The 272,230-nt window shown below is 43.7% G+C and overlaps 1 protein-coding gene across 2 annotated transcripts; it reads right to left on the reverse strand.

The window, feature by feature from the left end:
• Positions 1–50,078: 50,078 nt before the first annotated feature.
• Positions 50,079–242,671, reverse strand: TNC (tenascin C). Of its 2 annotated transcripts, XM_073600686.1 has the most exons (24): positions 242,435–242,671; positions 178,872–179,422; positions 169,981–171,480; positions 167,618–167,881; positions 165,308–165,423; positions 164,281–164,434; positions 157,459–157,722; positions 152,186–152,371; positions 151,245–151,334; positions 149,354–149,617; positions 141,379–141,651; positions 135,085–135,357; positions 126,826–127,098; positions 109,299–109,421; positions 106,523–106,666; positions 103,698–103,817; positions 102,664–102,807; positions 95,948–96,078; positions 88,197–88,329; positions 70,111–70,262; positions 58,707–58,803; positions 54,989–55,150; positions 52,160–52,323; positions 50,079–50,641 (listed from the first exon to the last, which is right to left on the reverse strand). In XM_073600686.1, exons 2-24 carry the CDS (start codon positions 179,332–179,334, stop codon positions 50,531–50,533), a joined length of 5,601 nt encoding a protein of 1,866 aa, XP_073456787.1. In that variant the 5' UTR covers positions 179,335–179,422; positions 242,435–242,671; the 3' UTR covers positions 50,079–50,530. The 2 variants fall into 2 exon arrangements, with proteins under 2 accessions (XP_073456787.1, XP_073456788.1); XM_073600687.1 differs by lacking the exons at positions 126,826–127,098; positions 135,085–135,357; positions 141,379–141,651 and having other exon boundaries at positions 242,435–242,669.
• Between the last annotated feature and the right edge of the window lie 29,559 nt (positions 242,672–272,230).

Genomic DNA, 272,230 nt, shown 5'->3' on the forward strand with positions numbered 1-272,230 from the left:
GTCTGTTGTGGTGAGAATATGTATGTTCCCCCAGATGCTTTGACTTTTGCCTTTTTTATCCACGTTTGTTTGGATTTCTTATTTTTCATATTTTACTGTTTACCGCTTAAGGCCCCATTCTTAAGGCTGTGTAGTCTGAACTCCCCTAACAACATACCAAAAGAACCGACTGTCCTCCCCTCAGAGTTGCAGATATGAGCCATCCCCCCCCCCACTAATCTGACTACTTGGGACAGGATATGGTTACTGTTGTGACCAGGGGTGTTGGAGAAGGAGTTCTGGAATTGAGTCAGGTTAACATTGCACCCCCTAATGGTAGTCCCTGGAATAAGAAACTTTCTATTGATGAAGGGGTTTTGACGGTGACTCTGCCTGTGCCATACGGACGGCAGGAGTTAATTCCTCCCAACCCTGTCTCCACGATACGCAATGGACAATCAGTATTGGGAATATTGTGCATCAATATGTCACTGCTCCCTATGTCGGAAATGTTCTATCCTGGTTCCACACAAGTGTGTTTTCGCTCTTGGAACTATTTTGCACTAAGTTACGCACACTTTAAATATGTCTGTGTATTACCGCAGGGAACTTTTTCTCAGGAATTTGAAAACTTAGGGTTCACTGTAAGCCACGATTGCATATCAGTATTGCGGGAGGAGGGTCAACTGGGGAGGGGGGAGAGGGAAAACAGAACATTTATGTTTTGAGTAAGAGGGGTCGGTATGGAGGGAGGAGGGAAACACTAATTAGATTGTGGTAAGAAAGGCCAGTTGGAATTTGCTCAGTTATATGGCAATAGCAATGAAGGATAAGATTGGGGGCAGACAATACAAGGGATGCAGATAGATAAGAAGTTACCAATAATAAGACTATGGTTGATGTTTTACTTTATTTGTTCATTTAATAATGTTTATGATGGTTACAATGCTTACATGCCTATCTTATATGTAAGGGTAGGGGAGAGGGCGGGCCGGGATTAGCTCCCCCGGTCGTAGTCTAACCTCATCCCCATTAGGCCGAAACACCTTCCCGGTGATAACTGGAGTGTGTTTCATTGCAAGGAATTGCACCTAGTTGCCTAACGACAACTAGTACGTGTAGGACGATCTCTTGGTTTGATCGTCCACCCCTTTTCATTGTTTTTGTTTTGTTTCTAGAGCTCACTGGGCTCTTATTCTTTTTACCTTTTCCTTTTCCTCCTCCTGCTCCTTCAAGTCTTCTATTCCCTATTTCATTACTAGCCCCCCCCCCTCCCTTTTTTTTTTTTTTTTTTTTTTTTTGTTGGCGTGAGCGCGATGGATCAAATTACTATCTATACCCTAAACACCAAAGGGCTGAATGTGCCGGAAAAGCGTCGCATGCTCCTGAATGATCTTAAAAGATCTAAAGCAGATGTGGCGTTTATCCAGGAGACTCACTTTAAGACGGGTGCGCTGATGTGTTTGAGAAACCGATATTTCCCAACTACATACCACGCTACCAATCCCTCAGCCAAATCAAAGGGAGTGTCTATACTGATCTCGGGGAATGTGCCCTGGACCTGTAGAGACACCAGAATTGACACAGAGGGGAGATATGTGTTTCTCAAAGGACTGATTGGTGATGTAATGGTGACTCTAGCGACTGTATACGCCCCAAATGACAGACAGGATATTTTCATATCCAAAACATTGAACGAACTGCTACCTTTTGCAGAGGGACAACTAATACTAGGCGGCGATTTTAATGTTCCTCTGTGCCCATCGGTAGACACATCAAATGGAACGTCCTCTCTCCGGAGGGGTGTACACAAACGAATCACCAAGACGCTACATGAGACCAGACTGATTGACGTATGGAGACTTTTACACGCCGGAGAGAGGGATTATACATTCTTCTCATCACCACACAAATCATATTCCCGCATCGATCTTTTTCTTTTGCCTCATAACCAACTGGAGGCAATGGACAGAGTCGACATAGGTACAATCACCTGGTCTGACCATGCTCCTATTACCCTGAAATATTCCCTCTCACGAACAGCGACGACAAAATCAAGATTTTGGCGACTAAACGAAAGTTTACTTCAGGACCCCACAGTGTTAGCTGATGTCACAAAAGAACTTAAATTTTATTTTCAGACGAATGATATTGACAATTGTGACCCTGGGATACTCTGGGAAGCCCATAAGTCTGTGATCAGAGGAATCCTGATCAAACATGGTGCACATATCAAAAGGGAACGGGAGAAACAGTTATTAATTCTATTACAGAAAACCCACGATTTAGAAAAAACACATAAACAAAATCGACCACATCCATAGAAACAGAACTCCTTACATTACGCAGACAGACGGTAGATATATTACATTACCAAGCGAAAGCAGCTTTACAAGCGTGTAGAAAACTCACCTATGAATCGGGGAATAAATGTGGGAAAATTCTTGCAAGGGCAGTTAGACAACAGAGGTTACGCGCATATATACCACAAATCATATCCCCATCAGGGCAAAAAAGGGCGACACCCACGCAAATAGCAGATGAATTTAAAAATTTTTACTCCTCCTTATATAACCTCCCGAAGTCAGAAGTCACTGACACCGCAATGAGGGAATATCTCTCTCTAGCTAATACCCCCAAACTTTCAGCAGAAGATGCAGCTGCCCTAGAAGAACCCATCACAATGGTAGAACTACAAGGCGCAATTAAAAATATGAAACCGGGTAAAGCTCCGGGTCCGGACGGCTTGACTCTGCAGTACTACCAGACTCTGCTGCCGATTCTAGGCCCACATATGTTGAAACTATTTAACAAGCTTACGGAAGGGGGCCACTTGCAGAGAGACACATTAAGCGCACACATATCCCTTATACCTAAGGAAGGGAAAGATCCAGCGGCCTGTGGTAGCTACAGGCCCATATCTCTTCTAAATATAGATCTTAAACTCCTCACCAAAATCTTGGCAAATAGATTATCCCAACATATGACTAAGCTGATACATTTAGACCAGGTGGGTTTTGTCCCTACGCGTGAAGCTAGGGACAACACCACAAAAGTCCTTAATTTGATCCATAGAGCTAATGTATCTAAAGCGCCTTGTACCTTTCTCAGCACAGATGCTGAGAAAGCATTTGATCGGGTGAGCTGGGAATTTATGACAGCAGTCCTGAAGCACATCGGATTAGGTAACCACATGTTGCAATGGATCTCTAATGTCTACTCGTTACCTACGGCTAGGGTCAAGGCTAATGGAATCCTGTCTGCTCCTTTTAATATCTCTAATGGTACCAGACAAGGATGCCCGCTGTCACCCCTTCTTTTTGCCCTGGTACTCGAACCCTTTCTAAACACGATACGCAGGAACCCAGATATCTCTGGGATTTCCATAGGGCACAGACAATACAAGATTTCTGCATACGCGGATGATCTTCTATTTTCCTTAACCAATCCGATTATCTCCCTCCCAAATTTAATTAAAGAATTTCAGAGATACGGGAACATGTCCAACCTAAAGATTAATTTTGACAAATCAGCAGCAATGGGAATCAATATGCCGATGGAACAACTTTCCTCTCTGAAGTCCAAATTCAATTTCAAGTGGTCAGACAGTCACTTCAAGTACCTGGGCACTAACATACCCAGGGATCTGAAACGCACATTTGAACTGAACTTCCCTCCAATCCTGAGCACAGTTAAAGAGTTACTCGCAGAGTGGGGCAAAGGTCTTCACTCATGGTTTGGGAGATGCAATCTAATCAAGATGTGCATTCTCCCAAAATTTCTATACCTATTTCAAGCCTTACCTATAAGAATCCCCGGTAACTATTTTAAACAAATACATTCCCTATTTATAAAATTTGTGTGGTCACACTCTAAGCCTAGACTAAAAAGATGCTATTTGACTCTACCGAAACACTATGGAGGTCTCGCCCTCCCGGACGCAAAACACTATTATCAAGCTGTGCACCTAGGGAGGATCATCGACTGGAACAGACACGACAAAACCAAACTATGGATCCAAGTAGAGAACCATCAGGTTAATATACCCTTGAAGGGGGCTATCTGGTGCTATGATAAACTACCTAGGGATATGACTTCACACCCGACCATTGGTGCCACGCTGTCAGTAGGGTTAAATATACTTAAAAACACTTCATTGACCTCCAAACAATCCCCCTTATTCCCTATTCTGGGGAATCCAGCGTTCGAACCAGGGCTAGACTATTCAAACTATGAGACGCTCTGGGAGGCAGGTAAAGACTGTGCATCACATTATGTGGAAGACGACCACTGGACCTCAATTCAGTCTCTGACGAATGATAACGGGGGTTTTCAATTGTCATTTTGGAAAGCGATTCGGCTACACCATTTCCTTTACTCAATACCAGAACCGATGCGATATAAGCGCGATATGACAACGCTAGAAGAATACTGTAGAGGGGAGGGCACTCTGCCTCAGGTGCTCTCCAAGACATACTCACTACTCAACACACCGACTGTACAACCAGACTTGGTATTTTTACGAAAATGGGAACAGGATCTAAAATGTAATTTTACAGCAGCACAAACACAAAACATACTTCAACTTACACTGAAATCATCCATCTGTACAAAAATTCAGGAGACAAATTACAAAATTCTGACTAGATGGTATTACACACCCCAATTATTACACAAATTCTTCCCTGGCACTTCTGATAGATGCTGGAGGTGCGGTTCTGAGGAGGGGACGCTCCTACACATTTTTTGGACCTGTTCACTAGTACAGCAGTTTTGGGTAGCAGTAGAGACAATTGTTAAAAAATTCACGAATCACATAACGCAGAGAGATCCAGCCGTTTTTCTGTTGCATGCCACCTCAGCCCCAATTAAATCATATAAAAAGTCAGTGGTCAGACATCTGCTCAATGCAGCGAAGTCCTGTATTCCAGCATTGTGGAAACAGAGTACACCCCCTACGGTAGGAATGTGGCTACGTAGAGTTGAAGAAATCAAAAAGATGGAAGACCTAATACTGACTGCCCAACACAAACAAGACAAACATTCAAGAAACTGGTTATCCTGGAACATATATATTTTCTCAGATGAAGGACAAACCTTACTAAATTCTTGAGAACCCCTTGATTAGATAGCGGCTACGGGATAGAACCTTGGCCGGATCCATCGCGCTCGCGTCTATATATAACCCCCCCCCCCTCCCTTTCTCACCCCTTCCACTCTGCCTTTACTTCTTATATATATGTGTATATATATATATATATATGTATATATATGTATATATAATTTTTTTTTTTTTTTTTCTCTTTTCTTTTTTCTGTGCAATAAGTGGTCTATTATTTCAGTAACAGACAACTTTCCATTCACACCAACTATGATGGAATTATGCAAGAATAAGCAAATATTGGGAAGATGTCATTCCGGTTATATTGTAATACTGTATGGTGGTTAATATACCTATGGACTACAAAGACGGATTCACGAATCTAAAGAGAATAAATGATGTCATAGGCCAGTTTCCATGCAGATAGAATGGAACACTTTAATGGAAAGGATATATGATGACGGTATTTGTCAGAATGCTAATAGAAAGACCACGGATGTATTATATCGATTATGATATGCTTTTTCTTTTTTCGTATTTGTTTTTGTTTTCTCTTTTCCTTGTCAAAAATTCAATAAAAATTATATTTGAAAAAAAAAAAATCAGATGGAAAAGAGGCAAAAAATCCAGAAAACAAAGATGTTGATGCGTTTCAGCCTCTATGGACCTTACTCATAGCCAATGGCTAGTTTTCATGATTGAAATTGGATGGAAAAGAGGTATAAAATCCAGGAAACAGAGATGTTGATGCGTTTCAGCCTCTATGGACCTTACTCATAGTCAATGGCTAGTCTTCATGAGTGAAACTAGATGGAAAAGAGGTATAAAATCCAGGAAACAGAGATACTGATGCATGTCAGCCTCTATGGACCTTCTTCATAGTCAATGGCTAGTCTTCATTATTAAAATCAGATGGAAAAGAGGCATAAAATCCAGAAAACAGAGATGTTTATGCGTTTCAGCCTCTATGGACCTTACTCTTAGCCAATGGCTAGTTTTCATGATTGAAATCGGATAGAAAAGAGGTATAAAATCCAGGAAACAGAGATGCTGATGCATTTCAGCCTCTATGGACCTTCTTCATAGTCAATGGCTAGTCTTTATTATTAAAATCAGATGGAAAAGAGGCAAAAAATCCAGAAAACAGAGATGTTGATGCATTTCAGCCTCTATGGACCTTACTCATAGCCAATGGCTAGTCTTCATGATTGAAATCGGATGGAAAAGAGGTGTAAAATCCAGGAAACAGAGAAGTTGATGCATTTCAGCCTTTATGGACCTTACTCATAGCCAATGGCTAGTCTTCATTATTGAAATTAGATGGAAAAGAGGTATAAAATCCAGGAAACAGAGTTGTTGATGTGTTTCAGCCTCTATGGACCTTACTCATAGTCAGTGGCTAGTCTTCATGATTGAAATCGGATGGAAAAGAGGTATAAAATCCACGAAACAGAGAAGTTGATGCATTTTGGCCTCTATGGACCTTACTCACAGCCAATGGCTAGTCTTTGTTATTGAAACCAGATGGCAAAGGGGTAAAAAAAAAAAAAAAAAAACAGAGACATTGATGCATCTCAGCCTCCACGGGCCTTACTCATAGCCAAACTGACGCGTTTCACCCTCTACAGCCTATGCCTGTTTCCTGGATTTTATACCCCTTTGCCATCTGATTTCAATAAAAAATAATAGTCTCCAGTTCATCGTGTTGCCAGCTTTATTGATTTCTTGCACTGGTGAAGACTAGCTACTCCTGATGGATGGCAAGCTCCACCCCAGAGGAACTTGCTATCCATTAACAGCTGATTATATTCCAGTGCCACATTTGCTCCAAAAACAACCGGACTGCTCATTTGTGATATCTACGCTAACAGTCACTGCTGTTCATTTCGTATTTATAAGGAAGGTCCATTGCAAAGAAGACAGGAGCTATGTTTTTGACTAGTTGCAGGCATTGGGTATGCTGCACACACTCTTATGGGTAAATAACCAAGAAAGCTATTGCCAGGACATTCTAAATATGAACTGACAAGGGAAAAAGATGATAGGGCACAAGAGAGGTACAGGAAAGTTGTGTATTTTATATTTCACTCAATGTCCTTTCCGGTGTGGATGTACGTAGAACAAGCATAAGCAATAGTATGAATGCGACCAGAAAGCTACTATGTAATAGAAAGTCTTAGTAACACAAATAAAAATTAAGTTTCGTATGTCAGAGCTTGATATGTGGGTGGCATATCCTCCTTAGAAGAAGGATCTTCAAAATAATATTTGAATATTTACTAACCTAGGCTTGACTGTTTGTGTCTGTTGATCTTCTCTGTGATTTTCTTAGCAATAGGCCTTGGCACACCGCCTGCCCTTTGTGCTATCTGTGGTACAAACCTAGGACCAGAACCTGGGTGTTCCCATAACCAACTCCCATATACACCATTTCTTGGAGTGGTGAAGACTAGGCGCTCCTCGGTCATCGTCTCACTAAACAAACCTCCTGGATATTATTATCATTCAGCAGATGTTGGTCCCCAGTCGGACACCTCTTGCCTCATCCACTTTTATACTTGAAAAAGTCAATACATAATCCGCAACGTTTATTAAAAATCAAGTGGTTTAGTAAACAGAAGAAACGAGTGTGTTTTAGTTTACAAAGCCTTACTCATAGCTATGAGTAAGATTTTGTAACCTGCAACATGCCCTTGACTTTTTCAGTTATCTCCATTGCAGCCCAGAGGAGCTTGCCATCCATCAATAGCCTACCATATTCTGGTGCCATGTTTGCTGCAAACACAACAGGCTTGGGTGGCATATCCTCTTAGAAGAATGATCTTCAAGGCTAAGATTTTAACCTGGCTTTCTGCTTGCTCTTTGTGTTCTCTGTGGCATGAATTTGGATACCAGCACCTGGGCTTTCCCATAGCCAACATCCATAAACACCATTTCTTGGAGTGGTGAAGAAGACTAGGTGCTCCTCGGTCATTGTCTCACCAAACAAACAAGGCTAGCTCAACCTCCTGGCTATTATTATCATTCAGCAGATGTTGGTCCCCAGTCAGACACGTGTTGCCCCATTCACTTGATACTTGAAAAAGTCAATACATAATACGCAAAGTTTATTACAAATCAAGTGGTTTAGTAAACAGAAGAAACTAGTGTGTTTTTGTTTACAAAGCCTTACTCATAGCTATGAGTAACATTTTGTAAGCCGAAACATGCCCTTGACTTTTTCAGCTATCTCCATTGCAGCCCAGAGGAGCTTGCCATCCATCAATAGCCTACCATATTCTGGTGCCATGTTTGCCGCAAACACAACAGGTTTGGGTGGCATATCCTCTTGGAAGAATGTTCTTCAAGACTAAAATTTTAACCTAGGCTTTCCACTTGCTCTCTCTGTTCTTTGTGCCATAAATTCACGTGTGTGTGGCAATTCTACACAGCTACCAATGAAAATTGTAAAGACTTCGCTCTCCTATACAATACGCTTCAATTCAAACAAAAATTTATTAAATCTCTCCCCATGTTGGCCTGGGAAAAAGATTTGACTAGAGCCTTTTAATTCAGAACAATGGACCACAGCGTTCAGATACAACTACACTGCTTCTCATTGCATTAACCATTGGGAACTCACTCAAAAGTTCCTAACGAGATGGTATAGAACTCCTCACCAATTAGCTAAAATGTTTCCCTCCCACTCCACACTATGCTGGAGAGTATGTGGCATCCTTGGCACAATCTTTCATATATTCTGGCATTGCAAGAACCTGCCTAGCTTCTGGAGAAAAATGTTCTCTGCTATAGCGGATATCACCGGAATCCTACAATCACCAGAGCCAGCATTGGCAATTCTCCATCTAGGTATCGACAAGTACCCTCTGACATTCCGCACAGTAGTTACCCACATCCTAATCACTGCAAAACTAGTTATAGCCAGACATTGGAGAAGCTCTTACTCCCCTAATCCCTCAGATGTCCTAGCACAGGTCAACCTCAACTAACATTAGGAAAGACTTTTAGCTATAAGAAAAACCTCTTGCTTAGTTTTCGACGGTAATTGGAAATGTTGGAAAGAATGGTATAGGCGATAAATCACAAATGTGGTTAAGTGTTTTTCTCTACATTCCTTCCTCTCTCCTTTTTTCTTTTTGTCCTCTCTATCTCTCTCCCTCACCCTTTTCCCTCTTTCTTTATCTTTTCTTAATTGTATGCCCTCTGTTATGGGGGGGGGGGGGGGGGTTGAGGTAGGGGGAGGAAAGGGGAAAGGAAAAATTGTCCTCTCCATACCTTGACAAACAAATCTTCTGTTTTTCTTTTTGTTTTCTATTCAACCTGTTTGTTTATACACAATGCTTTACTTGCTGTTATGTACACCTTATGTACCGAGGGTTTCTGCTGTTTAGAGATTGTGCTGCCCAGTCTCTCCCAGCACAGTCTGTTCCCAGTTGGGGTGCTGGGGAGACGGGGTAGGGATTGTCAACCTACCTATGCTACCTGGTGTAACACATATAGTTTATACTGTTTGTCTCTCATCAATGTGTTCACAACATGTCAACGATTGTTTAATGTACCTTGCTTATAAAATCTTTAATAAAAAAACATTGAAATATAAAAAAAAAAAAAATAACTCAACACACAGCCATTAATGCCTAAACCACTGGCAACAAAAGTGAGTACACCCCTAAGTGAAAATGTCCAAATTGGGCCCAAAGTGTCAATATTTTGTGTGGCCACCATTATTTTCCAGCACTGCCTTAACCCTCTTGGGCATGGAGTTCACCAGAGCTTCACGGGTTATCACTGGAGTCCTCTTCCACTCCTCCATGACGACATCACGGAGCTGGTGGATGTTAGAGACATTGTGCTCCTCCACCTTCCATTTGAGGATGCCCCACAGATGCTCAATAGGGTTTAGGTCTGGAGACATGCTTGGCCAGTCCATCACCTTTACCCTCATCTTCTTTAGTAAGGCAGTGGTCGTCTTGGAGGTGTGTTTGGGGTCGTTATTATGTTGGAATACTGCCCTGCGGCCCAGTCTCTGAAGGGAGGGGATCATGCTCTGCTTCAGTTTGTCACAGTACATGTTGGCATTCATGGTCCCCTCAATGATCTGTAGCTCCCCAGTGCCGGCAGCACTCATGCAGCCCCAGACCATGACACTCCCACCACCATGCTTGACTGTAGACAAGACACACTTGTCTTTGTCCTCCTCACCTGGTTGCCGCCAAACATGCTTGACACCATCTGAACCAAATAAGTTTATCTTGGTCTCATCAGACAACAGGACATTGTTCCAGTAATCCATGTCCTTAGTCTGCTTGTCTTCAGCAAACTGTTTGCGGGCTTTCTTGTGCATCATCTTTGGAAGAGGCTTCCTTCTGGGACGACAGCCATGCAGACCAATTTGATGCAGTGTACGGCGTATGGTCTGAGTACTGACAGGCTGACCCCCCACCCCTTCAACCTCTGCAGCAATGCTGGCAGCACTCATATGTCTATTTCTCAAAGACAACCTCTGGATATGACGCTGAGCACGTGACCTCAACTTCTTTGGTGAACCATGGTGAGGCCTGTTCTGAGTGGAACCTGTCCTGTTAAACCGCTGTATGGTCTTGGTCACCATGCTGCAGCTCAGTTTCAGGGTCTTGACAATCTTCTTATAGCCTAGGCCATCTTTATGTAGAGCAACAATTCTTTTTTTTCAGGTCCTCAGAGAGTTCTTTGCCATGAGGTGCCATTTCGAACTTGCAGTGACCAGTATGAGAGAGTGAGAGTGATAACACCAAATTTAACACACCTGCTCCCCATTCACCCCTGAGACCTTGTAACACTAACGAGTTACATGACACCGGGGAGGGAAAATGGCTAATTGGGCCCAATTTGGACATTTTCACTTAGGGGTGTACTGACTTTTGTTGCCAGCGATTTAGACATAAATGGCTGTGTGTTGAGTTATTTTGAGGGGACAGTACATTTACACTGTTATACAAGCTGTACACTCACTACTTTACATTGTAGCAAAGTGTCATTTCTTCAGTGTTGTCACATGAAAAGATAGAAGAAAATATTTACAAAGATGTGAGGGGTGTACTTACTTTTGTGAGATACTGTATGTTCAATTTGCAAGCAGAGACTGGCTTTTTTGAGCCAGCACCTGACAGGCCCATGGAGACTGCATGAGGCGCAGGTCTGGATTGGGGTGGTATGTTTAAAATTGAATATATTCCCAGGAAATTATGAATATAAACTGAAGAAGGAAAAGGGAGGAATGGAAAAAATGAGTGTATAATATTATAAAGAACCTGGGAGTTTAAATAGCCAACTTTTGAACAGATAGTGCTATAACTCTACAAATTTGTCCCAATAAGGTTACTCTCTGCAGCAGTGCCCCAGTTTCAGCCTCTGCAATCCAACATCATATCGAACAATCAAAAGAGCTGGCAACACGGTGAACTGCAGACTATTCTTCTTTATTGAAATCAGATGGCAAAGGAGTATAAAATCCCGGAAAACCAAGGCGCTGATGCGTTTCAGCCTCTACGGGCCTTCCTCTTAGTCAATGGCTAGTCTTCATTATTGAAATCAGATGGCAAAGGGGTATGATATCCCGAAAACAGAGACACTGATGCATTTCAGCCTCTATGGACTTTCCTCATAGTCAATGGCTAGTCTTTGTTATTAAAATCAGATGGCAAAGGGGTATAAAATCCAGGAAACAGATATACTGATGCATTTAAACCCTTTGGACCTTACTCATACCCAATGTCTAGTCTTCATTATTGAAATCAGATGACAAGGGGGTATAATATCCTGAAAACAGGGATACTGATACGTTTCAGCCTCTATGGGCCTTACTTATAGCCAATGGCTAGTCTTCATGATTGAAATCAGATGGAAAAGAGGTAAAAAATCCAGGAAACAGAGATGCTGATGCATTTCAGCCTCTATGGACCTTCTTCATAGTCAATGGCTAGTCTTCATTATTAAAATCCGATGGAAAAGAGGCAAAAAATCCAGAAAACAGAGATGTTGATGCGTTTCAGCCTCTATGGACCTTACTCATAGCCAATGGCTAGTTTTCATGAATGAAATCGGATGGAAAAGAGGTATAAAATCCAGGAAACAGAGATGCTGATGCATTTCAGCCTCTATGGACCTTACTCATAGTCAATTGCTAGTCTTCATGATTGAAATTGGAAGGAAAAGAGGTATAAAATCCAGGAAACATAGAAGTTGATGCATTTCAGCCTCTATGGACCTTACTCATACCCAATGTCTAGTCTTCGTTATTAAAATCAGATGGCAAAGGGGTATAAAATCCAGGAAACAGATATACTGATGCATTTCAACCTCTATGGACCTTCCTCATAGTCAATGGCTAGTCTTCATTTTTGAAATCAGATGGAAAAGAGGCATGAAATCCAGAAAACAGAGATGTTGATGCGTTTCAGCCTCTATGGACCTTACGCATAGCCAATGGCTAGTCTTCATTATTGAAATCCAATGGCAAAGGTGTACAGAAAACAGGAAACAGAGATGTTGATGCATTTCAGCCTCTATGGACCTTACTCATAGCCAATGGCTAGTCTTCATTATTGAAATCAGATGACAAAGGGGTATAATATCCTGAAAACAGGGATACTGATACATTTCAGCCTCTATGGACCTTACTCACAGCCAATGGCTAGTCTTCATGATTGAAATCAGATGGAAAAGAGGTATAAAATCCAGGAAACAGAGATGCTGATGCGTTTCAGCCTCTATGGACCTCACTCATAGTCAATGGCTGGTCTTCATGATTAAAATCAGATGGAAAAGAGGTAAAAAATCCAGGAAACTGAGATGCTGATGCATTTCAGCCTCTATGGACCTTACTCATAGCCATTGGCTAGTCTTCATGATTAAAATTGGATGGAAAAGAGGTATAAAATCCACGAAACAGAGAAGTTGATGCATTTTGGCCTCTATGGACCTTACTCACAGCCAATGGCTAGTCCTCGTTATTAAAACCAGATGGCAAAGGGGTAAAAAAAAACAAAAAACAGAGACATTGATGCATCTCAGCCTCCACGGGCCTTACTCATAGCCAAACTGACGCGTTTCACCCTCTACAGCCTATGACTGTTTCCTGGATTTTATACCCCTTTGCCATCTGATTTCAATAAAAAATAATAGTCTCCAGTTCATCGTGTTGCCAGCTTTATTGATTTCTTGCACTGGTGAAGACTAGCTGCTCCTGATGGATGGCAAGCTCCACCCCAGAGGAACTTGCCATCCATTAACAGCCGATTATATTCCAGTGCCACATTTGCTCCAAAAACAACCGGCTCTGCGTAGATATCACTGCTGTTCATTTCGTATTTATAAGGAAGGTCCCTTGCAAAGAAGACAGGAGCTATGTTTTCGACTAGTTGCAGGCATTGGGTATGCTGCACACACCTTTATGGGTAAATAACCAAGAAAGCTATTGCCAGGACATTCTAAATATGAACTGACAAGGGAAAAAGATAATAGGGAACAAGAGAACAGGAAAGTTGTGTATATTATATTTCACTTAATGTCCTTTCCGGTGTGGATATACGTAGAACAAGCATAAGCAATAGTATGAATGCGTCCAGAAAGCTACTATGTAATAGAAAGTCTCACTAACACAAATAAAAGTTAAGTTTCGTATGTCAGAGCTTGATGTGTGGGTGGCATATCCTCCTTAGAAGAAGGATCTTCAAAATAATATTTGAATATTTACTAACCTAGGCTTGACTGTTTGTGTCTGTTGATCCTCTCTGTGATTTTCTTAGCAATAGGCCTTGGCACACGGCCTGCCCTTTGTGCTATCTGTGGTACAAACCTAGGACCAGAACCTGGGTGTTCCCATAACCAACTCCCATATACACCATTTCTTGGAGTGGTGAAGACTAGGCGCTCCTCGGTCATTGTCTCACTAAACAAACCTCCTGGATATTATTATCATTCAGCAGATGTTGGTCCCCAGTCGGACACCTCTTGCCCCATCCACTTTTATACTTGAAAAAGTCAATACATAATCCGCAACGTTTATTAAAAATCAAGTGGTTTAGTAAACAGAAGAAACGAGTGTGTTTTAGTTTACAAAGCCTTACTCATAGCTATGAGTAAGATTTTGTAAGCTGCAACATGCCCTTGACTTTTTCAGTTATCTCCATTGCAGCCCAGAGGAGCTTGCCATCCATCAATAGCCTACCATATTCTGGTGCCATGTTTGCCGCAAACACAACATGTATGGGTGGCATATCCTCTTAGAAGAATGATCTTCAAGACTAAGATTTTAACCTGGCTTTCTGCTTGCTCTTTGTGTTCTCTGTGGCATGAATTTGGATACCAGCACCTGGGCTTTCCCATAGCCAACATCCATAAACACCATTTCTTGGAGTGGTGAAGAAGACTAGGTGCTCCTCGGTCATTGTCTCACCAAACAAACAAGGCTGGCTCAACCTCCTGGCTATTATTATCATTCAGCAGATGTTGGTCCCCAGTCCGACACGTGTTGCCCCATTCACTTGATACTTGAAAAAGTCAATACATAATACGCAAAGTTTATTACAAATCAAGTGGTTTAGTAAACAGAAGAAACTAGTGTGTTTTTGTTTACAAAGCCTTATGGGGCGTACACACGGTCGGACTTTTCAGCTACAAAAGTCCGACAGCCTGTCCGACAGACTTTCGACGGACTTTCGACGGACTTGCGGCGGACTTTCTAACGAACAGACTTGCCTACACACGATCACACAAAAGTCCGTTGAATTCTTACGTGATGACGTACACCGGACTAAAATAAGGAAGTTGATAGCCAGTAGCCAATAGCTGCCCTAGCGTGGGTTTTTGTCCGTCAGACTAGCATACAGACGAGCGGATTTTTCGACCGGACTTGAGTCCGTCGGAAAGATTTGAAGCATGTTTCAAATCTAAAGTCCGTCGGATTTGAGGCTGAAAAAGTCAGTTGAAAGTCCGGAGAAGCCCACACACGATCGGATTACCAGCCAGCTTTAGTCCGTCAGCGTCCGTTGGACTTTTGTAGACGAAAAGTCCGACCGTGTGTACGCGGCATTACTCATAGCTATGAGTAACATTTTGTAAGCCGAAACATGCCCTTGACTTTTTCAGCTATCTCCATTGCAGCCCAGAGGAGCTTGCCATCCATCAATAGCCTACCATATTCTGGTGCCATGTTTGCCGCAAACACAACAAGTTTGGGTGGCATATCCTCTTGGAAGAATGTTCTTCAAGACTAATGCCGCGTACACACGGTCGGACTTTTCGTCTACAAAAGTCCAACGGACGCCGACGGACTAAAGCTGGCTGGTAATCCGATCGTGTGTGGGCTTCTCCGGACTTTCAGCAGACTTTTTCAGCCTCAAACCGACGGACTTTAGATTTGAAACATGCTTCAAATCTTTACGTCGTAACTACGACGGACCCCGAAATCCGCTCGTCTGTGTGCTAGTCCGACGGACAAAAACCCATGCTAGGGCAGCTATTGGCTACTGGCTATGAACTTCCTTATTTTAGTCCGGTGTACGTCATCACGTACGAATCCGTCGGACTTTTGTGTGGTCGTGTGTAGGCAAGTCCGTTCGTTAGAAAGTCTGCTGCAAGTCCGCCGAAAGTCCGCCGGAAGTCTGTCGGACAGGCTGTCGGACTTTTGTAGACGAAAAGTCCGACCGTGTGTACGCGGCATAAGATTTTAACCTAGGCTTTCCACTTGCTCTCCCTGTTCTTTGTGCCATGAATTTGGAAACCAAAAACTGGGCTTTCCCATAGCCAAATTCCATATACACCATTTCTTGCAGCGGTGAAGACTAGGTGCTCCCGGGTCTTTGCCTCATCATACAGATTAGATTAGTTCAACTTCCTGGCAGTAATCATTGTACAGCAGATGTTGGTCCCAATTTGGGTTCCTGACAGCCCCATCCACTTACACTATATTGCTAAAAGTATTGGGACACCTGCCTTTACATGTTAACATATGTACAGACGCTAAAATCCTGGCCAAGGTCCTGGCTGCCAGATTGAATAGAGTTATTCATAAATTAATACACGAGGACCAGGCGGGCTTTATGGCCAATAGATCCACAAGTTTGAACATCAGAAGGGCCTTCTTGAACCTACAGTCTCCTATGGAGAATGAGGGCTCAAGAGCATTATTGACCCTAGATGTCGCGTGTTGGGGAAATTTGGCTTTGGTCCCTCCTTCATTGGATGGATTAAAATGCTTTATAACAGCCCTAAGGCAAGAGTAAAAATAAACAATGAGCTCTCGGATTGGTTCGAGCTAGAGAGGGGGACGAGACAGGGGTGTCCACTCTCCCCATTGCTTTTTGCACTGGCACTGGCTTTTTGCACTGGCGATGGAGCCCCTGGCTATCTCCATTAGAGCGAGCTTTGAGATAACAGGTTTCCAGAGGAGGTCAAGTGAAGAAAGAATTGCGCTATATGCGGATGACATCTTGTTATTCTTGGGAGATACTAGGAACTCAGTGCCGGGTGCAATGAGAATAGTGGAGGAATTTGGCAGCTTCTCCGGGCTGGAAATAAATTGGGAGAAATCCGAGTACCTACCGCTGGACTCCTTAGGTGTGCCAACAGTATACAGACTGCCTCAGGTGGCAATAGTGGAAGCATTGAAGTATTTGGGAATTGTCCTGACGAAGGACCCCAATCAATATATTAGTAAAAATCTTGTACCTCTTTTTTTCAAAATTCAAACAAAAGATAAGCATATGGAGACGCCTCCCCTTGTCAGTAGCAGGAAGATGCAGCTTAATAAAAATGATTTGGATGCCTCAACTGCTGTACGTCCTGCATAACTCCCCAGTCTGGATTTGTAAGAGCTGGTTTAAAAGAATTGAGGCTCTTTTCAGGGATCTGATATGGAAAGGGGGACAGGCCAGGATACGACTTCAAGTACTCCAGCTCCCTATTCGGGAGGGGGTTTTGCTCTTCCTCACCCAGAGCGTTATTTTCTTGCAACTCAACTGCAGCAATTAATGGGGTGCGGGATTTCAAAGGGTGGTATGTCGAATGGGAGGCTAATATTGACAAGTGCTCGGCATAATACGCTAATTGAGGCCTTTGAGGCGGACATGTTTTATCATGAATCCCCTACAATTAAATTGTTAACTAAGCTCTGGAAAACTGTTAAGAAATTAATGAGACATGAGGGGTTTACAGACTATACCCCTATCTGGAATAATCGCAATTTACAGGAAATACTAAAAATTGGAAAAGCTAGAGGGTGGGAGACTTGCGGTATTAAAATGCTAAGACAACTTTATTCAGGTAATACTCTAAAAAAAATTCCCTGAGCTGGTTAGGGAATTTAAGATTCCACAGAGTTCCCTCTTTTTGTATGGCCAGATAGAACATGCCCTCAAAGCCCAATTTAGGGATCAGCCTCCGAGATGGGAGGAAATGCCCTTTCTTCGAAATATACTTCAGGTAGTCCCCACTAAGGGGTTAATATCTAAGATCTATGACCAACTAAGTAACTCAGAGAACAGCAGGGGAGTGCTCCAGAGGGTAAGAGCCAAATGGGAAGAGGAGTTGGGGGTATTGTCCCAGGAACAATGGAAGAGGATACTTGAGATGGGGTCTCTGGTGTCAGTGTCCCCCTCATAGAAGATTTCGCATTTGATGCTGCTTAACAGAGCTTATTATACTCCAAAACGGCTCTTTAGGTTCGGTAGAAGGCCCAACGATAGCTGTCTCAGGTGTCGGGAGCCTGGGGATCTTACTCACATGCTTTGGAGGTGCCCCAAGCTGTTCCGATACTGGGAGGGGGTGACTAGTAGCCTGGGAGATATTTTTGGTACCTTAGTGAAAAGGGAGGCTGTGGAATGTATCTTGGGATATAGAAGGGTAGAGGGGGAGAGGAGGTGCACCACACTGGCAATTTTGAGAGGCTTGTTTCAAGTTAGGAAAATGATAACGCTAAGGTGGCAATCAAAGGATCCCCGGACTGTGAAAGATTGGATAGTTACACTTAGTGAATCCCTGTGTAGGGAAAGATTGGAGTACATTAAGAGAGGAAATCTCCAGGAATTTGATAGAATGTGGAGGCCGTGGGAGGAAAAGGTGGGCTGCCTCAAGGGAAAGTTTGGAGAGCAGCAGAGCGGGCCATAGTCTCAGTATGATAAGTCCGGTAGGAATATAGAATTTTGGAATGCACCGGGTGATTTAGGGTTGGTGGTGACATGTTATGTTAGGCAACAGTAGAAATTATGTAAATTCTGTGTTTGGGTAGGTTTTTGTATTAGAGGGTGTATGGGGAAGGAGGGGGGCGGGATTGGGGGTACAGGAGGGTTGGGGGGTAATTATGCCCATTTAATAGTACATCATTGGCTTTATCAGGGGGTGGTGGGTGTGGGGAGCCCACTAGTCCAGCTCCACCTATGTGGTTTCTTTTTTTTTTTTTTCCGTCTTCTCGTGTTTTCTTTTTATGCGTAGGGTAGCGTGCTATACTGCAAACCCGGGCATCTCGGTCAGTCAGAAACAGGGTTTGTGTAACTTTATGGGCTTGGGTCGAGATGTCTGGGTAGTTGAGAATAAGTAATTAGGAATTCTTTTAGTAAGTTACTTAATAAAGCTTTATACAATGTCTGTTTTTATCTGATAATACAAGAGAAAGAAAAGGAAAAAAAAACCCACAATGATGTGAATCTAAGAAGGCGATGATTAATGAATGTTACGCTGATTCTGCCCGCTAGTGGTGTTCGCTGATGTGGTAAAAAAAAAAAAAAAGATTTAACCTGGCTTTCTGCTTGCTCTTTGTGTTCTCTGTGGTATGAATTTGGATACCAGCACCTGGGCTTTCCCATAGCCAACACCCATAAACACCATTTCTTGGAGTGGTGAAGAAGACTAGGTGCTCCTCGGTCATTGTCTCACCAAACAAACAAGGCTAGCTCAACCTCCTGGCTATTATTATCATTCAGCAGATGTTGGTCCCGAGTCGGACACGTGTTGCCCCATTCAGTTGATACTTGAAAAAGTCAATACATAATCTACAAAGTTTATTAAAAATTAAGTGGTTTAGTAAACAGAAAAAAACGAGTGTGTTTTAGTTTACAAAGCCTTACTCATAGCTATGAGTAAGATTTTGTAAGCTGCAACATGCCCTTGACTTTTTCAGCTATCTCCATTGCAGCCCAGAGGAGCTTGCCATCCATCAACAGCCTACCATATTCTGGTGCCATGTTTGCCGCAAACACAACATGTATGGGTGGCATATCTTCTTAGAAGAATGATCTTCAAGACTAAGATTTTAACCTAGGCTTTCCACTTGCTCTCTCTGTTCTTTGTGCCATGAATTTGGAAACCAAAAACTGGGCTTTCCCATAGCCAAATTCCATATACACCATTTCTTGCAGCGGTGAAGACTAGGTGCTCCCGGGTCTTTGCCTCATCATACGGATTAGATTAGTTCAACTTCCTGGCAGTAATCATTGTACAGCAGATGTTGGTCCCAATTTGGGTTCCTGACAGCCCCATCCACTTACACTATATTGCCAAAAGTATTGGGATGCCTGCCTTTACAAGTTAACATAGAGTTCAATATTGAGTTGGCCCACCCTTCGTAGCTATAACAGCTTCAACTCTTCTGGGAAGGCTGTCCACGAGGGTTAGGAGGAGTGTGTCTATGAGAATGTTTGACCATTTTTCCAGAAGTGTATTTGTGAGGTCAGGCACTGACATTGGACAAGAAGGCCTGGCTCGCAGCTCCGCTCTAATTCATCCCAAAGGTGTTCTATCGGGTTGAGGTCAGGACTCTGTGCAGGGCAATCAAGTTTCTCCACCCCAAACTCGCTCGTCTGTGTCTTTATGGACCTTGTTTTTTATGTTTTAATGCTCCTCCTATTTAGCTTTTTTCTGCTGCCCCTGTGTGCTTTCCAGCCACCCTGTGCTTTCCCCTGCCCTTCCTGTTCCACCACAGCTTTACTGGGTTCCCCCCTCCCCTCTCTCACCGGCTGCTGTGGGGGAAGGGGCAGGTAAATGTGTCATTTCCTTTTCTGAATGGAGAGTTGGTGATCCGTACCGATCACTAACTCTGTCCATTCATAACTGAAGTATAATAAACTGTGTTTACTATGCTTCAGTATGTGAATAAACAGGAAGCTCTGTACAGAGCTCTTCATGCCCAATCATTCTGTGCAGCTCAGGCTGCAGAGGAGGAGATTGAGGGCTGTGTATTCAATCTCTTTTCTCTGTCTCAAAGGTGAAACATCAAAGGTCTGTTTAGACTCCTGATATCGCCCCAAAGATCCCAATGAATATTGTAAAAAAAAATGGTAACAAGAAAAACAAAACAAAAACAAAAAAAAATAACAAAAATAAAAAAAACTACTGACAATAGTGGCGGGACTACCAGGGTCACAAAGGTTGCAGTTGTGTCCAGGCCTTGGTGTTCTGCCACCGGGCTAGGAGGTAAGGGCCCCATCCAGGGGGCCCTTCATGATTTCTTACACTGGGGCCCTGAAGGTTCTAGTTACTCCACTGCATTCACCTTGTTATAGACGGCTGGTTGAATGTTAACATAAGCAAGGTTTGATGAATGTCATGACAAATTTATTTTTCTCCAGTTCATTACTGGTGAACGTTGGGCGAATAAAAAAAACAATAAAAAAATTAATATTGCAAAATTGAAAAAAAAAAATAGTAAAAACAAAACAAAAACTTCTGACACCAGTGGCGGAACTACCAGGGTCACAAAGGTTGCGCTTGTGACCAGGCCTTGGTGTTCTGCCACCAGGCTCGGAAGTAAGGGGGCCCTTCATGGTTTCTTGCACCGTGGCCCTGAGGGTTCTAGTTACTTGTTATAGACGGCTGGTTGAATGTTAACATAAGCAAGGTTTAATGAATGTCATGACAAATGTATTTTTCTCCATTTCATAACTGTTGAGCGTTGGGCGAATAAAAAAATAGTAAAAAAATGAATATTGTAAAAAAATAAATAAAAAAAGGGTAACAAGAAAAAATAAATAAAAATAATGAACATAAAAAACTACTAACACCAGTGGTGGAACTACCAGGGTCACAAAGGTTGCACTTGTGAGTGACCAGGCCTTGGTGTTCTGCCACCAGGCTCTGAGGTAAGGGCCCTGGCCGGGGGAGACCCTTCATGGTTTCTTGCACTGGGGCCCTGAAGGTTCTAGTTACTCCACTGCACTCACCTTGTAATAGATGGCTGGTTGAATGTTAACATAAGCAAGGTTTGATGAATGTCATGACAAATGTATTTTCTTCTATTTCATTACTGGTTAACGTTGGGTGAATAAAAAAGTAATAAAACATTTTATGTTATAAAATAAATAAAAAAAACAAACCCCCCCCCCCCCAAAAAAACAAAAAACTACTGACACCAGTGGCAGAACAACCAGGGTCACAAAGGTTACACTTGTGACCGGGCCTTGGTGTTCCGCCACCGGGCTTGGAGGGAAGGGCCCCGGCCGGGGGGCCCTTTATAGCTTCTTGCACCGCAGCCCTGAAGGTTCTAGTTACTCCGTTGCACTTACCTTGTTATAGACAGCTGGTTGAATGTTACCGGAAGCAAGGTTTGACGAATGTCATGACAAATGTATTTTTCTCCATTTCATTACTGTACAATGCTGGGCGAGTGTTATGTTTTACAAATAGGTTGAATGTTGTGCAAATGAAAAACAAATCCTTTAGAAATCTTACAGTGCTCATGGAAAGAAAATAACTTAGAATGTGCTTTAAATGCAACAAATGCAGTCTTCTTTTTCCACTAAAGAACATGTTTTATAGAACAAACAGAATTCTCGATAGATAATACAATAAACTGAAGTCTAAAAGAAAATAAAAAACTGTTCAAAATACAGATTTACATTTTAAAATCTATGCAAGTTCGGCGGTGCATGCATGAATGACATAAAACACTTCAGTAAAGCCTTGATAGGCGCTAGGTAATTACCGATCCCTGGAGAAGAATAAAGAAGGAGCCAATAAAGCATTTAAAAAGAAACAAACATAATTTACATAATTCAAACACCTCTGTGCTGCAGATTCTGGGACATGTGTTAACTGTTCGAGTTAAATTGCCGAAGGTGTGAATTTCTGGTAACACTGTCAAGGGTGAAAATGTTAATATTGCATTTTTTGTGCTTTTTTTGAGATGTGAACTGGTTCACTGGAGATGTTGGCAGCACTACCCCCGTAGGGGTTGCAGATGACTGGGTTCCCCATTCCTATACAGCTAGGCAAATAACGTTTTGTTAGCTTTCATCCAGAGACAACAAACAGTCTTTGGGCTTTTTTTTTTAATGTTTTATTAGGGGTAATAATTTGGATGGGAAATAGGAATCATGGGATGCCCAACTTGATAGTAACAAAAAAAAACCAGGGACAACTTCCTCCCTATCTACGACTTCAGATTTGTGTCTGCACTTTCCGACACTCTCTATGTAAAAAGATGCAAAAGCCCCTTAAGGACTACGAACTCTCAGTCCCTTTTGAAAGTAGCACAAAGTGTTGTAGACTGCAACCTGGAGTACCTCCGACTCCCTTGTAGACACTGGTCCCAGGTCTACCAACTGCAGGAAATTCCAGCCCACCCGGCTGCTTCTTCACCAGTCTACCCAACTGACTCTCCACCAGTCTACCCAACTGACTCTTCACCAGTCTACCCGACTGACTCTCCACCATTCTACCCGACTGACTCTCCACCAGTCTACATGATTGACTTTTCATCAGTCTCCTTGACTGACTCTTCACTAGTCTACACGACTGACTCTTCGCCAGTCTCCCTGACTGACTCTTCACCAGTCTCCCCGACTGACACTTCACCAATCTCCCTGACTGACTCTCCACCAGTCTACACGACTGACTTTTCATCAGTCTCCCCGACTGACTCTTCACCATCTCCCTGACTGACTCTTCAGAAGGTCTAGCCAACTGACTCTCCATCAGTCTACCCGACTGACTCTTCACCAATCTACCCAACTGACTCTTCACCAGTCTCCCCGACTGACTCTCCATTATTCTACCCAACTGACTCTTTACCAATCTCCCCGACTGACTCTTCACCAGTCTACCCAACTGATTCTCCACCAGTCTACCTGACTGACTCTTCACCAGTCTACCCGACTGACTCTCCACCAGTCTACACGACTGACTCTTCGCCAGTCTCCCTGATTGACTCTTCACCAGTCTCCCCGACTGACACTTCACCAGTCTCCCTGACTGACTCTCCACCAGTCTACACGACTGACTTTTCATCAGTCTCCCCGAGTGACTCTTCACCATCTCCCTGACTGACTCTCCACCAGTCTACACGACTGACTTTTCATCAGTCTCCCCGACTGACTCTTCACCATCTCCCTGACTGACTCTTCAGAAGGTCTAGCCAACTGACTCTCCATCAGTCTACCCGACTGACTCTTCACCAGTCTACCCGACTGACTCTTCACCAGTCTACCCGACTGACTCTTCACCAGTCAACATGACTGACTCTTCATCAGTCTCCCCGACTGATTCTCCACCATTCTACCCAACTGATTCTCCACCAGTCTACCTGACTGACTCTTCACCAGTCTACACGACAGACTCTTCACCAGTCTCCCCGACTGACTCTTCACCAGTCTACCCAACTGACTCTTCACCAGTCTACCCGACTGACTCTTCACCAGTCTACCCGACTGACTGTTCACCAGTCAACATGACTGACTCTTCACCAGTCTACCCAACTGACTCTTCACCAGTCTACCTGACTGACTCTGCACCATTCTACCCGACTGACTCTCCACCAGTTTACACGAGTGACTTTTCATCAGTCTCCTTAACTGACTCTCCACCAGTCTACATGACAGACTCTTCGCCAGTCTCCCCGACTGACTCTTCACCAGTCTACCCAACTGACTCTCCACCAGTCTACACGACTGACTTTTCATCAGTCTCCCCGACTGACTCTTCACCAGTCTCCCCGACTGACACTTCACCAGTCTCCCCGACTGACTCTTCACCATCTCCCTGACTGACTCTTCAGAAGGTCTAGCCAACTGACTCTCCATCAGTCTACCCGACTGACTCTTCACCAGTCTACCCGACTGACACTTCACCAGTCAACATGACTGACTCTTCATCAGTCTCCCCGACTGATTCTCCACCATTCTACCCAACTGACTTTTTACCAATCTCCCCGACTGACTCTTCACCAGTCTACCCAACTGACTCTCCACCAGTCTACCTGACTGACTCTTCACCAGTCTACCGAAATGACTCTTCACCAGTCTCCCCGACTGACTCTTCACCAGTCTCCTTGACTGACTCTTCACCAGTCTACCCGACCGAATCTTCACCAGTCTACCCAACTCACTCTCCACCAGTCTGCCCGACGGACTCCAGAGATCTACCATGGCAAGGTTTAACAAAGATTTAAGCAAACCACTATATTCCAGAGAGACCTGCTACATGTGGAAGTCTCTCTCCTTGTAATTCTCTGACCTTGCTGTAGTACTCACACTGTCCTCCTTGCTCACGCTGCCTCTCAGGGAAGACTCCCTCCAAACTGCATCTGTTGTCTCCCCAACTGACTCTTCACCAGTCTCCCCGACTGACTCTTCACCATCTCCCTGACTGACTCTTCAGAAGGTCTAGCCAACTGACTCTCCATCAGTCTACCTGACTGACTCTTCACCAGTCTACCCGACTGACTCTTCACCAGTCAACATGACTGACTCTTCACCAGTCTCCCCGACTGATTCTCCACCATTCTACCCAACTGAATTTTTACCAATCTCCCCGACTGACTCTTCACCAGTCTACCCAACTGACTCTTCACCAGTCTACCGAAATTAGTCTTCACCAGTCTCCCCGACTGACTCTTCACCAGTCTCCCCGACTGACTCTTCACCAGTCTACCCAACTGACTGTTCAACAATCTACATGACTGACTCTTCACCAGTCTCCCCGACTGACTCTCCACCATTCTACCCAACTAACTCTTCACCAGTCTCCTCGACTGACTCTTCACCAGTCTACCCAACTGACTCTTCACCAGTCTACCCGACTCACTCTCCACCAGTCTACCCGACTGACTCCAGAGAGCTCCCATGGCAAGGTTTAACAAAGATTTAAGCAAACCACTATCTTCCAGAGAGACCTGCCACATGTGGAAGTCTCTCTCCTTGTAAATCTCTGACCTTGCTGTAGTACTCACACTGTCATTGCTCACGCTGCCTCTTAGGGAAGACTCCCTCCAAACTGCATCTGTTGTCAGGATCCTCCCAGTCCAGCCCAAGGCAGAGCACCCCTCAGACCAGAAGGTTTGTCTCAAGGGCCACCAACAATCCCCTCACCACTCCATCTCCATTTTCCACATGACTCCTCTTGCTGGCATGACTCATCCATACTTAAGGGCTGGCCCAACCGACTTGCCAGGCCCACCACCTGGGGATTGGCCAAGCTGCCCTGAGTATGCAGAACGACCCTCCTAACATCTGCCCTCCAGTTTCCAGAACGTTCTAAAACTTTCCAGAACCAGCGGGAGGCACCAGAGACTTGTCTGCATGAGTCATCCAGTACCCGAACCACTTGCAGGACCATGGACTCCAGGCCATACTGCTCGGTGAGTCTCTGCAGCTCTTGGCCATGCTGTCCATATCTTTAGAGGACAGAGCAGCAGGAGCCTACTGCCATACTGTCCCCACCCTCCTCCTCCTCCTAGGTAGGCTCAGAGGACAGTGCTCTGGGCACCGAGCCCACTCCTCTGCAATCACTATATCCAGTGCCCCGCATGTAGATTAGGGGGCCGGACGCATGGATGGGGGTGAAGCGCCCGTGCACCCTGCATTACGGGCCACCACTGCCCCCCAACAACCACATATCCACCCCAGGAACAATAGACCCTAACAGCAACAATAGATCTCCCAGCAGCCAGCATTAATAAACCCTCCAGTATTCAGCAACTATAGACCCCTCCCTCAGTAGATTACTCCTAGCAACAATTAGCCCCCTCCGACAACATAAGATGCACCAGCAACAATAGGCCCCTCCCTCAACAATAGATCCCCCAGCAACAATAGATCCACCAGCAGACAGCATCAATGGACCCTCCAGCACACCCCAGCACCCTTTGCCATTACATACATTCAGTGCTGGAGGTGCCAGAACCATTGAAAAAAAAACATGTACCCAGGTATATATAGATATTTATAGATCTACCTCTAGATAAATGCTGCAGCAAAGTCCCATTGCAGGAGCCCCTGAGGATGATGCAGTGTCTTTTTTTGTGTAAAAGACCTGAGGACAAGAGCTGTGGTGATGAAGAGACCCTACAGCCATTACCCAACCAGCTTGGAATGCAGTCCCAGTTATTTGGCACTGTGCATGTGAGATAGTAATAGGACAGAGATACTCTGTTTGTCATGAGGTTTGAGCAATACACTCAGAAGAACATAGAAATACTGGCATAATCATCTCTTCTGATCTGGTTTTAGTAACACGGACTGGACATGTGGCTGAGGCCTTCTATCTCTCCACTGGCAGCTGACAGTAGAGGGTAGTGGATCCCTACAATGGCATTCAAATAAATCTGGAACAACTATTCCTAAACAGAAGTTGGGGCCTTAGACACCATCGGTTACCTATATATGGAACCTATTTAACACCTATCCCTGACTTCAAGGGTAATGTAAATCAAAACAGGGTGGTGCCACAAGTTATAAGTCTTGTGAAGTTTTTGGACTATCAACATCTGCCTTGACACGCAACATTATTCCTTGGTGATTGGGTAAAGGTGACTGAGTTGCCCATTTGACTATAAATGCTAGGGTATGACCGCCATTGGAAGATTTGTACTTTTCCACTGATCACCAATGTAGGGGTGCCCTTATTCACTGACCACCATTGTACGGGAGCGCCCCACCATTGACCATTAATGTAAGGGGGCCCCGTTGCCCTGACAACCTTTCACTGCTGATTTATTGATTCACTGATTCTGGGGATATCTGACTTTCTTCACAGTAGGCAATCAATCCCTGGTGATCGTGCCACTTCTCAGTCCCTAAATCATTTCATATAACTGAAGCCCTGAAGAAGGAAGGGGTGGGGGGTCTATGTGCCTAAAATACATTGGCTGTTTGGTTTCCCTTCCATAGTCATTTATTGAACTGATAAATGATTGTTGGGCTCTTGGATCATTGTTTGGCGCCCTTCCTGGTGCAACTGTTTATATAGACTGCTTATTTTGATTGATCCCTAATTTTGAGAGCATAAGGGTCCACAGCCATATGGCAGCTTTCTCTGCTCCATCTCAGTACTTCTGGGCTAAAAGTGGTGTCCATCTCAGCTCCATCATCACAATACTTCTGGATTACAAAGTGGTGTCCATCTCAGCTCCATCTCAGTCCTTTTGGGATACAAGGTGGTGTCCATCTCTGCTCCATTTCTCTACTGTCCATCTCCCTGTCCATCTCTATTGGTAGAGGATCTTTATCCAGTACCTCTTCTTGAACAAATGTAAGGGGCACATTTCCACTGACCACTAATGTAAGGGTAAACATCACCAATGAAAACTAACATAAGGGACCATTCTCAACTGATCATCAATGCAAGGAGACCCTTCTTAATTGACCACCAATGTAAGGGGACCTTTATCCACTGACCACTGAGGTAAGGGGGCCCTTCACCACTGACAACCAATGTAAGGGAGCACTTCACCACTAAATGCCAAAGTAAGGGGGCAATTCTCCACTGAACACCAATGTAAGGGGGCCCTTCACCACTGACAACCAGTGTTAGGTAGCACGTCACCACTGAACTCCAAAGTAAGAGGACAATTCTCCACTGACAACCAATGTAAGGAGGTGCTTCACTACTAACTACTAAGTACTAATATACTGGGGCACTTTACCCCAACTACCAATATAAGGCGGCATTTCTCCCCAGACCATCAATGTAGGGGGACCATTTTCTACTGTCCAACTATGTAAGGATCAGTTCTCTACTGACCAACTAATGTATAGGAACATTTCTCCATGACCACCAATATAAGAAGGCACTTCTCCACTGACCATAAGTGTAAAGAGGCACTTCTCTACTGACCACCAATGTAAAAGGAACCTTCTGCATTGAGTACCAATGTGAGGGTGTACTTTTACTATAAATATAGCATATTACAGTAAATCTTGTATATACAGCTATATATAGCAACCACTCATAACTCCTACTACTAAAAACCACAACAACAAAAAAAAATCCTTATATTCAACTAGTTCTTCACAGAGTATCATAGTACTTCAGTAGCATACTGTCATCACTACCACAAAACTGAAACAAAGTAACTTTGTAGCAGCAATCACTCAAAGTATCTATTAGTCCAGATGCTTCGTTCCATTAGTCTATTTGCCCTTCTTTTATTTAGAAGTAACCCAGAAGTACTGTGATGGAGCTGAGATAAACACCACCTGGTGACCAGAAGAACTGAGATGGAGCTGAGATGGACACCACCTTTGTAAACTTGTAGTAATGAGATGGAGCTAAGTTGGACACCATCTTGTAACCCAGAAGTACTGTGATGGAGCTGAGATGGACACCCCCTTGTAACCCAGTAGTACTGAGATGAAGCAGAGATGGACACCCCCTTGTAATTCAGGAGTACTGAGATGGAGCTGAGATAGACACCACTTCGTAACCCAGAAGTACTGAGATGGAGCTGAGATGGACACTACCTTGTAGCCCAGAAGTACTGAAATGGAGCAAGGATGGACATCACCTTGTAACCCAGAAGTACTGAGATGGAGCTGAGATGGACACTACCTTGTAACCCAGAAGTACTGATATGGAGCTGAGATGGACACCACCTTGTAACCCAGAAGTACTGAGATGGAGCTAACATGGACACCACCTTTTAATCTAGAAGTACTTTAATAGAGCTGAGATGGACACCACCTTGTAACCCAGAAGTATTGTGATGGAGCTAAAATGGACACTACCTTGTAACCCAGAAGTATTGTGATGGAGCTAAAATGGACACTACCTTGTAACCTAGAAATACTTAGATAGAGATAAGTTGGACACCACCTTGAAATCTAGAAGTACTTAGATGGAGCTGCGATGGATACCACCTTGTAATCCAGAGATGCTAAGATGGAGCGGAGATGGACACGACCTTGTAACCAGAAGTACTAAGATGGAGCAGAGATGGACACCACCCTGTAACCCAGAAGTACTGAGCTGGAGCTGAGATGGACACCACCTTGTAACCCGGAATTACTGAGATGGACACCACCATCATGGAGGATACTGGGAGTGCTTGCTAAAACAAGACTGGACAATGCAGGGACTCCATGAACCAACTTGAAAACAGTAGTGGGAATGTTCTTTTAGTTCTTAATAATAATACAGGGTTTGTAGAGGTGACTGTGGAACATCACAGAAAGAATAAGAGCAAGTTCATCATAATCATTACAGTCCCACCATACAATCTCTGTACAACCAACTTTATATTTATCAAAACTATAATGTAACACGAGGAGCTACCAAAACTATCCAACCAGTTTGTATCCAATCAGGCAGGTCATGGCCCTAGATACTTATTGCTAGATGTAAAGGATATTGTACAATCGGATTGTCACATGTGTGGTGGGTCTAACTTATAAATGCAAGGAGAAGAAACAGACCGACTGAGAGAAACGTGGTTTTGATCGGGACTAAAAGGTAAAGTGATTGCTGCTACAAACATATGTTGTTTCAGTTTTGTGGAAGTGATGACGGCACTCTACTGAAGAACTGTAACATTGACATTAAACAAGCGGAGGAGGAACTGACTGATGATAAGAAACATTCGTTTATTGTGGTTTGAATCAGTAGGAGTTGTGAGTGATCACTGTTATATACTGTAGTTGTTCTTTGTGGGACAAACATGTTATTTAAATGATTTGTGTATTTTCAATGTCCTTCAAACCTCATAAAAAGAACCTTTCACTGGTCCTTCAAACCTCATAAAAAGAACCTTTCACTGGTCCTTCAAACCTCATAAAAAGAACCTTTCACTGGTGTTTGAAATTTTTGAAACTTTTTTTTTTTGCATCGGTAACAGGGTAGTACCCAGCTCCCCTTGTCTTTTTTTTTTTTTGACAGAAGTTGTACGTTACATACTTCTAATCACTGCGCTCTGTAAACCATGTTGTGCATTTATATTCTAATCACCACTATGCACGGTAAACTACACTATGTTGTCAAAAGTATTGGGACACCTGCCTTTACACGCACATGAACGTTAATGGCATCCCAGTCTTAGTCTGTAGGGTTCAATATTGAGTCGGCCCACCCTTTTGGTATTCACACCCCTTGAAATTTTCCACATGTTGTCATGTTACAACCAAAAACGTAAATGTATTTTATTGGGATTTTATGTGATAGACCAACACAAAGTGGCACATAATTGTGAAGTGGAAAGGAAATGATAAATGGCTTTCAAAATTTTTTACAAATAAATATCTGAAAAGTGTGTGTGTGTGTGGGGGGGGGGGGGGGGGGCATTTGTCTTCAGCCCCCTTTACTCTGATCCCCCTAACTAAAATCTAGAGGAACCAATTGCCTTCAGAAGTCAACTAATTAGTAAATAGAGTCCACCTGTGTGTCATTTTATCTCAGTATAAATACAGCTGTTCTGTGAAGCCCTCGTGCCCTGTACACACGACCGCTTTTGCCGTCGGAATAAACTCTGAAGGTTCTCCGACAGAGTTCCAATGGAATTCCGCTCAAGCTGTCTTGCCTACACACGGTCACACCAAATTCCGACTGCCAAGAACGCGGTGACGTACAACACGTAAGACGGGACTAGAAAATGGAAGTTAATTAGCCAGTAGCCAATAGCTTCCGTCCCATACTTGCTTCAGAGCATGCGCCATTTTGGTGCGTCGGAACAGCATACAGACGAGAGGTTTTTCCGATAGTAATTTGTTCCGTCGGAAAAATATAGAACATGTTCTCTATCTAAGTCCGTTTGACTTTTCGACGGAAAAAGTCAGATGGGGCATACACATGGTCGAAATATATGATGAAAAGCTCCCATCGGACTTTTTCTGTCGGAAATTCTGCTCATGTGTACGTGGCATCAGAGGTTTGTTAGAGAACCTTAGTGAAAAAACAGCATCATGAAGCCCAAGGAACACACCAGACAGGTCAGGGATAAAGTTGTGGAGAATTTCACGGAGCTCTGTTCAATCCATCATCTGAAAATCATCATCATCACCCGAAAAAACCTACCAAGACATGGCCGTCCACCTAAACTGACCGGCCGGGCAAGGAGAACATTCATCAGAGAAGAGCCAAGAGGTCCATGGTAACTCTGGAGGAGCTGCAGAGATCCACAGCTCAGGTGGGAGAATCTGTCCACAGGACAACTATTAGTCGTGTTCTCCACAAATCTGCCCTTTATGGAAGAGTGACAAGAAGAAAGACATTGGTGAAAGAAAGTCATAAGAAGTCCTGTTTGTAGTTTGTGAGAGGCCATGTGGAGGACACAGCAAACATGTGGAAGAAGGTGATCTGGTCAGATGAGACCAAAATTTACATTTTTGGCCTAAAAGCAAAATGCTATGTGTGGGGGAAAACTAACACTGCACATCACCCTGAACACACCATCCCCACCGTGAAACATGGTGGTGGCAGCATCATGTGGTGGGGATGCTTTTCTTCAGCAGGGACAGGGAAGCTGGTCAGAGTTGATGGGAAGATGGATGGAGCCAAAAGCAGGACAATCTTAGAAGGAAACCGGTTAGAGTCTGCAAAAGACTTGAGACTGGGGTGGAGGTTCACCTTCCAGCAGGACAACGACCCGAAACATACAGCCAGAGCTACAATGGAATGGTTTAGATCAAAGCATATTCATGTGTTAGAATGGCCCAGTAACAGTCCAGACCTAAATCCAATTGAGAATCTGTGGCAAGACTTGAAAATTGCTGTTCACAGACGCTCTCCATCCAATCTGACAGAGCTTGAGATATTTTGCAAAGAAGAATGGGCAAAAATGTCCCTCTCTAGATGTGCAAGAGATGTGATGTGCAAAGACTTGCAGCTGTAATTGCAGTGAAAGGGGGTTCTACAAAGTATTGACTCCGGGGGGCACCATACAAATGCCCCTCCCCCACACTTTTCACTTATTTATTTGTAAAAAAAAATGTTGAAAACCATTTCCACTTCACAATTATGTGCGACTTTGTGTTGGTCCATCACATAAAATTCCAATAAAATACATTTAAGTTTTTTTTTTTTGGTTGTAACATGACAAAAAATGTGGAAAATTTCAAGGGGTATGAATACTTTTTCAAGCCACTGTATACCTCTTGGACTATACTACGTAGATGTAGGTGGCTGGTGGGGTAGGGAGGAGGCACATTTAACAGAGATCATTAATCGTTTTCAGGATAGGTAAAGTGTATGTCTGGGCAGGTGCTTTCACCATCAAATTGTGGACTCAGGGTGGAGAAGGCTTCATCCCACCCAAAACTCTACGAAGCCTCTAGGCTCCAGGACCTAAAATGTCCCGGAGCCTCAAAATGTGGAAAATGACAAGGGGTATGAATACTTTTTCAAGGCACTGTACGTTACATACTCCTGACCACTGCACTCTACCAACCATGTTTTACAATACATATTCCTGGCCCTGTGACTACTATCTGACTACTGTGCTCAGCTCCTTAAAATATACCACAGTCCAAAAATTGAACAAAAACTTAGAAACTCATGGTGAGAAAATTACATTTTTTTAATAAATTATTATTGTGAAATAAAATGAAACACTTAAAATTGTAATTTTTAAATTGTATTAACTGTAATAATACCCAATTTAATAAAAAATGTTGTTTCCAATTTCCAATTTTTTTTAAGTATTATTATTATTATTAACGATTTATATAGCTTTTTAGCTTTGTTTATCGCTCTTTCCAATAATATTTCCAGATTCCTAATCTTCCACGACCAGCTTTGACCTGTTTTGACACCATAGCGTTTTATGAAGGTCCTCAAAACCCCTGTAACACACATCGGAGAAGGCAAACGTTTGGGTGATATCTAGTGGTGTCACTCACGTTAATTCCGGAAATTTCGTGATGGCGCAAACGCCATCATTTATCATCGCGGGAAGTGATCGTTATCACTCCGCATAGAAATAGTAATTTAAATGACAGATACTCATTCAAACCCTCTTGTCTCCTTGGTTCGTTGAGCTATAAAAATGACTGCAGATAAAGCGGTTCGTAATAGCTCTGCCTCTCCGTCACCCATTAGAAAGCCAAGAACTGCGAGTTAGTAGCGGACATCATAACCTACAGAACTGCCGTACACGCTCCGAGACTTCTACTTTATTACTAACATCCTTCCACGTCAACCGTAGGGTTTTCCTTCTTGGCCCCTCGTCTTTCTTTTATGTTCATGAACTTGAAGCTTTAATGGTTTAATTATTCGGATACTACACTATATTGTCAATAGTATTGTGACGCCTGCCTTCACACGCACATGAACTTTAATGGCATCCCAGTCTTAGTCCATAGGGTTCAATATTGAGTTGGCCCACAAAACTAGCTCATCCATGTCTTTATGGACCTTGCTTTGTGTATTGGTCCAAATCATTTGGTGGAGGCTGAATTATGGTGTGGGGGTTGTTTTTCAGGTGTTGGACTTGGCCCCTTAGTGCAAGTGAAGGGAACTCTTGACTTAAGGCATCAGCACATGAACTTTAATGGCATCCCAGTCTTAGTCCGTAGGGTTCAATGTTGAGTTGGCCCACCCTTTGCAGCTATAACAGCTTCAACTCTTCTTGGAAGGTGTCCAGAAGGTTTAGGAGAGTGTCTATGGCAGTGATGGCGAACCTTGGCACCCCAGATGTTTTGCAACTACATTTCCCATAATGCTCCACTACACTGCAGAGTGCCAGAGCATCATGGGAAATGTAGTTCCAAAACATCTGGGGTGCCAAGGTTCTCCATCACTGGTCTATGGGAATGTTTGACCATTCTTCCAGAAGAGCATTTGTGGGGTCAGGCACTGATGTTGGATTAGAAGTTCTGTCTCTGCTTTCATTCATTTCAAAGGTGTTCTATGGGGTTGAGGTCAGGCCAGTCAAGTTCCTCCACCCCAAACTCGCTCATCCATGTCTTTATGGACCTTGCTTTGTGCACTGGTGTGCAGTCATGTAGGAACAGGAAGGGGCCGTTCCCAAACTGTTCCCACAAAGTTGGGAGCATGAAATTTTCCGAAATGTCTTGGTATACTGACGCCTTAAGGGTTCCCTTCACTGGAACTAAGGGGCCAAACCCAACCCTTGAAAAACAACCCCCACCCCATAATCCCCCCTCCACCAAATGATTTGGACCAGTGCACAAAGCATGGTCCATAAAGACATGGATGAGTGAGTTTGGGGTGCAGGAACTTGACTGGCCTGCACAGTTGTGAGGTCAGGCACTGATGTTGGACAAGAAGGCCTGGCTCTGAGTCTCCATTCTAATTCATCACAAAGGTGTTCTATCGGGGTGAGGTCAGGACTCTGTGCAGGCCAGTTAAGTTCCTCCACCCCAAACTCACTCATCCATGTCTTTATGGACCTTACTTTGTGCACTGGTGTGCAGTCATGTTGGAACAGGAAGAGGCCAACCCCAAAATGTTCCCACAAAGTTGGGAGCATGAAATTGTCCAAAATGTCTCCTGTGCTCATGTAGTGACATCATCGTGGTCTGGCCATTCATTTGGCCGGAGAGTGTGAACCTGGAACCAAGACCAGGAAGGATGAAAGCGACGGCAGTGGTAACAGCATAACGCTTGAGGTAGGAACGTACTAATCGGCTGCCGAAAATTAAAGGACAAAAATAGGGATATCTGCATTTTGCCAATAGAAAAAATAAGGAAACTTCAGTGCAAAATTGTGTCCCATAGACTTCACTGCAAAAAAAACGCCCCCTAGTGACTTCAATGCAAAATCGCATCCCATTGATTTCAACGCAAAATGGCGTCCCGGAGACTTTAATGTAAAATTGCGTCCTGGAGACTTCAATTTAAAATCGCGTCCCATAGACTTCAAAGCAAAATCGCGTCCCAGAGACTTGCCCCCTAGTGACATCAATTCAAAATCACGTCCCATAGACTTCAAAGCCAACCCCCCCCCCCTTATGACTTCAATGCAAAGTTGCGTCCCATAGACTTTAAAGCGAAATCGCGTCCCCTAGTCTTTAGAGCAAAATCACATTCCATAAACTTCAATGCAAAATCCTGTCCCATAGCCTTCAAAGCAAAGTCGTTCCTATAGACCTCAATACAAAATCGTGACCCATAGACTCCAATGCAAATTTGCATCCTGGAGACTTCAATGCAAAATCGCATCCCATAGACTTCAATGCAATATCGCATCCCATAGTCTTTAGAGCAAAATCACATTCCATAAACTTCAATGCAAAATCGCATCCCATAAACTTCTGTGCAAAATTGCATCCCGGAGACTTCAATGCAAAATCGAGTCCCATAGACTTCGATGCAAAATCATGTTCCATAGTTTTCAATGCAAAAAAAAAAAAAAGAAAAAGCCCCCTAGTGACTTCAATGCAAAATCGTGTCCCATAGCCTTCAAAGCAAAATCGCGTCCTATAGACCTCAATACAAAATCGTGACCCATAGACTTCAATGCAAATTTGCATCCCGGAGACTTCAATGCAAAATCGCGTCCCATAGACTTCAATGCAATATCACGCCCCATAGACTTCAATGCAAAATCGCGCCCCATAGACTTCAATGCAAAATCGCATCCTATTAACTTCAATGCAAAAACGTCCCCTAGTGACTTCAATTCAAAATCACCTCCCATAGACTTCAATGCAAAATTGCATCCCTGACACTTCGATGCAAAATCATGTCCCATAGATTTCAATGCAAAAAAACGCCCCCCGTCCCCCTGGCCCCAGTGACTTCAATGAAAAATCGTGACCCATAGACTTCAATGCAAAGTCGTGTCCCATTAACTTCAATGCAAAAGCGCCCCCTAGTGACTTCAATGCAAAAACGCCAGCAAGTGGCGCATATTAGTACAATGTGGCATAAGACTGAAGATGGGGGGGGGGGGGCATTAAAAAAATAAAAAGATGGTAGACTTTTCTACGGCTTTAATTGCTCCCGGACCCCATGATTTGTAGTGAGGCTCCTACAAATAATCTATAACACCGAGAAAAAAAATAATAAAGAAAAAAAATATTTTTTTTTATGGTTTACAGCCTTGCAAACAAATCTGTGTCTGTGTGTTTGGCGTATATAAAAAAAAAAAAAATGACTGCCTGGAATGGATATCGTACATATCTGAGGCACATTTAATCAATAAAGACGTCGTTATTTGCAGGGTCAAGTTCAGTGCTGTTAATATTAATATAACGCTGCCATCTGCTGGCTGCACTCTGAATAGCATCGATCGTTGAGTGCGTTCTCTTTATCGCTGGGCGAAGCCCCCTCCTCCCCCCCGGACTCTTTTGAGAAAATTGTCAGCTGTGGAAGAATAAGCTAAAAATAACCGAAATGGGAATAATTTTATTTTTTTCTTTAGGAATCCTCATGGCGTGCGTCCCGCCAAGTCAGGGAGAACGGCGCCGTTAGCCAGACTCAACATTGCTTGCGATGGATATTCGCACGGAAATAGGACACAGTAAAAGGTTGGACACCAGTCAGATCTTAAAGACAAAAAAAAAAAACGAATGCAGCCCTAAGTTCTCTAAGGCTCAGACCACAGAGGTGCGTCCGAGCGCGGTGCGCGGAGAGGGGGGGGGGGGGCGTTTTTGTGCGTTTTTCGCGAATTCCCGCACATCACAGGTAGGGCAGCCTATTCATTTCATTGGGGTTCCCGATGGGAAGGAAACGCGGAAAAGAAGTCCCCTGACTCCTTTCCGGGAAAAAAAAAAATGCGCTGTGCTGAACGCGCCAGATCCGGGGCTGCGCCATTAACCACTTCCTGACCACGCTATAACCAAAAGACGGCCACAGCCCTGGGAAGGTGTCTATGGACGTCATCCTAAAAACCACGGGGGGGGGGGGGGGCACACATCCAGCGAGCACTGTGGTCACCGTGTCCTTTGGATCACACGCCAATCACAGCAGCCCTTTGCCATGTGAACAGCTGTGTCCGAAGGACGGAGCGACCACGGAGCGCGTCAGATGTGTGCCCCAGGGGGTGCGGTTACTACCACAGTGTGAGGGGAGGAGAAACAGTAACCACCATGTGTGACAGGGGAAGTGTCCTGATTTATTATTAGTGCAGCCCTAACAGGTCCAATCAGTGCCTCCTCATCAGTGCCCATCAGAGCTACACCATCAGTGCCCACCAGTGCCGCCTCATTAGTCAGTGCCCATTAGTGTCACCTATCAGTGTCCATCAGTGCTGCCTCATCAGTGCCTATCAGTTCTAAACCGTCAGTGCCCACCAGTGCCATCTCATCAGTGCCCATCAGTGCCGCCTCATCAGTGCACATCAGTGCCACCTATCAGTGCCCATCAGTTCTAAACCGTCAGTGCCATCTCATCAGTGCCACCTATCAGTGCCCATAAGTGCTGCCTATCAGTGCCCATCAGTTCTAAACCGTCAGTGCCATCTCATCAGTGCCCATCAGTGCTACCTCATCAGTGTCACCTATCAGTGCCCATTATTGCTGCCTATCAGTGCCCATCAGTGCTGCCTATCAGTGCCCATCAGTGCTGCCTATCAGTGCCCATCAGTTCTAAACCGTCAGTGCCCATCAGTGCTACCTCATCAGTGCCACCTATCAGTGCCCATTAGTGCCACCTCATCAATGCCCATCAGTGCCACCTATCAGTGCTGTCTATCAGTGCCACCTATTAGTGCTGTCTATCAGTGCCACCTATCAGCGCCCATCAGTGCCACCTATCAGTGCTGTCTATCAGTGCCACCTATCAGTGCTGTCTATCAGTGCCACCTATCAGTGCTGTCTATCAGTGCCACCTATCAGCGCCCATCAGTGCCACCTATCAGTGCTGTCTATCAGTGCCACCTCATCAATGCCCATCAGTGCTGTCTATCAGTGCCACCTATCAGTGCCCATCAGTGCCACCTATCAGTGCCCATCAGTGCCCATCAGTGAAGGAGAAAAATTGATTATTTGCCAACATTTGCAACAGAAACTAAGAATTTTTGTATTTTTTTAAAGCTTTCCACCTTTATATATTTTGGTTACATTTTTAGCAAAGAATAAAAAAACTCGTGTTGTCGTTTAAAGTGTGAGAGCGCTGAAAGCTGAAAATGGGCCTGGGCGGGAAGGGGGTGAAAGTGCCGGGTATTGAAGGGGTTAACAATTAATGGAACCTCCACGTGGCCATCTCGCAGGCTCTTACAGCAGGGCTGGAGCGTTAGAGAAAGAAGCAGCAAAAGGAGCCAATCAGTTCATGTGCTGGCAATGAAGCATACTGATAGGGGGAGAGAGCAAAGTAACATATGATTGAGCTCATCACTGTGCTGGTTCTCCTTTTCACTGCCCAATCACAGCCTGGGCTTAGAGGCGGGGGGGTGGGTGATGATATTGGCTGTCATTCAACCCAGAGGATCATGATGAAAAGAAACGAGTGTGGGGACAACTTCTGGTTGGGCAATTTTGCTAAATTAGCTGTCATATTATACTACAGCTTAATGATAGTGATGATAATAATAATATACACTATATTACCAAAAGTATTGGGACGCCTGCCTTTACACACACATGAACTTTAATGGCCTCCCAGTCTTAGTCCGTAGGGTTCAATATTGAGTTGGCTCCGCCCTTTACAGCTATAACAGCTTCATCTCTTCTGGGAATGCTGTCCACAAGGTTTCAGGAAAGGAAAATTGCGGTAAGTATTTGATATATAATTTTCCATTATACAGTGCCTTGAAAAAGTATTCATTCTCCTTGAAATTGTCCACATTTTGTCATGTTAAAACCAAAACTGTAAACGTATTTTATTGGGATTTTATTGGGAAGTGGAAGGAAAATGATAAATGGTTTCCAAAATTGTTTACCAATAAATATGTGAAAAGTGTGGGGGGGGACATTTGTATGGCGCCCCCTTTACTCTGATACCCCCAACTAAAATTTAGTGGAACCAATTGCCTTCAGAAGTCACCTACTTATTAAATAGAGTCCACCTGTGTGTAATGTAATCTCAATATAAATACAGCTGTTCTGTGAAGCCCTCAGAGGTTTGTTGGAGAACCTTAGTGAACAAAAAGCATCATGAAGGCCAAGGAACACACCAGACAGGTCAGGGATAAAGTTGTGGAGAAGTATAAAGCAGGGTTAGGTTATAAAATAATCTCCCAAGCTTTGAACATCTCACGGAGCTCTGTTCAATCCATCATCGGAAAATGGAAAGAGTATGGGACAACTGCAAACCTACCAAGACATGGCCGTCCACCTAAACTGACCGGCCGGGCAAGGAGAGCATTCATCAGAGAAGAGCCAAGAGGTCCATGGTAACTCTGGAGGAGCTGCAGAGATCCACAGCTCAGGTGGGAGAATCTGTCCACAGGACAACTATTAGTCGTGTTCTCCACAAATCTGCCCAGTTTGTGAGAAGCCATGTGGAGGACACAGCAAACATGTGGAAGAAGGTGATCTGGTCAGAGGAGACCAAAATTCAACTTTATGGCCTAAAAGCAAAACGCTATGTGTGGGGAAAACTAACACTGCACATCACCCTGAACACACCATCCCCACTGTGAAACATGGTGGTGGCAGCATCATGTGGTGGGGATGGTTTTCTTCGGCAGGGACAGGGAAGCTGGTCAGAGTTGATGGGATGATGGATGGAGCCAAATACAGGACAATCTTAGAAGAAAACCTGTTAGAGTCTGCAAAAGACTTGAGACTGGGGCGGAGGTTCACCTTCCAGCAGGACAACGACCCGAAACATCCAGCCAGAGCTACAATGGAATGGTTTAGATCAAAGCTTATTCATGTGTTAGAATGGCCCAGTCACAGTCCAGACCTAAATCACATTGAGAATCTGTGGCAAGACTTGAAAATTGCTGTTCGCAGACGCTCTCCATCCAATCTGACAGAGCTTGAGATATTATGCAAAAGAAGAATGGGCAGAAATGTCCTCTCTAGATGTGCAAAGCTGGTAGAGACATCCCCAAAAAGACTTGCAGCTGTACTTGTAGAGAAAGGGGGTTCTACAAAGTATTGACTCCGGGGGGCGCCATACAAATGTACCCCACACTTTTCACATATTTATTTGTATCATTTATCATTTTCCTTCCACTTCACAATTACGTGCCACTTTGTGTTGGTCTATCACAGTGATGGCGAACCTTGACTTCCCCAGATGGTATGGAACTACATTTCCCTACCTACACTCTGCAGTGTAGTTGAGCATCATGGGAAATGTAGTTCCAAAACATCTGGGGATGCCAAGGTTCACCATCACTGCTCTATCACATAAAATCCCAATAAAATACATTTACATTTTTTTGGTTGTAACGTGACAAAATGTGGAAAATGTCAAGGGGTGTGAATACTTTTTCAAGGCTCTGTATATTCTTTTTTTGTTTTTATTTTATTTTTTCTCTCTCTATCTCTCTCTCTCTATCTATCTATAAATATATATATATATATATATATATATATATATATATATATATATATATATATATATATATATATATATATATATATATAAAAAATAAATGAAAAAAAAAAAATATATATATCTATAGATACATATAGATATCTATAGATATATATATATCTATATATATATATATATTTTTTTTTTCATTTATTTATTTATTTTTTATTCATTTGTCAGCTAATAAAAAAAAAATATTTAGGTAGAAATATTATCAATACTGTTATAGTTAGATTAACTGGAACATGCTGATAAATTTGGCCCGGGAAATTAAGTTTAAATGTCCTCAAGGCATATCAGAATTACAGAAAAAAAAAGGGGGGGGGGGAGTCAATCAGTAGCAGATCAGAAGCAGAAGAAAAAATATACCGTATATATATATATATATGTATATATATCCTGAAAATCATGTTGATCCAGGTCATGTCTCCATTTTTCGCATCAATTTTTCTCATCCACGTTTGTCTTAAAAAACAAAAACAAAAAAAACAAGCCCTCACTACAATGTCCCAGATCCATCCAATAAGTATAGTGTGATGGGTCCAGAATAGAGGCGCACAGACAGGTGGTGCCATGTGTTCCATGGAGGATGATGGATGAACTCCAGACACTACTCAAGGAGCGATGACGGGACACCCAGACGTATGGCTATATACAGTAACTGCCATCCTACCACCATCCCTTCCCCCTCCCCCGCTGTCACACGCTCACTATGCTGCATGTTAACACGCCGCTAACAGCCTCTTACTGTTATATCAGGAACATAATATATTCCTTGTATTACGAGCTGCCACCATGGTCCATGGACAGAATGTCAAACCCGTCTGAGAAGAGTAAAATGTGGCAGGCGCTAAATATAAGGACTGAATTATTATTAGCGAGGAATAAAGACGCCTGGTGACAAGATGATCGCAGGAAGAAGTCTTTCACTTGGTGACACTTTACATGGAAGATGCATTTTCTTTGTACGGCATTGCTATACAGATCATTATACCCACTACAAAATTATCGTAGGCGATTAAAATAACGAATGCCTTGGCATACTTCCTAACTGTTGGTCTGGAATTCCAAGACACTGTTAGAGCTTTATTTTTTAGGCAAAAAAACAAAAACAATCTCATGAATAAATATATCATGTACCTGAAATTTGTATTTAGTTGATGTCAATTTGACCTGTTTTTGTTCCTATATACCTTTGAAAAATAAAGAAAATAAAGAACATTGTGTCCCTTGTGCTGATTTTTTTTTTTTTTTATATATAATTGGCCACTTCCAGCCATTGAGAAGTGTCTCATGTTCTGATGGTTGTGGGAGGGGGTTAATAGGAGCTGAGGGACCTAACATAGGTTAATATGAGCTGAGGGACCTAACAATTGGCTACTTCCAGCCAGTGGTCTACTTCCAGCCATTGAGAAGTGTCCCTTGTTCTGATGGTTGTGGGAGGGGGTTAATATGAGCTGAGGGACCTAACATAGGTTAATATGAGCTGAGGGACCTAACAATTGGCTACTTCCAGCCAGTGGTCTACTTCCAGCCAATGAGAAGTGTCCCTTGTTCTGATGGTTGTGGGAGGGGGTTAATATGAGCTGAGGGACCTAACAATTGGCTACTTCCAGCCAGTGGACTACTTCCAGCCATTGAGAAGTGTCCCTTGTTCTGATGGTTGTGGGAGGGGGTTAATATGAGCTGAGGAACCTAACATAGGTTAATATGAGCTGAGGGACCTAACATTTGGCTACTTCCAGCCAGTGGGCTACTTCCAGCCATTGAGAAGTGTCTCGTGTTCTGATGGTTGTGGGAGGGGGTTATTATGAGCTGAGGGAGCTAACATAGGTTAATATGAGCTGAGGGACCTAACACTTGGCTACTTCCAGCCATTGAGAAGTGTCTCATGTTCTGATGGTTGTGGGAGGGGGTTAATAGGAGCTGAGGGACCTAACATAGGTTAATATGAGCTGAGGGACCTAACAATTGGCTACTTCCAGCCAGTGGTCTACTTCCAGCCATTGAGAAGTGTCCCTTGTTCTGATGGTTGTGAGAGGGGGTTAATATGAGCTTAGGGACCTAACAATTGGCTACTTCCAGCCAGTGGTCTACTTCCAGCCATTGAGAAGTGTCCCTTGTTCTGATGGTTGTGGGAGGGGGTTAATATGAGCTGAGGGAACTAACATAGGTTAATATGAGCTGAGGGACCTAACAATTGGCTACTTTCAGCCAGTGGACTACTTCCAGCCATTGAGAAGTGTCTCATGTTCTGATGGTGGTGAGAGGGGGTTAATATGAGCTGAGGGACCTAACATAGGTTAATATGAGCTGAGGGACCTAACCACTGGCTACTTCCAGCCATTGAGAAGTGTCCCTTGTTCTGATGGTTGTGGGAGGGGGTTAATAGGAGCGGAGGGACCTAACATAGGTTAATATGAGCTGAGGGACATAACCAGTGGGCTACTTCCAGCGATTGAGAAGTGTCTCATGTTCTGATAGTTGTGGGAGAGGGTTAATAGGAGCTGAGGGACCTAACATAGGTTAATATGAGCTGAGGGACCTAACAATTGGCTACTTCCAGCCAGTGGACTACTTCCAGCCACTGAGAAGTGTACCTTGTTCTGATGGTTGTGGGAGGGGGTTAATATGAGCTAAGGGACCTAACATAGGTTAATATGAGCTGAGGGACCTAAAAATTGGCTACTTCCAGCCAGTGGGCTACTTCCAGCCATTGAGAAGTGTCTCATGTTCTGATGGTTGTGGGAGGGGGTTATTATGAGTTGAGGGGCCTAACATAGGTTAATATGAGCTGAGGGACCTAACACTTGGCTACTTCAAGCCATTGAGAAGTGTCTCATGTTCTGATGGTTGTGGGAGGGGGTTAATAGGAGCTGAGGGACCTAACATAGGTTACTATGAGCTGAGGGACCTAACAATTGGCTACTTCCAGCCAGTGGACTACTTCCAGCCATTGAGAAGTGTCTCATGTTCTGATGGTTGTGAGAGGGGGTTAATATGAGCTGAGGGACCTAACATAGGTTAATATGAGCTGAGGAACCTAACCATTGGCTACTTCCAGCCATTGAGAAGTGTCCCTTGTTCTGATGGTTGTGGGAGGGGGTTAATAGGAGCTGAGGGACCTAACATAGGTTAATATGAGCTGAGGGACCTAACAATAGGCTACATCCAGCCCAATGGGCTACTTTCAGCCAACGAGAAGTGTCCCTTGTTCTGATGGTTGTGGGAGAGGGTTATTATGAGCTGAGGGACCTAACATAGGTTATAATGAGCTGAGGGACCTAACATAGGTTAATATGAGCTGAGGGACCTAACAATAGGCTACATCCAGCCCAATGGGCTACTTTCAGCCAATGAGAAGTGTCCCTTGTTCTGATGGTTGTGGGAGGGGGTTAATATGAGCTGAGGGACCTAACATAGGTTAATATGAGCTAAGGGACCTAACAATTGGCTACTTCCAGCCATAAAATGAGCTGAGGGACCTAACATAGGCACTCATCAAAATTGCCAACTACACTATATTTCCAAAAGTATCGGGACACTTGTCTTTACACGCACATGAATTTTAATGGCATCCAAGTCTTAGTCCGTAGGGTTCAATATAGAGTTGGCCCACCTTTTGCAGCTATAACAGCTTCAGCTCTTCTGGGAAGGCTGTCCACAAGGTTTAGGAGTGTGTCTATGGGAATGTTTGACCATTCTTCCAGAAGTGCATTTGTGAGGTCAGGCACTGATGTTGGACGAGAAGGCCTGCCTCGCAAACTCCCTGCTCGAATTCATTGCAAAGATGCTCTATCAGGTTGAGATCAGGACTCTGTGCAGGCCAGTCAAGTTCCTCCACCCCAAACTCACTCATTCATGTCTTTATGGACCTTGCTTTGTGCACTGGTGCGCAGTCATGTTGGAACAGGAAGGGGCCATCCCCAAACTGTTCCCACAAAGTTGGGAGCATGAAATTGTCCAAAATGTCTTGGCATGCTGACGCCTTAGTTCCCGTGAAGTGTTCCCTTCACTGGAACTAAGGGGCCAAGCCCAACCCCTGAAAAACAACCTCACACCATAATCCCCCCCCCCCCCCACCAAATGATTTGGATGGGTGGCCCAATACTTTTGGCAATGTAGTGTTGATGAGTGAGTTTGGGGTGGAGGACCTTGACTGGCCTGCACAGAGTCCTGACCTCAACCCTATAGAACACCTTTGGGATGAATTATAGTGGAGACTGCGAGCCAGGCCTTCTCATCCAACATCAGTGCCTGACCTCACAAATGCGCTTCTTTAAGAATGGTCAAACATTCCTATAGACACACTCCTAAACCTTGTGGACAGCCTTCCCAGAAGAGTTGAAGCTGTTAGTTGAAGCTGGACCTTGCTTTGTGCACTGGTGGGCAGTCATGTTGGAACAGGAAGGAGCCATCCCCAAACTGTTCCCACAAAGTTGGGAGCATGAAATTGTCCAAAATGTCTTGGTATGCTGACGCCTTAAGTGTTCCCTTCACTGGAACTAAGGGGCCAAGCCCAACCCCGAAAAACAACCCCACACCATAATCCCCCCTCCACCAAATGATTTGGACCAGTGCACAAAGCAAAGAGGTCAGTACTCTGTGCAGGCCAGTCAAGTTCCTCACCCCAAACTCGCTCATCCACGTCTTTATGGACCTTGTTTTGTGCACTGTACTTCTGTATTCATGGCCTTCGCCTACTGTCAGAAACCATGAAATCAGGCCGAGACAGAAGTACAGTTAAATCACACATGTTTAATAATAAAAGTAAAAAGAACAAATGTAGTCAAAACATAGCCAAAGTTCAGTAACCGGAACGGATAGTCAGCCAAGCCATAAGTCAGGGATCAATGTAGCGGAACAGCAAGCAGGATCTGGAGCCAGAAGGGATGTCAGCAAAGCAAGTCTTGAACAGGATCGCAGGAGATAGTCTCTGTGATGTTGACCAAGGAGAAGGCAGAGATCATCTGGGCTGAACCGCTTAAGAAGGCAGGATTGACGAGCAGGATATCATCAACAGCTGAGTAACTGTAGAGAGAGATGGGAGCTGGCAATTAGCCAACAGCTGAGCGGCCAGCTCAGAGAAGGAAGGGTTGAGCCCAGCCCTGACAGTTGTAAAGAGTTTGGTTTAGAAGTTAGCCGGTAGCCATGTTATGTGATGTAGTGGGGCCTCGGTTTCTGCATTTTCTATCTGCACCCAGTCTTTAGACTCTGCATGTAGGCTCCAGTCAAGCAATTCTTCTCAGGTGACAAGCTTGGTAATATCTGTAAACGTCCGGTAGACCTAGTCCTCCTTTTAATTTGGGTAACGTAAGAAGATCATAGCTGATCCTAGGTCGTTTGTGTCCCCAGATAAAGCGTGTACGGGCTTTTTTGTGGTTAGCAAAGAACGTTTTTGTGGGTATGTATAGGTACAGCCTGTAATACATACAGAATTCAAGGTAATATATTCATTTTAATTATGGACTCACGACCAAACCATGAAAAAAAGACCTTTATGCCATGTTTGGAGGTCTTGTTGGATATTCTTCAGTAAGGGTAGATAGTTTAACCAAAATAGGTCGTTTAGAGGGAGCTAGGGATTTGGATGCCAAGGCACGTGATAGACTGCTTTTTACTAAGAAAAGGGAGAAATAGCTTCACAGTCATTCATTTCATTTGCAGGTAGGGTTATGTTTAGGGCAAAGGATTTAAAGAAATGAATCTGAAGGTTGGATAGGCGTTTGTATTGTTCAAATTCATCTAGTAAGGTGGGAATAGTGGATTGTGGGTTGGAAAGAAAGAGCAGAAGGTCGTCAGCCAACGCCGCTATCTTTGTAGGAATGGCCTTTGACGTTGATGCCTGTGATTTTATTGTTTCCTCTGATCCGACATAGTAGGGGTTCTGGTGTTAGGACATAAGAGGAGGGGTGAGACCCCTGTCTTGTCCCATTTGAGATGGGGAAGGCGTTTGATAGGTCGGCCATTGACCCGGACTTTAGCCGAAGGGGTAGCTTATAGTGCGAAAATTAAGTTAAGCATACGGCTTCCCAGGGCTATTTTTTCCAGTACAGCTTTCGTGTGGTCCCAGGCCACTCTATCAAATGCCTTCTCTGCGTCTAATGATAAAAAAAGAAGCCCTTCTGTTTAGTTTTGGTCATCCAATAGCGTAGATTTAAGGCTTTCCGGGTATTGTCCCTGGCCTCCCTACCAGGAATGAAACCCACTTGATCTTTATTGATGAGGGATGTCATGTGTGGTGATAGTCTATTAGCTAAGATTTTGGAGAACATCTTAAGGTCTACGTTTAAAAGAGAGATGGGTCTATAATTGGTATATTTTATTTTTTTCTTGGTGGAGATTACTAGGTGACATGACCAATTTTCGGATATCAAGGCTTCCAAACTAATAACTTCTTTTCCTGTTACCTTTCAGGAAATTTCATACAGCTAAGTGGTTGTCACCTTTCACCTATTGAATGTTCTTTGACGAGTACGTAGTGCACAGGAAATTGTCTACCAGGGATGAGCAAATTGATTTTTCTATAGTGGAAACTCTCAGCTTTGATCACTGATGCTGAAGCTGAATTTGCTTCAGAAAAAAAAAAAAGATTTTTTTTTTTTTTTGGTGTATACAATTCAAATTTAGTTTATTTCATTTACTGTTCTTTGTATTTGTGTTTTCTATTTTTATTGTCTGTTTGATCATTGTTTGTCTTCTGGTGACATTTTACTTTTATTTCTGTTTTTTCGGTGTAAAATGTAAATATCTTTTTTGTGTGTGTTTCTTGTTCCTTTTTTTTTGTGTGTGTTTGGTTATTATTTGTGAGCTATCAACTTACATTTTTTTCCATTTTGTTTTTTTCCACCTCTTTTTTCTTCTTTCATGGAGTCAAGGTAGTTCCCTTATCCTTGGTTTTATCATCTTATATATTTACAAGCACATGAACTTTAATGACATCCCAGTCTTAGTCCGTAGAGTTCAATATTGAGTTGGCCTACCCTTTGCAGCTATAACAGCTTCGACTCTTCTGGGAAGGCCGTCCACAAGGTTTAGGAGTGTGCCTATGGGAATGTTTGATCATTTTTCCAGAAGCACATTTGTGAGGTCAGGTACTGATGTTGGACGAGAAGGCTTGGCTTGCAGTCTCCGCTCTAATTTTTCCCAAAAGGTGTTCTATCGGATTGAGGTCAGGACTCTTTGCTGGCCAGTCAAGTTCCTCCACCCCAAACTCGCTCATCCATGTCTTTATGGACCTTGCTTTGTGCTCTGCTCCAAATCATTTGGGTGGAGGGAGGATTATGATGTGGGGGTTGTTTTTCAGGGGTTGGGCTTGGCCCCTTAGTTCCAGTGAAGGGAACTCTTAAGGCGTCAGCATACCAAGACATTTTGGACAATTTCACGCTCCCAACCTTGTGGGAACAGTTTGGGAACGGCCCCTTCCTGTTCCAACATGACTGCGCACCAGTGCACAAAGCAAGGTCCGTAAAGACATGGATGAACGAGTTTGGGGCCATTCATTAGGTGAAACACATCGACCTATGGATTCGGACGTACATACTTCTATCTACTTTGTATAGTTTACTGTACAGAACTGAATCTGTTTTGGACTGTTTGGGGTATATTTTGTACCAGGCCCATGTATGGAGCACTGGTGACTCCATTTTAACAACTTTATGTGTATATGCACAAATGTTTTTTTTATGACCTGTAAATAAAGTTTTTGTTTTTTATCATAAGTGGTATGTTTTATTCCAGAGACCAGATATGTATGCTTTGAACATCCAATCACGTTGGGGGAAAATGTAATGTCGTTTATCCGACACCTTAACCCTTCCAATATAGAGCAATGGCCTCAAGTGTAAGCTTATTATTAAGGGCCATATATTCTTCACTAGCAACTGAAGTTGTTGTATTGAATTTTGTCTGTTTATGCTATTGTCTAGTACAGCCATTTTCAACTAGGGTTCCTTGAGCTGTGGCCTTGAATTGACCTCACATCTAATGGTACTTGCATAGTTATAAGTCCATTGCCAATTGGCAGAGCCACTTTCATGACTGCAAGGGTGTAATTATGGACACCCCGTTAAGGGGGTTCCTTGAGCTGTGGCTAACTGACCTCCCATCCAGTGATGCTTGCATAGTTCTAATGCCACTCGGCAGAGCCACCTTCATGACTGCAAGGGTGTCATTCAGGCCACCCCTGTAAGGGGGTTATTTAGGCTGTAGCTAACTGACCTCCCATCTGATGGCACTTACATAGTTACAGGTCCATTGCCACTTGGCAGGCCACCTTCATGACCACAAGGGTGTCATTCAGGTCACCCCTGTAAGGGGGTTCCTTGAGCTGTGTCCTTAAAGTGAGATCACATCTGCTGGCGCTTACATAGTCCCAGGTCCATTGCCACTTGGCAGGGATACCTTCATGACTGCAAGGATGTCATTCAGGCCATCCCTGTAAGGGGGTTCCCTAAGCTGTGGCTAACTAACCTCCCATCTGATGCCACTTACATAGTCCCAGGTCCATTGTCACTTGGCAGAGCAACCTTCAAGACTGCAAGGGTGTCATTCAGGCCATCCCTATAAGGGGGTTCCTTAAGCTGTGGCTAACTGACCTCCCATCTGATACATTACCACTTGGCAGAGCCACCTTCATGATCGCAAGGGTGTCATTCAGGTCACCCCGTAAGGGAGTTCCTTGAGCTGTGGCCTTGAAGTGACCTCACATCTGATGGTGCTTACATAGTCCCAGGTTCAGTGCCACTTGGCAGGGATACCTTCATGACTGCAAGGATGTCATTCAGGCCATCCCTGTAAGGGGGTTCCTTAAGCTGTGGCTAAGTAACCTCCCATCTGAGGGTGCTTGCGTAATTCCAGGTCCAATGCCACAGGGCAGACCCACCTTTATGACAGAAAGGGTGTCATTCAGGCAACCTTTGTAAGAGGGTTCCTTGAGCTGGGGCCTTGAAGTGACCTCACATCTGATGGCACTTACATAGTCCCAGGTCCATTGCCACTTGACAGGGCCACGTTCATGACTGCAAGGGTGTCATTCATGCCACCTCTGTAAGGGAGTTCATTGAGCTGTGGCTAACCGACCTACCAACTTATTGTGCTTCCAAAGTTCCAGGTCCAATGCCAACCAGTATGACTACAAGAGTGTCATTCAGGCCACCCCTGTAAGGAGAGCCTTCTTCCCACTTACACCACCATTGTAAGGGACATTTTCCCAAAGACCCCCCCAGTGGACTAATGATATCCTGAGACCCGGAAATCATTTCAAGGGTTCTTCTGGGGTAAAAAGTTTGCGAAAGGCTGATCTAGTACAAAAGAACAATGCGATTCCTGTCAACCCTTATTGAGAAATTAATTTGATATTGATACATAATATATTGTAACGTGTTTATTTTATTTTATATAAAAGCCACCCAACCCACCAAATAAAACATTCTTAAGACAAAAATATTACACAATAGCTTTAGTTTAAAAATATGACAATATCTAAAACTACTACTGTACACTTCATATTTTTTTCATGGTTCCGGCCAATGTTCGCGCCCATTCTTCTTTGCCTGCCTCACAAGCGGAGGATTCCGTAAGCACAACTTAGCTGCGTCAAAAGTCTTTGGTGCTGTTGGGGCCAAAAAAATTATTGGTAGCTCCTTTTATAAGCGATGGCATACTTAAGACATTGTGGTATTTCCATAAGACACTTTGTTTTTGTTTTTTTAAGGGTTGAGTTATGTGATAGTGGGGTGTGGGCTGGCTGTTGTACTTCACCACCACAGTCAGTCTCTGCACCTTTTCTTGCATGTTGTTGTCATGGTGTTATATTAGTCATTATGCTCTCTTTCGTCTTCCTTCAAGATTTCGGAAGCTGACGGGTCTGAGTTTCATTTCTGCGAACTGAATGGAGTATTCGTGACCCTTCCAATGGAACCAGTTGACTCCCTGCAAGAAGAACGAAGCAAGATTATTCAATGATGAAGGTAAAGTGATACGGACAAGAGTTACATTGTTTCAAATAGTAGATCATTAAAAAAGGAACTGCAGGCCATATCTGGCTGATGTCCCTGGAAGTTGGGAATCAATGTAGTAGATACCACTACTTCAGTGATCTCTACTGGCTTCCAAGTCCCATGCCAAGTTGCTGGCCTGATGCATTATGAAGACAGAAGGTTGACCACTCAGCACAGACGCCCTTCAGAGAATGCTTTGATTGGACAAGGTGGAGACCATGACATCACTGCCCCACCTCTCCTCCTGCTCAGCACGGGACCTGGAAGCAAGTGGAGGTCACTGGTGTAACGGTGTCTACTTCAGTGATTTCCAAGCTTCCAGTGGCATCAACCAGCAATAGCACAGTTTATACATATTTGCATTGGTCCAAGCTGGAGCTGGCTGATGTCCCTGAAAGTTAGGAATCAATGTAGTAGATACCACTACTTCAGTGATCTCTACTGGCTTCCAGGTCCCATGCCAAGTTGCTGGCCTGATGCATTCTGAAGACAGAAGGTTGACCACTCAGCACAGACGCCATTCAGAGAATGCTTTGATTGGACAAGGTGGAGACCATGATATCATCACCGCCCCACCTATCCTCCTGCTCAGCACGGGACCTGGAATCATGTAGAGGTCACCGGTGTAACAGTGTCTACTTTCCAAGTGATTTCCAAGCTTCCAGGGGCATCAACCAGCAATGGTACAGTATATACAAAGCTGCATTGGTCCAAGCTCGAGCAATGTAACTATGGAAAAATATACCATGCCCAGAATTCATCTTTAAATTATATCTAATTATATCTAAAGACAAAACCTTTTGTTTTATTTTTGGTTAGCGTAGGGAACGGATAAACAGCTGTCAATTTTTCTTTCACTTTGGTGTCCCATTGGGGAGATTTCCCTTTGCTTTCTGGCCTGTAATGTGGCATTATCCTGATTGAAGTATTTCAAGAAAGTACCACTATATGGCCACTAGATAGAGCCCATGGATAGGAAATAAACCTATTGGACAAAATACGGGGAAAATTTGTTGTGGCCGATTGAATGTGAATGTTATATAAATAGATCCCTATGTGACAGGAGGAAGAGCAAGTCACAAAACTTTGAAAGACTTTAAAAGTCTCTCCCCCTCCTTGCACTTTTTTTTTCTAATTTATAAAAATGGGTGGGCACATCTTTAAAGAACACCACTACTGCCTGAGTATTTTCTTGAAGGGCCCTTTCACCCTAGTGGTTGCGGGATGGTAAAACCCCATGGTTGACTTTTGGTTTTATTGCCCCTCAACTTCTACTCCTTTAGCAAAAGCTGGGGGTGTTCACATGCCATGGCGGCGGCAGGAATTATACTCCCTGTCGCTTTCGGTGGCCCACCAGTCTCAGCCCAAGTACATGGGGACACTCTGCCCTATGCCAGTGCGCTTTGCTATCTGTCAAGGAAGTAACTGTAAACTGAAACAATATGCTTACCTGACTGTGGCTGTTGTCACCGTATCTGCCCATAAGGTTTACTCTGTGACAGTTCTTATACCAGAAGGCTCCTTTGTAGGACAAGGCACAGTTGGTAATGGCGGAATCGTTGTCCTTGTCATATGTGGAAAACGGGCGCCCATCGTGGTAGGTCATCGAATCTCCTGTAATGGCAGAAAATAAGAATATTCATTAGGAATTTACCATTCCAACTATTGTATGGATCTTCTACTTTGAAGCACGGGTAATGTCATTGTTGTTACTATGGTAGGTATTTGGTAAGAGGAACATGACTGGGTCAGTGGCCCTTTATTGGAATGCAAGTGCAGAAGTCTTTGCCCTGATATCTCTATGCATGCCTAGGGCCAGTACTAGGGGTGGGCAGGAGATGTAGCTGCCCTGGGTGCAGTGGAGAAAAGGGGGCAAAGAATGGACACAGGGTGGGGCACTGATTCCAAGACATATATTAACAGTGGGGGGCAGGAAAAGTGCAGTTCTGGCTCCTTGCCCTGGGCGCTGGACAATCCTGTTCTGGTACTGTGCATGCTGACCCCAGATTTGCCTTGAAAAAGTATTCATATCCATTGAAATTTTCCACATTTTGTCATGTTATAAAAACTTAAACGTATTTTATTGGGATTTTATGTGATAGGCCAACGCAAAGTGGCACATAATTGTGAAGTGGAAGGAGAATGATTTTCAAAATGTTTTACAAATAAATATGTGAAAAGTGTGGGGGGGGCATTTGTATTCAGCCCCTCTTTACTCTGATACCCCTAACTAAAATCTAGTGGAACCAATTGCCTTCAGAAGCCACCTAATTAGTAAATAGAGTCCACCTGTGTGTAATTTAATCTCAGTATAAATACAGCTGTTCTGCGAAGCCCTCAGAGGTTTGTTAGAGAACCTTGGTGAACAAAAAGCATCATGAAGGCCAAGGAACACACCAGACAGGTCAGGGATAAAGTTGTGGAGAAGTATAAAGCAGGGTTAGGTTATAAAAAAAATGTCCTAAGCTTTGAACATCTCACGGAGCTCTGTTCAATCCATCATTGGAAAATGAAAAGAGTATGGCACAACTGCAAACCTACCAAGACATGGCTGTCCATCTAAACTGACCGGCCAGGCAAGGAGAGCATTCATCAGGGAAGAGCCAAGAGGTCCATGGTAACTCTGGAGGAGCTGCAGAGATCCACAGCTCAGGTGGGAGAATCTGTCCACAGGACAACTATTAGTCGTGTTCTCCACAAATCTGCCCTTTATGGAAGAGTGACAAGAAGAAAGACACTGGTGAAAGAAAGTCATAAGAAGTCCTGTTTGTAGTTTGTGAGGAGCCATGTGGGGGACACAGCAAACATGTGGAAGAAGGTGATCTGGTCAGAGGAGACCAAAATTGAACTTTGGCCTAAAAGCAAAACGCTATGTGTGGCAGAAAACTAACACTGCACATCACCCTGAACACACCATCCCCACCGTGAAAAATGGTGGTGGCAGCATCATGTGGTGGGGATGGTTTTCTTCAGCGGGGACGGGAAAGCTGGTCAGAGTTGATGTGAAGATGAATGGAACCAAATACAGGGCAATCTTAGAAGAAAACCTGTTAGAGTCTTTAAAACACCTGAGACTGGGGCGGAGGTTCACCTTCCAGCAGGACAACGACCCGAAACATACAGCCAGAGCTACAATGGAATGGTTTAGATCAAAGCATATTCATGTGTTAGAATGGCCCAGTCACAGTCCAGACCTAAACCCAATTGAGAATCTGTGGCAAGACTTGAAAATTGCTGTTCACAGACGCTCTCCATCCAATCTGACAGAGCTTGAGCTATTTTGCAAAGAAGAATGGGCAAAAATGTCCCTCTCTAGATGTGCAAAGCTGGTAGAGACATCCCCAAAAAGACTTGCAACTGTAATTGCAGAGAAAGTATTGACTCAGGGGTGCTGAATACAAATGCACACCATACTTTTAACATATTTATTTGTAAAAAAATGTTGAAAACCATTTATCATTTTCCTTCCACTTCACAATTATGAGCCACTTTGTGTTGGTCTATCACATAAAATCCCAATAAAATACATTTACGTTTTTGGTTGCAACATGACAAAATGTGGGAAATTTCAAGGGCTACGAATACTTTTTCAAGCCACTGTATACCTCCTGGACTATACTATGTAGATGTAGGTGGTTGGTGGAGTAGGGAGGAGGCACATTTAACAGAGATCATTAATAGTTTTCAGGATGGTTAAAGTGTATGTCTGGTGCAGGTGCTTTCACCATTAGATTGTGGACTCAGGGTTGAAGGCTTCATCCCACCCAAAACTCTGCAAAGCCTCTAGGCTCTGGGACCTATACCAGGCTTTAGCAATCCTGGAAGAAACTAAACGGTCAGTTTCTCCTAATGTGATATGCATCCAGGAGCTCTCAACTCAGCTCTGGCAGGATCAAAGGGTATTTGCTAAATACACATGGGGGGGAGACCACCATCAAAAAATTACCAAGCTACCAAGACAGCCACCTTTAGCACTTCTACCCCAATGGAGTGTTCTGAGCAGCCTTGAAACCATGGGCCTTCAGAGACTTGACCCCCCTGCAGGGATTCACTGTTCGGGACCTGTATAGCACCCTACCAGTCCACAAGGCAATATATCATTGCACTGGGTCCTGTTACACATGGTCCAGTGCCTATAATATCATCTTTAGTCTCCTCTATTAATATGCTCAACATGGCATTTGTGGTATATATGGTATATTTGAAACAATGTTAAATTTCGGTCAATACCAAAAAAAGTTTTTTAATTATTATCCCTATTTTCACAAAGAATACCCACCTGCTGTACCGCTGTAGCCACTGACGGAAAGCTTGTACCGCTTCCTTGAGTCTCCAACACTAAACTTGTCATAAACAGCGTAAGCCGTTTCCCCATGGTCTCTAAGGTCCACGCGAAGCTCATACTGTCCCTGCGATGTGATTTTGTGCAAGTTTTCCAATCCTGCAAATCAGATGGAAAAAAAGAAAAGGAGCCACACACAGATTAAACATTCCTGAATCCCATCCTCAAGTCAAGAGATAATAATGTCAAACGGTAATTCAGTTTCCCACCAACAGACTCCATCAGTTGCAGAAATCACTTTACGGCTAAGGAAATGCAAAAACCAAATCTGTCATTGTCACTTTTTTTTTTTTTCTTTTGTTTTCTTGGTCTGTTGGAGCAAACTTGTGAGATTGGAAATACTGTATGAATCAGCAAGACGACACGACAGAAGGGACCCTATGTTTGAAATCTAATATATGCTGTGGGTAGTTTTAGATCAGGGGTCTTCAAACTGCGGCCCTCCAGGTGTTCAGGAACTACAATTCCCATCATGTCTGCGAATGTCAGAGTTTTACAATGCCTCATGGGATGTGTAGTTCTGCAACAGCTGGAGGGCCGTAGTTTGAGGATCCCTGGTTTAGATGCAAGACATTGCACCTGAACTTCCTCCTAATTAGGTTCCGCAGAGTAAAATCTTTACTTGATTACAAGCTAAGTCCTTTTTGAAGAAAAAAAAAGTACATGTATTATTTTTCGCACAGCAGATCATTGCACCCATGATCAGCGGATGGTGGGTGCAATGTCAGGCTCCTGCAGACCCTTTTTCCAGCTCTCTGTCTATACCAAGCTATGGGCTTTCTGTTGGAGAGCTGGAGAAAGTGTCAATAGACTATGAGTCCATTAGGAAGAACCCCTACTGTCATGTGGGTGATGTTCTGGGGTAGGGGGGGTCTGCTTTGCACCATGTTACATGTTACACCCTAAATACAGGTGTAACATAGTGTAAAGGATGGAGTGTAATGGCTCCAGGTAAGCTTTCATGAAAGAAGAAAGAGTCCAAAACAGTTTGGGAGTCAGATAACAGCAATAGCAGGTGTTGGTCACCATCACATTTTTGACTCAGGGTTTGAGGCTTAAATCCAACCCAATACTCAACAAAGACCAGGACTTTTCAGTCCTGGAAAAAACGCAAGGGCCAGTTTTCTCCTAATGAAGCACACATCCAGGAGCCCCGCTACCTGCATACTCTATATGTAACATGGTGCATCCCTAACACAGCTTCTACAACAATATGAAGTGGAAGAAAAGCACACAATTGGAATTGCATTTTGGCTCCAAGCCATTAGCAGGTGCTTTCACCATCAAATTGTGGACTCAGGGTTGAAGGCTTCATCCCACTAATACTCTACAAAGCCTCTGGGCTCTAGGATCAATTCCAGGATTTAGAAATCCTGGAGAAAACTTGAGGGCCAGTTTTCTCCTAATGAAACAAACATCCAGGAGCCCCTCAACCTGCATGGGTGAGATCAAATCCTCCTTGTACCTAACATGGTGCAGCCCTGCCACAGCTTTTACAACAATATAAGGTGGAAGAAAAGCACACAGCTGGAATTGTGTTTTGGCTTCAAACCATTAGCAGGTGCTTTGACCATCAGATTGTGGCACAGGGTTGAAGGCTTTATCCCACCCAAAACTCTACAAAGCCTCTATGCTCCGGGACCTTTACCAAGCTTTACCAATCCTGGAAAAAACCCAACTGTCAGTCTCTCCAAATGAGATACGCATCCAGGAGCCCTCAGCCTACAATAATGAGAAATGTGGGTGACACCAAATCTTCTCTACACCATGGCACAGTGCAGCCCTGTCACAGCTTCTACAACTATAGGAAGTGGAAGAAAAGTACTGAATTGGAATTGCTCCTTGGCTCCCAACTATCAGCAGTAGAAGTTGTTTTATTAACAATGCTTAAAAGGGTTGTAAATCCTCGTGTTTTTTCACCTTAATGCATCCTATGCATTAAGGTGAAAAAACTTCTTCTAGTGACCGACACCCTAGCCCCCCCCGTTTTACTCACCTGAGCCCTGGAATTTCCCACGGCGGAGATGCGCTATTCCTCTGACCGGGGTTCTCGGCTCTTAATTGGATAGATTGATAGCAGCGCAGCCATTGGCTCCCGCTGCTGTCAATCAAATCCAATGACGCGGCACCGGGGGGGTGGGGGGGGGTGGGCTGAGTCTGGCATTCTGCGTCTATGGATGCAAATGCTGGACTCAGGAGCGCGCCCACAAGGTACCCCCCCTGGGAGAGCGCTTCTCCTAGGGGGTTATACGATGCGGGGAGGAGCTACCAGCACCACCGGGGGACCCTAGAAGAGGATGATTGGGGCCACTCTGTGCAAAACGAACTGCACAGTGGAGGTATGACATGTTTGTTATTTAAAAAAAACAAAACAAAGCTTTACAATCACTTTAATAAATATACTTTTTCAAGAAATGTAATTCCTGTTGAGTCCTCTTCCTCCACTAGAGCTTTAAAAGCCCCGATGAAGGGAGTACAATCTGGCCCTGAAACCCCGCTGGGTTTTTGGCTTTAGTTATATATGACGGAGTAAACATTTATTACTCTTGATCCTTTGTTATTGTGTTCTTACTTATCTACTAAAAAATACTAAAAATCAGACATTGGACATCCTACTGGAAGACCAAAAGGCCACCAAGATACTACTGCCAGAGAGAACAGGTGGAATAAAGCTTCTAAGACCCCAACTAAAACAGACTTGATTGCCTTTGTTATAAAAATTGAGAATTAGTTGCTCCACAGTGCCTGCAGCTACAGTGGTCACTGAGAGCTTGATTTAAAGAAGCCTTGTCAATAATTGGCAGGTAAAAGCACAGAAAATCCAAGTATCTGAATGCTTACTTGCACCATTTTTCATTTATAAATAATTTTTTTTTTGACATGCAACATGCCTCCGAACTTTCTACTTCAGAAGAGTCCATTTCCTAGCACAGCCCCCTCCATCCTTGCACATCATAGCCCCCTACTCTTCTCGGAATGTTTGAATACTGTCTGTGTTGGGCAAGCTCCTCTGCTCCTCCCCTCACCTCTCTACATAGCCTTTTATGTAGCTGCCATGGAAGGAATATTATAGAATGTTGCTTGAGTCTGTTGACATCACATCCAAGATGGTGGTGTCCAGAAGCAGGCATAGGCCTTTTGACTGTCTACACAAGGGAGGCATTTACAGGTAAATTTACTACCAAAACTGCTGGGACCACCACAATCTGTCACCGGCATCCCTTGTTTTATTACAAATAGAGCAGCAATGTTGATGGGACTTATATGTTTATCAAGATTCCTTTTTACAGGTAAATGACATGCCTAGGACATGTTAAATGCCCATCTAATCCTATTTCAAGAATGCTGTTGAAATAATTATTTTTGTGTCAGGGTCGCCTTAAATTTCATATACTACTTGGTAAGAATATCTAAAAACTATTGAATGTCCATAGTCTGGGCACATGTTCACATTATCCAATGCTTCGCATAATTTTACATCATAAAGGAAAATCCCAAGTCTTCTTTATTTATGAAACATATTGATTGACAAGTGCAGCCTTCACATTGAAAGGTGAAATGCTCAAACTTTACACTTAATACATATTCTGTCACATTATATCTGACATACTCATATTTTATATCATTAGCTCTATATAGTACAGAAATGTCTCACCCAAGAAGAACTCCTTAGAAGAATCTCCAAATCCACTAGCATATGTCCTCCAGTTTTTGTAAAAATCTTCAGAACCATCAATTCGTCTTAAAAACACCTGTAGGTAGATAATTACAAGTAACAGTCATGAATCCTAAAATTCACCAAGCAAAATATTGAGAGTATGGAATTTTACACCAACCAAAGTGACCAAAGTATGGAATTTTACAAAAACCAAAGTGACCAAAGTATGGAGGTTTACACCAACCAAAATGACCAAAGTAAGGAAGTTTACGCCAACCCAGATGACCAAAGTATGGAATTTTAAACCAACCAAAGTGACCAAAGTATGGGGATTTACACTTGTCTGGATCATCATCACCATGGGTAAAGGCACAAATAAATACATAGAAATGTACAGTATACATCTTCATAAGTGTTTCTTGTCACTTTGGTTGGTGTAATCTTTTAGGAAGTTTACACTAACCAAGGTGACCAAAGTATGACATTTTACACCAACTAAAGTCACCAAAGTATAGAAGTTTACATTTGTCTGGATCATCATCATGGGTAAAGCCACAAATAAATACATAGACATGTAGATTATACATCTTTATCTGTGTTTCTTGCACACTGTGTTTTCTGTCACTTTGGTTGGTGTAAACTTCTTGGAAGTTTACGCCAAAGGGACCAAAGCGTGTAAGTATACACCAACCAAAGTGCCAAAGCGTGGAAGTATACACCAACCAAAGTGACCAAAGTGTGGAAGTTTACACCAACCAAAGTGACCAAAGTGTGGAAGTTTACACCAACCAAAGTGACCAAAGTGTGGAAGTTTACACCAACCAAAGTGACCAAAGTGTGGAAGTATACACCAACCAAAGTGACCAAAGTATGGAAGTTAACACAAACCAAAGTGACCAAAGTATGGAAGTTTACACTTGTTAAACTTGTTGGGTTATCACTATGGGTAAAGCACAAATAAATACATAGAAATGTAGAGTATACATCTCTATCTGTGTTTCTTGCACACTGTGTTTTCTGTCACTTTGGTCGGTGTAAACTTCTTGGTAGTTTACGCCAAAGGGACCAAAGCGTGGAAGTATACACCAACCAAAGTGACCAAAGTATGGGAGTTTACACTTGTCTGGATCATCACCATGGGTAAAGCACAAATAAATACATACGAAGAAATGTAGAGTATACATCTTCATCTGTGTTTCTTGTCATTTCGTGTTTCTTGTCACTTTGGTTGGTGTAATCTTTTAGGAAGTTTACACCAACCAAGGTGACCAAAGTATGAAATTTTACACCAACTAAAGTCACCAAAGTATGGAAGTTTACATTTGTCTGGATCATCATTATGGGTCAAGGCGCAAGTAAATACATAGAAATGTAGAGTATACATCTTTACCTGTGTTTCTTGCACACTGTGTTTTTTGTCACTTTGGTTGGTGTAATCTTCTCGGAATTTTACACCAACCAAAGTGACCAAAGTATGGAAGTTTACACATAGGTGTGCACAGCCTATTGCATTAAGGTGTACACCTCAAAGCTCATACACATGCATGTGTATGTATACACATTATTTATGATTATTATTATTATCTTTAAAAAAATGTATTTTTATTTTTTTTTTTTACAATTTTTTTTAGGAGCTGAAATAGCAGGGGCTTAAACAAGGGGAATCTGAGCCACCCAGGGTAATTAGGGTGTGTCCAGGCACACCTGGCACACCCTGTGCGCACGCCTATGAGTTTACACTTGTCTGGATCATCATCATGGGGAAAGGCACAAATAAATACATAGAAATGTAGAGTATACATCCTTATCTGTGTTTCTTGCAAATAGTATTGAAATTAGGAGATTTCAAGTTGTACTTTAAGCATGTATTTAGAAAACAAGTTAATTTGTGTTTTTTTTTTTTTTAATGCTAAAATTATTTTAAATGCAGTTAGTACAAATACCTAAATTAGACTTGATTTTAACTTCTTTGTATCCCCTGTTACTGGGAGGAAAAGTGCAGCACCAGTAACCAATCAGCTTCAGCTTTAAAAAAAAAAGGGGGATTTTTTGAAATACCATTTTAAATGCTGTCTATGGCCCTATGTTGAGTAGGACACCCTTCACCTGGAGAGAAAACCTCCATAACTGGCAAAACTAAAAGACATTCTAGATCTTCCTCTCTACTTGAAACCTTGCTTTAAAGTAGAAATAAAGTCAAAACTTTTTTTTTTCATTTGGATGGTGGGGGTGTATTTTTTTTTCATCTAGGTCCCACTGGATTCCACCTTCACTTCCTGTCCCATTTCCGAAACAGAAAGTGACAGGAAATCATTCCAAAGTGAAGGAATCCCTGGTTGCCACCATAACTTGTTCTTTGTTGAAAGATTTCCCCTCTTATTCTGTTCTGGCGACAACCCAAATTTGGGAATTTTCTTTCATATTCACTCTTGGTGAATACCGCAAACTGGATAAATAGAGAGTAAATCTCCCCAACGGGGGCATAGAAATCAATTAAAAAAAAAACCTGCCAAGGGTGCTAATACCTCTCCACTCTATTCAAAGCTAAAAAATTCTGTCTGATACTTGTCAAAAAGACTGAAGCAGAAACTTTTCCAGTTGGGAACACAGACAGATAGCATAAAATGTTAAATTTATAACCCATTTATATATTTTTCAAATGTAAAAAAAAAGTAAAAATAAAAAAAAAATAAAAATAAAAGCTTGCTAATAAGTGTGGGCTTAAAACCAACAAGCTATTTCATGACGTGGGTTAGGAAGACATGAGAACAGCACTAGCATTCCTTTTATATAATTAGATATTTTGAAACACATTTACTTAACCACCCACAATATATTTGTGCAGGCTTGAGAACTGTGAATCATCTTCAAATCCGTTCATTAAAAAAAGGAAAAATAATAAAATACAATGTATTTACTCAAAAGAGGTAACTCTTTAAAAAAAAGCCTATCCAGTATTGATATTTCAGCTCATTATTTTTGCCCCCCATCATGGCATTTATAAAGCCGAGTAGGAGTATTTCATTCCCTTTACTGCATCCTCTGTAACGTAAATTAAAAGGTAGCTGTGAAAGGAAATTAGCTTTATAATAGCTATGGCAGAGGCGTGTAGGCAGGGCCTAAGCCCACGGTACCCAATCAGGAAAAGACTAAACACAGTCCTTGATTGTAGTAAATATCTTGTATATTTTATATAGGTTAGCGGTAATGCATAATGAATAATGTCACAAGGCTTAGGCCCGTATTATCGGAGGGACAGCTTCCGCTAGAGGGGTGGCGGTATGTGGTGTACCAGGACGGCACTGTTATACTGCTGAGAAGAGCCCCACGTTCTGGTCCACATAAAGAGATGTTAACTCTAGGCAGATGTTGTTCCTGTTATGATCAAACCCAACAGGAACCTGGTCCAGATACCAGGATATTTCCTCCAGGCAGATGTTGTTCCTCTTATGATCCTAGTCACCAGGAACCTGGTCCAGATACCAGGATATTTCCTCCAGGCAGATGTTGTTCCTCTTATGATCCTAGTCACCAGGAACCTGGTCCAGATACCAGGATATTTCCTCCAGGCAGATGTTGTTCCTGTTATGATCCTAGTCACCAGGAACCTGGTCCAGATACCATCATATTTCCTCCAGGCAGATGTTGTTCTTGTTCTGACCCTACTTGCTAGGAACCTCTCCTTGTGCTGTATACTTTCCCTAACCAGCGAAGTCTTACCCTGACCTACCATTCGCGCCTAGACTAGCCGAATAACGTGGGCACCCTGTTATATAAGGTCCCCACACCAAGATGGCCACCAGGGATCATGATAGAGTACAGAGTCCATTCGGACAGCTGACATCTCTTAGAGCAGGACAATTCCCCTTTCAGACTCCAGATACCAAGATGTTTTGTCCATGCATGTTTTGGTTCCTGTTCTGACCCTACATGCTAGGAACCTCTCCTTGTGCTATATACTTTCCCTCACCAGCAGGGCCTTTTCCTTACCTACCACTCGCCCTAAGCGCACCCCAATGATGCTGGCACCTATTATATAAGGTCCCACACCAAGAAGATCACTGGAGAACTCGAAAGGGTACAGCATCCGATCAAACAGCTTACCTCTCTTAGTCCATGAGGGGACTATTCCCCTTCCAGACTCCAGATATTAGGATGTTTCCTCCAGGCAGATGTTGCCCCTGTTCTGTCCCTACTTGCCAGGAACCCCTCCTTGTGCTGTATACTTTACCTAACCAGTAGGGTCTTATCCTGACCTACCATTCGCTGCAAGCGTGCCCGAATAATGTGGGTACCCTATTATATAAGGCCCCACTCCAAGATGGCCACCAGAGATCTTTGAGAGAATACAGCATCCAATCGAACAGCTGACCTCTCTGAGTCCATGAGGGGACATTTCTCCTTCCAGACTTCAGATACCAGGATATTTCATCCAGGCAGATGTTGTCCCTGTTCTGATCCTACTTGCCAGGAACCTCTCCTTGCTCTATATACTTTCCCTTACCAGTGGGTCTTACCCTGACCTACCATTCGCGCCAAGACTACACGAATAATGTGGTTACCCTGTTATATAAGGTCCCACACCAAGATGGCTGCCAGGGATGATGAGAGAGTACAGAGTCCAATCAGACAGCTGACATCTCTTAGAGCAGGACAATTCCCCTTTCAGACTCCAAATACCAAGATGTTTTCTCCAGGCAGATGTTGTCCCTGTTCCGATCCTACTTGCCAGGATCTCTCCTTGCGCTATATACTTTCCCTTACCAGTGGGGTCTTACCCTGACCTAACACTCCCTCCAAGAGCGGCCGAATAACGTGGGTACCCTAATATATAAGGTCCCACTCCAAGATGGCGGCTGGAGATCTTGAAAGAGTACAGTGTCCAACCTGATAGCTGATCTCTTTGAGTCTATGAGAGGACATTTCTCCTACCAGACTACACTCTATCTTTAATAATGGCACAATGCCACCTACAGGATGGAGGAAAACCCACACCTGTCTACAGGAAGGTATAGCTGGGCTGTGGACATACCTCTGCTGCAGTCCCTAAGAAATATAAAACCCTAAAAAAAAGTCTAGCAAGTTTCCATCTCTTATTAGGGATGTTATGATCCGTGCATGATCTTTACTTGGAAATGTTTAAAAATTCTCTTTTCCCTCACAGAACATGCTGCTTCCTGCCCTCACACTGTGGTGGTCTGTGCTGGCAGAGCTGAGTAACACCCAACGTCCTCACCCAAGCTTGTAGAGTACAGAAGGAGAGAGTTGTATCTTATTGCCTCTGAAAATAATCACTGAAAAAAATGGGTCTTTTATGGTGCCAATTGGGCTGTATGGTCATATTTAGACACCTTGCACAGCTGCTGTAACAGTAAAGTGGTGGTAACATGCAGGGTTGTTTGTGCAATGCCCACCAGACTGCATATCTATTTCTGTGACCTCAACGACTTTTAAACAGATTTAACAAACCTGCATGGTCTTGGCTTTATTTCTCTAAATGCTTTGACTTCCATGCTGTTTTCCTTTACAATTTGGTCTCAAATCAAAGAACATCAACCAGAATGCACAAATACATTACACTTAAAATATTACCTTCTGTTTTGCTTGCCTTAAGGAACTGTCAAGGAGAACAGATATTTGGCTTGACAAATGCTCTGCGTTTTTATTACTACAAAATGTTCTACATTCTTTTGGTGTTTTCCATATTTTTTGTTCATAAAACAGTTGTGAAAGTGTCAGTGAACTCCTTCAATTGTTGCCTTCTCTACTGGTTGAACATTAGAGTCAATTCCCTACTAATTATTACTGAATACTAGAGATATGACTCGGATCAAGCAGCTAGCTGATATCTGCACATCATTTCTGATCTGATGGTCTCTCTCCTGGGCGTCCTTCATGCTAGAAAGCATTTAGGCTGGTGGCTTCATGGCTGGGAATGTGCATACTTGGCACCCTCCAACAAGAGATCAGCTTGTAAGCTAGGTTTGTAAGGCATTTTAAGATAGTGTCCAGTCTTTGACTGCCTAAAGTTGGACAGGTTCTTTCAGCCTCACTATTGTGGCATATATAAGTGGGCCACAGAAGTAGTTGCAGAAAAGGGAGAGAAGAATCTGGGGCTAATGGCATATGGTCATGGAGGGAGAGCCTCATACCCTAAAGAGAAAATAAAGGCATGAGAGTGTCCATAAGTGGCAGCTTCCTCTTTGGCAGGAAGCTTGGACTTTCATCCTTTGTAGTGCTTTACCAGGGAAGCTGGAGCACACAAAGGAGGTTTGTAAGGCACTTTTAAATAGTGTCCGGTCTTTGACTGCCAGAAGTGTGGGCAAGTACTTTAGACCTCAGCATTGGGGCATACATAAGTGGGCCACAGTACTAGTTGGAGAAAAGAGAGAGTGAAGAAGAAGCTGGGGCTGATGGCACACAGTCATTGAGGGAGAACCATATGCCCCAGTAAGGAAAGAAAGGCATGATAGGATCCATGAGTGGCAGCTTACTCTTCAGTAGGAAGCTTGGACTTTCATTGTTTGTAGAGGTTTTCCAAGGAAGCTGGAGCCTAGAAAGGAACAGAATTGATAATCTCCCATGTACTGTGGGTAAGGGGTATGAACCCTACAATTTGAAGGCTTTTTTGGAGAAACATGACCCACCTCATGCCTTTCTTTTCTCACTCGCCCTACAGCCTCATTAGAAAAGACGGGCATGGGAGTGTCCCTGAGTGTCAGTTTCCTCTTTGGTAGTACGCTTGGACTTTCATCCTCCATTTAAAGCGTTTATTGGAGAAACATGACTTACCTCATGCCCTTCTTTTCTCACTATCCTCACAAACCTAGTGAGAAAAGAAGGGCATAAGAGTGTCCCTGAATGGTAGCTTCCTCTTCAGTAGGAAGCTTGGACTTTCATCCTTTGTAGAGCTTTGCCAGGTCAGCTGGAGCCTACAAAGGAATAGAGTAGAGAATCTCCCTCGTACTGCAGGTAATGGGTATGAATCCTACAATTTGAAGGCTTTTTTGGAGAAACATGACCTACCTCATGCCCTTCTTTTCTCACTAGCCCTACAGCCTCATTAGAAAAGACGGGCATGGGAGTGTCCCTGAGTGTTAGTTTCCTCTTTGGTAGTACGCTTGAACTTTCATCCTTTGTAGAGCTTTGCCAGGGCAGCTGGAGCCTACAAAGGAACAGGGTTGAGAATCTCCCTGGTACTATGGGCAATGGGTATAAACTCTACAATTTGAGAGCTTTTTTGGAGAAACATGACCTACCTCATGCCCTTCTTTTCTCACTAGCCCTACAGCCTCATTAGAAAAGATGTGCATGGGAGTGTCCCTGAGTGTCAGCTTCCTCTTTGGTAGTACACTTGGACTTTCATCCTTTGTAGAGCTTTGCCATGGCAGCTGGAGCCTACAAAGGAACAGGGTTGAGAATCTCCCTGGTACTATGGGCAATGGGTATAAACTCTACAATTTGAGAGCTTTATTGGAGAAACATGACCTACCTTAAGCGATATGATGGGGAACTGTTGCTGAAGTTCTTACATCAAGGAAACATTATGAGAAGAAAAAGCAATACTTGAGAATTGGCAGCTGTGACAACGCTCTGGTTGGGAAACTGGTAGCTGACCAGCCAAGAGTGATCATGCTGAAGCAGCCTACAGAACATGGGTGTCTCTGCTATGTCACAATGTCATGTCATGTAACCTTGGGCTTTAATGTCTGGAAGGACCCAGTGAGTCATTGACTCTGAAGGATGAGGCTTGGAGCTAAGTGTTAGAGGGGCCCCTTATGAGTAAGAGAGGGTGTTTCCCAGTGACAGCGGGGTCCTGTGCAAAGGTTAGTCTAAGTACTGGTTTCTGGATCTGAGACCCCTTATTACTGAAGTATATGGAATGTTACCCTTGCAAGTTCTCAGGCTTAGAGAGCATGAAGGTAAAAAATGAATCATTCTAACATAACGAATATGATGAAATATAAGGATCAACTTAATGAATGAATCGGAATGAATTGGAAACAAAACACATTTTTTCTTCAGTCGTGCACATCTCTTTTAGAAATAATAATATTTCAATAACATTTTTTTTAAATCAAGTGTATATATTATCTTCTCATTGTCCCTAAGGAATTGTTACTCTAAACATAGCTAAATTAATTTGTAATGTATGCCAATTTGCCCCGTTTAATACTGTAATCGCCTGCTACATTTATAGTATTAAAATAATAATAATAATAATAATCTAAAAATTACAAACCGATGTTAAGCATAATATCTCAAAATTGTCCTTAACAATACAGCTGCCTCAATTCAGCACCTAGGCTGTCTTTTTGTACTGTTCCTATTACACTAATACCCCAAATTCCTATCCCTTTTGGAAACCGTCTCCAATAATGTGTAACACATTATTAGCATTTGCAAAATTTCTGTTGCTTTTCCAAAAAGATAAATGAGATCCACAGATGTAGCTATAAAAGCCAAGGCTTGTCTTTGTGAAAAGAGGAACCAAAATAAAAACGGTGCCAATCTATGTGTTTGGGAAAAACAACTCTGTTGGTTTAAGCAGATTTTCTCCTTTTTCCATCATAGAATATCTGGAGCGTGGTGTGAGTCTAGTCAGGATTCAGTAAAAGGGTCGAATAAATATTAAAATTATTCCTTCCATTCAGCCGGGGGTCTTTATTGCAGGGAAGAAAGTCACATAATGTGGTGTCTTTTTAGTGTTTTTTTTTTTTTTTTTATATGACTGTATGGATAAAAATTCTGTAATGGAAAATATTTACAACTAAAGATACACATCATTATTGGAGACAGGGTGTTAGTGTAAGAAAAACAGAATAAAAGACAGCCTTGAAGGTAAAAACTGGTTCGTCTGCATTGCGTCCGTGTTTAAAATAATTAGGCGATGCTTACTGTTGGTTTTACAATTTATTTTATACTGTTATTATTTTAATACTTTAAATGTAGCAGACAACTACAGTATTAAATAGAGGAGCATTAGGATGTGCTTGCTGTTGGTTTTACAATTCTAAAAATTATTATTATTATTATTATTTTTAATGCCCTAAATGTAGCGTGCAACTGCAGCATAGAGGCGCATTAGAAGGTGCTTACCGTTGGTTCTACAATTTTGTAAATGATTATTATTATTAATATTATTCATAATAATATTAATAATAATATTAATATTTGAATACTATGATAGTATAAATGTAGCAGACAACTACAGTATTAAATAGAGGTGCATTAGGGTGTGCTTGCTGTTGGTTTTCCTCAAAGAATGAGGACATTTAGTGGCAGAAAGAACTGCTGGGAAGTTTGCTGCCATATTATTTTAACCCTTTCATGACTAAGCCTATTTTTGACATTTGGTGTTTACAAGTTAAAATCCGTATTTTTTGCTAGAAAATTACTTAGAGCCCCCAAACATTATATATATATATATATATTTTTTTTTTATCAGAGAATCTAGAGAATAAAATGACGATTGTTGCAATATTTTATGTCACACGGTATTTGTGCAGCGGTGTTTTAAACTTTTTGAGGAAAGGGACACTTTCATGAGTTTAAAAAAAAAACAAACTGTAAAGTTAGCCCAATTTTTTCGTAAATTGTGAAAGATGATGTTATGCCAAGTAAATAGATATCAAACATGTCACGCTTTAGAATTGCACGCAATGGCGACAAACTACGATACCTAAAAATCTCTATAGGCGACGCTTTAAATTTTTTTTACGGTTACCGGGTTAGAGTTACAGAGGAGGTCTAGTGCTAGAATTATTGCTCTCGCTCTGACGATCGCGGCGATACCTTACATGTGTGATTTGAACACCGTTTACATATGCGGGCGCGACTTCCGTATGCGTTTTCTTTGCTGCGCGAGCTCGCGGCGGCGGGGGGGGTGCTTTAAAATGTTTTTTTTTCTTATTTATTTTATTTATTTTTATATTAATAAATTGTGTTAAAAAAAAAAAAATTGATCACTTTTATTGCTGTCACAAGGAATGTAGTGACAGGTACTCTTTATGGAGGGATCGGGGGTCTTTGCCCTTCAAAGTATTCAGATCGCCATTTTCGGCGATTCTGAATACTGTATATTTTTTTAAAACCGGCGCCATTGGCAGTCGAGTAAACTGGAAGTGACGTCATGACGTCGCTTCCGTGTTTACACGCAGGAGACTGGAACGAAGCCGCTTACGGCTTCGTTCCAGACTGTCACTAGCCGCCGGAGGAGGCGGATTGTTGATCGGACCTCCCGGTGGAACCCTCAGGCCTGGTTGAGGGTTTCTCAACCAGGTTTCCATGGAACCCAAGAGTTCCTCCGGAGGTTGCTAGGGGTTCTTTGAGCAATTTCTGCCTCTTGGATAAGTTGCCACTGACATCATTGATATATTTAGCTATCTGTAAGGGGGTAATTCCTCCCAATGCCCAAAGAATTGAACCATAGGCCCCCAGGTTATTCCATGCTTTTTTTTAAATACTTCCTTATCTTCCAATGTTCTCAGGCTGGTCACATGATAAGCAGGGCCCCCTTTTCTGGTGCTGGGAGGTTCTTACTGATGCTGATAACAGTGCTAACATGAAGACATCAACACCACTCTCTGCATTATTACATTGTGATCAGACTGAGGACATACAGTGAGTGCAGGGCCACATGGACCCACAACTTGAGGAGGTGTCATTATGGCACCCTACACTCACTGGATGTCCTCAGTCTTTCAACCTCAAAGAATGAGGACATAGAAGCAGAAAAAATTACTAGGACATTTGTTGGTGCCATATTATTAAAATTATTGAAAGCATTTATATAGAGCCAAGAATTTAGGTGGCACCTAAAGCAGGGTTTCTCAACCAGGTTTAAATGGAACCCTAGGGTTTCTCCAGGGGTTTGCTAGGGGTTATTTAAGCAATGAGCAATTTTTGCCTCTCGGATAAGTTCTCACTAACACCATTGATCTTTTCAGCTTTCTGTAAGGGGGATAATTTAGCTCAATGTCCACAAGTGTAAGGCGCGTTCTTCCCACCGACCATCACACTAATGTATCACAAGTGATAGATATAGAAATTTTCAGCAGGATCCCTAAGACTGCAAAGTTAATTCAAGGGTTCCTTTGTTGAAAAGGCTAGCCTTAAGAGATGGACTACGTCCTTCCTGATTGTGCTTCATCAAAACAAGTACCGGGACAAGTTTGTCTAGTGCCCAGGGCAAGGACGTGGAACTGCGCTACCCCTTCCCCCACCGTTGCCATAGAACTGGTTTACCGCCCTGCGTCCATCCTCTGCCCATTTGCTCCACAGTGCCCAGGGCAGCTTCCCCTCCTGCCCACCCCTTGTCCCGGGCCCTGCATACACCTACCATACCAATTTGTTTTAGACGCATCATTGCATAGTGTATTTGTTCTGTCTTAATACTTACAATCCATCCTCCGCCATCGACGTTCATGTCGCAGTAGACTTCCAAGGGTTGAGACGGATCACCGTTGGCATAGATGGTATACATTCCCGACTCTGTTTCTCCGTTCAGAAGGGCCTGTGAGCAATCTCTAGGTAACGGATACAGACGCCCAGCTGCAATATGACAAAGATACAATCAGTAAAAAAAAAATATTATAACCAAGAGCACTGCTTAAAGGGATCTCGTAGCAAGAAAAAGCATGGTGGCCACTCTTGTTTTGCCATTAATTGTATGTCAGGGCATAAAAAAACTATGCCGTAAATGTCTGCAATACATGAACATTTCATTATGTTTTGACCCTTTAAAAACACAACAAGAACATAAAAAAAAATTCTAATTTGCAAGAAATCCCGCCAGCTCCTATCTTCCTGTGCGAGCCGAAAATCTATATTAGTTCTCCTCTGCTAGACTACAGAACACCTCCCCAACTCCTCATCTCTGTAACGGTAGGGGGAGATGTTAAACAGTCAGAATGGAACTGGGAATTACAATAGAATACCTCTAATATTAGTCAGGTGTGGCAGGGATATGTTATGCTCGAAAGGTTGTAGGCAACGTTTTGTGTCACTTTCCCTGCACCATCACCACGGCAGTGCACACCACATTGTATACTGCCACAGGCATGGTAACCAAGATGTGATTGCTTTGCAAGTCGTATCTGGCAGAGGATAAAATGCCAGGGCTTTATAAATACAATTTATCAACTGTTTTTTGCTAGATGACCTCACAGTTGCAGACAAAGTCACCAAAGGGCAGTTGTGTGAAAACAATTCTGGGCCAACCTTTGGAGATAAATATGATAGATAGATAGATAGATAGATAGATAGATAGATAGATAGATAGATAGATAGATAGATAGATAGATAGATAGATAGATAGATAGATAGATATTCCTTGAACATGGTTTGTACGTCTAGTCTAAATGGTGTCAAGAAGTAAAGGAAGAAGAATTGTCCATGTCTTAGTGCTGGCCCCATAGGGAGTAAAGGCAGACTCTAATACTGGCAGCACTTGGACTTTACAAACCATGGGCATATATAAGGCATCATAAAGAAAACTTTTCGACTGCTCTACTTACATCTTGTATAAATAGATCCCTACGACCCACTAGGCCCTCTTGCAGTTGAGCAGTCTGCACAAAAGGTATGTTCCTGGTTGCTCAACTGCTTAAATTCATGCTCTAATAGAAACACAACTCTTCAAGTATGCACTAGTTTCCAGATCTAATGTCGTTCTTCTCGTCACTTTCCTAACTAATTAGTGTTTCTAACCCTCCAGCTATTTCTGATAGCTTTTATCCCACCCTCCCATTTACTACCCGATCTGCTCTCTCTCCCTAGACCTATGAGATCTTTGTTCATTTCTTCCTCCTACACTGGCCAAGCTTCTCCATGGCTTTGTAGTTGCCTCAATCTCTGACAGCTAAGCCCCTCATAAATTTAAAAGAAAAGGCCTGTCTAGCTAAGTTCCAACTAAGCTACTAATAGATCTAAAAGGAAAGCTCCAACTGGCCAACCAAGTTCCAAGTAAGTCACTCATAGATTTTAAAGTAAACGTTCCAACTGCCCAACCAAGTTCCAACTAAGCCACCCATAGATTTATGAGAAAAGTCGCGATTGTCTAAATTCCAACTAAGTCCCTCATAGGTTTAAAAGAAAAGTTCCAGCTGTCCAACCAAGCTCCAACTAAGCCATTCATAAATTTAAAAGAAAAGTTCCAACTGTCCAACCATCTTCCAACTACCGTATATACTTGAGTATAAGTCGACCCGAATATAAGCCGAGGCACCTAATTTAACCACAAAAAATGGGAAAACTTATTGACTCGAGTATAAGCCTAGGGTGAGAAATGCGCAGTTACTGTAAGTGGAAAAGAGGGGCAACAATGCCCATTTGCAGTCTCATTGTACCCATTTGCATGCCTCACTGTGCCCATTTACAGCCATAGGTCCCCCTAACTAGTTAAGGGTTCCTAGATGCCCCCTAGCTGCAGCCAAAATTTTGGGTCTCTGGACCCAAAGGGTCCCGAAATGACATTTGGGGCCTCATATCTCGGGGACGCTTAGTGCTAGGAACCCCAATTTTGGTGTGCAAACCCAGTGGAACTAGCACCAGAGAATGACATTTTCCGAACCGACTTTGGGGCCCCGTATCTCAGGGCCACTTGGTGCTAGGAACCTCATCTGGATATGTTGTAGTGCTAGTTCCGCTGGGTTTGCACACCAAATTTGGGTTTCCTAGCACCAAGTGGCCCCAAGATATGGGGCCCCAAAGTTGGTTCACAAAATGTCAAGCACTTTTCTGCAGCAGAGAATGACATTTTCCAAACCGACTTTGGGGCCCCGTATCTCAGGGCCACTTGGTGCTAGGAACCTCAGCTGGAAATGTTGTAGTGCTAATTCCACTGGGTTTGTTTGCACACCAAATTTGGGTTCCTAGCACCAAGTGGCCCCAAGATACGGGGCCCCAAAGTTGGTTCAGAAAATGTCCAGCACTTTTCTGCAGCGGAGAGTGACATTTTCTGAACTGACTTTGGGGCCCCGTTTTTCAGGGCCACTTGGTGCTAGGAACCCCAGCTGGATATGTTGTAGTGCTAGTTCCACTGGGTTTGCACACCAAATTTGGGGTTCCTAGCACCAAGTGGCCCCGAGATACGGGGCCCCAAAGTCGGTTCGGAAAATGTAATTCTGTGCTGCAGAAAAGTGCTTGACTTGAGTATAAGCCGAGGGGGGCATTTTCAGCACAAAAAAATGTGCTGAAAAACTCGGCTTATATTCGAGTATATACGGTAAGTCTCTCAAAGATTTTGTCCAACCGTCCAAACAAGCTCTAGCTAAGCCACCAATAGATTTAAAATAAAAGTTCCAACTGTCTAACCAAGCTCCAACTAAACCACCCATAGATTTAAAAGAAAAGTTCCAATAGTCTAAACAAGTTCCAACTTAGTCACGCATGGATTTAAAATAAAGGTTGCAACTGTCCGACCACGCTAAAACTAAGCCACCCTTAGGTTTAAAGGAAAGTCGTAACTGTCTAATTAAGTTCCAACTAAGCCACCCATAGATTTAAAAGAAAAGTTTCAGCTGTCCAACTAAGTTCCAAATAAGCCATCCATAGATTTAAGACTCATTCCAACTGTCCAACTAAGTTTCAACTAAGCCACCAATAGCTTTAAAAGAAAAAATCCAACTATTCAACCAACTTTCAACTAAGTCACCCATAGAATTAAAGGAAAACTTTCAACTGTCCAACCAACTTCAAGCTAAGTCACCTATAGATTAAAAAAAAAGGTTCCAATGGTCCAACCAATTTCCAACTAAGCTACCCATAGATCTCAAAGAAACGTTGTAATTAACTAAATTCCAAATAAGTCACTCACTGTTTGGAAGATAAGTTCCAACTGTCCAACTAAGTTCCATTTGAGCCACCTATAGCTTTAAAAGAAAAGCTCCAACTGTTTAATTAAGTTCCAAAATAGCCACCCATAAATGTAAAAGAAAAGTTGTAAGTGTTCAACCAAGTTCAAACAAAGCCAACCATAGATTTAAAAGAAAAGTTTAAAGAAAACTTCTACTGTTTAAGTACCAACTAAGTTACTCGTAGATTTAGAAAAAAGATCCAACTGAGCAGGTTTAAAAATCAATCAGTGAATTTATAGGCCTAAGGGTAGTTGGCAGCACATCCATCGTTAGCATCCTTGGATCTCTGACAACTCTTATCTAACATCCTTAAAAGAACATTTAAACTAAAGTTCCAGCTAAGCCACCCATAGATTTAAAAGAAAAGTCCCACCATGTCCAACTCAGCCACTCAAAGGTTTAAAAGAAAAGTTCAAATTGTCCACATTTAGAGAACAATTGGTAAGTTTAGATACCTGAGGGTGGTTGGATGGTGGCAGCACGTCCATGGTTAGCATCCTTGGATCTATGACAACGCTCATGTAGCAATCTTAGTGCCCCCTGTGCTCCGTGTCTCTCTTATTAGTTCATTCTAGTCTATCATAATTAGCAGTACACGTACGTTTCTGGGTTCTCTCTCATACATAATTAAATTTTTTTACCTGTTGACAGCAAATTGTATGCTTGTAACCTCACGTAGAGGTTGAACTTGATGGACCTGTGTCCTTTTTTAACCTTATCTACAATGTAACTATATGGAACTCTAGTACACCTGACATTGTCACACAGATGGTCTTATTTGGATGCACAGGGGGCACGTGAGGACAGGACATTCAAGGACCTTTCTGGTGGGGGGTGGGGGTGGTGGGGGTGTAGGAGGTGACAAGTACATGCTAATTGTGTAGGGGGTGATGAGTTCTAACACATTTAATGCTGACAGTGTGACATTTTTTTTGCTCTGACATTCTGTAGTGCTTTCCTCATTAACACCGGTGACCCCATCTATGTTCTGACATAATGATATGTACTAAAAGAGCTGCCTTCTGACGTTGGGAATGTGTTATGACAATGCTCTCTTGACATACCTGCATGTTATGACATTTCTATTTTTATCATTTTTTTACGGATCTGCTGTAAAAAAATACAACTTCTTCGATGCAAATTACTTTATGTGTTTTTAAAGCTGCTTTGCTGCTGTTTTCCATACTGTGCAAGTACGCTCAGCGGCTCAGCCTATGTGTATATTATGGCCAACACAAGTTTCTGCTTGACCTATTTCGGCTCTGACGGTTCACTATCATCTGTGCTGATACTTTTTTCCAGGTTAACCCCCCCCCCCCCTTTTCTGGTATTAAGCAGTGACAGATGATGTAAGTTGTGGGCATGCAAGCTACAGTTGTGCCACTTGGGTCCTTCTTCAACGTTTTACAGATTCTGGGAATGGGTTGTAAGGCTGTTGGGTTCAGCCTTGAGCACATTGAGGAGCATAATTTGGAAGTACTCTGCACAAGCTGTGGCAAATTAAAAGGTGTGGCAAAATTGCCACAACATCGGAAGGGGGGCCTAAAACTTGAGCTAAAAAATTGTTGGGCGGTCGCGGCACCAGAACATGGGACACCTGCATAGGATGCAAAGCAAGTGCTTCTGGTACCTGCTAACAGTGAGTTCTAGCTGCTATGCCGTAGTTGCCCTGGGTGAAGGCAACAGCTGGAGCAGACGAAGCTACGTGATTCACATTGCCGAACGCGTTGACGTCACCAGCGTCACGTGACGCCTCTCCTTTCCATCATGTCCCGGAAGTGAGCCTATGGCGAGCTAGGGAGGTTGGATAGCCAGATAGCTGTAATACAGCGTGAAGATCGTGGCATATTGGAAGAGACTCATGCTCTGTTTAGCGCCTATACCAAGGGATAGCCACAGGACCTGTGGATAAAATACACAAGCTCATTTCTTGAAGCTGACATACCGTGGAGAGCACCACTACAGAAGGGTATCGTATGGCCGGCCCCTTGTCAGGGTTGGGCTCAGCCCTTCCTTCCCAGAGCTGGCCACTCACCTGTCAGCTAATTGCCATCTCCTATCTCTCCACAGTGACTCGGCTGTTGATGATATCCTGCTCGTCAGTCCTGCCTACCTAAGCCGTCCAGCCCAAAGGATCTCTGCCTTCGTCTTGGTCAACATCACAGAAACTTTCTCCTGCGTTCCTGTTTAAAGACTTGCCTGGCTGACATCCCTTCTGGCTCCAGATCCTGCTTGCTGTTCCACTACATAGATCCCTGACTTCTGGCTTGGCTGACTATCCGTTCCGTTTACTGAACTTTGGCTATGTTTTGTCTACGTTTGTTCTTTTTACTTTTCTTATTAAACAAGTGTGATTTAACTGTACTTCTGTTTCGGTCTGATTTCATGGTTTCTGACACCCCTATACTCAATACTGCCTGAGATATCATGCTGGGTGTGGGGAAACAATAAGTGCTGATTACCCTGATCTGTGATTATAACATACTTGTTAAGGACTATAATTCAGCTTATGCCACTCTTGATGGATAAAACCAGGATGCAGCTACAACACAGTCTGCTTTAAGTCTTTAACTGCAATGTGTTCCACGGTCCTTTTGGTCTCATTCCCCTGGTTATCATAGGGGCATAGTCCTAACTACATATATACAGGACGTTTTACAGCCATCTATCAGGGATGATTCAGAACTCTTTCCTCGTTAAAATATCCATTTTTCATCTATTACCTTCTACCACATACCGACGCCATTATCTTGTGTTTTTTTTTTCAACCACAGCCAGTTAACTTCTCAGGCTGTTCATTAAACTATCCCCTCCCCTCCCTCTCTTTCCATCAGAACTTTGTGGGCTCCAGCCTGCCAGGGACCTCTGCACAGATGCCCATGCCATATTTTCTACATTATTTATAAAACAAACTTTTAAAACGACGTATTGGTCATGGCATGGACATCAGTGCATAGATTTCTGGCTTCCGGACGATCGTTTATATGTTTTATTTGTAGTGTTTTTTTGTCTTGTGCTGTGTGTTGCCACATCTTTGGAGACTATTTGACGCAGTGGCCTTTGGATATAGGTCATGTTTTTGTGTCTCAACTACTACTACCTCCCACTGGGGAGTTTACTTAATTTTTTAAAATTAATAAATTTAATATTTTTTCTACTTATCCCTACATTGTATGCTGTGTCACTCATTTGGTTCTCTGGTTCCTTTCAGTCTTGATAAGGACAAACCCGTTTTATTTATATATCTGCAGTATTTTTGACTAGAGTGAAGCTACCTACACTTGGTAAACAATGTTCTGAGGACTTTATAGTGTGTTATCACACATAATTCCAGGCCTTTTTCTTCTTTTTTTTTTTTTTTGGTTTGAAGAGCTGGAGCAGGTCCACTTTAAGGTGCCTTCGCCCTCTGGGAGAAGGTTGGAAGTTTAGGCAGGACCAAGGACTGAGGTGGGTCAGACCGGAGAGGAAGGAGAAGAAGCAACATCTAGCAGCTGATGCCCTAGGGTTCCCCCACCATAGTCCTGAGAAGGAAGGAGAGATCCTGCAGGTTAGTTCAGGTCCAGAGGGTTCTGTACTGCAGCAGGCTCTAGCTTACCCCATGTTCTGGGTCAAGGCCCCAGAACATGGGGCACCTGCATAAGATGCAAAGCAAGAGCTTCTGGTACCTGCGAACAGTGAGTGCTAGCTGCTATGCCGCAGTTGCCCTGGGTGTAGGCAACAGCTGGAGTAGGTCCATTTTTTTTTTTTCACAAGAAATGGAGTAGGTCCATTTTAAGATGCCTTCAACCTCTGGGGGAAGGTTGGAAGTTTAGGCAGGACCAAGGAGGGAGGTCGGTCAGACCAGAGAGGAAGGAGAAGAGGCAACATCTAGCAGCCGATGCCCTAGGGTTCCCCCAACATAGTCCTGAGAGGGAAGGAGAGATCCAGCAGGTTAGTTCAGATCCAGAGGGTTCTGTACGGCAGCAGGCTCTAACTTGCCCTACCTTCTGGGTCGTGGCCCCAGAACATGGGACACCTGCATAAGATGCAAAGCAAGTGCTTCTGTTACCTGCTAACAGTGAGTGCTAGCTGCTATGCCGCAGTTGCCCTGGTTGTAGGCAACAGCTGGAGCCCCCACCATAGTCCAGAGAGGAAAGGAGAGATCCAGCAGGTTAGTTCAGGTCCAGAGGGTTCTGTACTGCAGCAGGCTTTAGCTTGCCCCATCCTCTGGGTCACGGCCCCAGAACATGGGATACCTGCATAAGATGCAAAGCAAGTGCTTCTGGTACCTGCGAACAGTGAGTGCTAGCTGATATGCCGCGGTTGCCCTGGGTGTAGGCAACAGCTGGAGCAGGTCCACTTTAAGGTGCCTTCTCCCTCAGGGAGAAGTTTGTAAGTTTAGGCAGGACCAAGGAGGGAGGTGGGTCAGACCGGACACGAAGAAGTAGAGGCAATATCTAGCAGCTGATGCCCTAGGGTTCCCCCACCATAGTCCTGAGAGGGAAGGGGAGATCCAGCAGGTTAGTTCAGGTCCAGAGGGTTCTGTACGGCAGTGGGCTCCAGCTTGGAGACCCTGCCGCTTAGTGAGGTGCATGAAGAATTTAGCTACCCCTCACTACCAGCACCTCCGCCACCAGCCTTTGCCACCACTTTCTCTGCCAGCTGGCTGCTCCTTCTTCTCTCTGCTCACTTCTTCTTGCAGCAGCCAGAACTCAAAGCTTTATACAGGCAACCGCCTTGGGAAAAAACACCCAAGGAATGCGCAATGACCTCCTAGCTGCTAGAAATGCAAGGGACAGGCTATCCATGTGCTGTGCACACTCCAAGCCAAACATGGGCGGCCGGAGAAAGGGAGCAGAGAATGGGCACCAGGTGGTACACCTATTCTAGGGCACGGAAGACACAGTTCTGCGTCCTTGCCCTGGGCCCTGGACGAACCCGCCCCAGTTCTGCATCCACATACTGTATCATTTTTTTTTTTTTGTAAGCTACGGGAGCCTTAAAGTGTTATCACACCACAACAACAAAAGAAAAGTCCAAAAAAAGTAACGACTAAAGCTTCTGTTGATTACCACGCATGCTTGAAAGCCAATAAGTCTTAAATGTGGGAAGAAAATGATCCTTCACTATTCCAATAGATCTTGCTTGGATGACATTTCTGTTATTTCCAAATTCCGCATCTCCATATAACGTGCCAGCATCTGTTATTTTTTTTTTTCTTTTGTTAAAATGGCTCAAAAACTTGACTTGTTCCCTTTGAGGGATTATCTAAAAAAAAAAAAAAAAATGTGCCTGCATTACATTTCAGGACGATGAAGCCACCAGTACTTGACACCCATCCTGAGCCTTTGAAAGAGCGCCATCGCAAGGGAAGTATCTCTGAAGACATTCTTTCCTTGCTCTTCAAGGCTTAGTATTGCTTGTGAGCACAGTAAGTACTCTGGCGTTTGTCACTGTCCACGTTTTTTGTTTTTTTTTTCCCACCCAAGCAAATGTTTCCTTTCAAAAAAAAAAAAGAAATACTTTCCGTTGGATGTTTTGAGAAATTAGGGACCTTTAGGTCACGTTTGGGTCAGGCTGTACAAAGCTTTAGGATCTGGCGCACAAAGTTTGCTGTTTCAAGCTGCGTGTTAATTGTGCCAAAAAAAAAGGACCTAATAGCAGTATGATGGATGAGATACGCTTTTTGTAAAGTAATGCGCGATACAGTAAACGATTGATATTTTGCACATGCTATAGAAAACGCACATATACCCTTGAAAAGAAAAAAAAAAAAAAAGTTTAATTTTAAAGCAAACTTCATATTTAAGGGTCTAGTTAAAAAAAAAAAAATGTTACATTAATGTGTCTAAAATGTTTATTTCCTATGACTGTCAGCTCCATCTAGTGGTCATAACATGTTTTTTTTTTTTCCTGATTGAAGTATTTCAGGGAAACGCTGCATTATGGCCCCTAGATGGAGCTAACAATTGTGGGAAATAAACTTTAAATATATCATTTGCACAGAAAATAATTTATAAATTGACCCCCTTTAATGTCAATGATTTAGGGATCGCATCTACTTTGATGGAATCTATTTATAAAACGTTCGGTGCACTTTCACCCCCTTCCAGCCCAGGCCAATTTTTCAGCTTTCATCGCTGTTGCATTTTGAATGACAATTGCACGGTCATGCAACGCTGTACCCATATGACATTTTTATCCTTTTTATAGGGGACAGATAGAGCTTTCTTTTGGTGGTATTTAATCACTAATGGGTGTCTTTAATTCTTTGTTAAACGAATAAAAAAAAAAATGCAAATTTTAGAAAAAAAAACAATCTTAGTTTTTGATATAACATTTTGCAAATAAGTATTTTTTCTTCACTAATGTGTGCCGATAAGGCTGCACTGATGGGCACTGAGGAGGCTGCACTGATGGAAACTGATGAGGCTGCACTGATGAATGCTCATGATGCTGCACTGATGGGCGCTGATGGGGCTGCACTGCTGGACACTGATGAGGCTGCACTGATGGTCACTGATGAGGCTGCACTGATGGGCACTGATATGTGGCACTGATGGGCGCTGATAAGGCTGCACTGATGGACACTGATGAGGCTGCACTGATGGACACTGATTAGGCTGCACTGATGGACACTGATGAGGCTGCACTGATGGACTCTGATGAGGCTGCACTGATGGGTGCTGATGAGGCTGCACTGATGGATACTGATGAGGCTGCACAGATGGGCACTTATGAGGCTGCACTGATGGACACTGATGAGGATGCACTGATGGGCACTGATATGTGGCACTGATGGGCTCTGCTGAGGCTGCACTGATGGGCACTGATATGTGGCACTGATGGGCGCTGATGAGGCTGCATTGATGGACACTGATGAGGCTGCACTGATGGGTGCTGATGAGGCTGCACTGATGGGCACTTATGAGGCTGCACTGATGGACGCTGACCAGGCTGCACTGATGGGCGCTGATGAGGCTGCACTGATGGACACTGTTGAGGATGCACTGGTGGGCACTGATGAGGCTGCACTGATGGACACTGATGAGGCTGCACTGATGGGCGCTGATAAGGCTGCACTGATGGGCACTGATGAGGCTGCACTGATGGATACTGATGAGGCTGCACTGATGGACACTGATGAGGATGCACTGATGGGCACTGATGAGGCTTCACTGATTGGCACTGATTTGAGGCACTGATGGGCGCTGATAAGGCTGCACCGACACTGATGAGGCTGCACTGATGGACACTGATGAGGCTGCACTGATGGACACTGATGAGGCTGCACTGATGGACACTGATGAGGCTGCACTGATGGACACTGAAGATGCACTGATGGGCACTGATATGTGGCAATGATGGGTACTGATAAGGCTGTAATAATGGACATTGATTAGGCTGCACTAATGGGCACTGATGGGCACTGCTGAGGCTGCACTGATGGGCACTGATGAAGCTGCACTGATGAGGTGGCACCAATGGTCACTAATGAGGCAGCATTGATGGGCAGTGATAGGTGGCACTGATGGGCACTGATAAGCTGCTCTGATGTGCACTGATTGGTGGCAGTGTGTGGTTGTACGAGGACCTCCATGGACGGCCTCCCAGAACGGGAGAGCCTTCTTTCGTCTATAGCGCACTACTAAGATGGGTAATTCCTGTGTCATCAGTTCCATTTAGAGGCCAAAATGCGGTATAGTTTTCTCATTGAGGTATTTCAGAGAACTGTACTTCACTTTGGCCACTCGATGGAATCTCCTAGAAAAAAATATGGAAACATTTCGTTCAGTTTGCACAAATGCTTCTGACCACGTTTTACACCCTAAACAGGAAACGTGGTCCCACACTAAGCCTAGCCTGGAGCAGACTCGATGGACCACTTGTCTTTTTTCTGCCAGCACTCTTCTATGTTTCTTCTAAAATGTTAAAGCTTATATGGGACTCAATTATTAAATTTACTTTGAAAAATCAAAAACCTTGAGACTACATTCGTAACGTTTCCATTATTTTGATTTAAAGTCGCAACTTCAGAAACCCACAGGAAAAAAAACAAAAGTGCGGCTATACAGGAAAGAAGATGAAGAGCGCCTATTATAATAACATGTTTATCTGCCTTTCCCAATGCAAAATATTCATTTATTTCCCCGGCGTGGTGTTGTAGCATTCGATGGAAACAAATAGACTGTCATAAACATCAAAGGATGACGGGAGACGGAGAACGGCGGTGTATATTATCTGTTCTCATCATCATCCTTAAAGTTCAGACCCCCAATCGGAACCGACTCATCCTTCAAAAGCGTTTTCCACAATTGATTGTATATTCATTCTGCCGCGTTCTAGATTTATGTAACTGACACCAACTTTCTTTTCTTTTCTTTTTTTTTTCCAATTACTAGTTTTGAAAACATTTTTTAATCTGTCATACTGCTTGCCAAGATTGTAAGCAGGTGCTTCCAAGATGTTCTAAAGAGTTAAATGTTTTTCTTCTACTGGGTTCATGCTCTGAGGTTAACCAGATCAACCACGTGTCCTCAGGTTGACCTACTGAGCTGGTGGTGTCTAAGAAAGAAGGGTGAACACTGCTGGTCAGGGTTCCTGCTCTTTTCCTGCTCTTTTCAGGAAGGTTTCCGCCCCCTGCAGGTCGTACCATATAAATAGGGGCTCCTGATGTGCCCTAGAGGTTAGTGGGGGCAAGACTGCCAAAATGTAGCTGTTATTGTGATGGAGTGGATCGCCCCCATAGGGGGTGGTTGGAGCCCGGTCAGGGTTTCCAGTAAGGGCCTGAACCAGTGGATGTCTATGGACTTAGCTGCCAGCCATGGACTTACTGTCTTGTGAGGATTACTACCAAATCATGGACTCTAACGGGTTTCTTGCTACCTCTTGTGTATTACTGCCTTTTACAGACTCTTGCCTTGAGCCCAGCTGCAGTTCCCAGTGGGGACTTGTTCCAGTAGATCTCAATGGATTTTTAGCTGCCAGTCATTGACTTACTGTCTTGGACTTGGAATCATGGACTCTAAGGGATTACTTGCTACCTCTTGTGTATTACTGCCTTTTATGGACTCTTGCCTTGAGCCCAGCCACAGTTCCCAGTGGGGACTTGTTCCACTAGATCTCTATGGACTTTTAGCTGCCAGTCATGGACTTATTGCCTTGTGAAGATTACTACCAAATCATGGACTCTAAGGGATTACTTGCTACCTCTTGTGTATTACTGCCTTTTACAGACTCTTGCCTTGAGCCCAGCCGCAGTTCCCAGTGGGGACTTGTTCCAGTAGATCTCAATGGACTTTTAGCTGCCAGTCATGGACTTACTGTCTTGGACTTGGAATCATGGACTCTAAGGGATTACTTGCTACCTCTTGTGTATTACTGCCTTTTACGGACTCTTGCCTTGAGCCCAGCCACAGTTCCCAGTGGGGACTTGTTCCAGTAGATCTCTATGGACTTTTAGTTGCCAGTCATGGACTCACTGTCTTGTACTTGGAATCATGGACTCTAAGGGATTACTTGCTACCTCTTGTGTATTACTGCCTTTTACAGACTCTTGCCTTGAGCCCAGCCACAGTTCCCAGTGGGGACTTGTTCCACTAGATCTCTATGGACTTTTAGCTGCCAGTCATGGACTTATTGCCTTGTGAGGATTACTGCAAAATCATGGACTCTAAGTTAAGGGACTTCTTGCTACCTCTTGTGGATTACTGCCTTTTATGGACTCTTGCCTTGAGAAGGACTCTGTCAAAAGAAGGGGGTTTGGGACTTTATATGAAACAAAACACTTGGGTGGATTAAATCAATCAATATAGTAAAAATTATTATTTTAATGGATATTGATTGATTTAATCCACCCAAGTGTTTTGTTTCATATAAAGTCCCAAACCCCCTCCTTTTGACATGTAATAATTAGGGATGGAGTCCTGTGTACTGGATGGTCACGGCTCATATAAAGTCCCACTTCGATTCGATTTTATTTCATTTTCAATTGAGAAGGACTCTGTAAAGAGATAGCCATCTGCCCAGAGGCATAACTAGAACCTTCAGGGCCCCAGTACAGGAAACCATGAAGGGCCTCCCTGGCCGGTGCCCTTCCCACTGAACCTGGGGCCCTTTGCTTCCGTCATGGGACCCTTCCTGCTGTCTTGGAGTTCCCCCACGGTGGCAGAAGGCCAGGGCCCAGCTGCGAGTGCGACCTTTGCGACCCTGGTAGTTCCGCCACCGGTGTCAGTATTTTTTTATTTTTCTTATTTTATTTATTTTTTATTTTTTTTTATCATTTCATTTTTTTATATTTTTAAAAACATTTTTAGGACCCCCTTTGGGGGTCTTTGGTGAAATATCAGGGGTTTTACCTTTGAGACAGAGAAATGAAATTGAGGACACCTCAATCTCCATCTCTGCAGCCTCAGCAGCACAGAATGAATGAACAGGAATATCTCTCTATAGAGCCCCCTGTTCATTCATAAACTGAAGCACAGTAAGCACAATTTACTAAGCCTCAGCTATGAATGAAAAAAAAACGATCACTGGCTCTAATCATTAAGAAAAGGAAGGGGCTGCTCTCCATTCTGACAGTATCCCCCACAGCAGCCGACGGGAGGTGGGAGGGGGAACCCAGCAGTGCTGCGGGGGAGGGGGGGACGAGGGGGGCCAGGGGAGCACACAGGGGCCCGAGGCAGCAGGACAAGGATAGGGAGGCGGCGGCTTGTAGAAAAATCAATTCCCTCCATTTCCTTCAAGCGCTGAATGTCTGCAGGAGGGACAGGAGAAGAAGCTGGCATTCAGCGGCTGCATGAAGGGATCGGTTCCTCTATATGCTGCCGCCCCTCTCGTGAAGGTGTACAGGGGGGTCCAGACGAGCCCCCTGGAGCATGGGGCTGTGTCACAATTTTTGCAAACCCATGTGAGCCCTGTAAATACACCCCTGCGTCTGCCTAAGGTACAGTCACTTTGTAGGGCACTAGAGAGCTTCGTATGGGAAACTGTATGAAAGAAGTCTTTGAGAACTGTTACTTGTTATTTGCAACTACCTCAGTAAAAGATCTTTATTGTTCATCTGAATTGCCTGGTCTGAAGTCTCTAAAGGGATGTATGCATGGCGTATCAAAATAACAGGGTTTACAACAAGGGGACTAAAGTTAGAGAAGCTACAGTGCAGAGCCTAAGGAGCAGAATGCTGTTCAGAAGAAGCTTTGTTGCCATTGCTAATGGCTACCGGGTTTTGTCCCTTGCTAAAGCAGCCAACCAGCCAGGAAACGGGTGACATGACAGGAGTGATGAATATTCTGGTAGTGAAGGGGTTTTATGCTCAGTCCATTCGCGTACTCACTTACTGGGACCAACCCTGCTGCACAAAGTACCTAGGGACCCAGCTTGGAGTAACGAGAGAGAAGGAGAAGTAGAGGAGCCCCAAGAGGAGTACAAGCATGTTGGACCAGTCACTGGGAGTGAGGGAACGGAGCGGTCCAAGCTTGTTGAACCAGTCACTGGGAATGCGGGAACAGAGCTGTGTAAGTCTCAGGACTGGATGGACAGAAATACAAATCCTTTGGCAGGTACAGCTCCTGTATATGTGTTTCATCTGTGTATTTAGCTCTTTTTCTAGCGTTCAGCTTTACTTTTCAGTGTACTGTCATTATTAAAGAGAGTACCCATAACCATATGGTGGAATCAATACAGGGGTATATATTTTGGAGCAGCTTTTGTGCAGATGTTTTACATCCAGTACATGTGAGAAGTTGTCACAATGTTCCATAAATCTATTATAACCTAATACTTTCAGGGATGGCATCCTCCCACTACGCAACTAAGGCACGTTCTATTTTTATTTTTTTGAGAACACATGGAAAGCCCACTGCCCGTAAATTCTATGACTGTATTATAATCATTTGGATACTACAGAGATATGAAATGTGTATTTTTTTTTGTGGATTATTTATATGCTGATTGTAACGGCTGAGTCATTGTAGCATGACATTTACGCAAGTGCTGTTGTCTGGTAATTGGATTGCTGTGAGCTACACTGATAGAGACAAAACTCCAGCAAAAAGGCAATGCAAAGAATGTCAGGGGTTCTGCTCATGGCAGTTAGCGGGATTCTAGTTATTATTTTTTGAATGCATAAAAATATAACTCAATGTTTGGCCTAAGTGACTTCCTATATTAGTTTTTATGAGGGTCCACATATGAAATTTATTTTATTTCAGTATTGAAAAAAGAAAGACACGGTCACACAGTTTGCCTTGGGCTGCATTCACCCATTGCATTCCCAACACTTAGACAGCAGAAAAACAATGAATTTAAATTAGGGTTGTTCACACTTTTGTGCTGAAGTTTAGGTATGGATTATTTTTGCATAATTATACTGGTCCAACTTGGAGTATGTATGTGTCATACTTGCGGGGTCTCTGTGGAAGTTGGAAATAACTGGAGTACGCAACGCTAATACAGTGATCGTCGCTGGCTTTCGTGTCCTGTGTTTTTACATAATAAAGTTAATCCACATATCAACTCATACTTTTTGGCTGGCCTGATTCTGATCCACTGTTCACATTAAGGATATCTTCAAATGCTTTAACACTCTGGTTCTTCAAATTTCCTGGCTCCTTATCCCTGGGAAGAAGAAAAGGGCCTTCTCCTGAAGGGGAAGCTACATGGTGGGTCTATCACATCTTCCCAAAAGGAACCCTCCCTTGCCAGTGGGGCAATAAAACAGTCCTCTCTCCTCTGACTGACTAAACCCCTACCCCATGGCTCCCCCCAAACACACATCTATTCCCCCGACTGAAAGGTGCCAAACCATGCCTACTCCTATCTAATGGGCCATGCTGGTTCTCCAAATTTCCTGGCTTCCCTTCCCTGGGAAGAAAAATAGGGGATTTCTCCTTAAAGGGGAGCCATATGGTGGGTCTATCACATCCTCCCAGAGGGGCCCTCCCTCCCATTGGGGCAATAAGACTGTCCTCTCTCCCCTCACTCTGACTAATTCACCATCCCACGAGTCCCCCAAACACACATCTATTCCCCTGACTGATATGTGCCAAACCCTGCTGCACTCCCGTTAATGGGCCACTCTGGTTCTCCAAATTTTCTGGCTCCCCTTCCCTGGGAAGAAAAATAGAGGTCTTCTCCAGAAGGGGAAGTCACATGGAGGGTCTATCGCATCCTTCCAAAAGGGGCCCTCCCTTGCCACTGGGGCAATAAAATTGTCCTATCTCCCCTGGCTATGACTAAACCACCGCCCCACAACTCCCCCCAAACACACACCTATTCCCCCGACTGAGAAGTGCCAAACCCTGCCCCACTCCTATCTAAGGGTCATACAATGGTATCCCTGATCACATTGTATATTTTTGCCAGAGCTAGATCTCCCACCATCTACAGTTTATAGCGACAGGCTTGCCCTCCTATGACAACCAAAAATTGTGTATGGACAGCCAAGACTTGTGTATTTAGTTTTGGATAGAGTGGAGAAGGGTTAGAACCCATGTCAGATTTTTACTGCTATCCTGGGTTCCATTTACTTCCTGTGTAGGACAGGGAATAAGGGAAAATCTCCAACACAGAAACAGGTAGCAATATAAAAAAATCTAGCAGGCCTTTTAGCCTGCTAGATTTTTGGAGATTCTTCTTTCAGTTCCTGTTTGAAACTGATGTCACTGGGACATGTTGTCATGAGGACATGAAGTTCTGAAGTTCTCCAGGACATGAAGTTGTCACCAGGACATGAAGTTCTAAAGTTCTCGAGGACATGAAGTTGTCACGAGGAGATGAAGTTCTGAACTTCTCCAGGGCATGAAGCTGTCACCGGAACATGAAGTTCTGAAGTACTTCAGGACATGAAGTTCTCCAGGACATGAAGCTGTCACCAGAACATAAAGAACTAAAGTTCTCTATGACATAAAGTTCTCCATGACATGAAGTTGTCACCAGGACACGGCATTCATGAAGGACAGGAATATCTTTCTACTAGTATAAACCCAATAGTAGTTCAAATTTTTTACCATGCTACCGTTGGGGATTCTTCCCGCATTTCCTGTTTAGTGAAACGATGTCACAGGACATAAAGTTCTGAAGTTCTCCAGGACATGGCATTGTCACCAGGAGATGAAGTTCTGAAGCTCTCCAGGACATGAAGTTGTCACCAGGACATGAAGTTCTGAAGTTCTCCAGGACATGAAGTTGTCACCAGGACATGAAGTTCTGAACTTCTCCAGGACATAAAGTTGTCACCAGGACATGAAGTTCTGAAGTTCTCCATAACATGAATTTCTCCACGACATGAAGCTGTCACCAGGACATGAAGTTCTCCGTGACATAAAGTTATCACCAGGACATGACATTCATGAAGGACAGGAATATCTCTCTACTAGTAAAAACCGATAGTAGTTCTAATTTTTTTCCACACTACCAAAAAAAAAAAAAAAAAGAGTTGGCTGAACACACACTAATCACTTTTTATTAAAATGAGAATTCCAGTTCACAGATCCATGTCACAGCCCATACATGTGTAGTCTTGTTGGTCCCATGAAACCCGTCCTACTTCATTTACTTCTTTGACTATTACATGTATCTTCATATGTGGGTGTGTGCATGAGAACCGACTTAACGGATTATAATACATCAAAAATAGTACAGCTCTTACTTGTTGTGAATTCTGTTTGGATGAATTTACTCTTGATATTTCCATTTATTGACTGCAGTCTTACAGTGTACTGTGCAGATGGGCTGAGCTCTAGCAATCTGTATGAAGTGGCATCAGGCCCCAGTTCAACCTCCTGTAAAAAGGAAAAAAAAAATCAATAATTAGACAGTAAAAAAATTATGCAATACTCAGTTTATTTCAGGATATATTTCCATAGACTGAAAAAAATAGACTAGGTTGGAAAATTGACCTTTGGTTCTTTGGTTAATGTGCCATTGGGTACCATTAACATGCTTCGCATCTCCACAAAAAAGTAGTGGACCTTTGAAATACGGATTATACTATTTGGAACTTAGATCCACTTGATGGCTCTCCATTATACTGTACACAGGTCGTTTTGGGGGTGGATGCCCCCTGAGGTAGCCATTTTTGCAGCCCCCCTTCTGTCAGTCATTGCTAGGATGCTGGTGGCTTAGGCCACACACAATCTAGGACACTGGCGGCCAGGGCTGAATATTATCATTGGTTGCTAAGACGCTGGCGACTTGGGCCAAACGAGCATCATTGGTTGTTATGGTGCCAGTAGGCCAACCAATGGTGCTGTGTGGCCCAAGGGCTGAACATGCTCTGGGGGTGGAGTGTCTGATGTGGACTCTCTGGCCTTAGAGCTGCCCCCTACTGGGTCTACTCAATTGACCGCATGGTCTGATTTTATATATATATATATATATATAGCCTCTATTTAGTAAGCTAATGTTATGCATAACTGGGAGAAACTGAAGAAAGCGCAGAGAAGGGCAACTAAACTACTGAAAAGAGACATGGAGGACCTTGGCAATGAGGAAAGATTAGCTGAACTGAATGTACTCCTGTTTTGAATCCGATTAAGGGGGATATGATCACCATGTATAAATACGTAAGGGGGGGATATGATCACCATGTATAAATACATAAGGGGGGATATGATCACCATGTATAAATACATAAGGGGGGATATAATCACAATGTCTAAATACATAAGGGGGGATATGATCACCATGTATAAATACATAAGGGGGAATATGACCACCATGTCTAAATACATAAGGGGGGATATAATCACAATGTCTAAATACATAAGGGGGATATGATCACCATGTCTAAATACATAAGGGGGGATTTCACCACTATGTATAATACATAAGTGGTTCATATGGTTAACTTGGTGTAGAGTTATCCCCTTTCAGGTCATTGCAAAGGACAAGGAGGCACTCTACGTCTGGAGGAAAAGAGATTTAACCTTCACATACGGAAAAGCTTCTTCAGTAGGAGCTGTGAAAATCTGAAATAGATTCCCTCAAGAGCTGATTCTGGCCAGCTCAGTAGATTGTTTTACAAAAGGGAGGGATGCATTCCTAAATGCACAAAATATAACTGGATATTAACATTTAATAATGTTAATAATAAGGTAATAATGCCAGAGATTGTCGATCCATGGAATATTTGATAAACTTCTGGGGGATCAGGAAGGAATTTATTTTTTCCCTGGTGGAGCAAGTTTTTTTTGCCTTCTTGTGGATCATTCATGTGTATAGGATTGTGTATATAAAGGTTTTCCATTGATTTTTTTTTCTATTGGTTGAACTAGATAGACTTGTGTCTTTTTTTCAGCCTAACTATCAAATTATGGAGGCCCAAGAAACATATGTTTGTAATACCTCTTTATTAAAAACAATAAAAAGTGTTGCAACGGAATGAAAGATATAGCAAGCCAAGCCAAGTCAAAGGAGACAATTTTTCTTTGAAAGGTCAATCTACCCAAAATCCTCATGGTGCCAACAGTGGAACAAGCGTAATATATAACCTCTGGTTTCCACTGGAAGCCCTTGATGAGTGTTGTCAAACATATTGAAAAATAGATTTTTGGTTTACAAATGCTTAAATATAAAAAAAAAAAAAAAAGACTTTTGGAATTACATATTAAAAAATATATAACCCAAAACCAGAGGCAGGCTTCCTCATTGTGCCAGCAGTGGACCAAGCATAATATATGGCTATTTGTCGTCTCTACTGAAAGCCCTTGATCAATGTTGTCAAACATACTGAAAAATAAACTTTTTGGTTTACATATACTTGGATAATTAAAAAGAAAAGACTTTTGGAATTACGTGCTAAAATATATATAAACCAAAACCCAGGCCAGGATTCCTCATTGGGCCAACAGTGGAACAAGCATAATATATGGCCGCTTGTAGCCTACACTGGAAGCCCTTGATGAGTGTTGTCAAACCTACTGAAAAATAGATTTTTGGTTGACGTATACTTAAATAATAAAAACAAAAGACTTTTGGAATTACGTGTTAATACAAATATAACCCAAAACCCAGGGAGGGCTTCCTCATTGTGCCAAAAGTGGACCAAGCATAATATACGGCCACTTATAGTCTCCACTGAAAGCCCTTAATGAGTGTTGTCAAACGTACTGAAAAATTGATTTTGGGTTTACGTACTGTATACTTGAATAATTTAAAAAAAAAAAAGACTTTTGAAATTCCATGTTAACACATATATAACTCAAAACCAAAGGCAGGCTTCCTCATTGTGCCAACAGTGGACCAAGCATAATATATGGCCACTTGTACTCTCTACTGAAAGCCCTTGATGAGTGTTGCCAAACTTACTGAAAAATAGATTTTTGGTTTACGTATATGTAAATACCGTAAGTGCAAAAAAAGACTGGAATTTTATGTTAAAACATATATAACCCAAAACCCAGGGTGGGCTTCCTCGTTGTGCCAACAGTGGACCAAGCATAATATATGGCCACTTGTAGTCTCCACTGAAAGCCCTTGAAGAATGTTGTCAAATGTACTGAAAAAGTGATTTTTGGTTTACGTATACTTGAATAATTAAAAAAAAAAAAGACCTTTAGAATTCCATGTTAACACATATATAACTCGAAACCCAGGGCAGGCTTCCTCATTGTACCAACAGTGGACCAAGCGTAATATATGGCCACTTTTAGCCTCCACTGAAATCCCTTGACAAGCATCATCAAACAAGCCCTTGATGAGTGTTGCCAAACGTACTGAAAAATAGATTTTTGGTTTACGTATAATTAAAATATTTTAAAAAAATTACTTTGGAATAACACGTAAAAGCTTTTTCAAGGGTTCAGTGATTGGGTTTACGTAAAAGCTTGAAGAACATATGGGACCAATCTGTCGCCTCCTATTTTCTAGAATGAAAAATTGTGCAACAAGTTCACTTGGATATCAACTTTCACCATGGCGGTTCCTCACAGAGGTTAACGTTCAGGTTACTATGGGTTACTGCACTTTTCCCATCTTTCTTTCCTTTATTAAATAAAGGCCCAGACATTGAAGAATTCTCTATAACTCTGTGTAAACTTTGGATAATTATGCTAAAAGCTCTAAAAAAAAATTTGAAACTGTTTAACATACTTTTACCACGAAGCCAAAGGGAACTTATAAAAATGTAAAAAAAAAAAAAATAAATAATAATAATAAATCAACCATAAAAACTTCAAAAAGACTTTTGAGACTGACATAGAAATATGGCGAGGTGTTAATTTTTACAAATCATTTCCAAACATTCCCCAGCAGCAGATGACGGCCAATCAAAAGCTTTGCGGAGTTCTTCTCTTTCTAGGGAGGCTTTGAAAATATGTTTTTTGGCATTGAGTCAAGAGCCTTCTAAAAAAAAACCTATTAAACCCTCGCAACTTGGTCCACTGGTCTAATTGTTCCATATGTTTACCATATGACATATCATATTAATGGGACATCACATGAAGTAACAAGCCTCCTACTACTGTTCATGTCTGCTGCAAATGTTTAGAGAAGCTACCAGTGGTCTGCATGGAAATCATTACTAGGACATCCATAGATTTTTTTTTTTTTTTTTAACATACACTTCTGAACAGGTGAACTATCAGTGGTGTGACTTTTATGGCTTGTACACACATCCCATTTTTATCGGTGAACATTTTTGCAGATATAAACGTAGGCTTATTTCTTCTAACGGGCCCACATAAAGCTAAATAAACGTGTTCTGTGTCCAGATTTGTAAAAAAAAAAAAAAAAAAAAAAAAAAAAAACAAAGAATAGAAAAATTTATCTCTGAGGTCCCGCATATGGAGCATATTTATTAGGGTACAACAGCTTCCTAAGTCGTAGCAAAGGAGGATGCTAAGTGGCAATGGCCACCTGCATCCTAGCAATGGAGGTTGCTAGATGACAATAGTATCCTAGTGATTAAGTAGGCTAGGGGGCAACAACTGCATGCATCCTAGCAATGGAGGACACTAGGCAGCAATAGATGCCTGCATCCTAGTAACAGATGATCATGTAGCCCCCTCCTAGCATAGGATGCTAGGCAAATTTCGTTTTTCGCTCCTTTTGTAGTCAAGGGAGCAACAGTTGTTTGTTCTGCTCTGTTCAGGGTTCCACAGGCTGGGAGTTTGATTGCTTCCCCCTGACGCTGAAAGAAGCCTCCAGAACATAGGGAGGGAGATTCAATTGACTGGCCTGATCATTTTTCATGGCCTGGCAAATTCCTGCAGAGGAGTGTCCAAAAGGTGGCTGGGGAGGTGATAAATAGTTTGTAGCCCTGGAGAGACTGCTCTCTCTTCCCAAGCCTTAGGTAGCCTGTGGACTATGTAGGTGAGGCCTCAGCGGTGTCAGGCCTGAGGGCCTGGAGTGATCCTCCTGAGGATCTGGCTGTGGGATTTCATTGAAAGGGATTGGGTGTGGAGAAAGATTGTCTCACCCACTAGGCCAAGTCCAGAAGAAGCTGGAAGGTAGCAGCTGTCCTGGGGACTTGTGAGTAATGATCCTGAACTGATTCTAAGTGACTGTGTACTTTTGGGCAGGAGTGGTCGGTCCATAAGGGGTGCAGGGGTTCCGTCCCCTAGTTTGCATGCGGGGATGCATGCGGAGCACTGGACTCATAGGTTTCTATGAGTTTTTTTTTTTCAAGCCACATGATTAGAGCCTCAGGCTCTAATTGGCTTGAAAAAAAGTTGGGCTTGAGGCGCAGAGTACTGTGCCCCGAACCCACCCACCTGTGACACTAGCGAATCATTATTCACTATTGTCCTCTGGCTTCTCCTCCTGGCCAATCAGGACAGGAGGCAGATCAGGTTGGCTGGAAGGAGAAGCCGAGGAAACCACAAAGGGGCTGAGTGCGGGGGGGACAAAACAATACAGCCCCTGGGAGGCACCCCTTATACATCCAGAAGGAAGAAAATAATCCAGAGACAAATTATATACCTTGTATATATATTCAGGGCTTTTTTTCTGCAGGAACGCGGGGAAAGCAGTTCCGGCACCTCTATCTCTGAATGTATGTAATGGCAAGGGGTGCTGGGGTTTACTGGAAGGTCTATTGATACTGGCTGCTGGGGGATCTATTGTTGCTGGAGGGGATCTATTTTTACAGGGGAGGGTCTATTGTTGCTGGGGAGGTTAGTTGTCGCTGGTGGGGGATCTATTGTTGCTGGGGGGGAGGTCTTATGCTACTGGGAAACAATTGTTTCTGGAACCAAGTGGAACCAAGGAATGGTGCTCAGAGGTGGGTAGGGGGGGGAACTAAGGAATGGGGCTCGGAGGTGGGTAGGGGATGGAAGCAAGGAATGGTGCTCGGAGGTGGGTAAGGAGTGGAACCAGGGAATGGTGCTCGGAGGTGGGTAAGGAGTGGAACCAGGGAATGGTGCTCGGAGGTGGGTAAGGAGTAGAACCAAGGAATGGTGCTCGGTGGTGGGTAAGGAGTGGAACCAGGGAATGGTGCTCGGAGGTGGGTAAGGAGTAGAACCAAGGAATGGTGCTCGGAGGTGGGTAAAGAGTGGAACCAAGGAATGGCGCTCGGAGGTGGGTAAGGAGTGGAACCAAGGAATGGTGCTCGGAGGTGGGTAAGGAGTGGAACCAAGGAATGGTGCTCGGAGGTGGGTAAGGAGTGGAACCAAGGAATGGTGCTCGGAGGTGGGTAGGGAGTGGAACCAAGAAATGGTGCTCGGAGGTGGGTAAGGAGTGGAACCAAGGAATGGTGCTTGGAGGTGGGTAGGGAGTGGACCCAAGGAATGGCGCTCGGAGGTGGGTAAGGAGTGGAACCAAGGAATGGTGCTCGGAGGTGGAACCAAGGAGTGGTGCTCGGAGGTGGGTAAGGAGTGGAACCAAGGAATGGTGCTCGTAGGAAAGTAGGGAGTGGTACCAAGGAATGGTGCTCGGAGGTGGGTAGGGGATGGAACCAAGGAATGGTGCTCGTGGGTGGGTAGGGGATGGAACCAAGGAATGTTGCTCGGAGGCGGACACAAGAGGTGACTCAGAAGGAGGGAGTTCCTGCACCTATTCTCTGAGAAAAAAAGCCCTGTATATATTGATACCTCATGTAAGCCAGCTAGTAATTCACAGGATATGATCCATTCACAAAATACTAGGGACTAGAGTCAGGCCAACATATAGTTAGAAGATCAATGGGCCAATGGACTAGAAGATGTAGTATCTGCTAGATATCCTCAGTATCTCACATTGGGCGTGGCCATCCATGTATATGCTCAGATAAACTATGGGGGTCCATATAATATGCTCGCAATGCAAAAGTAGTGAGGGTGTCCAGGTGGCCCTGTGGTAATTCACGTGTGTTTGAGCTTCTGTTTGGGATGCACACCCTAATGCAATAGGCTGCGCACACCTATGGGTGTAGCTAGTGTCCTAACAATGGAGGACAACAGGTGGCAATAGCTGCCTGCATCCTAGCAGAGGAGGACAGGAGGCAGTCGTAGCCACCTGCAACCAAGCAACTGAGGAGGCCGGGAGGCAATGACTAGCAACAGAGGATGCTAGGTAGAAAAAGCCATCTACATTCTAGCAATTAAGCAACAGAGGTCGCTAGGTGACAATAAACACCTGTATCCTAGTAACAGAGGATGCTATGTGACAACAGCCACCTGCATCCAAGCAATGGAGGACACTAGACGGCAATAGCTGCCTGCACCCTAGCCAATGAGGATGCTAGGCAGTGATAGCCACCTACATCAAAGAAACTGGGGGCACTAGTGGGCAATAGCTGCCTGTGTTCTAGCAATGGAGGAAGCTAGGTGGCAATAGCGGCCATCTACGTCCTAGCAATTAAGAAATTAGGTGTCAACTGCCTGCGTCCTAGCAACAGAGGACACTAGGTATGAATACCCACCTGCATTCAAGCAACTGCCCAAGCGATTGAGGACCCAAGGGGTCAATAGGCACCTATATCCTAGAACCAGAGGATGATAGACAAAACTAGCTTCTAACTTAGCAACTGAGCATCCAAAGGGGCAATAGCTGCCGGAATCCTGGCAATGAAGGATGCTACGGGGCAAAAAAACATTTACATTATTGCAGATAAGGTGGCCAGGTGGCAATATTGACTTCGTTTTAGCAACTATTCTTGTATACATTCAAAAGTCTAACACAAAAAATATTTAAGTAGGGTGGAAAACAGTAAATTGCGTGTAGTAATATCACCGCACCCACATTATCGGAGTTTCTGATCTCGGACAGGAGCCTGAAGATCAATGCAGAAGTGCTTCTGGGATGAATCATTGCTACATTAATTAACAGTTCTGAAGCTATTTTGGTGGTATTAGTGTTTCAAGCTATTTAAGTATTTTTCAAATAACTGCCTGACAACATCCTTTTGATGAGCAGGTAAAACTATGAAAAAAACATATCAAAGCTGCACGATAAGGTATTTTAGGGACAACATTAAATTACCTTGACTGTTCCATCTACAGACTCATAGGTCAGCAAGAAACCGGTAATGATGGATCTTGGGGGTCTCCACGTGACCAGAGCTGAGTCGGCCTGGATTTCACTTGCAGTTAGGTCTCTAGGGCCATCCAATGCTGTAGGATCAGAAAGAATATATTTGTTATCGAATACGTCCTATTTACTGTACCTAAAGGTGTCTACATTGAATTGAAACAGTTATAAAGGTTTTTTTTTAAATTATATTAATCAGTATGTAGAGAATAAAGGTATATTATATTATATTATATTGTATTCAAGAAACCAACAAATGGCAAAAGACTAGTTATGGTCAAATTTGAGCGTTCCGATGTAGGTAGGTTGAAGGTGGGTCCACTTAAGGTTGATGTCTTTTGAAACCCTTCAAGGAAGGAGGATGATTTCACTTCCTTCCTGGCAAAGATCCCTTAAATAGTCTTCTCTTTGTCCCCTGCTTTTGCTGCTGAAGTAATTGGGCCCCAGGAACTTTTATTTAACTTCTGGGAGCCATGACCTAGGGGCCCTCCTTCCACAGATCCCCACAACCACAGGGCCAGGGTTGTGGGAAAGAGGCCCTTGTCCTGATCAACATGGAGTAATCTTCCCTGACATGGGGATTACTCCACCTGCTCCTGAAAATAAGTAAATAGTCCCCTCTCTGTGCCCAGCCCCTGCTGCTGAACTGATGGGGTCCCAGGAACTTTTATTTAACTTCTGGCAGCCATGGCCCAGGGGCCTCCCTTCCACAAACCCCCACAACTGCAGGGTCAAGGTTGTGGGGAAGAGCCCCTTGCCCTCATTAACATGGAGCAATCTTCTCTGCCATGGGGATTACTCTACCTGCTCCTGAAAATAAGTAAATTGTTCCCTCTCTGCCCCAGCCCCCGCTGCTGAACTTATGGGGCCCTAGGAACTTTTATTTAATTTCTAGGAGCCACAGCCCAGGGCCCCCCAAGCCCAGTTCCCTACAACTCCACGGCCAGGGTAGTGGGGAAGAACCTGTTGGCTTCATCAACATAGTGTAATCTTCTCTGCCATGGTGATGACTACACCTGCTCTCGAAAAATAAATAAATAGTCCCTCTCTGTCCCTGGCCTCCGCTGCTAAACTGATGGGGCCTCAGGAACCTGTATTTAACTTCTGGGAGCCACAACCCAAGGCCCCCCACCCACAAACTGCTACAACCACAGGGCCAGGGTTGTAGGGAAGAGGTCCTTGTCCTCATCAACATGGAGTAATCTTCCCTGCCAAGGGGATTACTCCACCTGCTCCTGAAAATATGTAAATAGTCCCTTCTCTGTCCCTGGCCCCTGCTTCTGAACTGATGGGGCCACAGGAATTTTTATTTAACTTCTGGGAGTCATGGCCCAGGGGCCCCCATCCACAGACCCCCACAACCACAGAGCCATGGTTGTGGGGAAAAGGCCTTTGTCCTCATCAACATGGAGTAATCTTCCCTGCCATAGGGATTACTGCACCTGCACCTGAAAATAAGTAATCTCCTTTCTGTCCCCGGCCCCTGCTACTGAACTGATGGGGCCCCAGGAATTTTTATTTAACTTCTGGGAGCCATGGTCCAGGGCCTCCTCCCCCCATCCACACACTCCCACAACCACAGGGCTAGGGTTGTGGGGAAGAGGATTTTGTCCTCATCAACATGGAGTAATCTTCCCTGCCAAGGGGATTACTCTACCTGCTCCTGAAAATATGTAAATAGTCCCCTCTCTGTCCCTGGCCCCTGCTTCTGAACTGATGGGGCCACAGGAATTTTTATTTAACTTCTGGGAGTCATGGCCCAGGGGCCCCCATCCACAGACCACCACAACCACAAAGCCATGGTTGTGGGAAAAAGGCCTTTGTCCTCATCAACATGGAGTAATCTTCCCTGCCATAGGGATTACTGCACCTGCACCTGAAAATAAGTGATCTCCTTTTTGTCCCCGGCCCCCCACTACTGAACTGATGGGACCCCAGGAATTGTTATTTAACTTCTGGGAGCCATGGCCCAGGGCCTCCCCCCAATCCACACACCCCCACAACCACAGGGCTAGGGTTTTGGGGAAGAGGCTCTTGTCCTCATCAACATGGAGTGATCTTTCCTGCCATGGGGATTACTCTACCGGCTCCTGAAAATAAGCAAATAGTCCCCTCTCGGCCCCGCTTTTATTAAATTTCTGTGAGCCATGGCCCAGGGCCCCCCAGTTTCCCACAACTTCATGGCCAGGGTTGTGGGGAAGAGCCCCTTGTCTTCATCAACATGGAGTAATCTTCTCTGCCATGGGGATGACTACACCTGCTCTCGAAAATAAAAAAATATACCTTCTCTGTCCCTGGCCTCCACTGCTAAACTGATGGGGCCTCAGGAACTTTTATCTAACTTCTGGGAGCCAAGACCCAAGGCCCCCCACCCACAGACCCCCACAACCACAGGGCCAGGGTTGTGGGGAAGAGGCCTTTGTCCTCATCAACATGGAGTAATCTTCCCTGCCATGGGGATTTTTTCCACCTGATCCTGGAAGTAAGTAAATAGTCCTCTCTCTCTCTCTCCGGTGCTGAACTGCTAGATCCACAGGAATTTTTATTTAACTTCTGGGAGCCATGGCGCCCCCTTCCACAGACCCCCACAACGGTGTAGTCTTCCCTGCTTTGGGGATTACTCCACCTGATCCTGAAACTAAGTAAATAGTCCCCTCTCTGCCCCAGTCCCCACTGCTGAACTGATGGGGCCACAGGAATTTTTATTTAACTTCTGGGAGCCACATCCCGGACCACCTACAGACCCCTCCCCACAACCACAGGACCAGGGTTGTGTGGAAGAGGTCCTTGTCCTCATCAACATGGAATAACCATGGGGGTTACTCCACCTGCTCCTGCAAATAAGTAAATAATCTCCTCTCTGTGTCTCGGCACCTGCTGCTGAACTGATGGGGCCCACAGGAACTTTTATTTAACTTTTGGGAGCCACGACCCGTGGAATTACTGTGCATGTGCCCAAGGTACTTAAGGAATCCTCTCTCTGGCCACAGCCCCCCTGCTAAACCGATGGAGCCTGGGCCCTATACAGGAGGTGACCTATTGGTGGCCCTGGCCACCACCATTGGAACTATTTCAGCACCTGCTGCAACCATATTGCCTGAAGTTTGGCATCTTCACCCTGAGCACTAGATGACCTTGTTGCAGCACCGTGGGCAGGGATGATGCAACTCCGGCACATGCATATGGGATCTCAATCATCCCGTCACCCTTGCACGTTAGATACAACGTGCCTACAGATTCTCCTCCGCCATTACTATCTATCCGCCAGCAATTTTTTTAATTTTTATTTTTTTATTTGTTTTTTTTTTTTTTTTTTTCCTACTTTAAAAGCCTGGCTGTTGCTGTAAGATTTTTTATTTTGAAGAGCTGTTTCCTTGTATAACCATTAATCATTAAATGTATTTGTGCGGAGAAAACAATTACTGGTTTGCTTACTTTCAGCTGCCAAACCAGGATAATCTCCTTCTTTTTTTTTTTTTTAATGCCTCCAGATTCCGTTTGTTGACACCTGGTTTTGTGCATTTATGTGTTTCTGTCAAAAATAACCCTCCAGCTCAATCACGGTATCAAGAGGCGCGGCGTAAAAACCTGCTTCTTGCTTCTCGTCAAAACAGATAAATTCCTTTTTTTGACAACAAAAAAAAACGAAATGCGGAGGGCAAATAAAACACCAGCCGCCAGTTAAATCGTCTAGTTGAGCTATCAACCTTTTTTGATTTTATTTTATTTTTTTTTTTTTTAATTTATTTTTGATTTTTTTTTTTTATATTTATTTTGTGGTGTTGCTTGCTACATGAGCGATTTCACCAGCGTACTGTGGAGACGTCAATCGAGGAAAAGTTTTGCAACAAGTTAAGCTGAATGGGAGCTTGCTGCGATGGCTTAGAAAGATACAAATAATTACAGTTATAGTATTTGCGGCGTTGTTTGCCTTCGTTGCGATTCCCTAAAGTTATTCAAGCTGTTCCGCTCAGCAGCTCAGATCGATTTGCTCCCCCTCCCCCTTCCCAGAGAGTGTGCTCTACGTGTCAATTAGAGATTTAGAAGAGTTGGAAAGCTGTTGAGTCACTGCTGGGAGGGGGGAACAGGGGTGAGCTGGGCTGTTAAAGTCATTGTTTGGGAAGGGCAGCAGAGAGAGCTGAGCTGCTGAGTTGCTGTTGAGGTGGGCAGGGGGGCAAGGGGAGCTGAGCTTCTAAATCACTGCTGGGAGGGCGAGAAGGGAGAAGTTTAAGTGGTTCTAAAGGCTCAAGGCTTTTTACCTTCAAGCGTGAAGGTAAAAATACTTCTGGGTGCAACTCCCCCCCTCTACCCCCCAGCCCCCTTATACTTACCTGAGCCCCATCACGATCCAGAGATGTGCATGAGAGCAGCGGCTCTCCTGGGTCTCTCTCTCTCTCCTCATTGGCTCTTGCTGCTGTTAATCACAGCCAGTGAGCCAAGGAGGACAGAGTGGGGGAGGGGGCGGAACAGCTCTCCCTATGTGCATGGACACACAGATCGTGGCTTGGGAGGGCCCCCATAGCAAGAGGCTTGCTATGGGGACACTCAGAAGGGGGGAGGAGCCAGGACTGCCGATGGGGGACCCAAAAAGAATAAGATCTGGGCTGCTCTGTGCAAAACCATTACACAGAGCAGGTAAGTATAACATGTTTGTTATTTTTTATTTATTCCTTCCTTTAGAATCACTGTAAGCTGATAATTCACTGCTGGGGAGGTTGGAGGAGAGAGGGGGAATGGCAAAGGGGACTGAGCTGATGTTTTACTGCTGGGGGGGGGGGTGAGCTACTGAGTCACTGCTGAGAGGGGGGCAGGGGGGCTGAGCTGCTGAGTCACTGGGGGGAGGGGATGGTCTTCTTTTGCTAGTAGTGGACCTATTGTTGCTGGGGGTGGGTCTTATGCTGCTGGGGTGGTCAATTGTTGCTGGGAGGGATCTACTGTTGAGGGAGGAGTCTTTGTTGATGGCTGCTGGGGAATCTATTGTTGCAGGGAGGTCTATTGTTGCAGAGAGGTCTATTGTAGCTGGGGAGGTCTGTTGTTGCTGGGGAGGTCTGTTGTTGCAGAGAGGTCTATTGTAGCTGGGGAGGTCTGTTGTTGCTGGGGAGGTCTATTGTTGCTGGGGAGGTCTGTTGTTGCTGGGGAGGTCTGTTGTTGCTGGAGTTATTATATTTTTGCAGGGAGGTCTATTGTTGGTGGGGGGGTCTATGGTTGCTGGTGGGTGATCAATTGTTGCTGGGGTGGGTCTTATGTTGCAAGGGGTCAATCATTGCTGGGAGGGTTTACTGTTGAGGGAAGCGTCTAATGTTGCTGGCTGCTGGGAATTCATTATTGCTGGATCTATATTACTGCTTTTCCTGTTATCATTAACCAATTCCATGCAAAATACATAGCTTTACAAAATGATACTTGGTTCTATATTCTCTAAAAGGGGCGGTACTGGGAGATGGGTAAGGGGTGGAACCAAAGAACGGTGCTAAGAGGTGGGTAGAGGTGGAACCAAGGAACGGTGCTCTGAGGTGAGTAAGGGTGGAACCAAGGAATGGTGCTCAGAGGTGGGTAGGGGTGGAACCAAGGAACGGTACTCTGAGGTGAGTATGGGTGGAACCAAGGAACGGTGCTCAGAGGTGGGTAAGGGTGGAACCAAGGAACGGTGCTCTGAGGTGAATAAGGGTGGAACTAAGGAATGGTGCTCAGTGGTGAGTAAGGGTGGAACCAAGGAATGGTGCTCAGAGGTGGGTAGGTGTGGAACCAAGTTATGGTGCTCGGAGGTGGTGTAGGGGTGGAACCAAGGCACAGTGCTCAGAAGTAGGTCATGGTGGAACCCAGGAACGGTGCTCAGAGGTGGGGTAGGGGTGGAACCAAGGAACAGTGCTCAGAGGTAGGTAAGGGTGGAACCAAGGAATGGTGCTCGGAGGTGGGTAAGGAGTGGAACCAAGGAATGGTGCTCGGAGGTGGGTGAGGAGTGGAACCAAGGAATGATGCTCGGAGGTGGTGTAGGGGTGGAACCAAGGCACAGTGCTCAGGAGTAGGTCATGGTGGAACCCAGGAACGGTGCTCAGAGGTGGGGTAGGGGTGGAACCAAGGAACAGTGCTCAGAGGTAGGTAAGGGTGGAACCAAGGAATGGTGCTCATAGGTGGGAAGGGGTGGAACTAAGTTACGGTATTCGGAGGTAGGTAAGGGTGGAACCAAGGAACGGTGCATGGAGGTGGGTAGGAGTGGAACCAAGTTACGGTGCTCAGAGTTGGGGTAGGGGTGGAACTAAGGAACGGTGCTCGGAAGTAGGTAATTGTGGAACCCTGGAACAGTGCTTAGAGGTGGGGTAGGGGTGGAACCAAGGAACGGTGCTCAGAGGTAGATAGGGGTGGAACCAAGAAATGGTGCTCAGAGGTGGATAGGGGTGGAACCAAGTTACAGTGCTAGGAGGTAGGTAAGGGTGGAACCAAGTTACGGTGCTCAGAGGTGGGTAGCGGTGGAGCCAAGGAACGGTGCTCGGAGGTGGGTAGGGGGCGGAGACAAGGGGTGACTCAGAAGGGAGCAGTGCCTACACCTATTCTCTTAGAAAAAAAAGCCATGTCTGTAAGTAAGTCTCACAAATGCAAAATTTATTTTAAGAGCATAAACTTGAAAAAAAAAATCAAAATCAAAGTTCAGCTCTACATTGTGGCCTCACCTGTTGTGAAGGTTGTAGAGATTTCCTTGCTTTTCAGTGACCCTCTAACAGCGTAGATTTTTAGTGTGTATTCTGTAGCCGGCTGAAGTCCAAAAATATCGTGTTCCACCATGTTTCCTGAAACTGTCACATCCATAGAAGGAGCTGCAATAAAAAAAGAGATGGATATTGTTTAAGGAAGCCATCCTTATAATGATGCATTGGAATAAATCAGTTCATGACCGGAGGCCACTGGTGCCTGGATGCCCAGGCCAAAATAATCAGCATTCACATGCCTCAGTTAAAGAGGTTGTAAACCTCAGACACGAAATATGAAGAAAGCATATCCCTCTATAGTGTGTACTTGTCTCAGTCCAGAGCACTAAGTATATTTTCTGTCTGCTGTCTCCTTCCTCTGCTATCAGCATGAGTCGCTTCTGACAAACTTTCTGACACCAAGAGAAAAAAAGTTGACATGGGAGGGAGCTCCAGTACACAGCCTGTGATTGACAGCCTCAGCTCTGTTCCTGTGTGCTGTGTAAAGGGGGGGGGGGACCCTTACATATACGCAGTGAAGTGACTAACCTCAGATATTAAACAAATCCTCCTACATAAGTTGTACCTATTTACCTGCGAACCCGCTCTTCTGTCCATCTGTTTAAAGTCCAGAATTTACAAAGCATTTCTGAGCTTCAGAAGGCAGGAGGCGGGGATCTGCCACCACACACCACACAGCATAAAGCAGGGAGCTGAGTGTAATCTGAGACCCGAGTGGATGGAAGGGACACGCGCCCCCCCCCCCCCAGTCTCATAGGGAAACATGCACATCTGAGGTTGTTAATCACAGGCTGTTTACTGGAGCTTCTGCTCCCAAACTCCTGGTATTCTGTGGTGTCGGCCTAACCTGGTCTGGAGAAGAGCTGGAAGCTACACGAGGGGTCAGCTGTTGGCTCTCACAGGGGGATGATTTTTATAAGTGTACCATCAGCATGGGGCATCGTGCTGGAGGGCGATGATTAACAGATTGCAGGTGGGAAGAGGTTGAACCTACTTACCGTTCTTTGCTGAGTAGGAGATCACATAATTGTCCACAGAGGCCAGAGAAGGTTTCCACAGTGCTAGAGCCTCAGACTCTGTAACATTGACGGCACGAAGTGCTGATGGACTGTCAAGAGCTGAAAAATAAGAGACATATCCCATGTTAGGCATTGCCACCAATACTAAATAAAATGTGAATGTCTCTTTCTTGGCAGAGCAGGTTTATGACAGTTCTTTAACAAATATTGTTAAATGTTCATATCCTTATGATTATTTTAAACAGATTTCTTTGACTTCTAATAGATGGTCTTTATGTTCTAGGGCAGTGGCCTCCAAGCTGTGGCTCTTTGCTTGCTTGTATTAAGCCCTTGGCCCTTCATTTAGAAAGTTTGGAGACCCCTGTTCTAGTGCAACCTTTCTCAAACTTTATATTTCAGAGGAACTCTTGAAATAATTTTTAGGTCTCAAGGAACCCCTGCTAAAACCAATTTATTGGATGTCAGTGGGAAGAACGTTCCTTACATTGGTGGTCAGTGGGAAGAATGTTCCTTACATTGGTGGTCAGTGGGAAGAATGTTCCTTACATTGGTGATCAGTGGGAAGAATGTTCCTTACATTGGGGATCAGTGAGAAGAATGCTCCTTACATTGGTGATCAGTGAGAAGAATGTTCCTTACATTGGTGATCAGTGAGAAGAATGTTCCTTACATTGGTGATCAGTGGGAAGAATGTTCCTTACATTGGTGATCAGTGGGAAGAATGTTTCTTACGTTGGAGATTAGTGGGAAGAATGCTCCTTACATTGGTGGTCAGTGGGAAGAATGTTCCTTACATTGGTGGCCAGTGGGAAGAATGTCCCTTACATTGGTGGCCAGTGGGAAGAATGTTCCTTACATTGGTGATCAGTGGGAAGACTGCTCCTTACATTGGTGATCAGTGAGAAGAATGTTCCTTACATTGGTGATCAGTGGGAAGAATGTTCCTTACATTGGTGATCAGTGAGAAGAATGCTCCTTACATTGGTGATCAGTGGGAAGAATGTCCCTTACATTGGTGATCAGTGAGAAGAATGTCCCTTACATTGGTGATCAGTGGGAAGAATGCTCCTTACATTGGTGATCAGTGAGAAGAATGCTCCTTACATTGGTGATCAGTGAGAAGAATGTTCCTTACATTGGTGATCAGTGGGAAGAATGTTCCTTACATTGGTGATCAGTGAGAAGAATGTTCCTTACATTGGTGATCAGTGAGAAGAATGTTCCTTACATTGGTGATCAGTGGGAAGAATGTTCCTTACATTGGTGATCAGTGGGAAGAATGTTCCTTACATTGGTGATCAGTGAGAAGAATGCTCCTTACATTGGTGGTCGGTGGGAAGAATGTCCCTTACATTGGTCATCAGTGGGAAGAATGTTCCTTACATTGGTGGTCAGTGGGAGGAATATACAGGCAACTAAAAAGATAACTGGTGTCATGCAGCTGGTTCTGCCAAGTGGTGTTGACCCCGACACTATGCAGATACCATCAAATGGGAGGTCAAGTAGCCACAACTCAAGGAACCCCTAGCAACCTCTGGAGAAAATATAATGTTCCACTGAACCCTGGCTGAGAATGGCTGTTCTAGGAATCCTAAGACGTTCATAAGTTATACTAACTAGGGTATGATCTAATGTTTAACCCAAGATTGTTGTGGTTATTGCCCATTGCTTAACAGGCACTGTAACTAGCTCATTTTGTTAGCTATATCATAAGTCTCCAATCTTACTAAGCAAGCTAGCTGATGCCCCATTATTGGTATCAGTGGGAGGAATTCTTTAACCATACGTGGTGCCATATGACTGGCTGTGCTGTGTGGCAGAGCTGTGCAAACCTCAGAACAGGATTGACAGGAATACAAATCCCTTGTCAGGTAAAACTGATCCCTTATTTGTATTTCATCTATGTCTTTAGCTGTTTGCCTGGAGGACAGCTTTATTTTATGGCTTGGCGTTATTATGTTGTGTTTCAACACGTTTGCGCTTTTTAGATGTGTGAAAATAAGAACATACTGGAGGTTACTGTGTAAATCTCTGGATAAACCCTCTACTAGGCAACATACACATAATTATTACTATATAGGAGAGCAAAGAACTTGTAAAGTCATGGGTGTAAATTGGAGTCTTTTGAGAAGGCTGTTTGGTGGAGGACCTCCTGCAGTGATCCTTTGGCAATTCAAACTGGTTCCTGCATGCTTACTATCACCCGGACCCCGTTATACCTCTTTGCTATATTTCCTAATGAAGCAGATCTATGGGTGGGGGAAATTGCGAATTGTCCTCACCCCACTGGAGGAATCAACTTCAATTCTATAGAAGTAACATGTTTGTTCAGGATTGTAAAGACATCAAAGTTTGCTGACTGGTGGGTGGTTGAGGGTCTTACATTCCTGAACAGTTGATATATGTACTTGTAAGGACCATAAAACACTATTTAATGTAGTAATAAGTACTATTTTGAATAAAAGATCTTATTTCTGATATGATTCATGTTTTTATACACTAATTTTGTCATCTCAAAAGTCCCCGGTACATAAAAAACCCTCCTGTGGTATTTAGGAGGTTCTAAAACTAAAGTAGCCACCAGTATATTGTCTTCCTTCACATTAGGGGATACATGACTCATTTTTACTTGTCTTGATCTTAAAGCAGGATGGATGTTCCATTTATGAACTTCATCCTAAAATGTGTGATCCTCAATATTTCTATTTCAGAAGGCTTCCTAAAGTTCTTCAAAATGATCAACTTCTCTTTTACGCGCCTAAAACGAATACAGCTTCAGGGACAAGACCTTAGGAGCTACGTACCTGTGGTCAGAGAACCAGAAGCGGGTTGGCTTTGTTCACTTCCTTTCACGGACACGATGCTTACAAGGTATTCAACTCCCGGCAACAGGTTGACCAAGGTGGTTTGTGTTCTTGATCCATCGACTTCAACTGTGCTACTGGCCCCTGATAAACAAATTAAAAAAAAAAAAAAGAATTTAAGGATATTGTACAGTTTTTTTTTTGTTTGTTTTTTAAGTTGGCTTTACTGGTTCCATCATTCAGTTAGGGCTCCATACACACAGCCTTATACAATTTATGTAGGATCTTGCTGGAACCGTGGTAGTGAGAAGGAATGGATGTGGTAAGACAGGGCTAGACTCCGTTCTCCACAAGAAACTTACTCTACTGTATTTGTAGCTGCTTTTTTATTTTAAGGCTGTAGTTTCTCTTTAGAGCCATTTTCTTCAGAGTAGGAAGTGGTAAAGCCATGTCAGGCACTTTTTTTCTGCCTGTGTCCCAGGCATTTACCTTCACTTCCTGTCCTGGAAAACACAACAGGAAGCGGGGGAAATCTCTCTAAAGCGAGGAGATTTCATCCGTTATGCCGTGTACACACGATCGCACATATCGACAACAAAATCCATGTTTTTTTTTCGATGGATGTTGGCTCAAACTTGTCTTGCATACACATGGTCACACAAATGTTGTCGGAAATTCTGAACGTCAAGAACGCGGTGACGTACGACGAGCAGAGAAAATTGAAGTTCAATAGCCAGTGCGGCTCTTCTGCTTGATTGCAAGCATGCGTGGAATTTTGTGCGTCGGAATTGTGTACAAACGATAGGAATTTGTGACAACGGATTTTGTTTTTGGAAAATTTGAGATCCAGATCTCAAATTTTGTTTGTCGGAAATTCAGACGGAAAATGTCCGATGGAGCCTACACACGGTCGAATTTCCGCCAACAAGTTCCCATCGAACATTTTTTGTCAGAAGTTCCGACCGTGTGTACGCGGCATTAGACAGTGGTCACTGGAAGGTGTCCCTATTGGAAGATATCTGGTTGCCTCCTGTTCTGGTGACCACTGTGAAAATGTAAAATTTTCCACCACTTTCTTTCATGGTCACCGGGACAAATAAAGAGAGGAATCTCCCCAGTGGAGAAAAGGACGGCAATAAAATGGAAAATTGCATCAAACACTTATACCGCGTACCGCGTATCGGAATTTCAGACAACCAATCCGTGGATTTATTTCCGATGGATGTTGGCTCAAACTTGTCTTGCACACACACGGTTGCATAAATGTTGTTGGAAATTCCGAACGTCAAGAGCGCGGTGACGTACAACACGTACGACGAGCCAAGAAAAATGAAGTTCATTGGCCAGTGCGGCTCTTCTGCTTGATTCCGAGCATGCATGGAATTTTGTGCGTCGGAATTGTCTATACACGTTCGGAATTTACGACAGCGGATTTTGCTGTCAGAAAATTTGAGATCCAGCTCTCAAACATCTGTTGTGGGAAATTCCGACAGCAAATGTCCGATGGAGCCTACACACGGTTGGAATTTCCGACAACAAGGTCACATCGAACATTTGTTTTCGGGAATTCCGACCGTGTGTACGCGGCATTAGACAGTTGTCACTGGAAGGTGTTCCTATTGGAAGATATCTGGTTGCCTCCTGTTCTGGTGACCACTGTGAAAATGTAAAATTTTCTACCACTTTCTTTCATGGTCACCAGGACAGATAAAGAGAGCATTCTCCCCAGTGGAGAAAAAGACGGCAATAAAATGGAAAATTGTATCAAACAATTACTGTAATTTTCCTTCCCTGGCGCCAATCCATAGCAGCATACATGTGGTAGTATGCTGTCATGTTGGCAACAGGAAAATGGAAAATTGTATCAAATATTTACCGAAATTTTCCTTTCCTGGCACCAATCTATGGCAGCATACATATGGTAGTATGCTGCCATGTTGGCCCCAGGAAAACAAAAAATTGATCAAATGCCTAATGTGATTTTGATTTTCCTTTCCTGCCACCAATCTATGGCAAGATACATGTGGTATTTAAGCTGCCATGTTGGCCCCAGGAAAACAAAAAATTGATCAAATACCTCCCATATTTTTCCTTTCCTGCCGCCAATCTATGGCAGCATACATGTGGTAGTATGCTGTCATGTTGGCAACAGGAAAATGGAAAATTGTATCAAATATTTACCAAAATTTTCCTTTCCTGGTGCCAATCCATGGCAGCATACATGTGGTAGTATGCTGCCATGTTGGCCCCAGGAAAACAAAAAAATGATCAAATACCTCCCGTATTTTCCTTTCCTGACGCCAATCTATGGCAGCATACATGTGGTAGTATGCTGATATGTTGGCATCAGGAAAACAAAAAATGTATCAAATATTTACTGAAATTTTCCTTTCCTGGTACCAATTCATGGCAGTATACATGCAGTAGTATGCTGCCATGTTGGCGCCAGGAAAACAGAAAATTGTATCAAATACTTACTGTAATTTTACTTTCCTGGTGCCTATCCATGGCAGCATACATGCAGTAGTATGCTGACATGTTGGTGCCAGGAAAACTGAACATTGTATCAAATATTTACCGTAATTTTCCTTTCCTGACGCCAATCCATGGCAGCATACTACCACACACATGCTGTTATGTTGGCCTCAGGAAAAATAATTTATTTCCCAATAGGTCCAGGTCAAAATCGTTGGACAACCCTGGCCTGAGTATGCTTTATATCTAATATATCAAATAAGTCAACAACTGAAACCGTGACTGAGATGCTTTAACTTACCTCCAGCCACAGGAACATATGTGATGATGAATTTGTTCACCCGGATTCTTGGAGCTAGCCAGGTAACTTTGGCAGATTTCTCAGTGATATCAGAGAAGGATAGTCCTTGAGGAGATCCCAAAGCTGAAGATAAAACGAGAAGTAGAAATGAAACATACAAACTCAAATTTTCCAGGACAACTTTGGAAAGTGCCTTCAAGATCCTGACTCCAACCTCATTGAGGTGCCTGCTGCTTACATGACATTATATAAAATATTAGCGCAATTAGCCTAATGGTGTCCACTTTTGAATAGCAAAGTGGATGAGACTCCATAGATATTTTAGAATGTGTTCATTTATAACATTACAACATGTTCTTTGATGTGATTCCACTGGACCACTGTAGCTATCTCAAAAAAAAAAAAAATAGAACGCAGTCAATTCTAGACCCACTAAGAATATGCTCAATGTTATTTCTAGTTGCTCCAGGAGCAAAATTCGTAAAGCATATAATCTTGTTAAAGTAAAATAAACATAAGCGTTTTGCAAACAATTTACATTTCGGAAACTCTCTTAAGCTCTACACTAGCCAGATAAATTCATGACGGTCTTCCAAAATTCCCAAAAACAAAAGCTCCTGCCAATCTTAATCTTAATGTTGTAGTTAGGTAAATCCAAAACAGTTCTCAATTTCAACAGCAGCCTGAACGTTAAGGATCTGTTTGTTTAAAATCTGTCCTAAACAATTTGTTCTCTGTGTCTTTTAGATGTTTTTTATTTATTTATTTTTTAAAATTTTGTTCTTCCCTCTTTTTGGTGAAGAATTTGAGTGCAAAAAGATAGAAGATTTTTATTTTTATTTTCAATCAGCACAAGTAGCCCACACAAGTCAAGTCCATTAGTTATGGTGAACAAACCCAAACAAGCCACATTAAAAGGTTTGATGGAGGACTGCCAGTGGCGTAGAAGGAGGTATTTGGAAAGAAATAGTCAGCAGGAAAAAAAAAAAAATACAAAAGATATTCACCAGCTCCGAAATTCATCAGGTTAGTTAAAGCAGAAAAAGAGTTGAAAAAAAAAAATGGAATGGAATTCTTCAAAACGATCAAGGTTAGCTCTTCCCAGGGAATAGGATAAATTGGTGATGTTCCTCCATTTAAGCATTTAGAAAAACAAATCTGATCATTTATTTTCTGCTGAAGCATCGAAGACAGGGAAGGGTATACTTAATTTTCTTTACAGCTAAATGCCAAGTGTACCAGTGGGAGGGTAGGCTAGCTTCCCGTAGATGAGGATCTAATGAAATAGATCTTTTCAGAAAAGAAGGCTTCACCAGTTACCACCCCTTCTGGGCATTGGGATGCGTAACTTGATCTTTAAGGCAGAACTTAAGGCAAATATTTAAAAAAAAAAGAAAAAAACGAGTTATACTATCTTATGCATTTCGAATCATCAAAGTTAAACTACAGAAAAACAGTGAAGATTCTCGTTCATCGAGGTCATAGTATTTCTAGAAGTAGTTAGTCACATTCAATTGGATTTGTTCTGTAGTGTTGAAGACTTTTTGTAGCTCGTCCAAACCACTTCTTCAGTTCTAATGAGTATCAGGGACATAGTCCAATATTTATATGTAGTACAAACACCTAAATCCAATCACTATGGAATGTGTCAAGGCAGATGTTGATGGTCCAAAAACAAGATGGAAGGTGTGAAAGTTGATACCACCCTATTTTAGTTACATAATCCTAGGGGTGGTGTCAGGAAGGCTTCATAGGTGTTATTTCTTGGGGCAGTCCATGGGGAGCCTTATATTTTAGCATATCCTGAGAGCAACTGTGGGGGAGCCTCTCTGCTATCATCTTCAGGGGAGCCTTTAATCCCAGCATGCCTTAGGAGCTTCTGAATAGGAGCCTCTAATCCCAACATACTGTGGGAGCTTCCACAGGGTAGCCTCAAATCCTAGTGTACCTTGTGGTCCTCAAATCCTAGTATGCTCTGTGAGCCTCTGCAGGGGAGCCTTAAATTCCAGCATGCCCTAGGAGCCTCTGAAAAGGAGCCTTTATTCCCGACTTACTGTGGGAGCTTCCACATGGAAGCCTCAAATTCTAGAATACATTGGGAGCCTCTGCAGGGGAGCCTGAAATCCTAGCATGCCCTAGGGGCCTCCACTGTTGAGCCTGGAATCCTAATATGCCCAAGGAGCCTTTGTATAGAAGTCTCTCATCTCAAAATACACTGGGAGCTTTCACAGGGAAGCCTCAAATCCAAATTATACCTTGAGAGCCTCTGCAATGGAGCCTCAAATCTTAGCATGCCCTGTGAGCCTCTGAAGGGGAGCTTTAAATCTCAACATGCCCTGGGAGCCTCTGCATAGGAATCTCTAATCCCAACATACAATACCCCGGAAGCTTCCACAGGGAAGCCTCAATTCCTAATATATCTTGGGAGCCTCAAATCTTAGTATGCTCTGCGAGCCACTGCAAGGGAGCCCAAAAAATCCCATCATGCCCTTGGAGCCTCTGAATAGGATTCTCTAATCCCATTATACTCTGGGATCTTCCACAGGGAAGCATCAAATCCGAGTATACCTTGCGAACCTCAATTCTTAGTATGCTCTGCGAGCCTCTGCAGGGGAGCCTTAAATTCCACCATGCCCTTGGAGCCCTCTGCATAGGAGCCTTCTAATCCGAACATATATGCAAGGAGCTTCCACGGGAAAGCCTCAAATTCTAGTATAACTTGGGAGCCTCTGCAAGGGAGCCTGAAATCCTAGCATGTCTTGGAGGCCTCCAAAGATGAGCCTGACATCCCGGCATGTCTTGGAGGCCTCCACAGATGAGCCTGAAATCCTAGCCTGCCCTGGGAGCCTCCACAGGGGAGCCTGAAATCCTAACATGCCCTTGTTTACAACATTGATCTTCTTGAGGATACAAATATTTGTAAAATATACAATGTGGTTCTCGTACTGAAAGGTTTGGAGACCTCTGTTCCAGAGTAACACCAAGTTATACCAAACAGATACTGAAGCATTGCATAGCTGGCTGTAGGAAAGGGTATAACCCAGGATGGGTATTCTGAGGTGGACACTTAGAGAACCAAGGAAAGATGTACAAAGACGTCCCAAACTGGTGCAGAGAGAGGGGGACCAAAATTGTAAACTGTCATAACAGTTCCTCCACATCCATGCCCCCTCACCAGAGTCAAGAAGATTTGATGTTTGTGCTACTTGTGTTAAAAAGTTGTGGAACCTCCACGTTCTAGTTACATAATCCCATTCCTTGGTGTCAGGAATGCATAGGTGTTAATCATTTGAGTTGCATGGCTGAAAGGGGGTAATTGCTGTCAAAATGCTGGTGTAGCCATACGACTTGAAGCCTTCCTGACACCAACAGGGCAGTTTCAGAGCTTTCACACCTCCCGTCTTGTAGTTGGACAATCAACATCTGCCTTGACAAATTCCATGGTGGGTTAAGGCCTCAGTGCTACCTATGTCGATATACGAAGGTTCTTCAAAAAGTTTCCACGCTTTTTAAAGCTCTATTAAATATAAAAAAGTGCAGAAACTCTTTGAAGACCCCTCGTAAATGCTGGATTACTGTATGTCCCTGACAATCATTCACTTATTCAAAGTTGCTTGGATATTGTTGCTTGGATATGTTACAAAACATCTATAACATTAAAGAAGTCCAGTTGAATGTGACTATGACTAACTTACTAGCTATAGGAACAGCTAAGAACATAAATAAGAGCTGGTATACCTACTGACTATCCATTCCTGAGAACAGGCCTGCCAGAAAGCGCAGCCATACTCTACTGCATTAAAGCAATACAACTAGGTCTTGACCTTTGCCCCAAGGCTCTGATTGAACTATAAAGGAGAAGCAGCTGACTGATGATCTCGTCTCTGTCACTCTGCTCTCTGCTCCTATCAGCAAGCTCTTGTTTAGGATATGACCACTACAGCACGCTTGATTATTCCCTTGTGTGCTGCTTCTTTTTTCTATCAGTCTGGGTTTTGCTCTAAAGGAGATTGCAAGAGGGTAAAACCAAAGCCCATTCGAGTACTTATTGCTTGTAAAAACAAAACAAAAAAACAATGAATTATTTTTAATGAATACATGACTGCTTACTGTATATATATATATATATATATATACTCCATAAACTCCTCTCCATGGCCCACCTCACTACCTGTCTCAAAAAACCCTCACTAGACCCCACCTGTTTGAATAACTTAAGACCTATCTCCCTGCTCCCGTTTGCCTCCAAGCTCATCGAACGCCTTGTTCATGACCAAATGAGTCGCTACCTCACGGACAACAACCTTCTCGACCCCCTACAGTCTGGCTTCCGCCCATAACATTCTACTAAAACTGCCCTACTAAAACTCACCAATGACCTAATAACTGCCAAAACCAATGGCCACTACTCCATACTCATACTTTTAGACCTCTCTGCTGCCTTTGACACAGTTGACCACCTGCTCCTCCTCAGCAAATTACACTCCCTTGGCCTCCGTGATTCTGCATTATCCTGGTTCTCCTCCTACCTATCTCAGCGCACTTTCAGTGTCACTTACAACTCCATCTCCTCCGCTCCCCTTCCTCTTTCTGTTGGGGTACCCCAAGGCTCCGTCCTTGGGCCTCTCCTTTTCTCACTCTATACCTCTTCCCTGGGCCAGTTGATAACCTCCCATGGCTTCCAATACCACCTCTATGCCGATGACACCCAGATCTATCTCTCCACGCCTCAACTCACCCCCTTGCGATCTCCTCACGGATCTCAAACTTGCTGAATGACATATCGGAATGGATGTCACACCACTTCCTCAAACTTAATCTTTCTAAAACTGAGCTTGTTATATTTCCTCCTTCATGATCCCCCTCCTGTGACTTCACCATTAATATCAACAACACAACCATTGGTCCCTCCACACATGTCAGGGTGCTGGGTGTAATCCTTGACTCTGACCTCTCCTCCAGCCCCCATATCCAATCACTGGCTAAATCCTGCCGCCTTAACCACCGCAACATCTCCAGAATTCAACCCTTCCTGACTAATGACACCACAAAGCAACTTATTCACTCTTTGATTATTTCCCGCCTCGACTACTGCAACTCTCTCCTTAATGGCCTACCCTTAAGCAGGCTATCCCCCTTCAGTCTATTATGAATGCTGCTGCTAGACTAATACACCTCACTAATCGATCTGAGACTGCTGCTCCTCTCTGCCAATCCCTTCACTGGCTTCCCCTTCCCCACCGTGTAAAGTTCAAAATGCTAACCATAACATACAAGGCCATTCACAACATCGCCCCCATCTACATCACCAACCTCATCTGCAGATATCGCCCAAATCGCCCCCTCCGCTCCTCCCAGGACCTCCTGCTCTCTAGCTCCCTTGTTACCTCCTCCCATGCTCGCCTTCAGGACTTCTCCAGAGCCTCTCCCATCCTCTGGAATTCCCTGCCACAGTATTTTATGTCTTTCTGCTATGAAATAATAATTATGTTGTAAAAAATACAATTCATTTTTTATAATTATTTGTAATGAACACATAACTGCATTATTATTATTTTTTTTAGATTTCCTTTCAATGGTGCTTAAGCTTCTTTTTTTTTTTCTTAATTTTTTTTTTTTTTTTAACTTTAGCTTTTTCCATCTAGGATCCTCACACCTTTAAATTTGCAGCAATCATGGAAAGCTACGCAGGCCCAGTGAGAAAAAAAAGAAAAAAAAACAAGAAAACAGCAACACTATGTTTAAATCAGACAACTGGGTTTGACAGGCCGATACTTTGATATCAAGAATGAATAATTCCTGTTATTTCGGTCATTGCTATGTTTGAACCAACGGGGCTACGCAGCGATGATTTTCAGTTTTGCAAACAAGAGGGAGAGGAGAAAGGCGTTTAATTATACATGACTCGGATCCAGTTGCATGAGAGCGATAGTTATACAGCCACCTGCGGAGGAAAATGATATATTAGCGGCACTAAAGATGATTGGTGGACAGCCGAAGATTTCCAGGGAAGCACCTGAGACAGAACAAAGAGACGTTTTCTTATCGATGTATATATGCACGGATCCATATATACATACATATTTGCAGTGCAGTGCAAACCTACAAATAAAAACAACATCAATGTATAATAGACAGTGCCAAGTCGCATATGTACGCTTTGTGGCGGCTAATTTAGCATACGCTCTTCAAGGTACCTTAAAAAAAGAGGAACTTGCAAAGCTGCTGTGAAAAGGTAAAGAAGATTGCAGGGATTCATGCATGCATTGTATAGATCAGGTCAAGGAGCTCGCCATAAAAAACGGTCAACCAGTACATTGAAATGCGGTAGTAGCTGCATGATCTGCTGCTGCTGTTTCTATTATGAATGTGGTAGTAGCTGCATGATCTTCTTCCAGGACTTTTCCATTAAATGTCTAGAGCTGGAACGAGCTCTGTCCTTGATTGGACTCCAAGTGGTTGCTACATAAAAGGATCCGGTGGAGCCTTGAGGGGCACCACCTGTAAATGTAGTTTGGGTCCCACCAGTCATAAGAGGACACAGCAGGAGCAGATCCAATCAGGCCATGCCCACAATGCATTTCCCTACCAAGGGCATGGCCTGGTTGGAGCCTGGGCTGAGGCTGTCATGTACACCTTCTTCCAGGACTTTTCCATTAAATGTCTAGAGCTGGAACAAGCTCTGTCCTTGATTGGACTCCAAATGGTTGCTACATAAAAGGATCCGGTGGAGCCTTGAGGGGCACCACCTGTAAATGTAGTTTGGGTCCCACCAGTCATAGGAGGACACAGCAGGAGCAGATCCAATCAGGCCATGCCCACAATGCATTTCCCTACCAAGGGCATGGCCTGGTTGGAGCCTGGGCTGAGGCTGTCATGTACACCTTCTTCCAGGACTTTTCCATGAAATGTCTAGAGCTGGAACGAGCTCTGTCCTTGATTGGACTCCAAGTGGTTGCTACATAAAAGGATCCGGTGGAGCCTTGAGGGGCACCTGCAATTGTAGTTTGGGTCCCATCGGTCATAAGATGACACATCGGCATCAGATCGTGAAGCTACTACTGCATTCAAATGTATTAGTTACCGGTACAACAGTGTGAACCTGGCCTAAGAGCTTGTTTTGACATGTGGGAGGCCTTGCCACCCCTCTGCAAAGAGATCCCCAGTGAATGGCCTTTCATTTAGCCGTTTGACAGGTGGTGAGGAGGCGATATGTCTAAAAAATGCCAAGCCACCTTGTGTGTCCACTTGAATGGGTTGCATTTGGCGGTTTCATTTTTTTGCAGCTCGCTATTATGGCACGTGTCCAGCACTGGTTTGATACGCACTGGAAGTGGCGTGATGACCTTAAATTTGCGATGTATTCATGCTTAGTCATGCAGATCTGGTATAAAGCAGAAATCAGGTTTTGAGATGAAGACGAAGGGTTTGACAGGTCAACACTTTGAGATATAAAGAATGAAATTATTCTTTATTATGGTGAATGAGGTTTTCGAACCAACAAGATCATTATTAGTGGAAAGAAGGCAGGAAGGAGGAAGGAATTAATTATACATGACTTGGATCCAGTTGGATGAGAGTGCTAGTTATGTGGCCACCTGTGGAGGGAAATTGTATGTTGCCAACACTAAAGGAACCGGCATTGGTAATGAGGAGCTGTTACTTGTCACCATTATTTATATTCACTATACAGATATCATAGAGACATCACAACAACATACTGGGGATGTTAAGACTTGTGTAGTCAGTTGAAGGAAAACTTCAAACACGCTCAACAGCTCTGGCAAGATGGCTCCCACACAGCAAGACTTCCCTTGGTGGGCACCCAATGTAGCTCATGCAAAAAAAAAAAAAAAAACGAGCGCCAAAACACAAAAGCTGTGCCAGACCAAAACCGGATAAAAAAAGTCCAAGATAATTGTAATTGTTGGTAAAAATATAAAACAGCCAATGAGTTTCAGGGTCAACACTTCTCCTTCATCAGGGGTAAACACAGGATGAAACTTGGATGGAGCTCCACTTCAACTGCTGTCAAGTTTCTACTCCATGTGGAGCATGCAGGTTCTAATAAAGATCTGTGAGGTCTCTGTCTTATTGAGCCCTCGTGAAGGGGGGAGTGGTATTGCCCCCGAACGTGTTGGCTATTTTAAGCCACAGCAAAGCTTCCCTTGATAAAGACTCAATGATAGCTCAAACCATAGAGGACCAGAAAGGAACGGAACACCAGACCAAAACTAGATGAAAGAGTCCAAGATAATTTTAATTGCTGATAAAAAAAAAGACATATAAAACAGCCAACACATTTTAGGGACACTTTTCCTTCATCAGGGCTCAACACAGGATAACACTTGGATGGAGCTCCAAAGCTTTTCATCAACTGCTGTTAAGTTACTACTACAGGTTCCAATGTAGATCTGAGAGGTCTCTGTCTATCCAAGACTTACTCTCTGTTGAGCCCTGATGAAGGGGGGAGTGGGGCTGCCCCCAAACATGTTGGCATTCCTCAATGGACACCCTTCGGTAGCTCAAACCATAAAAAAACAGAAAGGAACACCAGACCAAAACCAGATGTAAGAATCCAGGATTATTTTAATTTTTGGTAAAAAAAGTCATAAAAAAAATGGTCAACACGTTTTGGAGGGCAACACTACCTTCATCAGGGCTCATCACAGGATGAAACTTGGGTGTAGCTCCATTGCTTTTCAACAATTACTGCCAAGTTACTACTACAGGTCCTAATATGAGGTCTCTGTCTATCCAAGCTTTGCTCTCTGTTGAGCCCTGATGAAGGAGGGAGTGTTGCTGCCCCTGAATATGTTGGCTGCTTTAAGCTACAGCAAGGCTTTTCTCGATGGACACCCAACGGTAGCTCAAACCATAAAGAACACAAAGGAACACAAGACCAAAACCAGATGTAAGAGTCCAGGATTATTTTAATTTCTGGTAAAAACAAAAAACGGTCAACACGTTTCAGAGGGCAACACCGCCTTCATCAGGGCTCAACACAGGATAAAACTTGGGTGGAGCTCCATTGTCAAGTTGCGACTTCATGTGGAATATTCTGGTTCTAATATATATATATATATATATATATATATATATATATATATATATATATATATATATATACGCACACACATTTTTTTATTTTTTCTATATATTATTTCAACCCGAATGTGCCATAGCCAAGAGACGGCCACAGCATGCTTGACCAGTTCTGGGAGGGTGTCCATGGGTGTCCTCCCAGAACTGGCCCTCCACATTCAGCGCAGCTGATCACAGATCGTGGTAAAGGTCCAATCACAGCGAGCGGCCCTTTACTACATGATCAGCTGTGTCCAATCACAGCTGATCACTTGTAAATGGACTTGCCGGTTTTCGGCATTCTTTTCCTCATGCGCCGTCAAAGCGTGAGGAAAGGAGAGCCAGTAACCGGCAATTCTGACAGGAACATTTACACTGATTGATATTATGGCACTGATCCTCAGTGCAGCCCCATCAGTGCCCATCAATGCTGCCTATCAGTACCTGTCAGTGTTGCCTATCAGTGCCCATCAGTGCCGCCTATCAGTTATGCCTATCAGTGCCCATCAGTGCCACCTATCAGTGCCTGTCAGTGTTGCCTATCAGTGCCCATTAGTGCCGCATATCAGTGCAGCCTCATCAGTTATGCCTATCAGTGCCACCTATCAGTGCCTGTCAGTATTGCCTATCGGCGCCCACTGCCCATCAATGCCGCCTATCAGTGCCCATCAAAGCTGCCTATCAGTGCCCATCAGTGCCGCATATCAGTGCAGCCTCATCAGTGCTGCCTCATCAGTGCCCCTTAGTGCAGCCTATCAGTGCCGAACAGTACCGGCTTATCAGTGCCCATCAGTTTTGCCCTTTACTACATGATCAGCTGTGTCCAATCACAGCTGATCACTTGTAAATGGACTTGCTGGTTTTCGGCATTCTTTTCCTCATGCGCCGTCAAAGCGCGAGGAAAGGAGAGCCAGTAACCTGCAATTCTGACAGGAACATTTACACTGATTGATATTATGGCACTGATCCTCAGTGCAGCCCCATCAGTGCCCATCAATGCTGCCTATCAGTACCTGTCAGTGTTGCCTATCAGTGCCCATCAGTGTCGCCTATCAGTTCCACCTATCAGTGACCATCAGTGCCGCCTATCCATGCCATCAGTGCCGCCTATCAGTGCCTGTCTGTTTTGCCTATCAGTGCCCATCAGTGCTGCCTATCAGTTCCACCTATCAGTGTCCATCAGTGCCACCTATCAGTGCCTATCAGTGCCCATCAATGCCGCCTATCAGTGCAGCCTCATCAGTGTCACCTCATCAGTGCCCCTTAGTGCAGCCTATCAGTGCCAATCAGTACCGCCTTATCAGTGCTAATCAGTGCAGCCTATCAGTGCCCATCAGTGCCCATCGGTGAAGAAGATAAATTACCTTTTTGCTAAATTTAATAACAGAAACTAAGAAAAACGTTTTTTTTTTTCCTTCAAAATGTTCTGTATTTTTTCATTTATTTAGCAAAAAATAAATACCCCGGAGGTGATTAAATACCACCAGGAGAAAGCTCTATTTCTGTAAAAAAAAAAAAAAAAAAAAGTGAAAGTGCGCGGTATTGAAGGTGTTTAAAAAAATGTCAGTTGTTTATGACACACTGTGCTTTAACTTTATTTTGTTTTATTTTATATATTTATAGACGTTTTATTGTTTCTTTATTACACTTGCTTAATTGTGTAAATTGTGTAAAACCTGCGTATTTTATTTTTTATTTTTTCCTGAACCTCACAGTATTAAATAACAAGGATTCTGGCCGGCGGTCCCTCTCCATCCACAGGGCAGCCAGTAACTCATCTGAATTTCTTCTGGCGTTCCTTCCCCGTCTGCTCTTCTTATTTTGGAGCAGAATTTATGGCCTGAGCACAATTCAATTATTCCTGACGTTCCCGCGGCAGAACCTCTCCGGTTGCTAAGTTGGAGCGGGTTTAACTCTTTTCTAAACCCCGGGAACAAAGAGCTGTTAGGTTGATGAGCCCCACCAGTCTTCTGTGACAAGCCAAGTGTCATGGTGGGTCTCATTGAGTTATATATCCCCGGCTGTAGCCCAGGGCTGCTCATGCCTGTTTATTCCAGGATTTATAAACCCGTACTGCAAATTCCCTTCACTGAGTTACTAAACCGCCCTCCCCAAGCTGGCCAGATTACTGTATTTTGTTTGATTTCGTTTCATTCGTTTTTTTTGTTTTTTTTTTCCTTTTTCGGGTCATTCGCTATGATCGAAATTCGTATTTTGTAAATTCAAAAATTTGTAAATTCAAAAATTCAGAAATTCCTAAAATTCAAAAAATCATAAATTCGAAAATTTGAAAATTCATAAATTCGAAAATTCGTAAATTCAGAAAATCATAAATTCGTCAATTCGAAAATTCGAAAATTCAGAAATTCGAAAGTTCAGAAATTCAGAAATTCGAAAATCTAAAAATAAGAAAGAAATGCAAAAATTCTAAATAACTAACTAATTAATAATAACTAACTATTTAATTATAGGTATTGGGATTTCCTTTCAAATTTGGCTGTTAGTCAACATAATGAACCCAAATTTATCTGAAGTTACGAATTATCCGAAATAACGAATGCCGCATCTAAACAAATGGAACGAATGAATTAATAATGATTAATAACAATAAAACGTTTTTTATTATTATTGTTATTTATAATTAATTTGTTACAGCCAAATTTGAAAGGAAATTCCAATACCTATAATTTAATAGTTAGTTATTATTAATTAGTTAGTTATTTAGAATTTTTGCATTTTCTTTCTTTTAGTTAGTTATTTTTTCAGATTATCAAATTTTCGGATTTTCGTTATTTTGAATTTTCCTTCTTATTTTTGGATTTCCAAATTTTCAAATTACTGAAATTTCGGATTTTCAAATTTTTGACTATTCGAATTTATGAATTTACAAATGTTTGAATATTCAAATTTACTAATTTACAAATATTCAGAAAAATTTGTTAAACGGGTTTTCATTAATTCGGAAATTTCAATATTTCCAAATTAACAAATTTGTCGAAATTCGTTAAAGATTGAATTTGGAACTAAATGAACTGCACATGTCTAATCTAGATCAGGGATCTCCAAACTACGGTCCTCCAGCTGTTGCGCTACCACACGTCCCATGAGCCATTGTTGGCCCCCAGCAACAATAGATCTCCTATCAGCAACAACAGACCTCCCAGCAGCGAGCATCAATACACTCTCCAGTAGCCAGCAACACTAGACCCTCCCTCAACAGTAGACTCCTCCAATTAACATCTGACCCCCAGCAACACTAGACCTCCCCAGCAACAATAGACCCCCACCAGCAGCAATAGATATACCAGCAGCCAGCATCAATAGACCCTCTAGTAGCCTGCAACACTAGAAACCTTCCTCAACAGTAGATCCTTCCCAGTAAAAAAAAACAACCCTCAGTACCAATAAATCTCTTACCTGCATCAATAGACTGTCCAGTACCCAACAACACTAGACTCGTCCCTCAACAGTAGATCCTTCCCAAAAATAATTGATCCCCAGCAATATTAGAATTCCCACCAGCAACAATTGACCCCCGCCAGCAGCAACAGATCTCCCAGCAGGCACCATCAACAGAGTCTCCAGTATCCAGCAACACTAGACTCCCTCCCTCAATGGTAGATCCTTCCCAACAACTATTGCCCCCCCACCCCAGCAACAATAGATCTCCCCAGCAACAGTAGGTCTCCCATCAGAAACAATAAATCTCCCCAGCAACAACAGACCCTCCCACAACAATATGTCCCCCCCTCCCCCAGCAACAATAGATCCTTATATCCCCCCAGTAGAAAGCATCAATAGACACTCCAGCACACCTCAGCACCGCTTGCCATTACATGAATTCAGTGTTGAACGTGCCAGAACTGCGTTCCGCCACGTTCCTGCTGAATAAAAGCCCCGGGGTGACACCATCTACTTTTAACAGTACATTTGGGTTTATACTATTGTAGTACCATAAAAAAGTCCCCCTATAGGGAGTCCCGGAGTTAAAAGAATAAAAAGAATGGGCGGAGGGCCGGCATGACATGGGCGGACATAGGACAGGCAAGGGGGTAATGTAGGAAGGTGGCCCCTTTAGGGAAAGGGGGGTGGTCAAGAGCCGGGAGGCATTCGGAAGGAAGAAGTGTGTAAAGAGAAGGAGGAAGTGACGTCAGTCGAGAGCGGAGGGGGAGAAGATTCCCACCCACCCTCCCGATGTTTGGTCTGCTTTTCAGGGAGGCTGTCAGGACAGCCCGGCAGTGGTGGGTCTTTGGAGGAAGAGAAGAAGGCTGGTATATATAACATGGTTGGGACCCATCTGTGGTATGGGGTTCTCGGGTACCTTCCGGTTAACGAGGGGTTAACCAGGAAGGGGTAAAAATGTAGGTATCTGCGAATGTTGAGTACCGTCTCTGAGTCGGTGGCTTGCGACTGGAGGCCTAAAGTTTTAAAAGAAGTTGGTCGCAGTGTTGTTGTGTGTTTTTGCCCTCAAAGACCCCCAAAGTATATAGAGAAGTTTGGTTGATGGTTATTTTAAAATGTTATTTATTTAAATTACGTTAATTGTTAATAAAAGGCCGTAAGGCCATTTTACTCCAAAACCTTGTCACGTCATTTATTGGGTAACATCATTTATTGGGTAAGTGGAGGGTTTGGAGATTATGTTATAACAGGTTGGAAAAGAGAACTGGAGGTTATGTCCTTCTTATGTCATGGAATCCATTGGGTTTTATGGTAATCAATCCCAGATGTAAGTCATGTGAATATGGAGGCATCTACACCCTACTTATTCTTTAGGTGGAGACCATGCACAGCCCTTCCCACCAGCCTGGATCTGTGTGCATTGCTCCCTTATCCTAAAGCTAACGACTGGTCCAAGTAGCCCAGACCATGGGTGAGGGTAGTCGTCTCCCTTCCGGCACGTTGCTCTCTCCGCTTTCCTCTTGCTCTAGAAGTAGGCAGCTGTTTATATCGAGGTAATTGAGTGTTTTCCTCACATCTGCCTTTTGCCATTTATAGCCAGGAAAAAGCTCCTCCGACATCTGCGGCTTCTCTCCATGAGAAATTCTTTGGCCTTGTTGCACTAATAATGTAAACACCAAGCACTTGCTAACGAACGAGGTCCCACGTCCACCGCATTCAAATTTTCTCCGACGTTCTCACCGCGGACCTCTGCTTAGTGTCACTCCATTGAAATTTAATCTGTCAAACTCCGGGCCAGGAAAGAGATATTTTAAAAGAGATGATATACGGAGTTGACGCTTGTTTAAATATGCGCCGTGAACGTTTCACATTGCATTATGTGATTGAGATGAATGGACTTCCCAATCAAAGGGGCCTTCTTCGCATACATTTTAGCATATGGAAAGCATAAGTCATCACTCTACCGCTTATCTACAAGACACGTTTTTCAATCAACGTTCTCAATTTCTTATAGATGCACGTATTTTTCCATGGATGCAGGACCTCGAATGGGAGATGGAAGATCAATCATCCACAGCACAAGGAACCCCTAACAGCCTCTGGAGGAACCCAAGGGTTTCATGAAATCCTGGTATTTTTCAACCAATGTTTATAATGACTTATAAATATACACTATATTGTAAAAAGTATCGGGACGCCTTCCTTTACACGCACATGAACTTTAATGGCATCCCAGTCTCAGTCAGTAGGGTTCAATATTGAGTTGGCCCACCCTTTGCAGCTATACCAGCTTCAACTCTTCTCGGAAGGCTGTCCACAAGGTTTAGGAGTGTGTCTATGGGTGTTCTGTCGGGTTGAGGTCAGGCCAGTCAAGTTCCTCCAACCCAAACTCGCTCATCCATGTCTTTATGGACCTTGCTTTGTGCACTGGTGCGCAGTCAGGTTGGAACAGGAAGGGGTCCTCTCCAAACTGTTTCCAGAAAGTTGGGAGCATGAAATTGTCCAAAATGTCTTGGTATGCTGACGCCTTAAGAGTTCCCCACACTGAAACTAAAGGGCCAAGCCCAACCCCTGAAAAACAACCTCACACCATAATCCCCCCTCCACCAAATGATTTGGACCAGTGCACAAAGCAAGGCCAGTAAAGACATAAATGAGCAAGTTTGGGGTGGAGGAACTTGTCTGGCCTACACAGAGTCCTGACCTCAACCTGATAGAACACCTTTGGGATGAATTGGGGCAGAGACTGCAAGCCAGGCCTTCTCATCCAACATCAGTTTCTGACCTCACAAATGTGCTTCTGGAAGAATGGTCAAACATTCCCATAGACACACTCCTAAACCTTGTGGACAGCCTTCCCAGAAGAGTTGAAGTTGTTATAGTTGCAAAGGGTGGGCCAACTCAATATTGAACCCTACAGCGAGAAGAGAGAGGAAGATCAGCAAACCAGAGGATCAGCAGAGCTGGGCCTAACTACTGAATGGGAGATCAGCAGAAATAGGGGTTTCTACTGAGTGGGCAATCAGCAAAGCTGGGTGTACCATTGAGTGGGGGATCGTCAGAGCTGCCAGGGGCATGTCCCCCACTGTGTGCCGTGGTTTCTCCCACTAACCCGTTACATCACTAAAGGACACAATGACATACGAGGGGTGGTAAGGACTACAGCCCAACACATTGGGATGCCAGGAACTTGATCCCCCCCTAGAAATGATGGATTACAGAAGTGGTCATAGCTCTATAAAAGAGTCAAGATCAGAACCACTGGCCACTAGAAAGTTAATTAGGAGTAATCTTTGAATTCTGCTTCTGTTTGACTGAGTTTCCTAGTGCTAGGGTCACGTTAAAGTATCTATGAAAGGTTATTTGGAAGCAGATACCTATATAACACCCAAGAGCTGTCAATGATGGGTCACCCTCCGATTGAGGTCTTCATTAAGGAGCAAGCACCCAGGGCCACCAGCCCAACATAAAATATTTGCATCTCCCACCAACCCGTTATGTCCATAAAGGACACAATGACATACGAGGGGTGGTAAGGACTACAGCCCAACACATTGGGATGCCAGGAACTTGATACCCTCCCCTAGAAATGATGGATTACAGAAGTGGTCATAGCTCTATAAGAGAGTCAAGATCAGAACCACTGGCCACTAGAAAGTTAAGTAGGAGTAATCTTCTTTGAAATCTGCTTCTGTTTGACTGAGTTTCCTAGTGGTAGGGTCACTTTAAAGGATCTATGGAAGGTTATTTGGAAGCAGATACCTATATAACACCCAAGAGCTGTCAATGATGGATCACACTCTGATTGAGGTCTTCATTAAGGAGCAAGCACCCAGGGCCACCAGCCCAACATAAAATATTTGCATCGGTCTACCCAGTCCAGTTGTCCCCTGATAAAGGCACATGGAGCTGTGCATCCCATGACTCCAACTGAGGGTGTCACCCCAGACAGCACTTATGGGTGACGACACTGAGATTGGATTGTCCATACTGGAAACTCCATCTTCAGAGCAACTCAGTAAGAATTGAACCACAGGCTCAGCGTAACTGAACTCCCTGTTGCAACTCACATCCATCAGCAGGGTGCGTTAGGTACCACTTGCTATGGGTTGCTGTGCTTTACCGAAACACAATAGTATGAACCGTAACCCTTGGGTGTCCAGCGTGTTTTCATTGCGTTACAGTACAATAAAGTTCTACATTTAACAAATGAAACCACCAAGCTCCTCATTCACTCCCTCGTTATCTCTCGCCTTGACTATTGCAACTCCCTTCTCATTGGCTTGCCTCTCCATAGGCTCCTCCCCTCTTCAGTCTATCATGAATGCTGCTGCTAGACTTATCCACCTTACCGCCTGCTCAGTGTCTGCCAACCCTCTTCTCCAATCCCTACACTGACCATCACCCCTCTCCTCCAATCCCTACACTGACCACCACCCCTCTCCTCCAATCCCTACACTGACCCCCAATCACCCAGCGAATTAAATTCAAAATACTAACCACAACCTACAAAGCCATTCACAACTCTGCCCCGAGCTGCATCACCAATCTTGTCTCCAAATATCACCCAAATCGTCCTCTCCGCTCTTCTCAAGACCTCCTACTCTCAAGCTCTCTTGTCTCCTCCTCCCATGCTCACCTCCGGGATTTCTCCAGAGCCTCTCCCATCCTCTGGAACTCGCTACCTCCACCGGTCCGACTATCCCCTACTCTTGCTACCTTCAAGCGATCCCTGAAAACTCATCTCTTCAGGAAAGCCTATCACGTCTCCAACTAATCTCCTACCACTTCCACCAGCCCATTCCCCACAGTTACAACCTTTTGTACCACCTGCCCCACCCTATTAGATTGTAAGCTCTTCTGAGCGGGGCCCTCTTAATCCTCTTGTATTTTATTGTATTATAACTGTATTGTCTCCTTTTTATATTGTAAAGCGCTGCGTAAACTGTTGGCACTATATAAATCCTGAATAATAATAAAATAATATGAGGTTCAGTTTTGTAGTTTTCAGTGGTGCCAACTGGCTACTAATCTGGAGTACCTGTTGTTGCCTCTCCTTTTATCGGTGGAGAGCGCTGACCACTAGCAATACCATGCAGCTCAATCTCATATTCAGTGCCATCTCTCAGTCCCGTCACGGTTCTCGTGCGTTCACTGCCTGGCACTGTCAGCATAACCGGTTCATGTTGGCGCTGGGCATCCTGTATTTTAATGATAAAGTTGTCAAAGCCGCTCTCGTCAGCTGTCCACGACAGATGGAACCCCTCAGGGGTTATACTGGAAACCTTGAGGTTTCCGACTTCAGGTTCCGATTCTGAAAAGAATATTCCATGAAAGGAGAAGAAGAGGAAATAAAAAACGGCAGTTAGTAAAAAATGGCAGTTAGTGACGTGCTGCTATTGTCTGTAGCTAGAAGCCAAAAGAAGCAAAATTCAATGTATCGGATCATGAAGAAAGAATGACTTGGAGAAAAAAAAGAACCTTTTGATGTCCATGACCTAGAGAAGAAGATTACTTAGATAAATTGTAATAGCAGCTGTTTAAAGCAGAACTCTAGGGGGTAAAGTATACATTTCTGCCAGTTCCCCACCCCCCTCTGGACAATGCACACTCTACGTTACAATTCATAAACCTTCAAAATCTTATTTATTTTGTTACATAGTTACAAAGTTAGGTTGAAAATAGACCATACTCCATCTATTTCAACCAATAATAAAAAAAAAAAATAGAAAAAGTTTGATATACAGAACTACACTATATTGTCAAAGATATTGGGACGCCTGCCTTTAGACGCACATGAACTTTAATGGCATCCTAGTCTTAGTCCGTAGGGTTCAATATTGCGTTGGCCCACCCTTTGCAGCTATAACAGCTTCAACTCTTCTGGGAAGGCTGTCCACAAGGTTTAGGAGTTCGTCTATGGAAATGTTTGACCATTCTTCCAGAAGCACATTTGTGAGGTCAGGCACTGATGTTGGACAAGAAGACCTGGCTCACAGCCTCCCCTCTAATTCATCCCAAAGGTGTTCTATAGGGTTGAGGTCAGGACTCTGTGCAGTCAAGTTCCTCCACCCCAAACTCTCTCATCCATGTCTTTATGGACCTTGCTTTGTGCACTGGTCCAAATCATTTGGTGGAGGGGGGATTATGGTGCGGGGGTTGTTTTTTTAGGGGTTGAGCTTGGTCCCTTAGTTCCAGTGAAGGGAACTCTTACGGCGTCAGCCTACCAAGACATTTTGGACAATTTTATGCTCCCAACTTTGTGGGAACAGTTTGGGGATGGCCCCTTCCTGTTCCTAGATGACTGCGCATCAGTGCACGAAGCAAGGTCCATAAAGACATGGAAAAGCGAGTTTGGGGTGGAGGAACTTGACTGGCCTGACCTCAACCCAATAGAACACCTTTGGGATGAATTTAGAGCAGAGACTGTGAGCAAGGGCTTCTCGTCCAACATCAGTGATGGACAAGTCATGTTGGAACAGGAAGAGGCCATCCCCAAACTCTTCCCACAAAGTTGAGTGCATGAAATTGTCCAAAATGTCTTGGTGTGCTGACTCCTTAAGAGTTCCCATCACTGGAACTAATGGGCCAAGCCCAACCCCTGAAAAACAACCCCCCATCATAATCTCAGAGTCCTGACCTCAACCCGATAGAACACATTTGAGATGAAATAGAGTCTGTGGGTCAGGCCTTCTTGTCCAGCATCAGTGCCTGACCTCACAGATGCTCTTCTGGAAGAACGGTCAAACATTCCCATAGACACACTCCTAAACCTTGTGGACAGCCTTCCCAGAAGAGTTGAAGCTGTTATAGCTGCAAAGGGTGGGCCAACTCAATATTGAACCCTACGGACTAAGACTGTGATGCCATTAAAGTTTATGTGTGTGTAAAGGCAGGTGTCCCAATACTTTTGACAATATATTGTATATACCCAGGGTTGATCCAGAGCATGGTAAAGAAACCCTATAAATCATGGCCCAGTTTGCTCCAGTAGGGGAAAAAAATCCATCCTGATCCCCTGAAGGCAATTGTATATTCCCTGTATTATGTGCTCCTCCACAGATCATTGGGAACCATATGCAAATATTCAGACCAACCAAAAATGTGTGATTGGTTGGTTTTTCTAGGTTTTCCTCAAAAAAAGAAAAGCCTTGATTCTGACAGACACTTTCTATCCTAGGGTGATAACACTGCTTCTCTATGGAGTACAGTATGTGAGCGTTTTCACTCTGGGACAGAAAGTGTCCGAAATGATCATAAAGTAAAAATAAAAGAAAAAAAAGCCTAAAAAAAAGAAAATCCGTTATCCTGCCAGACACTTCCTGTCCTAGAAAGCACAGGCCAGCAACTCGACAGCTTCTCCATAGAAAATATTTATTTAAGCATTACAGCAATAACATCGTCCAAAAATGTTGATGCGTTTCGTCCTTAGGCCTTTTTTATGTCGGCCTAAGGCCGAAACGCATCAGTTTTTGGATGATGTAATTGCTGTAACGCTTAAAAAAATATTTTCTATGGAGAAGCTGTCGAGTTGCCGGCCTGTACTTTCTATGGATCTTTTGTGAGCTTAATTAGCCAGAGCACCGACTGCTCTACACACAAAACTATACTCTATAGCGGTTGAGCTTGGGTGAGTTTTACTCTTGCTACTTCCTGTCCTAGGGTGACTTTAAAGCCAAACTTTGAGCATCATTATTTTAATAGCTGGGTTAAAACACATATCCAAGTTCAACCAGTAATTGAAGACTTCATCTAGTTCATTCAGGTCGGCCATTCTGCCCTAGAGAACCCTTTACCTACAGTTGATCCAGAGGAAGGCAAAAAAAAACCTTATAAAGCATGGACCAATTTAGCTTCAATAGGGGGGAGGGATTCCTTCTTGATCCCCCTAAGGCAGGGGTCTGCAAACTTCGGCCCAAGGGCCAGATCTGGCCCGCTACGAGATACATTATCTGGCATATCCTCGGTGTGCACAGGTAGAGGATTTGGGTCGAATGAGGCTGCCTATAGTCTCCACTTCACCCTGACCAGACCCGCCCCCCTTATCCTCCCCACCTCCTAGCAGCCAATGACATGCTTGCCCTAACAGGAGGATGAAAATGATTGCTCCGCCTCCTGGCTACTGCCCTGCTGTTACAACCAAGTTGTAAGCCTTATAGTGTAAGGGGGGCTCTGATGGAGACACTAATGTAAGGGGGGGACTCTGATGGGGATACTCATGTAATAGGGGCCTCTGATGGGGGCACTAATATAATAGGGGTCTCTGATGGGGGCACTAATATAAGGGGGGCCTCTAATGAGGGCACTAATTTAAGGGGGGCCTCTGATGGGGGCATTTAATATAAGAGGGGCCTCTGACGGGGGCACTGATATAAGGGGGGCCTCTAATGAGGGCACTAATTTAAGGGGGGCCTCTGATGGGGGCATTTAATATAAGAGGGGCCTCTGATGGGGGCATTTAATATAAGAGGGGCCTCTGACGGGGGCACTGATATAAGGGGGGCCTCTAATGAGGGCACTAATTTAAGGGGGGCCTCTGATGGGGGCATTTAATATAAGAGGGGCCTCTGATGGGGGCACTGATATAAGGGGGGCCTCTAATGAGGGCACTAATTTAAGGGGGGCCTCTGATGGGGGCACTAATATAAGTGGGGCCTCTGATGGGGGCACTAATATAAGTGGGGCCTCTGATGGGGGGGCACTAATATAAGGGGGGCCTCTGATGGGGGCATGGATATAAGGGGGGCCTCTGATGGGGGCATTAATATAAGGGGGGCCTCTGATAGGGACACTAATATAAGAGGGGCCTCTGATGGGGGCACTAATATAAGGGGCATATAATATAAGGGGGGGCCTCTGATGGGGGAACTAATACAAGGTGGGCCTCTGATTGGGGCACTAATATAAGGGGGGCTCTGATGGGGGCACTGATATAAGCGGGGGCCTCTGATGGGGGCACTAATATAAGGGGGGCATCTGATGGGGCACTGATATAAGGGGGGCCTCCGATGAGGATAGTGATGTAAGCGAGTACCCTGATGGGGACACCGATGTAAGGGGGAACCCTGATGAAGGTACTAATATAAGGGGGGCCTCTGGTGGGGGCACTAATATAAGGGGGGCCTCTGATGGGGGCACTAATATAAGGGGGGCTCTGATGGGGGCACTGATATAAGGGGGGCCTCTGATGGGGGCACTAATATAAGGTGGACCTCTGATGGGGGCACTAATATAAGGGGAGACTCTGATGGAGATACCAATGTAAGGGGGCCCTCTGATGGGGACACTGACGTAAGGGGGGCTCTGATGAGGATAGTGATGTAAGGGGGACTCTTATGGGGACAATGATGGAAGGGGGCACCCTGATGGAGACACGGATGTATAGGGGGGACTCTGATAGGAACACTGGTCTCAGGGGGTTCTGATGGGGACAGTGTTGTAAGGGGGGACACTAATGTAAGGGGGACTCTGATAAGGATTGTGATTTAAGGGGGGCCTCTGATGGGGACACTGATGTAGGAGGGCTTCTGATGAGGATAGTGTTGTAAGGGGGGGCACTAATGTAAGGGGGACTCTGATGAGGATAGTAATATAAGGGGGTCTCTGATGGGGACACTGATGTAAGGGGCCACTCTGTTGAGGACCCTGATGTAAGGGGAGTCTCTGATGGGGACCCTGATTTGAGGGGATACTCCAAAAAATATACACTGTGGCCTTCTTACTGAAAAGTCTGGTGATTCTGCCCTAGGGAAATCAGATACTCCCTGGAACAAACATCTCCGGTGTTTTTGCTAGCACTATACTTCTGCCCCCACTTGCCTCCAGCCGGCACCATTATTACAGCGATGACTGACATCGGAGCCCCTGTGTACGATTTCCCATTCACACAATGTACAGCCCCAACGTCATCACGTTTGGACATTAAAATAATGGTGATGAAAGTTCAGCTTTAATTTGGTGTCACAGAACATATAATAAAAATGTTAAAACCAAGAACGGCTGTCAGCGTGTTGTCCGATCTTGAATAAAAACACATCCGCTTAGGAAAAGAACTTCACATTAGATGCTAAAAAAAAAAAACTAATTAACATTTTATAATGATGGAACTTCAAAACGCAGAGAAGGTAATGTACCGTAGAGCTTCATTTTTACTCCAACGGAGTGACACTTGGGCTCCAAACAACCTTAATTAGGTCTTTATTTTTCAATTTTCCCCACATTTCTTTTACCTCTTACTTCATTATAATGTTTTTTTTTTTTTTTAAATGTATGTATAACCAAAGTTTTCAATTACAATTTGGATAGAGTAGGGCAGGGGTTAAAATCTGTGTACCATTGAGAAACTTTCCAATCACTTCCTATTCCAGAAACCCAACAGGAAGTGAGAGCAAATCTCCCAAAGTGAGGCAAATTCACCTTTTCGGCCCCGTTGACACTTTGACCTTTTAGCGCATACGTTGCAATGCAGAACAATGGATGTGTCATAGGAATGCGCATTACCCAATGAGATCCTTCACATCTAGATGCTGTGTTGCGTTGGGTTTTGCACACCAGGGCATGCCCATTTTTCTGTGCATTTTTCATTTTAAAGCGCTATCACTCCCAGGAATTAGATCCTTCCAAAGTCCCCAACAATGTGGTCACTTCAGAAAATCAATCCCCACTGGCCAAACCACAAATGCTCCAAATTATACCTCAATGCACTACAAGGGACATTAAAAAACAAGCAAAAGTGGACACAGATGTGTGAACCTGGCATTAGGCAGTTGTCCCACTCAGGGGCCACCATTAAATATCGTGTGACCCCCCATATTGCCGGTATGACAGGTCCCCAACCCTTCCTTGGGTATGGATGAGCCAATCGTTGGCCCCCTATTGCCCATTCAGCCCCTGCTTCTGTCTATGACAGCTTCCTACTGTCAATGGTTCATCAGGAAGCTGGCCATTAGAAATCATGTGGCCCCCATCCTGCCTGTATGACAGGGCCCCAACCCTTCCTTGGGTATGGATGAGCCAATGATTGGCGAGCTATTGCCCATTCTGACTCTGCTTCTATACATGACAGTTTCCCACTGTCAATGGTCCCTCAGGAAGCCTTCCATTAGAAATTGTGTGGCCTCATACTGCCTGTATGACAGAGCCCCAACCCTTCCTTGGGTATGGATGAGCCAATGATTGGCGAACTATTGCCCATTCTGACTCTGCTTCTATACATGATAGTTTCCCACTGTGAATGGTCCCTCAGGAAGCTGGCCATTAGAAATTGTGTGGCCTCATACTGCCTGTATGACAGGGCCCCAATCCTTCCTTGGTTATGAATGAGCCTACGGTTGGCCAACTATTGCCCATTCAGCCCACAATAATTTATGATGGCTTCCTCCTGCCAATGGTTCCTGAGGAAGCTGGCCATTAGATATCGTGTGGCCCCCATACTGCCTGTATGACAGACCCCCAATCCTTCCTTGGGTATGAATGAGCCAATGATTGGCAAACTATTGCCCATTCTGACTCTGCTTCTATACACGGCAGTTTCCCACTATCAATGGTCCCTCAGGAAGCTGGCCATTAGAAATTGAGTGGCCTCATACTGCCTGTATGACAGGGCCCCAATCCCTCCTTGGTTATGAATGAGCCTATGGTTGGCCAACTATTGCCCATTCAGCCCCCACTTATATATATGATGGCTTCCTCCTGCCAATGGTTCCTCAGGAAGCTGGCTATTAGATATCATGTGGCCCCCATCTTGCCTGTATGACAGGGCCCCAACCCTTCCTTGGGTATGGATGAGCCAATGATTGGCGAACTGTTGCCCATTCTGACTCCACTTCTATGTGATGGCTTCCCCCTCCCAATGGTTCCTCAGGAAGCTGGACATTAGAAATGTGACCCCATACTGCCCGTATGACACGGTCCCAACCCTTCCTTGGGCATGGATTAGCCAATGGTTGGCCAATTATTGCCCATTCTGCCCCCGATTCTATATACGACAGCTTCCCACTGTCAGTGTTTCTTTAGGAACAGCGGGGGCCAGCTCACGCTGCATTCCTAGCAACCATCACAAATTCTGATAAGCCATCCACCCACAGCCACAGGGCCAGGGTTGTGGGTTAGAGGCCCTTGTCCTATTCAACATGGAAGTAATCCCCCCCCCCCGCTGAGGGGGTTAGTCTGCCTCCTCTTGAAAATTTGAAAATAGCTACCTATCTGTCCCCGACCCCTGCTGCTGAACTGCTTGGGCCTTAGTGAAGTTGTATTTAATTTCTGGGAGCTGCGATCCATGGGATTACTTTACATGCACCCAAAGGTATTTAAAGAATTCCCTTTCTGACTCCAGGCCCCCTATTAAACTGATGGGGCTCAGGCTCCTTACAGAAGGGCCAGCTCTAACCCCCTATCGGCAGCCCTAGACCCATTGGACGATTTTCCCTCACCTCCTGTTCTGGTGGCAACAAAAAAATTTGGAGTTTCCTCACTTTCTTTCTAGATAACAATAGAGGGGTAAATCTCCCCAATAGGGAGAGAGCAATAAAAAAAATGACAAAGGGTCCCATAGAGCAAATTTCTTTTCTTCAAACCATAGACAGTGTTGATAAGTGAATCCCTTCCGCTGAGCCATTTTATTCTCCCGCCGGAGAAAGCCATGCCCAACGGGAGAAGATGGGAGAAGATGGCGATTGTTGCTAGCAGCTATACCAGCCTCTGGCAATAACGGTTTGTAAAGTCCAGCAGGCTAGTTGTACCCAAGATCAATCAACTTGGTACACTCAGCCTGCCCATACATGGTTCAAATCTCAGCCGGTTCCCGCTGAACCTGCCGAGATTCGAACTGTCTATGGCCAGCCTAACCCTTAAACTACTTTATCCAAATTTAAAGCCAAACTCCAGGTAAACAGCTAAATCCACAGACAGCACCCTTTTATGTTAAAGAAACAAAGAGAGGGAAAGTAGCTATGTGGTCCAGCAAGGGGAGAACTTGGCAAGGCTTCCAACACTGTTCAGGGTTTCAGTCAAGCAGCCATAGCGTTGCCAGCTTACTACAGGAATTAGAAAGTAACATCCCTAGCCATACCTTTTAATGAGCATCTTTATGCTGAAATATGTATGAAGAAACATGGTTTCCAAGGTGGAACTGTAGCCCTTTAGTATATTACCTTTTCTGCATATAAAGGAATAAGCGTGACCTACATGACATGGACATACATACAGGAAGTAATGGAAATGGTCATGGAAGCTGCAAAGAAATACTACACTCAAAGATAAAAAATGAAGTCAATGTAGATGAAGTAAGTCGATCCGGTACCTGTAGTTGCAGAGACCCTAATAGGCTGCGTTCGTTGACCGCGAACAGTACCATAGAGGTAGATGGTGTAATGAGTTTTGGGTAATAACCCTGAGATAAGAGTTTTCCTGAGATCGCCAGGGACATTAATTTTCACTGGCTCACGTGACCTGTCCTCATCAGTAACCTCTACAACAAAGTCGTCAAATGAATCTTGTGTTGCTGTCCAGGACAAGTCAAAGCTCTCAGGTGTGATACCGGTGACGGTGAGGTTGTCTACTTCTGGCTTGTTTTCTGAGCAAGGAGAAACGTCATTCAATTAAACCGTTGGATGACCAACAACAACAACAACACCCACACATGGGTGCCTTGTCAGCAGCCCACAAACCTCGCCAGGAGAAGAAAAGCAGAAGTCTGGTGAAATATTTCTGCCATGTAGCAGGAAGCCGCAATGAGGCCAAGGTTTTCCGTGAAGCCCCAAATATATCTGCGTAAGCAGTTTCCCTGGCATTTTTACATGCTGGCACGTACATGCAATGTAAAGCTCGGAGCATGAATGAAAGAAGCAGACGAATGCTGAAGCATCTGTATTTTTATATAATTGCTGTGTGTCCAAACTACATTTTGAGAGCCAAAGAAAAATCTTTTTTTGCATATCTATTTTTATGTATATATATATATTTTTTTTAATGGTTTGGAATGAATTAGCTTTCTGAATAACCTTTTTTTATGTTCGAATTGACCATAAACCTTTAGTAAGGGGTACTTAAAGCCAAAACTTTTTTTTTTGCTACTTGTAGGAAAAAACCTAGAAGTTCCTCACGTTCCAGAGGCAACCGTTAGGTGGGTTTTGAAGGTACTTATAAGAACTGTATGAGATTATTTTTCCTGGATCCTAATGCAAACCAGCATCACATTCAAAGTAAAGGATCCTGGGCCTCCCTCCACAAAGCCTAAAGAGTAACCACACACACAAACAACCCTAAAGGTCTGCATCGCATGTGTCAAACACAAGGCTCGCGGGCTGACCCTGGCCCTCCAGGTCATTTCATGACCCCCTCCCCGTTTCTGTCCCCACCTTGTCTGAGCAATTGGCAGCAGAGAGGAGGACAGAACTCCTCCATCAGATCCTGCGCTTCTCCATGCAACCGCAGAGAGGCTATTCTCCGCCCCCTCCTTTCCCAGTTTTAGCAGTCAGCAGCAGAAGGTAAAACAGAACTCCTCTGCCAAATCCTGCACTTTTCCACGCAGCAGCAGCACCCCCTCATCCTTGCTTCCCCTGGCTTCAGCATTAAGCAGACTCCAGCCCTTCTCTGGTCCTCCTCCACATCCTGCACTTTTTGCTTCCCAGCTCTCCCCCCAACTTCTTCCTGGCAGCAGCATAAGGTAAGAGGGGGGGGGGGGTACTCTGTAAGGGAAGGTGGGGGACTCTTAACTTCTGATGGTGAGGGCGCTCTTGACATCTGATGTAAGGGGGGGGGATGCTCTGGTCATCTAGACTTACAGATACAACCAGCCCTTTGAGGGCAACCATAATGCTGATGTGGCCTGCAAGGAAATTGAGTTTGACACCCCTGGTCTACATGGAGACCAACATAATCTCCACAAGCTCAACATCATAGGTTGGAGATCACTTGGAGATCACAGCAACTTAGAATGTGTGTAAACTCTTCCACCTCTACTCATCCAGCTACAAATGGATTGAGATGTCTACTATATAAATAACTCTTTCTAACCCTTCCTCCTTGCATGGTTTTGAAGATTTTTTTTTAGAAACCAACTTGACCCACTGCCTTCATCCTTGCTTCCTGTATCTTGCCCCCCCCCCCCAATCTTTTAGAGTGCAAATTCACTTGAGCTAGATCACAATCCTTAATACATTCATTGTTTTGAAGACTTTTTTTCCCCGATGATTATCCAGAAACTAATTTGACCCACTTCCTTTACCCTGGCTACCTGTATCTAGTCCTCCCCAACGTTTAGACTGAAAAGTCACTTGAGCTAGATCCAAAGTAGAGAATGGCGCTGTTCAACCCCCTCCATCAACAACGGAATTGCTAAAAGTTGTTGTTTATGGCACCACTCCCCACAGTGTAAAAGTCCAACATTTTCAAATACCAGCCCCTTACAATGGCATTCCTTTGGGTCCTCCTTAATTGAAACTGCAGGACATAAAAACAATGACCAAGGCCACTGTTTTTATGTTTTGATGTAAAGGATGACCTGAAGGACCACCTCTGTGAGTGCTGGTCTTTAAATCTATGTTGGAACTTTATACTTTGGCAGTGTCTTCTTCTCCTTCCCTAAATTGCTTCTCTATGTTGGTTTCTCATTTTCAGCTAATTATTTTGTGACTTACATTTCTACATTTTATGTTGGTGCTTTCTAAATAAAGGATAATATAATGTGTGTAAACCAAAAAAATCGATTTTTCAGTTTAGTATCAAGACTTACTGTAGGCAATTGTCTTCAGAAAATTATGGGAATCCGTTACACATTTTTCTACCTGGGGTTCCTGCCCTTAAAGTGTTTTTTTTTTTAGATGGACTTGTTTCTTTTTTTAACCTGACTATGTATGAAACCTAAAAAAAACCTTCTGTGTGCTGCTCCCCACACAGCTCCTCCTAATACTCACCTGAGCCCAGGACTCAGCTGTCCCGGGACTCCCTCACCTCACCTGTGTCAGAGCCCCGCCCCACCCTTCACCGTGCTGGTTGTGACACTGGTTGGGGGCCGGTGTGTATGCGTGCGGGTTGCTATATATTGACCCCCCTGCCATAGTCAGGGTTGCCATGGATCAGACACGCCACACTCCACTACAGCGGTTCACTCCTTTCCTTTTTGGGGCACATGTAAGTCATGATTAGGTTACTTTTCGTTTTGATAGCTAGTTTTTTCTTTTCGTTTGTTTTACTTTCATGCAAAACGGTACTGTCTCCGCAGTCTGTTACATACTTTCACACCTGATTTTACCATGTTTGGAGTGTGACTACATTCTCACTCCAATTTTTGTTATTTGCAAGATGTTCTATCTGCAATATTTTTCTTATTAGTTAGAGATTAACCCCCTCCTCTTTCGTACTTTTTCTACTTTTTTATTTATTATTCATTATTTTTCATTCTTTTATTATTTTTTACCTATTATTCCTCATTTTTTATCATTTTTTTATTTTTATTTTTTTTATATATTTCATTTTTATTTTCATATTTATTTTTATTTTCATATTTAATTTATTTTATTTTTTATTTTATTCATTTTATTTTATTATTTATTATATTTTTTATTTTTATTTTTCCACCCACCATGACTGACATAGCTATCATGCATTTTTTCATTCTAGGTAGTATTTTATAGCGCATTATTTGGCTTACCATAAATACTGGCAACCTGGTTTATGTACTCAGGGGTGGCTTGTATGCGTCCTGCCGACACACGACCCCAGAATACCTCAGCTCCCGTTTTGGACATTTTTTCTGGACCCTGGTATCATACCCGAACGTACTGATTTACATGTAAGTACTTAGGGTGGGCTCTCCCGCCCCCCCTTCAGTATAACTACTCACACTTAGACTAATCGCACTTTATCATTTTTTCTAGACGTCCCTAGGCTATCGCCCCTGATGAGTGTCTTTCACACGAAACGCGTCGGGCATTATGGGACGCAGATATTATGTCTACAATATATTTTCACCCCAGAACAACTTTATCTGTACCATGTTTTTACTGTTTACATCCTTATTCCCGGTGCAAGTGCTGCTGCAACACCATATGTATACTATGAGTTTTTCTGTCTTGTCTGTATGATTTATCAATTGTGACCACCATTTGGCACCAAATGGGTATATATTTTATGTACTCCTGATGTCTGTATTACGTTCGCACATACATATGTGCTTGTGAATACTTTATGGAATGATATTTATTATAATGTCTTTTATAGATGTGGTTAATGTTTTTGATATGATTGTGCATTTCATGACGATCAATAAATATGTATTTTCATCCAGTCATTTCCACGGTGTCCATGACCTCATCTTAAAGTCCCAACTTTCCCCATTTTAGTCTCGAATTTAGGGATGGAGGCACACCACATATGTGCCTCATCTAAAGTCCCAAATCCCCCCCCCTCTGCACCTCATTGGTTGAGACAGCAGTGGGAGCCATTGTCAATCACAGCTAGTGACCCAATGAGGAGAGAGTGAGGGATGGGGCCGAGCCGCCGCTCTATGTGCCTTGCTTGATGCATAGAGCAGGGATTGGGAGCGAGCACGCATCCGTTCCCTTCTTAGCAAGCTGCTTGCTATTGGGGGCACTGGTCAAGGGGGAGGAGCACTGGTGAGGTACCCAAGAAGAAGAGGAGCAGGTAAGTATAACATGTTTTTTTTTTTAAAAAGCCAGATCTTTAATACCACTTTAACAGTACTTCTAGTTGCAAGCTTACAGTGCTAAAGTTGGCCATACATGGAGTGAATTTCATCCAGCTTCTGACAAACTGTCCATAATTTGCTTGGTGGGTGGCCCATTTGGCCGCCTCTCAATTGTCATCCCTTAATTGAAAATTGAAGGATCCAGGCGGAAAATTGTTGGCCGAATTGTGCCTGCATTCAATCAGAGGTAGGCACTGTTTGGGTATTTTGACAGCTGGCAGGGCCAGAGATTCCTCTATCCAGGAAAAATATTTGTGTATGGCCAGCTTAAGCCACTGCTTTGTAATTAGGAGCAACGTGGTCAAACAGACATCTGTGTTCCATCAGTTGGCTATTGGGCCGCATATCAGGTCTGTTCATGTTTTCCGTAGACCTAATAGGAAGCCCAACAGCCAGTGGTGGCTCATCCATTAGGGTCGCATCCATGTCCCCCATCCATGCATCTGGCCCCCTAGTCTACATGCAGGGCACCAGATGCATGGATTTCAATTGAAGGGGGGGGGGGTTTAAGCACGTGATTAGAGCCAGAGGCTCTAACAGACTTCAAAAAATGGTCAGCTCGGAGGACAGAGCACTACGCCCTGTTGTGTGACAATAGAGAATGAATATTCGCTGTTATCACACTGATTCTCATCTTGGCCAGTCAGGAAGCGGGTCCTGAGACCCATTTCCCAATTGGCCGAAAGGAGAAGCAATCCTATTGGTCTTAGAGGAAGGAGGAGATGCACGGCCAGAGGAGATGCAGGAAAAGCCCGACCCACCAGCTGCCACTGTGTCCATGAGGGGAAGCCCGGTCCACCAGCCAACACTGTATTCCATGAGGGGAAGTCTGACCCACCAGCCGCCACTGCTTCCAGCATTCCCCGGCTCAGACAAGGGAGATCTAAGTGTCATCAGGTAAGGCAAGAAGGCCTTCTGCCTTCCTGTCCGTTCTTCTCCCGCAGGAGGGTTGGGGGGGGGTGTTGCTGGTGTTCCCGGTGTTCCCTGCCTTCATGTTCATATCCTGCAGGGGGGGTTTGGGTGGCGTTGCTTTGCCCCCCCCCCAAATTATTGAGCACCAGCCGCTACTGCCAACAGCCAACTGAAAGAGTGCACATGGCAGGATGACTATGCTGCTGCTAATGGAGAGTCAGCGGCTTAATGTTGTTAACCCTTCAACACGATCTCCAGATAGGAAACTTTGCAACAAATCCCTAAAAAATTTAAGAAACCTGTATACAGTGAGACATGATGCCAAACATACTCAAAAACTGATTTTGGATCTACATATACTTTAGGCCCTTCCTGCCCAATCCCAGCATCTTTTTACCTGGGCTATTATTCTCAGAGGGTGTGCCAGATTACATGAACACTGTGATTGGCTGTCACAGCGGTCACATGATTGTGATTATACCTTACATATACTGTAGAATGTGTTGACTAACCTTGGAATTATCTTTAACAATTTCATGTAGGGTCTCATAACTGTTTACATGCATTGATATTATAGTATTTTCCTTTTTTCTACGTCCATCTTAAGAGATTTAAGACTTGGTCATAATTTTTGTTTAATGGACCTTTTCCGCTTACGAAACTTTGGACTTTTGACATTGGGTGGACTTGTTTCTATTCCTATTACGAAAAGAGCAAAGCGTGCAAGCAAGCAAGCAGATCCCTCAACCAGCTAATCAGCTCCCATAAACGATTCCGTGAAGAGATCGATTTTTGATGTGCTCATTCTCATCATTTCAGCCCAGTGAAGTGAACTAAAAGCCAACGTGACGCGAAAAAAGCTACAATCTAAAAAAGCCAGTGAGGATGCAGGTGACGAGCTAGGTGAATAGCTTGGTGGAGAAGTGACCCCCCCCCCCCCCCAAGGTGATTGTGAAGCATTCCAGCATTTGGTACCTGTAACAGCTTCTCCAAAGAGAGGCACGGTGTCAAGTCCCCGAATCACCCCATGTAATGTGATGTTATATTTTGTGGCCGGCTTCAGGCCCGGCACTTCCAGAGAGCGAAGTTCTCCAGGAACCACAATGGTTTGTGGTTCTTCTCCATCCTTTAATTCCTGAACCCGAATCACAAATTTCTCATAGTTGTTGTCTGGCGCTATCCACGTGAGTTTGAAAGAGTCCCAGCCCACTTGGCTCACTACCAAGTCGCCCAGCTCATGCGGAATTTCTGAATACGAGAATAAGTTGTTAATATTTTACGGTACTTTTTGGACTTGGTCACACATTATGAAGACAGCTTTGCATTCGCTTAACAGTAAATGAATGAATAATGTTAATGCTTAAAAAAGAAAATTGGACATCAAAAGAAATTTAGAGATATTTAGTGCAATTATCGAAACCTAGAGAGGGATTAAAGATTGAGTATATTAATAAATGATAATTCTAAGCTGCAAAAAAAACCAACAAATTATTGTGTATTTTCACAGAATAACATAATATTGGTGTATCACAGTGTTCTTCAACTCCATTAAACTTAATTAAAGTACAACTAAACCCTCACCATATAAATTTTGCAAATGTTGGTCTCCACATTCATGAACAAAATCATTACCATACCTAAGTACCTAAGTGATGGGAACCTACTTTTGGACATGGCTTAGCAGTAAAGTACAGAAGAACACCCTGTGGCCGCACACGCCGGTGTCGAACAGGATCTAGTCACACTGTAGGGGGTGGGGCAAAGGCTGTCCAATGACCTGACACGATCAATGTTGAATGTTTTGGCACGTACGCCAGTATTTCTGGGGGAGTGTACATAGAAGTGCGACAACGATGCTGCTCCACACCATGCAGGCAAAAGTCTGCAGTGTCACCCTACTATCAGAACCGGGGTGGGAGGGTTAATGAAAGATGTTATGGTCATTGTAGAAGAATCAAGATGGAGAGTGACAAAAACCAAATGATGGTCCTGACAAAATCCAGTGAGTTGATATCTTCCAGTACGCTTTGCCTTTGCTGGCCGTTATAGGTTACGTTGCTCTCAGCTATTTTTGTGAACTATGGAAGGAAGAGGAGAGGAGAGAAGAGAAGAGAAGAGAAGAGAAGAGAAGAGAAGAGAAGAGAAGAGAGAAGAGAAGAGAAGAGAAAAGAAGAGAAGAGAAGAGAAGAGAAGAGAAGAGAAGAGAAGAGAAGAGAAGAGAAGAGAAGAGAAGAGAGAAGAGAAGAGAAGAGAAGAGAGAAGAGAAGAGAGGAGAGGAGAGGAGAGGAGAGGAGAGGAGAAGAGAAGAGAAGAGAAGAGAAGAGAAGAGAAGAGAAGAGAAGAGAAGAGAAGAGAAGAGAAGAGGGTGTTCTGTCATCCCAAAACACTTCCGGTCCTCTGGTGACAATGCTACTCTTCCAGAGATCCAGTACAGTAATGCCACGTACACACGATTGGATTTTCCGACGGGAAATGTTGGATATGAGCCTGTTGGCGGTAAGTCCGACCGTGTGTATGCTCCATCGGACATTTGTTGTTGGACTTTCCGCCAACAAATGTTGGCTAGCATGCTCTCAAATTTTCCGCCAACAAATGTGTGTTGTCGAACTTTCCGATCGTGTGCACACAAGTCCGTCGGACAAAAGTCCAAAGTACAAACATGCATGCTTGGAATCAAGGACGAGCCGGAAGCGCTCGATCTTGTAAAACTAGCGATCGTCATGGAGATATCACGTACGTATTGTACGTCACTATGTTGGTAATTGTTGGCCATGTGTATGTCCGTGTTTATGCAAGACAAGTTGGAGCCAACACCCTTCAAACAAAATTCCACGGTTTTGTTGTCGGAAAGTCCGATCGTGTGTACGAGGCTTTAGTGTTGTCACCCTAAGGCAGGAGGTGTGTTACTGGCTGGATCTCCAGGTGGAAACAACGAAAAGAAAGCCTGAACAAAAAAAAAGACACAGCAACTAGAGATGAGCTTGGGTTTTGGTCCAAAACCTGGAAGTTAATTGTCTTCACTACCCAGGGCAAGGATGAAAAACTGTGCCCCTCTCCCGTTGCTAATGCCTGACATAGAATGGGTGTACTGCCCCGTGACCATTCTTTTGCTCCATCTGGAGTGTAAAACTGAACAAGTGTGGCTTGTTTTTTTTATTAGTTGGAAGGTATTTGTACATGCACAGTATTTTTTTTTTTTTGTCAGCTGTGGGTGAATAGGGTGGTGGAAAGTGGGCATGTCGGAGCCCTAGCTGTCACAGTAGATATGAAGCCACTGACTGCTGGTTGCCAGCCATTGATCTGGAGCATGCATTAGGCAAATGTTATTGACCTAATATGGCCATGTGGCCATATTAAGGTCAATGACATCATTAGCATCCCTGCTCTTTTGTTGACAGGAATCTCCAGTCTGCAGTTCTTAGGCCAAGGAATGACGACCAGTGCCCACCCCTTGTCCCAGCACTGGTTGTCATTGCTTGGCCAATGAACTGCAGACTGGAGATTCCTGTCAACAAAAGAGCAGGGATGCTATTGATGTCATTGACCTTAATATGGCCACATGGCCATATTAGGTCAATAACATTTTGCCTAATAAGGCCATGTGCCCATACTAGGTTGATGATGTCACAATGTCCTTTGATGATGATGATCTCCTTTGTGTACATCAGCTATGAAGGATCCTCCTTCCACAGTTTTTTGGACCAGTTATTTTGGGCTTGGACAGGATCCAAGCCATAAACTCAAGCTCACCACCACTAAGGACTGGTAAGCTGCATAACTGGTCCAGTTTTTGGACCAGTTATTTTGGGCTTGGACAGGATCCAAGCCATAAACTCAAGCTCACCACCACTAAGGACTGGTAAGCTGCATAACTGGTCCAGTTTTTGGACCAGTTATTTTGGGCTTGGACAGGATCCAAGCCATAAACTCAAGCTCATCACTACTAAGGACTGGTAAGCTGCATAACTGGTCCAGTTTTTTGGACCAGTTGTTTTGGGTTTGGACAGGATCCAAGCCATAAACTCAAGCTTATCACCACTAAGGACTGGTAAGCTGCAATGCACCACGTTTTGATCTTGTGTTTAGATACAACCATTCTTTTTATCATTTTCTTTTGGATAACTATGTGTCCTAATTAAATGTACATTTGAACCTCAACTGCAAATACCATGCTTGCTTTATCCATAAAACTAGTTTTGAGAACCATGGACAAAAACAGTTGTGCCAAAGGTTCTATCATTTTCTGCTGGCAATGGTAAGCCCCTATGTCCAATTAAAAAGGGGGGAAAAAAAGTAACATAGGAAACAGGAAAATACTACACAGGATCATAAGAACCAACAAAGTTGAATTCATAACGGGTTTGTTCTTATTGCCGGTTCCTTTGCCTGACACCTATATTAACTTGTGAATAAATTGCTCCATGCTTTTGTGAATACATTTCCCTGCTTAGTGAATGGCAGCATTGTAGTAAATCCGCTCAAGCTAGCATTTCCCATGCCAGAATAAAATTTAAGATGGTCTTTCCTCTAAAACAAAGGCCTGCTTCAGACTTCAACTTGTTAAGATTGTCTTTTAAATCTTAATCACTTTTTTTTTTTCCACTTTACTGCACATGGGTTCTCTTAGGACGGGAGACCCTCAGGGCCTATTCCAGGACAAATGGAGGATCGGCTCTGTTTGATTTGGATAGGCGGTATTTGTCTCACTTGATGAATGCATGTAAACCAGATGAAAGAGATGAAACCCGCTAAAAGCTCCTTAGCGCTCCCAGAATTTCCTTGTGTTCAGCCATTGAGAAAGCTGTCAAGTGATTCCCCAGACTGTACTAAATAACATTGTTGCTGCTTATATTGATTTCATTGACAATGGCGCGGTGCTTTTAAGCGGATTATATGTGCTCGGGGAAAATATATTACGGGCGCCATTTTTTTTTTTTAAGCTAGCAATTGACAGCAAAGGCGTACTACTTCTATTTTATAGAGTCTTGGTAACTCTTTTGATGTGGTTTTATAATATATGAGGTGCTTAAAGCTGAACTCCAAGCGTACAGCTAAATTCTCAGCTTTGTATTTCAAGTTCCTCCACCCCAAACTCGCTCATCCATGTCTTTATGGACCTTGCTTTGTGCACTGGTGCGCAGTCATGTTGGAACAGGAAGGGACCATCCCCAAACTGTTCCCACAAAGTTGCGAGCATGAAATTGTCCAAAATGTCTTGCTTCGCATTGAACCCTACAGACTAAGACTGGGATGCCATTAACGTTTGTGTAAAGGCAGGCGTCCCAATACTATGGTCCTTGCTTTGTGCACTGGTCCAAATCATTTGGTGGAGGGGGGATTTTGGTGTGGGGGTGTTTTTCAGGGTTTGGGCTTGGCCCCTTAGTTCCGGTGAAGGGAACTCTTAAGGCGTCAGCATACCAAGACATTTTGGACAATTTCATGCTCCCAACTTTGTGGGAACAGTTTGGGGACGGCCCCTTCCTGTTTCAACATGACTGCCCACCAGTGCACAAAGCAAGGTCCATAAAGACATGGATGAGCGAGTTTGGGGTGGAGGAACTTGACTGGCCTGCACAGAGTCCCGACCTCTACCCGATAGAACACCTTTGAGATGAATTAGAGCGGAGACTACGAAGCCAGGCCTTCTCATCCAACATCAGTGCCTGACTTCACAAATGCGCTTTTGGAAGAATGGTCAAACATTCCCATAGACACACTCCTAAACCTTGTGGACAGCCTTCCCAGAAGAGTTGAAGCTGTTATAGCTGCAAAGGTTGTGCCAACTCAATATTGAACTCTACAGACTAAGACTGGGATGCCATTGTAAAGTTCTGCATAAACTGTTGGCGCTATATAAATTGTGTATAATAATAATAATTAAAGTTGATGTGCGTGTAAAGGCAGGCGTCCCAATACTTTTGGTAATATATTGTACCATGGTACCAGTGCAGAGACAAGCTCGTTCAGTGCCCAGGGCAAGGATGCGGAACTGTGCCCACCACCGCTGCTGCTAATGCATGCCATAGAGTAGGTGTACCTCTCTATGTCCATTCCTAGTCCCCTTGTTCCAGCTGCCAATGGTTAGCATGGAGTGTGCACTGCACATGCCTGACCAATTGCTTACTTTCTAGCAGCTAGAAGGAAGTTTCCTATGCATAGTGTGAAGCATAAAGCTGTGGCCCACTGGATGCTAGCCACTGTCCTGGAGCATGTGGTGAGGGGGCACCCATTCCCCCCCGGTGCGCCCAGGGCATTTTCCACTCCTTGTCCTGGCCCTGCATTGTAAATGAAAACATTCTGGATTATTTGATGATTGGTTACTGAGACATCCCTTATGTATACTAATATCAAAAGATTAGAACAACCTGCCGAAAGCGCCCATAAATATTTCAAGCCATAAATGAGTTTCTGTTGATCATTTATTTACATTGTGGATATGGGCTTTTGACAGGTTGTTTTATTGACTTTGATGAGTGTCGGACAGAGAGTTGTACTTAGAACCTGGAGCTCCCCATGAAACCTCACCACTTGTACCTAGACCTCCTCATAGTACACTATAGTTACATAGTTAGTCTGGTTGAAAAAAGACACAAGTCCATCTAGTTCAACCAACACCTGTATGGTGTTTTATGCGGTGGTCAAGGTACAGGTGCTGGGGCTTTATGCGGAGGTCCAGCTACAGGTGCAATGGTACCATGCAGAGGTCCAGGTTCTAAGTGCAACTCTCTGCACGACACCCATTGAAGTCAATAGAACAACCTGCAAAAGAACCCATATCCACAATGGAAATAAATAATCAACCTAAACACATATTATGAGCCATAAATGAGTGTCGTGCGGAGAGGTGCACTTAGAACCTGGAGCTCCGCATGGTACCCCAGCATCTGTACCTGGACCTCCGCATAAAGCCCCAGCACCTGTAGCTTGACCTCCGCATAAAACAGCACCTGTACCTGGACATCTGCATGGTATAGGTTCTGGGGTACCATGCGGATGGCCTAGGTACAGGTGCTGGGGTTTCATGTGGAGGTACAGGTTCTAAGTGCACCTCTCTGCATGACACTTACTGTAATTGTAAATATAGCCCATAATATTTGTTTATGAGCTCTCTTGGCAGGTTGTTCTATTAAGTCAATATCAGTATACTGTACATGAGGGATGTCCCAGTTGAAGCCTTTCTGCCTGGACTTTCTGCCTTGGTACTAGACTAGGATTCTCATTTAACCCTCTGGATTAGGTGTAAACTTTTCTGGTTGTTCTTGACCTGCACTTGACCAACCTCTGTTCTTTAATTTGAATATTCTGTTGACTTGCCTAGCTGTGCCCTTGTTGCCCTGGTGGAGTCTTCTGGTCTTCACCAGAATTGACCATCTGAATTAAGTGTAAGTTTTTCTGGTTGTTCTTGACCTGCACTTGACCAACCTCTGTTCTCTCATTTGACTATTCTCTTGACTTGCCTAGCCTGTGCCTTTGTTGACCTTGTGGAGTCTTCAGGTCTTCACAGATTTAACCTTCTGGATTAGGTGTAAGTTTTTCTGGTTGTTCTTGAACTGCACTTAACCAACCTCTATTCTCTCATTTGACTTTTTTGTTGACTTGCCTAGCTGTGCCCTTCTTGCCCTGGTGGATTCTTCTGGTCTTCATCAACCAAGGTATAATATCTGTTGCACTCAGTGTATCTCATCCCAATAACAAAAATGTCATATACTGTATACTGCAGATTACCAGTTTTTTAAGATATGGTGGCTTCATTGATTTTTTTTTCCAGGCTTTTTTCTTTATTTTCACCTGCATATCCTGCCAGTAACACAACCCCTGCTTAATCAAGTCCAATTTGCTTTTTTATTCTTTTATCATGTTGTAGCCCTAAGAAAGGGGGGATTTGTGTGACCCCTCCTCCCTCAAAGCAAGTTGGTTTTTGCACTCAATATATATTTGGAATAAAGTCCCACTTTTTGGAGTCCAATATTTCAGTGCGGCGCTTCGATTCCTAGACTCAAACATTGGATTCACATCCAGACGTGACAGTTCCTCAGTGTATGGAAGCAGCCAACATTTACTTTGTTGCCCCATTGGGTCATCATTAGTATCTGGACGTGATAAAAATCTATTTGCAAAGACGAAAGCTCTATCCATTCAAGGTTCCATCACCATCAATTCACCACTTCAAGCAACCCACTAGGGTGACAACTAATACCAGTTGTTCTGTATCTATGGAGAAACATGGGCAATCTACATCCCTAACAAAGCATTCATTATTTGATATGATAATTATAGCGTCAATCTCCCAGTTTGATTATGTTTTTTCAGGCTAGTGCCTCAAGAGTTGCGAAGTATATGGAAACTAGAGGTCATTAATCCCTCAGTGATGATTCTACCAGGCGACTTCCTAGAATCTTAAAAAGGTCAAGTCTTTTGGAGTCTGCATAAAAGATCAGTTCTCTAAGGAACCCTTAACTGCTCTACTGCTTGGGGGAAGTAAAAAACTATAAAAACGTACATTTCCTCTCTTCGCTTTTAAAATCCTCTTAAATGTGTTTAACAGTCATGCAAAAAAAAAAAAACAGAGAATTTTTAACAAGAGCAACGACACATTAAAGAACCAAGAAGACTCTAGTATCTGCAAAAAATAATCCAGATTAAAAGCTAAAATGGAGATAAAGGAGAAGCTTATTATTCTTTTGTAAGCAGAAGTGCCAGATGACACATTGGCGGGTCTTGTAAAGGCTGTAAAAGAAATTCTGTGGGTTGGAAATTCAAATTAGATGAATATTTGTAACATTAATTTTTTGATACACATGACATTTTTCTTGAGGAACAAACACGATGAATCAAGGCCTTAAAGAATATCAGAGCTACCCAACCTCTCGTACATTTGGTTTCTGATCCTTAGTCAGTATGCCGATATGTCAACTAAGATCTCGAAATTCTTTGAAATAGCTTCACTTACCGGTACGTCCAACCACAGTTGCTGGTTTGCTCTTATGCCGCCCTTTCTCAGCAGTCAGGGAAATGCTGTATTCTTTACCAGGTTCGAGTCCAGTCAACACATAGGAATCCGCATCTTTTAGAACCTGAATTTCGCTCTCCCTGCCACCAACCAGGGTATACAAGAGTCGGTAATGATCAATTTTGGCCACTGGTTTTATCCAACGCACGTTTATGGTTGTTTCTGTGGCACTGGCGATCTCCAGGTTTTTGGGAGCATCCAAGTCTGAAATAAACCGTTCCATCTGTTAGGATCCATATTTGTTACATAGTTACTTAGTTAGCCAGGTTGCAAAAAGTCCATTGAGTTTAACCAATTGGAAACAGATCATGGCTTCGTAAATTGATGTGTTTTAACAGTGCATGGCTTGGAACCATGGCATGTATGACAACTGTGTCTATTTACTAAACACAACCGCACATTTTGGTAAATCTCCAAAACCAGTATATGCAAGGTGGAGGGTCTGTAAAGTGCCCATCTACCCAAACTTTTATTTTTTATTTTTAACAATGTAGTAAAGGGTTAGAACTCTGAAGAACTTCTGCAGATGTAAAGCCCGAGGGGACTTGAGAAAGTGAAGGACCCCAAAAACATGTCACTTGGCATCCCAGACCCAGAAGTAGATGTTGAGTTTGGTTCTATAAGTACAAGAATGCTGCTGTTCTCCAGTCTCCAGCTGGTCCTCTGTTTCTCAGGGGCTTTACATCTGCACAGGTGCTTCAGAAGCCCAATTTTGTGTTATCGTTTCTACAGTTTTTGTTTTCGCTACCTTTTACATTATTGTCGCCAAGCCAGGTTGGACTTATATTTGGTATGGTTAACCCGGGCTTCCTCAACTAGGGTTTCCCTAGAGCACATGTTTTAAACACAAGGCCGTGGGTCAAATCTGGCCTACCAGGCCATTTTATGTGGCCCTTGCACCTGTCCTGTGGCGGTGGCACCCCCTTCGCCTCTGCCCCCACCTTGTCTCAGCGGTCAGCAGCAGAGAGGAGGACAAAACCCACCCACCAGATCCTGCTCTTCTGTGTGCAGCTGCAGCACCCTATGGTCTCAGCATTCAGCAGACTCCGGCAGATGACTCAGCCCTCCTCTGGTCCTCCTCCAGACCCTGAACTTTCTACTTCCCACAGCTTCTTCCCAGCAGCAGCACTAGTTAAGGGGGGTGCACTGTGATGTAAGGGATGGTGGGGGACTCTTGACTTCTGATGTCAGGGAGAGTGGGTTGCTCTTGACATTTAGTTTTACAGATACAACCAATTTTTTGAGGGCAACCATAAAGCTGATGCGGCCAGCAATCAAATTGAGTTTGACACCCTTGCTCTAGAGGTTGTCAGGGGTTCCTTGATCAAGGAGCAATTTCTGCCACTTCGATAAGTTGGCACCGAAACCAATGATATTTTTAGCTATATGTAAGAGGGGGATTATCCCCACATTCTTCTCCCTGACCATCACTTTAATGTACAGTGAGCTGTACATGCAGTTTTTTTAGCAGGGGTTCCCTGAGCCCAGAACATTATTTCAAGGGTTCCTCCATATTAAAAAGGTTGGGAAAGGCTGGGTAAACCCTCCATGTGCAAGTTTCTTGAATTAGGACGTGGCTAAATGCATCTTTATGACTCTAGGACTTTGATACCTGAAGGCCTTGTATGATGTTTGGTGCACATTTGAACCACAATTTTTAATTTGGAGATGGTTAGAGCCCCTGGCAACTTCTCAAATATAGTGATTAGATAGAAGCCACTGGGTATTGTGGGGGCAGAGAGAGGATGTATGCAGAGGAGAACACAGTGGCTTGGAGGCTCATGTGTCATATGGAACTGTCAAGGGCTTTCCAGTCTTGTTTTTGTCTTACCAGTTGCTGCATTTATTGTGGCCGGAGAGCTTTCTCGGTCTTGTTTAACTGCAGTCAGTCCAATGCCATATTCAGTTCCGGGCCTTAGACCTAGGAGAGATTTACAGTTATGTGTTATTTAAGCATGGTTGGTTCTAATGCATCTGTGCTTCAAACATATCGAAATCCAAGAAACAAAAAATTTAATATATTGCAGCATACCAGTCTTTAGATATGGTGGATACATTATGCTTTTCAGCCTTCTTTCCTTTATTTTAACCTTGTAATTCTCTCAATATCACACTTTCTCTCCCTGGGTGGCTATGCTAACTTATCCCACTGTATTTATGGAGGGAGCCATGGTTGTCACCCAGGCTGGATTTCCATTACATATCATGGAGGAGGGAAGATTGTTAGTTTACAGTAGAAAGATAACATTGTTTGTGCTCTCACAGAATATGACAAAGACATAGCTTTGAATGTGGGCGGCACAGTGGTGTAGTGGTAGCACTCTCGCCTAGCAGTAAGAAGGGTCACTGGTTCAAATCCCAACCACGACACTACCTGCTTGGAGCTTGCATGTTCTCCCTGTGCCTGCGTGGGTTTCCTCCGGGTACTCCGGTTTCCTCCCACACTCCAAAGACATGCTGCTAGGTTAATTGGATCCTGTCTAAATTGTCCCTAGTATGTATGAATGTGAGTTAGGGACCTTAGATTGTAAGCTCCTTGAGGGTAGGGACTAATGTGAATGTACAATGTATATGTAAAGCGCTGCGTAAATTGACAGCGCTATATAAGTACCTGAAATAAATAAATAATAAATGTTTTCTTAGCTCGATAGAAAATGAAAACGAACGTGGCCACCACATCTAGGGACTGGTTGGCTTCCAAATGTAATTTTTGTGTGCCTGGGTTCTCTTTGAAGCTGATTCACAAACAAATACATTGTTTAAAAAACTGACCTGTAAGTGTAGCCTTGGTAGTAGCTTGACTACTCCTAGGCACAGTTATTTCTTCATGATCACCTCCTGAGAGTGGGGCAAACTTAATCCTGTAGAAGTCAACTTTGGCCTGGGTGTTCTTCCATTCGAGAGTGATGGTGCTGTCGGTCTGGGCAACCTTCTTCAGGTTCTTTGGAGCATCCAGATCTTTAAAATAACCATTACCATAATTAATACATAATTCATATTACCTTTTGTAAGGCTTCTTCACAGACCTACGTTAAAAGGTCATGATAATCCAAAAAAAAGAGGATGTGAGGAGCCAAACTGGAGTTTTTTTATCTGGTAATCAGGGAGCAGTTGTTGAGCTTGATGACTGAACCTCAGCAATTCTACCACAAAGTGGGGGCCTCCACAAAGACGATCTATGGCCTCTAATGAGAGACCCAAAGGAAACAGGCAAAAAGAGTACCAGTTGGTAATATTAAGAGCCCAAAAGGAAGATGTGAGGAGCTGGATTGAAATTATTTTATCTGTTAACCAAGGAGCGGTTGTTGAGCTTGATGACTGAACCTCGTCAGTTCTACCACAAAGTTGGGTCCTTCAGAAAGATTATCAGTGGCCTCTACTGAGAGACCCAAAGGAAATAGGCAAAAAAGAGTGGCAGTTGGTCATTTTAAGAGCCCATCATCTTGTACTATGGATAGAAATTCGACAACAGGAAGATACTGCTTGCAACCTTATTACATGATAACCCCAAAAAGATGGGTGTGAGGAGCTGGACTAGAATTTTTCATCTGTTAGTCAGGGAACATTTGTTGACCTTGATGACTGAACCTGAGCAGCTCTATCACAAAATAGGCCTCACAAAAAAAGATTTGTGGCCTCAACTGAGAAATCTAAGGGAAATAGACAAAAAGAGCACCAGTAGGTCATCTTCGGAGCCGATCATCACGTAACGTTGATAAAATTGTGACAGTGGGAAGAAATAAGGTAGCCTTGCCACCTTACATCTTCCTGTTGTCTTAATTATTTTTAACAATAAATGATGATGGGCTCTTAAGATGACCAGCTGGCTCTCTTTTTGCCTATTTCCCCAAGTAAAAGGGTAACAATACTACATGCAAGGGGCAAAGCACAAATTACTAAGTTTGCAATGCAGACCACACACTGTACTGCACAAGAAGGCAATGTATGGAGGAATGCATGATCTGACTAATGACCTCGCCACCTTATATCTTCCTGCTGTCTCAATTTTATCAACAATACATGAAGATGGGATCTTAAGATAACCAGATGGTTCTCTTTTTGTGCCTTTCCCCAAATTAAATGGGCAAAGCACAAGTTCACTAAGTTTGCAATGAAGACCACACACTTTATGTCACACAAAGGCAGTGTATTAAGGCGTGTATCATCTGATTAATGGATCCAAGGATTAAGAGAATTTGCCTTAACTCAAAACGATATTAGGGGCACATCGTTGCCACCTCAATGCCTGAAAAGTCCACACCACTGTGCCTCAACCACGTGCATTGCACATGGTTGCAGGGTAGTTTCAGCATGGCCACATTTACTTGACGGTGGTGGCAGGCCGGGACAACGGATAGGCAGGAGGAGTGGCTGCCCTGGGCACTGTGGTATCATGTGAGGTGGTGTTGGTGGAGGGGCACCATGAGGAAATTGAAGGGAGAGGTGATTTGTGTTGGAAGGAGGAATTTGGGGGGGGGGGGGGGGGGCAGGGGGTAAGAATTGTTCTAGGAGGGGAAATTTGGGTGTGTGTGCTAGGAGTGGTGACTCAGAGGGGTTTGTGTTGGGAGGGGGATGGGAGAAGAATATTTGTGCTAGGAGGATCGATTTGGGGAGTTTGTGCTAGATGAGGTGATAAGGTAGAGGGGGGGAGGGGATTTGTGTTAGGAGGAGAAATTTTATTTTGGGGGCTTTTTATGCTAGTACGGATGATTGCAGGGAGTTTGTGGTAGAAGGGAGGATGGGGAGATATTTGTGCTAAGAGAGGAATTTGGAGTAAGGGAGAAAGAATATGTACTGGGGGGGGGGGGGGGAGACGCAGTATGGCATGTTTGCCCTGGGCCCAGCCATAAGGGTGTAGGAAAGAAAATTGCTTGATTCCCCCATTGACACAGTCAGTCAAAACTATTTTGTTTTCCCAGTGCGGGGGGTGCGGGTGGAAGCCATCCCTGCTGGCAGAACACAGTGATTATTGCTAGTGGCTATAGCCGCTGGCAATAATCGCATGTACAATCCAACATGCTTGTTGCACCCAAGTCATACAACTTGGGTGCCAGCATTCTCAGTTTTTCTTAGTTTTGCTTATCTACAAGACTAACTATTGTCTTGTCAGGTACGTCTTGACCTTGTGAACGGCCATTAAGAGTAAAGTCCTGAGACTAGAAGCCAATCTGATGCAAATAGTACTAACTGTGTAACCTTTCCAATGTATAAACAGAAGGAGTTCGTATTCAGATTGCCATTTGTCAATTTTCACGGCTGTTTGCCATGACATTCACGTGTATAGAGTGCTCAGTGTGAAGTAAATATAATCAGCTTAGATTCTTGCTTTAGCCCTTAGCGTTTCCATTAACCGACTTCTATTATGTAGGAAGCCTGGTGACCTTGTAGTGTCAATCCCTACTGTTTTACGAGTATGTTTGCTATGTACTGTATGTTTTTGTAGTTCTTATGTGATGTGGTTGTAAAAGCTGATGTAAAGAAAAAAAATAAATTATTTTGGAACATTTTTATCAAATGTTCTTCTATATAAAGTATATATATGTACAGAAGTAATCACCGCACTCCAAACATCTTGCTCAATCTCTTGTAACAATTTATTGCCAGGTCCATGGGAGGGTACGTACACACCAATGTCCTGGGTAATAAATTGCTACAAGAGATTTAGCAAGATATTTGGAGTGTAGTGACTTTTATATGATTAGAAACAGAATGGAGGCTCGGCACCCAACGGAAGACATGACACGGGCATCTCACCTATACACTATATTACCAAAAGTATTGGGAGGCCTTTACACCTACATGAACTTTAATGGCATCCCAGTCTTAGTCCTTAGGGTTCAATATTGAGTTGGCCCACCCTTTGCAGCTATAACAGCTTCAACTTTTCTGGGAAGGCTGTCCACAAGGTTTAGGAGTGTGTCTATAGGAATATTTGACCATTCTTCCAGAAGCACATTTGTGAGGTCAGGCACTGATATTGGAAAGAAGGCCTGGCTTGCAGTCTCCGCTCTAATTCATCCTAAAGGTGTGCTATTGGGTTGAGGTCAGGACAGTCAAGTTCCTCCACCCCAAATTCGCTCATCCATGTCTTTATGGACCTTGCTTTGTGCACTGGTACGCAGTCATGTTGGAACAGGATGGGTCCATCTCCAAACTGTTCCCACAAATTTGGGTGCATGAAATTGTCCAAAATGTCTTGGTATGCTGACGCCTTAAGAGTTCCCTTCACTGGAACTAATGGGCCAAGCCCAACCCCTGAAAAGAGACCCCACATCATAATCCCAGAGTCCTGACCACAACCCGATAGAACACATTTGAGATGAATTACAGTGGAGACTGTGAGTAAGGCCTTTTTTTCCAGCATCAGTGCCTGACCTCACAAATGCTCTTCTGGAAGAATGGTCAAACATTCCCATAAACACACTCCTAAACCTTGTGGACAGCCTTCCCAGAAGAGTTGAAGCAGTTATAGCTGCAAAGGGTGGGCCAACTATAGTCCTATGGACTAATACAGATTTTATTAGCTTACATAGGTTGTTGAAATGTCACATGTTGGTACAGTAACTCTTCCTCTATAGTAATTTTAATTGCAGGTCACTAATGGCAAAATATTGCTCTACTCAATGGTGCCATCTCCATAAACATTCTAAAGCCTTCTGTGGATGTCCAACAGCCTGCACCTCTCCTGTGCTGTCATTGAGTTCTTGACGAAGAAGTGGCACATGTTGTCCTCTGCAGAAAGCTACAGGATGTTCATGGAGATGGCACCATTAGGAAGGTAGATACCTTCTCCATGGGAGACACCATTATAGGTAAATAAAGTATTCCAAGCAGATACAATGTGCCATTTGAGTACCATTACGAAGGATGGACATAGGTTGTCCGACATCCACAGAACGCTACAGACGACACAAGTGAGAAGGTTATTACTTTCTCAATGGGAAATACCATTGCTGGTAAATAATGGATTCCAAGACAAAGCAACGTGCCATCATTGAGTTCTTGAGGAAGGAGGGGTACAGTCTGTCCGACATCCACAGCAGGCTACAGAATGTTTAGGGAGATTACACCATTGACAAGTCACCAACGACAAGACATTGCTCTTCGCAATGGTGTCATCTCCATAAACATTCTGTAGCATTCTGTGGATGTTGGACAGACTGCACCCCTCCTTCCTCAAGAACTCAATGATGGCACATTGCTTCTGCTTGGAATCCATTATTTGCCTCCAATGAGAAAAAAGAAGTGTTTCTATAGAGAAAGAGTTACCCAACCAACATGTGAAATTTGAACAACCTATGTAAAGTGTACAGGACACTGTGAATGTGTCCTAAATGGCAGGTATATTTCCCAGGTATTTGAGCCATGGTCCCTTTAAGTGGGGCGGTTTTGGAGACATTGCTTGGTAATCAGGGGTTCTCACCCATGTAGGGTGAGGTGTTCTGGGGGAAGTTTGGCAAAAGCGAGGACTGATTTCCAGTACTCTCTGGATTGATAAGTCTGTATTAGGGGAACCAGACCTTTACAGGTTCAAAGAGTTTTGGGTGGGAAGAACCTGACAATCAGAACTCTGGTCCCAAAGGGGTTAGGACCCCAGGCAAGGGAGGCTTGAAAGGCAATAGGGTCACCTGTGTCATATATATATATATTACACAATGTTTGCAGAATTTTTCTCATCACAAGTATGATCTGCAGTAGAATTCTGCACTTTTTGGAGTTTTTTTTAAAAGAAGTTTTTAAAAATTAAAATTAATTTAATAATTAATTAATTTAATAAAATTATTTTTTAAACTATTTAATAAATGTAATATAAATTATACAAAAATAATATCAATTTATTAAAAATAATGAATAAATGATGTATTCATTTAATATGAATTATTTTTAAAAAATAATAGTAATATAATAAGTATAATTAATAAATTATTTAATACATTTAATCAATTAAATAACAAAAAATATAATACTTTAATTAAAAACTATATTAGGGGAAAAAAAACCACAAGCTTTCAATAAAATCTAACATAAAATGTTTTTACTGGTACCTGTTGTAAATGTCTCTGAGACAGGGGAACTTTCCATTTCTCCACGTCGTGATATTAATATAACTTCATACTCGGTGTCGGGTCGTAGATCATTCATGGCAAACTGAGTTTCATCTTCAGAAAGTTCTATGGTGGTTCTGGGCTCGTTTTCTGTTCCGTAGGTGAGAGAAACTCCATCGATTGATGCCTGGGGTTTCATCCATGTTATCAGTGCTGAAGTGTCAGTAACATCCTTCACATCTACTTCACTGGGGGCGTCCAATCCTGGAACACAATGAGGTCTTTTTATGGATCGTTTAATGGCATTAATGTCATTAAGAACCATTAGGAACCATTGTACAAGTAACTGAGAAATGAGGTTGGTAAACTTTGCATTGTTGTTCATTTTCCTTTTCAAGTTTTGTATGGAAATTTGGCCAACTGGAGGACTTCAAGGTCTCGAAACTAGGTTTAGCCAAAATTTTAAAATTTCAGCTGAATTTCACCATTTTGACAAAATGTATTGGAGTCAACAAGGAAAGCAAAAATATTATTATTTTTTTTTACAAGTGCAATGGGCTTAAAGTATATCTAAAGGCAAAACTTTGTTTTTTTTTGTTTTTGGATAGAGTGATGAGGGATTAGAACCCCCGCCAGGCTCTTATTGCTGTCTGTAGGGAGATTCACCCTCTTTATTTATCCTGTTGACCAGAGCAGGAATAGAAGGGAGGTTCCCTCACTTTGGAAGGATTTCCTCCCACTTCCTGTATCGAGTACGGGACAGGAAGTGAAGGATAATCTCGCCCAGTGAGGCAAAGATGGCATGGGGTTATAATTGTCCCTTCTTCTATTAACACGGCAAAAAATGTCTTTAGTCCTACTGTAAAATTGCCATTGAGGGTTAGAGGAGCTCAACTACTCTTGGCCTAATTTAGGGGCAAAATAAGGGGTAATTTTTTTAGAGCAAGAGCAAGTCAAAGATAAAGTTAGTTTATGAAACCCTGAGGAGCAATTGAACCTCTTGCCACCCATGTAACGCATATGTGCGGCAGCAAAGAGGTCAGGGCTTTAATGCCCACACACCGGGTGGCCAAGGTTTCTGAGCTGAGAGTGCCTTCACTGGCCACTCCCAACACAGTGACCAAGTTGTCAAAGACAGCTCCTGGTCTCTCATAATGATCCTCCTGGCTCCCGATCATGTGACCGCTGTGGTCACATCACAGCCAATCACAGTACTCACGCGATCAGGCAGACCTTCCATCATCCAAAGGATGCAAAAAAAGAAAAAAGTTGAATACTAACATTCAAAAAATGGCAAATGATGCATAGAGGATTGATTTACTAAAGGCAAATAGTCTGTTCACTTTGCAAAGGAAGTTGCGCTTTGCAAGGGAAGTTTTCCCAGAGCTTAGCAAATGAGGAAAAGTTTTACTTTGCAAGCAATACCCAACCATGTGCAAGGAAAGGAAAAGAACAGCGTTTTTGCTTGCGATTGGATGGTGGAAGTCACCAGTTCTTCACCTCTGGGGCAAACTCCCCAGTGAACTATCTATCTATCTATCTATCTATCTATCTATCTATCTATCTATCTATCTATCTATCTATCTATCTATCTATCTATCTATCTATCTGTCTATCTATACACTCTATATTACCAAAAGTATTGGGAATCCTGTGCCACCCATTTCATTCTCTCTGACTTTTGGGCTGTGACTTCCAGGGTGTCTAGCCTTGGCCTGGTTTAAGTTATGATATATACTGTATGGTCCAGCAGGAAATTACATGACCATTAATATACACTACATTACCAACAGTATTGGGAAGTCTGCCTTTACACGAACGTTAAGGGCATCCCAGTCTTAGTCCGTAGAGTTCTATACGAAGCAAGACATTTTGGACAATTTGATGATCCCAACTTTGTGGGAACAGTTTTGGGATGGCCCAGTGCACAAAGCAAGGTCCATAAAGATATGGATGAGCGAGTTTGGGGGTGGAGGAGCTTAATTGGCCTGACCTCAACCTGATAGAACACCTTTGGGATGAATTAGAGCGGAGACTGCGAGCCAGGTCTTCTCGACCAACATCAGTGGCTGACCTCACAATTGGGCTTCTGGAAGAATGTTCAAACATTCCCATAGACACACTCCTAAACCTTGTGGACAGCCTTGACAGAAGAGTTGAAGCTGTTATAGCTGCAAAGGGTGGGCCAACTTAATATAGAACCCTACGGACTAAGACTGGAATGCCATTAAAGGTCATGTGCGTGTAAAGGCAGGTGACCCAGTACTTTTGGTAATATATTGTACCATGGTACCAGTGCCGAGACAAGTTCATTCAGTTCCCAGGGCAAGGATGTGGAACTGTGCCCACCACCGCCGCTGCTAATGCATGCCATAGATTAGGTTTACCTCTCTATGCCTATTCTCTGTCCCCTTGTTCCAGCTGCCAGTGGTTAATTTTATTATTCTTGCTGTTATTATTATTATTACTTTATCATATATTATTATATATTGTATTGTCTATTTTTAGATAGTCAATGTATTCTTGTAGCACGCCCTTTTATAGTTAAAAAAAAATGCACTGTAAAGTTTGGGAGGTCTACGTATGCTGTTTATTGGCCCAGGACCCAGACTACAGATTACATCATGTGGTTAAACAATGGCCGGTCTACTGCTTGCTCTACAGAATGAGTCGAACATTTACATGTCTCGCACCCACATCCCCATCTCACAAGATGCTTCTTTCAGAAGCCGGGGTGGGAGAAAAAGCCACATATCTTTCCGATGGCCTTGCTTGCGTCTTCCTAAATGTCAAAAATGAAAGCAAAACCGGCCTTCCAACAAAAAGGAGCTTCAGTGCAAAAATTCCAATCTTTCAGTTTCCGAAGACATAAACAATCATCAGAAATTAACTACTTGCCATCCAACGTACTTATTAAAATGTTCTGACAGCAAATGGTTATACCAGCCTGGATTACGGCTGGTGCAGCCTTTTACAGTGCTATGGGAGATCTAGGAATGAATGTTCCTCCATCTCCTCTGTGGGTACACTGTTTACCATGGTCCCGGGCAACCTAGAGGAACGAGGAACTGGAGAGCCAAGGAGCCACCATGGCTGTGGGGTTCGTAGGCCATGGTGGCTCCTTGGCTCTCAAGTTCCTCATTCCTCTACGGAGCCCGGGACCATGGTAAACAGTTTACCCACAGAGGAGATGGAGGAACATTCATTCTTTGATCTCCTTTGTGACAAATTAACCCAGAAGCGATGATTTCATCATTTCTGGTTTCAGCACTATCATTCCCTGCCTGTTACAGCCAAAGAAGCAGCTAACCAAGCATGATCTGTATTTGGTTAGCTGCTTTTGAGGGCAGGGGAGACATCAGGGGTCTAATAGACCCCATGATGTCTCCATAACAAGTACCTGTTACCTGCCCATAGCTATGACAAGGGGGCTTGTTTGCCCACTTGTGAAAGCAATAAAGTTAAAAGGAAAGAAGTGTAAAAAAATATAAATTTAAATAAAAAAAAAAAATGTAAAAGCACACCTCCGTAACCAAGCAAATGCAAATACGTAGGTCCAGTACGCATATGTATACACACATAAGGTATTTAATAGGGTCATTATTACTACAAAAAAAAAAAAATAATAATAATGTAAAAATTAAAAAAATGCCCTGGAAAGCAGATGGTTAGTCTGAACAAAAGGCTAATAATAATTAAAAAAAAAAGGGATAATGATGATATAATAAAAAATAAAAAAATGCCCAGGACAGCAAGTGCTTAATATTCTGAACAAAGCCTGTAGAAATAGGGGCCAAACTGCACTATATAAGAAAATATTTTTATAAAAAATATATCAATACCCTTTCATGGCCCTCAACAAAAAAAATAAAAATAAAATAATAATAATAATAATAATAATATAAAAATTTTTTAAAAATGTCCCGGAAAGCAGATGGTTAGTCTGAACAAAAGGCTAATAATAGTAAATATATTTTAAAATTGCCCTGGAGAGCAGATGAATAATCTGAACAAAGGCTGATACTACTACTACTATTATTACTACTAAAAAAAGAAAAGGGATAATAATGATATAATAAAAAAATAAAAAAATGCCCAGGACAGCAAGTGCTTAATAATCTGAACAAAGCATGTATACACACATAAGGTATTTAATAGGGTCATTATTACTACAAAAAAATAATAATAATAATAATATAAAAATTTTAAAAATGCCACGGAAATCAGATGGTTAATCTGAACAAAGGGCTAATAATATTTCAAAATTTCCCCGGAGAGCAGATGCTTAATCTGAACAAAGGCTGATACTTCTACTACCACTACTACTATTATTACTACAAAAAAAAAGTAATAATAATAATATAATAAAAAAAAAGAAATTGCCCAGGACAGCTAGTGCTCAATAATCTGAACAAAGCCTGTAGAAATAGGGGCCAAACTGCTCTCCCAAACTATATAACAAAATATTTTATTTTTATGAATAAATATATCAAAACCCTTTCATGACCTCCACCAAAAAAAAAAGAGACAGATCTGTTAAAAAGCCACCAAAGAGCCCCAATCAGCTAAAATTGATGTCTGCAGAACGAGGATAATAAAATAAATATGTGATTGTTGGGTTGTACGGAACCATGCATACGCTTGTGACAAATACTGTATCATTAGCAAATCAATAGCCTGCCTGTATATTTTTTAAAAGATAGATTAAGTGCCTCCCTGCGACAAGCAACATTTAATGTGAAACTTTTATAGCAAACTCCTGTTTTCACAGATTTATGGATGAATCCTTCAGGAATTCCTTGAACTGGGTATTAGAAACTGAGGCAAGCCGTTTCGAAACACAATGCCGTAAAAATGATGGATTTTCCAGGCACCATTTATGTGGTTCCCCCCCCCCCCCCACCTCTGCTCTCACTAAGGGCCCGGCCGTTTTATTGATTTATAACCTTAATTTTCATTCACAAGTCTCTGGAACTATGGGGGAGCAGACATGTTCCTGTTTAGTCTGATTAAATGGAAGGAGTCTTAGCCGGTGGAGAGAAATAGGTCATGGCTGTTATTTTTACATTGTGTGACGAAGCAGCTGGCTTGACTTAATGATTTGCCACCCTTTTCTATTGGCACTTGGAGCCATGTGTTTTCATTTCCACTCGGGCCTACGGGGTCTAACACTGCACTCTTTGTCGCCAAGACCAGTGGTCAGACATTGAGTGGGAAGCAAGATTCCTAGAGTGTTGTTTGAGCATTTTCAGTTCATTATTCTCCGCTTATGACTTAAAGTGGTTGTAAACCTCTGAAATGAAAAATGAATAAAACATACTCTTCAATAAGTTGTACTTGCCTCAATCGAAAGCACTGTCTGCTCTCATTCCCCTACAATCTGCGCGAGTCACTTTCAATAGTCTATGCCAGCCATTCTCCACTAGGGTTCCTCCAGGGGTGGCTAGGGATTTCTTGAGCTGTGGCTAACTGACCACCCATCTGGGTGCACAGATACACTTTATGGAGACATTGGGGGTCTGCTAGGTGCAGGAGACATCAGTGGTCTACTGGAAACATCGGAGGTCTATTAGCTGCTGGAGACATTAGTGGTCTACTGGAAACATCAAGGGTCTATTAGCTGTTGGAGACATCAGTGGTCTACTGGAAACATCAGGGGTCTTATAGCTGCTGCAGACATCAGTGGTCTACTTGAAACATCAGGGGTCTATAACTGCTGGAGAAATCAGTGGTCTACTGGAAACATTGGGGGTCTATTAGCTGCTGGAGACATCAGTGGTCTACTGGAAACATCAGGGGTCTTATAGCTGCTGGAGACATCAGTGGTCTACTGGAAACATTGGGGGTCTATTAGCTGCTGGAGTCATCAGTGGTCTACTGGAAACATCAGGGGTCTTATAGCTGCTGGAGACATCAGTGGTCTACTGGAAACATCAGGGGTCTATAACTGCTGGAGAAATCAGTGGTCTACTGGAAACATTGGGGGTCTATTAGCTGCTGGAGTCATCAGTGGTCTACTGGAAACATTGGGGGTCTATTAGCTGCTGGAGACATCAGTGGTCTACTGGAAACATCGGGGGGGGGGGGGGTCTGTTAGCTGATTCTTTGGCTGTAACAGTCAGGGAATGGCAGCTCTGAACCTGGAAGTGCCGAAATCCTTGTCACCTCCGGGGTCTTTGGCAAGAGGAGGTTAGGGAATAGGTGTTTTTCTATCTACCCCCTGCCTTCTGGAGCTCATCTGTATCTAACTTTTGAGGCAGTTTTCCATGGCCCCTGGTTTTGAGGAACATGAGAACCCAGGAACCAACACAATTAAACAATGGCCAGTCTACTGCTTGCTCTGCAGAATGACTTGCATGAAATGCATATACTGTTTTTGGTCTTTACTGGAACTAGTACCAACTCTTGGAACTGTGCAGTAGATGTATCCAGTGCCAGATAACAGCCATGTATGTTTTTGAAAGGTTCCTTTGTATGGTGCAGTTCAGATTTTGGGACAACTACAGATCTTTTACCAATGTTGGTGCCACGCAACCCAAATCAGGGTTGGGTTAAGTCAGTTAGATCCTTCCCCCCGTACATCATACATGTGCAACCACCAACCCAATTTACCAAAGCTCAATTTATGTGTTTGTGAAACTGGAAGATCACAGAAACACTACAGAAAAGAGGGATCACCCCTTCTGTCTCCACTTGATTGGATTAGTCAACATCTCTTTTCTAGTTTCTGTTCTGATTTTTTGTTTAAGGTATTAATAAAGCCAATGTATTCATCACAAAGTGTTCCTTAAAAACAAAGCAACAAAAAACATAAGAATTTACTTGTTGTGGTGAACTTGGTCAAAGGTGGTCCTTGAGTGTTATTTTTCACTACATGGATTGATACTTCATAGGTCTCTCCGGGGGCAAGTCCATGTTGTGTATAGGAGGTGACCGGTCTTTCCAGGCTTGTGCTTATCTCTCCATTCAGCTTTTTCTAGAATAATGCAATATTACAAAAAATAAATACAAAGATAAATAAATAAATAAATAGATTAATTAACTAATTAAATAAACAAATATTATTATTATTATTATTATTATTATAATTATATTAATATTATTATATATATTATATTATTATATATATATATAATAATAATAATAATAATAATAATCCTAATAATAGTAATATTATTATTATTATTATTAGACTTAATAGACTTATTATAATAATAATAGTAGAATACAGGAGGCTGATACCAAGTCAATTGCAGGTGCTTCCATTTCTTAAATTTAATGGTGTAGGGCAGCGGTTTCCAAACTGTGACTTGGGGGCCAGATGCAGCTCTTTGCTTACTTTTATCCAGCCCTTGGGGCACTATTTCATCCACTGATACCAACAATGGAGCATAATCCCCCCCTTAGTGACTCCAATGAAGAGGGCACAATTCCTCCCACTGACAACCAACAATAGGGCACAATTCCTCCCAATGACAACAACAATGGGGCCCAATGACACCAATGATGGAGCACAATTCCTCCCAATGCCACCTTTCTCTTGCAGCATCCTATGGAGCCGTCCTTACAGGCAGGGACTAGAGTTGTGTCTCCCTACACTGTGTACATCAATAGAAACACACAGCCCCCATAGCCTAAGATGGCAAGGCACTCCCTTCCTTCTCCCCCACCAATTCTCCCACCTAACAGCCTGGCTCCATAGTGCACTATCCACTCTTTCCTGTGTAGACCAGAAGTCCAGGGAATTTAGCATTGAGCGAGCAGGAGCCAGCAGCATGAGCAAGTGCTGGGGTAAGAATTTAAATACCTGGAGATGGTTTATTTTTTTTTGTGTTCAGTCTATACTCACAGTGTTCTGGAATATAAGTTTCCATGTGTCAAATGAGATATCCAGTGGCTCCCATTCCACATCTACAAAGGTCTCCTTCACGGTTTTAAACCTCAGATCATCCGTGGTGGGCAAATCTGTTAAAAATAAATAAATAAACAAAACAAAAATTATTTTTGTTCAGAATTCACAGATATAGTTCGTTCGTGGACGGCATATATTTTTCAGATTTCGCAGATTAACTAAATGAATACACAGGATGACCAAAAAAACCCCAAAAACTTATGAACTACTTCTTTAAATGGCATAGACATATAAAGTAGGCACCTAGAGTTGGCCTTGCAGGCTTCCCTGAAAGTCTTACAACTTAGAAAGATCTAATATACAAAAACCGATGGGCCTGACCCTGCCACTCCTCACTACTGGTCCATCACTATGATGAATTGACTCACTGGCCAATAGTGAACCAAGGAATGGGAGAGAGAAAAGCATTGCATTGTGACAAACCACTTCATAATGACTTCAGGTGCAACCAAAACAATTTTGTAGCGGTCTTAACAAAGCCCTAAAATTGTATCATTGGCAGTTATGCACATGCTAAAGTTCTTGCTTCATCTTTCTTTGGAACTGTTCAGTTATAATCTGTTTGTCTGGACCTGGATCACCTGCTGGTGGCACAGTGGTTTCTAGAGCGGAAGGTTGTAGTTGCTGGTGTCCCCCAACAGCCAGCAGATCCCAGTAAACCAGTGGTTTCTCCTGTTAGTTTCCCTCTCTGTCTCCCCATCTTTCTTTTTTTGGTGGCCCCAAGCATGAATTGGAGGTTGCCTCACAGAAATGAATTAAGCTGAAGGTCAATGGAGCTTCCTAAGGTTTTCTGTAAACAAAATATGTCCTTTTGGTCATCAGAAGAGCATGAGTGTTAGGAAACAAATACATAATGCTCATTCCCATGCAGCTAAGGCTCGTGCACCAGCACACAGACGAGCTTGAGCTAATATCCAGCGTGCCCTGACACGTAGGTGCATTTGTGTGTGCCCATGGACATTGGCGCCTACGTCTGCACGCATTGGTGCCAAGCTGCTTGTTTAAAGGAGATCCTGGTGTGTGCTAATTGCTGGATGTTCTTCAGCTTTCCCGTGACCCGTGTTCCTGCTTTTGCTCACTGATATTCCATTGCTGACCCAGATTATTCCTAACCTTGCTCTGTGGATTCTGGATACTGACCTTGGCTTGCCTCTGACTATTTTCTGCCTGCTTCCCTGGTACTGACCTCAGCCTGCTCCTTGACTTCACTCTGCCTGGTTCCCTGGTACTGAACCCAACCTGCTACTGGACCTTGTCCTGCTTGCTTCCCTGGTACAGACCTTGGCCTGCTATTGGACCTTGTTCTGCCTGCTTCCCTGGTACAGACCTTGACCTGCTATTGGACCCTGTACTGCCTGCTTCCCTGGTACTGACCCCAACCTGCTACTGGACCTTGCTCTGTTGCTTTCCTGGTTCTGATCTTAACCTGCTATTGGACCTTGCTCTGCCTGCCTCCCTGGTACTGACCTGCTATTGGACCTTGCTCTGCTTGCTTCCCTGGTAAAGACCTTGACCTGCTATTGGACCTTGCATTGCCTGCCTCCCTGGTACTGACCCTAATCTGCTACTGGACCTTGCTCTGCTTGCTTCCCTAGTAAAGATCTTGGCCTGCTATTGAATCTTGCTCTGCCTGCCTCCCTGGTACTGACCCTAACCTGCTACTGGACCTTGCTCTGCTTGCTTCCCTAGTGAAGACCATGGCCTGCTATTGGATCTTGCTCTGCCTGCTTCCCTGGTACTGACCTTGGCCTGCTACTGGACCTTGCTCTGCTTGCTTCCCTGGTAAAGACCTTGGTCTGCTATTGGACCTTGCTCTGCCTGCCTCCCTGGTACTGACATTGGCCTGCTATTGGACCTTGCTCTACCTGCCTCCCTGGTACTGGCTTTGGCCTGCTATTGGACCTTGCTCTGCCTGCTTTCTGTCTACACTGCTGCCTCGCTGCATATGTACTTGACTCACCTTGACTACGTCTCTATCCATGGCAATCACCTGCTCTCAAGCTTCCGGCACCCATGCTTCTTTGATCCTTGTACCTCTGTCACCACATTCAGGGGTGCTTAGACCAGAGACACAAGGGAAGCCCTCTCATCAACTCGGCCTCCAACCAGTGACAATGAGGTTGGGACTAGTGCTTTATGCATACATCTGCAATAATACTTATGTCCACTGAGGTATCATTTTTGTTATCAAATTGACCAAATTTCATCTGGTGCCTGGGTTCATACATATATCCAAAATTTACTTACGTGTTGCAACTCTTGCACTGATGGGGATGCTCTTCTGGTCCCTCAGGATAGCATAGACACGAACAAAATACTCCACACCTGGTTCAAGCTGCGTAATGGTGGCTGCGGTTTGGTCTCCAGGCACACTAAAATCGAGCTCTAGCCCTCCAACGCTCGTTGGAGTGTACGTGATCAGGTAACGAGAGACTTTGATTTTGTTGGCCCATTCGATATCTACAGTTTGTGTGGTCACGTTTGTCACAATTAGGTTTTCTGGTGGTGATACTGTTGGATGGGAGCAAAAGGTAACAAGGTTTTAAGATTCTGATGACAAGACAGCGTTAATTGGCATACAGTACCCATTGACTGTCAACAATTATCAAAGGTTTTAATTGACTGTCCACTGCACAGTGCTACACGTATTAGTGTCAATCCACATACACTTTGGTGTGTGTTGTTTTAATTGTCTATGTAGAAATTATGAATGAGCTCATTGGTAGGGGATCATGGCATCAGAAATTACAATGAACATGGTATGTTGTAGTGATTGTCCGTTTTTTGCCTACGTATTATCACAACTGTCCATTTACTTGCCCACATACACATATTTACTATTTTGGATGATGGCACCTTTTAAAATTCATCAGAACTCTGATACAAGGCTAACCTTTAATATACACTGCCCACATATGATATTGTAATATTTGGCTGTTGGTTGCCCATTTATTGTTATGATTACCCATTTCTTGACCAAGTATTATCTTGCGTATTTAAATAAACGCCCATTTGTTGGCCATGTATTGCAACAACAGCCTGTTTTTTGCCCGTGTATTGCCACTATTTCCTGTTTTTTGCCCATATGTGGTCATAATTATTCATCTATTGCCCACCAATTGTAATAAACAACCGTTTTTTGTTGCCCAGGTTTTGTAACAATTGCCTGTTTCTTGCCTATGCATTGTGACAATTTCCTTTTTGTTGCCCACATGTTGTAATGATTGCCTGTTTTTTCCCAACATGTTGTCTCCATTGCCCATTGGCTGCCTACATATTGTCACAATTGCCCATGTATTGACCGCCATTGACTGTCTGTTGCCTATGTATTGTAACTATTTCTGTTTGTTGACCAAATATTGCAACAATTGCCTGTTTGTTCCCCGTCTATTGTCACTATTGCCCATTTCTTGCCCTTATGATGTCACAATTGTTCATCTGTTGCCCACCTATTGTAATAAACAGATGTTTTTTGTTGACCTTGTTTTGAAACAAATTTCCTGTTTCTTGCCTGTGTATTGTAACAATTTCATATTTGTTGCCCACATCTTGTAATGATTGCCTGTTTGTTTCCCACATGTTGTCTCCATTGCCCGTTTGCTGCTTGCCTACATATTGTCACAATTTCCCATTTATTGACCACCATTGGCTGTCTCTTGCCTATGTATTGAAACCATTTCTCTTTGTTGACCATTTATTGCAACAATTGTCTCCGCTCTATTCAAAGAAAGAGAAAACACGGGGGGGGGGGGGGGGGGTTCACTGTGATAGCCAATCAGAGGCTATCACAGCAATCAGGTAACCTGGAATCGGGAGTTTCAGGTCCCGAACGTTAGTAAGTGGTGAGACCCTGGTCTCTGTGCTGGGAGGGCGCAATGGTCGATCAGCGACTTATACTGTGACTGTGGTAGTGTGGCGGGAAATCTGGCGTTAATTGACGCTGGCTGGGAGGGATGCTAGCTAACAGACACTGATGTCGTTAGTGACACTAACATGCGGGGGGTGGGTGGTTTGGGGCAGGGAGGGCTCTGCTCCTCTCACCCCAAAGCAGCTTGCCCTTCTGTTGATGGGGACAAGGCCCTCATCCCCACAACCCTGGGCTGTGGTTGTGGGGGTCTGAGGGCAGAGGGCTTATCAGAAACTGGAGGCCCCCCTAACGGGCGATTTTAAAGATGAACTTTTACTTGGCCTGAACCGTTCGCCGAACTCTACTGGCTGGGAAGGGGTTAACATCAAGGGGGCAACCAAGGGGCTAACTGTGTGTCTAACAAGTGTAATAGGTGCTGCTTTTACTAAGAGATCTGGCTGCTTTTTCTCCCTGAAGTCAGAGTTGAGTTCAGGGAGAAGAAGCAGACAGATCACTGTCTGTGCACAGAGTTCCGTGTGTTTGTCAACACAGAACTCTGTGCTGTGTTTGGCCACAGCCGATCAGCAGGTGTACAGCCTAAATCATTGGCTGTAACCTGCTGACAAACTTCTGCTGTGTTCAAGCAAGTGTACAAACTTGTGCTGTGCGCGCTGCCCAAACCAGGAAGTACACCTGGCTGTGGGCAAGCGTTTAAAACAAAATAAAATAACTCACAATACATTTTATTCTCAGCTGGACCTACCTCCATCACAGAACTCTCCAATAAAACCTTCATCGCAGACGCATTGTCCGTTGACACAACGACCTTGGTTATTGCAGTTGTTGAAGCACGTGAGTTCGCCACAGTTGTCACCGGCATATCCTTCATTGCATATGCACTGACCATCAACGCATACTCCTCTGTTGTTACAATCGTCGGGGCATCGCAGTTCACCACAATCGTCGCCAATGAACAAGTTGTCGCATATGCACTGCCCGTTGACGCAGCGCCCTCTGTGGTTGCAATCGTTGGGGCACTTAAGTTCAGAGCAATCTTCTCCCATGAATCCCTCATCGCACACGCACTGCCCATTGACGCAGCGCCCTTTGTTGTTACAGTCGTCGGGGCATCTCAGTTCACCGCAATCGAGACCCGTGAACCCTTCATCGCACACGCACTGCCCGTTGACGCAACGCCCTTTGTTGTTACAGTCGTTGGGGCATCTCAGTTCATCACAATCGAGGCCCGTGAACCCTTCATCGCACACGCACAGCCCGTTGACGCACCGCCCTTTGTTGTTACAGTCGTTGGGGCATCTCAGTTCATCGCAATCCAGACCCGTGAACCCTTCATTGCACACGCACTGCCCGTTGACGCAGCGGCCCTTGTTGTTGCAGTCATTGGGGCACCTCAGCTCGCTACAGTCAAGGCCTGTGAATCCCTCATCACATATGCACTGCCCGTTAACGCAGGTTCCTCTCTTGTTGCAGTCATCGGGGCACCTGAGATCGCCGCAATCAGCGCCGATGTATTCCACGTCGCAAATGCACAGTCCGTTAACGCAGCGCCCTCTGTTGTTGCAGTCGTTGGGGCATCTCAATTCGCTGCAGTCGTCGTTGGTGAAGCCCTCGTTGCAGACGCACACTCCGTTGACGCACACTCCGTTGTTGTTGCAGTTGTTTGGGCAAGCAAGCTCTCCGCAGTCGTCTCCGGTAAACCCTTCCTCGCACAAGCACACGCCGTTGACGCAGCGGCCGCGGTCGAAGCAGTCGTTGGGGCAGATCAGCTCACTGCAGTCCTCTCCCGTGTAGGGGTGGTCACAGATGCACTCGTTGTCCACGCAGCGCCCGCGGTTGTTGCAGTTGTCGGGGCACTTGGGTTGGCTGCAGTCTTCCCCGGTATAATCCTCATCGCACACGCAACGGCCGTTCACACACTTTCCGTGCTCGCCGCAAGGCACGGGGCAGACCTCCTCGCCGCAGTCTTCCCCGCCATAGCCTTCGAAGCAAACGCAGACGCCGTCTACGCATTTTCCTTGGTCATTGCAGTCGTTCAGGCAGGTCAGTTCACCGCAGTCCTCTCCGGTGTAGCCTGGGTTGCAGACGCATTTCCCGTCCACGCATATTCCCCGGTTGTTGCAGTTTCCGGGGCATTCCGCTTCCGTGCAGTTGGGTCCTTTCCACCCGGGCTCACAAATGCAGCCGCAGGTTTCGGTGCTGTAGTTTCCACGCCCGTTGCAGTAAGGCTTGGTTTCCAATAAACCTATAAAAGATAACAAAAAACGAGGTTTAGGATGATGTTTCTTAGAAGTAGAACTTTAGCAGGTCATGGACATTATATTCACACATTCTTAGCCCCTTTCCACCTAAGGATAAAACTAATTTTGCAATTTTGACATGTGTTAATAAAACCGTACAAATCATCACAACTACTTTGTGCATCCAGGTGGATTATACCTTTTTTTTTTTTTCAGGACAAATTGGGCTTTCATTTGGTGGTAAATGGTATCAGATATCTCCTGAATTTTTTTTTTTTTTTTATTAAGTGAAAACTGACCTAAAATAGTAAAAAAAAATGTCTTGGTATGCTGACGCCTTACGAGTTCCCTTTACTGGAACTAAGGGGCCAAGTCCAACCCCTGAAAAACAACCCCAAACCATAATCCCCCCTCCACCAAATGATTTGGAAAAGTGCACAAAGCAAAGTCCATAAGGACATTATTATTATTATACAGGATTTATATAGCGCCAACAGTTTACGCAGCACTTTATATAGGACATGGATGAGCGAGTTTGGGGTGGATGAACTTGACTGGCCACTTAGTTCCAGTGAAGGGAACTCTTAAAGTGTCAGAATACCAAGACATTTTGGACAATTTCATGCTCCCAACGTTGTGGGAACAGTTTGGGGACGGCCCCTTCCTGTTCCAAGATGAAGTGCACAAAGCAAGGTCCATAAAGACATGGATGAGCGAGTTTAGGGTGGAGGAACTTGACTGGCCTGCACAGAGTCTTGACCTCAACCCAATGGAACACCTTTGGGATAAATTAGAGTAGAGGCTGCGAGCCAGGCCTTCTCTCCAACATGAGTGCCTGACCTCACAAATGGGCTTCTGGAGGAATGGTCAAACATTCCAATAGACACACTCCTAAACCTTGTGGACGGCCTTCCAAGAAGAATTGAAGCTGTTATAGCTGCAAAGGGTGGGCCAACTCAATATTGAACCCTACGAACTAAGACTGGGATGCCATTAAAGCTCATGTGCGTGTAAAGGCAGGAGTCCCAATACTTTTGGTAATGTGTGATAGTGTATGTATCCCTAGTTGTAAAGGGTTTACTGAAGAAGGGACAAGTGACGAAACGCGTCAGTTTCTTCTTTTTCCTGCAGACAGAGAACCTCTAATCATAGAGGGTTATTATACTCTATGTGTATTACCTATAAAAAAATAATATACTGTTTTTAATGGGGGCCTGTCTGTCTGGACAGGGAAACAGCAAATTGATCCTCCAGGAAATGTGTTTTTATTTTATTTTAATATTTTGTATCTAATAACATATATATATATATATATATATATATATATATATATATATATATATATATATTTTTTTTTTTTTCTTTTACCAGTGGTTGTAATGTTATTCCTGAGAGCTTTGGGTACCAAAAAAAATTCCCATTTCTTTTTTTTCCATGCACGTGTGCTGACAAGAAACATGCTGAACTGCTGCTGCAACTTCACTGTCCAATCACAGTCTGGAGGGGGTGGGGTGGGGCGTGGCTACCTTTTATTTATAAGGTTCTACACCAAGATGGCTGCCGCAGGTCACCAGAAGTTGCCGCGTCCAGATAGCTGCCACCTCTGAGACACAAACGGATTCCAGGAAGGGGACAGTGCCCTCTATGGACACCACTCCATCTGTACCATGGCACAGTGCCACCTACTGGATGGAAGAAAACCTGCACCTGCCTACACATATGCATTCTAAATGAATAGCACCACAAAACCCACGTAACGTAGGTTAATGCGCATTGCAGTAATACAGCAGAAAAGTTTGTTTCGGCCCTGAATCTCAGGACTTGATGGACATAAATACAATTTTTTTTTAGTCATATTAAAAATCTCCCTTTTATGTCTTTGAACGGTTTGCATGAAGTTCGGCTTTAAAATAGCATTTGCATGAGACCAAAGCTGGATCTACAGCAGTCACAGTTCCCCAACCTGAATTCCTGGCATGGCTCCTGCAACGGCCATTACTGCTACACTCAGGCCAAAAAAGGCATTCCACCATCTCCTACTGAACAACGTGCTATTAATACGGAGACGGCTGAATACGGTGTAAAGCTTCTGTCAGATATTCCTTCAATGATGGATATTAGGATGGAATAATACGTGCAGAGAATGAGGAGGCCATGGGGAACGTCACTACGCTGTAACTATTCAGGGGCTATAAGACGCATGAGGTGCTAATCTACGACCTAATACAAATTTATAGGAATACCGGGAGCGTGTTCTTTGCCAGTAAGTAGGCTGTGGACAGTTTTATGAAGATTTATAGGGGTTGGACAGTGGTTGACTCTTCTTTTGGCTCCCAACCAGGAACCTTATGTGTTCACAGATACCATTCTTCTGCTACTGTAACCAAAGATGCAGCTAATCAAGGTGATCTGTGATCTGATCTGTGCTTGGTTAGCTGCAGCTGAACCCTAGTAGACCCTTGATGACTCTATAAAGAGAACCTGTCACCCGCCCAATGCTATCATATAGAGGGCTTGTTGGCCCCCTTGTGATATGCCTAATTAGCCGCAGCTGGCCCCTAATAGATCATTGATAGATCTAGAAAGAGAACCTATCACCTGCCCAATGCCATTATATAGGGGGCTGGCTGGCCCCATTGTGAAATTTTTGATTAGTTGCAGCTGACCCCTAACAGACCCTTAATGTCTTTATAAAGAGGACCTGTCACCTGCCCAATGCTATCACATAGAGGGCTTGTTGGCCCCCTTGTGATATGCCTAATTAGCCGCAGCTGGCCCCTAATAGATCATTGATAGATCTAGAAAGAGAACCTATCACCTGCCCAATGCCATTATATAGGGGGCTGGCTGGCCCCATTGTGAAATTTTTGATTAGTTGCAGCTGACCCCTAACAGACCCTTAATGTCTTTATAAAGAGGACCTGTCACCTGCCCAATGCTATCACATAGAGGGCTTGTTGGCCCCCTTAAGATATGCTTGATTAGCTGCAGCTGACTCCCTAATAGACCCTTGTAGCCTCTATAAAGAGGACCTGTCACCTGTCCAATGCTATCACATAGGGGGCTGCAGCTGAACCCTAGTAGACCCTTGTTGTCTCTATAAAGAGGACCTGTTACCTGCCCAATTCTATCACATAGGGGGCTGCAGCTGAACCCAACTAGACCCTTGTTGTCTCTATAAAGAGGACCTGTCACCTGCCCAATGCTATCCCATAGGGGGCTGGTTGGCCCCATTGTGATATGCTTTATTAGCTGCAGCTGACTCCTAATAGACCTTTAATGTCTCCATAAAGAGCACCTGTCACCCACCCAATACCATCACATAGAGGGCTTCTTAACCTCCTTAAGATATGCTTGATTAGCTGCAGCTGGCCCCTAGTAGACTCTTGTTGTCTCTATAAAGAGGACCTGTCACCTGCCCAATGCTATCACATAGGGGGCTGCAGCTGAACCCTAATAGACCCTTGTTGTCTCTATAAAAAGGGCCTGTCACCTGCCCAATGCTTTCACATAGAGGGCTTGTTGACCCCCTTAAGATATGCTTGATTAGCTGCAGCTGGCCCCTAATAGACCCTTAATGTCTCCATAAAGAGGACCTGTCACCCGCCCAATACCATCACATAGAGGGCTTGGTGACCCCCTTAAGATATGCTTGATTAACTGCAGCTGACTCCCTAATAGACCCTTGTTGTCTCTATAAAGAGGACCAGTTACCTGCCCAATGCTATCACATAGGGGGCTGCAGTTGAACCCTAGTAGACTCTTAATGCCTCCATAAACAGGACCTGTCACCTGCCCAATGCTATCACATAGGGGGCTTGTTGGCCCCCTTGTTATATGCTTGATTAGCATAGAGACCCTTGATGTTTCTATAAAGAGGACCTGTCACCTGCCCAATACTATCATTTTGGGGCTGGTTGGCCCCTTGTGATATGCTTTATTAGCTGCAGCTGAATCCTAATAGACCTTTAATGTCTCCATAAAGAGGACCTGTCACCCGCCCAATGCTATCATATAGAAGGCTTGTTGGCCCCCTTGTGATATGCTTGATTAGCTGTAGCTGACTCCTAATAGACCCTTAATGTCTCCATAAAGAGGACCTGTCACCCGCCCAATACCATCACATAGAGGGCTTGTTGACTCCCTTAAGATATGCTTGATTAGCTGCAGCTGGCCCCTAATAGACCCTTGTTGTCTCTATAAAGTGGACCTGTCACCTGCCCAATGCTATCACATAGAGGGCTTGTTGGCCCCCCTTGGGATAGCAATTAAATTAAATAAAGAAAAAAAAAATACGTAAAGTTATGGGTCCATGATTTACAGTTACAGTAACTCTAAACTGATGACCTGTAAAGGATTTTAAAGCATTGCCTATTGATTGGATAATTTTGGGTACCGTAGTTTCCTGTGATTTCACGGGCCGTGTGCAGTTTTAGGGCTTGACAAGTTTGGTATCTGTTTACTCGATGTAACCTCATCTTTTATAATTTATCAAAATAAATTGGGTACAATACGGTGTTTGTTTGCACTAAAATTAATTTTAGTGTATTTTTTATATATATATATATATACACACACATATATATATATATATATATATATATATATATATATATATATATATATATATATATATATATACATTATTATTCATTTATATTATGTATTTATTAATATTATTAGAAATAGTATTAGTAGTAGTGATATTATTATTACTATTATTATTATTTGTTCTTTATTATTTTTCTTATTCAAGCATTATATTTCATAATGGATTCCATTAAATATATATATATATACACACACAAAGTTGTGATATTGTGAAATCCATTTTTTTTATTGTCATATAAATATGAAATTGAGGACAAAAATGCATTATATGCATTAATTTAAAAGTCTATTGGTTGATTGTGTGTACATGAAAGATCTTTGTAAGTTTATATATATATATATATATATATATATATATATATATATATATATATATATATAAAATATACATATTATATATGCATTATATTATATATATACAGTATATATATATATTTATTAATGATAATAATAAATATGAATAATAAATATTATGAATATATATATATATAAATTTACAAAGATCTTTCATGTACACACAATCAACCAATAGACTTTTAAATTAATGCATATAATGCATTTTTGTCCCCAATTTCATATTTATATGACAATAAAAAAAAAAAATTATGGAAACCCGTAAAGTTTCACAATATCACAACTTTGTAATAAACGTTTAGATGAAAAGTTTTTGAAACTTTGGCTTTTTTTATAAAACGTGTTCCATTTCATTAAAGCATCAATTTTAAACCCATTTCAGTTCCTTGTAGCTTGGTGAACGATATTATTAGCTGACACGTGTTTTCCATCCTTTGAGGTTGCTTTCGAGACTTTACTGGGAAGTAGAAAAAAAAAACAAAAAAAACTCTCCCAGACATGTAATTATATGACTTTACAATGTGGAAGGATAGCCCTTCTCTTTTTTCCTATTACGACAACCGCACATTATTAAAGGATGCAGGATGCTCAGCAATTTTTTAATTATGGGGTATTTTTCTTTCGTAGTAGCAGAGACTTGTACCATGGTAGCCAATAATTAATGTGGTAAGTTTGAAGTTTTCTTTATTATCTTTTTATTTGCTAAAATAACTTAAATGCAAGCTTTCAGGGCCTGTTAGGGTTGTTTTTAAAAGTAAAGCTTTAAGGATGCAATTTTTGAAATAGTTTCAATAATTAAATAATTGGAGCTCTAGTTAAAGCAATAACACTTTCAATGCCATAGAAATTTTTGCTTTTAAAAAAAAAAAAAAACATTTTAGGCCTGAAGATTACATAAAACCCCCCAAAATGATGTATTTTCTGAAAGGAGACACCCTAGGGAATAAAATAGTGGTAGTTCCAATGTTTTTTAGGTCACACAATACAGTATAAAGGCAAAACTTTTGTTAAAAAAAAAAAACACTAATGTTAATTGGAAGGTAAATAAATGCTATATATTATTATTATTACAATTATAATATTATAATTAAAATAATTTATATATAATTAAACCTTGGACTTGACCTTACAAATGGACATAATGTCACACAGACACCCTCTAAAATCTTGTGCAGAGTCTTCCTAGAAGAGTTGAGGAGCTTATAGCCACAATAAAAAGGGCCTCCTCCTTTTAAATGGCCATGGTTTTGGAACAGGCTATCCAACAAGCTCAGAGCCCTGACCTCAACCCTAATGAACAGCTTTGGGAAGAATGGGAATGCCAATTTTGAGCCAGGTCTTCACTTCCAACATCAGTACCCAACCTTGCAAATGGACATACATTCCCACAGACTCCCTCCAAAATCTTATGTAAAGTCTTCCTAGAAGAGTTGAGGAGCTTATAGCCCACAACGAAGGGCAGCTCCTTAAAAATGGCCATGGTTTTGGAACAGGCGGACCAGACTTCAACCCTACTGAACACCTTTGGGATGAATTGGAATGACAATTATGAGCCAGGTCTTCTCATCCAACAACATTACCTTACTTTACAAATGGGCATACATTTTTACAGATATCATGTGGAAAACCTTCCTAGAGGAGCGGAGGAAGTTTTAGTCACAAAGTGAGGGCAACTTCATCTTAAAGGAGTTGGGGGGAAAGGAACAACGCCATACAAGTGGCCATGGTTTTGGAATTGGATGTCTAACAAGCTCAAATCCGTGTGATGGGTGAAGGAACTCAAGTGCCCTTCACAGAGCCCTGCCCTCAACCCTACTGAACACCTTTGGAATGAATTGGAACACTGATTGTAAACCAGGTCTTCTTATCCAACGTCAGTACCTGACTTTACATAAGGGCACCAATTCCTACAGACACCCTCCAAAATCTTGTGGGGAAACCTTGCTAGAAAAGTGGAGAATGCTATAGCCACAAACTGAGTTGGTAGGAAAAGGGGCATGGTTTTGGAATTGGATGTCCAACAAGCTCATATCAGTGTGGTGGGTGTAGAAACTCCAGTGTCCTGACCTCAAGCCTACTGAACACCTTTGGAATAAATTGGAACCCCGATTGTGAGCCAGGTCTCAGGTCCAACATCAATACCTTGACTTCACAAATGTTATTTTGGCCGAATGGGCATAAATGCCAGCAGACACCTTCCAAAATCTTGCGGAAAGCCTTCACAGAAGAGATAAGGCTGCTATAGCCACAAAGGGGGGCCAACTCCATATTAATGAGCATGGCTTTGGAATATGTTGGCCGGGGAGTGGGGGGAACTTCATATTAATGAGCATGGTTTTGGAAAAGGTTGGCCGGGGGGGGCAACTCCATATTAATGAGCATGGTTTTGGAATAAGACCATATACAATTAGGTCACACAGAATATTCTTACCTTGAGCAGTCTGGGAACCAGAACAGCACCCAGCCCCTGAAGTACATTGTTCTCGGAGTGATGATACCAGATTTTCCAATTCCTCTAATCTGCTCAGAAGGTCTTTAATATCTGGGGCTGCTGCACATCCACATGCCCGTCTTGGGATATTAATACGGTGCGTAAAAACAATCTGATTTCCTTCATCTACGGTGGTCTCCTGATAGTTTTTGCCAAGCTCTGTCTGTGACTTGACCTCATTTTCAGATGTGCTTTCCGGGTCCAAATCTATAGAACACAGGGAACCCATTGGGACTTTAATGTTGTAAACATGGTTAAAGACTACGGGTTGATTGTCTTCGGGTAAGGTGACATTGAATCCGCTTTCTCTTTTGTGTCGGATCACTTTCCTTATAAGTCCACTGTTCACCTGAGAACTTAGCATTAATAAGAGGCAGGCAAAAACATTTATGGGATACCCCATGATTACAGTCTTCTTTAAAATATGTTCTTCTTAGTTACTTTTTTGTTGATGTGTCTCCTTTGCTTGTAAATTTCCTTGACACGGGTTTCTAAAGGAAGAAGAAATTGAAATCATCAATGTTGAGAAACAAAGTGAAAAAAAAATCATGGCATCTCAAACAGCATTCATATGACCTGAGGACCTGTTTGTCAACTTTTTGGTTTAAATGAATGTGCTAAAGTGCTCCATGCTGACAATGTGTCCATTTTAGTTTAGAATCAAAGAAAATTTCTAAAATAATAGTCACCATTTTTTTTTTGACCTTCCAAACAAAAGTAAATACTAATTCCATGGCACACCTGCAAGGCATTCATAACATCTGCTGCAGCAGATTACGAGCTGATAAAACGGGTTCTGGGATTCTTTAGATAACCTGTGTTTAAAGGTTGTATTAACAAAGGACTGAATTCTTGTGGGGTTGACGAAGGAAAAATGCTTTAGGCTCACATGTCTAATAGGTCATTCTAATGATATAGCTGAGCTGAGGGTCTCCAAACCAATTAATAAGTAGACCTTCACCTACAGCGCTTCAATGTGGAAGCGTTAGAACCCATTTCAGGTTTTAACTGCTGAGAAATACAAGAGGTGTGGGGTGATGGATCTCTTGATGCAGCAGGTATGTTTAGTCAGGTCTAAAGCAACATAATGGGAATTATTATCCTTAAGCAACTCTCCCAGCAGTGGTGCCTGAAGGCCAATACTTTGCTTGAGTAGGGACTGCATGTGCAAGAGGAAAGTGCCAAACACAGAATGTAAACACTCCCTAATTATTGTATTCAGATTCTTGTATCATCAAAGTCCAATGCACTTCAGGGGCTCAAACGGACAGTGCCATCTTAATAGCATCATGGGCTCTTGGCAAAGTAAAACACTGGGGCCCCTACCAGCCTGCATCATATGCCCCCATCCCAGTGCCCCCTTACATCAGGTTCCCCTATCCCAGTGTCCTCCTTATACAGTATTGTACATCAGGTGTCCCCTTACATCAGGTTCCCCCATCACAGTGCCCTCATACATCAGGTTTCCCTATAACAGTGTCCGCAAACATCAGGTTCCCCCATCACAGTGCCCTCATACATCAGGTTTCCCTATAACAGTGTCCCCAAACATCAGGTTCCCCCATCACAGTGCCCATATACATCAGGTTTCCCTATAACAGTGTCCCCAAACATCAGGTTCCCCCATCACAGTGCCCATATACATCAGGTTCCCCTATCACAGTATCCTCCATATACAGTTTTGTACATCGGGTGTCCCTATCACAGTGTCCCCTTACATCAGGTTCCCCCATCACAGTGTCCATATACATCAGTTGTACCCATCACAGTGTCCCCATGCATCAGGTTCCCCCATCACAGTGTCCTCATACATCAGGTTTCCCCATAGCAGTGTTACGAAACATCAGGTTCCCCCATCACAGTGCCCCTATACATCAGGTTCCCCCATCACAATGTTCCTATACAGCAGGTGTTCCCATCACAGTGTCCCCATACATCAGGTTCTCCCATCACAGTGCCCCTTTAAATCAGGTTCCTCCATCACAGTTCCCCCATACATCAGGTTCCCCCATAAAAGTGTCCCCATACAGCAGGTGTTCCCATTACAGTGTCCCCATACACCAGTTGTCCCCATACATCAGGTTCCCCCCATCACAGTGCCCAAATACATCAGGTTCTCCCATCATAGCATTCCCATACAGCAGGTGCCCTCATAACAATGTCCCCGTAGAGCAGGTGTCCCCATACATCAGCTGTCCCCATTTACAGTGCCCATATACATCAACTGTCCCCATCATGTCCCCATCATCAGAGCTGTGGTCACCTTTCACCCTTGAACTCACAGATCACAAATGCTGTTCCCACCTGCAACAAAAGCAGATTCCCCTCCCATACATCAGGTTTTCTCATCACAGTACCCCCCTTACGTCAGGTTCCCCCATCACAGTGCCCTCATACATCAGGTTACCCATAACATTGTCCCCAAATATCAGGTTACCCCATAAAAGTGACCCCCTCCACAAACATCAGGTTCCCCCATCACACTGCCCATATACATCAGGTTCCCCCATCACAGCATCCGTATACAGCAAGTGTCCCCATACATCAGGTTCCCCCATCACAGTGCCCATATACATCAGGTGTAACCATCACAGTGTGTTCATAGATCAGGTTCCCCTATTAAAGTGCCCCCATACATCAGGTCCCACCATCACAGTCCTCAAATATATCAGGTTCTCCCATCACAGCGTTCCCATACATTGGGTGCCCTCATAAATATGTCCCCATAGAGCAGGTGTCTCCATACATCAGCTGTCCCCATTTACAGTGCCTGGTCATGGGCCCCCCCATACACATGGGGCCCCTGGGCAGTGCCCAAGTGTGCCCATTCATTAAAACAGCCCTGGGCTCGAAAGATTCCCCCCTCCCTTATCAGGACTTGTTACTTTTAAACAAGAGTGTGTTGAGTTGAAAACAGTTGAGGGATCCTAACAGGCAATTATTATGATTGCTTAACATTATACCTTAAGGAGGAACTTCAGCCCTCTTATTGCTAGCACTGCCAGCTTGTGATGACCTGGTCTTGGCCTTAGGTTAGCTTAGTTAAAGTGTTTCAGATTGTTGATCTCCTCGTTGATACGGACAGACAGCTGGAGGCGCTGGAGATTGTGGGTCTTCTTGTGCACTCTTGAGCCCTCCAAGAGAGAGAGATAAGGATTGGGCTAAGGCCAAGACCCAATTATCTCAGGCTGGTCTGCAGTTCCTAGTCCTTCGTTTTCACCGTCTGCTCAGGAACGGCAACTATGCATATTGGGACAGGGCCGGAGCTCCCATCAATCTGGCCACTTTCCTGGAGCATCTGACGGCTGGGATCCTTGAGCTGGCTGGCAATTCCACCCGCGACAACAAGAAGACCCGCATCATCCCCCAGCACCTCCAGCTGGCTGTCTGCAACTACTAGGATCTCAATAAGCTGAAACATGTTAACTATCGCTTATTCTCTCCCTCATATGTGGATTTCTGGCTATTTTTTATGGATACATTTCTCATGAATAAAGATGATTTTTAGAAGATCCTAGGAGTGCAGCCATCCGGATTTCTTTATTATACTTTTGAAAGCATGCCAGACTTTAAAGACTGTTCAGAAACATCATATATCCAATTCCCATTCCACATTGTGGTTCCACCAGTTGGTAGCTATGTCACTACTGTCCTCTGGCTGGTGGACCGACATTGCACAACAGCCAAGTATTTAACACTCTCGGAAGTGTGCCAGATTTTGAAGACTCTTGGGTCAGATCATATACCTGATTCCCTATTCCATGTCGTGGCTCCACCCATTGCTAGTTATGCTGCTACTGTCCTTTTGCTGGTGGAACCAAACTGTGCAACAGCCAGGCATTCAACACTCTTTGAAGTGTGCCGGATTATGAAGTCTCTTCAGTCTAATCATATACCTGATTCCCCGTTGCACATTATGGTTCCACCAGTTGGTAGCTATGCCACTACTGTCCTCTGGCAGGTAGAACAACATTGTCCAATAGCCAGGCATTCAACACTCTTGGAAGTGTTCCGGATTCTGAAGATTCTTCAGTCCCATAATATACCTGATTCTCTGTTATACATTTTGGGTTCCCCAGGTGGTAGCTACAGTATGTCAGCACTGTCCTATGGCCGGTGGAACAACATTACACAACAGCCGAGCATTCAACACTCTTAGAAATGTGCTGAATTCTGACTCTTGACTCACATCATTTCACGTTGTCATTCCACCAGTTGGTAGCTATGTCACTACTGTCCTCTTGCGTCAACGTCAACAACCAGGCATTCAACACTCTTGAAAGTGTGCCGGATTCTGAAGACTCTTCAGTCCCATCATTATACCTGATTCCCCGTTGCACATTTTGGTTCTACCAATTGGTAGTTATCTCAGTACTGTCCTCTGGCTGGTGGAACGACATTTCCCAACAACCAGGCATTCCACACCCTTGGAAGCATGCTGAATTCTGAAGACTCTTCAGCCAGCATAACTCTTCATGAGATGGAAGATCATCTGATACACTGGGGGTTCTTCTTTAACCAGATTTTTTTTTTTCTTTTCCCAAGAGTCAGTCACTTTTAGCTAAATGAACATTCTCTACTCATTAAGTATCTCAACCCATCTGGGAAGCTCTATTAAATACACATTCAAATATGAATCAGATGACCATGTGCCAAGAACACTGTCATTAGTTAATAGGCCAGTGAAAGAGAAAATAATTTATAATTTTTATGGAGATGTATTTTCTTAACAGACTTTATCGTCATCCAAAATTAGACAGCATGGGTGGCTGACAACCTTGGTTAGCACAGAATTTATGGGACTTACAAATGTGCAAGTAAATGATTCTCCTAATGTTTTATTTTCACACCTTAGCGTGGTGAATTCCATCTGTTATCTCAGCCGCTTTCACTATACAGAGGTGAAGAGGTGCTCTTTCACTTGCATTGTTTCTTTTCATTAAACGTTACAATGAGACTTGAGACTGAAGCTTGACCCTTCCTGTATACATTATTGATAAGAGGACAATTCCAGCTGGTAGAAGGCATTTTGCGCTAATGATGAGTAAACTCTTTTGACTCTCTCTGGTGTTTGCTAAATTAATAGACTAAACCCTGACTTCATTCTTCTACTACTTCTCGTTGTTGACATTCAAGGTTGCCGTGTGTTCATTGCTTTCAACACATACATGATCCTAAAGAATAAATTTCTTTAACTGGAGAAGATTCTATCCCCTGTCAAGAAACATTTCTCCCCAAGAATTCAAATAAATAAAAGAGGACCTTGCAGTCAAATGCAAAGTCTACAGGAACTGTCCTGCCTTCCTCCCCTTAGATCTATAGTCTACTGACTACTACTTTATAGGCCATATATTGTGATATTCAAAGGGGGTTCACTCAAGGTGTGGTGCTTTCCAATGGGTTTAGCCCAGACAGAAAATTAGGTTCCATGGTTTGCTGGCCCTCTTTTAAAAAAAAACAACAAAAAAAAAAAAATGTGGACGTTTCACAAAACTTTTGCACTCTCAGGGGTTTCCATCATTACTTTGAACACAAAGAAAAAATGACATCAAGCCTCATTGCTTCCTCTCACAGTGCTGCTGCTCGGGCCTCAAGCCTAGGCCTTTGGTCTGGTCCCTCAGACCGTCTCTCAGCACCACTCAGCTCACGTGCAACTCTGCACCTCTCTCTCAGCTCTCTCGGGCCTCTCACTTGCATCTCCCTGCTGTTCTGACCCACGTCCTGGCCCCTGGGCAGGGGACCTACTGTCTCCTGGGTGGAGGCCTGAACTACCATCACGATCTTGGTCATAAGGGCTGCACACACATCCTGCTGGTCTCCAGAAAGCCCTGGTTGCCTTGCAGGGCTCCTCCATTATCTGGCTGCTCCAGTTTTGATAATTTTTCTGTAATTGTTGTTATTATTATCATTATTATTATTAATATGAATAACAATACTTATTATTGTTATTATTATTATTATTATTATTATTATTATTATTATTATTAATAATATTATTATTATTATTATTCATAACAATATATGTTATTATTATTATTATTATTATTATTATTATTATTATTATTATTATTAGTATTATTATTAGTATTATTATTATTAATAACCATAACAATATATATTATAATTATTATTATTATTATTAATGATACTAAAAATAATAATACAAATACGAATCGGGGCTGATTGGTTGCAATGCACAGCTGCTCCATTGTGTGGCTACTCCAATTTTTTTATAATTTCCCCTTACTGTAATATTTTGTTATTAATACTACTACTACCACTACTGTTATCACTACTACTATCAACTTACTATTACCACTACTATTACTTACTACTACTACCTACTAATATCAGTACTACCTACTACCCTAATAATATTAATAATAATAATATTAATAATAATAATAATAATAATAATAATAATAATAATAATAATAATGGCTATTATTATTATTATTAGCATCATCCAGTATGTGGCTGCTCCCGTTTTTTTTTTAATTCCCCTTACCATAATTTTTTTTATTATTATTATTGTTATTAGTCAACCACATTTATGGTTAGAAAAAAAAAACAATTATAGCTCTAAATGAATCATGAAAATCAATGTTTCCTTAAAAGCTTGTCAAATAAATGTGGCAAGTGCTATGGTTCATCTGTTCTGTTTATTTAAGCTATTGCAACGTGAAATCTGTCCGATGTGTACCGAAAGCCTGCTCAGAATTGTCAGAAAACACCACTAATTGCTGTACAGCGGGAAAAGGAAATTATGCAACGTAGGAATCAACACTAAGTTACATCAGTTAAGATTGTGAGTTAGACCAACAGAATTTTCGATGAACACATCATTGGATATCAGTAATTCTATGCTCAATATTTATTTTGTAATAAAACGATCTTTACTGATACAGTTAGCAAGCGGTTGCATGCACGGGGTCCATCTTGGTTTAGGGTTATCAGTCTGTTGTGCCAAACTAGAAGGTAGAGGCAAGGGATTTTCCCTTATATTTTTATTAAAAAACAATATAAAAAAAATAGATATAATTCTAATTTCGCGACAGTACAGTATTCTGTATTATTTTGACTGTGGAGGGGGGGCATTCTGTAGGTTGTTGAGCTTGGCAACCACCCATTCATACCCCGGTCTCCTACCTGTGCATGTTGACTGGTGATCTTGGTGCTAGACCCCATACACAATTACCAGGACCTTTACCTTTTTGGTTGCCCTTGTACACTTTGACTGTTGGGGATTTCATTATGAGATGAAGCCAAGAGAGCAAAGCCTTACAGAAAGGGCAGAAAAGCCAAAAAGTAAAGAGAAAAAGAGGCAGAGGATCAATGGCTGGAAAACCTGAGTTAGAATCAAGGAAGGTGAGCAGTGAAGAGAAAGGACAGTGGAGACTATGGTTTGAGCTATTGTTGGGTGCCCATCGAGGGGAAGCCTTGTTGTGTAGGCCTGAGCTATTGAGCTTGTCTGAAATTTTCCTTCATCTGACTACACATGGAAGTCTAAACATTCCCAGCATCTCTTCGAGTAGAGGACAGTTCTGGAGGACAGATTCTAAAGCAGCCTTTCTGTACCAGGATTTTGTGGAACTATTGGGTTCCTCCAGAGTTTGCTAGAGGTTCCTTGAGCTATGACCAATTTCTGCCTCTCAGATAGGTAACCACAGACATGACCTTTTTGGCTATTTGTAAGGGGATTCTTCCCACGAACCTAATGATAATGAGCTGTAGTTTTAAAGTAATTATTAGCAGGGGTTCCCTCCCTGAGACCAGGAAGTCATGAGAAGAGCTCCTCAGTGTTAAAACCTGTACTGAAGGTTGAGTTTATAGCGTGGATGAGCAGAGAGAGGCATTGGACCTGAGTAAGACTGCTGCCAACCAAAGTATGTTTAGCAATGCTTAGCTCTTGGTAGGGGAGATCCCACACAATGGCCTCCGCGGCTTATAAGCCATGGACCTATAATACACGAGTAACAGTGGTTCCAGGAAACTTGCAAAACAACAGTTATTATATTAAATTGTGTAATAACACATATTGTGTGCACATGTGTAGAAGATAGTAGCAATGAAATACAGCACGTCCTTTCAGAGAATAATTGATCTTAAAGATCCTAAATGTAACACACCTTTACTCCAATGAACCTATAGTCTACATTATCCTTTCTTAACCTTTTAAAACCTAGAGGAACACTTGAAAGAATTTCCAGGTATCAGGAAACCCCTGCTAAAAAAAAAATCATTGGAGGTTGTAGGAAGAATGCTCCTTACATTGGCATAACTCCCAACTTTCTGAGATGGGAATGAGGAACACCCATAAGCAAAAGTATGCATTAATAGGATGCCCCCCCTGCCATGCCCCCTTGCAAGGAGAATTAATACGCAAAAAATGATTGGTTAAAACCCACAAGTGCTTTATATTATCAAAACTATTCCTTTATATTGGCTTTTGAAATGTACAAATGCAGCAATTTAGAAATGGGAGGAAAAGTTTAACACTGTAAAACAGTTTTTCATAGACAAATAGTGCATTTTTAATACAGGTATATAGATCAGACCAAAATTAGGGACAAATGAGGAGGAAAGGGGGACAGAGGGACATTGTTCCAAATCAGGGACAGTTGGAAGGTATGCATTGGTGATCAGTGGGAAGAATGTTCCTTACATTGGTGATCAGTGAGAAGAATGTCCCTTACATTGGTGATCAGTGAGAAGAATGTTCCTTACATTGGTGGTCAGTGAGAAGAATGCCCCTTACATTGGTGATCAGTGAGAAGAAGTTCCTTACATTGGTGATCAGTGGGAAGAATGTCCCTTACATTGGTGATTAGTGGGGAAGAATGCTCCTTACATTGGCACAGTGGGAAGAACATTCCTTACAATGGTGATCAGTGGGAAGAATGTTCCTTACAATGGTGATCAGTGGGAAGAATGTTCCTTACAATGGTGGTCAGTGGGAAGAATGTTCCTTACAATAGTGGCCAGTGGGGAGAATGTTCCTTACATTGGTGGTCAGTGGGGAGAATGCTCCTTACATTGGTGGTTAGTGGAAAGAATGTTTCCTATATTGGTGGCCAGTGGGAAGAATGTTCCTTATATTGGAGGTCAGAGGGAAGAATGTTCCTTACATTGGTGATCAGCGGGAAGAATGTTCCTTACATTGGTGATCAGTGGGAAGAATGTCCCTTACATTGGTGATCAGTGAGAAGAATGTTCCTTACATTGGTGATCAGTGAGAAGAATGTCCCTTACATTGGTGATCAGTGAGAAGAATGTCCCTTACATTGGTGGTCAGTGAGAAGAATGTTCCTTACATTGGTGATCAGTAAGAAGAATGTTCCTTACATTGGTGATCAGTGGGAAGAATGCTCCTTACATTGGTGGATAGTAGGAAGAATGCCCCTATTCTATTTGTGAACAGAATGTCATTCTTATAGATAGCTAAAAAGATAATAGTTGTCATGCAAAATAAATGAGAATAAAAATGCAAATTTTTGGAGGTTTTCTATCATTACTTTAACCTAACTACGTTACTATGTATTATTGGATCATTTATATGGTCACTTCATGCCCTGCCTACTTTGTATACACAAAAAAAATAAAAAATCTGCATCACAGAAGGCCCAACCTGAAATAACATTCTCATGGTGGATAAGATTTTGTTTTAGGCTGTGTTATCCCCTCTGGTCAGGGAAATCACTTGCATCTAAATAGGACATGACACCTATGAAATGGTGAGGAATTTCTTGAATGACATCTAGACAAAACGGCCTGGAGATATTTATAAGTGTATTAGAGTAACCCTTGTCCACCTCACATTCTTTTCCCGTGCCAAGCTGGCCATTCCTTTCTATCCCCCTTTTCTCTTTCGCCTGGGCACACAGACACTGTTAGTAATTTCTTTTGTTGCCATGACCTTGCAGGAACCAGCAATGGGAGAACTCTTCACAAGTTGATTTCACACACTGTCTTCAAAGAATGGAGAACCAGAGAGGACCGGGTGGGATACATGACCAAAATGTTAAATAGACCATAGGCTATTCTTATTGTACAGCAACACCCGGTCATCTCATTAAGCCCAAAACAAATTCATGCAGCTCTATAATTATTAAAGGAATGCAAATGCAATATGTTGCAGCTCACCAGACCACGTGGCCGCATTCATTTTCTAGCAAGTATAGGGAATACTTGTTGATCCCACCAAAAAATGAAGTGTCCTCCTTGGCTATCTTCTCTAAACTGCCCTGCCCCCCCATATAATGGAGATGAAGAGACACGGACACGTTTGGAAGTCCATATCTGGAGAGTGGCCAAATAGGGACAACCATGGCTCCCTCCATAGATACAGCTGAGGAGTGACGTAGCCACCCATGGACAGGAAGTGTGCTATTTGTAGGATTACCAGATGAAATAAACCAAAAGAAATCCAGTGGCTAAAAAGTCAGCACTTCCGCCTAGTGGCACTAGGGTCGTTGGTTCAAATCCCAACCACTGAGCTGTGGGAGGCAGTGCCGGGACAAGGTCACCTAGAGCCATGGCCAACTTTAATATTGATTAGACCCTGGGCAAACATTTTCTTGGGCTCTCCCGATTCCACCTATCAACTATTTGCAGGCAGTGCGGGCTCAAGGGGAAGCTGCATTGGGTCCCACAACAATGGCTGGGCCCGGGGCAGCTGCCCCTTTACGCTGTGTTAAAGACGGCCCTGCCTAGAGCCCAGGGCAAACATGCCAAACTGTGCCCCCCTTTGTAGAAATATGAGACTCCCCCCCCCAAAAAAACCGTCCTCCTAGTACAAATCAGCCCCGCCCTGCTGAAATCCCGCCTCCTACCATATCACCACTTTTAGCACAACCCCCCCAAATTCCCCCTCCTGGCACAAATCCTCTTCCCCATCTCCTCTCCCAATACAATCCCCCCCACCCCTTTTTACCCCCCTAGAACAATTCTTACCCCTTGCCAACCCTCCAAATTCCCCCTCCCACCATAAGATACCACAGTGCCCAGGGGGCAGCCGCCCCTCCTACCCACCCCTTGTCCTGGCCCTGGTGGGAAGGACCCAGCAGACCCCCACCCACTACAGGCTGCCAGTAGCAAACTACAGGAGGGGGTGGACACAAGACCAGTCGTCCCGCACAAGGAGAGAGAGCAGAGCTGTGGGAGGGGCCCATTAGGCTCCACCCACTGCAGGAAAACCACAGGAGAGGGATAGAGACAAGACCAGTCGCCCTGCACAAGGAGAGAGAGCAGAGCTGTGGGAGGGGCCCATCAGGCTCCACCTACTGCAGGAAAACAACAGGAGGGGCGGAGACAAGACCAGTCGCCCTGCACAAGGAGAGAGAGAGCAGAGCTGTGGGAGGGTCCCATCAGGCTCCACCCACTGCAGGAAAACTACAGGAGGGGGCAGAAACAAGACCAATCACCTTGCACAAGGAGAGAGAACAGAGCTGTGGGAGGGGCCCATCAGGCTCCACCCACTGCAGGAAAACTATAGGAGGGGGCAGAGACAAGACCAGTCGCCTGCAAAAGGAGAGAGAGAGCAGAGCTGTGGGAGGGGCCCATCAGGCTCCACCCACTGCAGGAAAACTATAGGAGGGGGCGGAGACAAGACCAGTTGCCCTGCAAAAGGAGAGAGAGAGCGCAGAGCTGTGGGAGGGGCCCATCAGGCTCCACACACTGCAGGAAAACTACAGGAGGGGGCGGAGACAAGTCCAGTTGCCCTGCAAAAGGAGAGAGAGCAGAACTGTGGGAGGGGCCCATTAGGCTCCACCCACTGCAGGAAAACTACAGGAGGGGGCGGAGACAAGACCAATCACCTTGCACAAGGAGAGAGAACAGAGCTGTGGGAGGGGCCAAGCAGGCTCCACCCACTACAGGGTGCCTGTAGAAAACTACAGGAGGGGGGTGGAGACAAGACCAGTCACCCTGCACAAGGAGAGAGGTCAGCAGTGGGCGGTCTTTATTACAGGAAGTCTCACACTGGATTACTGCACAGATCTGGAGGAAATACACAAAGATCACCGAGATTCAAGAAGAATTTGACAATATGACACATGACAAACGTATTTACATGATATTTTCCAATCCCGAAGATCAACTTTAATAAAGATATATCTATGTAAGTATCTCTATATGATAAAATTGCTCACATTACTAGGCAACCGCTTAACATCAATTATTAAATGAATACCCGGGCGATGTAATGATGCTTCAGAAGGCAATCATCTACAATAATAAGTGACACAGGGGGGGGAGGGGGGGGGGGTGATGAAATTAGGATCCATCACATCCAGCTTGCGGGCAATGAGATGTTTCAGCTCAGGCTAGCTGATTTCTATACTGCAGATTTATCTGTGTAATCTACCTTCTTCGTATAAACTGAAGACCAAGGAGGTAAAGCAGAAATGTGGATCCAATTTACGGGACCTCCTGCTGGACTTCCTGTCCACATTAATGACATTTCAAGCTGCTAACATTTTTTTTTTCTTCCTTTTCCAATCATTTCTAACATGCAAAATAGGGATTCTATAAAAAAAACAAAAAAAAACAAAAAAAAAACAAAGAACCTAACCATCTGGATTCTATATAGTTTGTGAAATGGACAAGGTTGGCCTGCAAGGGGGTTTTGAATGAATGAGTTTGGGTGATGGTTTCCTGACAATGATTTGCATATGTCAAGCATTTTAGATTATTCTGAAATAATAATCAAAGTCATATCCATGGGATGTGACAACCTGCCTATTTGGAATATTATTTCAACATAGAAAATGTGGGCACCAAAATCTCTTCTACACATCAAAGTGTTCCAGAAGGAAAGGGAGGAGGGGTGGGACAAGGAACGTCGATGAATTAAGGAAGTGAGGGTGAGAACCTGTCAAAAGTATATAGTGCTGCAGACCTTCTGGTATTATTCCACGGTGGGGTGTGCACACTCGAGACTAAGGCCGGCCATAGACAGATCGAATAATGGTCCGGTTCAGCAGGAACCAGACAAAATTTCAATCCATCTATGCCGAGCTATCAATATGGTCCGAAGAGAAAGAACCCTTTCCCTAATCCCCTGGGGCACAAGACTCCTGGGGTACTCATGGTCCGCCTGGCCAAAAACCAGGCAAACCCCATTCTTCAGGGGGACCTGCTGAGGCCAGCCTCACCCAAGTACTAGGTGTGGCTCCCGCAAAGCAGGGATGAGCTTCGAGTCGAGCGTAAGTTCGACTCGAACATCGGGTGTTCACCCGTTCGCCAAACAGTGAATTTTATGGGGGCGTTTGTGGCAAATTCGAGTGCCCCATAATGCACTGCAAGACCACAGTGCATTGCTGTATGATGATTGGCCAAAGCATATACCTGACCTGCATGCTTTGGTCAATCACAGCACGCTCCTCAGCGAGGAGCACTGTTTAGAAAAAGTTCAAAAACTTCATGTTGATATCCAAAGAGTGAACATGGATGTATGACTAAAGTGAGGGGAACCGGCGCCGATAAACAGAAGGCCTACCAAAACGTTTAAACCCAAGAGAACATATGTTCTGAGTCAAACGAGCTTGTGTTGTATGGACAACAAGTGTAGACGGACGCTTGGAATCTCCAAATCACTGGACCGGGAACGCCCGAATTTAGTGGATCAAATAAGCGCTTTTAAAATTGAATAGCGGCAGTGGAGTCCTTCCCGATGCGTTTCTTCTCCTTGGACATCGTCTGAAGACCTTGGGCTGTCCAAATTTCTAGAGCAGTGATGGCAAAGCTTGGCACCCCAGATATTTTGGAACTACATTTCCCATGATGCTCATGCACTCTGCAGTGTAGTTAAGCATCATGGGAAATGTAGTTCCAAAACATCTGGAGTGCCAAGGTTCGCCATCACTGCTCTAGAGGATTAGCTGACAGATTATAACAATAGGTGACTCAATTAACAATGGGAATTCACACCTAGGAGGCACACCATGGGAGAAAGACACCTTAGTAAACAGATTAGAGCAGGAGACCCCAGCAGCGGACCGACTCAGAATCAGCGCTCTCAGCCAATGGCAGAGAGCACTGATTAAAGGTGTTCTGGGGAGGGGGACGTTCCCCTTTCGGAAGATAACAGCTCATCGGGGGACTTTGCTGTACTAACTTTGGATGGTTAGTAAAGTGGCTCCAACCGGAGCTGTCTTTTTTTTTTTTTTCAGAAGACCTAGCTGCCAGAAGACCTAGAGCTGTCCAAATCTCTAGAGGATTAGCAGACAGACTGAAACAATAGGTGACTCGATTAACAATAGGAATTCACACCTAGGAGGCACACAATGGGGAAATGATACCATGGGAGAAAGACACCTTAGTAAACAGATTAGAGCAGGAGACCCCAGCAGCCGACTGACTCCCGATCAGTGCTCTCAACCAATGGCAGAGAGCACTGATTGGAGTGTTCAGGCGAGGAGGCCATCCCCTTTCGGAAGACAACAGCTCATCGGGGGAGTTCGCTGTACTAACTTTGGATGGTTAGTACAGTGGCTCTGACCGGAGCTGTCAGTTTTTTTTTCCAGAAGACCTAGCTGTCAGAAGACCTAGGGCTGTCCAAATCTCTAGAGGATTAGCAGACAGACTGAAACAATAGGTGACTCAATTAACAATGGGAATTCACACCTAGGAGGCACACAATGGCCAAATGATACCATGGGAGAAAGACACCTTAGTAAACAGATTAGAGCAGGAGACCCCAGCATCAGGGTGTTTTGAGCTGATTATATTACCATCTGCTCTGAGTCTCACAGTCTAGAGGAGGGTGAAGCAGTCATTGCTGATTTGGGCATAGAGGCCCCAAATCTGTATCCGGGTCCTCCAGTGCTCAGAGTCTGTGTATTTCAGGGTAAGATGGACTTTAATCTGAAGTAAAACTACTCCAAAGGTTTCCCCCAGGGCACACACCTTCCAAAGAATATAGCCTCCTCAAAAGTCAAGGTCCATAGTCAGCAGGCAAGGGGCCAACCTGAAGACCCTGAAGACCCCTCCAAAAGCAGAGAACATGGATGAGAACGTTCCAGCCTTTGTACAGTCAACCTCTGCTTTCAAACTCCGGAATTCCTTCGACTTTAAACATCAGCCACTTGTTCTTTTACAGGAATTAGACTTTCAGTTTTTTTTTTTTATCCACTTCTACATAAAATACTAAATTCCAAGAAGGTGAAAATGATGTGTGAAATTTCAGAAAGGAACAGCTCTACGTGCACACTCCCAAAATCCAAAGGAGTAGGAAAGTATCATTTTCCTTTTTTTTTTTCTACCAAACCCTTTTCCATTTGCACTGCAAGCAAGCTCTATGAGGTTTACCAAAAAAAATATCTGCCCCCTAAAGGAAAAAAAAAAAAGAAAATGGCGGATAATGACCACATCAGCAGGAAAACGGCAACATTTTTATATGATGTGAAAATGAGGTCGGACACATTCCAGATTTCGTGGGTTGAAGATCGGAATTGTGTGATTTTGAATGTTAATTATGAGAAGTAACTACTGTATGTATATATAACTGATGGGAACGGCTATACGTATGAATGGCTCTTTGTTCCTTTCCTACAGAGCAATAAAATAAGTATTGTAAGATAATAAACACCACTGTATTCCGAGATCTAAAATGTCTGGAGTGATTAATTTTGGTAACGTTTAAAAAAAACTTGAAGTTCTGGACAGTTCCGGGACAAGATCATCCAGTGTCCAGAGAGCAAAGCTTATGAGGAGGAGGAGAGGGAGAGAGAGTACAGCCCTCACCTCCTCCCGGCTCCTCTCCTCCTCTCCTCGCCGCTTCCCGCGCTGAGCTGACAGAAGTAGTGATGCCGCGGTCACTACTCCTTTCAGGCTTATAGTAGAAGGAACTTGCGGTGGCCCCATCCCTACAGGGCAGCCGTTCCTTCTGCCCCACCCCTTGTCCCGGTCCTGGTTCTGGATAGTCATCAATCTACAGCCGCACTCCTTATCCTTCTATATCAAGGCAATTTTGTAAGCAGGGTAGAACCAAAGAATCCTCCAAAAATATATTAATAATAGGCAGGGCTTTTTTTTTTTCTCAGGGAATAGGTGCAGGTACTCAACCCTTGTCTCCGCCCCCCCTACCCATCTCCAAGCACCGTTCCTTGGCTCCACCCCCTACCCAAGTACTCCCAGTACCACCCCTTTTAGAGGACACAGAACCAATATAATTTTGTAGCAACAAAAGCCACCATGAGCTTCAATAGACCCTCCTGCAGTCAGCAAAAATGGACCCCTGCAACAAAATACCCCCCCCAGCAACAAATGACCCCCATAAGCTTCAATAGATCCTCCAGCAGTCAGCAAAAATAGACCCCTGCAACAAAATAACCCCCCCCCAGCAACAAAAGCCCCAGATGAGCTTCATTGCTCCCCCCAGCAACAAAAGACCCCCTTGAGCTTCAATAGACTCTCCAGCAGTCAGCAAAAATGGACCCCTGAAAGAAAATACCCCCCCACAGCAACAAAAGCCCCCAATGAGCTTCATTGCCCCCTCAGCAACAAATGACCCACGTGAGCTTCAATAGGCTCTCCAGCAGTCAGCAAAAATGGACCCCTGCAACAAAATACCCCCCTAGCAACAAAAGACCCCCATGAGCTTCAATAGACCCTCCTGCAGTCAGCAACAATGGACCACTGCAACAAAATACCCCCCCAGCAACAAAAGATCCCCATGAGCTTCATTGCCCCCCCAGCAACAAATGACCCCCTTGAGCTTCAAGAGATCCTCCTGCAGTCAGCAACAATGGACCCCTGCAACAAAATACCCCCCCAGCAACAAAAGCCCCTGATGAGCTTCAATACCCCCCCAGCAACAAAAGACCCCCTTGAGCTTCAATAGACTTTCCAGCAGTCAGCAACAATGGACCCCTGCAACAAATACCCCCCCCAGCAACAAAAGACCCCCGTGAGCTTCAATACCCCCCCAGCAACAAAAGACCCCTGTGAGCTTCAATATCCCCCAGGCAACAAAAGACCCCTGTGAGCTTCAATACCCCCCCAGCAACAAAAGACCCCCGTGAGCTTCAATACCCCCCAGCAACAAAAGACCCCCGTGAGCTTCAATACCCCCCAGCAAGAAAAGACCTCCATGAGCTTCAATATCCCCCAGCAACAAAAGACCCCTGTGAGCTTCAATACCCCCCCAGCAACAAAAGACCCCTGTGAGCTTCAATATCCCCCAGCAACAAAAGACCCATGTGAGCTTCAATACCTTCCCAGCAACAAAAGACCCCCGTGAGCTTCAATACCCCCCAGCAGCAAAAGACCCCTGTGAGCTTCAATACCCCCCAGCAACAAAAGACCCCTGTGAGCTTCAATATCCCCCAGCAACAAAAGACCCCTGTGAGCTTCATAACCCCCCAGCAACAAAAGACCCCTGTGAGCTTCAATATCCCCCAGCAACAAAAGACCCCCGTGAGCTTCAATACCCCCCAGCAACAAAAGACCCCCGTGAGCTTCAATACCCCCCAGCAAGAAAAGACCCCCATGAGCTTCAATATCCCCCAGCAACAAAAGACCCCTGTGAGCTTCAATACCCCCCCCAGCAACAAAAGACCCCCATGAGCTTTAATAAACCCTCCAGGAGTCAGCAACAATAGACCCCTCCCTCAACAGTAGATCCCTCCCAGTCCCTCAGTAGCAAAATGAATAAGCCATAAATATTCATACCCCCCCCCCCCCCCCCCCCGCAGATATATATAGCAACTCTTATGAATTATAAAGAATTTTTGATTTATTTAATTTTTTTTTTCTTTTACTTTCTCATTTCTAAACAAATCCATTCCCCTCTCCGCTGTACCCGGAGGTGACACGTAGCTCTGGATCCAATCATTGCCTGACAGTTAATGGAGTCATCTGTCAGGACTGGATAAATAACAAAGTCAAATATTTTTCTAAGACTTCTTTGATATTCCATTTAATTTATGATGCCTGACACCGGACTCTTCACACTCAGGAGCATCCATACTTTCCTTCAATCTGCTTCTATTACTCCTCTCCTGGCCCCCCCACCCCATTATCAACATATCGATCTTTCTGTTTTCATTATATCCCTTATTATAGGTCCAGTGATGTCATCACAGGGACTCTGCGCTTCTCTATACAATGCAGGCAGATCATGGCTGCCCTTTGCTTGCTTTTATCTGGCCCTCGGGGCACTATTTATTCACTGACACCAATGAAGGGTACAGTTCCTCCCCCAAAGACACCAACATTAGGGCGCAATTCCTATCAATGACACCAATGTGGGGCACTATTCCCCCCACTGATACCAATGATGGGGCACTATTCCCCCCACTGATACCAATGATGGGGCACTATTCCTCCCACTAATACCAATGATGGGGCACTATTCCTCCCACTGATACCAATGATGGGACACTATTCCTCCCACTGACACCAATGATGGGGCACTATTCCCCCCACTGATACCAATGATGGGGCACTATTCCTCCCACTGATACTAATGATGGGACACTATTCCTCCCACTGATACCAATGATGGGGCACTATTCCTCCCACTGATACCAATGATGGGGCACTATTCCTCCCACTGATACCAATGATGGGACACTATTCCCCCCACTGATGGGACATTATTCATCCCACTGATACCAATGATGGGGCACTATTCCTCCCACTGATACCAATGATGGGGCACTATTCCTCCCACTGATACCAATGATGGGGCACTATTCCTCCCACTGATACCAATGATGGGACACTATTCCCCCCACTGATGGGACATTATTCATCCCACTGATACCAATGATGGGACACTATTCCTCCCAACTGATACCAATGATGGGGCACTATTCCTCCCACTGATACCAATGATGGGGGCACTATTTCTCCCACTGATACCAATAATGGGACACTATTCCTCCCACTGATACCAATGATGGGGCACTATTCCTCCCACTGATACCAATAATGGGGCACTATTCCTCCCACTGATACCAATGATGGGACACTATTCCTCCCACTGACACCAATGATGGGGCACTATTCCCCCCACTGATACCAATGATGGGGCACTATTCCTCCCACTGACACCAATGATGGGGCACTATTCCTCCCACTGATACCAATGATGGGGCACTATTCCTCCCACTGATACCAATGATGGGGCACTATTCCTCCCACTGATACCAATGATGGGACACTATTCCCCCCACTGATGGGACATTATTCATCCCACTGATACCAATGATGGGGCACTATTCCTCCCACTGATACCAATGATGGGGCACTATTCCTCCCACTGATACCAATGATGGGGCACTATTCCTCCCACTGATACCAATGATGGGACACTATTCCCCCCACTGATGGGACATTATTCATCCCACTGATACCAATGATGGGACACTATTCCTCCCAACTGATACCAATGATGGGGCACTATTCCTCCCACTGATACCAATGATGGGGGCACTATTTCTCCCACTGATACCAATAATGGGACACTATTCCTCCCACTGATACCAATGATGGGGCACTATTCCTCCCACTGATACCAATAATGGGGCACTATTCCTCCCACTGATACCAATGATGGGGCACTATTCCTCCCACTGATACCAATGATGGGGCACTATTCCTCCCACTGATACCAATGATGGGGCACTATTCCCCCCACTGACACCAATGATGGGGCACTATTCCTCCCACTGACACCAATGATGGGGGCACTATTTCTCCCACAGATACCAATGATGGGGCACTATTCCTCCCACTGATACCAATAATGGGGCACTATTCCTCCCACTGACACCAATGATGGGGCACTATTCCTCCCACTGATACCGCCCAGATTACCAGGTCAAAATAGAGGGCGGGGCCCAAACATAAATGAAAACGAATGCAGCCGCCACATCTAATGACCGGTAAGCTGCACTATATGAAATTTTTAGGTTTTAGGTTTAATAACACTTTAATAGCTATGCACGTTTTTTTTTTTTTTTGCGCGTTCCTCGAGCGCACTTTTGCACGGAATGGAGCCGGTAAGGACGTTTGTGTTCTTCGGTTTTGGATACATTGTATTACATCTCGCCTGTTATGAGTTGAGCTTTATTACTTTGTATCAAAAAGAACGGAGGGGAGGGGGGGAGGGGAGCGGGGAATCCGCACTCTACAGGTTCAGTTAACTAGCTGGCAGTTTCCTTGGTAACTAAAACCTTTTCAGGACGGCGGGTTCCGGAACATATTTTTATGAAAAAAATAAAAAAATAAAAAAAAAATGTCATTACCAAAATAAAAAGGAACAATATATATTTTTTTGTCTTTCAGTGGGCGTAGAAGAACCACGTCGAGCTGTACAATTTTAATAAAGATGTTCTCTGCGGCGAGTGGGACTCCCGCTGCTCCCGCCGCCTGCAGTCACTTTGCTGTGAAATCAATAAATTTCAATTTTCGACTAGAAAGAAAAAACGCGTTACGTTACGCCGCTCGCTGCGGGCGCGCCGCCGTCCTGGTAATGCTATGGTTGGTTAAATGTTTTCCCGAGCGCTTGGGATCGCCTCTTACTACTCCTACCGGCTGGTGACTCCGTATATTCATCATGGCTCTAACGTGCCTCAGGAATGTGGAGGAGCAAAGAATAACCCCTCAGGACACTGATCCTTCCACTAACACCAATGATGGGGCACTATTCCTCCCACTGTCACCAATGATGGGGCACTATTACTCCCACTGACACCAATGATGGGGCACTATTACACCCACTGATACCAATGATGGGGCACTATTCCTCCCACTGATACCAATGATGGGGCACTATTCCTCTCAATGATACCAATGATGGGGCACTATTCCTCCCACTGATACCAATGATGGGGCACTATTCCTCTCACTGACACCAATGATGGGACACTATTCCTCCCACTGATACCAATGATGGGGCACTATTCCTCTCAATGATACCAATGATGGGGCACTATTCCTCCCACTGATACCAATGATGGGGCACTATTCCTCTCACTGACACCAATGATGGGGCACTATTCCTCCCACTGATACCAATGATGGGACACTATTCCTCCCATTGATACCAATGATGGGGCACTATTCCTCTCACTGACACCAATGATGGGACACTATTCCTCCCACTGATACCAATGATGGGGCACTATTCCTCCCACTGATACCAATGATGGGACACTATTCCTCCCACTGATACCAATGATGGGGCACTATTCCTCCCACTGATACCAATGATGGGGCACTATTCCTCCCACTGATACCAATGATGGGACACTATTCCCCCCACTGATACCAATGATAGGACACTATTCCTCCAACTGATACCAATGATGGGGCACTATTCCTCCCACTGATACCAATGATGGGGCACTATTCCTCCCACTGATACCAATGATGGGACACTATTCCCCCCACTGATACCAATGATAGGACACTATTCCTCCCACTGATACCAATGATGGGACACTATTCCTCCACTGATACCAATGATGGGACACTATTCCTCCCACTGACACCAATGATGGGACATTATTCCTTTCACTGACGAGTCACTATTCCTCCCAAAAACACCAACAACAGGGCACTAGTCCCCCCTAATGGCACCAAAAATGGGGCATTAATCCCCTTCACTGAAACCAATGACTGGGCACTACTAGTCCCACCAATGACACTAACGATGGGGGACTCGTAGCCTCCACTGACACCAATGAAGGGGAATTTTTCTTGCCACTGACACCAATGATGGGCGCTATTATTTCCATTGACACCAACAATAGGGCACTAGTCCTCTTCACTGAAACCAATGACTGGGCACTTCTAGTCCCCCCAATGACACTAACAATGGGGCATTAGTCCCCCCACTGAAACAGATGATGGGCACTAGTCCCCCACCGACACCAACAAAGGGGCACTGATTCTACCACTGACACCAATGATGGGGCACTGATCCTACCACTGAGACCAATGATGGGGCACTGATCCTACCACTTACACCAATGATTTTTTTTTCTTTCAACTGACACTAATGATGGGGCACTATTACTTCCACTGGAACCAACAATGGGGCACTAGCCCCCCCCCCCACTAACACCAACAATGGGGCACTAGTCTCCCACCAACACCAACAATGGGGCACTGATTCTACCACTGACGCTAATGATGGGGCACTGATCCTACCACTGATACCAATGATGGGACACAGATCCTACCACTGACACCAAAGATGGGGCAGTGATCCTACCACTAATACTAATGATGGGGCACTATTGCTCCTCCTACTGACCAGGCGCTATATCATTTTTTTACTCTCACTGACCACTAAGCCTGAGACATTATCTACACCCATTGCCACTGGGACATTTTCTACTCAAATGGTGACAGTCCCACCCTCCTGAAGATTGATGGACAGTAAATCTGCCCTTTGTTTAGAGGTTTTGGAGACCCCGGGCCTAGGGGGGAAACTGTCTCCCAGTTGTGCTCCTGCTTTGTCCTATGCACCCATAGAGGTGAATATAGGCTGCCGTTCTTGCAATAACAATGAGGTCCAATGAACCCAAAACTGAGTGGGGAGAACAAGTATTTGTGAGGATCTCAGTGTTACCCTCGTTTTCCCAAATTTTACAAAACAATTAGAAATCTTTTGTGTCTGTAGGGCTAGGCAGAGAACTGACAAATTTCATATAACCCACCAACCCCCTTCCTAAACAGTATATAGCCAAGGTTTGCAAGTCTTCAACAGACTTCTAATTAAGCCCTGTCATAAAATTGCCATCTCATAAAACCTCCACTAGATCCTTCAACGGGCTCTAAGCTGTCCTGCCCATAATTGGGTGTCGTAAACCTCCATTAAACCTGAATCTGATAATAGCTATCATCAGGTAGTCAGTCAATACAGCAATCCAGGAATGTTTTTAAACAATACACATCCTGATCTGGTAGTTATTTAACTAAGAGAACCAAAATCAATTCTTATTCCACAAATCCTGATGTGATAAGATTACATTTGTAACAAGTGTCTCCTCAAATGTATAAGAAAATAACAACCAAGCAGATGCCAAACATGCCTGTGCTATAATGTCCAGAAGACAGGTGGGATGAATGAAATCTCCTAAGTAGAATATGAATAAAATCAATATCGTTTTTGATGTCTATCAAATCATGATTTAATTCTATTCAATTATATGATCATTGTAAGATTGGAAACCTTGTCACCTGGAAATATTAATATAGTTAGAAGAACTGGCATTAAGGAAGTGTCTGCTGAAGTAACACTTCAACACTTCTCAGCACGCCCCTGGGGCCCCTTGATTGGTTATGTCATTTTGGTAAAGACACTCTTGAGGGTCAACAAAAAGTAGTAGTTTTTGTTTAACCCAACATTAAGAAGGACCACTAAGGGTCATTCATAAAAACCTCACGGATGAAAGTTAATATATTTTAAACTCTGTTACCTTCACATCTGGTGTGGCAGCGAGTGTCACAGACATTTTTCAAGGGTAAGAACTCGACCTTGGCCTGGACTCTTGGTCAAGCCTTTGTCTATTGATTCTGTACCTCGCTGCCAGAACTTTGCCAACCTCTGCTCCTCCCTTGATCCTTCTCATGATTTGGTGTCTTCCTACTTGACTGTTGCCGAACAGCTTGTGACCCGGTTTTATCTAGCTGTCTGTTGGACCGGTGCATTCTGGGTGCTCTCATGGCTGTGTTATCAGCCTCAGACAGGACTCTTGACCAAGATTTTGCTTCTTGATTCTGTTTCTTACAGCAGCCAGGTTGCCAACTTCTGCTTGTCCATAAATTTTGCCCACGATTTGGTGCCTTCCTGCTCAACTGCTATGGAACTCAGTTTGTGACCAGGCTCTGGTCTCTACTGGACCTGGTGTAGTCTGGTTGCCCTCACCACTGTGTTACTGACCTCTGCCTCGACTCATGACCAAGATTTTGTCTATCAATTCAGTACCTCACTGCCAGCATCCTGCCAACCTCAGCTTGCCCTGACCTTGATCCTGTTTACAATTTGATGCCTTTCTGCTCAGCTTGCAACCTGGCTCTGATCTCTATTGAACTTAGTGTATTCTCACCACTCTGAAACCGGTCTCAACCTGGACTCTTGGCCAAGATTTTGCCTCTCAATTTATACCTCATGGACAACAGGTTGCCATCCTCTGCTTATTCCTTGATCCTGCTCAAGATTTTGTGCCTGTTACTGAACTCGGCTTCTTACCAGGCTCTGATCTCTACTAGACTTGATGTGTTCTGGTTGCCCTCCCTGCTGTGTTACGGACCTCGGCCTGGACTCTCAACCAAGATTTTGCCTATCAATTCTGTACCTCGCTGCCAGCATCTTGCCAACCTCTGCTCACCCCTGACTTTGATCCTGCTCATTATTTGGTGACTTCTTTCTTAACTGTGACCCAGCTTTGATCTCTACTAGACGTGGTGTGTTCTTGATTCCCTCACTGTTATGTTACTAACCTTGGCCTGGACCCCCTACCAAGATTTTGCCTTTTAATTCTGTACCTTACATCCAACAGGTTGCCAATCTCTGCTCCTCCCTGGCCTTGATCCTACTCATGATCTGGTACTTTCCTGCTCAACTGTGACCCGGCTCTGATCTCCACTGGTCTTGGAGTATTCTGGGTACCCTCACTGCTTCTGCTTACCTCAATGCCTCTGCTTACTTAACACCGGTGCTCCCCAGTTCAAGTTTTCAGTACCATTTTCCTGTCACTTGTGCCCTTCCATTTCCCTTGCAGCCCCATCACAACTTTCAGGGGTGCTCAGAAGGGAATAATGCGAGAGACCACCCTCATCATCTCAAGCCCCTTATACGGGTATGGGACATAACCTGTAGGCCACTGTGCTGGAGGCTTAAATATACACTATATTACCAAAATATTGGGATGCCCGACTTTAAACCCACATGGACTTTAATTGCATCCCAGTCTTAGTCTATAGGGTTCAATATTGAGTTTGCCCACCCTTTGCAGCTAAAACAGCTTCAGCTCTTCTGAGAAGGCCATCCACAAGGTTTAGGAGTGTGTCCATGGGAATGTTTGACCATTCTTCCTGAAGCACATTTGTGAGGTCAGGCACTGATGTGGATGAGAAGGCCTGGCTCACCGTCTCCACTCTAATTCATCCCAAAGGTGTTCTATCGGGTTGAGGTCAGGACTCTATGCAGGCCATTTAAGTTCCTCCACCCCAAACTCGCTCATTCATGTCTTTATAGACCTTGCTTTGTGCACTGATGCACAGTCATGTTGGAACAGGAAGGGGCTATCCCCAAACTGTTCCCACAAAGTTGGAAACATGAAATTGTCCAAAATGTCTTGGTATGCTGACGCCTTAAGAATTCCCTTCACTGGAACTAAGGGGCCAAGCCCAACCCCTGAAAAACAACCCCACACCATAATCCCCCCTCCGCCAAATGATTTGGACCAGTGAACAAAGCAAGGTCCATAAAGACATGGATGAGCGAGTTTGGGGTGGAGGAACTTGACTGGAATGCACAGTCCTAACCTCAACCCGATACCCGAACACCTTTGGGATGAATTAGAGCAGAGACTGCGGGCCAGTCCTTCTTGTCCAACATTAGTGCCTGACCTCACAAATGCTCTTCTGGAAGAATGGTCAAACATTCCCATAGACACCCTCCTAAACCTTGTGGACGGCCTTCCCAGAAGAGTTGAAGCTGTTATAGCTGCAAAGTGTGGGCCAACTCAATATTGAACCCTACGGACTAAGACTGGGATGCCATTAAAGTTCATGTGCCTGTAAAAGCAGGCGTCCCAGTAATTTTGGTAATATAGTGTATCCTTCCTATGGACTCCGGTAGGTGCCAGTGGTTGTATGCACCAAAGGTGTCTCCGTGGGTCCCTGTATGGGGATGGAGACAGCTCAAAACAGCAAGCACGGAAGTGGTCAATTTTGGAGGAGGAACTGAGACTAGGAACAAGCTAAATGAGGCCTGCAGCACTTTACTCACCTCCAATTAGTAGGTCGTAGATCCACAGGCTTGCCCACGGAGGGCATGTGGCCTTATGGTCAAGTTCTGCCCCATTCCTTTGGGTCTCCCTTTGCGGTAGGGATGAGCCGAACACCCCCCGGTTCAGTTCGCACCAGAACTTGCGAACAGTCAAAAAATGTGTGCGAACATGAGAAGGGGTGGGCCAACTCAATATTGAACCCTACGGACGAAGACTGGGATGCCGTTAAAGTTCATGTGCGTGGAAAGGCAGGCGTCCCAATACTTTTGGTAATAGAGCGTATTTTATACCTCCTTTTCCTACGATTTTCTCTTCATCGAATGTGCCCATTTTTCCATTATGTGTGACATTCAAATGGTCTCCATAAAACAGTTATTCACGGGTATTAAAATATTACTCTTGGGACTATCTAACCATTTATGGATATACGTGTCACAATAGTTTTCGACGCGCAGATCTATGCCTACCGCTGACTGCAAAAACCTTCGATGTTCCATTCGTCTTTTAATAACCCTTTTGTAATTTTTGAACCTCACGCATTTCTGCATATTAATAATGCAAGAACCCCATCAATTTGAAATACTTAGCAATAACAACGGCGCGCTGTTTTCTTTTATCGCTCCATTTCTGAGGCAGAACAGCACGACCTTCGCTTTGTCTTCTGCGAATGTAATCAAAGTAGGCGATTCATCTATTTTACATCAATACCGGGGGCGGCGCCCGATCGAGGGAGACTGGAAATACCATTCCGCTAAAACTTTGACAATTAAAAGAAAAAGAACGCGATCGCGTTTGACTGTGATTGACAGTAATTGTAAAGAGGCTTTTAAGTTGCTTTACATTCTTCTGACACATTTCATCGCTGACTTAGGAGAACAGTTTATACGGTTTGTATCCTTCAAGGTGGGAATTACGAGGACACATTTTAAAAAGAGGTTTTCTGGGGTTTTTTTTTTGCACAATTTAAAGGAAATATCAACTAAGAAAGTACTTAGTAAGTATGTGTGCGGGATTAGAGTCCTGACATGTCACAATATACCGAGACGGGAAGTCTGAACCTTTCATCATCAAGTGGAGTCCCTCAGCCCCAGGCAAGTGCTGTGTCTGGCCTGACAGGTGCAGTCTGGGAGAAGCATGGGATGTCCATCACTTCTACCCTGGAGGTCTACAAACCGTTCAGTATGAGGAGCGCATTGTATATTGTACACATATTCACCGGTAGAAAAGAGTCCCCAACAGAGTCCTCCTCTTACGTCACAGTCCCCATCACAGTTCCCCCTTACATGAGATCCCCCCCAACCTTACATCAGCATCCCTATTTGAGTCCTCCTTTACATCAGTGTCTTCATCAGAGACCCCCCTTACATCAGGGTCCCCATCAAAGTCCACCCTTACATCAGGTTCTCCATCAGAATCCCCCTTTACATTAGTGTTCCTATTATAGTCACCCTTGCATCAGTGTCTTTATCAGAGTCCCCCTTACATCAGGGTCCATATCAAAGTACACCCCTACATCAGGGTCCTCATCAAAGTCCACCCTTACATCAGGGTCTTCATCAAAGTCCAGCCTTACATCAGGTTCTCCATCAGAACCCCCCTTTACATTAGTGTCCCCATTATAGTCACCCTTGCATCAGTGTCTTTATCAGAGTTCCCCTTACATCAGGGTCCCCATCAAAGTCCACCCTTACATCAGGGTCCTCATCAAAGTCCACTCTTACATCAGGTTCTCCATCAGAATCCCCCTTTACATTAGTGTCCCCATTATAGTCACCCTTGCATCAGTGTCTTTATCAGAGTCCCCCTTACATCAGGGTCCCCATCAAAGTCCACCCTTACATCAGGTTCTCCATCAAAGTTCACCCTTACATCAAGTTCTCCATCAAAGTCCACCCTTACATCAGGTTCTCCATCAAAGTCCACCCTTACATCATGGTCCCCATCAAAGTCCACCCTTACATCAGGTTCTCCATCAAAGTCCACCCTTACATCAGGTTCTGAATCAAAGTCCACCCTTACATCAGGTTCTCCATCAAAGTCCACCCTTACATCAGGTTCTCCATCAAAGTCCACCCTTACATCAGGTTCTCCATCAAAGTCCACCCTTACATCAGGTTCTCCATCAAAGTCCCCCCTTACATCAGCATCCCCATCAAAGTCCACCCTTACATCAGGTTCTCCTTCAGAATCCCCCTTTACATTAGTGTCCCCATTATAGTGACCCTTGCATTAGTGTCTTTATCAGAGTCCCCCTTATATCAGGGTCCCCATCAAAGTCCACCCTTATATCAGGGTCCCCATCAAAGTCCACCCTTACATCAGGTTCTCCATCAGAACCCCCCTTTACATTAGTGTCCCCATCAAAGTACCACCCTTACATCAGAGACCCCATCAAAGTCCATCTTATATCAGCAACCCCATTAGAGTTCACCCTTACATCAGTGTCCCCATCAGAGTCCTCCTTACATAAGAACCTCTTCTTATGTCAGGGTATCCTTAGAGTACCCCCTTACATCAGAGTCTCCTTTAACATCAGTTTCCCCATCAAAATCACCCTTGCATCAGGGTCCCCATCAGAGTCCCTACACACATCAGTGTCCCTATCAGAGTACCCCTATACATCAGAGTCCCCCTTTACATCAGTATCTCCATCAGAGTCACCCCCACCCTTACATCAGGGTCCCCATCAGAGTCCCTCTTATATAAGAACCTCCCTTTAAATCAGAGTACTTATCAGAGTACCCCATTTCTTCAGAGTCCCCCTTACATCAGGTTCTCCATCAAAGTCCACCCTTACATCAGGTTCTCCATCAAAGTCCACCCTTACATCAGGTTCTTCATCAGAACCCCCCTTTACATTAGTGTCCCCATTATAGTGACCCTTGCATTAGTGTCTTTATCAGAGCCCCCCTTATATCAGGGTCCCCATCAAAGTCCACCCTTACATCAGGTTCTTCATCAGAACCCCCCTTTACATTAGTGTCCCCATCAGAGTCGCCCCCACCCTTACATCAGGGTCCCCATCAGAGTCCCCCTTATATAAGAACCTCCCTTTAAGTCAGGGTCCTTATCAGAGTACCCCATTTCTTCAGAGTCACCCTTTGCATCAGGGTCCCCATCAGAGTCCACCATACATCAGCGTCTCCACAGAGCCCACCCCTTACATTAGGGTCCCTATCAGAGTCCCCTTACATAAGAGCCTCTCTTTATATCAGGGTCCCTATCAGAATACCCATTTACACCAGAGTACCCCTTTAGATCTGTATCCTTATCAGAGTCCCTCCTTTACATTAATGTCCCCATCAGAGTCCCCCCTTGCATTAGTATCTTTATCAGAGTCCCGCTTACATCAGTGCCCCCCCCATCAGTGTACCCGCTTACATCAGTTTTAGGCTGTGGAGGAGCCTGCCCTGGGAAGGCAGGAGCTCAACTTTATGTTAACCTCTACTTATGCAATTCTTCACCATATGTTCTGTTTCAATTGCTCAGACTTCAGACAGGTTTATTTAAAATAATAATAATGATAATAAAAAAAAAAATATTAACTTAATGTATATATAAAAAATTAATACATAAATAAATAATAATGATAATAATAATAATAATAATAATAATAATAATAATAATAATAATAATAATAATGATTATTATTATTATATGAATTTATTTAAAATAATAATATTATTTTTATTATTATTATTGTTTAAATAAATAAATAATAATAATAATAATGATTATTATTATATTAATATATTTAAATAATAATATTATTTATTATTATTATTGTTTTTGCATACTAATTATTTTTACATTATTATTATAATTATTATTATTATCATTGTTATTATTATTATTATTATTTTTATTTTTATTTTTATTATTATTATTAATAATAATTTAATTAACATGTTAAAATAGAAATAGTAATAATAATCATTATATCAATAATAATAATAATAATAATAATAATTATTATTATTATTATTATTATTATTATTATTATTATATTAATATATTTAAATCATAATATTCTTTTTAATATTATTATTGTTTTTACATACTAATTATTTTTTTATGATTATTATTATTATCATTGTTATTATTATTATTATTAATTTAATTACCATGTTAAAATAGTAATCATAATAATTCTATTAATAATAATAAAAATAATAATAATAATGTAATTATTATATTAATACTTCAATGTATTAATTTATCATTGATTTGTCATTAAAAATGAATTTAATATAATAAATGGCGGTAGACGATAGTCTAATTATTGCAGCATTTTAATCTCCTGTAATAAATGTCAAGATGAATCCAATGCCCTGCGGGGTCTTCCTGCGAATGTCTCGCTGTGTTGGACGGGGTCATAGGTCAAGCCATGGTAATTCATAGAAAGGGAAGACTTTTATAGCTAACATGAAAGGTATGTCCACGGCAATCCGGCTCTCGCTGTGTGTGCCATAAATAAAAGATCCCTTTTTATTGTACGTTTCAAATACACTTCTAAATGGCTGTTTATTGCTCAGAGCCGTTCGACCAAACAGTCGAGTGTTTCGGTGATTGCGGTGTTCAGTGAGAGGACAATCGGTGGGACTCATTATAATTTGTTTGCTGTTCCCTCTAAGCCCCCCCACAATGTCTCCCACCGAAAATTACAAAGGAGGAGTATTGGATTGTACTCAGAGGGGGCCCTGACTGATCTGCTCACACTGCTCGATCAATATTCATGGAAAAAGATCACAGATGTGTACACTCTGGAAAAAAAAAAAAAAAAATCTTAAAAAATAAATAAATAATAACAATAAAAATAATAAAAGTGGATTTAAACCCTAGGTCGGCCTTTCTCAATCTCTTTAACCACGGAGGAACCCCTGACATTGTATTCAGGGCTCAGGGGGCTCCTTATATAATTATTAGATCTGCAGCAATTGGGGACATTAGTGTGATTGGGGGGGGGGGGGTTGTAGAGGGTTTTAACTAAAAAGGATAAAGTTTTGGTTTACCTGGTCAGTGCACACGTGGCCCTTTACATTGGTGATCATTCTTGAAGCGACACCTCGCATTGGTGGTCAGTGTAGAAGGTGACTCTTTCTATTGGTAGTCAGCGTGGAAGGGGAATATTTACATTGGTGCTCAATGTGGAAGGTTCCCCTTACATTGGTGATCAGTTTTGAAGTGACCCCTCACGTTGGTGGTCAATGTAGAAGGGGCCTCTTTACATTGGTGATCAATGTAGAAGGAGCCTCTTTACATTGGTGGTCAATGTGGAAGGGGCCTCTTTACATTGGTGATCAATGTGGAAGGTTCCCCTTACATTGGTGATCAGTTTTGAAGTGACCCCTCACGTTGGTGGTCAATGTAGAAGGGGCCTCTTTACATTGGTGATCAATGTAGAAGGGGCCTCTTTACATTGGTGGTCAATGTGGAAAGAACCTCTTTACACTGGTGGCACTGGTCAATGTAGAAAGGGCCTCTTTACATTGGTGGTCAATGTAGAAGGTTCCCTTACATTGGTGATCAGCTTTGAAGTGACCCCTCTCATTGGTGTTCAATGTAGAAGGGGACTCTTTCTATTGGTAGTCAGTGTGGAAGGGGAATATTTACATTGGTGCTCAATGTGGAAGGTTCCCCTTACATTGGTGATCGGCTTTGAAGGGACCCCTCACGTTGGTGGTCAATGTAGAAGGGGCCTCTTTACATTGATGATCAATGTGGAAAGAACCTTTTTACACTGGTGGCACTGGTCAATGTAGAAAGAGCCTCTTTACATTGGTGGTCAATGTAGAAGGTTCCCTTACATTGGTGATCAGCTTTGAAGTAACCCCTCACATTGGTGGTCAATGTAGAAGGGGCCTCTTTACATTGGTGGTCAATGTGGAAGGGGCCTCTTTACATTGGTGATCAATGTGGAAGGTTCTCCTTACGTTGGTAGTCAGAACTAAAGTGACCCCTCGCATTGGTGGTCAATGTAGAAAAGGCCTCTTTACATTGGTGATCAATGTAGAAGTGGCCTTTTTACATTGGTGGTCAGTGTGAAAAGAACCTCTTTACACTGGTGATCAATGTGGAAAGTTCCCTTTACATTAGTGATCAGTCACTAATTTATTAATGACTCCTTGCGTTGATGGTCAGTGTAGAAGGTTCCCCTTATACTGGTGGTCAATGTGGAAGGGGCCTTTTTGCATTGGTGCTCAATGTGTAAGGGGCCTCTTTACATTGGTGGTCAGCGTGGAAGGGGCCTCTTTACATTAGAAATACAAATCTCCTGGCATGTAAAACAGACTACTTATACTGTATGTTTTGGATCTGCATGTTGAGCGGTTGGCTGAACTTCAACTTCAGCTCCTGTGAAGGTCTGGTAATCTGCTTCAGGATAGCTTACGATGAAAGAGGCACGGAGCCAGGATATGGTTATCTCAAGAACCGGCTCAGGTTTCTAGGAACAACAACATATTTAGTTCTTTTGTGCCCAGAGGTGCTACACAATGCACACACCGCCGAGTAATAGAGACCAATTTCCCTGTGAACTGAGCATGGACCGCCTCTGGACCCTGGAGAGTCTGAATGCACAGGTTACCAGATGCTGGCTGTAGACCAGGTTCTCTGACCTGGTCAAGTCTGGGGCTTCGAAGCAGCTTTTTTAATGACACCGGTTCACACTCTACCATGAAGCATTACAGATGTACGGGGCTGCCAGAGAATAACCGACCAAAAACAAATATTCATATGGAGTGGCTGGGGTCAACCTCAAAGGAAGAGAAAGTGGACACGCTAATAACGAGATCAACCTTGTTGACCTGTTGACCCAATCACTAAAGCATAGTCTGTAGACCCAATCACTAAAACATCTCATAAGATATAACATTATTAAGACAATCCTTGGCGATCCACCAATGAAGATTACTGTAATAGAGACCAATTCCCAGGTGAGCTGAGCGCGGACCGCCTCTGGCTGGAGAGTCTAAATGCACAGGTTACCAAATGCTGGCTGTAGACCAGGTTCTCTGATCTGACCAAGTCGTGGCCTTCAAAGCAGCTTTTTTTTATGACACCGGTTCACTCTCTACCGTGAAAGATTACAAATGTACAGGGCTGCCAGAGATTAACCGACCAAAACAAATATTCATATGGATTGGTTTGGGTCAAGCTCAAAAGAAGAAAAGCTGGACACGCCATTTACGAGGGCAATTTAACGTCTGTAGACCCAAACACTAAAACATCTTATAAGATAAAACATGGTAATATCATTTTTAAAGTCAATATTAAGACAATCCTTGGCAATCCACCCATGGAGATCCTTGTTCAGGCACTTCCTGTTATAGGGAGTCAACTCTACGGCTCTCAGTTGTGCTTGTGGTCATCACCTTAACCACTTCAAATATCATGGACCGCCTCTGGCTGGAGAGTCTGAATGCACAGGTTACCAAATGCTGGCCGTAGAACAGGTTCTCCGATCTGACCAAGTCTTGGCCTTCAAAGCAGCTTTTTTTAATGAAACCGGTTCGCTCTCTACCATGAAGGATTACAAATTTACAGGGCTGTCAGAGAATAACCGACCAAAACAAATATGCATATGGATTGGCTTGGGTCAACCTTTTTTGAGAAAAAAAAAAAACAACTTTATTTCTGCTTCTATTATAAAATTTAGCAAATAAATAATCTTTCTTCATAAATTTGGGCCAAAATGTATTCTTCTACATTTTGTTGCTAAAAATAATTCATTTTCCAAAAATTTTTTTCAAAAATTTTCCAAAAATTTTTTCAAAAATTTTACAAAAATTTTTTCAAAAATTTTCCAAAAATTTTTTCAAAAATGTTCCAAAAAATTGTGAGGAAAAACTTCAAAAAGTTGTAATTTTTCCTCACAATTTTTTGGAAAATTAAGGAATTAAAAAAAAAAATCTAACTGATTTTTTTACTTATTATCACCAGTGCAGTACAGCCTTATCTTATAATTGGTGTGGCGGTTATCTGGGACACTGACTGGAGACAGTATGTAAAAAAAAAAAATTATTATTAAATTAATTAATTAATATATATTTTTTTAATTTTTAGAATTTTTTTTTTCTTTTTTTATTACATTTGTTTCTTTATTTACGATTTTTATTTTTTTTGACACACTGTGACCAGAGTAATAGAGTGTTACCATAGTAACACTGCACTAATCTGGGGATGTGATCAAGTGTTTTTTTTTTTTTTTTTTTTTTTACACATTATGATGGCTTATAGCAGTGAATTTCATGGGTGTAAGCAACCCTTTTTACTGAATGAAACTGATTCATTCAGCATGTTTTGTTGTGATTGGCTGTGATTGGCCACAGCTAATACCATGGTACAGATGGGCTGTGATTGGCCCTGTGTGGTCTGTACCATGTGATCACTGTGACCAATCACAGCCAGAAACACAATTGTACACAATTGGAGGGCTTGAAAGGAAGCCATATATTGTTTACAATTGTCATGTGATCTGCTGTGATTGGTCACAGCTATCACATGGTACCGAGAGCGGGCCGGTACCCTGATCAGTCTGGGGACAGATCGCACCACAGCCCATTCCAAGAGGATGTCGTATGGTGTCCAACAGGAACACTGTTGTCACCAAACACAACCTATGAAAGGTCATGCAGTCCTTGCTGGAGCGCATGCCAGACAGGAAACAGCACAAGGAGCCAATCAGCTCAGGTGCAGACAAGGAGTATGCTGATAGGAGGGGAGAGAAGAGCGACAGAGAGAGGAGCTCATCACTGTGCTGCTTCTTTTTCACTGTCCAGACACAGGTTGGGGGCTGGTCCGGGATGACTTGGGATCAGAAGAAGTAGGTTGAGTCAGTTCATGTGATGTGCAAGAAGCATGCTGATAGTAGATGAGAGCTGAGTGACAGAGAGAGGAGCTCATCACTGTGCTGCTTCTCTTTCACTGTCCAGACATAGGTTGGGGGCTGGTCCGGGATGACTTGGGATCAGAAGAAGTGGGTTGAGTCAGTTCATATGATGTGCAAGAAGCATGCTGATAGGTGGAGAGAGCAGAGTGACAGAGAGATGAGCTCATCACTGTGTTAAGTCTACGGCACAAGCTATGGGCTGTCCATGACGACATAGGCTCAGAAAATGTTGGTGGCCATCTAGTGACAGAAAAAAGTACTGCAGGTGAAATCTATAAAATGAATGTGAATTCTGCTACAAAATCTGGTTTTATTATATTATCTTTTATTACTTTATTCCTTTTTATCGTGAGTTTTTTTTTTTACTTGAGTTCTGCTCTAGAATAAATAGAAATATGTACATTTAGAACTGGTTTAGTACATAGAGTATCACACCATGTGTCTTATGATCACCCGCCACCAATCGGTGAATCTATAAACCCTTCATCCTTCATTTATCAAATTAAAATATCTGTTTTTTTTTTTCTTTTATATATATATATTGACTCGGTTGAATTGATGATAGGCAACTCCTATCCTCATATTGATTAGTGGTTCCAAATTAATAATAACTACTGCAGTAGGGAACAGACACAAAAGATACGCTCAGCATCTTTCCAAATTACTGTTCTGCTTTATTATGACGCAATTGAAGGTTTTTATGCACATGATTACATTAATATTACAATTGTAGGTTTATGGTAACAAGGGGCGTTACATAGGCAGGCTAATTCTAATCAGGACTCGAAAGAATGTAAACATTTACTGAAAACATTATTAGTGCTGTGTGCACAGTGAGGGCAGAGTGCAATACATACAAAATACAATACAATTATATACAGAACTTACAAATTTCCATTACAATATTTTTTTTTCCCAAACTAGTGACATCAGCCTCAGAACGGGTAGCTGGAACATATGCAGCGCCTGCAAAAACAAATTAAAAATAATCTGCGAGTACGGAGCGCCGTCCAAATGGAAGATATTAAGTGTGAGATTCAAAATAATCGTCTATTTATCTGCTCTGGAAACATAAGTTGCCCTAAAAGTATGCAAATTTGTTCTTCTGCTCATCCAGCAGATGTACCCCGCCCCCGCTCTTATTATCCATATTTCTCAGTAAATGAGATTTGGCTGGCCTGTCGTGTGAAATAGTGCGACAGAGCATCTCAAGACGACGCGACGCTCTGCTGCCGAACGCATTTGTAACTTTTCATGTTGATTGGAAAACATTTCATTTTTTTTTTTTTTTTGTGATCGCAGAGATGCACACTACTGGATATAGCATATTTCTATTTATTAGCATTTTCAAAAAAATAACTGAAAATGTATTCATGTAATAATAATTTTCAGTGTTATTAAAATTTGTGAATCTTGGGGGAAACACTATGTGTGCTTAGTGTTTTTTTCTGTTTTTCTTTTATTATATTTGTATTTATATGGTGACAATGAAGAGGATGATTATTATTATTATTATTATTGTTTTTTTTTTTTTAATCAGAGAAAGATTTTATTTATTTTTCCAGTACAAGTAAACAGGAGAGAAGATATAATTTTTATACTTATAAACAATTATTGTTATTATTATAATTATTATTGCACTGCCCCTTGGAATGTTGTCTTTTACTTTTCACTACATACATTTTTCTTTCTGTAAAAAAATAAATAAATACATAAATAAATAAATAAATAAATTAAATAAATAAAATAATGACACTAGTGGCTCTTATTTGGCACAAAAATAGATCCGGGATAATAGCAAGGAAATCATTAGGTGATAATAAACCCATTATTATTATTATTATTATTATTATTATTATTATTGCAGTGTCCCCTGGAATGTTGTATTTTAATTTTCACTATATCTTTTTTCTTTTCTGTGAAAAAAAAAATGAAATAATGACACCAAGAAGTGGCTTTTTTTTGGCACAAAAATAGATCTGGGATAATAGGAAGGAAATCATTAAGTGATATTAAACCCATTACTATTATTATTATTATTATTATTATTATTATTATTATTATTATCATTATTATTGCACTGTCCCTTGGAATGTTGTATTGTACTTTTCTTTATATATCTTTTTTCTTTTCTGTGAAAAAATAAAAATAAAAATAATGAAATAATAACACTAAGAAGTGGCTCTTTTGTGGCACAAAAATATATCTGGGATAATGGCAAGGAAACCATTAAGTGATAATAAACCCATTATTATTATTATTATTATTATTATTATTATTATTATTACTATTATTGTTATTATTATTATTATTATCAGTTTTCTTTTCTGTAAAAAATAAAATAATGAAATAATGACGCTAAGAAGTGGCTGTTCTTTTGGCACAAAAATAGATCTGGGATAATAGGAAGGAAACCATTACGTGATAATAAAATTATTATTATTATTATTATACACATAGGTTGGACTTGATGGACTTGTGTCTTTTTTCAACCTCACCTACTATGTATTATTATTATTATTATTATTATTATTGCACTATCCCTTGGAATGTTGTATTTTACTTTTCACTATATCATTTTTATTTTCTGTGAAAATAAAATAAGAAGTGGCTCTTTTTTTGGCACATAAATAGATCTGGGATAATAGGAAGGAAACCATTAAGTGATAATAAACCCAATGTTATTATTTTTATTATTATTATTGCACTGTCTCTTGGAAATGTTGTATTTTACTTTTCGCTATATATTTTTTTTCCTTTCCATGAAAATAAATAAATAAATAAAATAATTAAAATAATGAAGTGAAAAAAGGCCTGGCTCGCAGTCTCCGTTCTAATTCATCACAAAGCAGTTCTATCAGGTTGAGGTCAGGACTCTGTGCAGGCCAGTCAAGTTCCTCCACCCCAAACTCGCTCATCCATGTCTTTATGGACCTTGCTTTGTGCACTGGTGTGCAGTCATGTTAGAACAGGAAGGGGACGTCCCCAAACGGTTCCCACAAGGTTGGGAGCATGAAATTGTCCAAAATCTCTTGGTATGCTGACGCTCTAAGAGTTCACTTCACTGGAACTAAGGGGCCAAGCCCAACCCCTGAAAAACAAACCCCACACCATAATCCCCCCTCCACCAAATGATTTGGACCAGTGCACAAAGCAAGGTCCATAAAGACATGGATGAGCGAGTTGGGGGTGGAGGAACTTGACTGACCACTTTGCTTTGTTCACTGGTCCAAATCATTTGGTGGAGTGGGGATTATGGGGTGGGGTTGTTTTTTAGGGGTTGAGCATGGCCTCAACCCCATAGAACACCTTTGGGGTGAATTAGAGCGGAGACTGCGAGCCAGGCCTTCATGTCCAACATCAGTGCCTGACCTCACAAATGGTCTTCTGGAAGAATGGTCAAACATTCCCATAGACACACTCCTAAACCTTGTGGACGGCCTTCCCGGAAGAGTTGAAGCTGTCATAGCTGCAAAGGCTGGGGCCAACTCAATACTGAACCCTATGGACTAAGACTGGGATGCCATTAAAGTTCATGTGCGTGTAAAGGCAGGCGTCCCAATACATTCAGTGGTGCAAGTCTTCACTGTCCTGTCCACTCCTGTGCACTAGTACCCCTATAGACTTCTATAGGTCTGTGTCCCGAAGGCTTGAGATGGTGAGAGACTATCCCATAGATGTCTCTGGGGCTTTAAGGACAGTGAAGACTTGTACAGCTGAATGTAGACATACCGGGGCAGTCAGATGGGGTATGTATGCATCTATGGTGGGGGAGGGTGTGTTATGTTAGGTCAAAGGATGAGGATGGAAAAAAAAGGATAAATGCACTTTGTTTTAAAGGGTACTTATCTTTTATTAGCCAATTGACTATAACAGTAGAAGGTTTGCTAATAGGAGCAATCATTTCCATCTATTAATTATCTAATGCCGAGGAATTGTTGTTCTATAAAATTGCTTCCTGCAATTTACTGCTGGGTTCAGGCTGAAAGCACTTGTAGAGGTTTATAGGGGGGTCACCAAGCTAAATCCACGGCTTTACAGGCCCAGTGCGTTTGTACACTTGTCTATCGTAATTTTATTCTTCCTTTTCGGATTTCCTCCGATGCACCTTTCTGGTTATGTGTGGCGTTTTTTTTATTCTGGGCGCTTCTATAGCTTCAAAGTCAACTATGAGTGATGGCCGGTGATATGGCTGCATACCAAAGGCTCCGCTCCCTGGCAATTAGTCCATTCCAGAGGACGTTAGCGGGGTATCGGATGAAGGAAGCCTTTCCTGGGTAATCCCTTTTTCTTTTTTTTTTTTTTAGGAAAGCACATGGAATCCGATACCTTAATAATACGCCTCGCTGTGCAAAACAATCACAATTCCGTTGCTTTGATCAAAGCTGTATACGAGGACGGCACCAAAAGTCACGCAGAACTTTCTTATTACCTTACATAGGTCGTTCAAATTTCACATGCCGGTAGAGCGACTCTCTTCTTTATTTCATTGCAAGTAAATAAATGGAATCCAAGTAGGAGCAACGTGCCGTCATTGAGTTCTTGACGAAGGATGGGCATAGGCTGTCCAACATACACCAAAGGCTACAGAAGATTTATGGTGATGACACCATTGAGAAGGTAAATAGCTTCTCAATAAGAAACACCATCGCAGTTAAATAATGGATTCCAAGCAGAAGCAACGTGCCGTCATTGAATTCTTGGCAGGCTGTCTGGCATCCACCGATGGCTACAGAAGGTTTATGGAGATGACACCATTAGGAAGGTAAATACCTTCTCAATGCGAGACACCATTATCGGTAAATATTGGATTCCAAGCAGAATCAACATTCCGTCATTGAGTTCTTGATGAAGGATGGGCGTAGGCTGTCAGACATCCACAGAAGGCTACAGAATGTTAAGAAGATGACACCATTGAGAAGATAAATACCTTCTCAATGAAAAAAAACACCATTGCAGGTAAATAATGGAATCCGAGCAGAAGCAACGTGCCGTCATTGAGTTCTTGGGGAAGGATGGGCATAGGCTGTCCAACATACACTAAAGGCTACAGAAGGTTTATGGTGATTACACCATTGAGAAGGTAAATAGCTTTTCATTAAGAAACACCATCGCAGTTAAATAATGGATTCCAAGCAGAAGCAACGTGCCGTCATTGAGTTCTTGACGATGGATTGGTGCAGGCTGTCTGTCATCCACAGATGGCTACAAAATGTATATGGAAATGACATGATTAGGAAGGTAAATACCTTCTCAATGGGAGACACCATTGGATTCCAAGCAGAAGAAACATGCCATTATTGAGTTCTTGATGAAGGATGGGCATAGGCTGCCGGACATCCACAGAAGGCTACAGAATGTTAAGGAGATGACACTATTGAAAAGGTAAGTACATTCTCAATGGAAAACACCATTGCAGTTAAATAAGGGATTCCAAGCAAAAGCAGAATGTGCCTTCATTGAGTTCTTGAGAAAGGAGGGGTGCAGGCTATCCGACATTCACAGGAGGCTACAGAATGTTTACCTAGATGACACCAATAACAAGACTCATCAATGACAAGACATTGCTCTTCTCAATGGTTTCATCTCCATAAACATTCTGTAGCCCTCTGTGGATGTTTAACAGCCTGCACCCCTCCTTCATCAAGCTGTCCTACATCCACAGAAGACTCTAGAACATTTTTTTTTGGAGATGGCACCATTGAGAAGGGCAATGTCTTGTCATTGGTGACTCTTAGTAATGGTGTCATCTCCATGAACATTCTGTAGCCTTCTGTGAATGTTTAACAGCCTGCACCCCTCCTTCATCAAGCTGTCCCACGTCCACAGAAGACTCCAGAACATTTTTTTTGGAGATGGCACCATTGAGAAGGGCAATGTCTTGTCATTGGTGACTCTTGGTAATGGTGTCATCTCCATGAACATTCTGTAGTCTTCTGTGGATGTCGAAAGAGTCTACACCCCTGCTTCATCAAGAACCCAATGACGACACATTGCTTCTGCTTGGAATCCATTATTTATTTACCTGTAATGAGAAAGAAGAAGAAGAAGAAGAAGAAGAAGAAGAGTTACTATAAAGGAAGAGTTACTCTGCCAACATCTGAAATTTGAATGACCCGTGAAAGTTATTATAAAAGTTATGCCTACTTTTGCATTACTTTTGGGCCTCGGCATTATGGCATTTCCCATTGGGTGTACTTTTATATCGAATAATTATGGCTACAAAAATGTAGCTAAAGCCAAAACGTTTTAAAATAGTGGAGAAGGGTTAGACTCCCCTACTAGGTTTTGATGCAGGAAACAAAAAGAAGTGCCACGGCAGTCGTCAGAGAATCCAAAGCAGACCAATGCTGACCATTGTCACCGGGACCAAAAGCGACAGAATCCAAAAGTTTATAAAAATTGATATAAAGTAAAAAAAAAAAAAAATAATGAAAAAAAAAAAAAGAAGAAACTCCATGACTTGTAATCAAATATCTGGAGAGGAAGAACATTATGTAACCCAGATCCACCTTCCAGGAACGTCTTCTATTTCTCGCCAGAGCTTAACAGAATTTTTATTTGGTAAAGATAGCCGGGTGGCAGCTCAGGCTGGCAAAATGATCACATTCAACAGTTTCACGGCTATTTCGGGAAAGCCTGATTTTCTCCGGGGCGAGTCTGTTAAGTCACAAGGTGTTTGCCCAGTTTCCAGACTTCAAGTGATTAAAATCACATATTAGCATCTGGGCAATATACAGAGCTACCCACTATCTGGGATTCCTATAGTTCCAGTTGTTCTTGTGAATCTGATTTTGCCAACATGGCATGGCAATGTAGAAAAAGGTATTCAGACAATTGTTCCCCATCGTTGGTGTCATTGTGAGGAATTGTGTTCCTTCATTGGTGTTACTTGGAGGAATTATGCCCCATCATTGGTATCAATGGGGGGGAAATAGTGTCCCATCTTTGGTATTAGTGGGAGGAATAGTGTCCCATCATTGGTATCAGTAGGAGGAATAGTGCCCCATCATTGGTATCAGTGGGAGGAATAGTGCCCCATCCTTGGTATCAGTGGGAGGAATAGTGTCCCATCATTGGTATCAGTGGGAGGAATAGTGTCCCATCATTGGTATCAGTGGGAGGAATAGTGCCCCATCATTGGTGTCAGTGGGAGTTATAGTGTCCCATCATTGGTATCAGTGGGAGGAATAGTGTCCCATCATTGGTATCAGTGGGAGTTATAGTGTCCCATCATTGGTATCATTGGGCCACATTGTTGGTGTTATTAGGAGAAGTTGTTCCCCATCATTGGTGTCATTGGGGGGGAATCATGCCGCATTGTTGGTATCAGTGGATGAAACAGTGCCCCAAGGGCCAGATAAAAGCAAGCAAAAGGGCTGCATCTGGCCCCCGGGACGACGTTTGGAGGCCACTGTGCTAGATGAATGCTTTGCCCTAACCTGAAACAGAAAATACTGCATTTGGCCATTAAATGGCACTAAGTATCATAGGAAATTCCTATGGTTCTTATCACCAAATGTGGTAAAAAAAAAAAAAAAAAGCATTCGTCCAGCACAAGAAATAGCCTAATAACATTCATTTGTAGAGGCATTTGTGATTAGATAGTGAGCAGACTGGTGAGTTTGTGCCTCTGCTCTCTCCTCCTATCAGCATGTTGCTTGCCTATTTATATTTGTAAATGTATATATGCATTAAGGTGCATTGGATTAAAGCAGCCCATTGAAATCAATGAGCTTCCAGTGCCCCAAAAGTTGGATGCGTCACACATTTTTTGGCTGCAATGCCACCTCTGCGCTAATTTAAATGAATGGCACCACAACGAGTCAACGTACATAATGCACTTTGATGCGTTTTACGGATATGCATGATGTGCTGACGCACGCAAAGAAGTAACTCGATCTTTAAACAATACGTTCCCAAAGTTACTTCCGACTTTGCAATCCCTTTTCCGGATCTCTATCCCACTTTTTATTTTTAAATTCGGAGCCACCGATATTTATTTAAAGCGACACACACACCCGCAAATATGCGCAACACATTTACCCCGCGCGTCACACATGCCTCTTACACATTTAGCGTACAGTAATGGCCTATAAAGGGAAAGATTAGGTCTTTATGACTCGGTTACAGTAGATGCGGGTTCACAAAGCCTGCTCCAAAAAGGACGACGGATCAGCTGTTCAAACAAAGCCACTGCTATTCCTATAGAGGGGGGGAGGGGAGCTGCAGAGGACGCCGGACCTCCCCGAGGGCAATATTCAAGAGTATGAGCTCAATGCAATATTAATACGGTAATATTATAGAGTGCTCAAGTCTTTCAGAACATTCCATCTACAGCAGACACCTAAAATACACTTATTGTGGTCCATCAAATCATTTTTCTAAAGAATAGACATTCATCTAATGCAGCTCTCCAAACTGCCTTGGGAGCCAGGTGCAGCCCTTCGATCATCTTTATTCAAACCTTGGGCCAATATTCCCCCCACTGATACCAATGATGGGGCACTATTCCCCCCACTGACACCAATGATGGGACACTATTCCTCCCACTGACACCAATGATGGGACACTATTCCTCCCACTGACACCAATGATGGGACACTATTCCTCCCACTGATACCAATGATGGGACACTATTCCTCCCACTGACACCAATGATGGGACACTATTCCTCCCACTGACACCAATGATGGGACACTATTCCTCCCACTGATACCAATGATGGGACACTATTCCTCCCACTGATACCAATGATGGGGCACTATTCATACCACTGACACCAATGATGGGGCACTATTCCTCCCACTGATACTAATAATGGGACACTATTCCTTCCACTGATACCAATGATGGGACACTATTCCTCTCACTGATACCAATGATGGGACATTATTCCTCCCACTGACACCAATGATGGGGCACTATTCCTCCCACTGATACCAATGATGGGACACTATTCCTCCCATTGACACCAATGATGGGACACTATTCCTCCCATTGACACCAATGATGGGGCACTATTCCAGCCACTGATACCAATGAAGGGGCACTATTCCTCCCACTGATACCAATGATGGGGCACTATTCTTCCCAATGACACCAATGATGGGACACTATTCTTCCCAATGACACCAATGATGGGGCACTATTCCTTTCACTGACACCAATAATTAGGTACTATTTAATCCCAATGACACTGGGGAGTATTCTACTTCTACTGGCCATAGTCTGGACCCCCTAAAGCCTGAAGGACAGTAAACTGGCCCTTTATTTCGAAAGTTTGGAGGTCTCTGCTCTAATGATTAAGAGCTGGGAAGGGACCGCCCCACTGGCATGATTAAAACCCAACTGAACTTTAAATTTAAACCAGCCAAACACAATCCAGTTTTTTTTTTTTTTTTTTTAGAAAGCAGCCATTAGTAGAAAAGCCTACCCCCTGCCAGCGTGCTGCATGCACTCTTCTCTGAGTGGAAGCGGTGGTCTCTTTGAAGAGCAGGACTCTTGCGCTTTGACCATGCTTCACCTACCTTGGCCAAACCTGATGCTAATGCTACTGTATTTACAGACTGTATCAACTACGTAGTTTTTCTATTTCCCATGGTTCCACCTTGAAATTCCTATTCATTTTTGGTGGTTTTCTCTCTATATGGTGAGGGATGTTGGTGCGATTCTAGCATCCTTCGTTCACCTTCTTTGACCAAACCTTGGGCTTCTGGTGTCAATGCTAGTCACAGACTGTATCTGTTAGGTAATTTTTATTTTTCCCACAGTTACACCTTGAAAGTCATATTCATTTTTGGTGTTCTCTTCTCTATATCATGAGGGATGTTGGTGCCAGAAGGTATGATTCCAATTCCAGCAAACCTTGGGATTCTAGCCTACCTTGGACTTCGTTCTGGTGTAAATGCTAGTCGCATGACTCTATCAATTACATATTTTTATTTTTCCTACAGTTTCACTTAATAATTCAACGATTAAATAATTGCCGTTGTTTATGCAAACATTTGTCCTGAGACATTTGATTCTTCTCCTAACCGACTCCATCCCAGCCGGGAGTCCTAATTTATAGCCATCTTCCCTTTAAAGTCAATGCCTCATGCGGTTCACAAGGCCTTGACCTACAGGGGTGTTCTGAATTCCTTCTTGACTCTCTTACTCAAATTGCAGTCTGGAAAAACGATAAATCACATTTTTGAAAATCCATTTTTCATCAGGTGATCGCTGTCCGTCTTTTCTTGTCATTCAGCGTTCGTATATTAAAAACATATGAGGGAGAAAAATGAATAATACAGCAGTGGAAGCCAATGAAGAATGGAACGGTTGGGGCGCTTTGAACTGAAATATTTCTAAGTCTTGAGTTAATCATTTAAATACTTTCCGTTCACCGGATTCACAATAAAACCTTAGAAATCTTCGTTTTTGCTGACGTGACACCAAAAATTACTAAAAAGAAGACCCACTCAAAAATAATAGAAGTTGCCCCCTTTCTTAGGAGGCTTCTGGCCAAGGTCTTCTCTGCTGTAAATCAGATGTCATTTTTTTCCCCTGTGGCTAGACCTTTTATTTCAACAATGCATTTTATACATTTTTGGTATTTTATGCATGTTTTTACCTGAAAACACCTCTTTTGTGTAGACATCCAAAAGGCTTGGGACTGCTGCTGGGAGCTGCCATCTTGGACCAGGAGACTCCAGGAGACTCCAAGACACTTAACTATACTAGCCAAAACTTATCCAACATGGGCTATACGTAATTAATGCTTTACATCATAGAGGCAGTAGAGTGCAACCAAAAAAGGACTACTGCAAAGTAGATGCTCTTAACCACAAAAGTCCTTCAAGTGAGATGATTATGCTAAGGGACGTGTTTTAAGGCTTGATGAAGACTAGTATCTACTGATGGCACTCGTTCCAGCTGGCTGGTCAAGACCTGGAGAAGGGGAGGCTTGTTTCCTTTAAAATTTATTTTTCTGTATCTGATAATCTTAACCATTCAATGTTTCAAAGAGTGCCGAGATGAGTGACATGAACTTTTGTACTAGGCACTACTCCTTACACATCCAAGAATTTACCATCTGGCAAACGCTGCCTTCAACAAACTTTTGAATGGCATTTGTCCCACTTTTGGATATAGTTTATGTTTATTGGTCCTTTACTGGCTGTCTACTTCAAGCTGAACTCCAGGCACAAAAATATCTTCTTCAATAGTCATAAAAGATATAAGATATGTGGGCGTGGTTCAGCAAGCTCCACCCACCACAAAGGGGGCAGATACAAGACCAGGTGAGTTTAAAGAGGTCTAAACAAACCTGTCAGTGGTCTGATTGGCAAAGGCGCCCACCATCAAATGTCTAAGGATAGGTTGGAGTCATCTGGTTTAACGAACTTCAAAATACTTTTTTTCAATAATAAAACATATTTCGATACAGTGATGTTTCACTATTTTGGTGGTGCCATGCTGTCCGCATACATGTGTGGGTTCCACCCATCCACCCGGACAACACAGAATCGCCAAAAAAGTGAAACATCACTGTATCTCCCTGAAATTAGGAAATTACAATTTAAAGCCATGAAACACGCTTTTTTATGAGATAAAGTATTTCAAACCAGATGACTCTAACCTATCCTTAATATTCGGTAATGGATGCCTCTACTGATTGGACCACCAACTGATTTTTTTAGACCTCTTTAAACTCACCTAGTTCAACCATCCACCTGAGAACCCAGGGGAGAATCAGGAATTGGGACCCCCGTTGCATCAAGAGCAACCACATTTATCCTGTGTGGAGACTGTTTTCTCCACCTACGTACATGGAAGGTTGGGTGCTTCCATTCCATAGGCTGACCACAGCCTCAGCAGGTTATTTTCACATTTTCCTACTGATCCAACCTTGAGGTAACTATCATTTTTGGGCCAACTAAAGGCTCCCCTGCCTTCTTCTTTTCTGGTGGTCACTCCGAACTGTCTTACAGACTGCTGAAGAGTCCTTTGATGGTGAACTCCTCAGACCTTCATGTGACCACCACATCTTAAATCTTATATACAGTATAGGTTAGTCACCCTGTACAAGGATAGAGAACAGCAGTGACTGGTCTTTATTAGGTCTCATTTACACTTGCTTCAACTTTAACACACATTAAAGCACCCATCGCTTCAACATGCTTTTTTATGTGTTTTTGGTACTTCTGTGATGCTTATTTGGCACCAGATGGACTGTTGGCACCAGATGGACTGTTTAATGGGGCTCCTACTTATGCTCAAGTGCTGACTGACCTTTCAGTTGTTCCCTGTATCCTGCTATTACTCTGCTTGTTTCCTTGTTGCTGACCCAGCTAGCCTCTGACCTGAAGTTGCTTCTGCTCTGTCGAAAGTTTCTGACCCCGGCTCCATTCTTGACCACGTCTATGTCTTATGACTCAGTACCTCGCTGCCCGCCTGCTGCTGACCTCAGCTATCCCTGTGACCACTCTGCTCTGCTCTCACATCTGGTTCAAGAGCCTATCCGGCTGTCATCTGTATCAGCTTTGCTCATCACAGTGAGTTCCTGTCTCAAGCCTGTTGGGAGCTCTGAGAAGCCTCACATCTGGAATCCGCAGCCTGCGTGGAGTGCCCCTTTAACGTCAGCTGGATCTCATTCACAGCTACTGTTCCTGACCTGATGTTTTGCCAGCCTGCCAGGGTCTACATTTCCTGCTGCAAGCACTCCTATCAACACCCGCCGACACTCGTGTTCCTCCTGTCTTTCAGTGACCTCTGTTCCACCTTTAGTGGGACCTGGTCTGGAGATACAAGAGAGGCCAACTTCATCATCTCAGTTTGCGATCAGGTACATGACAGCCCCACTCAGCAAATCTCCAGCTCATTGGTACCCTCGTTTAGCAGATCCGAAGCTTATTACTACCCTCATTCAGCAGATCCCCTGCTCAGTATTGCCCCTTAGCTATGCTGATGCCCCACTCAGTAGTATCCCTGATTTTTCGGATCTCCCGCTCAGTAGTAACCCCCAAATCTGCTGATTCCAAGCTCAAAAGTAACCAGCGCTGGGACAAGGGGTGGGCAGGAGGGGCAGCTGCCCTGGGTACAGCGGAACAAGTGGACACAGTATGGACACAGGACAGTAAACCCATTCTACAGCATGCATTACCAGTGGAGGAGGGGGTGCTGTTCCGCATCCTTGCCCTGGGCGCCAGAGGAACTTGTCCTAGTTTTGGTAGTAACCCCCAGATCTGCTGATGCACCACTGAGTAGTACCCCCAGCTCTGCTGATCCCATGCTCTATAGTAGCCCCCAACTATGCTGATGTCCCACTCAACAGTACCCCCTGCTCTGCTGATCCCCTGCTCAATAGTAACCCCCAGCTCTGCTGATCCCCCGCTCAGTAGCAACCCCCAGCTCTGCTGATACTCTGGTTTGTTGATCGTCCTCTCTCTCTAGTTCTTGCTCACCTCCCGCTATATTGCTCCCACACTGCTCACCACATGTGACATCTGCTAGTTTCTCCTGCTCTGGTCCCCCAGCTCTGCTGATCTTCTGCCGCTCGGTCCTTTCATTCTAGTCCCTGCCCACCATCTGCTATAGCGTTCGCATGATGCACACCACCTGTGCTGTCTGCTAGTTGCTCCACTCTAGTCCGGACCCCTCTCATCTTCCTGCTGCTCCACACTGCACACCACATATGATATCTGCACCAGGCACTCCGAGAATATATACACATGAACCGGAAGTGACTGCTGACCAGTTCGCTTGTTGGTTTCCCCAGTGGATACTGGGATATTGCATACCTCTAATACCTCCAAAGCATAGCTAACGCTGAATAAATGCCCCTCAAAATGCTCCAGATGCTGTTAGAGAACATTGTCATAGACTTCTATGGAGGCTTTGGAGACCCTTTGAAGCACCAGGAAAGTGACATGGGGTATCATTTCTGAAGCTAAGCAAACTCAACGTGTGAACAGGACTGTAGAGAAACCATTTTATTTAGTGACGGGGGCTTTGATGTGTGTCCAATGCCACATTTTTGAAGCAAGTGTAAACGAGCCCTTACAGAGCCAAAGATCTGGAAGGACTTCACAAAGCACGCCGAGATTCAAGTAAGAACACACACAGCTTCCCGTATTTAGATATTATTTGCCTATCCCGGAGATCAGCTTTCAAGTCGACTTTTCTGAAAGCTGATATTATGTTCCCTCGCTAGGATGGGGTTAACAGAAACAGTAGCCTGAACATGTGCTCCTCGAGGAGCTGCTGGAACACTCTCTCGACAAAGTAGCTGCGGGGCTGTTGTGTAAATCCCACGGAACGAAACCGTAAAAAAAGAACCCTCAGAACATACTAAAGCATAGAGTAGGTTCACAGCTAAGAATCATGCAAAAAAAGAAAAAAAAAAGACATCAATTAACTTTGCAGGACGGTTCATGTAGGACACAATCATCGTTCCTTGGCCAGACAAAGCATAGGACATTCTTGGTGGCAACCACCCCATGAACCATGGAATCCTTCATTAACTGGCTTTGTGATGGGGGGTAGGTGAGTGGAGACAAGAAGGCTTTTTTTTTTTTTGGAAAATGTTATTCACGTACAACCTATTATGCTGCCGCCATTCAGCCACTCCATTCCCTAGTGAGACGGATCTTTTTATCTGAATGCCAGCCTTGGAACAAGGCATTAGTACCACCCTCCTGTTGCTGCTGAGCTGCCAACCAAAGAATTATTTCCTTCAAAATGTTCCATTTTTTTTTTTTATTTCTTTGAGTTTCCCATGTTTCTTCAAGACCTTTTTTTAGAGGTTATATTACAGGCATACCTGTGAAAGTTATCCTTCATGTCCTTATCATGAAAAGTTTTTACGTTAGCAACTTTTCTACGTCTTGCCCCTCCCTTTTTAGATCGTTAGCTCCTATGAGCAGGACCCACCCAGCCCTCTTGTCTTGATTTGTATTGTAACGGTACTGTCTCCCTTTTATAATATAAAGGTAATAAGAACATATCATTGAATACTACCCTTTGGGTCTTTACCATGATAACCTTTTGAGTTACTAACCTTTGTATGACGAGCCCCTCCCTTTTAGAGTGTAAGCTCTTGTGAACAAGACCCACCTAACCCTCTTGTCTCGATTTGTATTTTAACTTTACTGTCTCCCTTACATATTATAAAGGTGATACATACAATCCCAATAAATAGTACGCCTCATGTCCTTACCATGATACTTTTTTTGTACCTTTCGCCCCTCCCCTTTAGATCGTTAGCTCCTATGAGCAGGACCCACCCAACCCTCTCGTCTTGAATTGTATTGTAACTGTACTGTCTCCCTTTTATACTATTAAGTACATATGAATGAATACTATCCCTTGTGCCCGTGCCTTGACAACTTTTTGAGTTACTGGCTTTTGTATGACTCGCCCCCTCCCTTTTTAGAGTGTAAGCTCTTGAGAACAAGACCTACCCAACCCTCTTGTTTTTGATTTGTATCTTACTTTTACTCTCCCTCTTACATATTATAAAGGTAATAAATACATCCCAGTAAATAGAATTCCTTGTGTCCTTACCATGATCATTTTTTGCATCTCTTGCCCCTCTCGTTTAGATTGTTAGCTCCTATGAACAGGACCACCCCTTTTAGAGTGTAAGCTCTTGAGAACAAGACCTACCCAACCCTCTTGTTTTTGATTTGTATCTTACTTTTACTCTCCCCCTTGTTAGGTAATAAATAGATCCCAATAAATAGAATTTCTCATGTCCTTACCATGATCATTTTTTGCATCTCTTGCCCCCTCTCATTTAGATCGTTAGCTCCTATGAACAAGACACCCCCCCCAACCCTCTCGTCTTGATTTGTATTGTAACTTTACTGACTTCTTTATATATTATAAAGGTAATAAATACATGTGTATGAGCATTATGCTTCATGTCCTTATCAGTATAGGTTCTTGAGTCACTACCTCTTACACGACTTGCACCCTCCCGTTTAGATTGTAAGCTCTTGTGAGCAGAACCCACCCAACCCTCTTGTCTTCATTTGTGTTGTAACTTTACTGTCTCCCTTTTATAATATATATAAGGTAATAAGAACATATCGATGAATACTATCCTTTGTGCCCATACCATGATAACCTTTTTAAGTTACTAACCTTTGTATGACGAGCCCCTCCATTTTAGAGTGTAAGCTCTTGTGAACAGGACCCACCTAACAATCTTGTCTTGTAACTTTAATGTGTCCCTTACATATTATAAAGGTGATACATACATCCCAATAAATAGTATCCCTCATGTCCTTACCATGATAAGTTTTTTGTACCTCTTGTACCCTCTGTTTTAGATCGTTAGCTCCTATGAACAGGACCCACCCAACCCACCCAAACCCTCTTGACTTGATTTGTATTGTAACCTTACTGGCTCCCTTATCTAATATTAAGGTAATACATATAGTACATGTGTATGGATATTATCCTTCATATCCTTATCAGTATAGGTTTTTGAGTTACAGTGGAACCTCGGATTACGAGCATAATCCGTTCCGGGAGAATGCTTGTAATCCAAAGCACTCGCATATCAAAGCGAGTTTCCCCATAGAAGTCAATGGAAACAAAGATAATTCGCTCCGCATTGACTTCTATTACATGCAATACCGCATGTGGCCAGAGGTGGGAGGGGGAGCCGGAGAGCCTCGGAAATAATAAGGGACAGCTCGGCTGAACTCGGAAAGCCTCGGAAAGTCTTGGAAACACTCAGGAACGGAGTATTTCCGAGTGATCTCGAGTATTTCCGAAACGGCTCCAAACCGTTCCGAGTGTCCCGGGACCTCTGGCCAAATGCGGTACTGCACGCCCTATTAGCTTGAATTCTGCTCGTTTTGCAAGACAACACTCGCAAACCGAGTCAGAATTAAAAAAAAAAAAGTTGCTCGTCTTTCAAAACGCTCGTTAACCATGTAACTCGTTAACCAAGGTTCCATTGTAATAACTTTTCTACAACTTGCCCCTCCCTTTTAGATTGTAAGCTCTTGTGAGCAGAACCCACCCAACCCTCTCGCCTTGATCTGTATTGTAACTCTACCGTCTCCCTTTTATATTATAAAGGTAATAATAACATATCATTGAATACTATCCTTTGGGTCCTTACCATGATAACTTTTTGAGTTACTAACCTTTGTATGGCATGCCCCTCCCTTTTAGAGTGTAAGCTCTTGTGAACGGGACCCACCTAACCTTCTTGTCTTGATTTGTATCTTAACTGTACTGTCTCTCTTACATATTATAAAGGTAATAAATACATCCCAATAAATAATATCTCTCATGCCCTTACCATGATATTTGTTTTGTACCTCTCGCCGCTCTCCTTTAGATTGTTAGCTCCTATGAGTAGAACCAACCCCCCCCCCCCACCACCACCACCAAACTTTTTGTCTTCATTTGTATTGTAACCTTACTGCCTCCTTTATATATTATAAAGGTAATAAGTACATGTGTATGAATATTATCCTTCTTGTCCTTATTAGGATAGGTTTTTGAGTTACTAACTTTTCTACGACTTGCCCTTAACTTTTTAGGTTGTAAGCTCTTGTGAGCAGAACCCACCCAACCCTCTTGTCTTGACTTGTATTGTAACTCTATTCTCTCTCTTTTATATTATAAAGGTAATAAACACATATCTATGAATATTATCCTTCATGAGTCATTACCTTTTGTATGACTTTTTGAGTCCTTCCCTTTTAGATTGTAAGCTCTTGTGAGCAGGACTCCCCCAACCCTCGTGTCTACACAGGTAAAGCTGCATTTTGCTGTCCCCCCCCCCCCCATCCTCCCACCAGCCCCTTCCTCTCCACAATGCAACACCACATGTCCTCTACTCTGACCATCCCGCAGTGGATGGTGTCAGTAGAGCAGTGGATGGTGTCAGTAGAGCAGTTGTTAAGGTCAGTAAGGCAGTGGATGATGTCAGTACAGGAGAGGATGGTGTCAGCAAGGCAGAGGATGAGATCGGTAGAGCAGTGGATGGTGTCAGTAGAACAGAGGATTGTGTCAGTAGAGCAGTGGACGGTGTCAATAGAGCAGTGGGTGAGGTCAGTAGAGCAGTGGACGGTGTCAGTAGAGCAGAGGACGGTGTCAGTAGAGCAGTGGACGGTGTCAGTAGAGCAGTGGATGGTGTCAGTAGAGCAGAGGACGGTGTCAATAGAGCAGTGGGTGAGGTCAGTAGAGCAGTGGACTATGTCACTAGAGCAGTGGACGGTGACAGTAGAGCAGTGGACGGTGTCAGTAGAGCAGTGGACGGTGTCAGTAGAGCAGTGGATGGTGTCAGTAGAGCAGTGGGTGGTGTCAGTAGAGCAGAGGACGGTGTCAATAGAGCAGTGGGTGAGGTCAGTAGAGCAGTGGACAGTGTCACTAGAGCAGTGGACGGTGTCAGTAGAGCAGTGGACGGTGTCAGTAGAGCAGTGGATGGTGTCAGTAGAGCAGAGGACGGTGTCAATAGAGCAGTGGGTGAGGTCAGTAGAGCAGTGGACGGTGTCACTAGAGCAGTGGACGGTGTCAGTAGAGCAGAGGACGGTGTCAGTAGAGCAGAGGACGGTGTCAGTAGAGCAGTGGACGGTGTCAGTAGAGCAGTGGATGGTGTCAGTAGAGCAGAGGACGGTGTCAATAGAGCAGTGGGTGAGGTCAGTAGAGCAGTGGACTATGTCACTAGAGCAGTGGACGGTGACAGTAGAGCAGTGGACGGTGTCAGTAGAGCAGTGGACGGTGTCAGTAGAGCAGTGGATGGTGTCAGTAGAGCAGTGGGTGGTGTCAGTAGAGCAGAGGACGGTGTCAATAGAGCAGTGGGTGAGGTCAGTAGAGCAGTGGACGGTGTCACTAGAGCAGTGGACGGTGTCAGTAGAGCAGTGGACAGTGTCAGTAGAGCAGTGGATGGTGTCAGTAGAGCAGAGGACGGTGTCAATAGAGCAGTGGGTGAGGTCAGTAGAGCAGTGGACGGTGTCACTAGAGCAGTGGACGGTGTCAGTAGAGCAGAGGACGGTGTCAGTAGAGCAGTGGACGGTGTCAGTAGAGCAGTGGATGGTGTCAGTAGAGCAGTGGATGAGGTCAGTAGAGCAGTGGACGATGTCAGTAGAGCAGTGGATGGTGTCAGTAGAGCAGTGGATGATGTCAGTAGAGCAGTGGATGGTGTCAGTAGAGCAGTGGACGGTGTCAGTAGAGCAGTGGATGGTGTCAGTAGAGCAGTGGATGGTGTCAGTAGGGCAGAGGACGGTGTCAGTAGAGCAGTGGATGGTGTCAGTAGAGCAGTGGATGGTGTCAGTAGAGCAGTGGACGGTGTCAGTAGAGCAGTGGATGGTGTCAGTAGAGCAGTGGACGGTGTCAGTAGAGCAGTGGATGGTGTCAGTAGAGCAGTGAATAGTGTCAGTAGGGCAGTGGACGGTGTCAGTAGAGCAGTGGATGGTGTCAGTAGAGCAGTGGATGGTGTCAGTAGAGCAGAGGATGGTGTCAGTAGAGCAGAGGACGGTGTCAGTAGAGCAGTGGATGGTATCAGTAGGGCTGTGCATGGTGTCAGTAGAGCAGAGGACGGTGTCAGTAGAGCAGTGGACGGTGTCAGTAGGGCAGTGGATGGTATCAGTAGGGCAGAGGACGGTGTCAGTAGGGCAGTGGACGGTGTCAATAGAGCAGTGGACGGTGTCAGTAGAGCAGAGGGTGGTATCAGTAGAGCAGTGAATGATATCAGTAGGGCAGTGGATGATGTTAGTAGACCATTGACCATCCTTAGCTCCTATGAGTAGGACCCCTCAAACCTTTTGTCTTCATTTGTACACTTACTGTCTCCTTTATATATTATAAAGGCAATAAATACATGTGTATGATTATCCTTTGTGTCTGTATCAGGATAGGTTTTTGAGTTATTAACTTTTTTACGTCTTGCCCCTCCCATTTAGATTGTAAGCTTCTGTGAGCAGGACCTATCTAACCTTCTTGTCTTGACTTGTAAACTCTATTGTCTCTCTTTATATTATAAAGGTAATAAACACATATCTTTGAATATTATCCTTCAAGAAAACTTTTGAGTTATCACCTTTGGTATGACTTGTCCTTCCCTTTTAGATTGTAAGCTCTTGTGATCAAGATCCCCTAACCCTCTTGTCTTCATTTGCACTGTAACCTTACTGTCTCCTGTATATAATATAAAGGTAATAAATACATGTCTATGCATATTATCCTTCATGCCCTAATGGTTGTTCAACTTGTGGCTTTCCAGCTGTTGCGAAACTACAAGCCTCATGAGGCAATTGCAAGGCTAAAGGTTACAAGCATGACTCCCAAAGGCAGAGGCATGATGGGACTTGTAGTTATGCAACAGCTGGAGGGCCACAACCATAATAAAGTTTGAGTTATTACTTTTTGTATCACTTGTCCCTCTCTTTTGGATTGTAAGTTCTTCTGATGGCTCAGTTCTTCTGAGCAGGACCAACCTAACCCTCATGTCTTGATTTGTATTGCAAATGTATTGCAGAGGTGTAACTAGAACCTTCAGGGCCCCGGTGCAAGAAACCATGAAGGGCCCTCTGACCCCCATCCAGGAACTGGGACCTTTCCTCTGGTCCCAGGGCCCTTTTCTCTGAGCCCAGGGCGCTTCCCTCCACGCCCGGGGCTCATTCCTCCGATCCTGGGGCCCTTTACTCCTGTTGCGTGGCCCATTATTACGGTCCTGCAGCAGGGACCCTTTCACATGTTCTGCAGTGGGCCCCCTTCCTGACGACTTTTGCCCACTACGGTGGCAGAACGCCAGGTCTGGTTGCAAGTGGGACCTTTACAACCCTGGTAGCTCCACCACTGCTGTACTGTCTTCGTGGACTGCACAAACTTTTGGCACTTTATATATCACGAATAATAACAATAATAATCAAAAGAAGTCGAAGAATTTGAAAAAGGGGTAAGACAAATATTGTAATGTTATCAATAGCAGCCAATCAAATTTCAGCTTTTGTTTGCTTAACCCCTTCCTACCCAGCTCCGATGTCCCTTTACCTGGGATATTGTGCCAGGGAAGCTCTGCTTGAGCATGCAAACACTGGGATTGGTTGTCAAAGTGGTCACATGATCAGGAGCCAGTCCCACTGGCTCCCATAACTACTAGAGCCCAGTAGTTGTCTTTGACGTCACAATCACTGTGCTGGGAGCACGTAGTGAGCACGCTCTAGGCACAGAAACCTCTTCGGTCCATGGATGCACATGTATGGCATGTGGGCGTTAAAGCCCACCCTTTTAGCCACTGCACATATGCGTTTCCCCTCCACCCACCGGAGCTTAGTCATAGACCTCTATTAATTAAGCCCTGGTGGAGCGGGGCGAAATGCATCAGAGGGTATGGCTAGTGGACTAGTGCTGGCTGAGGCCACCTAACACCTTACATTAGTCAGGGTGGGAGAGCAGAGTCCTGGATGCTACATATCGCAACCACTGGATGAGTTAGTTTGGACGCCAGCACCCCCACACCTGAGGACTCTAAAAGGTGATCAATGAAATTTCAGCTCTTAGTTGATCAACACAGTGTCATGAAAGATGCTTTCTGTTTGGTTGATATTGTCATTGCACTTTGCACCACGTTCTCAGCCCTACTACACAGAGACCATTGACCCCCCTCCCACAAAAAAAACTCCAATTAAAACCTGAAGAAGGAATTGAAGTCAACCCAAAGCTTGCAATTTTACACAAAGACCATTGACCCCCGCAACACCCAAAAAAAGCTCCAATTAAAGCCAGAAGAAGGAATCCAAGTCAACCCAAAGCTTGCAACTTTACACAAAGACCATTGATTGACCCCCCAACCCGAAAAAAGCTCCAATTAAAGCCAGAAGAAGGAATCCAAGTCAACCCAAAGCTTGCAACTTTACACAAAGATCATTGACCCCCCCAACCCAAAAAAAAGCTCCAATTAAAGCCAGAAGAAGGAATCCAAGTCAACCCAAAGCTTGAAATTTTACACAAAGACCATTGACCCCTCAACCCCCCAAAAAATCTCCAATTAAAGCCAGAAGAAGGAATCCAAGTCAACCCAAAGCTTGCAACAAAAGCTCCAATTAAAGCCAGAAGAAGGAATCCAAGTCAACTCAAAGCTTGCAACTTTACACAAAGACCATTGACTCCCCAACCCAAAAAAAAGCTCCAATTAAAGCCAGAAGAAGGAATCCAAGTCAACCCAAAGCTTGCAACTTTACACAAAGACCCCCCCAACCCCCAAAGAAGCTCAAATCAAAGTCCGAAGAATGGATCCAAGCCAACTCAATGCTTGCAACTTTACACAAAGACCATTACCCCCACCCCACACCTCCCACACACGCACCTCCACCAAAAAGGCAACTTTACACAAAAACCGTTGACCCCCCCAACCCAGAAAATTAAAGCATGAAGAAGGGATCCATATTCATCCAAGGCTTGAAACTTTACACAAAGACCAAGAGACCATTGACCATTAACAGCAAGACTTTAAAACCTCCAAATAACTCCAATTCCAATTATTCTTTTGGGGAGACAAATATTTTGATAAGCCTAATAGCGACCAATCAAATGTCAGCTTTCAAGTTTTTATAGTCAGTGCAATGAAAGATGATTTTTGGTTGGTTGGTATTGGTCATTGCACCATGTTCTCAAAAGCTTTCAATTTTATATAAAGACCATTGTCACCCCCAACCCCCCAAAAAAAGCTCAAATTAAAGCCCTAAGAATGAATCTAAGTCAACCCAAAGCTTGCAACTTTATACAAAGGCCATGAACCCCCAAACCTAAAACAAGCTCCAACTAAAGCCCAAAGAATGGATCCAAGTCAACCCAAAGCTTGCAACTTTATACAAAGACCCTTGAACCCCCCCCAAACCAAAAAAAAATAAAAAATACATACTCCAATCAACGCCTGAAGAACAGATACAAGTAAACGCTCTGATTAAAGCCTGATGAAAGGATCCAAGTCAACTGAAAGCTTCCAACTTTACACAAAGGTCATTGATCCCCCCCCCCCCAACCTAAAAAAAGCTCAAATTATTGCCCGAAGCATGGATCCAAGTTAACTCAAAGCTTGCAACTTTAGACAAAGACCATTGACCCCCCGACCCCAAAAAAAACTTAAAAAAAAAACAGAAGAAGGAATCCAAGTCAATCCAAAGCTTGCAACTTTACACAAAGATCATTGACCCCTCCCCAACCCCAAATGAAGTTCAAATTAAAGTCAGAAGAATGGATCCAAGCCAACCCAATGCTTGCAACTTTACACAAAGACAATTATTCCCCCCCCCACACACACACACAGCTCCACCAAAAAGCTCTGATTAAAGCCTGAATAATTGATCCAAGTCAACTCAAAGCTTACAACTTTACATAAAGACCATTGACTCCCCCCCCCCAACCCAAAAAAAGCTCCATTTATTGCCTGAAGCATGGATCCAAGTTAACTCAAAGCTTGCAACTTTACACAAAGACCATTGACCCCCCCCAACCCACAAAAGTTCCAATTAAAGCCAGAAGAAGGAATCCAAGTCAACCCAAAGCTTGCAACTTTACACAAAGACCATTGCCCCCCCCCCCCCCCAACCCCAAAAGAAGCTCAAATTAAAGTCCGAAGAATGGATCCAAGCAAACCCAAAGCTTGCAACTTTACACAAAGACCATTACCCCTCCCACACACACACACACGCGCATCTCCACCAAAAAGGCAACTTTACACAAAAACCATTGACCCCCCAACCCAAAAAAGCTCCAATTAAAGCTTGAATAAAGGATTCATATTAACCCAAAGCTTGAAACTTTACAAAAAGACCAAAAGACCATTGACCATAAACAGCAAGACTTGAAAACCTTCAATAAGCTCCAATTCCAATTATTTTTGGGGGAAGACAAATATTTTGATAAGCCTAATAGCGACCAATCAAATGCCAGCTTTCAAGTTTTTATAGTCAGTGCAATGAAAGATGATTTCTGCTTGGTTGGTATTGGTCATTGCACCATGTTCTCAAAAGCTTGCAACTTTATATAAAGACCATTGCCCCCCCCAACCCCCCCCAAAAAAGCTCAAATTAAAGCCCAAAGAATGAATCCAAGTCAACCCAAAGCTTGCAACTTTATACAAAGACCATGGAACCCCCCAACCTAAAACAAGCTCCAATTAAAGCCCAAAGAATGGATCCAAGTCAACCCGAAAGCTTGCAACTTTACACAAAGACCATTGACCCCCTAACTTCAAAAAAGCTTCAATTAAAGCCCAAAGAATGGATCCAAGTCAACCCAAAGCTTGCAACTTTATACAAAGACCATTGACCACCTCAACCCAAAAAAGCTTCAATTAAAGCCTGAAGAATGGATCTAAGTCAATCTAAAACTTGCAAACTTTTCTTGACTATAGCTCATACTACAAACTTTCTGTATAAGATTCCAAAAGCACCCAAAAAATGAAAAAAAAAATCATCCATTTGGATCCTACAAATGATATTGATGGGGAGTAATTATAAAGCAGTTAATTTGACTTTTTCCGAACATGAGTCAGTCACTGTCATTCAAAACGCGCATCGATTCACCTCTACTGAATCTTTGGTGAATGTCATATTAACTGCTTTATAAATGTGCCCGTATATCTAATTTATAACATTTTTTAAAATTTATAACATATTTTTACCAATAGAACAATTGCTACAATGTTTCCTTTGTTAATGAAGTCTGAATCACCAAGAAGAGAAGAAAAAGCAAGTGAAAAGAACCAGATAAGCATTGGACGTGGACCCATAAGTGTCGTTATAACATGGTCATGAATAATGATTAACATTTTTTGTAAGAAGAGAAGAGAGTAAGAAAAAGTAAGTGAGAAGAACCAGATATTATGAAAGGTCTTTCCAACATGGTCATGACTACATTATGACAGTTATTGGTACCTGTGAAGTCCCACGTGTATCTGGTACTTTTCTACTGTAATAATTATTACAATAATTATTATGTTGTCACCTCTCTGTTTATACATACACTATCATATCCATACTTTCATACAAAAAAAATGGAACCTTTCCTTGCCTTTAGGTATCAGTAGATGATATTAAGTAGCAAATCACATCATTTATTAGAAAAACAGAGTTGATCAAATTTAAATCTTAGAAGGTACCAATAAGGGTCCTAATAACATGACCATGACTGATGAATAATGATGTTTGTAGCATGAAGAAGAGAGTAAGAAAGAAGTGAAATGAACCTGATAATTGAGGGACCTTACAGATGCCAAGAAGGGCCCTTCCAACATTGTCATGCCCAGGTTGAAAGGGCCCTTCTTGGTAAATGTAAAGTCCTATATGGTCATATGGAATGTTCCAGGGACTGATAAGTGTCTTTACACCATGGTCATGACCAACAAGTAATGATGTTTGTAGTATTAGGAAGAGAGTAAAAAAGAAGTGAAAGGAACCAGATACTTGAGGGACTTTACAGGTACCAAGAAGGGTCTTTCTAACATGGTCATGCCAAGGTTGAAATGACCTTTCTTGGTACCTGTAAAGTCCTACATGGTCATGCCCGTGTTGAACTGTCCCTTCTTGGTACCTGTAAATTCCTACATGGTTATGACTATGTTGAAATAACCCTTCTCGGTACCTGTAAAGTCCTGCACGTTCATAACCATGTTGGAATGACCCTTCTTGGTGCCTGTAAAGTTCCACCACCTCTCTGATTAAAAAGAAGGGAAAGGAACCAGATACTTGAGGGACTTTACAGATTCCAAGATGGTCATGTGGGACCTTACAGGTACTGATAAATGTCTTTATATCATGGCCATGGCTGATAAGTAACAATGTTTTTAGCATTAAGAAGAGAGTAAAAAAGAGAAAAGAAAGCAGATACTTGAAGGACTTCACAGGTACCAAGAAGGGTCCTATTAACATGGTCATGTGGGATGTTCCGGGAAATGATAAGTATCTTTACACTATGGCCATGAGCTGATGAGTAACAATGTTTGTAGCATTGAGCAGAGAACTTGAGGGACTTTACAGATACCAAGAAAGGTCCTTTCAACATGGTCATGTGGGAACTTTACAGGAACTGATAAGTGTCTTTACGCCATATTAATGACTGATGACTAACAACGTTTTTTAGCATGATGAAGAGAGTGAAAAAGAAGTGAAAGGAGCCAGATACTTGAGAGACTTCACGGATACCAAGAAGAGTCCTTCCAACATGGTCATGTGGAACCTTACAGGGACTAATAAGTGTCTTTACACCATGGCCATAACTCATGAGTAATGATGTTTGTAGCGGTCTCGACAACAATGGGATGACACTTCTTGGTACCTCTAAAGTCCTACATGCTCATGATGACGTTGAAATTTCCCCTCATGGTACCTGTAAAGTCCTACACAGTCATGACCACATTGGATTGACCCTTCCTGGTACCTGTAAAGTCTTGTATGGTCATGACCACGTTGGAATGACCCTTCCTGGTACCTGTAAAGTCCCATCTGTATCTAGTTCTTTTCTATCATATTATTATTATTGTGTTGGCACCTCTCTGATTAAACACAGATTAGCATATCCATACTTTGTGTCGAAAAAAGAAGTGAAGCTTGTGAATAGGTTTTAGGAGGTGATATCAAATAGCAAGTCAGAGCTAGCAAGGACATTCAATTAGCCTTCAAATCCTTGCAGGCACCAATCAGGGACATTATAACACATAGATGATTAATGATGTTTGTAACATCCGTAAGAGAGTAAAGAAGAAGTGAAATGAAGCAGATACATGCAAGACTTTACAGGGACTGATAAGTGTCTCTACACCATGACCATGACGAATGATTAATGATGTTTAATGGTGTTTGTAGCATCAAGAAGTGAGTAAAAAAGAGAAGTGAAAGGAACTAGATACATGTGTGACTTTACAGGGACTGATAAGTGTCTTTACACCATGGTCATGACCAATGATTTATGGAGTTTGTAGCGAGTACAAAGTAAGAGAAAAGAATCAGGTACTTGTGGGACTTTACAGGTACCAAGTTGTCATGACCCTTCTTGGTACCTGTACCTGTAAAGTCCCACATGTATCTTGTTCTTTTCTACTGTAATAATAAATTATGTAGACACCTCATTGTGAATTTGGTTCAGTAGGTGATATGAAGTAGCAAGTCATAATATTTGTCATAAATGCTCATGACTATGTTAAAAGGACCCTTCTTGGTACTTCTAAAGTCCTACCTGGCCATGACTATGTTATAATGACACTTCTTGGTACCGGTAAAGTCCTACATGGTCATGACTATGTTATAATGACTCTTCTTGGTACTTGTTACATTCAAACATGGTCATGATTATGTTATAAAGACCCTTCTTGGTACCTGTAAGTTACACGTGGTCATGACTATGTTATAATGACTCTTCTTTGTACTTGTAAAGTCCCACATGGTCATGACTGTGTTATAACAACCCTTCTGGGTACCTGTAAGGTCCCATTTGATCAAGAGTCTGTTATAATGACTCTTCTTGGTACGTGAAAAGTCCTACATGGTCATGGCTATGTTATAATGACCCATCTTGGTACCAGTAAAGTCCAACATAGTCATGACTATGTTATAAGGTCCCTTTTGGTACTTACAAAGTCTTACATGCTCAAGACTATGTTATAACAACCCTTCTTGGTACATGTAAGGTCTCATGTGGTCATAAGTCTGTTATAATGACTCTTCTTGGTAAGTGAAAAGTCCTACATGGTCATGGCTATGTTATAATGACCCTTCTTGGTACCTGTAAAGTCCTACATGCCCATGGCTATGTTATAATGACCCATCTTGGTAGCAGTAAAGTCCAACATAGCCATGACTATATTATAAGGACCCTTCTTGGTACTTATAAAGTCTTATGTGCTCAAGACTATGTTATAACAACCCTTCTTGGTACCTGTAAGGTCCCAGTTGGTCATGAGTCTGTTATAAGACTCGTCTTGTACCTGAAAAGTCCCACATGGTCGTGGCTATTTTATAATGAACCTTCTTGGTACCTGTAAAGTCCTACATGCCCATGGCTATGTTATAATGACCCATCTTGGTACCAGTAAAGTCCAACCTAGTCATGGCTATGTTATAAGGACCCTTCTTGGTACTTATAAAGTCTTGTGTGCTCAAGACTATGTTATAACAACCCATCTTGGTACCTGTAAGGTCCCATTTGGTCATGAGTATGTTATAAGACTCTTCTTGTACCTGAAAAGTCCCACATGGTGGTGACTATGTTATAATAACCCTTCTTGGTACGTGTAAGGTCCCACATGGTCGTGACTATGTTATAATGACCCATCTTGGTGCGTGTAAGATCCCACCTGGTCGTGACTATGTTATAATGACCCTTCTTGGTACATGTAAGGTCCCACATGGTCGTGACTATGTTATAATAACCCTTCTTGGTACATGTAAGGTCCCACATGGTCGTGACTATGTTATAATGACCCTTCTTGGTACATGTAAGGTCCCACCTGGTCGTGACTATGTTATAATGACCCTGCTTGGTACATGTAAGGTCCCACCTGGTCGTGACTATGTTACAATGACCCTCTACTAAATACTAGATACTAAGTAGCAATTACAAGAAAAAGAAATGAGATTCTTTCATTCATTCAAACACTTGAGCTCAGCTGAAGGACACCACGAGCTTACCTTTCAAAGCTGATTATTGGTAGATCCAGCTCTAAAGAGCATCCATGCGTTGGATGTGACGAGGAGAAGGCAGCCTATCCCCTGCTGCTGGACTGCGCTCCCAGTAAAGTTTGGTACATGAGTCTGGGGGGATGCTTGCTATGAGTGCTCAGTCCCTGCACTCCTCTGCAGCTTTATATAGTGGAGGCAGCCGGTGCTTCCCTCACTTCTCTGTAATGGGATGCCTCAAGGCAGGCTTTCCTTCTCCTTTATTAAAGGGGACGTCCTCTCTCATTTGGAAGCTCCTTTAAAGCTTTTCCCCACAGTGTGGGGACAGACATGCAGAAGGTATTCTCCGCTTACCATGTAAGGAGACGGCACATGCAAGCTTGATTCAAGAAATGTAAATGACTCAGCTGGGAAAAAAGTCACACCGACTAGTAATATGTATTTCTCCTATCGAAATCCCTCAGGCATCTGCATCTGTTATTTATTGTTTTCTGGAATCCCCCCCCCCCCCCACCACCACCAATGTTATCCTGAATTTTTTTTTTTTTTTTTTACAGGATATCGCATGTCCTTGTCATTCCAAGTCACTCTTTACAAAAGACTCCATCGCCCTAGGTCAGGGGATTCCTATTTAAATAAATTAAAAAAAGTGACAGTTGTTTCAGCTGAATCCAATGAGAAAAAAAAAAGTAATATAAAAAAAAAAAAATAGTGCCATGGCTGTAAATGAAGATCCTTACCTTAAGGGACCACAGATTAAAAAAAAAAAAAATGTGTATAATAGTAACTGTATGGGGTTAATACTTGTAAATAAAGTATTTAGTATATGAATTCCTTTTTCTTTCTTCATTTCAATCGATGATATTGATATTTTGATATTTAAAATATTATTATTTTTATTATTTTTCGAAATTTATACATTTCAAAATAAATTACATTAATAATAATACTAATAAAAATATTACATTAAAAAAATAAATAAATAGAAATAAATATACAGCGTTCAAATCACACATGTGAGGTATCGCCGCGTGCGCTAGAGCGAGAGCAAAAATTCTAGCCCAAGACCACCTCTGTAACTCTAACTCTGTAACTCTGGTAACCTGTAAAAAAAAATAATAAAGCATATAATTATAATAAAAAATAATAATAATAAAGCGTTGCCTATGGAGATCTTTAAGTACCAAAGTTTGGCGCCATTCCACAAGTGTGCGCAATTTTAAAAGCGTGACATGTTAGGTATCTATTTAATCGGTTTAACATCATCTTTCACATTATACAAAAATAAATTGGGCTAACTTTACTGTTTTGTTATTTTTTAATTCATGAAACTGTTTTTTTTTTTAATCAAAAAAATGCGTTTGAAAAATTGTTGCGAAAATGCAGTGATACATAAACAGTTGCAACGACCGCCATTTTATTCCCTAGGGTCTCTGCTAAAAGAAAAAAAAAAAAAACATATATAATGTTTGGGGGATCTGAGTAATTTTCAAGCAAAAAATACTGATTTAAACTTGTAAGCAAAAAGTTCCAGAAAAGGCCCGGTAAAATTGTTGCGCAAATACCGTGATACATAAACAGTTGCAACGACCGCCATTTTATTCCCTAGGGTCTCTGCTAAAAAAAAAAAAAACATATATAATGTTTGGGGGATCAGAGTAATTTTATAGCAAAAAATACTGATTTAAACTTGGAAGCAAAAGGTTCCAGAAAAGGCCCGGTATGGAAGTGGTTAAATAAAACGAATTAGCTACTGAAATAAATACAAAAAAACAAAAAAAAAAAACAAAAAACAATCTGCTGAAATAATAAGCTACTGAAATAGATACTAAAAAACAAAAAAAAAACAACAAAAAAAAAAACAACAAAAAAAAAAATCTGCTGAAATAAATGCAAAAAAAAAGAAACCAATCTGCTGAAATGAGGCTCATAAGCTACTGAAATAAGTACTAAAAAAAACCCACTAAGGCTATGTTCACACTGTTTTGACACAGAAGTTGCACGACTTTTTATCTGACTTTGCCCTGCGACTTTATGTCTAACTTCCATGCGACTTCAATGAACAGGATCCGACTTTGAGTCTTGAATGCATCTTGAGGGGGAAACCCACACCAAAATAAAAAAAAAACATGTGCGCCCCCCCCCCCCCCAAGACCATACCCTTCGGTCTGGTATGGATTTTGAGGGGAACCCCACGCCAAAAAAACCCAGAAACAACAAAATAAAATAAAAACGGCATGGGGTCCCCTCCCAAATCCATACCAGACCCTTATCCGAGCACGCAGCCTGGTAGGTCTGAAAAAGGGGGGGGACGAGCAAACGCCTCCCCCTCTCCTCAACCATACCAGGCCACATGCCCCCAACATGGGGTCCCCCCATGTTGATGAGGACAAGGGCCTCTTTCCCACAACCCTGGGTGGTGGTTGTGGGGGTCTGCGGGCGGGGGCTTATCGGAATCCGGAAGCCCCCTTTAACAAGTCAGCCCCCAGATCTCCCCCCCTTCATGTGAATGAGTATGAGGTACATTGTACCCCTAACCATTCACTCACAAAAAGTGTAGTGTTACAAAACACAAGAGATGGCTGTTTGATAAGTCCTTTCTTAGAAATGAAGAATGTCCCCTGTCGTAGCTTCAACGTGTCTTTTTTCTCCGGTGATGTCTACTTCCTCTGGTTCTTCTATCCCCACCGATGTCTTCTTCTTCTGGTTCTTCTGCTGGTTCTTCTCCCCCCACTGATGTCTTCTCCCTCCGGTTCTCCCTCCACTTCTCCCCCTGCTTCTCCCTCCGCTGATGTCTTCTCCCTATGGTTCTTCTCCCTCCGGTGATGACTTCTCCTTTCGGTTCTTCTTCCTCCACTGATGTCTTCTTCCTCTGGTTCTTCTACCTCCACCGATGTCTTCTTCTTCTGGTTCTTCTGCTGGTTCTTCTCCCCCCACTGATGTCTTCTCCCTCCGGTTCTCCCTCCCCTTCTCCCTCCGCTTCTCCCTCCCCTGATGTCTTCTCCCTATGGTTCTTCTCCCTCCGGTGATGACTTCTCCTTTCCGTTCTTCTTCCTCCACTGATGTCTTCTCTCAACGCTAGCTCCTGATTTTGTGTTAGATCCGGCATCTGCCGGTTCTTATATAGCCATGGGGCGTGGCCATCCGGTGATGTCATCCTGAGACCCCACCCCCTTGTTACGTCCCCTCTTCATCATGCCCTGGGTGGTGATGTCACTAGGGGGCGGGATCTCCAGTTGATATCACTGGATGGCCACGCCCCATGGCTATATAAGGACCAGCAGACGCTGGATCTAGCACAAAAGTAGAAGCTAGCGTTGAGAGAAGACATCAACGGAGGAAGAAGACACGTTGGAGCTATGACGTGGGGACATTCTTGATTTTTAATAAAAGAATTGTCAAAACCCGTCTCTTTGTTTTTTGTAACATTACACTTTTTTTTGGGTGAATGAGTAGGGGTACAAAGTTCCCCTACTCATTCACATGAGAGGGTGGCTGGGATTTGGGGGCCCCCTTGTTAAAGGCTCCTGCCCGCAGACCCCCATAACCACCACCCAGGGTTGTGGGTAAGAGTTCCTTTGTCCCCATGTTGAGTGCATGTGGCCTGGTATGGTTCAGGAGGTGGGGGGTGCTTACTCGTCCCCCCCCCTTTCCTGGCCTGCCGGGCTGCATGCGCAGATAAGGGTCCAGTATGTATTTTGGGGGGGACGTAGACCCCACGCTGATTTTTTTGGCGCGGGGTTTCCCCTCAAAGTCCATACCAGACTGATTTTTTTAAATTTTGGCATGGGGTTTCCCCACTATAAAGAATAAATTGCTTAAATAAGACTAATTAGCTTCTGATATACATTGCCTTGAAAAAGTATTCATACCCCTTGCAATTTTCCACATTTTGTCATGTTACAACCAAAAACGTAAATGTATTTTGATGGGATTTTATGTGATAGACCAACACAAAGTGGCACATAATTGTGAAGTGGAAGGAAAATGATCAATGGTTTTCAAAATGTTTTACAAATAAATGTGTGAAAAGGGTGGGAGGGCATTTGTATTCATGCCCCTTCACTCTGATACCCCGAATTAAAATCTAGTGGAACCAATTGCCTTAAGAAGTCGCCTAATTAGTAAATAGAGTCCACCTGTGTGTCATTTAATCTCAGTATAAATACAGCTGTTCTGTGAAGCCCTCAGAGGTTTGTTGGAGAACCTTAGTGAACAAACAGCATCATGAAGGCCAAGGAACACACCAGACAGGTCAGGAATTAAGTTGTGGAGAAGTTAAAGCACAGTTAGGTTATAAAAAGATATCCCAAGATTTGAACATCTCACGGAGTTCTGTTCAATCCATCATCGGAAAATGGAAAGAGTATCGCACAACTACAAACCTACCAAGACACGGCCGTCCACCTAAACTGACCGGCCGGGCAAGGAGAACATTCATCAGAGAAGAGCCAAGAGGTCCATGGTAACTCTGGAGGAGCTGCAGAGATCCACAGCTCAGGTGGGAGAATCTGTCCACAGGACAACTATTAGTCGTGTTCTCCACAAATCTGCCCTTTATGGAAGAGTGACAAGAAGAAAGACATTGGTGAAAGAAAGTCATAAGAAGTCCTGTTTGTAGTTTGTGAGAAGCCATGTGGAGGACACAGCAAACATGTGGAAGAAGGTGATCTGGTCAGATGAGACCAAAATTGAACTTTTTGGCCCAAAAGCAAAACGTTATATGTGGTGGAAAACTAACACTGCACATCACCCTGAACACACCATCCCCACTGTGAAACATGGTGGTGGCAGCATCATGTTGTGGGGATGTTTTTCTTCAGCTGGAACAGGGAAGCTGGTCAGAGTTGATGGGAAGATGGATGAATATTAGAAGAAAACCTGCAAAAAGTCTGCAAAAGACTTGAGACTGGGGCGGAGGTTCACCTTCCAGAAGGACAACGACCCGAAACATCCAGCCAGAGCTACAATGGAATGGTTTAGATCAAAGCATATTCATGTGTTAGAATGGCCCAGTCACAGTCCAGACCTAAATCACATTGAGAATCTGCGGCAAGACTTGAAAATTGCTGTTCACAGACGCTCTCCATCCAATCTGACAGAACTTGAGATATTTTACAAAGAAGAAGAATGGGCAGAAATGTCCCTCTCTAGATGTACAAAGCTGGTAGAGACATCCCCAAAAAGACTTGTAGAGAAAGGGGGTTCTACAAAGTATTGACTCCGGGGGGCGCCATACAAATGTACCCCCCACACTTTTCACATATTTATTTGTATCATTTATCATTTTCCTTCCACTTCTCAATTATGTGCCACTTTGTGTTGGTCCATCACATAAAATCCCAATAAAATACATTTACGTTTTTTGGTTGTAACATGACAAAATGTGGAAAATTTCAAGGGGTATGAATACTTTTTCAAGGCTCTGTATATACTAAAAAAAAACACTAAAACTACAAACTGCTGAAATGTTATTATTATTCAGGATTTATATAGTGCCAACACATTGCACAACACTTTACAATATAAAGGAAAGCTAATTAGCAGTTGAAATAAACACCAAGAGACCAAGTTGCTGAAATAAAATGAATTAGCTCTTGAAATTAATACAAAAAAACACTAAGAGCCAAAACCACCGAAATAAAAAAATTAGCTGTTGAAATAAATCCTAAAAAACACTAAAAGACCAAGCTGTTGACAAAAAAAAAATCTAATTAGCTGCTGAATTGGGACTAATAAGTTACTGAAATAAACAAATCAAGCTGCTGAAATAAAACTTGCTACTCAAATAAGAACTAAAAGATATTAAAAGACTAAACTACTGAAATATGATTTTTGGCTACTGATAAAAATGCTAAAAAAAAAAAAAAAACTGCTGAAATAAAACTAATTATCCATGGCAATAAATACCTAAAAAAAGGCCAAGCTGCTGAAATAAAACAAATTACCTGCTAAAATAACAACTAAAAATACTCAAAGACTAAAAAGCTTAAATAAAAATAATTAGCTACTAAAATAAGAACTACAAAACACTAAAATACTAACCTGCTGAAATAAAACAAATTACCTGCTAAAATAAGAAAAATAAAATAATATAATAAAAATATAATAAAAATAAAATAAATACTAAAGCTTAAATAAAAATAATTAGCTACTAAAATAAGAACTACAAAACACTAAAATACTAACCTGCTGAAATAAAACAAATTACCTGCTAAAATAATTCGAAGTAAGAAACACTAGAAGTCTAAACTGCTGAAATAAAACTAATTAACTATGGCATCAAACACTAAAAAAAAAAAAAAAAAAGAAAAAAAAAAAAAAAAAAAACAGAGGCCAAGCTGCAGAAATAAAATAAATTACCTGCTAAAATAAGAACTAAAAAATACTAAATGTCTAAGCTGCTGAAATAAGTCTAATTAGCTCCTGAAATAAATACTAAAAAAAAAATATTAAGAGACCAAGCCGCTGAAATAAAACTATGTAGCTACTGAAATAAGTGCTAAAAACTCTAAGAGACTAAACTGCTGTGATAAAACAAATTAACTGCTGAAATAAATATTAAAAGCTAAAATACGAAAAAAACGAAAATTTAGCAATTTTTTTTGCGTGTAATGGAAACACAATGTCGTTATTCGCTTTTTAAGAAGAACGCGTATTTGGAGGCAAGGCGTTCCTGTGCAGTCTGGGAAATACACATGGAAACACTGTGTTTCCCGCACCTCAAGTGGTGTATACCAGTCCCCACTGTCCCCTGTGGGTCAAAGTGCATGTAGATCCTTTGTCCCATGATGCTAGGTGCCCCTGAACCCTAGCTATATGGTCAGACCAGGTGACCCGGCTTTCCCCATGGCCAATAATATAGCTAAGAAGGAGATCACTACTTCATAACAGGCGCTTGTCTTGGTCCTGAGAACTTTCCAGAGACAAGTGGCAGCAAGAAGAATGCAGAGAAATGAGAAGAAGACACGCCCCCCTCTCACTCTACATTCCTCTTGCCGATGCTTGTCTCGGGAAACTGAGACAAGTTTCCGTAATGAAGAATGCAAAAAGATGGGAGGATGACCCGCCCCCTCTTCCTCTACATTCCTTGTGCTGCCGCTGGTCTCAGGAAAGTTTTCGAAGCCAAGACAAGAGGCTGTTCCTCTGCACTCCAAGAAAAGCCTGCAGACATGCGCGTTTCCTGTATCGCAAATTATGTGTACCAGCCCTTACTGTTTTGTCCCCTGTGGGTCAAAGTGTCGATACTTTTCCCCATGATGGTAGATGCCTTCGAACCCTAGCTATAAGGTGACCCCGCTTTCCCCCACGGCCGTCAGATAACATAGCTTGGAAGGAGATCGCTGCTTCATAACGGTTGCTTTTCTTGGTCCTGAGAACTTTCCCTAGACAATTGGCGGCAAGAAGAATGCAGAGGAATGGGAAGAAGACACGCCCCCCTCTCACTCTACATTCCTCTTGCTGCTGCTTGTCCCGGGAAAGTAGTCGGAACTGAGACAAGTTTGCATAATGAAGTGACTGTCTTCTTCTCAACTATTTTGTCGAAGGGTCGTGGGGGAAGGGGGGAGTGCTCAGTTTGACCTCATAGCATGTAGTACATGGGACCAGTACTACATGTACCATGTTGCTAGGTGCATCCTAACCCTAGCTATGAGGTTGGACTGGGTGCTTCGCTTTCCCCCACAGCCCTTACTGTTTTGTCCCCTGTGGGTCAAAGTGCATGTAGATCCTTTGTCCCATGATGCTAGGTGCCCCCGAACCCTAGCTATATATGTGGTCAGACCAGGTGACCCGGCTTTCCCCATGGCCAATAATATAGCTAAGAAGAAGATCACTGCTTCACAACAACCGCTTGTCTTGGTCCTGAGAACTTTCCCTGGACAAGTGGCGGCAAGAGGAATGCAGAGGAATGGGAAGATGACACACCCCCTCTCCCTCTGCATTCCTCTCGCCGCTGGCCATTGAAGTGGCTGTCTTTTTCTTAGTTATGTCATTGGAGGGTCATGGGGAAAGGGGACTGCGCTCAGTCTGACCTCATAGCGTGTAGTGCATGGGACCAGTACTACATGTATCATGTTGCTAGGTGCATTCTAACCCTAGTTATGAGGTTGGACTGAGTGCTCCGCTTTCCCCATGGCCAACCAACAACATAGCTGAGAAGAAGACTGCTTCACAACAGCCGCTTGTTTTGACTTCGAGCACTTTCCTGAGACATGTGGCGGCAAGAAGAATGCAGTGTGATGGGCAGTGGACACGCCTCCTCTCCCTTTGCATTCCTTTTGCCGTTGCTTGTCTCAGGAAAGTGTTCTGAGCCAAGACAAGGCTGCATAATGGCAGCTTGTCTTGATTCCAAACACTTTCCGGAGACAAGCAGCTGCCAGAAGGATGCAGGGGGACAATAGGTTGACACCCCCCCCTCCCCCATTGCATTCCTTTTGCCGCTACTTGTCTCAGGAAAGTGTGCCATCTTAGCTATGTTGTTGGAGGGCCATGAGAGAAGGGGAACGTGTGCAGTGTGACCTCATAGCATGTCGTACATGGGACAAGTACTACATGTACTTTATCCCATGTTGTTAGGTGCTTCCCAACTCTAGCTATGAGGTCGGACTGGGCGAAGTCCCCCCCTTCCCCTGCAGCAATCCAACAACATAGCTAGAGAGTCACAGCTGCTTCATAACAGTTGCTTGTCTTGGCTCCACGCACTTTCCCTGGGCAAGCAGTGGCAAGAGGAATGCAGAGGAAGAGGTGATGTGTCACCCTCCCATCCCACTGCATTCCTCTTGCTGCCACTTTTCTCTGGAAAATTCTCAGGAGCAAGACAAGCGGCCGTTATGAAGCAAGAGCGTTCAGACTACCCCCCTTCCCTCTGCATTCTTCTTGCCTGCCCTTTGTCTCAGGAAAATGCTTGGAGTCAAGACAAGCGGCAGCTATGACATGTCATCCCCTTCCTAGCTATGAGGTCGGATTGGGCCAACCTCTTCCTCCGGGAACACTCAGCACCATAGCTAAGAAGGAGACAGCTGCTTCTTAATGGTGGCTGCGAGAGGAATGCAGGGGGACAGGAGAAGTCACGCCCCCTCTCCCATATACTACATGCTATGAGGTCAGACTGAGCCCCTCCCCCTTCCCCCATTGCCCTCTGACAACATAGAAGGAAACAGCCACTTCATGACTTCCACTTGTTTTGACTCCGAACACTTTCCCAAGACAAGCAATGGCAACGGGAAAGCAAAGGGAGAGGGTGTGTCACCTGCCCATCCATTTGCATGCCTCTTGCCTCCACGTGTCTCAGGAATGAGGGATGCCTAAGCTGACCTCATAGCTAGGGTTAGGAAGCACCTAGCAACATGGGACAAAGTACTACAAATACTTTGTCCCTTCTGGGACAGAACAGTGATAACAAAATCAATGATAGTTCTTCTCTAAAGCTTAAGTCTAGGAGCAGAGCCTCCTTCTCTGCATTTTAAGATGAAGATGGATGCTTCATAACAGCTGCTTGTCTAGGAGAGTGCTCAGAGTAGAGACAAGCCGACGTTATGAAGCAGCCATTTTTTTTTTAGCTATGTTGATGAATAACTAGGGGGGGGGGGGGGGGGTGGTGTCCAGTTCGACCTCATAGCTAGGGTTAGGAAGTGCCAAGCAACATGGTACATGTAGTACCAGTCCCATGCATGTCACGCTATTAGGTTAGACTGAGCACCTCCTCCTCTCCCAATGACCCTTCCAAAACATAGTTAAGAAGAAGATAGCCTATTCATAATGACCACTTGTCTCAGCTCCAAGCACTTTCTCGAGATAAGTGGAGGCAAGAAGAATGCAGTGTGATGGGCAGATGACATGCCCCCTCTCCCTTTGCAGTCCTCTTGCCACCACTTAGGGCCAAGACAAGAGGCTGGTATGAAGCAGCTGTCTCCTTCCTAGTTGTTGGATGGCTGTGGAGAAAGCAAGATCGCCCAGCCTGACCTAACTGTATAACTAGGGTTAGGAGGCACCTAGCAACATGGGACCATGTACTACATATACTTTGTCCCACGGGGGGGGGGGGGGGGACAGAACAGTGAAAAAACATCTAATGATAGTTCCTCTTTAAAGTTTAACCATCATTAGCATGACCAGCTCCTTCATGGCTATGTTGTCAGACAGCTGCAGGGGAATTGGGGGGTGTCCAGACTGACTGACATCGGGTTAGAAGTATCTAGCAACATGGGGCAAAGTACCTATAATACTTGTCCCATGTACTACATGTTATGAGGTCAGATCAAGCACCTACCCCTTCCTCTATGACCCTTCAACGATATAGCTAAGAAGGAGACAACCACTTCATAATTGACACTTGTCTCTGCTCTTTCCCAAGACAAGTGGTGGCAAAAGGAATGCAGAGGGAGAGAGAGCGTGTCATCCTCCCAGTCCTCTGCATTCCTCTTGCTGCCACTTGTGTTGGGAAAGTTCTCAGGGCCAAGGCAAGTGACTGTTATGAAGCAGCAGTCTCCTTCCTCGTTAAGTTGTCGGATGGCTGTGGGGAAGTTGGGGGGGCCCAGGCCGAGCTCATACCTAGGCTTGGTAAGCATTATTGCTGTGAGGTCATGCCTAGCACCTCCTCCTTCCTCTATGACCTGCCAATGACACAGCTAAGAAGGAGACTGCCTCTTCATAATGGCCACTCGGCTCTTTCCCGAAACAAGTGGCGGCAAGAGGAATGCAAAGGGAGTGTGTCCTCCTCCCAGTCCTCTGAATTCCCTTGCTGCCACTAGTATTGGGAAAGTTCCCAGGGCCAAGGCAAGTGACTGTTATGAAGCAGCGGTCTCCTTCCTTGTTAAGTTGTCGGACAGCTGTGGGGAAGGTGGGGGTGCCCAGGTCGAGCCCATAGCTAGGCTTGAGAAACATTATTGCTGTGAGGTCAGGCCGAGCACCTCCTCCTTCCTCTAAGACCCTCCAATGACATAGCTAAGAAAGAGACTGCCTCTTCATAATGGCCACTCGGCTCTTTCCCGAAACAAGTGGCGGCAAGAGGAATGCAAAGGGAGTGTGTCCTCCTCCCAGTCCTCTGAATTCCTCTTGCTGCCACTAGTATTGGGAAAGTTCCCAGGGCCAAGGCAAGTGACTGTTATGAAGCAGCAGTCTCCTTCCTCGTTAAGTTGTCAGACGGCTGTGGGGAAGGTGCATTCCTCTGCATTCCTCTTGCTGCCACTTGTTTTTAAAAGTTCTCAGGGCCAAAGCAAGTGACTGTTATGAAGCAGCAGTCTCCTTCTAGTTTTGTAGTCAGAAGGGGAAAGTGGGGACGCCCAGTCTGACCTCATAACTTGGGTTAGGAAGCACCTAGCAACATGGGACAAAGTGCATGCATTAGTGGAACCATGTATTATATGTTATGAGGTCAGACTGAGCACTGCCCCTTCCTCCACGACCCTCCAACGACATAGCTAAGAAGGAGACAACCACTTCATAATGGCCACTTGTCTGCTCTTTCCAAAAGCCAAGTGGTGGCGAGAGGAATGCAAAGGGAGAGGGAGCGTGTCATCCTCCCAGTCCTCTGCATTCCTCTTGCTGCCACTTGTGTTGGGAAAGTTCTCAGGGCCAAGGCAAGTGACTGTTATGAGCGTGTCATTCTCCACTGCATTCTTCTTGCTGCTACTTGTCTTGGGAACGTTCTCAGGGCTAGGACTGTTATGATGCACCACTCTCCTTCCTAGTTAAGTTGTTGGACTGCTGTGGAGAAGCAGGGACTCCCAGTCCGACTATATAGTAAAGTGTTATGAGGTCGGACAAACCACCTTCCCCTTCCTCCATAACCCTCCAACGACATAGCTAAGAAGGAGACAACCACTTCTTAAAGGCCACTTGTCTCAGCTATGAGCATTTTTCTCAAGACAAGTGGAGGCAAGAAGAATGCTATGTTGCGGACAGCTGTGGGGAAAGTGGGGGTTAGAGCTAGGGTTATTGGATGCATCTAGCAACATGGGACAAAGTATAAGTAGTACTTTTCCCATGTACTACATGTTATGAGACTGGACCAAGCACCTCCCCTTACCACCATGACCCTCCAACAACATAGCTAAAAAGGAAACAGCCCCTTATCTTGACTCTTTCCCAAGGAATGATGTGGCGAGAGGAATGCAGATGGAGAAGAGGCTTATCATCCCATTCCTCTGCATTCCTCTTGCCATCACTTGTCTGGGGAAAGTTCTTAGGTCCAAGAAAAGTTACCATTATGAAGCAGAAGTCTCTTTCGTTAAGTTTTAGGACAGCTGTGGGGAAGGTAAGGATACCCAGACCGAGTTAAAAGCTAGGGTTAGGAAGCACCTAGCACCATGGGATGGAACACTACATGTACATGTAAAACAGTAAAAAAAATATATATGATAGTTTTCCTTTAAAACTTTGTGAATTGAGCCTAATGCTGCGTACACACGGTCGGCTTTTCCGACGGGAAATGTTGGATGTGAGCTTGTTGGCTGAAAGTCCGACCATTGTGTACGCTCCATCGAACATTTGTTGTCGGACTTTCCACCAACAAATGTTGGCTAGCAGGTTCTCAAATTTTCCGCCAACAAAACTCTGTTGTCGGAATTTCCGACCGTGTGTACACAAGTCCGTCGCACAAAAGTTCAAGCATGCTCGGAATCAAGCAGAAGAAGCCCAAAGGGTGGACGCACTGGCTATTGAACTTCCTTTTTCTCGGCTTGTCGTACGCCTTGTACGTCACCGCGTTCCCACGTTCGTAATTGTTGGCCAACATTTGTGTGACCGTGTGTATGCAAGACAAGTTGGAGCCAACGACCTTCGAACAAAAATCCACGGTTTTGTTGTCGGAAAGTCCGATCGTGTGTATGCGGCATAAGGCCCCTTGCACATGGGGCCATCTAGGTGCAGTGTGTTCCTTCTGGCATTTTATTGCATCTGAGGGAGAAAGATGCAACACCCAACCCTACTGCCTAAAGCCTATCAAAGTCTAAGACATGGGTGATTCTGGCATTTAGGACCCCACACTTTCAGAGATGAAGGTCCAAAAGGCAGAAGACCTGCATTCTGGACCTTCGTCACGTAATGCACATGGCCCTAAGTTGAGGGTGCCACTTAATATGGCATTCAGCCCCCCAACCAGCCACAGTCTGCCATAGACTTTGCCAGGGCCTGGACGCTGCACCTGTCTCTCTCAGGCGCACTAAAATGCCGGGAGGGACGCAATGAAACCTAGATGGCCCCCCCCCCCGTATGCAAAAACCCTAAAGCAAGATCGTGCGAAAAAACAAAAGTCCTCCGCCGAGTTTTGTCATTTTATTGCCGGTTCTTGAAAAGGCTTCATGTAAAGCATTCGTCGAACAGCCAGCGCCCTTCTGGTCCCATTGTGCCAACATCTCGCCTCAAACGAGCCAAAAAACGTTTTCTGAGCCATTAAATTGCATCAGACGTGTAATTTCTGTTCTCTGCTATAACATCGGAGCAGATGGCAGGAGAGAAGGATCCTGCCTTGTCCTGCCTTCCAGCCTCCAATATTTCAGAGTCAATGGCGTGAAGCCGTCTAATTTGTAACCCTTTTTTATTCAAGTCATTATGCAGCAATCTGTCGTGGATGGCGGGTCCTCTACTACGGGGGGGGGGGCATAGACCTCCTCCATCCGAGACACAGAGAGAGACGTATGGAGCTCTCATCAGCGATGGAGGGAAAAATCACTCGCAATTTCCCACAATGCCGGCTAATGATAGTGGCGTTCCTCGAATCTGCCCTGCGGTTGGAAGGAAGAAGTCGTATTGTCTAAGGTTTTTGTGGGCTCACGGTTGGCTAAGCTGAAAACTGTAAACCTCAGCTTATTTCCTTTTTTTTTTTTTTTTGCTTTTTTCCTTCCTCAGCAGTTTGGGATCTGCCTGACCACAGTTTAGTTTGGTGTGTCCGGTCCTCGCTCACAACCTATGTCACATATATCAGTAAGCTGATCTCCGGCTACAAAAACGTTCATTTAAAAATATTCCTCAGTAGCCACAAAAGGTATGAATCCATTTTTTGTGCACCAAATGCCTCTGCAAACCCAGATTTTACCTAGTAAAAGAAGCAGAGACATCATCGTTCTGCTGTAGATAGCCTGCAGTTTTAGGTTATTGACGGGTTGGTCTTTAAAGTGGAACTCTTAAACGGCTGCAGCAAGTGGTCAATTATTTAGTAGGCAAATTTAAGAGGTTACTTGGTGGTGCCCCCATCCAAAATTCATACCAAACCCTCTTCTGAGCATGCAACCTGGTTGGCCAGGAAAGAGGGAAGATGAGCAAAACAGGCAGCGTGTCCTCAATTTGGGGAGGAGCTTTGCCATGGTCTGCCCAGCAAGGCACCCTCCCCATGTTGAGGGCACGTGACCTGATCTGCTCGTCTTCCCCAGTAGTGTATTTTGGTCCTGTGCTGCCCTAGGGAAGACTAAAGATGCCCCGCCCCATCTAATTCTATCCCACCCCTTTTGGGGGTCTCTTGGGGCTATATAGGGTCTCTAGGTGCTATGCATGGTCTCTGGTGGTTATGTGGGGTCTCTAGTGGCTGTTGGTGTCACCTGGTGCAAAAAAACAAGGTGACCCCCCCCCCCACCTCTAGCCTGCCAAGGTGCTTCCCCCAACCCCCCCCCCCCCCCCCCCCCGCTAGCCTGCCACAGTGCTCTCCCCTACCCCCACTAGGAGATAGGAATAAATAGGAGAGAGAGATTGAGGAGATAGAAAAGGAGAGATGGAGGGAGAAAAGAGGTGTGGGGAGAGAGAGGGATGGAGGTGAGAGGGGGGGGGGTAAGAGAGAGGGGAGGGTGGGGGGTAGGAGAGAGGGGAGGGTGAGGGGGGGTAGGAGAGAGGGGAGGGTGAGGGGGGGTAGGAGAGAGGGGAGGGTGAGGGGGGGTAGGAGAGAGGGGAGGGTGAGGGGGGGTAGGAGAGGGGAGGGTAAGTGGGTTGGAGAGAGGGGAGGGCGAGGTGGCTAGGAGAGAGGGGAGAGTGAGGGGGGTAGAAGAGGGGGGAGGGTGAGGGGGGGTAGGAGAAAGGGGGGAGAGAGAGAGGGGAGTGTGAAGGGGGGTAGAGGAGAGGGGAGGGTGAAGGGGGATAGAAAAGAGGGGGTAGAGGAGAGGGGAGGGTGAGGGGGGTAGGATAAGGGGGGTAGAAGAGAGGGATGGGTGGGAGGGGGGTAAGAGAGAGGGGAGGGGGAGGTAGGTAGGAGAGAGGGGAGTGTGATGGGGGTAAGAGAGAGGGGAGGGTGAGGCGGGGGTAGGAGAGGGGAGGGTAAGTGGGTTGGAGAGAGGGGAGGGCGAGGTGGCTAGGAGAGAGGGGAGAGTGAGGGGGGTAGAAGAGGGGGAGAGTGAGGGGGGTAGGAGAAAGGGGGGAGAGAGAGAGGGGAGTGTGAAGGGGGGTAGAAAAGAGGGGGTAGAGGAGAGGGGAGGGTGAGGGGGGGTAAGAGAGAGGGGAGGGGGAGGTAGGTAGGAGAGAGGGGAGGGTGATGGGGGTAGGAGAGAGGGGAGGGTAAAGGGGGGTAAGAGATGGTGGGATCTATTGTTGCTGGTGGGGATCTTATGTTGTTAGAGGGTCAGTTGTTGTTGTGAGTGATCTACTGTTGGAGGGAGGGGTCGATTGTTGCTGACTGTCAGGACATCTACTGTATTGTTACTGGCAAGGGTTTAATATTGCTGGGGAGATCTAATGTTGTTTGGGGGATCTATTGTTGCTGGTGGGGGGATCTATTGTTGCTGGTGGGGATGTTATGTTGCTAGGGGGTCAGTTGTTGCTGGGAGGGATCTACTGTTGAGGGATGTGTCTATTGTTGCTGGCTGTCAGGAGATCTACTGTATTGTTACTGGCAAGGGTTTATTGCTGCTGGGGACATCTGTTGTTGTTATGAGGATCTATTGTTGCTGGTGGGGTAGTCTATTGTTCTTGATGGGGATCTTATGTTGCCAGGGGGTCAGTTGTTGCTGGGAGGGATTTACTGTTTTTCCATCAGGAACACAGTGCCGGCACCTCCAGCACTGAATGGGGTGCGGGGGTATGCTGGAGGGTCTATTGATACCAACTGCTGGGGAGATCTATTGGGTGGGGGGCAGAGACAAGGGGTGGCTCATAAGGGGGAGTACCTGCACCCAGTGTCGGTGCGTTCATAAGGGCGCATGGGCACCTCTCTCCTGCCACCCCCTCTAGCATCAATAGATAGATTCATGCATTCATGCATCTATCATGCAGATAGATTCATGGGGTTTGAAGCACCTGATCAGAGCCATAGGCTCTAATAGGCGTCAAAAAAGGTGACCTGCGAGCGCCATGCTAGGCGCTCACAGGTCACTCAGCTGTGTTAGAAAAGCGAATGAATATTCGCTTTCCTAACACTAAACCACCTCTCCGCCAATCAGGTGCTCGGATCTTTTACCCGTCACCTGATTGGCTGAAACAACAGGCGCTGTGATTGGACGACTATCAGGCATCCAATCCTAGCAGAGAACGGGAGAAAACATTGAGGAGCTGTCCCAGCGAGACAGGGTAAGTGCAGATGACGGGCGGGGGGCACACTGGCAGCATTTGATGGCACAGTGGCTGCGTTTGATGGCACAGTGGTGGCAATTGATGGGCACAGTGGCTGCATTTGATGGGCACAGTGGTGGCAATTGATGGGCACAGTGGCTGCATTTGATGGCACAGTGGCGGCAATTGATGGGCACAGTGGCTGCGTTTGATGGCACAGTGGTGGCATTAGATGGGCACAGTGGCTACGTTTGATGGGCACAGTGGCTGTGTTTGATGGCACAGTGGCGGCAATCGATGGGCACAGTGGTGGCAATTGATGGGCACAGTGGCTGCGTTTTGATGGGCACAGTGGCTACGTTTGATGGGACAGTGGCGGTAATTGATGGGCACAGTGGCTGCGTTTGATGGGCACAGTGGTGGCAATTGATGGGCACAGTGGCTGCGTTTGATGGGCACAGTGGCGGCAATTGATGGGCACAGTGGCTGCGTTTGATGGCACAGTGGCTGCGTTTGATGGCACAGTGGCTGTGTTTGATGGTACAGTGGCTGCGTTTGATGGGCACAGTGGTGGCAATTGATGGGCACAGTGGCTGCATTTGATGGCACAGTGGCGGCAATTGATGGGCACAGTGGCTGCGTTTGATGGCACAGTGGCTGCGTTTGATGGCACAGTGGCTGTGTTTGATGGTACAGTGGCTGCGTTTGATGGGCACAGTGGTGGCAATTGATGGGCACAGTGGCTGCATTTGATGGCACAGTGGCGGCAATTGATGGGCACAGTGGCTGCGTTTGATGGCACAGTGGCGGCAATTGATGGGCACAGTGGCTGCGTTTGATGGCACAGTGGCTGCATTTGATGGCACAGTGGTGGCATTAGATGGGCACAGTGGCTACGTTTGATGGGCACAGTGGCTGCGTTTGATGGGCACAGTGGCTGTGTTTGATGGCACAGTGGCGGCAATCGATGGGCACAGTGGTGACAATTGATGGGCACAGTGGCTGCGTTTTGATGGGCACAGTGGCTACGTTTGATGGGCACAGTGGCTGCGTTTGATGGGCACAGTGGCTGCGTTTGATGGCACAGTGATGGCAATTGATGGGCACAGTGGTGGCAATTGATGGGCACAGTGGCTACGTTTGATGGGCACAGTGGCTGCGTTTGATGGGCACAGTGGCTACGTTTGATGGGCACAGTGGCTGCGTTTGATGGCACAGTGGTGGCAATTGATGGGCACAGTGATGGCAATTGATGGGCACAGTGGCGGCAATTGATGGGCACGGTGGCTGCGTTTGATGGCACAGTGGCTGTGTTTGATGGTACAGTGGCGGCAATTGATGGGCACAGTGGAGGCGTTTTATAGTACAGTGGCTGCTTTTGATGGCACAGTGGCGGCAGTTGATGGGTACAGTGGCTGTGATTTATGATACAGTGAGGCTGCAATTGATGTGTTTTTTTTCCTGAATTTTTCAGTTTGTTTGCGCCCCCCCAAAAAATTTTCAGCACCAGCCGCCACTGCCTGCACCTACAGTATTCTCTGAGAAAAAAAGCCCTGCCAGTAACCCCTAGACCTCCCCACAACAATAGATCCCCCCAGGGACCGTAGAGTACCCCAGGATCAGTAAACCCTGCAGTATATTCTAGTACCCCTTGCCATACATTCTGTGCTGGAGGGTGTCGAAACTGTGTCCCCCCCCCCTCCCCCCAGCATTCCTGCTGAAAAAAAGCCCTGTGTATAAGTAATAAAAACTCTCTTTGGTATGTTACAGTCTATAATATTCATATGATGACTTGTCCTGTATACAAGTAAGAATTTTCCAGAGAAGAACTTCCAATCTGAATGTATTATGGAAGGCCTTGTAGGACAGGAGATGACATTCCGGTGTGCAGGTGCAATGCCGGGACAGGTTGGAAGAATACATGGAGAGGATAACAATACAACAAAAATAAAGCTTTTTATGGGTTACCTGAGCCCCGACCACACCCAGCTAACCCTTTCACTGCTAACAGTAATATACTAAAAGAACAAAATACTGTAGGAGTTGGGTTGTCTATGCCCCTTTGTGTCACCTATACCACTTATTCAGCAGGTGGGCTGGTATTAACCTTAAACAAATTCTTTCCCACGCTCCGAAAAAAAATCAAAACACACAAAAATACATCAGGTATTGGTTTGTACTTTTGAAGGTAACAAAAGACAGATGCAATGAGTCTGATACACTATGTCATCAAAAGTATTGGGACGCCTGCCTTTACACGCACATGAACTTTAATGGCATCCCAGTCTTAGTCCGTAGGGTTCAATATTGAGTTGGCTCCGCCCTTTACAGCTTCAACAGCTTCAACTCTTCTGGGAAGGCTGTTCACAAGGTATCCCAGTCTTAGTCCGTAGGGTTCAATATTGAGTTGGCCCACTCTTTGCAGCTATAAATCTTCAGCTCTTCTGGGAAGGCCGTCCACAAGGCTTAGGAGTGTGTCTATGGGTTTGACCATTCTTCCAGAAGCACATTTGTGAGGTCAGGCACTGATTTGGACAAGAAGGCCTGGCTCGCAGTCTCCGCTCTAATTCATCCCAAAGGTGTTCTATCGGGTTGAGGTCAGGACTCTGTGCAGGCCAGTCAAGTTCCTCCACCCCAAAACTCACTCATCCATGTCTTTATGGACCTTGATTTGTGCACTGGTGCGCAGTCACGTTGGAACAGGAAAGGGACATCCCCAAACTGTTCCCACAAAGTTGGGAGCATGAAATTCTCCAAAATGTCTTGGTATGCTGACGCCTTAAGAGTTCCCTTCACTGGAACTAAGGGGCCAAGCCCAACTCCTGAGAAACGACCCCCACACCATAATCCCCCCTCCACCAGCCAGTGCACAAAGCAAGGTCCATAAAGACATGGATGAGCGAGTTTGGGGTGGAGGAACTTGACTGGCCTCAACCCGATAGAACACCTTTGGGATGAATAAGAGCGAAGACTGTGAGCCAGGCCTTCTCGTCCACATCAGTGCCTGACATCACAAATGCGCTTCTTGAAGAATAGTCAAACATTCCCATAGACACACTCCTAAACCTTCCCAGAAGAGTTGAAGCTGTAATAGCTGCAAAGGGTGGGCCAACTCAATATTGAACCCTACGGACTAAGACTGGGATGCCATTAAGTTTATGTGCGTGTAAAGGCAGGCGTCCCAATACTTTTGGTAATATAATGTATATTAAAGGCACAGAGACAGCTTACTTTGAGGGCCTATTCACACTTAAGTGTTGCAATGTGGTGAGTTGATGCACATTATGACACGCTTTAATGTACCACAGATAAACAAACAAACCGCTTGGTTATGAAGTATAAGAAGCCAGCTTCAGCTAGTCTCCTCTCAAGCTACACCCCTCTAACAAGTCTCACCCCCTCAAGGGTTTAATCATAGAGGTCCTCTACAGTTAAGACAGTAGAACGGTAAAACGTGTTAGAAGGGGGCTGGCGTGGGAGTAGATGAAGCTGGATCCTCCCCAAGCCAGGCCCTCTAACATATATCACCCTCCCACAGGCTTGTTTGTAGAGATCCTCCTTGATTAAGCCAGTAGAAGGGTGAAATGTGTTAGTAGGGGGGCTTGGGAGGAGACTAGCTGAAGCCAGCCCCCCTCCTAAACCATGCCCTCTAACACATTTTACCTTCCCACAGGCTTAGCTATAGAGGTTCTCCATGATTAAGCCAGTAGAAGAGTGAAACGTGTAAGAAGTGTGGCTTGAGAGGAGACTAGCTGAAACTGTATCCCCCAAACCATGCCCTCTAACTCATATCACCCTCCCACTGACTTAATTGTAGAGGTCCTCCATGATTAAGCCAGTAGAAGGGTAAAACTTATTGGGGGGGGGGGGGGGGGTATTTGGAGACTAGCTGAAGCCGACTCCTCTCCCAAGCCACATTTTACCTTCCCACGGGCTTATTTGTAGAGGTGCACCATGATTAAGCCAGAAGGAGGCTGAAATGTGTAAGGAGGGCTGTGGCTATAGAGGAGACTAGCTGAAGCTGGATCCTACCCAAGCCACATCCCTTTAATGCATTCCTTTAATGCATTTCACCCCCCCAAGGGCTGAAATAGCTGAGGTCTTCTACGATTGAGCCAGTAGAACGGTGAAATGTGTTAGAAGGGGGAGGCTTGGGAGGAGACTAGCTGAAGATGGATCTTCCCCAAACAAAGCCCCCCTTAACACATTTCACCCTCCCACAGGCTTAATTGAAGAAGTCCTCCATGATTAGGCCAGTAGAAGAGTGAAACATGTTAGAGAAGGGGCTTGGGAGGAGACTAGCTGAAGCCGGCTCTTCTCCTAAGCTCTCCCAAGCCATGCCCACTAACACATTTTACCCTTCCACAGGCTTAATTGTAGAGGCCCTCAATGATTAAGCCAGTAGGATGGTGAAACGAGTTGTGGCTTGAGAGGAGGCTAACCAGGAAAGTAGACAGACTGGGGCCTTGTTGCAAATGCCCCCCAGCTATATGCAATGCATGTTGGTATGGGCTTTTAAGGGTTAAACTTGAGTGGTGAAGACACAATGTCTCCTTGTTGCCTGTCAAACTCACTCTGAAAAGTAACCCATGGCAGATCTCTCTTGTGTCTACAAGTCCTTAGATTTCTATTGCTTCCCTGCCATTCCATTCAGTTGCCAGTAGTGAAAAGAAAGTCCCAATTAAGGTACAAATTAAATGCTACCATAATAAATGTCAACTGAATGTCTGAAATACAATGGATGTTATTTAATGGTTTTCTCGGGGATCGTTAAGCAAATGTCCGGCTGAATCGTTTACAAGATAACCCCCGGGTCTGTTTTCTACGAATAAGGTGAAGCATTGCTGAATTATAACCCAATAAGAGGTCCAAAGAACCCCTGTACTAATTTGCTTTATTGAGGTACTAAAAAGACATTCTTCTACAGTAGATGTGAATCCTAACAGTATCTCGAAGTTTCAGGGACATTCTTTGGTCTGCAGGCTCGATTTTATTCTACTCCTTACTTTATCTCATAATAATTTTCTCATAAAAAATCTTAACTCACAAACATAATCATCACCAAGATCTGTGCTCTTTTTTATTATTATATCTACCAATGCTTTGTGGGTCAACCCCAACAAACCCAAATCTCATCTCTACTCACTATCACCTGTTGGGTTCCACCATCCCTTAGCATGAGTCCTAGAAAAAAAGTATTGAAAAATGCGCTTGTCAGAGACATTGGCCATTTCTTTTTCCCTACACCAGGAACCCCTGGTTGTGGCAAACCCGAATCTCATTCCTACTCACCATAACCTGTTGGGTCCCACCATCTTATAGCATTAATACAGGAAAAAAGATACTGGAAAGAAGCACTTGACAGAGACTTTGGCCATTTCCCTTTCCATATACATCCCCGGGATGCACCAGGAACCCCATGGTTGAGGCAAACCCAAATCTCATCTCTACTCACCATGACCTGTTGGGTTCCACCATCTCGTAGCAAGAGAACTAAAGCAAGTACTGCAAAAAAGCACCTACGCTATATTGTCAAAAGTATTGGAACGCCTGCCTTTACAAGCACATGAACGGTAATGGCATCCCAGTCTTAGTTCATAGGGTTCAGTATTGCGTTGGCCCACCCTTTGCAGCTATAACAGCTTCAACTCCTCTGGGAAGGCCGTCCACAAGGTTTAGGAGTGTGTCTATGGGAATGTTTGACCATTCTTCCAGAAGCGCATTTGTGAGGTCAGGTACTGATATTGGGCGAGAAAGCCTGGCTAGTCTCCTCCCAAGCCCCTCTTCTAACACATTTCACCCTTCTACTGGCTTAATCAAGGAGGATCTCTATAAATACGCCTGTGGGAGGGTGATATATGTTAGAAGGCATGGCTTGGGGAGGATCATCTCAGCTATCTAGTACCACGCCAGTCCCCTTCTAAAATGTTTCACTGTTCTACTGTCTTAATCATAGAGGACCTCTACGATTAAGCGCTTGAGAGGGTGAAACGTGTTAGAGGAGTGTAGCTTGAGAGGAGACTAACTGAATCCGGCTTCTTATACTTCATAACCAAGCGGTTTGTTTGTTTATCTGTGGTACATTAAAGTGTGCCATAATGTGCATGAACTCACCACATCGCAACACTTAAGTGTAAATGGGCCCTCAAAGTAAGCTGTCGCTGTGCCTTTAATATACACTATATTACCAAAAGTATTGGGACACCTGCATTTACACGCACATGAATGTTAATGGCATCCCAGTCTTCGTCCGTAGGGTTCAATATTGAGTTGGCCAACCCTTTGCAGCTATAACAGCTTCAACTCTTCTGGAAAGGCTGTCACCAAGGCTTAGGAATGTGTCTATGGGAATGTTTGACCATTCTTCCAGAAGTGCATTTGTGAGGTCACTCACTGATATTGGGCAAGAAGGCCTGGCTCACGGTCTCCACTCTTATTTATGCCAAAGGTTTTCTATCAGGTTGAGGTCAGGACTCTGTGCAGGCCAGTCAAGTTCCTCCACCCCAAAATCGCTCATCCATGTCTTTATGGACCTTGCTTTGTGCACTGGTGCACAGTCATGTGGAAGGGGCCATCCCCGAACTGTTCCTACAAAGTTGGGAGCATGAAATTGTCCAAAATGTCTTGGTATGATGACGCCTTAAGAGTTCCCTTTACTGGAACTGAGGGGCCAACCCCTGAAAAACAACCCCAACACCATAATCCCTCCTCTACCAAACAGTGGATGGTGGACCCTCTTAGGGGCTTGGGCTGCAACCTTTCCGATACAACCTTGTAGTCGTTTCAGCAAGAAGACTTGGATAGGAAAGAAGGAGCATCTGGTGTTCAGAAGATTGCAACTTTTGATACATGGTTCATAAGACGTTTACTAAAACATAAACATGTACATCAAGTCAATGTGTTTGAGGGGAAGGAGAAGGAGGAGTCCATCCTCCCAAAACACGTTGGCTCGATGTACATGTTTACAATTTTCATAAACATCTTCTGAACCATACATCAAAATTTGCAGTTTTCTGGACACCGGGCACTTCTTCTTTCCTACCCAAGGCATTTTTGTCAGAGACACTGGCCAATTCTTTTTCCCTACACATACTATTTATATCCACACCTGCTATATACATAAAGACTTCCCGGAGAAGAAAAAAAGAAACCATCTACTGTCTTCATTATATGGATAATATAAAGTGCACAGCCTGCTTCTGGTTTCCTCTCGAAGCCTCACGCGGTCAGGAAATGCAGGAATTTTCTTTATAGCCCGCTAGTCTACCATTTCTAAGCAGAGCTGTCAGCATCTCCTTATGTCTGATTAGACGGCAAATATGGAAGTCGGAGATGGGAATATCCAAACAATGGAGAAATTGTTGAAACATCTGGAATTACAGATTAGAATATAAAGGAATGATCAGACCTGTCAGGGCATTAGCATGGGTCTCTCTAGTGCTGAAGTGACACCCTACTGAAAACTGAGGATTCCCGACATGTTACTTCTTGATTGGGCTGCTGATACATAAGAACGTTCCATTGATGACTAAGTAAGAGATGTAGCATGATGATTACCGTAAATTGAGTGGGGGATTCACAGAGAACCCAGCCTTGAATGTGTCTCGGCAAGGTTTGTTTTGCCTCACCTTGGCTTTTAATGGCAAAAACATTAAGTCTAGCTTTTTATTGTTTCAAGTTGTATACAGTGGGGGGGGGGAATAATGATTTGATCTCCTGCAGATTTTGTACGTTTGCCCACTTACAAAGATATGAAGGATCTATAATTTTTATCATAGGTGTATTATGATAAGAGACAGAATATCAACCAAACCCCCCCCAAAAAACCACATGATACAAATGTTATCAAATGAGTTGCAGTTCAGTGAGTACAATAACAATAAGTATTGGATCCCCAAGCAAAACGTGACTTGGTGCTTGGTGAAGGAACCCTTGTTGGCAAGCACAGAGGTCAGACGTTTCTTGTAGTTGGTGACCAGGTTTGCAGACATCTCAGGAGGGATTTTGGTCCTCTTCTTCTTCACAGATCTTCTCTAAATCCTTAAAGTGACACTAATGCAGCGTACACACGAGCGGACTTTTCAACCGGACTGGTCCAACGGTCTATCCGACGGACTTTGGGCTGACTTTCCAAACAAATGGACTTGCCTCCACACGACCACACCAAAGTCTGACGGATTCGTACGTGATGACGTACGACCGGACTAAAATAAGGAAGTTGGTAGCCGGTAGCCAATAGCTGCCCTAGCGTCGGTTTTTCGTCCGTCGGACTAGCATACAGACGAGCGGACTTTTCGATAGGAACTGGGCCCGGCGGAGTTCCGACGTGAAGATTTGAAACATGTTCCAAATCTAAAGTCCGTCAGATTTTCGACCGAAAAAGTCCGCTGCAGGTCTAATGAAGCCCTCACACGGTCGAATTGTCTGCCGGACTTGGTCCGTCGGACCAGTCCGGTCGAAAAGTCCGCTCGTGTGTACGCGGCGTTTTTTTTTTTTAAAATAACAAACATGTCATACTTGCCTCCACTGTGCAGCTCATTTTGCACAGAGTGGTCCCGAACCTGCTCTTCTGGGGTCCCTCGGCGGCTCTTGCGGCTCCTCCCCACATCAGATAACCTCCTAGGAGAAGCGCTCTCCCAGGGGGGGGACTTACCTTGCGGGCGCGCTCCCGAGTCCAGCACTTGGCGTCCATAGAGGCCGAATGCAGGAGTCAGCCTCGCCCCCCCTGGCGCTCGCGTCATCGGATTTGATTTCTTTCCTTTATACACTGTTATTTAAAAAACAATTGTGTCACTTTTATTCATATTACAAGGAATGTAAACATCCCTTGTAATAGAAAAATAAGCATGACAGGACCTCTTTTTAATGGGGGGTAGGGGGGTCAAAAAGACCTCAGATCTCATATTTACACTAAAATGCAATAAAAATAAATAAAAAATAAAAAAAATAATAATAATTGAATGTAAAAAAATAAATAAATTAATTAAAAATGTCCCTTTAAGAGCTATGGGCAGAAGTGACGTTTTGACGTCGCTTCCTCCCTGCAGTGCTATGGAGACGGGTGGGGGCCATCTTCCCCTCACTCCTCTCCATATCAGGCTAGGGAAAGGATCCGATCGCCTCTGTCGCTACCGACGACTGCGGTAAGCGGAGGAGGGCACCAGAAAGCGGCAGGGGGGCGGACCCCTCTCCCGTCGCTGATAAAAGTGATCTTGCGGCGAATCCGCCACAGAGACCACTTTTATCTTGAAGCGGACTGCCCGCTCTTGAAGAGGATACTGGGGTTATGGTAGCTAGCTGCTACCATAACAACGGTATTCCTCTTCAAAGTAGCCTTGTAAAACGACGGCTGGCATGTGTCAAAAACAAGGGCCATGGGCCGAATCCGGCGCGCCTGGCCATTTCATGTGGCCCTTAAAGCTCTCCTGCAACTGCAGCACCCCCCTTGTCTCAGCAGTTGGCAGCAGAGAGGAGGACAGAACTCCTCTGCCAGATCCTGCTCTTCTCCATGCTCCATGCAGCTGCAGAGGGGCCAAGAGAGGATAAAACATCTTCTACATGTCCTCCACCTCTCTGTGGAACCGCAGCAGCCCCTGGTCTCAGCCTCTCTGGTTCAGCAGACTCCAGCCCTCCTTTAGGTCCTCCTCCAGACCCTGCATTATTTGCAGCAGCAGCACAAGGTAAGGGAGGTGCACTGCGATTTAAGAGAGGGTGGGGGGGACTGTTGAATTCTGATGTAAGGAGGGTTGCTTTGGACATCGAGTCTTACAGATACAACTGGTCCTCTGAGGGCGACCATAACCATAATGCTGATGTGGCCCGCGATGAAATTGAGTGTGACGCCCCCTGATTTCAAGCACAAGACAAAATAATAAATAATAATAAAATATGTAGTATACAGTGCCTTGAAAAAGTATTCATACCCCTTGAAATTTTCCACATTTTGTCATGTTACAACCAAAAACCTAAATGTATTTTATTGGGATTTTTTTTGTGATAGACCAACACAAAGTGGCACATAATTGTGAAGTGGAAGGAAAATGATAAATGATACAAATAAATAAGTGAAAAGTGTGGGGGGGACATTTGTATAGGGCCCCCCCGGAGTCAACACTTTGTAGAACCTCCTTTCTCTACCAGCCCTTTTTAGGATGTCTCTACCAGCTTTGCACATCTAGAGAGGACATTTCTGCCCATTCTTCTTCTTTGTAAAATATCTCAAGCTCTGTCAGATTGGATGGAGAACGTCTGTGAACAGCAATTTTCAAGTCTTGTCACAGATTCTCAATGGGATTTAGGTCTGGACTGTGACTGGGCCATTCTAACACATGAATATGCTTTGATCTAAACCATTCCATTGTAGCTCTGGCTGGATGTTTCGGGTCGTTGTCCTGCTGGAAGGTGAACCTCCGCCCCGGTCTCAAGTCTTTTGCAGACTCTAATGCCGCGTACACACGGTCGGACTTTTCGTCTACAAAAGTCCGACAGCCTGTCCGACAGACTTCCGACGTACCTTCGGCGGACTTGCGGCAGACTTTCTTACGAACGGACTTGCACACACACGACCACACAAAAGTACGACAGCCTAGTACGCGGTGACGTACACCAAGTCCGACGAGACTATAAAACGGAAGTTCAATAGCCCGTACGACACCCTTTGGGCTCCTTCTGCTAATCTCGTGTTTATCTCGTGTTAGTAGAAGTTTGGTGAGAGACGATTCGCGCTTGTGAGACTCGTATTTTTAAGTTCGTTTTAACTGTTGTTCAGTCTGTGCTTGTGAGGTTTGTATCTGCTTTTCAGTGCGTTTGGTCAGTTGGCATTGAGAAATCTTTGTTTTATTGGCCGCTCGTTCCTGATTTTCAGGTCGTTCTTCACAGGCCTTGCTGTTCTTCAGTGCGTTCTGTTTAGTGCGTTCTGACCAGCCGACCGTTTTGAAGCCATGTTACCTGTACGTACTCGTCGTAGAGCTCGTGCATTGTATGTGCTTGGTGCTGTAGTTTATTCTTCAGCCCAAGACCAGTCCATGAACAGGGCGAGGAGGAGTTCATGGACCAAGAATTGGTTGCTTCAGCGTGACCAGTTCTGTCACATGCCTTTGCTCCGTGAGATCCGTGAGAATAATCCTGAGGATTTCAGGAACTTTCTCCGGATGACGGACCCCGTTTTTGACCGTTTGTTGGCTTTGCTGACCCCCTATATCAGCAGGCAGGATACCTGCATGAGGCAAGCCATCACTCCGGAGCAGAGGCTGGTCGCTACCTTGCGGTATTTGGCCACAGGGAGAAGCCTGCAGGACCTTAAGTTCTCGACAGGCATCTCCCCCCAGGCTCTGGGGATCATTATCCCAGAGACCTGTTCTGCCATCATACAGGTCCTGCAGAAGGACTATATTAAGGTAAGATATTTTTCTTTTATTAGCGTCACATGTTCTTTTATGTAATCTTTGATAATGTGATGTATTTCTTGCTTCAAACACTACTTACCATCATTGCAATATAGTGTGAATGTCCCCTTTTTATCCTCACACATGCTGGAATTTTTTACTGTTATTTTTTGTCATGCATGTATATTTTCCTTCAATAACCTTCCCAGCATGAAGTGATGGGAACATATCCACCTAGTCTACTCATTTTGAATGTATTTTGTTTGAGTGTATTTAGTGTGCTGCTAATGAGCAATTATCTAGATTTCACAACCCCCCCACCCCCCCCCCCACCACCTAAACTCACTCCAAATAGTGTGCTGCTAATGAGCAATTATCTAGATTTCACAACCCCCCCCCCCCACCTAAACTCACTCCAAATAGTGTGCTGCTAATGAGCAATTATCTAGATTTCACAACCCCCCCACCTAAACTCACTCCAAATAGTGTGCTGCTAATGAGCAATTATCTAGATTTCACAACCCCCCCCCCCACCTAAACTCACTCCAAATAGTGTGCTGCTAATGAGCAATTATCTAGATTTCACAACCCCCCCCCCCCCACCTAAACTCACTCCAAATAGTGTGCTGCTAATGAGCAATTATCTAGATTTCACAACCCCCCCACCCCCACCCTCGTTAAAATTTGCTGGAATGTTCTGTGGTGTTGATTTGTCTAAAGCAAATATATGTTGCACTTTGCAAAATGCATGTGCACTCTACAAGTGCATTTGTTCCAGTGCTTTAGTAAATGAGCAGAAGCTCTGCTGATTTCCATCATCAAATCATATGCAAGCCTCAAAGTGTTTTCATTAATTGCCCTTGCATGTGATTGTGTACTCCTTGCAACATGAATGCCTTTTTACATTACCTCATTTACTGTAAGCTGGTTAGCAACTGCACCTGCAGAGTGCGACAACTGCAGTCTTGTAGCCTTTTTAGTCCCTAAATTCCTGCGTGTCCTAAAAGTAATTTTTTTTAGGGATTTCACAACCCCCTAAAATGTAATCAATGTTCCATCAGAGGGGGTGAGCAATCTGATAAGTGTGCCTTTCCATATTAGTTATTCCAGAACAATTAAATTATTGAATGTTATACTGATGCTGGGGAATAATGTTTTTAATTGTCTAATTTTCTTGCAATGTTAGCTTCCAAATTAATTGATTTTGGTTTTCTTGTTTGATTTCCCAGTTTCCTTCAACGCCACAGGAATGGCAGACTGTGGCATCCCATTTTGCCAGCCGTTGGGACTTTCCCAATTGTGGAGGGGCTATAGATGGGAAACATGTCCACATTGTGCCACCACCCCATTCGGGGTCATATTATTTTAATTATAAGGGGTTCCACAGTATTGTTTTAATGGCGGTGGTGTCGGCACACTATGATTTTTTATATGTGGACGTGGGGAAGAATGGCCGGATGTCGGATGGAGGAGTATTTGCCCAGACGGAGTTCTGCCAGCGTCTCCAGAGTGGTGGCCTGGGATTGCCACCTGATGAGGATAACGTGGAAGGACTCCCCTTTGTCTTCATTGCCGATGAAGCCTTCGCTCTCAGCAAGCACCTCATGAGGCCATTCCCCCAAAGAACCCTCACCCCGGAGAGGAGGGTTTTTAATTACCGGCTGGCCAGAGCTAGAAGAGTGGTTGAGAATGCGTTTGGAATTCTGGCCAGCCGGTTCCGCCTGTTTCAAACAGCCATTAATTTGGCGGAATACAAACTTAATTTTATCATTTTATCGTGCTGCATTCTGCACAACTTTTTAAATAAGCATTCTCCAAATTATATAGGCACAGTTGGGCCTGAGGCCGGACAAATAGAAGCCAACCTTACAGGCCTGGATACTGTCCGTACTGGCTTGGCCCCCCAAAGTGCCCGTCAAGTTAGACAGCAATATGTTAATTATTTTATGGGTAGGGG

This window comes from Aquarana catesbeiana, linkage group LG09 (assembly GCF_042186555.1).
Source record: "Aquarana catesbeiana isolate 2022-GZ linkage group LG09, ASM4218655v1, whole genome shotgun sequence".
Classification (NCBI taxonomy): Eukaryota; Metazoa; Chordata; class Amphibia; order Anura; family Ranidae; genus Aquarana; species Aquarana catesbeiana.

Coding starts and splice junctions, on each gene's coding strand:
- TNC (XM_073600686.1), bottom strand. CDS start 179,334: ATGGGGTATCCCATAAATGTTTTTGCCTGCCTCTTATTAATGCTAAGT. Junction 88,330..95,947: donor CTGTAGATGGAACAGTCAAG/GTAATTTAATGT, acceptor TCCTTTTTACAG/GAGGTTGAACTGGGGCCTGA. Junction 55,151..58,706: donor TTCTAAGGAGTTCTTCTTGG/GTGAGACATTTC, acceptor TCTGATTTGCAG/GATTGGAAAACTTGCACAAA.